The sequence below is a fragment of the Marmota flaviventris genome, chromosome 7, assembly GCF_047511675.1.
Source record: "Marmota flaviventris isolate mMarFla1 chromosome 7, mMarFla1.hap1, whole genome shotgun sequence".
NCBI lineage: Eukaryota > Metazoa > Chordata > Mammalia > Rodentia > Sciuridae > Marmota > Marmota flaviventris.
Genome location: NC_092504.1, coordinates 45,796,165 through 46,084,522, shown reverse-complemented (window position 1 = coordinate 46,084,522; position 288,358 = coordinate 45,796,165).

The following is a 288,358-nucleotide window of genomic DNA, read 5'->3' as shown; positions in this document are numbered from 1 at the left end:
TGGCTCAGGAGGCTTAGAAAGGAGAATCACGAGTTCAAAGCCAGCTCAGCAATTTAGTGAGGCACTAAACAACTCAGTGAGACCTTGTCTCTACTAAAGTACAAAATAGGGCTGGGGATGTGGCTCAGTGGTCAAGTTCCCCTGAGTTCAATCCCTGCACACTCTTGTCCAAAAATAAAGAAATAAATAAAACAAGAATGATAAATCCTTTTGAAGTTAATGCTTACCTGGATATTAGAAAAGAATAAACTTCATGTTGTGTCTTTTAACCTGGAGAGAACATCTCCCACACTTGTCAGAAGCACATTCACAAAGCAGAAAAGACCTCTCTTTTCTGCTTAAACATCTCAACACGAATCCACTGTTCCAATTATAAATATTAACACCTTCAAAGGAGTGTGAGAGATTCTGTAGTGTTTTCTACTGACTCTTGGGCTCAATTTACACCCTTGCTTCATGGACAATCTGACCTCTCACCCCTCTGAGCTTGCATACTTCCACAGGACAGTTTCAGAACTTGCGTTCCCTTCACCAGGGCAGTCATGGACTGCCCACTTCCCTTTGTGTAGATAACCCCAACTTTCTCCAGCAAGTCAAACTTTAACCATTAATTCTCTGGGAAACCTCCCCACAACTCCTTCATTGGACATAGCCTTCAATTATATACTCTATAACACTGTTTATCTCCTTCATGTTACATACAACAATGAAAAGTTTTCATTTCTGTGAATGTTCTGAGTATATATTTCCTGCTGGTCTACAGGCTACATGAGAAGATAGATTATTGTGCAATTTTGATGAAAGTGTATTTGGAATCTACCTTGTATTCACTGTATGTTAAACACATGATAAATCTATGTTGAATAAAATTAATAAATGAATATAGTTAAAATTGCCTAAGTAATTTCATGTTGTTTACAGAAACAAAGATAGGAGAATAAATTCCTTCAAGAAATGCTCCTTGGAGTAATTTTTTTAAATGTAGAATAGTCAAATAACTCATCAATAGGTTTTCAGCTAGAGGCATAGCATCTATATAAAATACTAAGATTATTATAATTAAAGAATAGATGACATTTCAAATGTACACGTATGAAATAGAAAAGGACAGAGATCACAATGTGGTTTTAAAATGCTCTTTGAGTCAGACTGTTCATTTCTATTAGTATCTATTGACCTCTTTTTCTTTTCAATAACTTGACCCATCCTCTCCGAACGCAGGTTTGGATGGACTGGTGACTGCACAGCTAATGCCAAATTTCTGATCCTTTTTTGAGCTTGCTATGACTGCCTAATTAATCTTTGCCACCAGGCTATAAACAAACAAACCAAAAATAATATGAAAGTTCTGAATTTGGCTTTTAAAATGGGTATTGTTTCCCTTCTCTCTCTCTCTCTCTCTCTCTCTCTCTCTCTCTCTCTCCTCTCTCTCTCTCTTCAGTGACTGTGTATGATTATGGCTCTAAATTTATTCTGGCTGTGTGGATGACAGAATCATCCTAGATGATGTGCTGCAAACAAAAACAAAAGTAAAAACAAAGGAGATTGGGTGCCAAGAAAATCATAGTTCCCTCTGAATTTTGATTTAGAAAGAAAAAAATAAACAAAAATAGTAAACAAAACCAAAAAACACATTTCTGTCTTTTTTTAGGTACTATATTTTAGTACCTTTTTATCAAAACAGTAAATTAATTTCCTCACAATTAAAGCACCCATTTTATTACTTACATGAATTCACATGACTTTTCCTCTGTGCAGAAATCACATTTATAATTAACTATTAAAATAATAATAATAATAATTAGCTATTAAAACATATACTGATTTTTTTTTTTTGTACCAGAGACTGAACCCAGGGTCACTTAACCACTGAGTCATATCACCAGCCCTTTTTATTTTATTTTATTTATTTATTTTTGAGACAGGTTCTCACTAAGTTGCTTAGGGCCTTACTAAGTTGCTGAGGTTGGCCTCCAATTTGAGATCCTCCTGTATTAGCCTCCTGAGCTGCTGAGATTAGAGATGTGCACCACTGCTCCTGGAAATACTTAATGTTTAAAGGAATAAATAGACTTATAAATTGGAGGAATGTTCTGGTTATCTCTTGTATGGATTTATGTGGCTCTCCAGAGGATTACATCATTACAGCTCACAAGGCTTAGATGTATTCCTTAAATTAAAATCATGTATGGAGAAGGACATTTTTCCAAAAAGCAATGTGAGAGGAGCTGATAGTCATAGGACATAGTATACATGAATGTTCCTGACTGAATAACACTTTTAAAGCAATACTGGAATTACAATATTTTTTTTAATGTAATGGACTTTTTTTATTTAGGCTAGTTTTAGGTTCACAGCAACACTGAGTGGAAGGTCAGCACAATTATTTTTGTTATGAGTCACCACTATTCCTTAACGATAGCAGCAGTTTTATCAAGGCAATGATAATAACAAAGTAATACTGCAGCTAAGTAGGACAAAATGATTTCTCAAATAAATTACTGCTTAATTTAATCCATAACAAATCGTACCTCCTTAAAGGATATTCTACCTCCCTACTCGTCCTTCTCATTGATTGAGGCCAGCTATCTGCTTCTTGTTTCATTCTTCATTAATCTACTCATCTGGTTTCCCATAGTGCCACTCAGAACATAGATCACAAATTCTTATTTTATGTGGACCTTGCCTAACTTTTCAACCTCATGTTTTTCTACATTCTCCTTATGCATTTTTATTTGAATGCCAGGTTATGTGACTAAATCAGTCAGTGTCACTCTAGGTGAATTGGGATGGCACAAAATAATCACACAGACAGAGGAAATACCTTTTTGGGGGGATTCAGCAATGGCTCCTCTGCCCCAGTTCTCACAAGGGAGGCAAGGGAGGTTGGCAAAAGAGAGAGAGAAGCTCTAGCGCAGACCTGAAGCCCTTGAGAAAGTTTTACTCAAAGTTGGCAAGGGATTGGGTTTCAGGGAGGTATAGCCCAGTCCCATTGGTTGACACCCACTCCCAAAGCTTCACTCCCCTTTCTAGCGGAGGTGAGGTCCACCTGCTTTTGTGAGCAGTAGAAGCCAGATCCACACCTCCATTGCTCAAGGCTAAGGGTGCTCAGCTCCTATGTGGCAACTCCCAACATTTGAACACGCTGACATTATATTATAAATAAAATCAAAGGGTGGTGGAAAGCTCTTTTGTACTAGGGTGTTCGAATTTTCTCTCACTTTCTATACAATATTATTTTGCAAGTCTCCACATTTGACTTTTTAAAAATATTTGTTAAAATACCACTTTTACAAAGAGACATAAATCAAACATATCTCCATTATTCTCTCTCATCTGTTCTTTTTTCCCTAATCACACTTACCAAATTATATAATTATAATTCCATGAATGTTTCATTGTCCCCACTGACCTTCAAAGATCACAAAAACAGGAATTACACACCTTCATTATTCACTATTAAATATCTAGAGCCAGATATGTTTTAGGTGAAAGAGGTTTTATTTTTTTAGATTCAATATATGTAAGGCCAAACACTATATTAATTACTAATGATATTACTGAAGGATGCTCAAGACAATCTGTAAGACCTAACTACAATAAAACTTATTGAATGATAGCAGTCCCTATGTCATTTTGGGCATATGAGACTATTTGGCAGTAAATAGAAATGGAAATCAGAAATGTATATTATAATATATTTCTGAAACTAATGTAAGAATTTATGTCAAGTAAAGGAGTTTATAATAGAGAGTAAAAAAGAGAAAGGTGAGAAGAAAGAGAAACAGAAAGGGGAAGAGAAAAGTGTGAGGCCAATAGTGTCTGCATCTCCTTCCCACTACATGCACACTATTATATTAATGAGCTAGATAATGCCACTTTTTTCATATAATTGATAATCACATATGAGCCAACAGAGTTTTGAGATGTTCTTGTGTGGTGGAACCTTCTGTGTTGGTCTTCTGCTGTTACTGTTAAAGGCATGTGCTAAAGTTTGCTGGTTCTTTCAGAAGACATTTCCTTTACTCTTTTGATTACAGTCAACTCTTTACTATATAGTAAGGGATAACTCACCCATGGAGACCTTGCTTGTCAACTCTTATCCTAGAACTTTCTAGACTATCTCTTGACTACTTCATTTTGAACTGAGTACAGTTCTCTCTTTGCACCATCATAACATTTAGAATGGTTCCTAGGACCTGACAGCTTTTATTTTTTCTTGATTACAATTCAGATGAAAACTGTCTTTCTTTCATGTGTCATCATTGCTGGCATACACAACTGTTTTTCTTATGTGTATATTTCATGAAATGTGCACATTTTCTTCAGCTAACCTTTCTATGGTACTTTAAAAAAGTAAGTAACTATCCACTATATTTTTAAAATATTATTTCATTTAATTTCTAGGCCATTACTCTAATAGGCTTATTTGATTCTCATTACATGGTCAAAGTAACTGAGGTACAGAACGATCATATAATCTTTCCTATATTACAATCAGCAAGTTCAAAACCAGATTAATTGATAGTATTTTCTAGATCAAAGCCATGATCTTAATGATGATCCACCATTGCCATTCAACCTGTGATTAATAGTCAAGTCTCACCTCTGAGTTCAATTGAAAAGAATTGGGTTTGGTCAGGTAAAGGTGATATTTCAATTTTATTGAAAAAAAAGGAAGTTTTTATTCTTATTTTGGTCAATGACACATTTTGACAAATAACAAGAATTAAAATAGATTTAGTCTATATGGACAGACTGCTGACAATCTTAATTTGCTTTCAAGAGAACAGTGAGTGAATCTATGCCTCATCTAGAGGACAAGATCTTCCTTTTTCATTATTTTTTCTTAAAACACATACAGATTTTTATACAAAACAGTCAATCTAATCAAACCACATATAGAGTTCTCATATATGGGATACAGGATGAATTTGCTTCCTAGATTCTAATTTATTTAAGGTATGGACCAGATTTGAGTTCTGATTTTCAAAAACATGGAACAGGCATGCATGCTGTAGTGTATTTGATTTGGTAATAGAAACAAGTGAATTTAATTTCTCTTGGAGACCTGGTTTAAAATGGTATTGATGGAGACATATGAATATATTTCTAAAAATCCTCTGATTGATTCTTTGATGAAAGAAAATATTATTTCATAATATTGAATGGAATAATATTATTCAATATTATGAAATAACATTTTTGCAAGCCCTCTATGTTCCCTAATTCTCTTTTCTCATCTTTCTGTCACTGTGGGGATATTTACATGAAAATATTTTTTGGTTGCTAAGAGTTCATATGTTCCTGCTGCTTATTTCTCACCTGAAGTCACAATTCTCTGAATGTATATCATAATCATTTCAACATAAGCCAATTTCAGTGTCACAAACAAAGGATTATGCTTCCACTGAGAAGCAAGCAGCAGGAGCTAACAAAATTTAAAAATCAAATATCCCATTTTATGGAAATGTCTCAATTAATAAAAATGCAATTAAAGAGAAATATTTTAGGTTGTATATTGAAAGCATTATATTCCGACAGAAGTTTCTCAGTTTTTCATGACGTTTCAATGTGCTTTGTAGTCAGGCTAGATAAACCTGGTTTATTCACTCTTAATTATGCCAGATGTCTTTTCATCCTTCTGTTTTTGTTTAGCAGTTTGTCCCAGTTCTATCATTTTTAATTATCTAAAGTCTTTGTGGTAAGATTCATGCAGAAGCCGTAACTCCTTGGAATCCATTGATAGCTACTGAGTAAAGTAAGAACAGAACAGATGGGAATGGGCTGCTCTGTAGACTCACGTGGAGACGCAAATGGACCTTAAATATCGCAGTTTATTAAAAATCATGTTCCATATTTAATTGTAATTCCACTTACCTTTTTATTGGCTTTGCCATAATGACATAAATTGCAGCACATCAGAGATTATCTCATAACCTTGGATATATTTCAGTCCAGTTTCTCTTTGGATAGTTTCTGTTCTAAGTAGAAACAAACAAAACAGTTGATTTGCTGCTTTCTTCTTCATTATATTCATAAGGTGAAAGCCTAGCAAAGTATATGAGTTTATAAAATGATTTTTTTGTTATTAATTAGGTTAAGTAACATTTATTCCCTTCTTAATATTACTCTGATACTGTAGGAAGTGATAGAGACACCATAATGAGGTGATGTCTTTTTAATAAAAGATAAGTGAGCAAATGGCTCAATAAAGTTTAGTAGTCTTCTGAGAAATTTATGCATTTGATGAAAAGATATGAATAGAATAAAGCAACCAAATATCCCTGGATGTGAACAGAAAGGCTTCCTGATGGATATACTGCAAGATCCTTTTGAACTATGAGGTGGCTTCAACTAATAGGATTTTTTTGGGAAAATATGTTGGAAAGGAAATTGTAGGTAAATGGAGCAAATGTGAATTAAATAAGGTATTCAAGTAAGTGGTATGAGTACTGAGAAAAAAATTTATTAAATATAGATTAATGTGATAGTTTTTTTTTTCTCTAATTGCCATGTACCTGAGAATCGCCAACAGGGTGTCCTAAAAACATGGATGCCAAGACCTCAGACCCCATGATTCTGATTCGGCAGGTCAGGCCATCCAAATGAAAGTTGTATTCCTCTCAAGTTCTGAGAAAGTGCCAATGCTGTCAGTCAAGGAACTTCCCTTTGAGATACAAAGGTAGAGTTGTTAGAGCTTATATAAGGCATCAAAAGTAATCATGGAGCAGAAGGATAAACAGAGTAAATTCTATGAAGAGGTTTGGGCCTACTTGAACACTCAATAAGAAAAAGAGAGGTTGAAAAAGCAAACTGAAGTCTTTTTAGTAAAGAAACAATGTGATATTCCTTTATTTACTTCTTTGTCTTTAAAAGTTGACTCTGTGAACTGCATAAATGAAAGATTCAGAGCCAGATGCTGGGAGATCACTAAGAAGACAATGACAGAAATGCATTCCAGAGTCAGAGAGCTCAGGCAAGCAAAGTCAAAATTCCTGAGGAAAGAGTTTGAGGCCAGGATGGAAAAGACATTTCAAGGGTAGGAACAAGGATAATAGAAGGCAACTTGTATAGAGGAAGTAGTGAGGAAAACAAAGAAAGAAACAATATATGGGGGTTTTGGGTCTTCACAAATGCAAAAAAAAAAAAAAAAAAAAAAACAAGCTGGTGAGTTAATACCCCTAGAATTCTATGTTTTGGAAGTGATTGAATTATGCATGAGAATGTCTACTTATTGATAATTGCTAAAGATTTTCTTCTTCATGAATGTGAGTAAATGACCCTAATGTCTCTTAGAATAGCTACATAGTATGTGGTCTAGTTTTACTGTGAAATACCAAGAAAAATTCCTGAGCTATTTTTAAAAACACATTTTGAAATATTTTAAACATTGTGCCATTCCTGTAAAACTTGCATAGATAATACTATACCATTTTATACATATAACCTCTATTATATATAAACACTAATACATGAATGAGGGTAAGAACTGCATGTGCGTTATGACAGAGAATTGAATTTGGCTGAGATCAAATGGGGATTTACATTTCATTTAATATTTGATTTTTAGAACAAGAATACGTTTTACAAAATTATGCAATTAACTTTTAATACAGATTTATAATCCATTTTGCTGCTGAAACAGGATAATTTTAATACCTGGATCAAAAACAAATGTAAAATATGTAGATATAAACTTTACAGTAATTGTACAAGACACCCATAAATAAGAAGAGAAAGAATACAATAACAATGACCTAAAAAGAAAAAAAAAGAGCCAATATGGGAGAACTTGAAGGTATATAGATTATAATTATCTATATACTGATTGACCAAAGTATAGCCACGCATTAAGATATCAATTGATTTCTTATTCTAAGATATTTGTGGAATATTGAATGTTAAGTGTATCACATTATCAAAATTCTTTAACTGTATAATAATGATAGCAGTTTAGACAGTTTATAAGTAGACATATCCTTAGGAAGTATATTTTAGTGCCTGAGTATCATATAAAAACAAATTGGTTGCTATACAATTTCTATTCCTGGGCTCATGAATAAGTCTCCTCTCGTTCCACCTATCAAACCAAATAAAAATTTAATATCTAGTTCTCCAAAATGGAAAACATTCTAGTATGAAACAGGGATTTTGAGTAGATAGATAACTAAATGCTATGTATTCTCCTGTTGAGTGACAAAACCTCTGAACATTACCAGAAGATAAGAGAATGGAGATAAGTAAATCTAACAACAGAGAGTAAGGAAGACACTGTAGTTACTTGCCCAAGCAAAAATCTCTAGGAAGATGGAAATCATAGGGATTTTATTGTTGGAACCTACATATAGTCATGCAAAAAAACAAGGTAGGCATGGGGCATTCCTGAACATGCTCAGTTTAAGGTGTACACTTCTGAGCATGCTCAGTTTAAGGTCATCATTAAAAAATGAAAGATGGTAGGGCACATTTCTGAGCTTGCTCAGCTCAAGGTATAAATGCTCATGTTCAAAAAGGACAGATGGTGAATTCAGACTCTCCTGTTAATGCTCAGATCAATACTAAGAGGCAAATTTACTGTGAATCACCTACAAGGATGAGTCAGAATGGCTTGGTGACCTTGACTAGTTCTTCCTGAGTTTCTCCAAAGAATTTTAGCTGGGACAGAACTAAAGGGCAAATTTGAATGTGCATTAGTGTAGGAATGTGCCAGCATAGGTGCCTGCCTCTCTTAACAGCTAATAGAAAGGTTAGAAAATTCTATGCAACATTCATCTGGAACACAGTACATTATCCTTTAATAATGTAGAGTGGACAAGGTTGCATATCAAAACTTCATTTTCTTTTGAATGTTTATTTGATGTTATATTTCAGAAAGTATCTAGAAATTTGTAGACAATATAAACAACATTTCAGTGAAAATTTTTCATAAGGTATTTTATGTACATATTTAAATAATTCTTTAAGACAAGTAATAAAAGCTTGAATATTAGGTTAAAAGATCTTTCATACAAAATTATTGCAAATCATTACCCAAAATCTGTATAAAGTTGTACAGTCATAGGAAGTATAGGACTGTATTCAATTTACTAACATTTTTACACCTTAAATAACATTTTCACATTTGAAAAACATTGGAGAAAATAGTTTCTTATTGGCTTTTCATTTGCATTCCTTTAGTTATGCACGAAATTAACCATCTGTTCATATACTTACTAAACAATATTTTTAAAGTTATTTCTTCATATAATGTGCTTACTTTACTACTGGGTGTCTTTGTTTGTTTTACTTTATGATGTTCTTATTTAATTGGGTTGCACTCTTTTCAAAATTAGGAGCATTTGCAATTTACTGTATTGTGCTCAAAAAGTATTTTTCTAGTTTTACTTGCTTTTTGACTTGTTTTCAGTATTATTTAAATATCAAAAATTTTGTATTGATAAAAATTTTCTAGACAGTGTTTATATTTAAATCATCTTGCAATATAGTATATTAGGCCAGATGATAGATTTAGATAACTCCAGAGATCAATATAATAAGGAATCCAAAATATATCAATATATTTTCTCTATGGCCATATTATAAATTATATACTTAAACTACTTTTGACTTTGCCAGTGTTGTAGGGAACAAAACTGGTATGCTTATCTGTAATTTCCAAGTTGTTCTTAAAATACAAGTTAAGTGTAAGCCTGTAAGCCAATGAGTTCATCTGGAAGTCAGTTTTTTATTACAATATGCTATTTGAATTATATTTAGTATGTACTTGGAAATGCCAAATAGAGCTCTAAGGAATATATTCCTTTTTTTATGTTCTTCATACTTTAGTAGCATTAAAGTAAACATTTTTAAAATTTAAGTATTTAAGTGAAGTAATAAGATAAATTATATAATAAAAATAAGAATGAACTGAGAAAATCATATATCATCACAAAAGGACAAACAAATTTTGTTAGTTTTTTTCTAAAGCTCAAAAGTATTAAACACTGTTGGCAAGTACTTTAGAAAAAAACAGATAAGTTTAATAGTTATTTAGAGTCCATAAAATAATGCCTTACCAGATTTACTTCTCATAATGTTACTGGAGTCCTAGGCCAGAGGCCTGACACTGGAGATCAAACAAATCAGGTCTAGCCACTTGCCCCCAAAACCAAAACAAAAGTAATGATGAATGCAGGAAAGAAACATTAATCAGTGCAGTGATCCTGGAAAGACAGGGTCTCATGTTCTTAGTCCTGTCTTGATGGGGATGATAATGAGGTTTAATAATAAGGGGAATGACAGCAATGGTTGGGTCTTGTATAATCTTTTCTCAGTGGCCAATACAGGTGATCTTGATCATGTGTGATGTGTCCATTATATCTCAGGATTGCTTTGTTGGGGCCCTTGTCAGCAGAAGTTGTTGCCAGCTGGTAATTCAACCTATCACAAGATATTAATCCATCAGATCTGTTATTCCTGGAACCCAAAGAGATTCAAAGCAAAGGAGAGGGATGCAAAATGGAGACAGCGTTTCCATATATTTCATCCTGCTTTTAGCCACACATGGTCACTAAACAGGAAAGTAAAGAGTCTAAGTCCTCATTACAGTTACTATAGACACTAATGCCTGAAAGTCATCCATATTATTTCTCTTCATTTACCAGACTTTTTTCTCTTTTTTCTTCTTTGGTCCCAGGGATTGAATCCAAGGGGGATTAACCACTAAGCAACCCGAGCCCATTTTTAAAATAAAAAAATAAATAAATAAATTTTGGAGACAGGGTCTTGCTTTAAAATTGCTTAGGGCCTAGCTAAATTGCCAAGGCTTGCTTTGAACTTGCAATTCACCTGCCTCAGCCTCCCAGCCTCTGGTACCACAGGTATGTGCCACCTGGCCTACCATTGTTTAACAGATATTTATCAAGAAGATACTATACAAAAACATAGAAGAACTAAGACATACACTGAAAAAACTAAAAAAAAAAATTAAAACTTCCTGTCTTTTTCAAAATCATAGAAGATTAAGAAAATTAATGTTTTGATGAATGATTCATGTAATTGGTTAGAAAGTTAAAACCTGTAGAAAAAGTATAGCAGGTACAAAATCCAGAAACTCAACTTTTGAATCTAGGTTACTTTCCACTTTCCACTCTACTGTCCAACTTTATCATATGATTAGTATCCTAAAATTGGATTCTTCTGTATGAAAGTGGTTCCTAAAACTTGAACCTCCCCTTTAATTTCCAAATTAGATTTCCAGGAAGAAGACAGCACAGAATTGACACCTCAGGCAGGGAAGCAGAGGCTTTTGTCCTTTTAGGCTATCAAACAAGAAGAAGGAAAACTCAATATTTTCTTGTAAGTGATTATTTAATTTTTCATCCAATGCAGAATGTGAGTACAAGGAGGGCTATTAATAAATTGTGCCTACAAAATAGGATAGAGCTCCTGAAAATGTTCCAAAGTATAAATAATAGCCATTCTGTGAATCATTGTGGGCATGATTTTGCTGACCTCTTAGCAAAGCCAAAACATACAAAACTGGAACTAAATGCTTTCACTATTTCAGCTTCACGAAATTCACAGGTTTTGCCCCATTTTATCATGCATCTGAAGATGTCAACCTCTTAGGAGAATTGTGATGGAGCAAGTCTTCTTGGAAGGTATTAGCAGGATTCACTATTCTTTCCTGTGGGAAAAATAAAAGAGTGAGTAATCTTGGAAGATTATATATAACTTTACACCAGACAGGTCTGGTAGAGGTCACAGTAGTTCCAGGTGGACTCTAGTTCACAATGCTTGAGTGGAAAATTTCATCCTAAAATGTATAATATTAATAACACCAGGATCATGTCATTACATGGATGACTTCCTTTAAATTTCATGGAACTTTGACTACCATAAGGTCTCAGAGTATCAGGAGTGACATGTAATCTTGAAATCTTGATTTGTGGAGGATGCCACCAGGCATTGCAAGCATGACACCCTGACCAACATCATCGCATACCATCTGCTATTTAGTGTCATTCCAGGTCTGCTCCTGCACATAAACGAAGTGTTACAGAAAACTGAGAAATCTAATTTTTTTAGATAAAAGAATTTAGTAATTTTCAGAAGGTCATTCAGGAAAATTTTTTATAAATATAAAACATTACCAATTGGTGTCATATATCACAGATGGTTTCTGAATCAGATTGTAAAGTAAGAAAGAGAGTATATGATTACATTTTCTATCATTTAGCATATTGTGAGTTTGAGAGATTCTGTCATTTAACCAATGAATCAATTTTTCATGAATAGTATTTTTATATTATAGTTATCTAAGAAATCCATGCAAAACAGTAGTTCAACTATCCAGTATTTCTTTGGTAACATTTCTTGCTCTTGCTTTTGACCTGGAAAAAAAATGCCCTTATACAATTAATGGAATTTCAATGTTACTGTATTGATTTTTAATTTGAGTCACAGCATAATGTGTAATAAGCATAGAAAAATAGTCAAATATTAAAATACACTGAAGGAGCAAATATTAAGTGCTATGAAGTGCCTTTTAATATTAAAGTATACAAAATTATTATGGGGGCATATAAATTGCTAATTAAGAACGTAATTCATCTCCTTAACTGAGTCAAAATATTTTGGATTAGGTAATTATAAATATAAAATTATATGAAATCAGGACATTGCATTTGGTATGGTATTAACACTATTATATGTATTCAGGATCAATCATTTGAAATATTACTTAACTTATAACCAATAAAATAAGTCCTGAATGAATCTATTATTGGTTATGATCCAAAAATATATTTGCACAGGTAAGAATAAAAAGAAGTCATAAATATACATGAATATGCATCACAAATCTTACTTTGATTAGAGGCCACAGATGTAGTTCAATGATAGAGTTCTTGCTTATTTTGAACCAGGCCCCCAGCCCCGAAAGAAAAAAAAAAGTGGAAAGAAAGAAAAATGTTTAGAAATATCTGAATAAAGAGGATTCATGGTTTGTGACCTAAGTATAATATCTTGTAATGTTACTTTAGGCAAAATAAATGAGTATACAAAAATAAGCAAAAAACAGTTAATCTAAATATTTTGTGTTGGAAATCCTAATGAACAGATATTTTGGTGGTTTGCTAAGTCTGAGTAGAATTTTGTGATTAATTATATTTTCTTCATAAAACATAAAATTTACTTTATAAGCCCAAGAAAAAGATGATAGAATTGGGTGCATATTTACACAACTACATTATATATAGAAAGGTGGGCATTAAGGGGATAAAATGCCTGTCTTGTTTATTGTATACTATATTTTAAACACTAAAAAATAATAAGTGCATAGCCAATATTTTCTCTTCTCTGAGTCTAAGGATAGAAATTGATATTTGAAAAAAATAATAAATGTCTGTTCAAAAGGTTTCCACAGAAAGACAATTGAATGGTAGCTAAAAGTAAACAACAGAAATTAAATATCTTTCATTAAAGTAAAATTTTAAATAAGTCCCAAATCATATGGAGCCATTAAAATTCTGAATATAAAACACATCTGAATAAAATTCTCAATATAAAACACATTATATGAAACACTCCAGTTCACCAAATGATATATGTACCATATGTTAAAGAAGAAATTTTAACTTAAGAACTTTGAATACATCCTTCTGAGTTTATAATAAGGTACCTAAAAATTTAGCAATCAATCCTGGTCCTTTGAAAAAAAAAAGGCAGATTTGTTAATCATGCATAGTATTCAAAGAAAAATGTATTATTACCCCATATTCACTTCTCCCACTCTTGACTATCTTATAGATGTACAAGTGATCACAGTATCAGTGATTCCCCATGGAATAGAGAAAGTTGGATCACACTCAAAGTTCTGCCAAAATGTGTGTAAGATGTAAAGCAGAGTATTGGGGAAAGAATGTGTCTAGCTGGATCTTGGGACTTTGATTTTTTTCCCTCTTCCATCTCTAAAAGCAGAAGCTGTTTTTTTTTACTTGTTCTATCGAATGTGATTTAAGCAGATTCTTTTTCATTGGATTATCACCACTGATTACACATTCAAGGAAACTGGTGACTAATTATTACAGCCTCAGCTGTTCACCCTAACTTAAGGAAACAGTTCAACAATTCAAAATATGTGTGTGATCTGGTCTTATACAAATGTATCATCTCTGATCATTTACTCAAAACAACATATTTCTAGTCAAAAGACATTTAGGATGAAAAATCATTTTATTTCCTTACTAGGAAGAAATCATTTTTTTAAAAGTCTGTACTTATTTTCCCATATGGAGGTTGGCAATTGCTCTTTCATTCCTTCTAAAAGGGAAATTAGTTTAACCAAACACAAAGGAATCTTATGTATACAGTGTGAAATACATCTTAATTACAAAAGTGTTTTGTTTATTTGTTTATTTGTTACTTTATGGAAGTAGAAAGAATATGATTAGGTTTCATTGGAATCACAATGCATGGGAAATTTTGAATTGAAAACTTCTGGATTTTGATCTTGACTTTATTCCTTACTAGCTATATGAATATATGTAAAGGAATTAATCTTTTTAAGCTTCTAAATACTATTTTGTATTTTTTAAATACTATTTTTTTATTATTTTGTTTGAATAATCTAATCTGCCTTGTAGTGTTGCTGTGATAATTATAGATCACACATACAAAACATAATCTGGCTACATAGTAAATGATCCACAAATGGTAGAATTTTATTTTTTTAACTTTCCAATATATAATATAATTGTATATTTAAGAATAAGTCCAAAATAAAGTTAAGTTTTTATTACTAATAATATAAGTGGAATATTTTTGGAAACTATATATTTTATTATATGTCCATTCAATTTAAAAAGCAATTGAAGTACAGTGGTTTCAGACAAATCCCTTTTTCACTAATGCAAGGAGCATCTGGAGCTAGCACAACAGGAAGTTATATTGGATAGTAGTTCCCTGAAGGATTTTTATTCTGAGTATGAATATCCAAGTTAAAAAAGAACTGTGATTAATTCATGATGTCAGATCAAGTCCCTACCCATATATTTTGTCAGAGAAATTTCCAATTTATGAACTCACCAATAGAATAAAGAAAAAAATAACATTTTAATTGGAGGAATAATTGTTATAAGAATAATATTTGCAGCAAACAAGAGCCTATATTGCAGGTCCTTTTTGAATGCCATGGCCTTAATCAAAGATCACTTTGACTTTTCTACTTCACTTTGGTTGATGAACATGTGTAAGAGACACCTTTTTCAAATTGTTCATATTTATTACAGAATTACTCAGCACAACTAGATATAATAAAAGTATGGATTCCATATAATACAAATCTTCATATTAATATGCACCACTCCCATGTGGGATAGGGGCAAAAGCTTAGAACACTTTAAGGTCTAGGTGAGTTTCTTCCCTGGTGCCCTGGTCACCTTTGGGAATGAAGGCTGTCTCTTCCCAACAGCTGCATAGGATATTACCTTAACATGGTCTTTTTCAGAGTTTCAGAGCCTGTAGTCAGAGGCTCCAACTTCCAGTTTTCAGAGAGTAAAATGCTTCTATGTATATGGGGCAAATGTTGTGAATCTGTGAAATTCAAGAGTAAAACACATATACTAACGTGGATAAGTGCTTATACATTTAATTATATATTTACTATTTACTTAAACAAATATATTAATCATATATATTTGCATATAGTTACATGTATTTATACTCTTATATTTTTAAAAGCATTGTTTATTATTTAAAATTTTTTCAAACTTAATCATTTCACATAAATACATTTCTGCTTGAAGGAAAATTTATATATTGAACTATAAAAACAAGGCTATTTAAAATTTGATTAGAAATAGAGAGACAGAATTGTTACATAAGGCTTCAGGTATTCATCTCTTACAAGTATTTTTTTTTTTTTATTCTTTAAAACTTGTTCTAATTAGTTATACATGACAGTAGAGGGCACTTTGATACATCATATATAGATGGAGTATGATTTCTCATTCTTCTGGTTGCACATGATATAGAATCACACCAGTCATGTAGTTATACATGTATATTGGAAAATAATGTCTGATTTATTCTATTATCTTCCCTACCTCATATCCTCTCTCTTCCCTTTGCTCCCCTCTACCTTATCCAAAGTAACTCTATTCTTCCCTAGCCCTCCTCACTTGTTGTGAATTAGCATTTGCATATCAGAGAAAATATTAGGCCTTTGTTTTTTGGTAATTGGCTTATTTAACTTAGTATGACATTCTCCAGCTCCATCCATTTACCTGAAAATGCTATAATTCTTCTTGAATGTTGAGTAATATTCCATTATACATATATATATATATAACTTTTTAAAATTTCTTCATCTGTTCAAGGGCATCTAGGTTGGTTCCATAGTTTAGTTGTTGTGAATTGATCTGATGATCTGCTATAAACATTGATGTGGCTGCATTGCTATAATATGCTGATTTTAAGTTCTTTGAATATAAAGAGAGGAGTGAGATAGCTGGGTCAAATGGTGGTTCTATTCCAAGTTTTCTGAGGAATCTCCATACCACTTTCCATAATAGTTGTACCTATATGTTTTAAGCTGAGTTATTGCAAATCTGTAGGGACACCCACTAGCTTTCAGAGAGAGTGAGGCAGCCCAGCCATGATGTTTCCTTATTTCCACTTGATTTATCATGTGACCAGGTACAGAAGAATACGAATTTCACAGTCCTATTATATAGGATATCCTTCCTCAGCAGCAGGAGGATTGCCAAATTTTGTGTCACCATCTTTCGGTATTGTTAAATTTTTCTCCTACTGGGAGGCCTTGAATTGAATATTGTGATAAGAGTGGATGCAATTGGGAAGAAAGTCTCTATTCATACTTTCAGGTCTTGGTCTATCAGAAAGAACCAACAGTGAAAGTGGTAGGACCAAATTTTTGCAAGGAAACCACTTAGTTTATTCAATTAATGTATGCACTAATCTTTTGAAACATGCCACAAAATTACATTTCTTGTGTTAAAATGTGTTTTCTTAGCAATAATATTCTATGACACTTCATAGGTCTTTCCTCTTCTTGGTTCCCAAGTGCACCAACAAAAAAAGTACCAAGTCAAAACTGGAATTTGATATCTACATGCATTGATATTAGACTGAGAATGACCTGATGGAAAACAGATTGTAAAACAGTAAAGAGAAAATTTTGAGAGCAAATCACCTTACAGGGATAAATCTTGCTGGGTAGGCTCGACTCGACATCTGACACTGAGTGTTGGGAGAAGAGCTACAATTTTGTACCCTTTACCTTTCCCTAGAGCAGCTGCTTATCCTGAAGAAAAGAACTCTACAGATTTGTGGCTTTATATCTTATTCTAGACAAAGGTCTTTAAAACATATATGCTGAGGAACAGATGATATGTCAACTAATTTTTAGGGTGAATGACTTCAGAAAATGCAGAAAGAGGCAGAGAAAAGTGAAAGAAAATTGAAATTGTTGTCTTATAGAACTGACCTTACAGTTACAGGAAAACATCTGGTTGCTGAGTCATACTGGATACTTCCAAATGGGTGAATGGATCCCCTGTGTCTCAAAGCAATCCATGTGGGGAAGAAAGTGTGCCAATTTATGCACTAGCCCAGTATTTGCTTGATCACACAATCAGGTTGTGACTTTCATGTAGGAAAATTATACCCTCTGTTTCCTTTTGGGGTCTGACCAGGATGCACAAGTTAGTGTCACTTCCATTATAATAAGTAGAATAAAACTCTTTCCAAGCCTCATTTTGACGTCTGAGCTGCCTAAATATTCAATATATGATTACTTTCAACAGGGACCTAGAAAAACATGCTACACTCACTATTGCTGTTGCTTGTCAAAGGCAATAAATTATATTCATCATCACTGCCTTTCATCAGCTACTCCAGATCTGATCACTGTGACTCAGACCTTCTTCATGGACAGTATGATCAGATATTTTCTTTGTGCCTGTTGCTGAAGTTCACTTCTCACAGTTATCACTGGACAGAAAAATCCAAGGACATATAGTAATAAACTCATACACTGCAAGTGTATCTCTCTTCTGTTATATATTCACAACTTCACCTTTTTGTAGCAATCAGGGTTGATTACCTTAGCCAATAGAGGAGTTGTCTTTGTTATCTGGACTATTGGCACAAGGAGACCAAAGCAGTCATGCAGTAAAAACAGCCTTTAGTTCAGTGAAATGATTACAGTTTATTCTGATAGAAATGTTACATCCTTGGCAAACATGAACTTCAAATTTATCAGAGTATAAATTTGCAGAGATGGAAAACATGAATCTGACAAATCATGAATGAGAGTGATGATGAGAAGCTTCATTGTGTTTTATACCTTAACTCCTAGATCTCTACTTTCTCATTATGGAAGACATGCCATGCAATATTATTCATTTCATATTTGCCTGATCCTTTGATGCTTCAGATTCAGTTGAGCTAAGTCTTCAGTAGATCCTTCAATGTTCCACACACTACCATTGTCGGGTCCAAAAAGTACATAATAATTATGGCATATTTAGTCCTATAGTTTTGAGGCCATTAATTCACTTCTGCATTATAAATGTGATCCTTGGTTCAAGGCAATGTGTAAGTTAGCCTTTCATTTGATGTGCCATTCTGAACGCCACTGACAGAGGACATTGGTAAAGTCACTGTGGACAGAGATTATATACCAATATTCAAGTTGTGGAATGATTCTGTTCAAGATAAATCAATGTTCCTAGCAAATGGAAAGTAAGAAACTTTAATAAATCACCACTGAGTGGGTGACTAGTCTTTCAAAAAGATAATGCTGTCTCAAAATTGCAACATCAGTCTCCCACCAGCAGATTGACAATGTCAGGATCCCGTCCAGCTAGAGTGAGATGGAGTTCATGCTGTTGGTGACAGTCACCGCTCCATCCCTGCTGCCATCTGCACTCTATTTGTGGGTTCATTGTCACTCTACAGTAAGCTGAAGAGAGAAACTGGCAATATTGGCAGGTTAAGTAATCCTGTCCATCTGGTTTTTGAGAGGCTTTCCTGTGCTGGATAATCTCTGATTGGCATTATATGAGAAACACAAAGATCCACATGTCTCGTTCCATAGGTTCATTCACATAATTCTTGTCCAATTTCTAGGCTCCAGACCTACAGGCCAAGCTATTCTCCATTTCCCAGGCACCACAACATATGGATATGCCAGCTTTCCTCTACCTTCATGTTGTGTGAACCACCAAATTATGGGCTAGCAATATCCTTCTTGGAAGTATCTCCTTTCCTATGTGTTCTCTCAGCCCACATGTATAGGAACAACAATACAGTAGATATTATCTGTACCTTCCTTGCACATTTACACCAACTTCTCTGAAAAGACTCAGTCCTTTCCTCTTCTATCAGTTTATTATTGGAATCTTGTGATGAGGCTATATGTGTTGTGGTTGCACAAGAGGTAAGATATTGGAGCATGGGGAACTTGTTTGTGATTATGGAACAACTGTTTACACATGTTTTTTGCCTCTTTTCAATTATACCATTCTCATTGTGCAATGTATTATTGCTATGTGTACCTTAACTTATGCCTCTAGGAATGAGATGACATATAGCTCATTATAGCTAGCCATAATTACCTAGTCAATAACTCCATTATTACCAGGGTATAATTTTCTACATGGGAACCAATAGAAGACTTCTCAGATAGATATAATCTTGTTTGAAAACTCAGAGTTCTATGAAGTGACTCCACACACCATCAATATTAATCAAAGACACTTCTAACCAGACAGAATTAATTGGATCTTAAATCCCAAATGGGATAGCAGCTTTCCCCACAACCTGAGCATTCTTTGCATTTTCATTTTCATTTTATTTTGTTTCCAAAGGACATGTCACATCTTTTGTACTAGTTCTCACCTGAAACTGACTATCTGAAGTCACCCATAAGTGAAATAGGAGAATGCAATAACATTCCAGGATCTGTGCCTCTAAGTGGCAGGAGATGCAGTGTGCATGAACTCATCCTAGACCACTAGCTTCCTAGAAAGTTCACTGGCTCTTGGTTTTCACTGGGACTTTTCTTCTTTTCAAACCTGCATCCTTTTATGATGTCTAAGGAGTTCGCAGTTTTCTGCTCAACAAGTCAATTTAGAATTTTTTATTCATAACACAGTGATGTATTCTGCTGAATAATAGAAAATTCCAGACTATATAATCACATACAGCAATAGAGTTAACATAGACTTTTGTTATACTGTTTTGTTTTTGCCATGTGCAATGGTTTGTCTTCACTAAAATTCATGTTGAAATTAGTTTCTAATGTAACAGTGTTAGGATGTGGGGACTTTAAGTGGTGGTCAGGATTCTAAGAGGGTATTAGTTTATTTAGAGACTGTTCTCTAGTTCTTGTGGAAATAGATAGTTCTCAGGAGAAAGGATTGTTATAGAATGGGTTGCTCCCTTTCCTCTATGTGTGTGTATCTACCCTGCTGCTTTCCCCCATGTTATGATACTGCATTGAACCCTCTGCACTGTCTCAGGAAATCCCCAGGTACCAGAAGCAAGCAGATGTCATTGCCATTGTCTTAGAGTTTCAGGCTCCAGAGCCATGAGTCAAAATAAATCTACGTTTATGAATAACCCTGTCTCAGGTATTCTGTAATAGCAATACAAAAGGGATTAAGAAACCAGGCAATTAAAAATTACTTTTGATTATCTCTACTATATATTAAGAAAAAAAAATTTAGATGTAATTTTCCTCATGTCAAGTAACAGAATTTGCATAAATAGCTCTAATAATGATACCATGTTTTAAAAATAGCTACAATTGCAAATACTAGATGAATAAGTTTGCATATCACTCGCTATGATTAATCAATGTGAAGATAATCTTTTTAATTTTTTTAAAAAATTTTCTCCTACGTTTTTTTCTTTGAGAGAGCTAGGTAAGAAAATAGGTCACCACCATGCATGTTTTCAATTTTATTTGGGGGAAAGAAGATATTAAAATCTCTCTGCTCCCAGTCCTGCAGGCTCTTGATCACTAGCAATTCTCCTTTCACTTAATTTTATCCCAAGTAAATATAGGTGAAAATGTGAGTGCATTGGATGTTATGTATGCCAGAAAATTTTCTCTCCACAATTAACACAAACTTCACAAAAAAAAAAATTTAGCTGAATGCTCAATAGAAATTTTATATCCATTCATAGCAGAAAGTTATCGTCCCATTGTTAAATAGTGAGTATTACTTTACCTCCTCTTACCAGACAATTTTTTTCACAAATGGAGGAGATATGAATGAGAAGGGTAAGAATGTGTAATACTTTTACAATTTTGTAGGTTTAAAAACATATTTGAAACCAGAGATTTTCATTCTATTCTCAATAGAACCTCTAGAATTTGAGACAATATTTGTGAGACTATAGAAGTAAGTGCTGGAGGGAAGAATAAGCCGAATCCCAAGACATCCAAACACATTTTGAAATGCAAAAGCTTCAGCATATCTGTTTTAAACATATAATGTTCTTGGAACTTTTTAAAAAAGAAACTGTGATTTCCTTTTCTATGTTTGTTGTTGTTGTTTTTGTTTTTGTTGTTAATGTTTTTTTAAAGCCAATGTTCAATTCAGTTCATTAGTGTTTATTTTAGGTAATAGTAAATTTATTATTCTAAGAAATTTACTTATATGTATGTATGTATATATATATATATACATATATATATATATATATATATATATATATATATATAATTGCATATATTAAATACATTCTGTAATATCACACACACACACACACACACACACAAAGTTTTCACTACTTCTTACCCTGTATCCTTGGGAGAAAAAAGAACTAATCAGTTAAATCAATAATTCTACAGTTTTAGGATGTTGCTTATCTTCCTTATGTTTTAGGCAACATTATATTAGTGATGTAACATTTCTGGTTAGAGAATTATCTGTATTTTGATATATCTCATAGTTGCTCTTTTTTTTCCCTCTAATTATTTGGAAACATATGAAATCAAGTTTTACAGTACATAAAATCCATTTCTACCTCTCAGTAAAATTAATAAAGCAGTTTATTCTTTTGAAAATGTTTTTAGGTTACTAAATTATACACCATAAATATTGTATATGTTTCATTTTGGTCTATCTTAAAGCATAGAAACTTGTTTTAGAAAAAAAAAACAGACTTAAACTCAAAGAGAAAGCCATAGAAATAATAATTGATCATCTGCTTATCCATGGGTATTGGGAAGGACTCAGAGAAATAGTCTCTTGGAAAAGATGTGCAGAAGGGTCTCTATGAAACAGCAAAATGTGAATGATATTGAGTGCAGATCCAAAGACTAACAGAAAGCTTAGAATTACATGCCACTGAAGGATAAGAAAATATCTTTTTTAGACAGCAAACCAAGTAATAAACTCAAGCTAGGAAAAAAAAATAAAAATAACTAGAACTGAAAGCTTTGAAGAAACAAAATTTCAAGGGACAAAAGAACAAATGGAAGCTGACATTATGACTTTTCCTGGCCTAGAAGCCTTTGACTGTAGCTATCAAAAGATATATACAAAATATTGATATTTTTTAAATGAGGTTTATAATTTTGGAATTGCTAGAAAGCAAATAATTTTGACTGTAAGTCAGTCCCCATAGCTGAGTTAATTGTGATTATCTCTAAACATACTCCTGTAAAAACATATAGAGTAATATTGAAGTGGGATTCAAATGTCAGTTAGAATTTCAGTTTAATTTATGATAAATGGTTCAGGTATATAATCTTTTGATAAGCCACTTAATTTCTTTGATTTTAGAGTTCTTTGTGTAAAATAAAGATTTGGACAAAATGGTGAAGATATGCTCTGTGTTTATATATTTTTAAACAATTTAAAAAAATAACCTTTCAAGTAACCTAGAAACGAGGCTGCTCTGTTTGATTCATGTCCCACCATTTATTAAGAATAACTCCTTACTCTTTCTTTGCCTTAACTTTCTTATTCATCCTGTGGTTATCAAAAAGATCTATTTCCCAGAGTAAGTAGAGGAAAAGTTAAATAATGCTTGGAAAATGTTTACCATAGAGCCTATTGGAAAATCATCCAATATATATCAGCAACGGTTGGTTTACCATGAAACAAGTATAACTTAAGCTTCATGGTCTGTGTTGCTGAGTCCTTCCCAATATCCAGTAACTGATTTTGAATTTGGGAGTTGCATTACTTAATGGAGCACCTCACACAGTGATAAAGCTTTACAGTATCACAGCTAAAAAAGACAGCAATTATTATTACCTTCATTTTATTATACATTTTGAAAATAATATTTTAGGTTAATTTTTAAGAATATTTATTTTATTCAATTAGTAAGAAAATAATGTTTCAAAGTGATCTCAGGAAGTTTGATAGATCTGGCAAGTTTGATAGTGTTGCTTTATTAAATTATTATCCTATTATAAAACAGATTCTGGTTACAAGTGCATCACTCCTTATTTTAAATAAAATTGATAAATTGACTCAACATGGCCACATGTGAGTATTTTATCTTTCATACACTACATTGTGTGATTATGCTGGGGACATGCAGCCCTAAAGAGGAAGGAATCCTCACCTGTACTGGGAAATGATAACAGAAAATGGCTCTAAGGAGCACCTTGACCAGGAGAAAGAAGACACAAAAATTCCTAAATGAGCAACATGAATAGAAAAAAGGAAAAAATTGTATTCATCTTGAACTTAAGACTAACAATTTGTCTACCTTTTGCTCCTGAATTACACAAAGTTTGGCATGAGAGGGGATAAGCATGAGTTTCTAATGCTAGTATATTCTTTCTCTTCTGTTACCTGAAATATTCTTAGAATAGAATTCAGAAACCTCATTTCTCCTGGGAAATTAAAGTTGGTCTTGCATAGATAAGGAATCACAATAGAGAATGGAATGCAAGACAAATCCAAGAGATACCGAAGTAGTGCAAAAGGGCTAGTGTGCAGATGTGGATGGGAAAGTTTCTGTGTCCATTCTGCTACTACTGGAGGTACCAACAGGAAAGTACTGTACTTCCCTAGGCCTCAGGACTTTTAAAAATCTGTATAAAGTGACATTTCCTTCTCCACTTACCTCAGAGAATTTACTGTCAATATCACATGAGATAGTGATCCCATAACATTTTGCTGTATAAATAAATGTTTAGATGATGTCCATCCTTTTCATTTCCTTATCTATTAAACTGGGTTCATGATGGTGGCATGTGTGTAGAATGGATTTCTAAATTTTGCAAAACACTTGTAATGTAGCACATACTATGTAAGATTTTCTACTATTATTATGCTATACTATAATGGCCATCTTGAAGTTAAAAAAGAATATATGAATGCTGGGTATGGTGGTGCACACCTGTAATCCCAGCAGCTCTGGAAGCGGAGACAAGAAGATCACAAGTTTGAAGCCAGCCTTAGCAAAAGAGAGAAACTAAGCAAATCAGTGAGACTCTTGTCTCTAAATAAAAAAAAAAAAATGTTTGGGGATGTGGCTCAGTGGTTGAGTGCCCCTGAGTTCAATCCCTGGTACCCTCTCCCCAACAGAAAAAAATATATACAAATATAGAATTCCACTATTCTAGTGAAATGTTTTCATTATTGATATTTCATCAAGTTTTTGTTTATGTCTTTGATAATTTTCATACTATTGCAATCTCATATTTTAGTCTGCTACAATTTAACAATGTATAATAAGCATTTTCCATATTTCCTTCTAATATTTATACCTGAGATTAATGGTTGCAACATTTTGTACACTGTATACAATGTATAGCAATCAAATTAATTATTGAATCACTGAGACTCACTTTACACATGTAATTAAGTTATGACAGTGCTAGAGGCAAAACAATAAAGCATTAGCCATTTATTTAATTATTATCAATAATAATTATTATCAATAAAGCATTAGCCATTTAATTATTATCTCCATTTTATTTTAATAATAAATACCTTTGATTTTTATTTATATTATTATGTTAGTATAAATTATTATGGTTGTGATTAATGTGACAATACTCTTAAATCTCCTTAAAATTGTTTTTATTATTTGGCATAGTAATTAAATGTAGTCAAATAATAAAAATAGTAATTAAATACTGAAAATGTTTTAAGGGCTTTAATTGACTTATCATATCATTCTTAAAAAAGAATATAATCCAATCAAATGTTAGAAAAGCCTGGCCCAGTGGTGCATACTTGTAATCCCAGCCTCCTGGAAGGCTAAAAGTGGGAGGATTACAAGTTCAAAGCCAGCCTCAGCAATTTAGTGAGCCCCTATACAACATATACAGACCCTGTGTCAAAATATAAATAAATAAATAAATAAATAAATAAATAGGCCGGAAATGTGGCTCAGTGATTAATCAACCCTGTGTTCAATTCCCAGTATCAAAAAAAGAAGAAGAAGAAGAAGAAGAAGAAGAAGAAGAAGAAGAAGAAGAAGAAGAAGAAGAAGAGAAAGAAAGAAAGAAAGAAAGAAAGAAAGAAAGAAAGAAAGAAAGAAAGAAAGAAAGAAAGAAAGAAAGAAGAAAGAAAGAAAAAAGAAAAAACCTTGGTAGAAATATACATGTATAAATTTTCGGTAACTGACAGAATTGGATTTCAGTGGTTTTTTTAAATTTTGATAATGCAATAAATGAAAAATGAAATATTGCTGTTGTTTTATTATACATATCTCTGAAACTATTATTTTCTTAAATATGCTTTTGTTTTAGTCTTGTTTTAGGTTTACAGCAAAATAGATTAGAAAGTGCAGAAAGTTTTATGTTTACATTGCTTTGCAGGACTTTCCCCTATTGATAACATCTTCCACTTGGATAGTGCATTTATTGTAATTGATGACTAATATTGATGCATTATTGATTGAGTTCATAATTTGCATTAGGGTTTTCTCTTTGTGCTGTACAGCCTTTGGGTATGAACAAAACATAGTAGGATGTATCCCCCATTGTGCCGCAGTCTGGCTGGGCACAAATCACGAGCCACTCAAGCAGGAACAAACTTTATTTCTGATCTCCACCAGCACACTCCACACAAGCTCCCCGGAACTCTCCTGAATGCGACCCACACGGCTCCTCCAGGAACACCACACACCAACTGGAACTCCCTCCAGCACTCACTCTGGGAACCCATGAGAACTCAACAGGAACTCCCAAATAGCGGGCGCCCAACACAGCAAGAGCCATCCTATTACCGGATAGTAAAGGTCTAATATACTAATATACAATTGAATCAATCCAGCATCATCTTAATGGCTCACCTCTCAACCATTACTTCTGGCAAAATGCCAGGGGCAATTCTGACTGGCTGTGGCTCTTAACACTGTTGCATTATGATGTAGAAAGGTTTCATTGCCCTAAACCCTCTATTTTTTTTTTTTTACCCATTCATCTCCACTCTTCCCCAAATTTAGCCCCTGCTAACCAATTCTCTTTTACTATTAGAATAGTTTTGTCCCTTCCATAATGTTGTATAGTTTGGAATTCAGTGGTAAGTAGTCTTCTCAGACTGGCTTCTTAAGTTCTTTTTAGAATTAGAAAAACAAAATTCCCAAATCTATTTTTTGACTTTTTATTTTCAGTTGATATTGTTAACTATTTTTATTTGGCAATCTTGGAATTTGTTTTGCATTTTGTTAATATTACTTACATGAGTTGAATTGACAAAATAATATTTTTTCAGTGATTGTGAGAACATGTTTTTTTTTTTTTTTTTTTCTGTAGTAGGGATTAAACCCATGGTCACTTTACCACTGAGTTAAATCCCTAGTCCTTTTCATTATTTATTTTGAGACAGTGTCTTGCTCAGTTGCAGAGACTGGCCTTGAACTGGTGATCCTTCTTCCTTAGCCTCTTGAGTTGCTGGTATTACAGGTGTGTATTTCTGTGTCCAGGAAAGGCCAAGATTTTTTTTTTTAATGGCAGAACATGTTTAAAGTTTTTGAGTGCCTCTTATTGATTACAAATGCAATATTTAATGCAATTTTATTTTAACTATTCCTATTAATTTAGAATATAATGGCACAAAATATAGAATATATAAAATGCTAAAAATAAAATTAAAACCAGATAATACCATTTGAGATAGTTTGGAGTATATTGCATCTTTTTTATTATCTCAATAGATGTGGAAAAAGTATTTGATAAAGTACAGCACCCTTTCACGTTCAAAACACTAGAAAAATTAGGGATAACAGGAACATATCTCAACATAATAAAGGCTATCTATCTTAAGCCCTGGGCCAACATCATTCTAAGTGGAAAAGAAATGAAGGCATTCCCTCTAAAAACTGGAACAAGACAGGGATGCCCTCTTTCACCATTTCTATTTAACAGAGTTCTTGAAACACTGGCCAGAGCAATTAGACAGATGAAAGAAATTAAAGGGATACATATAGGAAACGAAAAACTTAAATTAGCACTATTTGCTGACGATATGATTCTATATCTAGAAGACCCAAAAAAGCTCTACCAGAAAAGTTCTAGAACTAGTAAATGAATTCAGCAAAGTAGCAGGATATAAAATCAACACCCATAAGTCTAAGGCATTTCTGTATATCAGTGACAAATCCTCAGAAAGGGAAATGAGGAAAACTACCCCACTTACAATAGTCTCAAAAAAATAAATACTTGGGAATCAATTTAATGAAAGATCTATACAATGAAAACTACAGAACCCTAAAGAAAGAAATCAAAGATCTTAGAAGATGGAAAGATCTACCTTGCTCTTGGATAGGCAGAATTAATATTACCAAAATGATGGACCTTATATTATTCATTTATTTATATGTGGTGCTGTGAATAGAGCCCAATGCCTCACACATGCTAAGCAAGCTCTCTATCACTGAGCCACAACCCCAGCCTCATACTCCTTCTTAATATGAAGACTTTCCTAATAGAATTAGGATAGTGACATGACTGTACACACAAATGTATAAAATGAAAATTCAACTATGAATCTTATTTAAATTGGGTTTGGGTTATTGTTTTTTTACATTCATGTCTTTTATATATAATTGTCTCAGTAGCATTGAGATAAATATTTTAAACAACTTTATTGATATGTAATGCATATATCATAAAAATAACCCATCTTAAATATATAATTAAATGATTTTTGTTAAATTTACAGTCTTCACCAACATTTGAGTTTATTATTCCATCAACCAAAGTGTATTTGCTTATTTATCCTGCACTGCTGTTCCACCTTAGACACTACTGATCTGCTTCTTCCTTATATAGGTTTGTGTTTTCTGAACCTTTCATGTAAATCAACTTATATAACATGTGCTACTTTGTGGCTGCCATTGTTTGCTTAGTAAAATGAATCATTTCCTTCTCCTTCAACTGTTGATCCTTGTATATTACTAAATGTAGTTAGTCTAAATATGTTCTCCAGATCCTTCTAGCATCTATAGAGAACAAAAGACAAAATAAATGTAAGTATGATAGGAACACTGTCTATCTTTACAGTCTTTAATCATGGCACTAAACTCCACCATCTTCCCTTCCATTACTATTTTGGACTTACTTTCTTGCATAGCAGATGTTTAGAAAATGTGATAGGACAGCTTCAGAGATTTCTATTTGGACTTTTCTAAGGTTTCTTTTAACTCACAGGCAAAGAAGTGAATGTGGAAGGTTCTCCTGTTGCCACACATATCAATGTCAATTAACATTCAAGGACAAGAGAAATTCACATACTTTTTATATTATACCACACTGCCTGGTTAATTGTGCATCTAATAATGTAAGTATTGTCATAAACAACTATGATAAATTTTATTAAATGAGTATCAGTGACTAGCAAATCTAAGATTAACACACACACACACACACACACACACACACACAATTACTGGCTTTTGTTCTGTAAACAAAAATTTAGCTAGAATTCCATTACAAGGGGCTGATTTGATGCACTGGGATATTTAGATAATCACTCAGGTCACATTTCCTGTCTCTTAGTGTTTGAAATGTCTGCAATATGCTAGTACAACGCAGCTGTGACCTGCTAACTCTGATATCTTGTAGATACTGGTCCCCTCATAGCTTTTCCATCTGAAGTCATTATACCTGCAAGGGACATTTCCTCCAGGAGGAATCCCTACATGTCTTTAACAGTGAAATTGTCAGTGACTGGAATAGCATCAGCTACAGTTTGGTTAATTCCTTGCTAACTGTCTGTGTTCTCAAACCCCTACTGGCAACATCTGTGTTTAGGAGGTTCTTCTAAGAAACACACATCAAGACAGATATCCAAGTTAATTACTGTTGGAAGTAAGTGTTAATGTTAAAAGTGAAGGCAGTGAAGAAGGTAGATAGCCTTTACCATAACAACTCTGAGAAGGAGAAGGGGAGGGCAGGAATTTTGAATAAGAAATACTAGATTTAAGTGCATCTTGAAGAAAGGTTTGCATGGCTAACTGGGAGTTCTAGAGCCAAAGCTGCCCATAAAAGAAGTCCCACAGCTCAAGAAAATGGCCCCCATGAGTACTCCCAGAAGGCTCACTTTTAATTGGCTGGAAGCAGCCCACACAGACATTGCCTGGGTGTGAATAGGGTGGAATTCCATAGAGACACCAGATGGATTTATTTCACTCAATCATGCAGAACATCTGAGTGGTGCCTTTGTGATGCTGCCACTAGGCTTATCAGTGCACAGTCACTATTTTTTTTTCTCAAAACTAAGAATTCTCTCATGTGCTATAATTTACCAGGTCCTCAGGAAACAAGATTAGCTCCTGGACTTGGGGATATTTAGGTACATTTCACTTGAAAAGCAGAGTTGGACTTTTGGTTGAAATGTAATCAGTACAAACTGTTAAAATATTTTAATCAGAGATCTACTCATGACTAGATATATATAATAGTAAGAAAACATTTATTGTTAACAAATTTTTGTTATTGCTGTGTGGAAAATCACATAGATCCTTTGGCAAAACCATTGAATCAGTAACAGTACATATTTTATCAAGTAAACTATCAGAAAGTTCTTACTGATATTTGTTCAAATTGATAAATATTACTAATGATTCAGAAAGTAATTTGGCAATCTATTATTTTCCTTAGTTATTTCTCATACTCTATAGTTTAAACATCTACTTCCACTAAAAATGTATAAACTGCTGGAGTTAATGGGTTATATATCTTTTGGTGCATAATCTGAACCAAATTGTGGATAGCCATTAGATATCACAGCCTGATGATCATTAAAAATAGAGACCCAAGGATATCTTCCTCAAGGAATTATGTGACCACTTTTTTCTATTCAAAAAAAATACAGATTATACTTAATCTGCCACTAAATCAGAAGCTGTTCCTTTCTGGTTTTATTAAGGCATAATCAAACCCATCATTGTCATCACAAAGTCATGCATTAAGTAGCATTATATATGGCTTATACCAGAAATTAGATACTAATTTCTAAAATTAATCATTTTATATTCAATCTGATTCATCTCCCGCTTTCTTCATATAGTAGGCAATGTTTTTGAAAAATTTGAAATCTGATTATGTCCCATCTATGCCTAAAATATTTGGGTAGGTTTCTAGTATCAGATGATGAAGTCTGAAGTTCTAGACACTACCTCTGTGATATCATGGTGGGTGTTCCTGATTATTACTCTAGGATCATTTTAGTTTCCTCTGTCTCTCCTTCCTTTTATGCTATTCACACTTGCTTCCCTCTGTTCTTAAAATGCTGCATTCTGTTATGCAGCAGGTCCACACTATCACAGATCCGTACAAAGCAGCACTATGTATTTCTGGAATTCATTGTCACTGGTCATTATTATCTTATAGGCATTAAGCTGTTCACTCTATAATCTCTATCTTTCTACACATAACACATTTATGAATCAAATAAATTAAATCTCTTATTTGAATCCTTGGAAGGCAGTTATAATAAAGAAAACACAGCTTGGTAGGAGAAACAGGCTTTAATCTCTGTTTCTTTTACTTCCAATGGGACCTAATTTCTCATTTCCTCAACATATTTGGGAAAAACAAAAATTACTGAGTTGTGAGGGTGAGGATGAAATAACATACATTTCATTTTTAATATAACTCTTAAATTATTGATATTAATACAAAATCTGTATATTATTATAAATAAGATATCATTATTTAGGATAAGGCAGGCATTCAGTAAATGTATATTGAAAATATCTAAATGTTCCATTCAAATGCATTCATGACTATATGATTAAAATAATAAGTATTCATATGCTGTTTGGGGAATAATATTATTTCCAAAATTATATTTTTTTAAAAAGTATATTTTAAAAAATATATATATTTATTTACAAAAAAAGGAGTCATTTTTGCCCAAACTGTGTTGTTCCACTACATTCTGAAAAACCTCAAATGCACTTCCTCTATATGCTCTGATATTTTAAACACAAAATTATAGTATTTGAAATAATATCATCTAAACATGGGGTATTTGTAAGAGTACCATCTTTTGTTGCTGCACTTGTTGCCTGAAAAATTGGCTGTTTCTGTTTGATAAAATGGTCTGTTAAGAAGATTAAACCATCAGGAGCCCAGTATAATGTTCTGATAATCTTCCCTTCCCTGGATGATGACATCCTAGGATTCCTGGAAACAAATCCATAGCTCTCCATGACATAGACAGTGTGTTTTGAACTTCCATTGTGAACAAAATGCAGCTCTAACATTCTAGTCAAAATTCCTTGATGCAGTTAGCTCTTCAAGAGCATGTTCTGCTAAGCAGATCAGAATTTTCTTTTATTTAGAGCTGATTCACTTCCCTCCCTTCTTAGAAGCAGGTATTTTACTCTTTGTCTGAGGACTATGTAGTAAATTGTTTCTTATATCATTTTGTAAGTACCTAGCTTTTCTCACTGAATTATGTTAGATTGACATGAGTGGAGTCAAGTTTGCTCACCTATTTCCACACAACCTAAAGGAAAGGTTTATCAGAGAAAAATGCATTGTCAAAGTTGGGACAGTAGATGGGATTTTTTCTGGGGGTGTGTGAGGAAATTATAAGTACATTAAAAGACAAAGCTGAATCATGCTAACATGGAGAATGCGTTGATAGTCTTCTGCTTTCATCTGTGTGCATCTTCACTTAGTCAATATACTAAATAAAAATCAGAATTTGGTCTATAATTTCTATAGCCCCTGAATCCCTGAAATAAGCAGAGTTAATTCACTTTTCCTCCTATCAGCACTCACACATATCATTTAAAAAACTCTGTATTCCTCAACAATGTCCATAGGAGGGACTAGTATTTGCACTTCTTGTTTTATTAGACTTTGACAGTCAGTGACCTCATGGTTTTAGGTTAAGTGCAGTGGATATCTTTATTGACTGGTATAATGAATGATTGCCAGGATTTTGTTAGTGCCACCTACAACTCATAGCATGCATTACACTGCTGGGTACGATCATAACCTTTCTTCACATTAGCCAACATTTTATAGTGAGAAGATGGAAATGCAGAAGCTTTCTTTTTTTTTTCTGTATCAGAAAATACTTATAATATCAGTGCTTGATATAGCCAAACCCTTCAGTAAAAGTGAGTCCTCCAAACAAAACCAAACTGGAAAATTTTAACTTTAGATAACTGTGGAGTCCTGTCTGATTTAAATTTTTGAGAATTGTAATACATTCTTAAGGCTAAACTGTGGGTCAGAACAAAGCGATAGCAGTTTTAAAATTCTAATTCCTAACAAAATATTTGCTAGATAGTCTAATAGAACTTCTAAACATCATCTGGTTCTTGGTAAAATTATTATGCTCATTGGTAATAAAGTAGTTCCTAGACCCATAATAACTCTATAAAAACATCAATTAAAATACACCAGCAAGGAAATAGTTTAGATTTTGATCTTCTGTGGGTCTACTGTATAGAAATAGAAAGTCATTATTCGAATTTGCTCCTTGTAACAACAGTTAAAACACAGCTGTGAATTACAAAGTGCTTACCTTAGGACACCTCTTTTTGCCTTCTCTCTCTCTTGGTGCATCTCAAATCCAAATTAGATCCACTTCATTGATTAAAAATATTGCTTCTAGCGATTTGCCAAAAACTGTGTTCTGAAATTTAAATTAGGTTAAGTATTTTGTAGCAGACTGCCATAATAATTTTCTAAAGCAATAAAATCAGTTATCAGAATTAATGATACATAAAATTCATTTTATGATTTTACTTACATTACCTTGCTTCTCTCTTTTATCTATTTTCAAATGAACTCCTGTAACTCTATAATGTGCATTTGCACTATCCAATGACCCTGGCTGTTTCAGAGAGGACAACTGGATTCAATATAATTATTTTTAAAAATTTAGTTTTTGTTCAGAAGTTTGTGAAATGTAAATAAGAAATAGAATAGATTCTGTGGCCTGCTATCTCTGTGAATATTAAATTCTGCTAAAGTTATAGTTACCCCCTAAGTGGCTCCAGGCCTATCAGTGCCAGAGATCTGGCATTGCCTGCTGCGTGAATGGAGCTGCTGCCAATTGAAAAATCAAGGGATGGGCCCCTGTAGCTTAATGACCCTCTCCAGCCAACTGCTGAGCACAAATCTCTCCCTTTCTCTTCTATTACATTATGATGACAACGAAAATCTCTTTTACTTAAACTATTTAGCTATCATTCATTTTGTCATTTAGCCCATCAGTTCTTCACAAATTAAGCAGGTATACAGCACCTGTCATGTACAGGTTGTGCCATGTGTTAAAGTGACTGACACAGAGAGCTGGTCTGTGTTTTAAGGAGCCTATCTTATGAGGAGACAGACACATGATGTTCCAGACATAAATTAAGTTCTAATAGAAATGGAGGGGTTAATGATTCTACCTCAAACTGTTAAAAGAGGTTCTGTATGGAAAATTCCTCCAAGTTTTATGCAAGGATAGGATTTAGATGCCTTGTGTTTCAGTATTTCACTTGTTACTATAAATGTATAACTGAAAAATTCAGTTAGTAATTGTTTGTAAAATAAACTATCCAACGTGTTTTACAAAAATGCCATCTAGATCAAAGGTATTACAGTGCTCAAATGTATGTATGTATAGTTGTATGTATGTGTATGTGTGCATAATTTTTTTGCCTGAGTTTGAAGAAGCATATCATAAACATCTTAGAATAGACCAAGGATATTTAAATACCCTGTTTTTGTCAACTATTTCGCTGCTATAGCTAAAGAATCTGACCAGAACAACTATAGAGGAGGAAAATTTTATTTGAGGGCTCAGCATTTCAGAGGTCTTAGTCCATAGAAGGCTGGCTGCATTTCTCTGGGCTCCAGATAAGGCTGAACATCATGGAGGGGTTTGTGGCAGAGGGAAGCAGCTCACATCATGGTGCAGAGAGGGAGACTCCACTCGCCAGATATAAATATATACCCAAAGCCACTCCTCCAACCACACCCTACCACTTCAGTTACCACTCAGTTAATCCCTATCAAGGGATTAAATCACTAATAGAATTAAGAATCTTACAACCCAATCATTTCTCCTCTAAACCATCTTGCATTGAGGGACACCTCACATCCAAAACATAACATATCCTAAAAGAGAATAAGACTTGAGTAATCAAGACAGAACATATGTCCTCTATCTCAGTTCATACATCTCCCACTCTTGTACTGACCATTCAAGTGTACCTATTTTTTTAAACCTATCCTTCCTTTAGCATCTTATCTCTTTTTAACTTTTTCTCATTCTGTTTCAAGTCCCACAAAATTGTATAAAGAAGAGATTCTTAAATTGCTCAATACTATTTGCATGTTCACTTAGAGATATCTCAAAATCTATATTTAAGGTGAGACTTGTCATTTTCTATTCCAAACAAATGCCCTGGTAATGTTTATTCTCATGCTGCCATAGTGTAAGTCACAAGTAAAATATATCAACTTTATGTACATCTTACTCAGTATATTAATTAGGGTTCTATAGAAAAACATAACCAAGAGAACCATTATATATATATATATATATATATATATATATATATATATATATATATATATATATTTCTTATATTATTATATATGAGTGATTGAAGGAGCTGAGTTTGAATCATGGCTGCTTGTTCTTCAAACTTTTTGTTCCATTCCAACCTCCAACCTATTGGCCGGTGGTGCACACTCTTTGGGTGGGTTTCTGCTACAATTTGCTGTCCCACATGCCAATCATTGCTAGAAACACCCTCAACATCCAGATGCCTCTTAATTTTATGCATCTCTTAATCCAATCAAGCTGATAATTCAGATTCACCATCACACTAGTATACATAGAAACGTCACTTTTCATTTACCTATTTTTAAAGTTCAATGAAATTGTGAAGATTATTGTGTGTATCTTTCAGGTTTCTGATGAAACATTTTAACTGTATAATGGGTGTGATGTGAAAGTGGGGAGAATTTATTTATCTAAAAGAATAAAGAAATTCATAGAAAATTGTGGAAAATGCATTGAAAAAAACAACTGCCATGTATATACAATTGGATATTTTGAAATTAGATGATACTGAACTTGTTCAAGTTCTCCTATTGACAACAAGATCTCCAACAAGATGCTGCTTAATCAGTTCTGCTTCTTCCCCTGAAAAATAAGCCTTAGCACAAAGAACAGTAACATGAGTAGTACACAAAAGATAAGCACTTTTTATTTATTAATTTAAAAAAAAAGAAATAGAAAAATATTCAGTTACCCTTTCATTTTTTTGATGTAACAGATGGGAGACAGTGTTTGATGATTAAGATATGAATTGAGGAAAGACTCAGAATACAATAGAAAATGAGGTTGTTTTAGGGATGATGAGATTGATATTTCTACATAGAGATAGGTGATCAGTTAACCTTCATGGTCATGATTTTCTCTGGGACTAGAGAGATAAGTGAATAAAAGATAGTCCATAAACAATAATCTTTTACACATTAAAATGGAAGAGTTCTGTGGATAGATTTAATAGTCAATAAATTTGCCTAGATGCATGAATAAGCATTGGGCATGCTTTACATGAGTAATAAGAAAATAATATAATTTAATCATTAATTCAAAGAATAAATCCTATGGATGGATATATATATATATATATATATATATATATATATATATATATATTAATTATATAGTGTAGATTATACAAGTTATTTATATATTTATATATATGTTCTATTATTTCAACTGATTTTACAATGTTGGTCTTAGATTGCATAGACAACCCTGCAGCTTATTTTTTTTTTTGACAAAATAATACCACTTCCATAAAATCCTATGGGGCAGAGTCCATGTTTGACTTATCTATATAGTCAGAGAACTTAACACTATAACTGAAGTCTAGGAAGTCATCTTGTATAGTGTGTACAAATAAATGAGTGAGCTATTTCCATAAACATTGTAGGTTAGAAATGATTGTAAGAACACGCTTCTAAATACACCCAATGAATGCATTTTGCTTTTGAAGTATAAATTCTGAAGAAAAAAATGTTGCTTTCTCTTCACATTCTGACTCAACAAGTTGTTGGAGATATTTCTAAACAAATCATGTCAGCTTTCTTTTACTTATTAAATGCCTTAATTTGAAATACATTAAAATTACACCTTGGAACATGTACAAATTCATAATATTTTCCTAATTTTCTCCGAAAATATTGTGCAATTGTAAGTTTTTAAATATTACATTCATATGTTTTCAGTAGAATATGGAAATACTATTATGATAATATGATAACTCAATAGATTTTTATCATTTTTTTGAATATTCAAACACAGTGAAAATAAAATACACAACACTTTTAATGAGCTGGCAATCTATCCAAAGCAATGATTATGTTTGGTGAAAATGTTATACAATTAAAATGTTAATGGCCTCTGTTCTGGATATATAACCAAAAACATGAGTTGTAAATTTATTTTCTTAGCTAATGTGATTCTAATACTTACTCTAGAAACATAATATGAAACTGAAGAAAGATATTCTCAAGAGTATTGTTTGCTGCATTTTAATGCTCACCCAAGTTTAATCATTTACAAAATGAGAAGTATATAAAGAAATAAAGATATTCAGATTCAAAGGAATGATTTGCATTTATAAAGAGGAAATGAATGGATCTCTGTAGAGATCCATAGAAGAATGCTCAAAGTATAAAGCTAAACAATATTTAAAACACTGTAACATCATTTAATTTCCTTTAAAAAGTAATCACCATCTATACCTTACCATTTGAGAAAAGAAGGACAGTTTCACCTTTTACTTTATGTACAAAAATGAATGCTTTCTTTTTAGGATATGTATTCTTGCAGTAATAACCAAACTGTAGAATATATTATTTATATTCAGAAACTTTGTTATATGATCCTTTTCAAGATGACTTTTGATGAACACTACTTATTGTTCTGATTTTAGTAGCCAGAGAAGAATGGGTAACTGTGGAACATAAGTTCACAGAAGTGCATATATTGTTTCTTCTAGGTATTGTAGACTAAACTAAATTTATTTTATCCACAGAAATGATTCATCCTGCAATGTATGGAGGTTCGTATGCCCAAAATTTTAACGTCTGGTGATTTCATCCTTGTGGAGAAAAGTCCAAGTACATAACATTATTAGCTTCCTGTCAGTGCCCTCCACCACCTGATCCCAGTCACTCTTTTTCAGAAGAATTTACCTGAGTTCTGAGTTTAGGAGCAGAATCTGGCATGCATGTCTGATTTGCAATTTCTTCTACTGTTTTCTCATAGAAAGCAGGCTGCCCACAAAAATGAAGCAAAACAATACAAAAAAATATACTCCAGCTACCTCTCTATGTAATCAGCTTTACAAGATAAGACAAATTAGAGACAATCAAATATCATCCATGATATTAATAAATTGATATTGAGGATATATTAATGCTTTCTTGATTGGAATGTTATACAATGTATGCAGGTATTGAAGCATCATATTGTATTTCTTCTATGTATACAATTATATATGTCAATTTATAAATGAATTATACAAAATATAGAAATAAACCAAACAGATATTAGCTTTGTTAGAGGTAGGTATATTCCAATCATGCAAATTTAATACTGCTTTTGTCACATTTCTCATTTAGTTCAAAGTTTAAGTAAGATGTTATTAACCATTGTTAAAATTCAGTTCTGAGTTGTCCCCCAAAAGCTCAAGTGTAAGGCAATGCAAGAATTTTCTGAGTTGAAATGATTGGATTACAATAGTCATGATCTAATCATGGATTAATCCACAGATGTGGATTGATGGTGCAGTAACTGTAGGCAGGTAGAGTGTGGTTGGAATAGATAGGTCTCTGGGAGTGTTATCTTGGGTTTTATATTTTGTCCCTAGTGAGTCCAGCTCTTTCTCTCTCTGCTTCCTGATTGCCATGCTCTGAATTGCTTTACTCTTTTACAACCTTCTGCCATTATGTTCTGCCTCACGTTGGGCACAGATTTTTATTGTCAGCCATCTAAGAGAACTGAGACCTCTGAAATTATAAGTCTCGAATAAATTTTTCCTTTTCTACATTGTTATTGTCAGATCTTCTGGTCATAGTGATGAAAAACCCAACTAAAGCAACTCTTTTCCTAAATTTGCAGATCTTCTGGAATTCTAGGTATTAAAAACATTTCAAACTTTCTCCCCTGAAAACATGTTTTTGTTGTTATTTATTCCATCTCATTACAAAAGTAAAACAACTTATACAAAACTAAGAAATATAATAAATAGAAAAAATACAAAATAGAAGAAATCAATAAGTGAAGTTTTTGATACTTGGGAGCCACTACAGCTTACATGCCTTCATACTATATTAGGTCTTAATGATTATTTTTAACATTTTGATTTTACTGAAAATATAATGTACATGCTGGTTTATTTAATTAACAGCTATATAATAAATATTTACCTTGTTTAAAAAATGTTTAACAAATTTCATTTTAATTATCCCATTATTGTCTATTCTTGAAATATATCTTTTTCACTTTAATCTTTCTTGTATCAGACATTTAACTTTTTCTAATTTCTCCCCATTTGTGCATTGTGTCATGATGAATACCCTTGTACCTAAATATTTTCTCTATTTAATTCACATAGACCTCACATCAGGAAATTAAAGAATACAGATTTAGCAAATTCAGTTTTCAAGATTGTAACAGGAATTTAGATTCTTCTAGGAGTGATAATTTTTTTATTTCTTACTTACATGACAATAGCGGAATGCATTACAATCATAATTATCCATTCTCAACACCATTTTTTGTAACTCTGTATATAAAGTATGTTCACACCAAATTATGCCATTATACATGAGCTATTGTCATTATTATTGCATTATAATTCTTAATATAAATTCCTTTATACTACAATTTATCATATCTCTGATTATACATAAGGTATGTTGACACCAAATTCACATCTTCATACATGTATTTTGTATAATGATGAGGAAAATTCTCGTGAAAACTTTTATTTATAAATAAAAGCAAGGGGGTGCACGCCTATAATCCCAGAAGCTTGGGGGCTGAGAAAGGAGAATTGCGAGTTCAAAGTCAGCCTCAGCAAAGGTGAGGCACTAAGCAACTCAGAGAACCTGTCTCTAACTAAAATACAAAATAGGGCTGGGGATGTGGCTCAGTGGTCGAATACCCCTGAGTTTAATCCCTGGTACAAGAAAGAAGGAAAGAAAGAAAGAAAGAAAGAAAGGAAGGAAGGAAGGAAGGAAGGAAGGAAGGAAGGAAGGAAGGAAGGAAGGAAGGAAGGAAGGAAGGAAGGAAGGAAGGCAATAAATGCTTCTTATTAAAAAATAAATAGCAATGTAAGCCTTCAGGAAATACATATTAACTTATAAAAGCTTTGCGTACCAATTTTAATATAAATCTGGGCTACCAAACTCTTCTTTTTTTCTAGGTATAACACAATTCATTTGCAGTTTACTAACTGATATGTGTTCAAGGTTAATCATTGGAATATTTACATGTTTCACATTAAAACACAGCATTTATCTTACCTGATAGCACATAACTGTACTTAATTTGTATTAGAAAAAAAGTGGTTGTAAAATAACTGTAGAACAAAATGTGTTTGACTTTCAAGTCACCCCTTTTGTGGAGTGCCTTTTTTTTACTCTTGCTAACTAAAAGTATTTCAGATAATTAACTCAGGATATCCTCAGGGCACTTTCTAGCACTCATACCTTGAGTTAGACTCCCAGGCTACCTCATCTGATATTTTCCTTCTTAGATCTTGCTTGTTGGGCGATAACTCTTGGCCCTGGATGTGCATAAGGCATTTACTCTATTCCCAATATCTGACATATTCCACCATCACTGCTGGTTCATATCTAATAACTATTCACAGCCTGAACATTTAAAAAAACCAATCTCTTTTGCTTTTCTTGTAATTCTATGAAAGCATAGTATAGGAGAGCACCATGATCCACCCAGCTGCTAAGGTCAGAAGTCAAGAGGTATGCTTCTTTTTATTTTCCTTTTTGTTTTTACACCAACGTTAAATTCACACCATATTTGAACAATTTTTCTCTAATATACATTCCACATCTTTGCAGTTCTCTCCAGCATTACTACTGTCTCCCTGGTCTAAGTGACAATCATGCCTCACTTAGACCCTTGTAATGGCCCCTATTTTGGCTTCCTGTTTTTACTTCTATTCCATAAATTCCTCCTGTAGTCCTGGCAGCTTTTCACAATGTAAATTTTTTGAAGTAACTGCTCTGCTCAAAATCCTTCAGTGGCTTTCCATTGTAAATAATTCAAAATGTCTCCCTCTTACTCTGGCCTACAAGGCCTTAAGGGCAGTTGTGAGCTCTGGCCAGGACTTCTAATCTCATTTTGAAACATCCATGCTCTAAACTTCCCGCTCCACTTCTCTCAGATTTTTGAATGGCTCCCTTCTTCCCAATTAAGTCTCACCTGAAATGCCAATATTAGTGAAAGAAAAATGAAATAAAAACATCTTGTTAATACACTTGCACAATAATTTTCTTCCCTGTTGATGATAATTTATAACCTCTATCAGTTGCATTGTTGAGCATAATAGCAAATAATATGTTTTTGAAGTCGTATGGATGGTAAAATTACTGATCATTTGCTACTCTGTGAATAATTTTCAGTTGCATTAGCAATGAAAATTGTCCACATTGAAAAATTCTTGGAGAAATTTTCCCTCAAAACTAGTATTTCAGAGAAATATTAAATAAATTCATTTTTTTCTTTTGTAAAAAAATCCTTTATTTCCTACTTTTCAAGAGAATTGTTAGACAGTATTTTCATATCATTTTTTGTAAAAATTTCTTTATTTCCTACTTTTTAATGGAATTGTTAGAGAGTATTTTCATAATTATTAAGGTTCTATGATGTTTTAGTGTATATATAATTTTCATAAATATTTGAAAATGTTTAGTGCTTTCAAGCAACATACTGTTATGATTGAAAACACTGGCAAGTCTTTATAATATACTTATGCTGTTGGGTTTTGTTTTCAATCTCTTCTTTAGGAATGCCTAAAGGAATAACTATGTTGAGTTTCTTTCCACTCTGCTTCTTCATATCTACCAACTTCTTTCTTATTAGTTTAGTAATTGCTTCTGGATTTTCTCTATGTTTTAGTCACTTGATAAGGATTTATGTGGTACCAAATTTACTGTTATTTTTTTTTTAATTTGCTTACATTTGTTCCTTATCCAATTTATTCAAAATTTCCATATATTTCATACACCCATGCACCCAATTCATGATTTTGGTGTACACATATGAATGTGTGTGCATTTCTTCTTAGCCTCTATCCCCCTTTATATCTGTTTTCTGGGGATTAAGGCAATTAATGAATTGCACCTACTTAATTATCTAGAAAAGAACTAGCTGTGTTATACAATAGTGTTTCCACAATTTGGCTGCATTGAATACCTAAATTCCATTAGTTTCTGTTTTGGTCAACTTTTTTTTACTGCTGTGAACAAAGCACCTGACAAGAACAATTAGAGAATTAAGTTTATTTGAAGCTCATGGTTTCAGAGGTTTTAGACCATAGATAGCTGACTCCATTCATCCAGGCTGAGGTGTGGTACAGCATCATGACAGAGGGTGGTGGAGGAATGCAGCTCAGAACATGGCACCAGGAAGTAGAGAGAGCTCCTCAATATGCACAAAATATATACCCCAAGGACACGCCCCCAATGGCCTACCTCCTCCAGTAACATCCTACTAGCTTTATAGTTACCCCCAGTTCATCCCTATGAGCGGATTAACACTGATTGAGTTAAGGCTTTCATAACCCAATCATTTCACCTCTTAATCTTCCTGCATTGTCTCATATATAAGTTTTGGTGTGTGTGTGGGGTGGGAGGGACTTCACATCTAAACCATAACAGTTTCTAATAGATATTTCATAAAAAGTTTATGAATGGATAATTTACACACTACTTAATATACAACTTATTATATCCTCTTTAAAAATATTTTGGTTATATAAGACTCTAAAAGTTTTAGAGCAAAAAAAAAAAAAAACAAATTATTTTTATCTGATTCATCATTTCTCAAATTGATATATGTAAGCATTTTGTTTTGATAGTTGACTGCTTTTAGAAAGTCAATAGTTGATAGGTCATATACAATAGCATGGGGTATCCCCCCAACTGATTCCAATCTGTTTCCATGCATTAAAGAAAAAAAGCCAAAAAATTGTTTTAGAGTTCTGCATGTAATTTATATTTTACAAATTAGATAGAGAAACCATTAGCCACGTGATGTGAGAAAGGCATCCAATACAGAACTGTATTTTTATACTTACTTATATATTTATTATTTTTTGGGACAGGATCTCAATAAGTTTCTTAAGGGCCTTGTTAAATTGATGAGGCTGGCTTTGGACTGTGATCCTCCTGCCTGTGCCTCCTGAGCTGCTTGGGATTATAGGCATGTGCCAGGACAACCAGCTAGAACTTTATTTTTAGATGAAATTAATTGTAGCAATTTAAGAGGTGGTAAGCAGGCATGTTTAATGATGAGAATACTTACAGAAGGGATTCTTGGGTCCTGGAAATAATAACAGCTTTGATAATAATTGTCTGTATGTCCCAATCTAATGATAGAACATTATGAACATTAATATGTAGAGGAGCGAGACTTGGGTGTTACAATGAGGCATTTCAATGAATTCAAATCAACCTGTATATCCCATCATATTCCATGTGCTTTTCTTGCCAATAGAGGCTGGTACCCTACAAGTGTAATAAAGTAGTTCATGCTTTGAAAATCTGGGAATGACATTACCTTCATTATTTATATCAACATTTTGCTTGTTGCCCTAAGTCAGTCTTTGCTCCTATACTTACCTCTAGGTTTATAATGAAATGAGACCCTAGTTTTCATGGGAGATTAAAGACAATTTTTAATTCAAAGAAAAGTCTTTACAATCCAAATAAATTATATTATTTTATAAATTTTTGTCAATTTGAATCTGGGACACTCTGTGTGAAAATAGATTTAGAGACTGCTATGTTACACAGAAAATTTAATGACATTAAAAGATCCAGAGCAATAGTATGAATCATTTTATCTGATCCATTATTTCTCAAATTTATATACGTAAACATTTTGCTTTAATAGTTGACATTCTTTCAGAATGTCAATAATTGCTATGTCAGAAACCATGGCTTGGGGATTCCTTCAAGCTGACACTTAAATCAAGCAGGCTTCTTATGGTCAGGCATATCAAGAATTCTGTATCAAAGTTGACAACTATTGCCTATTGAGCCAACACCTAAACTCAATGCTGGTCAATGTTAAATGTAACTGAAGAAATTGTTTGCTATATCATTATAAGAAGGAAACCCCCAAATCATCCATGGATTTCTCACTTAACTATTTGAGAAGAAAAGAGGAAGTTGGAGAAAAAATCCACCAGTAAACATGCTAACAACTTGACAAATACACTAATGGTATTACTAGATAGAGAATCCTTATTTCTGAAACAGTTTTCTGATATGTATCATGGATGGAATATCTAAATTAGAGTTTTCAGGGCATGATTCCTTAGAAATGTCATTTGAACCATGTAACTACCAGTGTAAAAAAATACATATTTCATGACCAAATAGACTACTTTTGAACAACATGGACAATACTCAGTTATTCCTGTGTTATCTTTGAGATAAGGATCACCCTCAGAAGAAAGACCAAAATATGTTGAGTGGGTTTGGCCATCAATTTGCATTTAGGTTTTGACCAGATTCCATTACTGCCTATAGACTTGGAAATATTAGCACAGTTTGATACTGGATAAGACCATTGAGCATGACTTGCAACCTGGCAGTTCACATTGCTTCAATAATATTCTCCAGAATTTGGATGTGTGGGTCTTAACTATCTGAGAGGGAGGTTGGTAAAGATAGACTGTATTTTTAAAGGTCAGGTGAATTTCAAAATACAGAGAATTTTCTTGCAAAGGAAGAAGACAAGCCTGGATATTGAGGCAATCAGAAGTCTTTAACACAGAAAGTATGTCAAAGTTTATTCAGCCTCATTCTTTACTCTCAGAATATTTTTTACTTTGCCTTAAAGAAGCTTGATTAAATGTTAGAGTCAATTTATAAATTAGATTACATGAGAAGAAATGTTAATTGTTAGTAAAGCAGAAGAAATCATGAAGAAATTCTCTAAACTGCTAATATAAATCTCAGGGTAAAAACAGATGGTGAGCAAGTTTATAATATTAATTTATCCTCCTATAAAAATATTAGGTGTTTTTATGGTATTTTCTCTTAAGAAGAACACTTTATAACATTTTAAAGCTATTTTATCATGTTATATTTGAGGTAAAACGTTCATATCAAACCCAAGCCTACAGATCTTAAATTCTTAAACATCTAGAAATTTTTAAGATGAACAGCTAAATAAGCCTGAGAGGAATGAACTTACCCTATATGTAAGGGAAAGGCTACTTGCCTTATAAAAATATCTTTAGAAACCAAGCTGGGAAATTTATTAGGATGTAAGATAATAATTGACAACAAGTGTGTAGTTAATTGAAAGTAAAGGTCCAACTAAAGACTTCAAAATATATTAATCAACAATAAACCCTGCTCATGAGCTTCTCATTTGTAATCTCTATGCTCAAGCATGAAAGTTTGGCTGAAGGAAAATGGGCCTCTGTGTTCACTTCCAGGGAAACATACAGCACTACAGTAAAAGAGACTGAGGTCTTGGTTGGAAAGAGCATGCAGCATCAGCACCCTCAGAGCCAGCAACTGCTGCAGGGACGGATGCTGTGCCAAGAGCAGCAGGTCCTCAGAGGACACTTCAGTGCTGACAACATCAAGACTGGGCATCTTTCCTGGCAAAGATACTAATGGGTATAGTTAAGCCCCTGTGTGGTAGTAGTAACTTGGGTGGCACCTGTGGCTGAACTACTGCATTAGGTTTCCAAAATCTTAGAAGCTGTCACTGATGATGATCCTAGAAAACATTTATGGTGACTTCTATGTGCCACACACTTTCCAAGGGTTATATGTATTATTGTAGCTTGAGATTGAGCCTTCTTGTGCAAAGTTGCACACATAATGTAGCCTGAACTAGATTCAAACTAAAAATTCATGCTTCTAAAAGATTAATCTATGCTGAGACAGATTTTATAATTCAAGGATCACCTTAGAGATCACCAGGAAATCACACAATTGTTTGAAAACTTTGGCACTGGCAGGAATATAAGGGGCATAGAGAGGAAGACATGTGGTTAGAGAAATAGTTTGGAATCTTTGATGTGACCTTTTTCATTCTTATGGTAGTCCTTGGGAAATATAGGTTACAGGCTATTACACAAGATGGATTCTCTTAAGTTATTGAAAGATACAATGTATGGTCATAAACATAATTTTGGTCAAATTTTAATTATAAAGCAAATTTTTTTAATTGTTTTTTGCAATAAACAAAAAAAAAAGAACAAGGAGTAAAGATTAGCATAAGTTTATATACTAACAGTTCGTAGTTAGCATGAAGATTGCCAAGGTAGGGAATGGTTGTTTTTTTTTTTTGGAAATCAAAACAATATTGTCTGAGAGTGCTGGTGCACACACAGAAACTCAGGAGGCTGAAGAGAGAAGCATCACAAGTTTGAGGCTAGCCTCAGCAATTTTGTGAGATCCTGCCTCAAAATAAAAAATAAAAAGGACTGGGATGAAGCTCACTGTAAAGCAACTATATTTCAAGCTTCAGTACACCACACCAAAACAGAAAAGTATTAGTATTTATTTATGTGACTGTCATTGGGTCCTTCTCAAAAGGTAGAGATATTTGTACAATCCAACAGATGGCAATTCTTCATCTATGAACTGCATGGAAATCATGTAATAATTGTGAAATAAAATGGTCTCCAGATTATATAATTAATATATTTGATTTAAAAATATTTAAAATTATAGATTGTATGCCAGATTTTGTTAAAATCCTCCTTCCTTTGTAAAAAGATAGACTAAGCTGCATATCCATTCTCCTCAAAACTCTTTGAAGTTTCGTCTCCAAGAATCATGGTGTTCCAATTCTAAAATAAAGTAATTACAGACCTCTTTCACTAAACAACTACTGACTGCTACTTCAAATTATAAATATGTTTAAGACAGTTTCATATATGGTGACTATCCTCACATAAGTTTTATAAGCATTATAAGAAAAGTAAAAACATAGTTTTTAATTTTAAATAAAAATTTACAAATACAGTTTTAAACCAGAGAACTTCACATCATTCTTAATAGAAATTAATGTGATAAAACACAGTTCATTTTAAAATACTTTGGATGCAAATCCCCATCACTTATCTTCTGATTTTTTCATATCTTCGCAGATATGATTAAAACGATAAATGTTTCATTTCATGATTCAGGATATTAACAGCTTTTATTGGTATGTTTTCCACATTATACCTGGAATTTTCTTGTTGTTTATTGTGTTTGAATCATTGATACTATTTTTAATAGGCTGTTTCCTTACAGGAATATTTTGAAATTATTATCCATTTTTTTGAGAAATGCTTAGCTTAATTTAGCTAATATAAGCCATAATCCATGTGATGGCTGAATTTATCAATGTACATTAAAAGGAACAAGTGAGTGTGCAATATTCACCTTTTGGATATACCATGCTGTGTATATCACATATGAACTTCTGAAATGTATAGCCCTAGAGCAGGTACCTGGGCTAGTTTAAATTTTAATTATTAGTAAAGCAGAATTCCTTTTATATTTTTAAATTCAAAATTTGTATTAAATCCATACTTGTCACTCTTATAACTGTTATTTAGACCATTGGTGTAAAATTATTTATAGTTATTTGTCATTTAAATAAAAAAGATGCAGTAGAAAAGAAAGAAGCACACATACATATATGCTTTAAATACATCCTTTAAAATATTTTTGAAACACTGTATTTTCTGAAAGTTATGTTGTTCAATTACCCAAATGAGACACTTAGGTCCTCTGCTAAGATATAAACAAATAATTATCAATATTTATTATGTATTCAAAATTCTCCAAAGTCAGACATTAAGTATCAATAGAGCTTACCCAGATTTATGAAAGCAGTTGTATATATAAATATATATATATATATATATATATATATGTATTTATATATATATTTATATATACATGAAATAATATATATAAAATATATTATTTTATATATATTATATATTTTAACATATAAAAATAATATATTTTATGTTATACTGAAACAATACCAAAAAATGCGTAAGGAATCATCTATGTAGTGGTCAAATATTAACTTTTCAAAACAGAAAATATGTTCTAACCAAGAAGCTGACTTCTGTGATTGCAGTATATTTTGTGGTATTTGCTGATAAATATATTGCTTACTTTGACAATAAGTTAGCATTCATTGCCTTCTATTGTTAATATTTATTTCTATACCTCATGGTTGATTTATTGATTGATTGATTGATTCCAGCTTCCATCTCCCTGCCTCTAATTTTTTTAATGTGTATGTATGTGTTGAGGATATAACTCAAGGCCTCACATATGCATGCTACACAAGTGCTCTACCACAGAGTCATAACTCCAGCACTCTTCTCTCTCAAAGCAGGAATAACAAGAAATCAGATTGCAGACAAAGGAAACTCAATATATGTTACTAAAACATATGTTTAACATAAATTAAGATATGGTTTAATTTATTTATATGTAACTAATGGAGGGAATGAGGTAATTTTTTAAAATTCCTAATAATAGACTTTGGTTCAGAATATAGAATGTGTAACAATTTACACAACAGATTCCCACTCTCCCCACTGCTGATTGACTCATGCTCTATAACAGACATGTCATAGAGGGTTCAGTGATAGATCTTTGAGAACATGTTTATTTGAAGGCTTGAACACAGATTAAAACAGCATATGTTTTGTCAAATACCACACATTTAAATTAACTTTTCTGCTGTATTTCATGGTATTCTTCTAATCTAAAAGCTAAAAATGACTGACATTCTCTAAGATTTTTATAATTTTAGTATGCCAATGTAAATTTGTAAATACACTTTGTTGGAGCAACATTAACCATTGAAAACCTATGACTTTTTGAGAGATGTTGATCCATAAATGTAATATTAGACATAAGTGTTCAATTAAAACTATTGTTATAACAATAAGATATTGCACTGATTTAACCATTTCTGTTAAGTAAACTTATTCCCCAGGATGTGGAAAGGAATTTGGCATGATAATGATCAGCTTGATTTGGGATTCATGAAGGCAGAGAGTAAAACGAAATTTGTCAAATTCGCTCATCTACAATTATTAACCCCTTTTGAGTTTATGAAGCTATGAAGCTGCAATAGCTAATGAGCATCACTTTATGGTTCCAATTTCCCCTACTTGAAAGGAAAGGATGTTCATTCTTATGAATTTTTTTTCTGCAGTTATAAAAATCCTTCCACTATACTTTTCATAATGCAAATACCTAAAATCAGTCATTTGTTCACTTTTAAGGTAATTACTGACAAGTGAGGGTGGAGCACCATAATTGACATTGAGAAGAATGATGCATTCCTGGGACAAGAAACTTTACCACTTTTAAATGAAAATTAAGACAAGAAGAAGTGAGCAGTTGTTGTGTAGACAATCAACATTTTCTGGTCCATCAGTTTATTTACTTTGTTCTATGGCTCCTTTTGTCTATTCATTACGAAAAACAAACACTATTTCACAAATTTTCATGTTTATTTTATTAAGCATCAATTGAATGTGCTTTGGACACATTGAAAGTATAACCATTGTCATGAAATAGACTTTACTAGCATACTCATCTTACTCAGTATCTTAGCAAGTTTTCTGTTAGTATGATAAAATATGTCTAGGTTATATATATATATATATATATATATATATATATATATATATATATATATAACATATATATGTCTTATGCATATCTATCTCTACTATCTATCTATCTATCTATTTGCCATATAGTTCTGGGGTTGTGAGGTCTAAAATCTCGGTGATGACACCTTCTCAGCTTCTGGTAAAGGCTACCTTGTTTCATCATAAGACAGCACAAGGCAATACATGGTTAAGCAGAAAGAGCATGCGAGCTCTGATTTCTTATCCTCTTCTTATAAAGCAAATAATACTAATCATGATTCCCCTACTCATTGTAACATGAAAAATGATGGGTGGGCTCTTTGTTTTGTGAATTTAAAGAATAAAATCCATGGACACACGGTTGATAGTAAAGCAATGGGATTTAGCAGAGTAATAAAAAGAAGTCAGAGTTCCCAAATATGAAGGGGACCCATGAGAGGGTTGCCAATGGGGACCTGTTTTCTTTTTCTTTTCTCTGTTACAATGTGATTTTATTAATTGATTTGGAGACAATGAGGTTCAAATAATATTTTCTGAAAGTATCAATATGGACTCTAAAGCTTAAAATAAAATTAGTAGCTTCAAAAGTGTTAGTCATATTCTTCTAATCTAAAAGCTAAAAATGACTGACATTCTCTAAGATTTTTATAATTTTAGTGTGCCAATGTAATAAAATAATTCAACTCTTTAGAATATAAAAATCTAAGACTAGCTGGCAACTCAGAAATAATTCAGTCGAATATCAATTTTGTTTGAAAAGTAGATGCAAAGATCAAGTGATTTGCCCAAGCTCACATACCTGATAGATTTAAAACTAGAAATCAAATCATTTTTTCCTAAAGACTAGAATTCTATCAATGATACTTCAACTGGTTCTCTATCTACTAAAAGTCTAGGCTTTTTTTTTCTCCTAATACTCCTTGCAAGTATGATATGAAATAATGTTTTCTAATGCTCCATGCAAATGTTATATGGAAGAATGTGGACTTCAGGCTAGGAAGGGGATTCAGCAGATAACTCAACCAGCCCTTTCTTTGTAAAAAGGAGAAAAGATCTGTGAAGCAACTCAGCAAGCTCTTGGCAGAGGCATCCGGATTAAATGTATTCCAAAATCCCACCTTTCATTTCATGTTTCATGCCTACCCACTAAATCCTGTGCTCCTTTGAAATCTCCTTTCTGCACTGAGTTTTAGTTAGGCCAAAACCCCTTCCAGTCAAACAAATGAAACTAATCCAAACATGGAGGTAAACCAAAGGCAGTTCCAGTATTTCCATGACTGTCTTTGAGTTCATTTGCCAAATTCTTAGACAGATGACAGACACCACCAATTTGATCTCTCTTTTCATAGCTTCAAAGATCTTTATTTTCCCCAAAGACTTCCTGAGCAAAAGGTCTGCATGTGGGAAATCAATGACAGGAATTAAAAGAGAAATAAGGGTAAGCATGGGTTGTCTGTTGTACTTGTCATTGGAAAATTTGGTTTTCTGAACATTTCTTGAGTTCCTTTACATGAGTTTTTAATGTCTAGCAAAAACAAGCAAAACGAAGCAAACCTATAAAATAAGGACACTCAGTGTCCATTCCCTTTCCACACTTCCACATCCAATGCCTGCCTTTTGTCCCCAAAGCAGTACCTGCATGGTCCAGCTGGTGTGTCACCTCCTTGTCTGCCCAGTCTCAGCTGCCCTCAGGAAGGCCTCCCCTGACCCTTGCTAATGAAGCCCACCATGCTGTCACCACTCTACATCACTACTCCAGTTTATTTTCTTCATAGCACTCAACCATTACCTCAGACTACAGTATTTATATTTACTTGCTTATCACCTTTCACTAACAGCAGTAAACTCTGTGAGAGCAGAGAACTTGTCTGTCAGACTCATGGCATTCCCAGCACCCAGCAGTGCCTGGCATCCACTAGGTGCTCAATAAATACTTGACCAATAAATAAAGAATGAAAAGGATGATTAAGTGACAATAGACATGCATTTCTAAAAATTAATTGTCACCTGATTCCCAATGACTCCTACACATTTTTGCCCAAGGCAACAAATAGACAAACTACATCCTTAGTGACTTCTTCCACCATTGGCTCTCCTAAGGTCTTCCTGGCTTATAGGAGCTCTCCACAGGGTCCAAAGGAGCCTGAGGAGGTGCCTCTTAAGGACAGATAAGTTCACATGTTGCTTTGGTTCTTCCTCCCTGCTATTTAAATTCAGCAATCCCCCCCAAAAAAATTCAAATTAAATTAGAGAAATACAAAAAAATGTAGAGCTGTCAAAGAAGAAAAAGTATCAAGAGATGGTTGCTGATAAGTGTCTGTTGTCTAGAGGTTTTTAAAAAACCACCTAATGGTCTAGTTTATGTGATTGGAGCCTATGTAAATGAATGGTGTAGCATAGACAAATCAAGCTCCTGAAACTATGAGTTTATTAAGCCAACCAGAAGTATGCAAACCTGAACATTATTTATATAAATAATGAAATGGGCCCATTATGGTTTGGCATATCCATTGGTAAGGGGAAGCACTTTAGGTAAAGGTAGAATTTGTAGTTGGCTATTGCTAATTGTAGGGATAGCATGCCTTTGGGGATTGTTTCCTACATATAAATTTTCAATGACACAAGGAAACCATAGCACCCATTCTGGAAGGCAACATTTTAAAAACAAAATCAAGAGCTATAAAAGGCTTTCAAATAAGGGGACTTAGATTTATAGCAGAATAGAGATTGTGTAGGTGAATGTCATATGACTAGTAGGTATTGTCCATGTGAAAGGTTAGATGCATGCAGTGGAAAGGCAAGTAAAATTGTATGATACAATTAACAAATATCCAGACCTGGAGAACTGCAGGTTTTTCCATGTATCTGGAAGGTAGCTAAAGGATAGATGTCACTATATATAAAGTGCTAAATTATCATTTTTAAATTGTCATTATATAGTTAAGGGTTAATGGATTATTATAGACTGATTGTGTTTCTTCAAAATTCAAATAGTGAAGCCCTAACCTCCGAAATAATGGTATTTGAAGGTGAGGGACTTTAGAAGGTAGTTCTGTTTGGATGAGTTCAAGAGGGTGGAGTTCTGATGATGAGATTCTGTGCCTCTACAAGAAGAGACTGCAGAACTTGTTCTCTATCAATCTCACGCACCCCTGGAAAGACAGCTCTCATCAGAATCAAATCAAGTATCACCCTGATTTTGGACTTTACTGTAAGAAATAAATTTCTGCTGTTTAAGCCATCTGGTCTGTGGTATTGTTACAGCAGTTGAACTGACAAAGGTAATTCCTTCTACAAGTAGGTAGAAACAAATTAAAATTAGGAAGATTTTTGAATATTTCTCACCATCACTAAAAACAATCCTTCCCCAACAAGAAGCACTTAGCCCTAGGAGAGGAACAGATGTTGAGAAGGATCCAGGCAGAAGCTAACTGATTCCTGAAAGACTGCACCTGGACAAATTACACCTTTGACCTTCTCTTGGAGAACAGGAGAAAGCAACTCCAGAAACCATGTTCACTTGTATTTCCTGTCACAGCACTATTAATCATCTTTGGAATACCATAAAATTAACTTCAGCCATCTCAAGAAAATAGTCTTTACCTTGCAACTTAGACCATGTAAATGTCACCAGATCAAAATTGTGCTCATAATCACTCTATAAAAATTTGAAGTCTAATCTTTACTTTGAAAGCCCTTTTTACTTGTCAGGGTGATAGGTAGCCTGATTGATTAAAGTGAGGTCTTTTGAACAAAGACTTCTGACTTCTTTTTTTGCTGTATGTCCCGATTCAATAGTTTTCAACCTTCAAAGAAATCAATTTTCTATATTTATAAGATTATATAAGCTAGCTAGAGATATACCTAGTAATAATATTATTTATAATTGTTGAAGTTAAATGTGAGTAATTTTTGATGTTTGAAATATTGAAATATTCAACAAAAAGTCCAATTGTTGGCATAAACTCTGTTCTGTAAATTTCTTTTATGTAAAGAGAAGTTTGGGGATATAGATGCTCCTTAAAATAAATTACTATCCAGAAAATATTATCAATGAAAGGGGGGCTATTAAGAAATGAAAATTTAATTTTACAATGTATTTTAAGATTATTAATTTGTGGTCTTGAAGTCAAATATGTTTAGGAAGGTCTAAGTTTTAAAACATTGTAAATATAAATTTTTAAGTTTTCTTTCAATATCCAGTATCTGAAACCATCTTATTTACTGATCCTAAGAATGAAGGAATAAACATATGCTATGGCAGAATTTGCAGTCCTAGCTGACTTTTGCAGCCACAAACTGGAAAGACTTGACCTCATGTCTCCTTGCTATTATATAGAATGGTATGGAGTGAAATCAAATAGAGGCTTATTATCAGACAAAGCACCTCAACATTGATCTCTTTACTTACCATGACACTGTTTATTTGCTTCTTTGTTTGTCCATTTGTTTTTGCAGGTGTAGAGATTTTCTAGATAAATATATGGTATCCACTTCTTTCTTCAGACTCTTCATGTATTTCTCAGGTATGAATAAGACTTTCCTGAAGAGTGCTTCTGAGTCCTACATGAAGAAAATAGGAAGTCTTCATCTTTATTGCATTTCCTGTTCTTTCTTTTTAACTAGAATTTGATTAACAAGACACTGTATGTAGTTCACATCCCAAAAGGCCAAAAATAAATGTTTTCCAGACAGACTACAGGGTTTCTTTTGTTAAAGCTAAAATAATTTAGTACTTGTTCAAAATTTAGTATGTGTTCAAAAGAGGATTGAATATACAGACAAATGTTGTGAGTCTAACACAAACTATATTAATGGCTAAATTCTTCAGTAAATAGCTATGTAGTCTGTCTTTTCTTGTGAAGTTATTTTTCTGCCTGTGATTCTATGGGCTTGTGTTAGCATTTCTCCCTCTTGTGTTAAAATTATCCATCAGCCTACCAGTCTTCCTATGACACAGACTGACTCTCAGGACTGGAATCATGTATTCGTCCTTCTAGCAATTCAGGTGCCTAGATAGGGAAGGATTCAATGAATAGAGAGATGAATACTTGAATAAATAACATCATCAAGTTAAATGTGAAACCTCAATGCAGAGGAACACACACACACACACACACAATATGTACTGTGTGTGTACCTGTAATTATTTAACTGCTAAAATACTGCATAAGGGGTAAAATTTATTATATCTCTGAAAAAATTTTATTTGTTGAACACTTTCTAGACTTCTTTGGTGGAAAGTAAAAAGGCTTCATTAGTCAATCTAAAAAAGCTGAGAGGAAGAAAGAAATACATACACAGATAAACATCAATAAAGAGAGAATTTATTGAGAACAGACACTCTTAACAAAGTCTTATTAATTATGATTTTGATTTTAGCCATGGAAGCTCATTTAACTGATATATTAAATAAACCTAGAAATCAGTTTCCTATCATATTAGCAGTAGCCTTATTATTTTCACAAATTTCTGGTAGCTCATACAGCAGGTCTCAAGGCAATCCACACTTCTTATATTTAATTTTTTGTCAGATGATCTTTTTCCCCTTTAAATTATGCAAAGTGGAAATAGGCTGGTGAACTTGACTTTTGTAGGTAAATGTTTACATCTTAAATTACTTTGAGAAGGGATATTTATGAACAGGTCTCACTTACCTTACCACTATGGCTTTCACTTATTGAATTCCAATAATGGAAGAGACAGCTTGATACCTCTTACCCTACCCTGACATAACAGAAAAATCCAGATCATCTTGGCAAGCTACTTCCTTGCAATCCTGACATATTTAGATAATATGCCTCATATGTTTTCATGGCTTCTCTTTCTCTCTCTCTTTCTCCACCCCAGGCCCTCTCTTACTATCTCCCCCTTTCTCTGCAAGCCTTCTTTATCTCTCCTTCTTTTGTTACTCTGGAAAGAGGTAGACAAACCAATTTGTTGAGATACTTATGGATATTATTATCTCTCCTGATCATAAGAGATTGCCAACTAACATTTTAAGAAGACAGTCTTAGCTCAGGTTGCCACCACTCACTCTGGTCTAATCATTGTTTATTCTTTGTAAAGAAAATCTTAAATCAGATTCCCTGAGAAACAAGACTGGCCATTGGAACACTTAAAATATTTGAACAGAAACTTCACTGCAACTAACTGACATACTGAACATGCAAGCCCTTAAGATGCTGAGAACTGTGATGGCATGGGGAATTACTTCATCAGCATAAATTTCACCCTGCTATGCATTCATGGTCCCACAATACAGATGAAGGTGTGTCTCAGGAAAAATAGATGACTTCCGTAAGCCCATAGCTACTAAAAGATTAAGTAAATGCTTGAGCCCAACAGTGGCCTTAAGATTCTAGTACATTTAGTTAACTCTATAATTCCTACAGTGAAAAATAATGCAACTTTCCTTTGACCATTTTATAAAATACTCTCAGAGTAATAATCTATTATTGTACAGAATGACATCCAAAGGATATCATTGGAGGAATGTTGGTGCAAAACATTCCCCACCTCCAACAAATTGTAAATGTCAGAGAACTTCCATTGTCAAAATTTTATTTTTGATATTCTTCATGGATTAATGAATAACAATTGGTATAGCTTATTGAGCACCAACCAGTTATTTTGTTTATAAATGGATCATTCAAAATGAAGCAGTAAAATATAATTGTGATATATACATGGGCTTTAGTATTAGATCTACTAATATATAAATTCTACATCATGAACAAGTTCTCTTTTCCTGTTAAAGTATGCAATGTGAAACTAGGTTAGTTACACATGATTTTTTTGAATACCAGTGCTTATGTCCTAATATATTATAAGAGAGGACATTTATCAACTACCATACAATCATAGCTCTGAATTTTTTATTCCCATTCATGGAATTATTGATCAAATTTGTATTTAGAAAGTTATTTTCGATAAAAAATAAGTATTTATTTTTAAAAAGTATAATTATACTTGCCTAAAAAATTATCATGTGACTTATATGAGGAAAAATATATAAAATGACTAGTATAGACCTTTCATAGAGTAAATGTTCTATGAATACATTCCTAGAGATGTTTGACCATTTGGACCAAATTCTACAGCTGATATCTAAAACTTTTAGCCCATGTCAAACAATAAAATGCTCTTCTCCATTCACCTATCTTCTGCTAATCTGCATAGACTTCTCCAGTATGTGAGTTTGGAAATTAATTAATGTAAAGTTGCCATTTTTAGCAAGTTCTCCATTGCTTTGCAATAGGATTTTTTTCCAGCAAGTTTAGATTATGAAAGATTAAATGAGAATGGTAAATGTTTCAATTAGATTTTTTTTTGTCAACTGTGACCAAAAGACCTGAAAATAACAATTGTAGAGGAGAAAAGGTTTAGTTTAGCTTAAAGATTCAAAGGTTCAGTCCATGGTTGTCTGACTCCATGTATCTGGACCTGAGATGAGGCATAATATCCTTGTGGAAGGATGAGGTAAAGGAAAGTAACACAGGACATGTCAACAAGGAAGCAGAGAGTCAGGAAGGGGGAGATACAGAAAGGAAGCCATGCTCACCAGGGACAAGTTATAAATCACAAAGACATACTAAGTGAGCTGCTTTCTACACCCACACTCCATCTGCCTACAGTTACCACCCAGCTAATCCATATCAGTGGATTAAACCACTAATTAGGTTAGAACTCTACTAATCTAATCATTTCATTTCTTAAAATTCTTACATTCGTCTACTCATGAGATTTTGGGGAACATCTCATGTCTAAAACATAATCATAAATAATATCTCTCTTTAAAAAAATGAAAATATGCTCTCAGGAGTTTATATGTTCTAGTATATTCTTATGTTTTCTATTACTTTTTAGTTTTTGCATCATTAAAGTATTATTACTGATCAAGTAGAAAGATAATTAGCAAATGTTATTGTGACTTCTTAGAAAATAACTTTTAAAATTCTCCTTATAAAAATTAATTGCAATTTTAAAATCTCAATGACATCACTGTCTCTTTTACATCCATTGTTTAATAGAGGAAGCAGAGAGGTTCTTATTTTCTCTTAGAAAATTTTCTCCAGTATTTCCTGAGAAAAGAATGCAATAGGAGATTGGAGCAGGAGAAGGGAATAGAAGTTGTAAAAAGTTCCCAGATTAAAAACACCACAATCAATGAAATCAAAGATAGATTATAAGTTTTCTGTCGAAGGAACCGCTGAGCTAGAGCCATTCTGCAATCTGTATATGGGGTAAAAATGGGAGTTCATAACCCACTTGAATCAAAGTGTGAAATATGATATATCAAGAACTACGTAATGTTTTGAACAACCAACAATAAAAAATTAAAAAAATAAAAATTAAAAAAAGAAATTAAAGAAAGAAGGGAAGGAGGAAACTGTGTTATCTTTTACTCATTTAGTGTTCCTATGATGTGATGCTCAGTAATAATAACTTGCATTTTCAATTCCAGGTTGTCATCATTGTGGATAGATGTTGAATTAAAATTTTCTAGTAAGAGTTAAGTCACATAGTTTCATAGGTGTACTTTCCCTATTATCTTGTTATCACAAAAATTTCGTTGATAGTAAATATGAAGAAATAAAGGATTTGATTAAAGTTTCAACAATAAGAGAATATAAAAGATGATATACTTCAATGAAGAAATAAAAATTCAGGAAGGATTAAAGAATGAAAACCTTACATGGAAAATTTATCTCCTCAATTATTTCCATAACTGATGTATAGTTAATTTAACATCACTAATAACCGATATAGCTATAATTATTTTCTTTTATTTTATTGAATTTTAAAAATAAATAACAGCAGAATGCATTACAATTCTTATTACAAATATAGAGCACAATTTTTCATATCTCTGGTTGTATATAAAATATGTTCACACCAATTCATATCTTCATATCTGTTCTTTGCATAATGATGTCCATCACATTCTGCCATCCTTGCTAACCCCCTGCCCCCTCCTTTTCCCTCCCACACCTCAGCCCTATCTAGAGTTTGTCTGTTTCTCCCATGCTCCCCCTCTCTACCCCACTATGAGTCAGTCACCTTATATTAGTGAAAACATTCAGCATTATTTTTTTTGGGGGGGATTGGTTAAATTCACTTAGTATTATCTTCTCCAATGCCATCTATTTATCTGTAAATGCCATGATTTTATTCTCTTTTATTGCTGAGTAATATTCCATTGTGTATATATGCCACATTTTTTTATCCATTCATCTATTGAAGGGCATGTAGGTTGGTTCCACAGTTTAGCTATTGTGAATTGTGCTGCTATAAACATCGATGTGGCTGTGTCCCTATAATATGCTGTTTTAAATTCTTTTGTGTATAGACTAAGAAGAGGGATAACTGAGTCAAATGGTGATTCCATTCCCAGTTTTCCAAGAAATATCCATACTGCTTTCTATATTGGCTGCACCAATTTGCAGTCCCACCAGCAATGTATGAGTGTACCTTTTTCTCTACATCCTCACTAATGCTTATTGTGGTTTGTGTTCTTAAAAGCTGCCATTCTGTCTGGGGTGAGATGAAATCTTAGATTAATTTTGATCTGAATTTCTCTAGTTGCTAGTGATGATGAACATTTTTTCATATATTTGTTGGTTGATTGTATATCATCTTCCAAGAGATGTCTGTTCAGTTCCTTGGCCCATATATTGATTGGGTTATTTGGTTTTTTTTGGTGTTTAGCTTTTTGAGTTCTTTATATACCCTAGAGATTAGTGCTCTATCTGATGTGGTAGTGGTAAAAATTTTCTTTCAAGATGTAGGCTCTCTATTCGCTTGATTATTTCTTTTGCTAAGAAGAAGATTTTTAGTTTGAATAATTCTATTTATAGATTATTGGTTTTAATTCTTGCACTACAGGAGTCTTATTAAGGAAGTAGGGGTCTAATCTAATATGTTTGAGATTTGGGCCTATTTTTTTTTCTAATAGGTGCAGTGTCTCTGGTTTAATTTCTAGGTCCTTGATTCACTTTAAGTTGAGTTTTGGAAACTTGGTGAGAGATAGGGGCTTAATTTAATTTTGTTGCATATGGATTTCCAGTTCTTCCAGCACCATTTGTTGAAGAGGCTGTCTTTTATCAAATGTATGTTTTTGGCAACTTTGTCTAATATAATATAACTGTTATTATGTGGATTAGTCTCTGTGTCCTCTATTATGTAATATTGGTCTACCAGTCTATTTTGGAGCAATCCCATGCTGTGTTTGCTACTATTGCTCTGTAGTATATTTCACATTCTGGTATACTGATGCCACCTGCTTCACTCTTCTTGCTAAGGACTGCTTTAGCTATTATGGGTCTCGTATTTTTCCAGATGAATTTCATGACTGCTCTTTTTATTTCTATGAGGGATATCATTGGGACTGTGGTTGGAATCACATTAAATCTATATAGTGCTTTTGGGAGTATGGTCATTTCAACAATAATTCTGTCTACCCAAGAACAAAGGAGATCTTTCCATCTTCTAAGATCTTCTTGAATTTCTTTCTTTAGCATTCTGTAATTTTCATTGTAAAGGTATTTCTCCTCTTTCATTAGGTTGATTCTCAAGTATTTTTTTTTCCTGAGGCTATTATAAATGGGCTAGGTTTCCTTGTTTCATGTTCAGAGGATTTGTCATTGATATACAGAAATGCCATTGATGTATGGGTGTGATTTAGCATCCTGATACTTTGCTGAATAATTTACTAGTTCTGGAAGTTTTCTGGTGGAATTTTGGGGTCTTTTAGGTATAGAATCATACCATTGGCAAATGGTGATAATTTGAGTTCTTCTTTTCCTATGTATATCCCTTTAATTTCTTTTGTCTATCTAATTGCTCTGGCCAGAGTTTCAAGAACTATGTTAAATAGAAATGATGAAAGAGGGTATCCCTGTCTTGTTCCAGTTTTTAGAGGGAATGCCTTCAATTTTCTCCATTTAGAATGATATGGCCTGGTGATTGGGATTAGCATAGAGAGCTTTTATGTTATTCTAGTTTTTCCTGTTATTTCCTGTTATTCCTAGTTTTTCTACTGTTTTGAACCTAAGTATGTGCTGTATTTTGTCAAATGATTTTTCTGCATCTATTGAGATGATCATATGATTCTTATCTTTAAGTCTATTGATGTGATGAATCACATTTATTGATTTTCATATGTTGAACCAACTTTGCATCCTTGGGATAAATCCCACTTGATTGTGGTGCACTGTCTTTTTGATATGTTTTTGTATTTGATTTGCCAAAATTTTACTGAGAAATTTGCATCTATGTTCATTAGAGATATTGGTCTGAAGTTTTATTTCTTTGATATGTCTTTTTCCTGGTTTTGGAGACAGGGTGATATTTGCCTCATAGAATGAGTTTAGAAGTGCTCCCTCTTTTTCTATTTTCTGAAATAAATTGAAGAGTACTGGTATTAGTTCTTCTTTAAAGGTCTTGTAGAACTTGGGTGTGTATCTGTCCTGTCCTACGCTTTTCTTAGTTGGTAGACTTTTGATGGCGTCTGCTGTTTCGTCACTTGAAATTGATCTGTTTAAATTGTGTATATCATCCTGATTCAATTTGGGGAAATTATATGACAACAGAAATTCGTTGATGCCTTCAATATTCTCAATTTTATTGGAGTACAAGTTTAAAAAATAATTTCTAATCATCTTCTCTATTTCTGTAATGTCTTTTGTGATATTTCCTTTTTCATCACTTATGTTAATGATTTGAGTTTTCTCTCTCCTTCTCTTCATTAGCATGGCTAAAGCTTTGTCAATTTTATTTATTTATTCAAATAAGTAACTTTTTGTTTTGTCAAGATTTTCAATTGTTTCTTTTATTTCAATATCATTGATTTTTCAGTTCTGATTTTAATATTTTCTGTCTTCTACTGCTTTTTGGTGTTGATTTGTTATTTTTTCCCCTTAGGTTTTGACATGTAAAGTTAGGCCATTTATATGTTGACTTTTTCTTCTTTTAAAGAATGAACTCCAGGCAATGAACTTTCCTCTTAGTACTGACTTCATAGTGTCCCAGAGATTTTGATATGTAGTATCAGTGTTCTGATTTACTTCCAGGAATTTTTTAATCTCCTCCTTGATGTCTTTTGCAACCCATTTTTCATTCAGTACCATATTAGTTAGTCTCTAGGTGTTGGAGTAGTTTTTATTTTATCCCTGATTTCTAATTTCATTCCATTGTGATCTCATAGATTACAGGGTAGTATCTCTACATTTTTGTATTTGTTAAGAGTTGCTTTGGAACATAATACATGATCTGTTTAGAGAAGGATTCATGTGCTGCTGAGAATAAAGTATATACAATTATTGAAGGTGAAATATTCTCTATATATCCATTAAGTTTAAATTATTGATATATTATTGAGTTCTATAGTTTCTTTGTTCAATTTTGGTTTGGAATATCTATTTAGTGATGAAAGAGGAGTGTTAAAGTCACCCAAATAATGGTGTCAAATAACTTGCCTCTTGAACTTGGGAAGAATTTGTTTGATGAACATAGATAATCCATTGTTTGGAGAATAAATATTTATAATTGTTATGTCTTATTGGTGTATGGTTCCCATGAATAATATGAAATTTCCATATTTATCCCTTTAGATTAACTTTAGCTTAAATTCTACTTTATTTGATATGAGGATGAAAATCTCTGTTTACTTCCCCATTCCATGTGAGTAGTATGATTTTTCTGAACCTTTCACCTTCATTTTGTGTATGACATCTATGTGATGAGTCTCTTGGAGGCAGCATTGCTGAGAGCCATAGCCAAGTAGGAATGATGCATGGCAATTTCCTTGTCAGCCTACCCAATGTTGCTTAGAGGGAGGACTCTCCATTGTGGACCCAGGTCATTTGCAGTGACATTGCATAAATGTTTGAGAGTTTTGGTTGAAAGGTGACCCTACTCAGGGATTAGGGTGGATCCGGGTTTAGGGTTTAGGGTGGATCCAGGTTTAGGGTGGATCCTGCTGGGAATAGGGCATATCCTGCTGCCTCAGGCGCCCCCTGCTGGAGTTCCCCTTGAGTTCTCACAGGATTCAGAGGGTATTTGGTACTCAGAGCCCGGTGGAGGGTGTGTTTTCCCAGAACGTGCGTGTAGAGTGCCAGTGAGAGTTCAAGGAATAAAGAGTTGCTGTTTGAATCTACAAGGCTTTTGTAGTGGCTCTGTTATTTTGTGCCCAGCCAGACTGTGGCACAGCATATTATTTTTTTTCTTTCTTTTTTGTTTGTTTGTATTGTTTTTGATCCAATCAGCTAGCCTATGTCTTTTGATTGGTGAATTTAGGCCATTAACATTCAGGCTCATTATTGAGATATGATTTATATTCCTGACCATTTTTGTTTATTTTTTGTATTTAGCATGACTTGATCTCTCCTCTGATTAGATTTCCCTTTAATATAATACCTCCCTCTGCTGATTTTCATCATTTTCCATTTCCTCTTCATGGATTATTTTGCCGAGGATTTTCTGTAATGTGGGGTTTCTAGTTTTAAATTCTTTTGTTTATCATGGAAGATTTTAATTTCATCATCAATCTAAAGCTTAGTTTTGCTGGATATAAGATTCTTGGTTGGCATCCATTTTCTTTCAGAGCTTGTTATATGTTGTTCCATGATTTCCTGGCTTTGAGGGTCTGGGTTGAAAAATCTGCTGTGATACAAATTGGTCTCCCCCTATACATAATCTGATTTCTTTCTCTTGTGGCTTTTAATATTCTCTCCTTATGCTGTATGTTAGACATTTTCATTACAATGTGCCTTGATGTGGATGTGTTGTGATTTTGAACATTTTACATCCTGTAAGCCTTTGAATTTAGTTTTCCAATTTGTTCTTCATGTTTTGAAAAATTTCTCCTATTATTTCATTGATAGATTATTCATTCCTTTTGTTTGGAACTCTATGCCTTCCTCTATCCAATAACTCATAAATTTGGTCTTTTATAATATCTCATATTTCTTGAATGTTCTGCTCATGGTTTCTTACCATTTTCACTGTGTGGTCTACATTCTTTTCAAGGTCTATATTGTCTGAAGTCTTGTCTTCCAAGTTGTCTCATCTGTTGGTGATACTTTCAATTGAATTTTAATTTGGTTTATTGTTTGTTTTATTTCAAAGATTTCTGTTTGGTTTTCCTTTAGATCCTCTATCTCCCTATTGAAGTAATCTTTTGCTTCCTGTATTTGTTTATGTAGCTCTTTGTCAAAATGATCTTTTGCTGCTGTATTTCCTCTCTTATATAATTCTTTAATTCAGAGAATATTTTAGTTATGTACATTCTGAGCTCCTTCTCTGTCATTGCATCTGCTGTGCTGGCCATGAATTCTAATAATGTGGTATCTTGATTTGTTTGGGGCACTTTCTTTCCTTCTTTCTTTCTTCTAGCACTGTGGATATGAGGCTTTACCATTTTTATCTCATAGGCTTATGGTGCCTCTGTAGGATTCCAATACCTCTCCTTTAAGGGGTATGACAATGTTAACAGATTTCAATATAAACAGTGCACCACCTAAAAACAAATAGTTTCTAAAAGATGTTTACAGTTTGATCACAATGTACAGAAATGGTGAATTCAATTATTACCTCCAATATAATCAGTAGGTTTGTAAAAGGGTTTACAGTTTCTGATTTGGGTAATAGAACAAGGGATGAGGTGTAGAAAGATATGCTGAGGAGGTAGGAGTTTAGTATACAGCATTAGTATATCTTAGTAAATGTGAAAGAGAAATCTAAAGAAGAAGGATAGTAGCAGGTGACTAGAGAAGAAGTAATTTTTAGTAGACAAGTAAGTGGGAAGACAGGAGAGTACATGAAACAAACACACATATATATTAAGAAAATTTAAAAATGTTAAAATTGTAAAGATTGGAGAAAAAGGGAAAAAAAACAACACCAAAAAAAGAAAATAATATACAACTATAATATACTATTTAGTAATCTCAGTCCTCAATATCCTAATTCATGCAAAGCACTTGGTTTCACACATGTTGAGGATGTGATGGTGGGAGAATAGAGAAGGAGAAGAAAGAAAAAAAAGAAAAAAATAAAACCTCTCGAAGGAACAAACAAGGATTGTTTTAATCGGAGATCAGTATCTTTCCTGTTTCCCTTCTCATCCAATAGGTGGGATCATCTGTTGTTAGCTGATATATTCACCCTAAGGATGGTGAAGGTAACCAGGGAGGGAGGATTGGTTCTCAGTGGAGAGCACCTGGAAGTGTGGTTTGGCAATTGCCAGTCTTTGGAGGGAGACTTCACCACAAGGATCTCTTCTGGGGCCTCCTCCTATGATGTGAGTGGCTGGTCTTATCTCCTTATCTCACCTGAAATCCTCCCAGTACCTTGTCTCTGTGTTTTTCTAGAGACTAACTGCATCACATACATCCTCTCCCTTACTGCTTCCTCATAAGGGACCTTTCTCTCTGGGGCTCTTATGTGTGGTGCTTTGGGCATGCTGTTCACCTGCAATGCTGACAGCTATTTTTTGTTAGGCAGTCACTGTGCCAGGCTAGTGGCTACTGGGGAGAGGGAGGAGTTAGAAACTGGATACCTGCCAAGCTGGAATTCCAAACTGTGAGTTGTCACCACTAAAGTTGGTGATGAAGTTGACCCAAAATGGAGGTGTTTGCTTTCAGTGATGGGGTGTCAGGTCATGCGGGGGTAGCCGGGCAATGGCATTAGAGGAAGAGTTCAGAGATGGGTCTGTAGTGTGAAGTATAAGGCTGTGTATGTCTGCAGAGCCTGTGTAAAAGTTCCCTGGTGCAGGCAGGCTACAGCATGTAGGGAATTATGTACATTGCTACAGAGTCCCAAGATGAAGGTGACCAGGGGAACCATGTTGGTAGAGGAGGGTCCACATGGGAGTGGCGGCTGGAGATCTTGTGTGTGGGTAGATGCCAGGTATCCTGTGTGGGAACTGTGTCTGGAATTTCTGCTCAGGTGAGTCACCAAAAGTTTTGCACTGGTGTTGATGCTGATGGTCATGATGGTCACACTTAGGAACCTGGTAGCCTGTGTGGGCGGTTAGTTGAGAGACCTACTCTGACACTGAGGCCTGGAGCCCTTCACGGGCATGGTGGCCATGAATCCTGTGCTGAAGCAGAAATATCACTCTCAGAGAAGCAGTATTCTCAGTTCTTGAGCCCTAGGTCATGGAGTGACATAAAATGTTGTCTCCCTCTGGCCCACCATCTTGGATCCCCTGAGCCTTTTATTTTTACTGTCAACATTTTTTTTTCTAATTCAATGTTGTACTTACATAACATCAACTTTCTCGACTCCTAGTCTTGACTGCAGTGTTTTTATTCCAGAATCTTCTGACTGTTCTTCTATAGCTGAGGACAATTATTGTCTTACCAAAACATCAATTCTCTATCAATTTCCTATACCAATAAAATCACTAAGCAGCAAAGCTGAGTATAGGGAATCATGAGGTTAGCTGGTTCTGTGTGAAGGAGATGTTGATCCTGGATTTCACACTTTCCCTTAGTCTATTAAAGAATCTATTCAAGCTTCTCTGCTGGAAATGTTTATCTCTATGATTATGCAGTAGGATGATGAAAACATTGTGGACATGTAAAAACTGATTTCTCTTTGGAATTTCACACTTACCCTAATATAAGAAATAATATGTGTTCTGTTATGAGTCTAATTATAGGCATACTGTGTGTGCTTTTAAGATGAAATAAATTAAGGTGGAATATATGATTTGGGAAAATATTGTCACTGACCTTGAGATATGATTTTTCCCTCTATACTTCACAATATATTATTCCACAATTTTGAGAGGTGCAGATATAGAATGATAAATAACTTTAATATGGACCTGTAAAAGGAATGCCCTCAACAGCAGGCCCAACTCATTTCACACTAGAGAAAAGCACTGGAGAATACAGCATACAAAGGCAAATAAAGAAACTGCATTCCACATGTAAATTTTTTTTTTAAGTAGAAACTTACAAGTTGTCTAGACTTGTAATTATTTTAGATACTATAATATCACAGCCTTTCCCTATTTTATTTCAATTCTGAAATAAATAAAACTATTTATTCAAATAACAATAGAACTTATCCCCAATAACTATATTTTTTAGTCATAGAACAATTTTATTATACAATTATTGTGGAATATTGAGGGACCTGAGTAGTTAAGCAATCTTGACCAAAAAAAAAAAAAAAAAAAAGTTGGAAGTAACACACTTTCTGATTTCAAACTCAGAAAAATTACACTAATCCAAGCAGTGTAGTACTAGCATAAAGACAGACATGGAAACTGATGGAAAGTATAGATTCCTTAGAAATAAAGCTGTGTATTTATGGTCAAATGATTTTTGATGAGGGTGTAAAGACCATTCAATTGGGAAAGGTTTTCTTTTCAATAAATACTTTTATTAAATAATATCCACATGAAAAAGAATTAAGTTGGACCCTTACCTATACTATATAATAAACAATAATTCAAAATGGATCAAATAACTATGAGAAATAAACTATAAAACACATAGAAGAAAACAGAATAAAAGTTAAAAATCTTGAATTTGGCAATTATTTCTTGGATAGGATATGATATCCAAAGCTTTTACTACATTAAAATTAACACTTGTTTTGCATGAAATACACTAACAACAAATGCAAATATAGTTTATAAAAGGGGAGAAAATATTTGTAAACCATACATCTGAAAAAAGTTAATTCCAGAATACATTTAAAACATTGTATAACTCAACAACAAAGAAATAAGTGAGCCAATTTAGAAATAGTGAAAAAAAAAACTTAGACAGTTTTCTGAAAAATGTATACAAATGGACAACAAAGATCAACATCATTAATTGTTATGGAATGGAAATTAAATCCATAATGATATATTGCTTCACACCTTACATTGGAGGCAATGTAGAGAGTTGGAGAAGCTGGGAACCACTAGTAGGAATGAAAAAAGTGCAGTTGCTATGGACATCTAAATATCAGTTCCTCAAAAAAATCTAGAAAATTGCCCCATAAAACAGCACTTCTATTCCCAGTTATATAATCCAAAGAGTTAAAAGCAGAGACTAAAAAAAGATATTAGTTATCAATTTTCATGGCATTGTTTATTCACAAATACCAGAACATTCAATAGGTAAATGCATGTTCATCAATGAACTAATACATAAGCAAAATGCAGTATATACTACACTTCCACAAGAATATTATCCAATCTTAAAAAGAAAGGTAATTCTGGCACATGTTATAAAATGAGTCAGTCTTGAGGATATCATGCTAAGTGGAGTGAGCTAATCAGAGACGAACAAATACTGTGTCATCTGAGGTAGGATAATCAGACTCATACAAACAGAAAGGAAAATGATGGATTCTGGAGATCTAGCAGAGAGAGAGAGTAATTGCTTATTAATATGAAGTTTTAGTTTGAGAAGATAAAAATATTCAGAAGATTTATGGTGGTAAAGTTTGTACAATAAGAAAAATATACTTAATGAGATTGATCTCTGCACATAAAGTTCTTAGAATGATAAAGAAAGAAGAACGCAATTAAAATATTTTTATCTTAAGGCTGAATTAGAACAAAATCCAATGATGGAATTATTGGGGCTCTTATTATTTAATTTACTTCACTTTTTTATTATTTCATAGGGGCAAAATATCAGTGTTTATTACTTTAGGAATTGTTGCAATTTAATTAAACAAACTATTGAAATGCTTTGAGCTCCATTCCTTATCTAGAAAATAAAGGTATTCAAATAATTTTAAACAAATTGCAATCAAAATGTCATTGTATCAGATCAGTTAATTTAGGAAGTGGTCCTTCAAAAGTACCAATAATTCTAAAATCTAATTAATAGCAGGAAGAAAAAGCAAAGCATATTCCAACATGAAGAAATTTCTATTTTTTTCTCAATATCTTACACTATGTGGATAATATTTTTAAATTTCAACAACTTTGCATCTTTATATACAACATGTTTTTGTACAATCTTATTAAATATGTATGATGGGTTTGCAAATATTTCTCTACTCTGTATTTCTCTAACTACTAAGACAAATGTTTACCAAGATGCTGTACTATAACAAAATTTTTGTTTTGCATTATTGCAAAAATAAATAATTTTATCTCGAATATCATACTTTCCTACTTATTTTATATTAATAGTTATGATCAGTTATTTTCTGTTCATCAGACTGGACTTCCAAAAGGATAATTAATCGAGTTTATGAATTAGATAAAAAGCTACATAATTGTTGGAATTATTTTTTTTCTTTTCCACTAAAATTTGAGTTTCAAGGAAAATTTAAGGTCAAGGAAAATGTGCTTTATCCTGATATGTCTGCAGCTAGGAAAAATATGTCACATACTAGATATTCAATAAATATGTTAGGTCGAAAACCCATTGCATTAATTTCTTTTATTATTATATTCTGGCTAAAGGCAATGGCTTTGGAATTATTTAGTTATACAAGATGCTTAGCAAACTGTTTGAAGAACTGTTGATACATTATATTCAAAATTCAATCTCATTACTGTGCTTATTATTATTAATGACACTAACTTCTCTCCCTCTATTTGTCCCAGCTATGTTTATTCTTATACTCATAAATACACATGAACTTCACAGTTGTATAATTCCATTCTCAAAGTAATTTTTATTTGTCCTTTACATCTACATTGGTATTCTGATGAAATTTATTGATATAAAAGGTACTCATTTCAAAAGTACCTTTATAGCAGCATCTAAACTGGGGTTAAACAAAATAGCTATGTATTGTGCCCTAGTCAAGTTGACACATAAAAGTAACCATAAAAAGAATGAAGTAGGACTGCCAAAAAGAATACAGAATGCATTTTAAAGAGGCAATAAAGCTATGAGCCACATAATAATAGGTAACAGAGGGGATAGTGGTACCATGAGACTACAAAGAAGATGAAAAATTCTTATTGTCTGGTGAGAACACAGGTGTCCCTCTTCTGTAGCACAATGCCTTACACATGCATTTGTATTGATGCTGGTGTAAACAAACCTACTGCACTGTTAGCTGTGTAAAAGGATGACATTTACAACTTTGTACAGTACATAATACTTGAAAATGAAAATTAGTGGCCATGTTACAGGCTTAAGTATTGTATTTTATTATAATTTTAGAATATGTTCTTTTAACTTATTATTTTTTCCCATGAAACTGTACGCTGTATGGTGGCAGCAGCCTCTTACATCTTGCATTTATCAAATCTCTTGATAGAATCATTCTGTCTTATGTACAAAACCCACTGGTAATCTTGGGAGTAAGAGGCCACATTGAGTGAATGACCTATAAGCAATATTAAAAGTGGGATTACCAAGAAAGCAAATTAGTGATAATTATTGTTTAGCAGTCATCAAAATGCATATTCCATTCCACCATAGTTGAAATCTCTGTTTTGTTTTGTTTTCCCCCAGTACTGGGACTGAACCCAGAGGCACTCTAATACTGAGCTACATTCTCAACCTGTTCATTCATTCATTCATTCATTCATTCATTCATTCACTCATAAACAGGGTATTGCTAGGTTTCTGAGGCTGATCTCAAATTTTCAATCCTTCTATCTCAGCCTCCTAAATTTCTGGGATTATAGGCAAGTCCACAATTAACAATATTGAAGAACAGAAACAAAATGACAGAAGGATTTAGAATATTTGCTTTATTAAAGGAAGAAAGACTAAAGGAAATTCAAGAAGATCCTGGATCACATTTGGAGAAATTTCTGAAGACATATTGAAGAACAGACACAAAAGCATATATCCCTCTCTATACCAATTCAATTATGACCAAAGCAAAAATTTTTCGTAATGAAGAAAGAGAAGGCTGGACCTGATTTTACAATGCTGAATTTATTGCTGGCTCTGAGTTATTTGAGCAATTCATGAATAATTATTCATTACACAATGTGAAAATTGATTGATGAACCGGGAAGGAGTGGTGTGAAGGCAACTAAGGAATTGTTGGAAATACTAGATAAGCAGATTGTGGAGAAAAATTCCTTGCCAGAGCAAATCTTCAATACAGATGAACCATCCAGATTCTGGAATGGATGCTTGAAAAAAATTTTGACCCATAAGGAGAAAAAAGTCAAAGCCAATTTTCAAGGTTTTCGAGGACAGGGCAATAGTATTTGGAAGGGGGGAGGCAAAGTTACAGGCTGCAAATTGAAACTGTGATAAGACACAGTGAGAACTGCAGGGTCTTGAAGCATTATCAAAAAGTCCACACTACTAGTAAACTATAGGAGCAATAAGAGGTCATGGATGACTTAGTCTCCCTTCCACAATGTCTTCATCATTTGCTGTAAATGACATGAAAAACTGTTTAGAAAATAAGATGCATGTCAAGCTTTCACGTATTGTTGATGATGCTTCTGCACATCCTCCTATAATTGATGATCTTCATCTCAATATCAACATATTTTTCCTTCAAAATGTCATATTTTTTAAAAATCTAACCAATGGATAAAAGAGTTGCAATAGCTTTTAAGAACATTGCATGTGTTTTGCTGAAAATGACAAGATGCTGAGAAAGCACTGATACAATTCTAGAAAAATTATAATAGCCATAACTGGATCAAGATCCTTTCTTGGATTTGGGGTGATATCATCAAGGACTGTATGAATGGCGTGTGAAAAAAAGACATTAAAGAAGTTCATCCATGATTCTAAATGATTTGTCAAATATGAGCAGGTTGCAAAAGTCAACAGGGTGGTTGAAATGGTGAACAGCTTTGGATGAGGGTGACCTTCAAGAGCTTTTAAGGTGAGTTCCTGAGAAAATGACTGAAGAGATGTTGCTGGAACAGGAAAAGAAACACATAGATGAAGAAGAAGAAGGAGCAAGGGAAACTGCAATAGAAAGAATCTCCAAGAAATATTACAGCAAAATGTTTAGCAGGAGCCTTTTAAAGCTCAAAAAGCACCTTTAAAAAGTTTGAAAACATAGCAAAACTACATCAAAGGAGTTTGATCAGTAGAGATGGATGTTCATTCTGCTTTATCTGCTTACACAAAAGTCTGTAATGAAAAACAGAAACAAAGCAAGCAAACCCCCTTGGACATGTTCTTGAAAAGAGTGAAATCTCCTCACGAAGAGCCTCAGTAAGGTCCTTTGAGAAGTGGTCCTTCCAGAAGAAGACACTGTGATCAAAGGGGTAACACCGCCCCCTGTGTGCCACTGACCCTTCCAACAGGTTAAGATGAGAAGGCGGAAGGCAGAGATAGTAACTGAGGGCCTGTGTAGGTGCAGACCAATATACACATTTGCCTCTGTTCTTAAGAAAATAGTTAGAAAAGTAAAAATAAAATAAAATAAAAACGAAAGAAAAAAGGGGGTAATAACCAAAATTTTTTAAACTAGGAAAATTATAGAATAAAAATGAAAATAAAAGTATTTTTATACAACTCTGTAATTTGTATTTTCAGCTAGGTGTTACCACAAAAAAGTCAATACTCAAAAAACTAAAAATTTCATAAAAAATTGTCATCTAAGGTGATTTTAGTTTTTGAAAGAAAAACATTGGAATTTTGTGAATTTAGTGTAGTGTTAGAGTCTGTAAACAAGTCAGGTTGGCACCTGGCATTTTGCAGAGGGAGTGGTTTGTGAAGTAACACCAGCAAGCCATTAATAGTGGAGTTCCTTATTGGTTGACTGCTGTATCTAGTTTATGTTAATTAAGATAAGCTGTGTGGAATGTATATATACCCCTCCTGTCCTACAATAAAGGGCTCCCACTCCTTCTATATCAATGTACACAAGTTCTTCATCACCCCCGGTTATTTTGCTGCTGCCGGAGTGCAGCAGATGGTGGCCCGTATGGGGAGCCCTGGGACACTCCGGGGTAAGTTGACGAGAAAAAAGCTGCCTGTCCCAAGATAGGACGGGAGTAAATCTGCTTGTCCCTAAGTAGATGGGGAGAGAGGAAAAATGGCCATTTTGATAAAATGGAGAAGATTGATACAGTATGTTTGTGTGTTGTTTTGTCTCAGTGTATTGTATTGTCTTTGTGATAAAAATATGGAAGGGGTGTTAGGTAAATTGATAAGGGAAAGAGGCACCCCAATGGAACCAAGAATAGTTAGGACATGTGTTGACAGAAGCCCAGGAACTCTAGTCAAAAAGAAGAAAAAAGTTCAGAGGAGGAAGGATTATCAAGAAAGGAATTGCAAAAGGCTACTACTAAATACTTTTCTTTCTTTTTTTTTTTTTTTTTTTTTACTATAGAAATTTTTTATTTTCCACACCAATTCTGGTAATTTGAGGGTCATTTACTAGAAATACTTGAACATTCTAACTTTTGGAACCAACCGAGTTATATTTAAGATTTAAAAGATGCTCTGTACTTTTTTTAGAGGAGGCTAAAATTCTTAAATTTTCCGGTTTTAAAAAGAAGCAATATTGCTGTTCTTTTCAGGACCTTTGTAGATAGAGTAATAAGCAAAAATGATGGTTATCACTTACAAGTCTTATATATTCCAGTCTGAGCACAAACAATCTAAATTGTGTCACATCTACTCTTTAACCTGAATTCTTTTTTTTATATCTTTTTAAAAAATTTTATTTTTATATGGTTCTGATGATCGAATCCAGGGCCTTGCACGTGATAGGCAAGTGCTCTACCGCTGAGCCACAACCCCAGCCCTATCCTAAATTATTTTATTAAAAATCTCAGTTAAGGAATGGGGCTGTGGCTCCATGGTAGCACACTTACCTGGCATGTGTGAGGTGCTGGGTTCGATTCTCTGTGCCATATATAAATAAATAAAATAAAGGTCTATCAACAACTTAAAAAATTATTAAAATAAAATCTCAGTTAAGTTGGAACACTCCTGATGAATAAGGAATGAAGATGCTGTAATATTAGGTAGGGTTTTGGGCTTCTGGAAAATTAAGGGGTATCGAGCATGACATTCTTCTGTCACCTAAGATGCCAGATGCCTTCTATCTAGAAGAAAAATGTCTTAAAATCTTACAATATCACAAGTTCTTATAGCATCTTTTTAGATATTTGTAAATAAACATAATTTTGAAAAGCTGATGTATAAGAGGTTTTGCTTCTTTAAAGCAATGCATTTAGAAAGGGAGACTAGCTTCATTCCTGTGTGAGTGTACACATAGAAGTGTATGAATCTCTATTATTTGACAGAGGAATTGGAAAAAACTGGGATAGGAAGGAGGGACATTCTTAATACAGCAACACAGAAACTGCCACCCATTCATTGCAGACAAAACTAAAGGCTGATGGTGTTAGATGGCATATTAATAAGTAGCAGTTTAGAAGACACAACAGTTTCACCAAGCAGAAAGAAACGCAAGCAGTATGAAAAGACAAGGAAAGAAAGGACCACAAGCAATGCAGGTCAACTCAACTTTAGAAGAGGTAAATACTTTTCTTACCGGAGGGTGCGTGAATCGGTGAGGCGGTTGCCATGTGCGCTAGCCGGTCATGGCACAGCAAGGACTTTCCAAGCGGTGGCAGCCAGCTCTTCCCCACCCCTGCCAGGGGAGCGGGACGCCACTGCAAGAGCCCAAATCCAGACCTGACCCGGAGGCACAGTCTGGAAGGCTCTTGCTCTGCCCAGTGCCAGTTGGAGTCCGGACACTCCCCGGACTCTCCCCAGGGCCATCTGGGGCTGCCATGGACACTGCAGGCGGAAGATGGCCTGAGTCCCTGAAGCTTGATCATTTCCAAGGCCAGTAACTACAATGGTTCTCCCACACCTGGAAGCTAATGAGTAATGATCACTATTAAGGCTTATTTCAAATGTAAAAAAACCTTGAGATAATGTACTAAATTGTTCAGAAGGTTGTTTTCTTATTGGAATGCTACAGGATTTTCTTTAGCTTCATTGCCAGAGTTCTGCCTTCGTCCCAGTGCCAGTGAGGACGAGGGTGGAAGAATTTCCAGTGTTGCTGAGAACCCGACAGAGACTTAGGATCAAGCTAGCTGCCTGAAGAACTTACCTGGACTGTGAACTTACCTGGACTGTGATTTACCTGCACTGTGAGTTAATCTATTAAGACACTGCTTTACCTGGACTGAGACAACAAACTGTAATCTACAACAAATTGTAACTCTACAAAAATCTACAACAAATTATTGTAAAATCTACAACAAATTGTATCTTTGCAAAGGGTGTCATTGCTGGTATAATTTTTCCAAGGGCTTCTTGCATGGAGCCATCAATTGGCTTGGTATTGTGGCATTTTGTATCCTCCCCTTTTGCTTGTAGCAGATTATTTATGGTGTTTGTGTAAAAACCACTATGGTCGTTATTTAAATTAAACAAAAGGGGGAAATGTTAGAGTCTGTAAACAAGTCAAGATGGCGCCTGGCATTTTGCAGAGGGAGTGATTTGTGAAGTAACACCAGCGAGCAATTAAGTGTGGAGATTCCTTATTGGTTGACTGCTGTATCTAGTTTATGTTAATTAAGATAAGCTGTGTGGAATGTATATATACCCCTCCTGTCCTACAATAAAGGGCTACCACTCCTGCTGTATCAATGTATACAAGTTGCTCTTCACCCCCCGATTATTTTGCTGCAGCTGGACTGCGGCAGTGTAGCTTTGTGTACAGTGTTGAGAGAGTCTGCAGTAGTATATGGTAATGTATGGTAAAATAGAACTTCACCTTCACTCAGCCCTCATCGACTCTCCCAGAATATCTTCTACCCCTTGCAAACTCCACTAATGGTAAGTGTCCTACACAGGTATATCATTTTTTTTAATCTTGTAAATTGCATCTTTATTATACCTGTTCTATGTTTTGAAATAGAAACACTCATCACTGTGTTATAGTTACCCACATTATTCACTATAGAACCATGGTGTACAACTTGATAGCCTAGGAACAATGGGCGGTACATATAACCTGGGTATATATGGCAAGCTATACCATCTAGGTTTGTGTAAGTTCACTCTACAATGTTCACACAACTAAGAAATTACCTAATGATGCACCTCTCAGAATGTGTTTCTCTTCCTAAGGGATACATAGCTGTATGTTCATTTCCTAATATAATTGATTTCTTTCATCAGGGAAAAGGTTTTGTCATGAGGAAATGTGAGCCATAGGTCTCATTCTATTATCTTGAACTTGAACTGGAAACTAGAACCTAAGGACGACATCTCATCAGCCACCTTTTGGTGTAAATAAAATTTACCATTGTGTAGAGCTGGTTTTCCGCTCGAAAAGTTGAGTCACATACTTACTACAGAGGCTATATGGCCCAAAGTCAAAATATATGTGCTGCAATTTTAATTACAGATAAATGTTTGACAATATCTGGTCTGATGTTTGAATATCAATCTAGTACCCAAACTTTCCAGAATTTTAAAGTATAGAAAAGGTGAGTGCCAGTAAGAGAGGTAAACCCATATTATTTGAAGGTTTTTTTGACATGCTTTTGCTCTGTTAAACTATGGGAAATTACTTCCGTTGGCACTAGAGCTGTACCCTCAGAATTTTGAAGTAATTATAGCCCGTGGTTGAAAGAAATGGGCAAAATAATGCATTATTACCTTTAGAGATTGCAACTAAGGTTTCCAAGGGACTACTTTTGTACTTGAGATGCTACTGTTCATTGCAAGAGCTTTACTAAATATTAAAAAAGCCAGAGTTACTGCTCTCAAGACGTGTAAAATATATCCTTGGAACAAACTACTAAATTATGCAAACTGCCTGGGTTTTAAAGTGTGACCAGATAGGCTGTTAGAAAATTAACTCTCAACTAGTTTTCCAGTTGAAGGCAACTTATGCTTTTTAATCGCAAACCCACCACATCCCACTATATTTTGCATACAGAATAATGCATTCAATAATTTTGGCTTCAAAGGCTAATGTGGTCATGAAAATTCAATGTTTGTAGCCACTCAAACTAATTGTTCCATTGAAAATATAATGAAGAAGCCATAAAGGAATTTCATAGATTTTTCAAAGTGCTGGAGCAATAAATGATCCCTCATGGTTCCTGTTAGAAACATTATTTTCTGTGCTTCGCAGCACTTACCAACAGAATGAGAAATATTCAGAATGTATTTATGCATTAAAGGAATATGGACATTTCTGGCCAAGGCACAGATGTTGAGAATTAAAGTTCATTCCCAGGGATGAGTTTCAATATATGAATACAGAGAAGCTGATAAATGATTTAAAAAGGAGTTAACTGTAGAGTGTGAAATCTTTTTAAGAAACACATGAAGCTATTACAGTATTACCAGGTGACTTTCCAAATCTATTTTGAACTCAAAGAGATTATATTCATCTTTAAGGTATAAAATTATTAAACTTGTGCTTCCATTGTTTAGAAAGTAACAGATAGAGAACATTTACCAGTATGGTAAAGGATATAAAAACTGAGTTATTTATTTTAAAGTAAAAGGTTATTTTAATATAAATAATTTAATTTTGCAAAAGAAAAAGAGGAAGAATCTATAAGAAATTCCACAGTCTTTAGCAGAAGCTTTTGAAGATCTCTAAAACACCTGAGCTCATCTCTTCTTGCTTCTTCCTGCTAGACTTATGGATCTTAGCTTAATAGTAATAAATAATAATACTTTGATCAATTATGCAATGTCTCAATTAAGACCTATTATGTGCCAGGAATTATGAATGTGGATGAATTAAAAGATGAATACTGTAGCATCCCTGGCACAAAACTGCTTGGAGATTGGTGAGGATAATTCAGTTCCTGCCATATGGGAGCTATAGAGTTACTATTCACCCCTACCAGTCTCAGGGAGCCTGCAGAAGCTGGGGAGTGTCAGAACTGCTATTTAAATTCAAATGATTCCAGAGTATCTTTTTCTCCTGTGTATTATGAATATGTCAGTTGGTGATAACAAACTCATACATATTTGAAAGAATAATAAAGAAACTGTACTAAAATCATAAAATATTTTCAATGAAATGATGATGATTATAGGTGCTGTGAAGCTAAGGAAGGGTAGATATTGAAAAACGCATATTGCAGCATGTTTGTGGAGTGTGGCTTGATTAGGTATTATTTAGACATTCATAATAGATACTAAGAATTAATGGGTTAAATCTAAGTAGTAATAATTCTGAAATAAGCAATCAAAGAGTAATATGACACCTTCAGAGAATGAAAGAGAATTAGTCAAGAAGATAATATTAGTTTTCCTAATGCAGAAGAAGAGACAAAATAATATAAAATCACTAAATAATGTTATCCTGAGATTGTTATTTAAGTTAGCCATGGCTTACAAGATAAATTTTAATACTGATAAGAAGTGACAATAATTTTTGAAAATATATAACGTGCTCCATTTTAGATGAAAATTAACAGAATATCTTGAGCTTATTCAAAGTGCTTTACATTTTTTTTGTATTCTCATTAATAAATTCTCTGTCAGATTGGTTTCTCCTATGAGTAGTAATTAAAAAAAATACAGACACTTTGATTAAATGGTATTAACCACTGTACAATTGTCATGTCAATTCAAGCTACATTTTATAGTTTATGTACATATAGAAATAAAAAGCAAATTTATTGTTTAATACTTTAAATATTCATATGTGCATAATCATTCAAAATGTGCTAATATACCTGTATTGTGAATCATTTTATTGTATTCATAGCATTTTGTATACTTAGTATTGTAGAAGATCAATAGTTGTGAGTATAATAACCATTTTCTATACCTATTCCTTCTTAAAAATTATTTTATTAAGTTTTTTTGTGACCCTTATTGAAATGTGATTTTAATAGTAAAAGTTGGAGTTTGTAACCTGAGTATACTTATTATTTCATTTTTCTAGTTTAGTCTTAGTCATTTTTTTAACAAAAGAATGATGACAGCTTTCTTGAGAAAATCTAGACTTTGCCATGGATAATTTAAGAATTGCTCCATATTTCAAGGATATATTAAAAAAAAAACAGCTGTATGTTTGTGTATGCAGATGTGAAAAAGTTGTAATATCGAGCTATGACCCTCTGATGTAGAATTGACTTTAAGGCTGCATAGGACTGAGGTGGTTGTCATGGACCCTACATAGACCAAGTTGTGAAAAGCAAGGGAAGAATGAAGGTAAGATTAAATTAAGTGATACTTGATACGAATTTCAGATAATCATAAGGAAAGATACCTAAAGAGTAGTGAAAAGCTTGGGAACAAATACCTAATGTAAACCTGAAGGTTATCTTGAATAAAATGTAAAAAAGCATATTGCATGAGAAATTCTCTGATGAGTTCCACTCTTAAAAGACTATGCACGGCCTTTGCAGGGAGAGGTTCATACTATGGCCAGATTTATGGAAAAATAAAGGCATAAAGTCATAAATTCTGAATACAGAGTTACTTTACTCAGCTTTTGGAAAATGCTACAAAAATACTACTAGTCTTGAGGATCATCAAAACACTTGCTCTAACTAACCATATATGCTACTGGGGAATTCTGAGTGATCCTTATCATAGTGAGGCTCAAGCAGCTCCCTCAGAATAAACACCAAGGTAGCAGGAAAGGAGCAACTGAGCTAATTGGTCATTAGGGATGCATATTTCTTATAATGTTCTGAAACTGAAGACTCTAATGGATAAACAAAGACACAAGGTCTCCAAATTGCAGCCCACTTTACCAAGCAGGAATAGCAATGACAGTCCTAAATGTGGGAGGTGGGAGATCAGAGGTGCGCAGTTTGGTAGTCAATGCCAAATTAGCAATACCAGATATAAACCCAACAATGAAAAAAAGTAATCTGTGGTAAGAAAGTTGGCCTCAAGTATTTCACTTTGGATCTGCAGCAGTGGAAAGCCTGGAGCAAGTTTTACCCCGCCAATGTCTGCCTCACTTTTGACAGTCAGGTGGCTTAATGAAGGGCCTTCCTGACAGTGTGATTTATAAGGACTTCTTATCAATTGTTTTTTATCTCTTTTTTTTTTGCATGAAAGTGATTTCTTTGTATGTAAAGGCCAAAAAAAGCAAAACCAAGTGTTGCATTGTAGGGTATACTAAATATCAAATCAAGATGGCAAATATGAAAAAGGACTCCAATCCAAGTAAAGATATGACCAACAAGAATCAAGTAATGGGTAAGAATTAGAAGTAAGAAATAAAAGAAGGTAAAAATGATAATATCCATAAGAAAAATATTAATAATGTTGATAACAAAGAATAGCACTTAACAACAATTCACTGCTTGTGCTCAGTGCTATCCTAAGCATTTTATATAGATTAAATCATTTAATACTCTAGATACAATGGGTTGGGCCTTGTTATTTCCATGTTCATTAAAGAAAAAGAGATGAAACTACAGTGAGGAAAAAATAATTTGTTCACATACAAAGAAATTGTGGAAGGACAGGATGCGAATTTGGTTTAGAGATATTTGCCATGGTTATGCTCATGAAGGTATACTGGGTTCATTTAAGAGGGAAACACCAACTTGTTTGGATTCAGTTTGTAAAGAAGCTTGAACTATATACTAAATGGCTTACATTTCATTTCAGTTTTTTTGTTCAAGTATCTCTACAACTTCTTTAAAAAAATAAACAATGGTCCAATGATTATAATTTCAAAAAAATGCCCTAGATAGTAGAAGGGTTCATAATTACTGCATTGTTGAATGTACTCATATGGGGTCTGGGAGACTGTCAAGGGGTTTTGGAGGAGACTTTCACAGTAGATGAAAAGTCTTCATTGTACTCTCCAAATCAGGTTTTAAGATTCATTTATTGTCTTCTGGAGACATAGATACTTCTCTAATAAATACATGGCCAATCACAACTTTTACAAATTCTGATCTATATTTTAATGGAGAATGCCATATGAGATTACACTTAAAACTCATAATGCAAACCATCTCTTTAGACACCTTCCCAGCTTTCAATATATTTTTACTTTGATTAAAGGGACTTTTGCATAATTAAAGTGAACTCTGATTTTGTGGGTGACTGTGTATATCTGGGTATGAGAAAGAGAGAAGTGAGATAAACTATATTGTGCTTTTTTAATTCTAATTCAGCCAGTCAAATTGTAATACAGCCAGCCATTACTCATGGTTAAAAAGTGTAAGTTGAAAATTACTTTCCATCTCCAATTGTCAAACAGGACTTGGTCTCTGTTTTCAAAAGTTGTCACTCACTGAGACAGAAACCAAAGTACAGAGAGCACAAATTTAATTTAGAGGGTGAAATATCTATTGAATGAGCAGCAGACTTGTAGGGAGGGAGCAGGGAATGGGAGTGCTAGATATTGAGTTTCATTTTAAATTTTCTATGCTCAAAGGGTAGAGAAGTAGATTTTTTTCCCATAGGTAGTTTTTAACTGTCCCACGGATAGTTAGAAAGATTTAGATGGCATTATAGATTTAGAATCCATTTATATACAAAGAAAGAATACAGGTTGAGATCCTGGGGAGGGACATGAGCTCTAGGGCATGGTGGGAAAAGCAATTAATCATAACTAGGGTCTGTTTGCAGCTGGAGAAGCAACAATGTGAATTCCTCCTTCTCAGAATCTTAAGAGTTTGAGGATACAGTTACTTGTCCCATGTCTGGCCATTGATTTATGGTATTTGAAGTCAAACAGACTCAGATTAAATACAGTTTTTACATTTCAAATATCTATATTTGATCACTAGTGTTTTTATCAATTATCAGTTAATCCAATAGCTCTTCTCTAACAGTTCCATCTTTTCTCTGAAACATTCCACACTGTCTGCTTTCCGCATGGAAGTTAACGGAATATTTTAGAAAGTAATGTAGTATTATTATTCATTGGCTTTAAAGGGATTAGGAGCTTGCCGTTCCACTCTTAATGAAGCCCAAAGTCATTACAGTGTACTAATGGGACATGGTGTACCTACTCATCCTCAACCCTTCTTCTGTACCTTCATGACATCTAGTCTCCTACTATTGTTTTTTCTCTCATACTATATTAGCCACACTGTAACTCTCTGCTGTTCCTGACACTATACACATATAATCCTGCCTCAGGGATTTTGCACTTTCTGTTTTCTAACATGAATATTGTTTCCCACATGTCTGCATTACTTTTGCCCCATTTCTATTTGGTATCTTCTCAAATTATATGCAAAAATCACAGCCCTATTAATCACGTTTTAAAACATTTCTGTGCTTAATTTGTCTTGATGCTATTATTCCTTGGTACAGAACACATTTACTTGCTTATGCATTATATTTTTTCTTCCACAAGAATGTAAACTCCCTTAGAGCTTTGATTTTATTTCATTTATTCCTGAATTATCTCCTGTGTCTAGTAGAGATCATATAAACACACAGTAAACATTTATCCAACAGGTAATAATAACTGATGTTGATATAATGTTTAGTGTGTGTCTGGAACTGTTCTAAAAGCTGTACATGTGTCATCTGATTTCATCCTCACAAGGTAGGCTGTGTTTAGGTTTGTGACATCGTTACTCCTGATGAGGACACTAATGCATAAGAAGGTAAAGAGGTGTGATTGAAAACATGTAACTAGTAAGAAGATGATCCAGGTCTGTAGTTAAATTTCAAACTCAGCTCCAGATTTAAAACTCGTAACCAGGGCAGTAGGGTAGATGGATGGATGACATTTCCAAAAACAGCTATATAACATGATATGTGTGTATCCCATCTTTAAATGTCTGTTCCTTGGGTGTAAAGTGTGAATGCTTATAAATAATGCTATTGTAAATGTTAGCTATTACAATTATGATCAGTTGATACATACTAGTATTATTAGTACAATGATATCAAGATTTTCATCTTTAAAAAATATATATTAAAATGCCTGGCACAGTGGCACATGCCTATAATTATAGTGATTTTTCAAGCCAAATCAGGAAAATAGCAAGTTCTAAGCCAGCCTCAGAAACTTAGCAAGACCTGTCTAACAATGAGAACGATAAAAGGGATAGAGGAATGTATATTAGTAACTAACATGCACATACACACACACACACATACACAAATAGTATTAGAGAAAATGAATCACAAATTTTCTCTTTGATACAAACAGCATGGATTAAGATCATAAATCCATCATTTCAAGGTTACTATCCAGGCTCCAGTATGGTATATGATAGAGTTTGGGTCTGGAAATCTCTCACTTAAACTCTAGGGATGCCTGCATGTCCTACTTTAGCTATTGTCTTTGAGAGCAGTGAATTTTATGTTGTGTTATCTAAAGTCCAAATCCCTCTATGATGTACAGACCTGGTTTGTTTCTTAGTGGTTTTCACCTGGTCTAGCAGTTTATTTTGCTTGGCTTGGCTAGCTGACCAGAGGGACATAGGTAGATCCCACGGGAACTTCTGTCTGGAGCTGTCCTACAGTCAGGACTCAAGACACAGATCTTGTTGGTTTTATCCAGATTCTAAGCATATATGTGTGTACATAAGGACATTCAGGCAATTGTGCAAGATGTCTCTCACATCCCTAGTGCTTGCCTGAACTCTGTTTCATTCTGTATTGTAAATCTATACCTTTCAGTAAAAGCCTTACATGAGTATGTTCTGTAGAATTTGATGAGTCCTTTAAAGATTCAGATTTATGTCATCTTTGTTTATGTACAAATATGTGATGCTGAACAAGCTAAATTGTCTGTCTGGGACTCAACTTCCCCTATCTACACACATGAAAATTATGAGGATCAAACTTGATTTCCTATATACATCAGTGTGTTTGAATACATATATCTCTATATATCTACATATAGATATGTATGTTTGTATACATATCTCTTGCTCTCTCTCTCTCTACACACACACACACACACACACACACACACACACATTTCCCAGAAAAACAATGTGATGCTTAGTTAGGAATAATATTAATTACAGTTTTTATATATTTTGATTATTTAAAAAAATTTACACAATGATTTAACCATATATAGAGAATAAATATCATTCAAGATCACATTTGTAGTCTAATCTTAACACTTCATTCATTTGAATGTAATCAGCTGATTGTATATTTTTGGTGAAACTGAAAACCATGGCAACACCTCACATATGCATGACAGCAATTGTGGGCTCATCCACAACAAAGTATCACATTACCAGGAGAAATGGAGAATGTGGAAACATAACCAATTGTGAAAATGTCAATTGAGGACTGATTTTCTTTGGATTTAATCTCTTTTTTTTAATGCAATAAAATTAGTATTTGTAAAATAAGATGCTGAGTTTTTTTAAAATGCTATTCACTATAGTTCTGACCTAGTCAGTTAACAGTTTTGACCTATGAGAATAGTGTAACCTCTCTGTGTCTCAACTCATTCATCTATAAATATAGAGAAAATAATATTGATGATTTTATAAATTACAAAGATAATTCCATGAGATAAATTTTGTAATACATTAAATACTAAATACATAATTAAAATTAGCAATGAGAACTTCAACAAACAATATAATTTTTAAATGATGATTTTATTGAAGTTATGCATTTGCTTGTTTTTAAAAGAAATCTAGCAACAAAGCAGCCATTAAATACCCGTTTTTTAATGTTTTGAAGTGTTTGTTATGGGACAGACAGTCTGCTAGACGGTGGGAATATACTGGTGTAAAATAAAGTCACAGTCCCTCCTAGGAGAACTAACAGTAAATCAATAACTTGAAGTGTGGTTAAGTATTATAATAGGGGAGATGCCATACAGCAGGAACCTGTTTTCAAAACACATATAAAATGTCTAAGGACTTTGGGAAATAGGCCCAGAGAAAACATATTTTATTTGATACCTGAAGGATAAGTAGAAGTTAATCATGTGAATTGCAGTGTTCAAAGCATGTATCAATACCCAGACACTTAATTCAGATCTGTTCATTTCTCTTAATGGGAGGTTAGAATGACTAGAGAGCAGCAGCTCATTGCTTCTAGCAGTTAGACTGCCTGGTTTGACTGACTGACCAGAGGGCCATACAAAGATTTCACTGAAACTTCTGCCTTAAACTAATAATTTCAACCAGAAACCAGTTGATAGTGTCTAATTCTAATAAATCAATGATTAGATTTTAAATCACTAAAAGATATAAATATATCTTTTTATCTTTTCCTTTAGATTAAAATAACTTACATTATAAATCACTTTAAAATAGTTCTAGCTGCAACAAATTTTCTTAGCTTATTTTTTTTTTTTCATTTGCTAATGCCTTTATACTACCTTTGTTTCTTAGATATTTACACTGAATATAGATTAATGGATTGACTCTAGTTTTATTTTGGCATGTTGATAATGAGCTGGCCCTAATCTCCATCACCTGGGGTTAGGCCCCAAGTTTCTTAATAGGACACCTGTAGCACCGGACTTAAAACCAAGAATTAACAAATGGGATGAATTCAAACTAAAAAGTTTTTTCTCAGCAAGAGAAATAATATGTGAGGTGAATAGGGAGCTTACATCCTGGGAACAGATATTTACCCCTCACACATCAGATAGAGCTCTAATATCTAGGGTATACAAAGAACTCAAAAGCTAAACAACAAAAAAACAAATAACCCAATCAACAAATGGGCCAAGGACCTGAACAGACACTTCTCAGAAGAGGATACATAATCAATCAACAAATACATGAAAAAGTGCTCACCATCTCTAGCAATCAGAGAAATGCAAATTAAAACTACTCTAAGATACCATCTCACTCTAGTAAGAATGGCAGCTATTATGAAGTCAAACAACAAGTGCTGGCGAGGATGCAGGGAAAAAGGTACACTCATACATTGCTGGTGAGACTACAAATTGGTGCAGCCAATTTGGAAAGCAGTATGGAGATTCCTTGGAAAGCTGGGAATGGAACCACAATTTGACCCAGCTGTTCCTTTTCTCCGACTATACCCAAAAGATCTAAAAACAGCATACTGCAGGGACACAGCCATGCCAATGTTTATAGCTGCACAATTCACAATAGCTAGACTGTGGAACCAATCTAGATGCCATTCAATGGATGAATGGATAAAAAAAGCTTCCTTCAAATGGCCAAAGCCCTGCTCTGGCACCAAAACTCACTTAATCCCAAGTCTTCTGCCTTGTACACTCTAATCCTTGAATCTATTAACTGATTCACCCAAATGCTCTGAGGAGCTCTGGACTTACAAACACAAGGTAAATCTGAGATTAACAGGCAAGTCTAGTTTCTAAGAGGACAATAGTGAGTGGATCACTCCCTCTGCTTGGTTTAGTTTTTCTTTCACAGGATTTTCTGAGAAAGATCTTCCAGAATATTAGGTTGTCAGCATACTAATTTGAAAGCATACAAATTGTTTATGTAGACAGAGGTCATGCCTTAAGACAAAGAAAAAAATAAAAGTGGTTTTTGATTGTTTTTCTCAATGAGATCAAGATTGGTGTTTCTAGCTGTGGCAATCTAATTATTCCAGCACCATTCTCCTTCTCCCCTTTGAAAAGCCTACTGTTTTTCTATTGAATTATCGTTGCAGAAGAGCAACTGCCATATAAAATGAGTCTATTTATGGTTCCTTTTTTCTGTTCCAGTGATCTATGGACTTATCTGTTCATCAATAATGCTGTATTTATTAATTTGTAGTGTCAATTAATAGATATGTGCTCTTTTTAATATTGTTTTTGCTCTTCTAATTAGTTTCTCCACAGAAACTTTTGACCTACCTTCTTAACTGACCAAATTATGCTATTCATATATATGAATATAACACATTGTTATATATAAAATGTCTAGTAAAATCTCAGGTGTGATTCAATGCAATAATTTTCAGAGATGAAATGATCAGATTACAAAAGGTAGGACCTAATCAGTGGATTAATCCACTAATATGGATTACCTGGGTGGAAACTGTAGGCAAGTGAGGTGTTACTGGAAAAAGTCAGTCACTGGATATGTGCCTTTGGGGTTTACATTTTGTCCCTGGTAAGTAGATATACCCCCCACCCATGTGTGTGTGTGTGTGTGTGTGTGTGTGTGTGTGTGTGACCCCTGTGTGTTTGTGTGTGTGTGTGTGTGTGTGTGTGTGTGTCTTTCTCTGCTTCCTGGTTGCGACCTCCTGAGCTGGTTTTCTCTGCCATGCCCCACTGCCTCAGAATTCTGACTCACCCCAGGCCTAGGTCCATGGTATTCCCTAGCTTACTGTTGACTAAACTTCTGAAACTGGGTCCAAAATAAATATTTATTCCTTTGGTGGCGAGGAAAAAGTTGACTAAAACACCCAGTGAGGAATGGAGATATAGCTCAGTTGGAAGAGTGTTTGCCTCAAATGCGTAAGGCGCTTCATCCTCTCCTTCTCCCTCCCAAATCCCACTCCCCCCCACACACAAGGAATTCCACCATAATGTACATCTATAAAGCATCAATTACAAGAATCAATGAATAAATAGTAGGAATAGCAGTAGATTAGAGGAAGGGAAACAGGGAGATGGAGAAGGAATGAGGAAATACTGGGGACTAAAATGTGGTGAGCCGTTCCTATAGACCGTGGCCGCCATTAGAAGATGGCGCCGGCTTCCACTGTGGCCTGTGATAAACAACTCCTTTTATGGAGAGATTGGCATGCAATCCCTTACCACCCTATGAGAAAGATCCACGTGGCAGCTTGGGATTGGTATGCGGGAGGCTTTATTAGGCTGTGCTTGGGCGCTCGGCGGGGGGTCACTAGAAGATGATACTTGAATCAAGGCCTGAATAAACTGCTGAAAGAAGAATCCTGTGTCGTGTTTCCCTTGCTGGCGAGGGGTCGCGACACTAAAATGCAGCAAATTATGTCCATGCAATTGTAATTATGTCAAAGTCAACCCTACTATGATGAGTAATTATAATGCACTAACCTAAACATGCAAGAAGAAAAAAGAATTTGGTATCTTGTTGCAGTTGTATTTTATCTATGGTTCAATTAAGGAGGAAATAACTTGTCAATATTATTAGACAGTGTGACCCATAAACAAAAAGTACTGTTCCATTTTACTTTGTTCCCTTTAAATTTCCTAAATAAATGTTGAGGAATGTTTATACTTTCAGTTAAATAATACTGTGTATGTAACTAATGTACATAACCATTTCTGCAACTTTATTGCATTTTACTTTTTTATTGACAAGTCTTATTTATTAGTACAACAAAAAGTAATGGTTCTATAAATTAATCTTAAGTCTGGCAAATTTGATAATTTTAATTATTAGTTCTAATGGTTTCCTGTGGAATTCTTGGAGTTTTCTATATAAACAATTGTCATGAATGAATAATAACAGTTTTCTTTCCTTTTTAAACCTTCATGCTTTTTAATTTTTTTCTTATCATATTACACTATATAGGAATTCAGTATTGCCTTTCAGATAAGGAGCCCCTAATGCAACATGGCGGCAGGCAAGTTGCCAGTGGTCGGATGACAAGTTGTTTTGAAAATTTTCTAATTGGTCCTCCCGTCTTCTGTGATGGTGGACAGCTCGTGCCCCCCATGAATCTTATGCAGTGTGGACGTGCATGCACCATAGGTGATGATCTGACCTTTACTATGATTGGCCCCAGGAGCTTCCTGGTTTAAGATAACTGACTCTCACTTTCTATATAAGCTAGAACCAGCTTGTAGTAAAGTGCTTCATCTTTGTCACTGCTATCTGTGTGTGTGCATTTTAATCTCTGACAGCGAACCTTGGCCTTTCAAGTATAATAGTAAGGAACATTATGAAAGCTATAGTTAGACCATGCTCTTAATATTAGAGAACACATTCAATATGTCATCACAAAGTGTAATGTGTGTTGCATATTTTTCAAGGATATTCTTTGTCAGATTAAGGAATCATACTTTCATGGTAGCTATTTTTTTTCCTTTTAATAATAAATGAATGTCAAACTTTGTCAAATTCATTTCTGAACAATTGAAATTCAGTTGTTTTTCTCTTCAATCTATGGTTATATAGCTATACTGATTGATTTTTAGATGTTGAACAATTTTAACTTTCTCTGACCATCATATATTGCAGTTTTTTTCTCCTAGTGCTCTATTCTCAGTACAGTCTTGCCAAGGTGCAGGTTAAGGTTGGTGTTTTTACCTGGCTTTAGTTTGTTGATATTTTGTTGATTTTTGCATTTATAATCATGAAGGATGCTATTGTATAATTTTATTGCAGTTCCTTTGTTTAATTTTAAATCAGGATATTTTTTACCTTGAAAATCAGTTGGGATATTTCTCCTCCTCTTCCATTTACATAAAGAGATAATGTAAAATTGTGTTATTTATTTCATAAATAACAATTGGAAATAAACAGTGATGTTATCTAGACCTTGGCCTTTCTTTGTTGGAGAGTTTTAAAATATATTCAGTTCTTTAACACTTGGACAATCCAGCTTATCTTTTTCTTCTTGAGTGAACGTTGATACTCTCTGTAATTCAGGATTCATTTCATCTTCATTATCAAGTGTATTGACATAATTTGTTTTTTATTTTTCTTAAAATTCTCTATTGGAAAAGAAAAAATATATGTAAAGGATGTCATGAAATTGGAAGGAGACCATTAGGGTGGAGGAAGAGAATCAGGTGGAGGAAGGAGGGAAAGGGAAGGAAAAGCTTGGGGAAGTGAAATTAATCAAATTATATCCTGTGCATATGTAAATATGCCACAACAAAACCCATTATTTGGTATAATTAATATGAACCAATAAAAATAAGCTGCAAAAAAAATCTTACACTTAGTGATATATATCAGTCATAGTCACTGGTTGTAGTCTCTTTGTGCAATTAATAAAAGTGGTACAATAGGTACAGAGGTGCAGTGGGATGTGAGGAACAACTTTTTATGTTCTATAACACAAGATGAGGCCAGATTACCCCTTCCAAAGCCATTCTGATGAAAGGATTTTCTCCATTAATAATTCCCTCTTCCCCAGGAGAGTCAAATTCTGTTTTGTTACTCTGGTGGATCTTATGAGAAAAAGGGTTTTCTCCCTTAAGTAGGATCTTTCTCATTTTACTGAAACCAGATGCTGAGTTCAGGAATGTTTCTTCCTGTTGCTCCAAGTTTACGAGGTGTTTTCTTTCCAACTTTCTGCCACTCACGACTGAACTTTACCTATGCTCTGACCTCAGCAGAGTTTGCTGCTTTTATCTCAGTAGCTAAGGCTTTTCTCTAAGTATGTCCAGTGTCTCCGAACAGAGGTAGAATTTTAAATATAACCAAGAGCAGTAGTAAATCCTGTTCTACAGATACCTAGTGTCAGAGTTCTCTATGGACTGGCACTAACCCCACTCTTTCTTTTAAGCTCCAGAATGTGATCTGTGAAAAAGAGCCTTAAATTCAATGTGAGATCTTCATTTTCAGTGGAGCTCCACAGAATCCTATGCTATCATTTTAGACTGCTTATGCCTTTTCTGCAACTTTTGAAAACTTTAGCTGATTTCTCTTATACATTTGAATGACAGCCAGACCTTCCTTCACTGATCTGATAAACAGGAGCCAGGCTATAGCACTGCTCCTCTCCTTAGAGGGGGTTTTTCACTCCTTCAGATTTGTAGTTCTTCAGGCATTTCTAATTTATCCAGAAAGTTAGTCTTTTCAAATCTACAATTTGAGAAGAGAGGGGGTTTCTAATTTCTTTTAAAAGTTGTGTTAAATGTGGCTAAAATTATTTTGTCATCTGTATAGTTTGAATAGTATTAAAACAAAAATATATGATTTTGACTTTTCAATTTTTCTAGAGTTTTAATAATACAATTAAAGGCACAGATCTGTGTTTCCAAAAAAAGTTACTGTGAGATAGATTTTATTAATCCTTTTTGAAGAAAGCATTTCCAATCATGATAATTTTTCCATTGTGTGGAGCCCCAGTCACCACAAGATCCTGCCTGTGTTTTCCCTCATTAGTCAATCCCCATCCCCCAGGAGAACTAAACAATATACCAGATTAGAAATTCAGGACAAATAAACTGGATATATATAGCCAAGCTCTGCTCAGAGATGTCCTTTTTTCCCAGAATCTGCTTGGCAATAGGAACCATAGATTATCCTCTATTTTTCCATGGTAGAGATGTAACTTTTTCAGACTAGTTACAAGTTGACCACTTTTTAGGCTCTATATTATTGGTAATTGGGTGTATATAATTCTCTAAATTCAAGGTTATTTAAGAGGTGTAATTTTTATTTCCTACTATGTTTTCCAATACAATTTCTATCAATAATAATGATCAAGTAGAGTTTTAACAATAATTATTTCTTGTGTCATCTGAATTCCAAATTTAAACTTTGGAATATGCAGTACTTTGAATTTTATAGTGATCCCCAGTGGCCACAGTTGAGTGACTACATGTTTATAAAAGCGGGGATGTAACCAAAGATATTTGTTATATTTTGAATGTGTGGTGCTCCCCCAAAGCTCACTTAGAGGCTGATGCAGCTAGGGTCCCTGGAGGACTGACTACTGCTCAAGATGGCAGCAGACCTCAGCGTCAACCATGTGGTTCTGGATCAGCAGGAATGGAGGATTCTAGAGTTAAGGGAGCATGGAAGCTTCCACCAAGATTTAAAAGGAAGGCCTGGGAGGCCAGGAAAAGTGCAGCAGGTTCAAAGATGCTGTCGGCATCCCCTGAGAGGGAGATGTGAAGAGGAAGACAAAGCTGCAGTGTAGACACCACAATTAAGAAAAACCAGTAACATGGGTCATCATGCTAGAAAAGCTGTAGGAATTGAGCAGAGATAAGCAATCAGAAAGTCTTCTTGGGCTGTAACCAATAAGGCCACAGAGGTGATGCTACACAAGCCCTTTGAAGAGAATATCATCATGCAATGTACTCCAGATGTCAGACACAGAACTACAGGACTTTGTTTGCCCAGAAGGATTTCAGTCTTGCTTTCGTCCTATCCCTTCTTTCTATGCCTCTATTTTTTTTTTAATGGAAATATTTATTCTGTACAGTATGTATTGGATACTTGTAAATTGCTTTTAATTTTATAGGAGTCCACAGTGCAACATTGCTTTGAGCCTCAGAAAGATTTTGGACTTGAACTTTGAGCAATCTCAGAACTGTTAAGACCATGGGGACTCTTGGGAATAGACTAAATGTAGTTTGCATTGTCAGATGAGTTGAGCTTTTTGGGGCCAGTAATATTATAGTTTGTCAGATGAGTCTGAGGTTTTTGGGGCCAGTAATATTATAGTTTGGAAGTGAGATGTCCCCCAAAAGTTCACATGTGAGATAATGCAAGAGGATTCAGAGGAGAAATGATTGGGTTGTGAAAGTCTTAACTCAATCAGTGAATTGATTCCCTGATAGGGATTAACTAAGAGTCATAACTGAAGTGGTAGGGTGTAGCCTGAGGAGTTGCAAATTGGGGGTGTAGATTTGAGGTATATGTTTGTAACTGGCAAGTGGAGACAGATCACCATGTGAGCTGCTTCCCTTTGCCACACTCTTCCTCCATGATGTTCTGCCTCACCTCAAGCCCCAAGAATGGATCTTCCTATCCATGAAATGAGACCTCTGAAACCATGAGCCCCTGAGTAAATTTTTCCTCCCCCCAAATTGTTATGGTCATATATTTTAGTCAAAGGAGCGAAAAAAATGGACTAAAATGGTACTTGAACCTTACAGAAGGTGTGTAGTTCCTTAGAAATGTAAAAAACAAATGCAGGATGGTGAATGGGGCTATGTGAGCACAAACACAAAACAAAGAGACATGAGTAGCTGTGGTGGGGGCTGAAAGAACATCTTAAAATGTTATGACCTTGCAGGGCCCTTAGTATAGAAGCACAAGTGAAGGCAGGATTCAATGACATAAAAAGTAGAAGTCCTGAGAGGCTTCTCCAATGCTGGCTCTATAGGTGGCCAAGAGAGCAATCACAGTCTGAAAGACACTCACAGGCTCAGTGTTAGTTTGTAGGTTGTTGTTGGTTTGCAATGCAGGTGCAGAATTTCCTAGGAATATTTGGCTAAAGCAAAGATTTTTATTATGCGGAAAAGGATATTTCTAGTCTTCTTAAGCATTTGTGTGCAGAACAATTTGTAATGCAGTTAAAACACAAGGCATCTGAATTTGCTTGTGATATAGAGCACAGGGGAATTTCTGGCTTTAAATTGTTAGAGCTAGGCTTATGTAGACATGACTAAATACACTGAATCAAATTCCAGTCTGCATTCAGGGCCATAGAGGATTTTGTGGAGGGATATAGAAACTTGTCCATGAGCACAAAAAATTTAAAAAAAAAAAAAACATGCAGGAAATTTTACTGAGTTCATTTTAAGGTGAGAGAATTATAAAAAGTGAATATGCAGACACTGCCTGTGCCCAGAGGTAACATTACTGATCAATATACAGAAATAAAAATAGAGGATAAAATGTATCATGAGCAGCATGCAACCAAAGATGGGTTCATACCAGTCCTCCATATCTTGTCTTCCTCCATTTCTTAATGTAGCAGAGGCCTGAGTAACCTGTATAGCAGCCTAATTTCAGAAATCTACCATATTTTAGTAATCTGACCTAGCTAAAATCAATATGGGGATCTCACCAGAATGCAGATTCTATAATATGGGTGGCTTCTAAATGCAACAAAATTAAATTATTTGGAGTTTTTTTCTAGTTGAACATTAATGAGTTTATTATGAATTTCAGATAAATGCATTATATTACCTGGAAGTCCAAATTCTGGAATTCCTGGTCTATTAGTCAGTGTTCTCTAGATGAATTGAACCAACAGGATATGTATACATATGATTATAAAATGGATATTTCTTAGATTGGCTTATATTATGAGAAACTTGATAGTACCATGATGGCTGTCTGTAAACTGGAGAGAGGTAGGAACCAGTAACTGCTGATTTCAAGAAGTTTGCATCTGTTTTATCTTTTTTCTTCTTCCGCCTTTTGTTCCGTTTACAACTACAGTCTATTGGAATGTGCTGCTGACATTCAGGACAGGTCTCCACACCCCAGTTTGCTGTCCCACTTATCAATCATTTCTTGAAAAAGCCTCATAGACACACCTAAAAGTGTATTAATTTTAGCCATTTTGTAATCCAGTCAAATTTACAGACCAGATTAAACATCATCTGTTTTAGTCAGTTTTTTCTCTGCTGTGAGTAAAAGACCCTGGCAAGAACAATTCTAGAGAAGAAAAAGTTTATTTGCGGGTACATGGTTTCAAAGACTGTACATAGATAGCTCTATTCCTCAGGGTTTGAAGTGAGGCAAAACATCATGGTAGCAGAGTGTGGTGGATGGAAACAGTTCGCATGTAATCAGAAATCAGAGAGAATCCACTCACCAGATAGATGATATATACTCCCAAATCACAGCCCAATCCCACCTCACCCAGATACACTGTACCTGCCTTCTGTTACCAATCAGTTAACCCATTAGAGGATTAAGGTCTCCTAACCCAAGTTGCCTATAAACCTTTTTTGAATTTTCTCACATGAACTTTTGGAGGACACCTCACATTTAAATCATAACAACATCATACCGGGGTTCCAGCTAAATGACAGAGAGACTTCTGTACATGCTCCTTCACCTAAACACTGTTAAAATTCTGTCTTTTATACTACTAAACCCTGAGTCTTGGTACAATTGTTATGGGGATCAGAGTGAATTTGTTTCTTAAATTGTGATGATAATTTGTTTATTATTAATCTTTTAATCGATATTTGGATTGCCTGTAGTTTTGAACTATGCACTATTGAAAGCAGATAACTAACACAGAGGGATCTTAAAATGGGAAAAAGACAAACAGAAAGACAACACATCACATTATTCCATTCATTCTAAATTGTCGAAAGTCAAAACTATGATGGTAGGAGGGAATTTAATGGTTTCCAAGGTGCAGAAGTGACCAAATATGAAGTTAAATATATAGTGAGCAATATTAATTAAATATATAATGTTTAGTAATGAAATATGAATAAACCTATAAATATTCCTCAGAATCTATCTATAGATTTTGAAAATGTGCTGAACTCATTATTGTTACTTTTGAATATGCACACTTAGGATTTCTCTTTATTACCCTGAGTATTTTTCCCATGGTTTTTCACATTTCTTCATTATTTTTGTTTAATTTCTGCCAACGTCAACTTTATTTTTTCTTGCAGTTTATGTAGTTTTCTTTAGTCTTCACGGTTTTCTTACTTTAGACTGATATATGCCTCCTTAGCACATTTATATCTTTTTTTTTTTTGTCTGTTTGAACTGTCAGCGGAGACAAGTACATTTTTTCCTGCCTTTTTCTTATATTTCATGAATTTTATTTTGTTTTGTTTTGTGTATTTTGATGCTATTGATTTTTACTTTGTATTTTATTTATTTTGGTGATTAACATTGTGGCAACTGGTTTCCTGTTTACATTTTTCTCTATATATCTCGCTCATTGTTTTACATTTAAGCTTTTAAAATCACTTGGTTTTAGAGGTGTTTATTTGTAAAAAAAAATTGTTGATTTCTTGAACTTTACATAAATGTAAATAATTTTATAATTCATATCATGAAATTACTTCACAGATATTGATATGACATTTTATTTTGGCTTCACTTCTCTCATATTATTTGCTATTTAATAACATGTGCTTCTTCTATATTTGTTTTATATTTTCTTCTGGTAATCTGAAAATTTTGGAGTGTCTTTCTTTCTACTCACAGGATTTTCTTTGTACTTTTATACCGACCCTCAATTTCTGTTTCTTGATTTAACAACCTCAGAAATAAAGCAAAGGATACTGACTTCCATTATAAACAAAAAAGTAATAAATTACATATTACTTCTCCTACCACTTTTCTCCATTCACTGTTTTCATGTTTTTATAAATTTTGCATTAGATAATGAATTTTTCACTAGTTACTAACACATATAATTATCATAACTAAATTTACATAGCACTGTTTATAACTAGATTCAGTGCCCCTCCAGGATGTTGTACTACTATGTTCTGATATTTTAGTTCTTTCTTCTGTACATTTTTCAGGTCTCTAGAGCATTATATGAAATAGACTTTGTTCAGAAGCCTTATGTGAACAATACACTTATGCAGAGAGATATAAAGACTTTTTCCCCTTAAAACTATTTAGATATTCATTTTTAAACATTTTGTGAATGTGTAAATATATTTATTAATATTATATTGATTCCATTTCCTTTGAGAAATGTTTTCAGAAGCTGAGTACCCAGCAGTGAGTAAGCAGCCCAGACTACATATCTTAGAAATCTTTAACTGCATTGGGAATATAATAAACAATCACATAAATACACAAAATACACATCTGAATGTTGAGTGTACTATAACAGGGATACAAAGGCTGTACTTTGGAATTGTGATCAAAACATATATTGGCAGCCAGCAGTCTGAAATCAGGAAGGAGAGACCTAAGCATACTATACAGCAATTGAAAAGACTTAGGCTGAAGAAAAAAATACCCTTTGCTTCCACTGGGAATAACAGGGAAGCCACTATTGGGTGGGACAAATTAAGTGATGGAGAAGTATAAAAGATTGGGTAGCTTGAATTTTCATCTACATATCATATAAACCACTCTTATGTTCTGAAAAGGAGAGCTGAGTCTAATCAATGCTTCTAAAACTTTCTGTAGTTGTCTTAGAAATACACTTTGGAGTAACTCATTATTTCCAAGAAGCTAAAATTAGTTTGCTAATAATTTTTTAAAGGTAAATGCTATCTTTCTGGATTGATTAATTACCTGACAAATATTTATTGATTGCTTTTTCCTATGCACAGTGTTTGTGCCTCCATGCATTTTTCTAATGAAGATTATATCTTTAAGGTTCAGTTCAATTGAATCAATGAAATGTTTTCATATTGGTCAATACATTTGTCAACAATTGCATAAAAATGTCATGAAAGTGATCACCTAGAAACTCAATGATTTAAAACGATTATTTCATTCTGGTGGATCACTTAGGGGATGGGTTGATAAAGGCCATGTTCAGTTGGTCATGATGCTAAGCTGCTGTTTGGGACCATGTCTTTCCTATATATGCATTATCCTCTCTGGAGCACTGAATGCGCTGGGGATTGGAAAGATGTGACTGAGAGTAACAGACAGTAGGACACTAGAGATCTTTTGGGGGATGGAAGAATCTCAGCAGAAATGATAAGAAGAATGGGTGCCTGAGGTCTACATTTATAGGTTGCACCTTGCCTTTTTCTCACACTTATCTATGGTCAAAGCAAGTCACAAGATCAAGCTCATCATCAGTGGGGCAGAGAAGTGTATTTCACTTCAAGTGCAAAGAACTACAATCATATGAACCAAATGGTGAACACAAAGAAGAATGGAAATTTGGAATTAATATTTCAAATTGCTACTATAAAATTTCTTTCACTTTTGGTTGAAAGAAAGGGAAACTATTTTTTATTAAAGATAAATATTTTATTGAAGAGGTTCCTGTTTCATTTCTTTCACTCTTCCAGGTAAACCAGAGGATAAATCTTTGAACTCTCCCCTGTCTACTTTAGCTAGTGTGTTCTTTTTAAGGCCGGCTTTCTTTGCCTTTTTCTTTCACAGTATGTGCTATTTTCTTAAGGCTGTTGTCCATAGAATGTATTTGTCTTTTTACAATCTCAATTGTCTCTTCCTTGCTTCATTTCTACTTAATGGTATTCAATTGTGTCATTTTTGTTAATTTGTCCTCTTACTTTGCCTGGTGCAATTGTCATTATATTTTTTTCCCACAGTTGCTGGTTTGTTTGTGTGTGTGTGTGTGTGTGTGTGTGTTTAACAGTATGAATATAAATCTGTAACAAATTTTTCCAATTTTTATTTATTTATTTTTTTTATGTTATCTATATTTTATTTTGAATTGCTACATTTTAGGTGAACGTGTTCATTTACATATATGTTTGTTTTTGCTTGTGTCTGGATGAGTTCAACTATATCCTCATCTAACTTTCAATATGAAACATTGATAAAATTCATAATCCTCCAATAAGTCCTTCTTCTTTCCTGAATTTCCAGTCTCTTCAAATCTCATAACAAATTGTAAACTTATATTAAAGTATCCTTAACTTAAATTTTAATGGAACTGTCCCACTGTACATATTAGATTGATCACCTAATTGTAATCAGTAGTTTACACCTAATGATAGTTTTTTAATATTATTATACATTACTGCTATAAATGAATACATTTCTCACTTACAGAATTTTGTTGTTGGTGTTATTTTAGAGAAGTGACCTGGAATTGTTAAATACCTATTTGGAAACGTTAACTTTTAGCTTAAATATCAGTGAATTACTTGACTACATCTATAAAGTAGGCATGAATGACCAATAATAACTTATACTTGAAGAAAATTTTCAATTTGTGTACTTTTAAAAATTTAATTGCCATCAAATTCTAAGTACATGTCATACATTAATGACTTATGTTAATATTTTGTAATAGATAACTATAGAGGGAGGTAATGTACTTGCTGACGTTATATGTTTCCTTTTTGTAAAGTCTAAATATCTCCTAAATTCTTAACTCAGAGCATTTCACATCTTTACTTGTCTAGTCCAAATCCATAAATTTCTTTTTGTTAGTCATTGCTGCTGTAAGCAATGAACTGAGGACACTGAATCTTAAAGATTTCACCACACAATGTCACCTATTAGCATCATGTTAAAAAAATAAACATTATCTTTGGGCTATAATGGTAATCAAGTTTTATTAAAAATTGTAAAGTATTAAATTCTGTGAAAAGCAGAAATGGCACTGATGGAAGCCAGAACATGATGCTGTCAACCACTCATAAAAAAAATGTTTACAAAATTCAAATGCTTCAGCAAACCCATCTGTGAGATGGACTGAACACTGACACAGGCAAAGCAAACTCACAGCCACACTACCAGCAGACATGGCTCCTGATCCTCCAGAAATGTCCATCCTAGGTCTCCATCAGCCCTCCTACATCCTTGACAAATGTTACTAAAGTAATCAATTGCAGAAATCCTCCCAATTCTCAGTAGCATGCAATAAAGAAGTTGCTCCCACATTAACCCTCTGAGAACTTCCAGCACAAGTTCAAATCCTTGTAGAAACCCCAAAGCCTTTCCAAATCTCCTCCATCTCCATGTGATGCCCTACACAGGCTCTACGTTGTTCATGCTCCTGCTGTAGCAAGCCCAATAAATGTTATCTATTATTTATTTCACTATTATTTGTTAGTGTTGTTGCTCACTGATGTGTTTCTTGTATTCCATTAGCGTGATTTAACAATGATCTGTCAAAAGTTAAGTGATTTTTATGATATTGTTCATAATTCTATTTTCACAGAGAAATGGAAGAGTTACCCACAGCAAAGATTTTCACATCACAATCTAAACACCTTTGTCTGGCCATTAGTGCAGTTTATACATACTTACATTTTCCTGTCCTTTTTCTTCTTGTCTTCTTCCTTCCAAGTGCAAGATAATTTTGCATTTCTATATCCCTTCTGAAGTTAGATACATCTCTTTCATTTGCCATGGTCAATGAAATATGAAGAGGATTCTGAACATAAAATTAAATTAATTATTTGTACGTTGCCATCTTCCTCCACATATCTAGCTGATTGTCAATGCACAGATTGACATGGATACTCTTTCACTCCACAGCCCTGAGGGACTATATGAGAAGAGGTGCTTTGCCTCTCCAGACCACACTAGATATGTAAAAACTAAAAGTAAAGTGCTAATGTGTTTAACCCACTGAGAATTTTATATATTTGATACTACAACATCACCTAACTCAACCTGATACATACAATGAACAATTGAATTTGTAAATTATTTTTGTAGCAATGTTATAAAATTCCTAGACATTTCAGAAATAAAAGTTTATAATCAAACTATTTTTTTATATCAGTGGTCAGTCCCTTTATTTATTTTGAGAATTCTTCCTAATTGTTCACAAATGTGTGTATTTGTCAAATTTTAGCTGCTTTTAAATGCACTTAGTTTAAACATTTTTCGAGCTACTTCAGTCATATTTTCTAAAAACTCATGAAGTTCTTTTAATAATTAAACCTGCCAAATAACAAAAAAATGCTAATAAAGAAGAATAAATAGCCATGCAAGTTGGTTCACACTTGTAATTCCAAAGGCTTGGGAGGCTGAGGCAGGAGGATTGTAAGTTCAAAGCCAACCTTAGCAATTTTGAGAGGCCCTAAGCAACTTTCAGAGGACCTTTCTCAAAATATAAAAAAAGAGCTGGGGATGTGGCTCAGTGATTGAGTGCCCCTGAGTTTAAACCATCAACCCCTGGTACTAAATAAATAGATAAATAAATAAATGTTTGTTTCATATTTCTATTTATTACATTATTTACTTATATATTTAGCCTATATATTCATTTATATTTGCTTATGTCTTTGCTTATTTAGTTTGAATCACTATATGTCTTTCCTTATATTTTGTTGCACATACATATAAATTATGGCATTAATACTTGAATTAATTGATTGATTTAGCAATTTATCAGTACAGAGTATGCAGTTTTATTTAGAATCATCAGAAATGCAATAGCAAAAGATGATGTGTGAGAAAATATCTGAAGAGAATGACTGAGCAAACCATAATGAAAAGTTAGAATTTAGTTCTGAGTGATTTAAAAAGCCATTTAGAGGGTTTTGAGAAGTAGAGATGATGTAATCAGACTTATTTATGTCTATCACTAACATAGTAGTTGCTCAGTATGAACAATTTGAACATATTTATAAAATACATTTATTAATACAAAATATTAAAAATATCCGTTTGGACAGTTAACCTGAACATTTGACCTGTTTTTTTTTCATTAAGTTATATCCTTAGGTAATTCATAATTTAATCAACAACCAAGACTTTTTGGAAAGTTTAAATATTTGAAAAGATATCCTCATTTTAATTATTAACTGTGCTTGGCTTACTCACTAATATCTATTGCATTAATAAAGTAATTCATCAAAAAACATGAAGTTGCTCCACATTACTCCATATTTTTTTAATTTGAAATCATATTATATTTTTAATTGTATTATAAGAATGGAAAGTAGTCATTTGCATAAAGTTTGTGCTTCTATTTTAATTTTTATATTTTTTAAATAAAATCATAACTCAATGATGTTAAATAAAGCCGAAGTGAGAATAAATACCACCAACCTGCATTATATGGGTGTTACACTTTGGAGAAAAATGTCGATCAATCAGGCAAGAATGCTATGAGAAGCCACAGACAGAGAACTCTAATTTTAGAAAACATAAATAAAAAAGTAGTATTTGGAGGGTGAATTTTGAAAAAAAAATCTATATATCTATATCTATATCTATCAGAGAAAGATGAAAATGGACCAAGCAGACATAGGTGGAAAAGAATTTTAAGCAGAAAAAATATCACATACTCTCAAAGAAGAGCCTGCCTAGAGTATTGGAGAATCTCCCTGAAGGTCAATATGTTAGATGTGTGGGGGAAAGAGAGGTTACAGCTAGACTTTGGATGTATGGTCATGATTAGAAAATTAATGGGTGCAAGTCATGTGGGAACTCATAAGGTATTGGATATTACTACAGATAAAACCTGTTAGTGGTTTAGTTTGAAGATTGGCATGCCCTGTCTTGTGCCTAGACAGGATCACTGTGGCTGCTTTGTAAAGAGTAGACAGAAAGGAGCCAGGGGAAAGTGACAGAGCAGCTTGGAAGCAGAGGCACTAATCCAGGAGGGAGATAAAGATGGATTGGCTATCATATCAGAGTATCTAAGATTAAACAAATAAATGACTAGCTTTGACAACTGAATCATAAATAGGACTTTGATTGATATCATTTCAAATTTTTCTTCTCCATTCTGAACAACAGCTGACAGACTATTTGAAACCAAAGCCAATATTTCAGAAATTGCATGCTGGTGATCTAAAGGACAGATTTAGTCTGAAGATTTATTTTGTTTGGTAGGCAACTGTTTTGAGACAACATTTAAAAATTGGAAGAATTCATGTAAAATATGGTATTTCAGATGATCTGGAAATGTCATTCATTCTGGCAACATTAGGAACAACATTCACAAAAGGAGCTTGGTTTGAACATGTCTAGTTTAAGCAAGGCCATGAACTTTCCAGTTTCTCACAATCCCTTCCAGATCTTATCATGAAGTTAAACTGAATTACAATATCAATTTTTCTCTTAATTTTTATACTATGTAAATATTCCATTATATAAACCGCACTCTCAAAAGTGACAAATAGAAGATAGAAAGAAAAGTAGACTTCCCCCATTTTATGTTTTCTTGATTTGCAGTTTACCTTAGTCTCTTTAGTGTTTCTATAAATGAATACCTGGGACTGGTAATTTATAATGAATAGAAATGTATTGACTCATTGTTCTGGATTCTGGGAATTCATTATCAAAATGTTGGCATCTTCTGAAAGCCTTTTTGCTCAATAATCATAGAATGGAAGACAAGAAAGTGAGAGACAAAAGCCACAACTGAAAGTCCTTTTTAATAGAAGCTTCATGTCCTAACACCCTCTAAAAATCCCCAATCCCCATACCATTAAACAAGTAATTAAATTTCAACATGTGCTTTGGAACAGACAAGTATTCAAACTACAGCATGGATTATTTGAGCTTTTTTAAATAATTCTTAAAGGTGTTTTATAAAATTTGATTATCTTGAATGTAAAAATAATGCACATTCAGTTGAGTTATACATTGATATTTGGATCAAAACCAAAATAATTCTATTACCATAAAGGTTACATTTAAGCATGCTTTTCTTTAAATGTTTAACTAGAAATGAGAAAAATTATTAAATATTTGGAGGTCTTTTCTCTTTTCTAGAACTATTACAATCTCTAACTTTACCTACTCTTCACTTAATCATTTAATGTTTTTCAATTCAAATTTTTGTTTTTTTTATTTTGAAGTAGAAATGTCTACTTTGTTATTTTAACTATTATAACCCTATGAAATTATCTCTAGACAATAATAGCTGTGTGTGTGTTTAATGAATTTTCCCATTCTTTTAATGAGTTAAAAACTGTGATGAGCTATATGTTTTATAAATATAGGGTATTTTAAAATTAGTTTTCAGTTTATAATGGACAAAAAGGCATCATGGTTACAGCACACTTAGGAGGCAGAAAATTGGTATTGACATGACTGGAGCATGGGAAGGGATGGTCTGTCATTCACAGCATCATGGCCAAGGCATTGTGTACAGAGTCCTTACTTTCAAATGAGATAGATATGAATTCAGATCCCAAAACTATCCCTGTAGAGACAATCTAGTATGAAGAGCTTGTACTCTCTGTGCCCATTTTTCCTCATTTATAAAATAATAATAGTACCTATCGCAATGTCCTATGTGGTTTGAATAAAATATTAATGGTTCATTCGGTTCTTTCATTAGTTTCTTATTTCATACATTCTATTAGTACAACATTTAAATGTTATTTTAGATTCTTCTATTACACTTTTTTAGACAATTGATAATAATTTCAAATTCCGTTTAGTGGTCCTTGATAGAATACCCCCCCCAAAAAAAAAGAATAACTAAGTTTGGTAGAATGTTTACTTTTGACCACAAACATCTAGACATGTATTTAAAACTTTACATTACAAAAAAGCAATTAAATAATTATCATTGAAGGATTGATTTTCTTTTTTGCCTGACACACTAGTAAGTTGTGGATTCAGTATCTAAAAACTCAAACTTATAAATATAGATCATGGATAAAGACATAAATTCTTTGGGGCTCTTTTATATGCTTCTGGATAGAGTGAGTATTTAAACTAAACCCGTGTGGTTCAGACATAGAGCAATTCCAGATTGTTTATATCACAAATTGTGTGGATAACAGCAAAAGACTTTCAAGATTCAGGTTATAAAACAAGATCTATAATACAAATTCTCTACAAAAGCCAGGGCCCAAATGGTCTTGATTTGTATTTTACTATGAAACACTGGGAAAATTATTTTCTCTATTGACCAAGTTTTCCAAAGTGGAACAGTGTTTATTTTAAAATAGTCTCTTTAATATAATTGGTGATATATAAAATAAGATAAACTATTAAATAGATTTACTAAGATCAGTTAGAGCTTGGTTTTTAGAAATCATGGTAAATGTTACTACTCAAGAACAGAAAATACAAAGGATGTTAATAGTGCTGTGGGTTGAACTGTGTCCCCAAAAACTTCATGTTAAGTTTTAAACCCAAAAATTCAGAAGGTGAAAAAAATAGTTTTCTAATAATTATGATAATTAGTTAAGATGAGGTTATTTTGGAATAGACAGGACTTCTAATCCAATAACTAGTGTCCTTATTAAAAAAGAAAATTTAGATACAAATATGCACACACATTCAAGTGAAGGTAAAGGAGAGATCAACATGTCACAACAGAAGAACACCATAGATTGCCAACCATTCACCAACAGCTGTAAAGAGGCATGGAGTAGGCTTTTCTGCAGAGCCTTCAGAAGAAACCAACCCTGCCAACCTGTTCATCTTTTAAGTCACCAGGACTGTGACATGATACATTTCTGTTGTTTAATTTACCCACTTAGTGTTAATGGAAGCCCTAGAAAAGTATTTTATACATGGTAAATAGTAGTAATCTCTAAATAAATGATCAGGAATTTTAAGTTTTTTATTAATTTCATTATTTCTAAACTATGTAACTAAAAAGTACATTTTAATGATTTTTATAATAAAATTACACATATAATTTTGTAAAATATAATGCATGCATACATATATTTCACATTTAGAAAATGAACATGAGAGCACACTGATTATAACTTACACAGGACCATCATATGCAATACTATTTGAAAGTACTTATATATAAAACTAAAAGTAACAAAAAAAACACACAAAAACAGGCCATATACATGTGATATGAACTAAAGTAAGTTGCGATGATAATATTGAGACTGAGCCTATATCCGTGAAGAACATTAGGAAGTAAGAGATTCAACAAAGGATGAGGGTTCAAATCTCAAAATACTCACAGTCATAACTCAAAGTAGCATCCAATAAAGCAAAATATAACAGAATCATTTCTTGAAATACATTAAGTTAAAGATGGACCTCTTTGGAGTTCTTAGCTTTCAGAAAATGTGTGATTAAGAGAGGGAGAAACCAGGTTTTCTAGCACATAATCAGTGAAATCCACATGGATTTTATGCTACTAATGACTATTCAAAAATTAGATGACTCAAAGCTATTATATGAATAGCAGAGGTAGAAAACAATGAAATTGATATATGAAAGGAGATTTGTGTCATATTTTCATTTACACCAGTTATCTTTTTAACTCTGTCACCTAACATGTAACATTAGTCAATGGAGCTGTAAACGAATTGCATTGCTTCAAAGGCATTACATGTAACTTAAGTCCCACAAGGGCAAATGCCATTTTGTCATCGCAAGTGTGTTAATAAAAGAAAAATATAAAAACTTTATGGACATGAAATCATGGTATTGGCCATATTGGCTATGGATTTGGCAATTTAATGTGTAATTTGATAAAACTTTATGGACTTTTGTTTAAGTGAATTGCTTCAATCATTATGTAAACAATTAACATTCTTTTACTTTTTCTAAATTTGATTATTTAATAAATGATTGAAACCATTCTTCTTCAAGTTATGGATAACTATGCATTTTAACTCATCCCACATTTAACAAATTCTCACAGTTCCTATTTTGGGTTTGCACAATTTAATCTTAAAATATTGCACAGTTCTCTTCATAGGAGTTGTTGTGAAGCATCCTTGAAGCTTTTTGGAAGGGTCTCTTGAGGCTTTTAAAAGCTCTGTTTTGTTTATTTTCTTCTTTGGAGAACCTCCAGCTAACAGTTGACAGCACAGCTTTCTATACTGGCATTGGCTATTTTGAAGGAAATCAATATTGTAAAGGTTACATTAGTTGGCCCTCATTTTAACGTTACTTTAAAGCAAAGAAAGGAACCAAGAAATAGGGTTTAAGATTGAGGTCTCCTGACCAAATGTCCTGCAAGAAAATCAAAAGTTGTGTTCAGTCTCACCAACCAAAGACTTCAATGTGAAATGCAACAAACAAGACTAAAATTTTCTTGTTCCAAAACCAACTTAGACATCCCTCTCACAATTCTTGGCACAGCTGCTAAACTGGACAAAATCATATTATAAACAATGCAACTAATTATGAAATTAAATGATAGTAATTACTAAAAAAATAATTTGGTAAGTAGTCACCATGGAAGGCAGAAATGAAGGTGACAAAACAAGATGAGAAGAGAATATTTTTTTTAATTCTTAAAAAAATCTTAATTAAAATAGTGATGCCCCTGTTAACAGTCTTCATTTCCTCAATATTAAAAAAATTCCTTCAAATGTACAGTGCAATAACATTTTCCTGACCTTCTCAAAAAAGACATCTGAGCCAGGAGAGCTTGAAGACCCTAGATAGTCTTCTTTTTTGTTTTGTAACATGTATGCACAGAAGCTAAAACATCCATCCTAATTGGAACCTTGCATTTTAAGGCAGTACTTTGCAGCCCATTCTCACACTTTGTTCCTAATGGTTGCACTATGCATGCAAGACTCAAGCCTGCATATTGTTTTCTTTTGCATATTACTTTCAGCTCACATTCACTAAGAGGGAACAAATGCTTGTAAAAGAAATGAGAACACAAAGCACCAATCAACTGCCCTTTCCATCTGCTAGAGTCTGATTACTTATTAATTCAGTGGCCAAGGCTGACTGGTCTGTAACTCAGAAAGTCCTCTTGTGTTGTTTCTATGCTAGTCAATGCTCAGGGTTCAGATTACTTCTTTATTGCATCAACATTAAGCAAAGTGTTGCCAGTTATTTTATTTGTTTTTACCTCCTCATTACCCACAAATCTCCAAGATTAGAAAGCAGAATGCCTTATTACACATTATATCACTGGAACATACCCTCTCCCCAAAGGGAACATTCGCTGCTGTTGCAGTGCATCCTCAGGGCTCCAAAGTGTTATGCTAAGGCTCTATTTTGTGTATGATATAGAAAGACAAGCAGAAGCTGAAGAGGATTATTAGCTACTGATTCTTCAGATTTTTTTTCTTATTTCATAAATATATGCAGAGGAAAATAAAGATTCTTCCCATTTGGAAAAAAAGTGTATACTGCACTAAAACATTAGTTCAGCATCAGAAACTATCAGTGGATATTAATCAGCCAGAGTGAGTTTAATGTTAGATTTAAATAGACTCATTTAGCTAGAATTTTAATATCACTACAAGAATAATAAATCATCTGTTATCTTTAATGACAGGGAAATGTGGTATTATAGTTAATCAAATATTTGGATTAATGCTATTGTGCATATCATTTTTTAAAAATCTAAATACTGCATATTAAGAATGTTGTTAAAATTTGTGCTGAATGGAATTTAATAGATATTAAATCAGATAGCATCAAGGTGTTCACATTATCATTTTAAATAAATGCTGAAATTCTAGTTAATAAAGGTCCGATAACTATCATACTGGATGAAAGAGAAGTAAAGAAAATTACTACCTCTTTTTTGTGCTAAGCACTTAAATTTCACAGCCTTGGTTTCATCAGCCATTTTCTTAAGGAATGAAAAGAAACAGTTTATTTATTCACTCATTCATCAAATATTTATTGAACACCAATAACGGGGCAGTCAGTTGGAAAAGGACTATAAATACAACAAAAGACAAAACACACTCATATCCCTCAAGAAGCAGAAAGTCAAATGGGCAATTAAAACAGGTAAATATGTTGCTTACCATGTGAAGTAACCCTCTCACAGTCCATCAATGTCATTGAACAATTCATGGGACCCATAAAAGTGGAAGCTGAAGAGCAGTTCAGGCATTCTGTGCAGCAAGGACAAAGGACCAGTACTAAAAGAAAAAAAATCAAAGAAAAAATAAACTTTTAGGATTAGATGGAATTCAGATCCCATGAAGGTATTACTATATATTACAAAATTGTTTAATCATGTTCATTATAAATATGATAGATATAATTAGGAAAAAATTTGTTGAATGACATTGAATAAATATGATACCATGGACATTCTGGAAATAATGATATGTTTCAGTCCTTATTGCAGCCAAAAAAGTAAGTTGCCTTTTATAACTCTTGCAAGTTCTTTCTCTGGTGGTACATATGGATAAAGAGGAGATGGCTCTGTCTCTGATCTCAGACTATAATTGCTTAATAGCTTTATAAAGTTACCAACTAGTAATGAGAAATTTCCAAGAGGACTGAAGCACAATTCAAAGTATTTATTACAAATTTAGACTGAATGTATGTAAGAAACTATGAGGAAAACTTTCCACTCTTAAAATTGAAGGAAAGATATTGAATTGTGAACTTAAGGGTCTATAGATATCACTGGGCCTACTGTATACTTTCATTTACTTATTATTCATATATATATATATATATTACATACATATCTTTATATATAAATATGTTACATATATTGATAAGCATATATTGTAAATTATATATAATTATTGCTATATATAAAATAATATAACATATATAATATATTCATTTACATAATTCACATACATATATTTCCATATTTACACATATTGTTTCAGTCCTTATGATGCATGGATATATATATATATATATATATATATATATATATATATATATTCACATATCACTATATATATCATTAATTAAATTATATTTTTACAGATATTAGGACTTTCAATGAGCTAGGTAATTGTGTACTTACTGGGCACACTGCGAAATCTTGAGCAACAAAGGCTATCTCAGCCTTTATAAATATTACACTTCATAGGAATAGAAGGTTTTACAATGGTCTCAGTGCATAGTCATTTAAAATGGTGAAATATTTTCAACTTGGGTTTACTCAGCAATTTTAAGGGTTGCATGCAAGATTATGGAGGGGAGACTTGTAGAAAACCCAATAAAGAGAAGTTATTTGAAATATAGCCTCAATGAATATTTTTGTTTGTTTGTGGTCATGCAGGTTTAACCTTCAGCATGTCTATACAGTTTGGAATGAGGGGAGTTCATTTAAAAGTGAGAAGTCTTAAGTTTTCCTTCACACTGGAAAATGATAGTAATGGTCTGTCCCACTGAGCCTCATGGAGCTCCCAGACTGTCACTAGGTAGCCCTTCTACCTCTAAACATGGGCAAGTGAAGGAATACTATTATGAGGGGGAGGCCACAATTACAAAATTTATTTGATATGTTTCCATCTTTTTTTCTAAAGTCGTGTGTATTTTATTTTCTGTTTTAGTTTATAGTTTTAAAATTATAAGACCCAATACAGGAAAATCAGTTTCAATCTGTGACTTTATGGGCAGGTAGCAGGTTGTATGCACAGAATTCTATAGATAAAAATGCCACAGGCAGGAAAGTAGTACTGAATTAATAGTTGTTTAAGCAAATAGTTGTAGTTGAAAATAAGCCCTGAGAAACAGGACCATTTCTTGAGAATCTCAGAAATTCTCTTGCCTCTCAACTATTATCTGTTGGTTTAATGCTGTTTTCTAAACTATTGCTGGTGCCCAAGGAAGTAATAAAACTAAAGTCCTGAAACTTACCGAAAATGGAAAGAAAAAAAAATGAATCCTCCTTAATAACAAGCTTAGACTCAAAAATATTGTACACACAGAACACTTTGTGCTTTCTGTATATCCAATGGTTTTTGTGTTATGTGTTATATAATAGAAGAGAATGATATAATGACATTGACAATTTTTAAATTTAATCCTTTTTGTGGAAATGCATTTTCTAAGAAGCTTTTGTGGTGGTGTTGTTGTTGCAAGAAAAAGCCTACTGCTGTTAAAATGGTTTAAATAATTTGAAAATGTGTTTATTCTTTTAGTACTGACAATTTTTTTCTTAAGTATTTAATTTTATATTGACAAAAATTTTCTTGGGATTTTGGTGCTATCCTTGTAATTCCTTTCTTCTACTGAAGAAAAATACTATCAGTCTAACATCTACGTTTTTTATATGATCTGTCTTATGCATTTAACTTTTTTTTAAGCCTTGTCTTTGTTTCTGATATTCTGTAGTTATGAATTTCCTCATATTACTTGGGATATACTCTCCTATAGAAAATATGATTTATAGCTTTCTTTAACATTGGAAAATTCTCACCATACATTTGAATATGGTTTCCCCTTGTTTTATTATTTTTTGGAACTTAAATTAAGCATATGATACAATTTCTCACTTTACTGAATTGGCTTTCTTAATTTCAAATATGTTTTCTTTAGGATATAACACATGTTTAGATTAATCCACTAAGTGCTGTGCACATATTCCTAGTATGGTTTTTAAACTATCCTCTAAGATTGCTTCACCTTATTTTTATTTTAATGCCAATATTTCATTACTAAAAGTTATAACTAATTTACTTATAAATCTCAAGATGTAATGATTGTCTATTTTATTTTTTTACTTATTTGTTCTAGTCAGTTATACATGACATCAGAATGCTCTTCGATTCGTCATATACAAATGGACCACAATTTTTCACTTCTCTGGTTGTACACAAATTAGGGTCGCACCATTCGTGCAAATATTCATGAAAAAATGGTAATGATGTCTGTCTCATTTCACCATCTTTCCTATTACCATACCCTCCCTTACCTCCCTCCCCTTTGGTCCATGAAAAGTTCCTTCACTCATCCCATGACCCCACCACAATCCCACTTCCCCTTTGTGTAGTAGTAACCACTTATCAGAGAAAACATTCAGTCTTTGTTTTTTGGGGGATTGGCTTACTTTGCTTAACATGATGTTCTCTAACTCTGTTTATTTGCCTGCAAATGCCATAATTTCTTTCTCTTTTAATTCTGAGTAATATATAGCATTCATATATTGAGGGGCATCTAGGTTGGTTCCACATTATGGCTATTGTGAATTGTGCTGCTATAAACACAGATGTGGCTGTGTCCCTGTAGTATGCTGTTTTTAAATCCTTTGGGTATAGACTAAAGAGTGGGATAGCTGGGTCAAATGGTGGTTCCATTCTAAGTTTTCTAAGGAATCTCCATACTGCTTTCCAGATTCGTTCACCAATTTGCAGTCCCAGCAGCGATGTATGAGTGTGCATTTCTCCCCACATCCTTCCCAACACTCATTGTTGCTTATCTTTTTGATAACTGCCATTCTGAATGGAGTGAGATGAAATCTTAGAGTAGTTTTGATTTGCATTTCTATAATTGCTGGAAATGTTGAACAATTTTTTTCCTATATTTGTTTATTGATTGTATATCTTCTTCTCTTGGTGTCTGTTCAGCTTCTTGGCCATTTATTGGTTGTGTATTTTTTTTTTTGGTGTTTAGTTTTTTTCAGTTCTTTATATATCCTGGAGATCAGTGCTCTATCTGACATGCTTGTGGCAAAAATTTCCTCCCAAGATGTAAGCTCTCTCTCCACCTCATTGATTCTTGTGTTTGTTTGTTTGTTTTGCTAAGAAGCAGCTCTGTAGTTTGAATCCATCCCATATATTTTTCTTATTTAACATTTTTTTCTATACTTTTTTAATACTTAGAGCACAGTAACTTTTTAATGTTTTTTTTTAACTTTCTCCAATTTTGAAGTACTTGAGATATAAATTATTTATTTGGTTCCCTAACTCAACCTTACTGTGGGTAATATTCTCATTGAACTTGTTACTAAGGCATTACTGCAAATTCAAATTTATCAGTTCATATTCTACATGAATTAGATGAAGTCTATGTTGCAAGAATTATTTTAACAAAAGTTTATTATCCTAAACAAAATTACATTAATTGTGTATTCATTCACCTGGGATACCTATGTTCCTGGAATTCAGAAATAAAAATATCCATTTTGGCTTCTAATTTTAATTGCACACTGATTTTACTCCTCATTTGCTTATTTTTGGTTAATATCCTTATGTCTTATAAGTTTAAAAAATGTTTTTAAAATATGTATACTTCATTATGTCCAGTATTTATACAACTATCTATACTACTACACTTCCAGGGTGGTGTTCAAGCAAACTGATGATTTTTTCTTCTCGGAATGTTTTGTTTAATATTTCCAATGTATTGAAGTATGTTAAACAGAATTTCTAATTTCACAGTAAAGTTATATATACTTAAAACTTCATTAATATTAAATTGACCATTGAATTTTGATTAAAAGGAATGAGAAAATCAACATAAGCCTTTAAATATTGACATTTGTGGACTAGTTGTAATGCTGCATTGATAATTTTACAGAGTTGCAAGTATTTTCATAGGTATATGCATGAGAAATGAGCTATCTTTTTAGAAAATTTTTATAGAAATTTGTTCATTTAGAGAATGAAATCTACACTGAGGTCAATACAATGCCATATTATGAATATGTGCCAAAATGCTTCTCAAATGAATACATTGTAACAAATGTATAATATAGAAAAATGGAGATTAACATTAAATTAAAAGATGAAAACATGGCAGCAATTGGCACAATACTTTTAATTACTGAGTACCAAAAAAATTGAAAGGATTTCAACCTGGTACCTTAGATTAATGAGACACAGACAGAAAAACCCATACTGTGCACATCTCTATAACTTACATATAAAACTCATATTTCATCTACCCTATTAGAAAGACAATTAAAAAAGAAACTTTTTTCAGGCATATGTATACGTCTATGAAGTAAGCAATATAAAAGAAATATATTTGAAATATATTTTCACATGGCACTTCTTTTGAATTAATTTCAAGTAGACTTTTTTAAAATTAACCTCTCATTACTATCACAAATACTGCTGGATTCTCCTCAGTATTTTATTCATGAATGTATAACATTTTGAACCCATGTTTTACAAAATATTCTTAAATACAATGCAAACACATTATGAGTAGAAAACATGTAAGACATACTAATTCACTTTATTTACAAATAAAACATTGTTATAGAAATAACTCAACATCAATAAATAAATACCCTATCCTAAGTACAAAATTAATTCATAAATGATATTTAGGTATAAGTGAACTTGAGTAGACAAATGTTCATGTATTTATAAATAGCCATCCTAAGTTAGAGTATCACTGAGAACTTATCCTAAATGAATTACATATATAGAGATATTCTTGAAGTCCATGATTAGAAAATAAAATACCATATTAAGTTCTGTCAAAACCTGAATTTATATTCAAAATTAAATACCATCATATCAGACAGAAAATTATAAGATTTCACTGTTTCTGAACAGGGGATTCAGCGAGATAGCTCTTCAGGATATGAAGGTGCCCATCCATCCCACAACAAATGAGTGCCATTCCCCAATAATCATGACAAGTACAGGAAATTCAGTCCCCTTCCCAAACCTCTAGAGAAGCCACACCACTCCATGTTAACATTAAATAGAGGGTTATTTGGCAAAGTTTTCAAATTGATGTAATTCATAAGTTTTTTTCTCTTGAATTATCTGGTCACATATTTTTCCCAAATATATTATAATGGTCTTCCTCTATAAGTTATCCTCAGACAATGTACAATTGTTTATCCACAATGTTATCCTTTCCATTGAATACTAACATTTGATGAGGCAATTTATTTTGAACATGAAATATTTATCATATCAGCATGCATAATTTTCTCAAATTTCAAGATGTTACTACTGTCATTGTTTTGTTTGGCCCTTAACAAATGTTCTTTTTTTTATATTACTCAGTTCTTTAAGGTATAAATATTAGAAAGATTGTTCTATAGTTGCAATACATTAATTCTGGTCTACAAATTAGTTATCACATTTTTATATTTTAATTTGATTTTTACTTTCTAGGTCTTGTGTATTGTGTGAGTTAAAGAAAAAATTATTCATAACATGTTATTAAAACAGCTTGGAAGAAATGAAATAAAATACTCTGATAATATTATGGGCTAAATAATAGATTTCTAGTTAACACTTTATTTTTTATTGTGTTTGGACACTGCTATATCACTAGTAAGAGAATGTACAAATTTTCTAAAAAAAAATATTTAAAAGTATTCCATTTTACCCAATGACAACTTTTTTCCCTGAGGCAGGGAGGGATGGTGGTGGTGGTGGTGGAAAATTAGCATCTAATAATGATAACATTACAAGGAATTTATCACTTTACATGTAAGAGAAACAAAATAACTGTTAAAAATTATCTCACTCCAGTCAGAATGGCATGGCAGCTATTATTAAGACAAACAACAATAAGTGTAGGTGTGGATGTGGAGAAAAAGGTACACTCATACATTACTGGTGGGACTGCAAATTGGTGCAGCCAATATGGAAACCAATATGGAGATTCCTTGGAAAACTGGGAATGGAACCACCATTTGACCCAGCTATCCCTCTCCTTGGTCTATACCCAAAGGACTTAAAAACAGCATACTACAGGGACACAGCCACATCAGTGTTTATAGCAGCACAGTTCACAATAGCTAAACTGTGGAGCCAACCTAGATGCCCTTCAGTGGATGAATGGATAAAAAAAAATGTGGCATATATACACAATGGACTTTTACTCAGCAATAAAAGAGAATAAAATCATGGCCTTTGCAGGTAAATGGATGGCATTGGTGAAGATAATTCTAAGTGAAGGTAGCCAATCCCCCCATCCCCCAAAAAAAACAAATGCCAAATATTTTCTCTGATATAAGGAGGTTGACTCATAGTAGGGTTGGGAGGGGGAGCATGGGAAAAATAAATGAATTCTAGATAGGGAAGAGGGGTGAAAAGGAAAGAGAGGGGGCAGGGGATTAGCAAGGTTGGTGGAATGTGATAGATATCATTATCCAAAGCAAAAGCATGAAGATACGAATTGGGTGTCAACATACTTTATATACAGAGATATGAAAAATTGTGGTATATATGGACAAAAAGAATTGTAATGCATTCTGCTGTTTTTCTAATCAATAAAAAAGAGGAAAAAAAGAAAAAAGAAAAAAAATTACAACATGGTTAATGTATACAGATAATGCTTGTATATGTAACTCAGAACAAGTCAGTCACTTACAGAACAGACTCTTTAGTTATTTTATATAATATATGCATATACTGTTTAGTAATTTAACTCCATTTCAAATCCATAAATATTGAGTGTACAGTAATTAGTTCAATGTAAATAATTGAATCTGAGATAGTAATCTTGACCAACATGTACATTTTTTAACACAGAAAATTAAAGTTTTTGTAAACAGAGTGTGATGAGCCATATATGCTGATAATTCTTGCTTTGAATTGTCTCATTTAACTTTCTCACTTCTATGTTGTAATAGGCCATAAGGAAAATGATGAAATTAGTCTTAAATATAGCTTCCCAGTGTTTAAGATTTTACTCAGCATTGCAACTTACACAGCCCTATTTAAAATCATCCTCACTCTTTCTTCTAGTAATAATATTTGGATAAATATTTTATTAATAGCCTTTTAGACACATGAAATATGGCATAGGAAGGCAACAATATTCTGCTCAAAAATGAAGTAAAGTAACTTAAAAGCATTATAAAAATTGTATCAGAGAAGATAAGAGGAAGAGAGAGAGAACATGGTTTGTTTCCCTTATGTACTTGAAGAGAGTTTCAACTAATTTAGCATTTCATAGTGACCTGAGGATATATATTGGCAGATGGAAATGCAACCTGAAGTTCATATTGAATTAGATGATTTTGTTCATAACTACTTTCCGGTTTTACAGATTTTTGGCTAGTAATATATGTGAGTCATGCAAATATTGCAACCTCTATTATTTCTAAGAGATTTTTATAAGAAAATCAGTGCCCTCTAAAAGGATAGTTTGTTCCTCATGTAAAATGTAGGAATGAAAAATCTAGAATTCTGTTTTATAAATATATTGAAGTGGAATGTCCAGAAAAAAATGAACATACAGTATAAAGAATATGAGTACTTTCCCCTTTATTGGAATCAAACTATATTGTGAATATGTTGAGTTATGATATGCATTAATTAGAAAAACTCAAAATACAGCATGATATTGAATATGTTCATGAAAAGGGAACCTCTTTAGATTTATATTTTATTTTAATTTTAACTTTTTTGGGGGAGTGGAGGTCCCAGCTATTGAACTCAGGGGCACTCAACCACTGAGCCATATCCCCAGCCCTGTATTGTATTTTATTTAGAGACAGGTCTCACTGAATTGCTTAACTCCTCACCATCACTGAGGCTGGCTTTGAACTTGCTATCCTCTTGCCTTAGCCTCCCAAACTGCTAGGATTATAGGCTTATGCCACCATGCCTGGGTAATTTTAACTTTTTAAAAAGCACTATTTTCATTGCAGGAATTATGCTGTAACACAGTAAGAAGGAGTCTTGATCCTTGTTACGGTTTGGATGTGAAGGGTCTTCCAAAAGCTCATGTGTGATATAAGGTGAGAGGGTTCAGAGTGGAAAGGATTGATTTGTGAAAACTTTAACCCAATCAGTGAATTAATCACTTTATGGGATTAATTGAGTGGTAATTGAAGGTAGATATGTTGTGGCAGGATGAGGTGGGGCATTGGGAATATGGCTTTTGGGTATATTTTGTATCTGGCCAGTGGAGTCTTTCTCTCTCTTTCTTGGCTTTCTGATCATCATGTCAGCCATATCCCTCCACCTCACTCTTCCATCCTGATATCCTGCCTCACCTTAAGCCCCAAGGAATGAATCCTGCGGTCCATGGACTAAGACCTCTGAAACTGTGAGCCCCCAAATAAAATCTTCTCTACAATTGTGCTGGTTGAGTCTTTTAGTCACAGTGGCAAAAAAGCTGACTACAATCCTGGAGAAACTGACTCTACCTTGAAAAATTAAGGAAATTAATGCTTTTGGTCCTAATTAGAATCAACAACACATTTAACTACGTTTACAAGAAATTTTACTACGCTCTTTAAACTTCTTTTATTGAATTATTTTATTTTTTCTTTTTAGTTATTACATGACAGTATAGTATATTTTGACGTATTTAATACAAATATGAAGTGTGCCTTATTCTACTTAGGATCCCAGTATTGCACATGTACATGATGTGGAGATTCACTATGGTGTATTCATATATGTACATATGAAACTCATTTTAGATCCACTCTACTGTCTTTCCTATTTCTATCTCCTCTCCCTTCCCTTCATTTCACTTTGTCTAATCCACTAACATTTTATTCTTCCACTTCACATTCTTATGTATTAGCAACCACATATCAGAGAGAACATTCAACTTTTGGTTTTCTGGGATTAACTCATTTCCCTCAGCATTACAGTCTCCAGATTCATCCATATAGCATGAAGTGCCATCAAGTCATTCTTTTTTATGACTGAGCAATATTCCATCATGTGTATATGTATATATAGGACATTTTCTTTATCCATTCATCTGTTAAAGGGCACCTAGGCTAGTGCCTTAACTTAGCTATTATGAACTGACTTGCTATAAACATTGATGTGGCTGTGTAACTGTAGCAGCATGATTTTAACTCCCTTTCATATTTTACCTAGGAGTGATATTACCATGCTAAATAGTGTTTCTATTCCTAGTTTTTTGAGGAATCTCCATAATGCTTTCCAGAGTAGTTGCACCAATTTACGGTCCCACCAGCAATGAATAAGTGTACTTTTCTTTTAATATCCTCACCAACATTTGTTGTTGCTTGTATTCTTGATAATTCCCATTCTGACAGGAGTGAGATAAAATCTCAATATAGTTTTAAATTGAATTTCTGTAACTACTAGATACATTGAACATTTTTTATATATTTGTTGATCATTCATATTTCTTCTGTGAAGAATCTGTTCAGTTCTTGGCACATTCATTGATTGATTTTTATTTTTTTGCTATTAACTTTTCTGAATTATTTATCTATCCTGGAGATGAATGTTCTATCTGAGGTGCAGGTGGTGAAGATTTTCTCCTATTCTGTGGGCTCTTTCTTCATGCTATTGATTGCTTTCTTTGCTATGAAGGAGCATTCTTGATTGATACTATCCCATTTATTGATTCTTGATTTTATTTCTTATGTTTCAGGAGTCTTGTTGAGCAATTCATTTCCTAAGCCAACATGTTGGAATGTTGGGCCTGTATTTTCTTCCAGTAGGGGCAGGTTGTCTGGTCTAAGGCCTAGGTCTTTGATCTACTTTGCATTGGGTTTTGTGCAGAGTGGGAGACAGGGGTAAATGTCATTATTCTACATACGGATTTCCAGTTTTCCCAGCACCATTTGTTGAAGAGGTTATCTTTTCTTCAAAGTATGTTTATGGCACCTTTATCTAGTATGATATAAATATATTTATGTGAGTTTGTCTTTGTGTCTTCTATTCTGTTCCATTGGTCTTCATGTCTATTTTGGTGCCAATATCATGTGGTTTTTGTTACTATAGCTCTGTAGTATAATGTAAGGTCTGCTATTGTGATGCCTCCTGCTTCACTTTTCTCACTAAGATTGCTTTGGCTCTTCTGGGCCTCTTATATTTCCAAATAAATTTTATGACTTTTTTTATTTCTATGAAGAAGGTCCTTGGAATTTTAACAGGGATTGCATTAAATTTGTATAGTGTGTAATATGATCATTTTAACAATATTAATTCTTACTATCCAAGAGCATGGGTGATCTTTCCATCTTCTAAGGTCTTCTTCTCTTTCTTTCTTAATTTCTGTAGTTTCATTGTAGAGGTTTTTCTCCTCTTTTGTTAGATTGATTCCCAAGTATTTTAACTTTTTTGAGACTACTGTGAATGGGATAGTCCTCCTAATTTCTCTTTCTGATTATTCATCACTGTTGTATAGGAATGTAACTGATTTATGAGAGTAAATTTATATACTTTCACTTTGAAGAATTCTCTTATATCCTCTATAAGTTTTCTGGTAGAATTTTTAGGTATTCCATATATAGAATCATATCATCAGCAAATAGGGATAGTGTGAGCTCTTTTTATTTTTTTCTATTCACATCCATTTTTTTTTTCTTCTTTCTAATTACTCTAGCTAGGATTTTCAGGACTATGTTGAATAGAAGTGCTGAAAGTGGCCATCCTTGTATTGTTATAGTTTTTAGAGCAAATGCTTTCAGATTTTCTTTGTTTTGAATAATGTTTGCCTTGGGTTTCATATATGTAACTTTTACATTGGTGAGGTATGTTTCTACTCTCCCTAGTTTTGCTAGTGTTTTGAACATGAATGGATGTTATATTTTGTCAAATTCTTTTTCTGCATCCACTGAAATAATCATGTGATTCTTGTATTTATGTCCATTGATTAGGTGAATTTATTGATTTCCATATGTTGAACAAAACTTGCATCCTGGGCATTAAAATCACTTGACAATAGTGCACTATCTTTGGATGTGTTTTTGCATGCAATTTGCCAATATTTTATTAAGAATTTTTGCATATATGTTCATCAGCTTTATTGGTCTGAAATTTTATTTCCCTGATGTGTCTTTACCTGGTTTTGGTATCAGGATGATATTAGCTTCATAGAATGACTTTGGAAATATTTTCTCCTTTTCTGTTTTATGGAATAATTGGAGTAATATTGGTGTAAGTTCCTCTTTGAAGGTCTGGTAGAACTTGGCTAAGAATCCATATAGTCCTGAGAATTTTTTTTTTATTGTTGTTGTTGCTGTTATTGATAGTATCTTGAAATTGAACTTGAAATAGATCTATTTAAATAGCTTATATTCTCCTGGTTCAATTTGGGTAGGTCAAATTCAGAGTGTATACAAATGTTTTCATCCAAGAAAATAGTAAGGGAATTTTTCTTTAATTATGGTTTGCATGTTGCCTGAGAAAGCTAAGAAGGAACTTTTATTAAGTTCTTATAGTCCTTATAAGATAAGTAAATAAAATATTGAAACACCCCATATTCCTATATAGACCAATTTATCCTGTCAAAATTTATTAATAAAAAACAGAACCATGGTGTTATGTGATGATCATTATTATCCAAAGTACACGTATGAAGACATAAATTGCTGTGAATATACTTTGAATACAACCAGAGATATGAAAAATTGTGCTCTATATGTGTAATAAGAATTGTAATTTGTTCCATTATCATATATAAATTTTAAAAATCACCTATTGTAGAGACCAAAAAATTTTTGTTCCTATTGGGTTTTTCTCTAAATGGATGAAACCATCAATATTAAAGAATGTTTCTGACAATCAACATTAAATTTTAACATTTAAGACATTATATACATTAAACATGATATTTTTAGTTACATGAAAGTCTATTCTAGTTCATATTAAAAAATTGTCTAGATGCTAGGCACATGCTTGTAATCCCAATGACTTTGGATAATGAGGCAGGAGGATTACAAATTCAAAGCCAGCCACAACAATTTAGCCAGGCCCTAAGCAACTTAGTGAGACCCTTTCCCAAAATAAAGAAAGCTGGCTGAGGATGTTGCTTAATGGTTAACTGCCCCTGAGTTCAGTCCCTGATATGCCAAAAAGAAAAAAAAAATGTCTAGTCACATTTTTATCAGAAGCTTTGAAATAGAATTAAATGATATTATGATATTCTAATAATTCAATGTCAATAATAAAATACTGCCCTTTATCTTAAAAGAAATAGATTCCCCCACACTATATTATTGGGAAAAGTTTTCAAATCCAAGATTTTAGAGTTCTCAAGAAATAAAAATTGAAAATTTTCAAAACCTAATTAATTAGTTTGGCTTTCTGAATTAAAAGTTGTAAAAAGCTGAACTCTAAAATTCATTATCCTTAAAGTAATAAAATGTTCAATGTTAGACAGACATTGTTCAATTTAGAGAGACTTGTATTTTGGTTCATAGTTATAGCCTAGCCATGTAATGAACATATTTATTTCAGGGTCTTAGTATTTGAGTGGATATTTCATGTACTGTTTTTCAAGAATTCTTGGAACATCATAAATTATTATAACACAATCCAAACTGACAACATTTAGAAAGCATGCTAATCCCTCAAGGGCTTATCTCCAGGAAATTTATGTTTGTAAAATCCCATTATTTGTGTAACCTGACATAATAGTAAAACCTCAAAGGATTTGAAGCGAATCATAGACGACAAAAGGAATCCTAGTTCCAGTATTATCAGGATTCCCAGCATTCTGGACCATATGTTCAGTGTGACTGTAGAACTGTATACCTTTGATCCTTAAGGCAGGTTGACAAAAAAACAATCTATTTTATATTGGTGTATGGATTTGATGTCTTAAATGGCATATGTAAATATTTAGTGATTAATTATTCATAGTTAGGTTGGACAGGTTTACCAATAAATGTTCCAGATTTCATTAAGCAAGAAAAAAAATTAAGTTAAAAAAATAGATTCATCTAGTTCTATGACTAAGGACACAAAGATTAACTTTAGTGAATATCAGTAATTCCATTTCAATAAAATCATGTTGTTGTTTTTTTCAAAACTGTAGGTTTTCTCTTATGATTAAATATTTTCAAATTATCTTTGGGTGCTGTAATAATTTTAATACACTTGATGTTTAGTAGATGATCTTCCAAATGGAAACCAAAATAGCATAGGTATTTTCATAAGCAAGAATGCCAAAGTTAAATATATGTAGTTTGTATTTCATATGTACAGAGAGGCAGAATTCAAAAAGTTGTATTTCATTTTTCCTATATGAAAAATGACATCATTGCCAATATCTTTTGGCATTTTTTTTGAGAGCTGAACGTTAGCATGCAAGAAGAACAGAAAATACAATCCACAGTTTATGCTCATCAAAAGATAGCTATTATATTAATTATACAAAGCTTTTTATATAGTCTATATTTGTTGTGTGTTCTTTCTGCTTGTGCTTGCATATAATACTTTGTTGGTATTTTTGTTAGGTCTCTTTGATTTTGTTTTTTCTCATGTGTTTTTGTTTGTTTTAGTAGTAATTAGTTAGACAGCATTTTACTGCTGAAAACAATACCCACTCTTTACATTTCCTTCTACCCAGAAAACTTCAGTGGAGCCTTTTGTACTGGGAATTAAGTATCCTATATTTATTGGCATGTGATCACCCTTCTCCAAGAGCTTTAAATATAAGCGGGAAATTAATCAGTGACTCCTGGACTGCTAAAGATCAATGTAAGCTTACTTCTGTAGTTTCATTCTTGCTTTATGTTTCAGCCTTTGGACAAATATATTTAAGTTTTCATATTTTTTTCAAACATTTCTACATGTGTGGTAGAGATAACTTTTATATTTAGACAAACATATCACAAATAATAAAGATTATCTGACTTATTATTTAGAAGAATGATTCAGGTTTTATAAAAGTGATGGAGCATGACTAGTGGTATGGTGACCAATTTGGAAGCTTCTGCAGCAGTCTTCAGGTGAACTAATGCTGTCTTGAACTGGTTTTAAAACAAGACATATTAGGTGTACTCAAATTAGGGAAACATTTTGGAAGGAGAGTCTAAGGGACTCACTGAAAGGTTAGAAGTTAATTGATAAAACAATAGAAAATAAAGGTGATTTCTAAGTTTTCTAAAATGTATTTTATTGCAATAATTAAGATAGCATGATGCTATAGGATATAATAAATAATAAATATGGTTACTATAATGAAGAAGCAAATTAGAATGTTCATCATATCATGTAGTTTCTGATTTTTTTTGTTTGTCTGGTTGATTGATTTGGTTTGGTTTGCTTTGGTTTGGTAAGTACAGCTTTTACTCAGCGTGATTACCTATATAGTAAGATTCTATCACTATAATCCTCATGTGGTACATTAGATCTCTAGTTCTCATATACATTGGTGACTTTGTAGTCTCTGACCTACATCTCCACATTTCCTTCTTCTGCCTACCCTTGGTAACCACCATTTTGTTTGTATTGTTTTCATATTTTCAAATTATCTTTAATATTTTATTTTAAACATATTTATTTTAAACTTACTTTTTTAGTGTCCTGTATGTCAACAAATAACAAATGTTGACCAGGGTGTGGGTAAGGGATCTCTTCTACAGTGTCAACTGGAATGTAAACATATACAGCCATTTTGAAAAACAGCATGAAAGTTTTCAAACAAATGTTTAAAATGAGATATCATAGGACCCAGCAATCCCTCTTCTGGGCACATACCCAAAGGAAATTAAATCATCACATCATAAGGATATCCACACTTTGTTCTTTGCAGCATCATTCAAAATAGCCACAGTATTAAAAACAACCCAAGTGTGTGTCAGTGATTGAATAGACACAGGAACTGTAATACATACATACAATGGAAAAATCTAAAAAGCAGTTTCTAAGAATTTCACTTAAAGAACAGGGTAGCATCAAGTGCCTTCAAAAGGCAAAAATTAGATCATCACTAAATTCTCTAATGGTGGTATTAGAATTACACTAAAAATGTAGTTCAGAATTGGTCAAAATTAATGGCAATAGGTGCTAAAAATAGGACATAGAAAAAGTGATTTTACATTTGATGTCCTAACTTGATGAGCATACAAATAACTAAGTGGTGGGGGAATATTTTCCTAAAATTCTGTCACTCCAACTCAGTGTTCAGTATTCTGAATTTAAGATATTTATGGGATAATCATGTGGATATTTTATCAGGCTGATTAAAAAAAAGATTACAACTCTAAGGTAAAGTTTTGAGCTAAAAATTTTGAAGGCATATTTACATTATATCTAAGTTTCTTAAGTAATAATGTGAACTTTCAGAGAGTCACTGAATACATTTTACAAAGCAATAGCACTTATAAAAACAGTAAATACAATTTATACAAAAAATATCCATGAGTATTTATGTCACTTCTCACCTGTAATTTAGCTTTATTTATAATGTGTATTCTTTGAAATAAAATTCATTTCACCTGTAATTTAGCTTTATTTATAATGTGTATTCTTTGAAATATAAAAAAATCCATTAACGTGTATTTCCATTTTAAACTTTGACTTTAAAAACATTCTCTTATGCAAATAAATTGATTAAAATTAAGACCCAGAAAATTCCTTTATTAATGTGTTGTATGAATGCATACTTTTAGTTTCTTCTATTATGTAACATTCCTTCCAGACTGAAATCCGCAAACAACTACAGCACCATAACTGAACTTAGGCCAAAACATAGGAATTTATTTTAATGATCCCCATATTTTCAAATTCTTCACTTGAAGTATAGGGTACTCTCTAGAGAGCAGAATCAATAAACCTTGAAGAATGCATATGGAACATTATTTAAACTAGGAGCTGAAGGGATGCTAGCAGATGCTAAGGATCACTGAGGGTGAACTGCAGAAATCTGCCAGGGACAAGAGGCACATAAATGAAACATGTATCCACAGGATGGCAAATGTGGAATAAGGAGAATGGTGTGGGGAGAAAGAACAAGGAGACCAGTTACCTGTCATAACAGTAAGGCTCCTATGTCAGTGCATGTCCACAAAAGTGGCATTTTTATTCATTCATATAACAAAAAGATTGAGCTTCCCAGTGCTTAGTTCCAGGGGTACAGAGTTGCATAAGATTCTGAAAGGAATATTGATTATTATGCTATCATTTAGGTACTCAGAGTGACATGCAGTGGGAGTATGGGAAGCCACAGGAAGAATATTTGATGCAAACTAATTGGCTAGTGAAGGCATCTTCCAGAAGTTTAACCCTTCAAGAGTATATTGCATTTACTTAGAAATGAAAAAGAAAACCTTCAAAGCAGAGAGAAAAGCAAGTTTAAGGGCAAAAAGACAAAAACCAATACATGCTCTTGAGGTTTGGCTAGTCCAAGTTGTCTATGGTACAGAGAAGAGGTAAGTGTAGGAGAGGAGGTTAGAGGTATTTTAGAAAAGGCTGAGATTATGAACAACTTGTGAATGGGTCAACTTTATGGATATCTGTTTAAAAGTGATGGGGTACTGAATTATTTTAGGCAGAAGGATGAAATAAAGAGAGATATTCTTTGTCAGCAGGGTGGAGGATGTCATTGAGTGAGGCAATATCCATATTAGAATTGATAAAAGACACTGCTCTTTAAGAAGTAGTAGTAAAGAGAAACTGTAGGGAGACTTTGCAAATAAGAAACCAACTATCGAGCAATAAAATCCCTGGAAGTCTTTGAAATTCATTCATAGGGGCTCTACATTTAAATGATTTCTCTAAGAAAAATGTACAATGACTATCTGTTAAAATGAATAGAAAAGGGATAAATATAAAACTAGGTGCAAATCCTTTGTTCTTATTTTTTTTCAATTAGTAGCTAAAACAAGTTGAATAGAAATTTAACTTTCTAGAAAAGTTATATAGCAAAAACTACTCTTCTGTTAACTTGCCTGAAAGTGAAATGCCAAGGTACAGGTATGCGTCAGTAACTAATAGGATTACTAAAGACATTGTAGAATCCAACTTCATACATCTAGAAAACTGAAAACCTTCAAAATAATGCAATACTCTTTCTTCTCAGGAGTATTTTAAGAGAGAGGGTATGTCCCTTAGCTTTTGAGCTATTCTTGATGATAGTGACTATTACAAAGTAGGCAATTGTAGGAAATTTTTTAAAAGCATTGTTTTTTTTAATATATGTCCAGTAACAAAACTACCATTCTATTATTAACCTCTGTATCAATGATCAGAGTGACAAATTAAAATTAAATATTTTAATATTTCATCTATTTAATCATTACTCTAATAATTTCTTAGGACTTTCAGTGATGTAAACTCCCGAGGGAAAACAAAATCGTAGGTATAAAGATAAGTAATCCAAAGATGTAAGAAGTAATTAGGTCATTATTTAAGGGTAGAGATACCCAAAACATAGACTTACAAAAAAGTGCAGTTGACATGATGATACAGTGCCCAAGCATTCAGTCATGAGAAACTTGTGTTAACCAGGCAGGTGGGATGGGAGCAAATTCATTCTGGGCAAGGTTACTGTGTCTATAAAGATCTAAAAGCAAGAATATGAATTAACCGGGCAAAAATGGATGGATAAATATGAATTGAATGAATAAAAGTGTCCATCTTACAGTATATACATAGGGAACACTCAGCCTTTGAGAAAGAGCCCCCAGGTATGTGTTCTACTTTTATCACTCCAATGGCCTTTGGAAGGATGTATTGGAAGGTGACAAAGATAAACTAAAAAAAGATGTGAAATTCCTTTAGGACTTCAAACTAGATAAATGATAATCTCTCTTGGAAGCAGTATAAAGATAGTCATTGGAATGAAAAATTAGTGAGATCTGAAAAATAGAAAGGCCTTTCCAAGCAGCACCAGTGGAAGTCAGTTCTATGAATGTAAAGAACAGGGCTGTTGCGGTGAAGGATTGACAGGGCCATAAATAGGAGTGGAAGCACAGTTGACCCTCATAAAACTCTGAGGAATGTGAAGTGGACAAATTCCTAGGGAACTTCTAGCACTAAAATGATACAAGAAGATTGAATAGCGATAAACCTTTATCAGTTTCAGAATTCGAAGAACTAAAGTAAAACGTTTTTCTACCAGTGAAACTCTAAGTAGAGAGGATTTCAAGCACAGATTTTTAACGAATATTTAACTGATAAATTCTGTCAATTAGACAACAATTGTCAAAGGAATAAAAAAGCAAGCACTTTCACAACTGTTAATGAGATTTAAAAAAACTTTATTGGAAATTCTGATAAGGACATCATAGAAAAGTAAAATTATACACTAATAACACTCAGGAACATGAAATCACATTTTCTAAACATTATTAATAATTTAAATCTTATAATATAAAAATGATGTTAATGATAAAATCAGAACAATCATTTATTTTAAATATTGTTAAACTTTATTTGATAAAATTAAGAATTATTTTTCATCTGTATATAGTTTAAAGTGAAAATGTAATTTAATCAATAATAGAAGGTAATTCAAATTATATAACAAAAAAGCCTTAAATTTAGCTTATACATTACTTATAAAGTAACAAAAATATTATTAACCTAATTTTTAGAAAGCTGAGAAACATGATCATTTTAAAGTCAAGCGTTTGTAAAGATATTTAAATATAGAAATATATTTAACTCTCATGTAGTCAAGTTATCTAGAAATAAAATTATGCCAAGAATGAGGTACAGAGGTATTCAAAGGATCTCCATTTTTTTTAAATAGTGAGAAATGAAAATTTTTAACAATACCATAATTATTTGAAATGGTGGGACCTTTCATATGCTACATGTAGAAATATGAAATATCAAATCCTCATTTTGAAATTCACTTGGCATTATCTACTGAAGTTAAACATGTAAATGCTTCTTGAATCAGCAAGTCTACATGGAGGCGCATTCTCACCTGAGGTTAATGTGCATATGCGTCACAATTTTTTACCACTGACATTCATAGGAACACTGTGATGTGTACCTATGAATTAATGAAGCACAAATGTACACCAAGAGTTGATTAGATAGATTGCTGTGAATGAACATGATGGAACACTATGCAACACTGAAAATGGAATTATGTGCAATAGTTTACACATATTTAGAGAAGGGAAGAAGCAAGGTGTGAAATGATATGTCCTGAATGATTGTATTTATATAGGATCCAAAATACAGTTAAAATTAAATTATGATGTTTAATGTGTAAATAAGAATACAAAGAAATTATAGGTATAAAATTTATGATGATATTTATCTGTCAGGAAAGGAATAAATGATGTAAAAGTTGAAAGTGAGATTAACTGTCCTCAAAGAGCAGGCAATGTTTTATATTTTTATAACAGTCCTGGTCATGTGAATTCACTACTTAATAAATCATTGAACTGAATCTTTTGTTTTGTATATTTACTCTGTGCTATTTTTCTTAATGAAAAATATCAACAGCTATATCTGACAAATAAAAAAAAATGCTTGCTGTATTAGTATTTTTTCAAATAGCCAGATACTATTTAAGATGACTTGTAAGTACGGAGTTATTTCAATCTCTACTATTGTGAAAGAACTTTGAACTCAGTTATGAAGAAAGGTAACAAATAGAAAGAGAATGAAATTAGTACTTCAGAGACAGAAATTTTAGCAAGGAATGTAAAAAATTGGTACATGACATTATGAGGGAATAAAGAGAGATTTTCTTTCTTTTATGAATAGTTTACTTTTTTTTTCTTAAGAACAGTTTTTGATCACAAAACATTCCATTTTCAGATTGCTGACTCTCTACAGAGGTCTACAGAGGACATAGGAGGATGACCTGTTTTCAAACCATTTTCATGTTTACCTTTTTATCAGTTTTTTAGAAAAAGATATGAGCAACAATCTGATGAATGCCCACATTAAACAAAGTTAACATAAGTAGAAAAATGATAGATAATGGACATAGATTCTCAAGTAATTTTTGAGTAGGAAAAGATCAAGCCTTTACAAATAATACATTTTTAACAGTGTTAAATAGAATAATATATTTTTAACAGTGTTAAATAAATATATATTTTATTGCTTTCTTACATCAAACTCCAATTTCCTAACACAAATTCCCTAAAACTATATGCTAAATAGTTCATCTAAATATAAAATATATTTTAAGGATATTGTTAATGTTACATAAGTGTTAAAAGATTGATGTGACTACCAAAAATGTTAATTTAGGCTACATAAATAGAAGTATAGTATCCAAAATAAGTTGAATGATAATGTAAGTATTTAGATTGAAATACAAACACATATATAGTATATATCTTGTTAGAAATACAAATATATATATATATATATATATATATATATATATATATATATATATATATATTATTTGAAATAAAATAATATATTAGAAATACAAAGATATAGTATCTCACAGGAAACTAGGCAGGATGGTGGACTCTCTGGCCATCATGACAGCTCTAAGAATTACAAATTATTATCATAGAAAAAGACTGTTAGATGCCCTGTTGTCAAAAGCTGTGTTGAAGGGCAATTTTATATTGAATCAAACTCATTTCAAATGCATTCTAATGTGTATGTTTAGGTAGATAAATTAAAATTTTAAAAGTATCATTGATTGTACAGTAAAACACATTATAAATTGTGATTTACCCTTAATTCTATAATATGAACTGTTTCAAGAGACCCAGCCTAATGTGGACTTTGCCATCCTCAGTGGATGGCTTCCTCGGTTGCCACGGGGTTCACGTCCATCCAGTCAGTGGGCAGGAAAGCATCACGGAGGAGCACAGGTGGGCAGGGTGCGGACAGACAACAGCTGCTTCTATTTATATTCCTTTCTCTGACAATAAGTCACAGGCTGATCCTTAGCTTCCAAGGTGTTTGAGGAGTACTTCCAGCTGAGTGCCGAGAAAGTAAAGGATAACTTAGATCTTGGTTAGAACTTCTTTATGGAGGTTACTTTGATTTTGAAAAAAAATGAATATTTTTGTGAATGGCTTTGTTTTCAGGGGCATTTCTTCAGAATGGGCTACTAATTACATTTTTATGTTTTACATATAGGGTCTCAACTTTAATTCCACCAAATCTTCTGCTCTTGCCACACTGCCATAGTCCGTTGGCCTGCCTTTCTTAAAAGGCAGGCCTCACCAAGTCACTCCTGTGCTTAAAACTTCAGTAGACAGTCATTGCCAGGTGAGTAATAAATCCTTAATATTCCCTCAGTGTCTAGCATGATGAGATCCTCTCACACCTCTTCATTATCACCTAACTTCACTTTTCCAGTAGGGTTCTATTCACATCCACATGGGATTTCTTCCACTACTGGAATTCATATGCTCAGGACCAAGGTCTCTAATATTTACCTTCTTTCATTTCATCAAGATAACTAGCTATCCTTTGTAGAGGTCTCAAAACTCTTCTTATAGCATGCTTTTCATTTAAGTATTCTGTCATTGTAACCATAACTTAGATGGCCTTGATGTATATTATTTGAAATAAAATAATGTATTAGAAATACAAAGATATAGTATCTCACAGGAAACTAGGCAGGATGGTGGACTCTCTAGCCATCATGAAAGCTCTAAGAATTACAAATTATTATCATAGAAAAAGACTGTTAGATGCCCTGTTGTCATAAGCTGTGTTGAAGGGCAATTTTATATTGAATCAAACTATACAAATCCCACAAATCCCTGCTTTTCATTGAGAGCATATTGCATATTTTTAATTATTTAAATAATTGATTATAATTATTTTGAAATACCTGTCTTCACTAATAGAAGTATTAAGTGTTAGTCACCAGTTCTGAACATATAACTAAAACACAACAATCTCTTAACATGCAATTTATAATTAATGAAAAGCCTTATGGACTGTCATTGTGTCCAACTATGTTCATTATTACACTGAAACTTATTTGAAATACTAGAGAACAAATAAAGCACCCAAATCCAATATTATTTTAGAAAAATTATACTGCTAAAGTAAAAAGAAACTGTCATTTTATAATTATTTATCATATAGAAATATACATCAGAAAATAACAATATATAGATATTATAAGAAATATAAACATTCAGGGAAATTGAACTAGCAGAAAGCAGTAATATAAATGCTATGTGAAGAAAAAAAGTGATAAATGATATTTTAACAAAGGTCCAAATTTAATTTAAAAAATAAATCATAAAAATTTTAACAAATGTTACTATGTATTTAGGTAAAAAAAATAACTATGGATTTACCCCATACCATATACAAAAATGTAATGATTAGTAGCTCTTAGACATAAAGATTAAAATATTTTATCTAAAATATTAAGTATTTATTCAGATAATAATTACACAAGTAAATACATTTGGATTATTTTTAATTTAATTGGGAGTAGGTAAAATATTATTTTTACTTTAATATGGAATATTAAAATTTTCTCAGAAGTACTACTGTTTGTTTAAAATGATAAAACAGTACTTCTTCAGTATTGAAAGTTTCCTCTTCTAAAGACCCTAGTGAGAAAATGAAAAATCAAGTCACAACTTGGTTAAAAAAAAACATTTTTAATAATCATATTTGTTAGGGGAGTTACATCAAAATTATATAGAGGATTATTTTAGCTTTATAATAAACATAAAAACAATCTAACTTGAATTGTAAAATAAATACTGAAACTTGATGGGAGAAACAGAAAGCCCTTTATTACCTCTCGTATCTGCATGTGGACTGCAATCAGATGGACAGTTCTTCTGGTGATGGCAGCAGGGACTTCAGTCACCGAGGAAATCTGTTGAACTAGAATGCCAAAGAGAGCTCATGCTGAAGTCTGATCCTTATTGCTCCTCCAGGTGGTTTTCCTCTCCAGGTGGCATGCTGCCCTCTTGGCTTGGGTTTACAACAGGATAAAAGCCCTTCTCACATTGCAGTTGACATGCCAGAGCAACAAAACAGACTTCAGGCCTTCATTAGGTTTAGGACCAAACCTGGCACAGTGTTAGGTTTACCACACTGGATTGATGGAAATGAGTTAGAGGGTCATCACATTTCAGTGTGCCTGAGGTCTATCCAAGGCTTGAATACTAGGCAGGTGTTCATTCCGATTTATTTTTGGAAACTAGATGCCACATATCCCAGTTATAAAATTTGGGCAACTACTTTAGCTGGACCCTCACAAAAGAATGCAAAATGATGGCCAATATTCATAATGAAAACTTGTTCAGTATCATTTGTTAGAAACTGAGTCTGCCCCTGAGACTTCACGCTCATTGAAATGGCGAAACAACACCAATCATTGGTAAGCATGTTGAGAAAGTGGAACATTCATGTACAGCTAGAAGAATTTTAAAAGAGTAAAATTATTTTGGTAAATAAGTATAGTTTCTCATAATGAATTTCTCCATATGATTACTTATGGCCTAAGAGTTTCATGCCTAGATATTTACCCATGACAAGGGAATACATTTTTTTTTAATGAAAAGGCTTATAGAAAATGTCTATAACACTCTTATTTCTAAACATGCAACAATTTGAATATCTATCAAAAGGTGAGAAAATAAGGTGTGAATAACAAACTCAAAATGCAAAAAACTACTCAGCAATCAAAAAGGGAAGATTAATGTATATACAACATGAATGAATCTCAAACATTCAGTTGAACAAAAGAAGTCAAACATAAACATCTATTGTAAAGTTTCATGCATAGGAAATTCTAGAACACCAAATTAAACTAGAGCAGTAGAATTTGTGTCACTATCCTTAAGGAACAGGGGAGATAATGATGTGCTGAGAGCAAAGGGACACAGCAGAACTTTCTGGACTGAGGCACTAATTACATATAATGTATGTTTCAAATCTTATCTTGATTCCAGTAATAACTACATGTTTCAGAATTCATCAAACATGGCTTAAAATTTGTCTAGTTTATTTATGGTATAAATAAAAATTGTTACAAATCACATGGATGCATTTCCTTATATAGTAGATATTGATACAGATTATGTTGAGCACTGTAACTATGTTTTCATTTGCAGATATACCTATTTTCATGATATTTGAATTTCAATTCAAGATATTTCTTGCATACATCTTGGCAAGACAGATGTAACAACTAAAATTCTAATTATCTCACATTTTTAGAAGATAAAATCAAAATAAAAAGCATAGGAAAGTCTATGCAGAAAAATAATAAAATAACTGTTTTCCTTTCCACTTAGAAGGGAGTATTTTCTATTTTATGGAGAAAATAATTGAATATACTTTTCAACTCCACTTGGACAATTAAGTAGCAGCAATACAGGATACACTAATCTTTTATTAACTTGTAGCTGAATATGAAAACACAAGGATTTATATAAAAGTGCAATATGAAGTGTGGTAGTTCAAGAATCCTCATAGCTCACAGATTGTAAAACATTCAAAAACACCAGAATAAATTGTATTATCGTAAGTCTCTCTTTTTTTCTTTTTCCTTTCTTTTTTATTGTGCTTTTATTAGTACATTATAATTATACTTAGTAGTGGGGTTCATTGTGACACATTTATATATGTAAATTTCTCCATTTCAGTCCCAGTTCTTCCCTTTTCCTTCTAAGTCCTGAAACCGATTCCTTTATTTTACTGGTCTTCCATCTATTTATTTTAATTTATTGTTAATTGGTACAAGAAACATTTACGTGGCATAATTTGGTCAATTTCATTCCACAGTTCTTCCTGTTTCCCTCCCTGTTCTCTCTTGTATTTTCATGAGATCTCCTCTCTTTTATTCCTTTTTGTCTTTTTAGCTTTCACATATGACAAAAATCACTTGATCTTGATCTGAGTCTAGCATATTTTGCATAGCATCATATTCTCCAGTTCCATCCATTTTAAAAGCAAATGTCATCATTTCATTCTTCTTTAATTAACAGGTTAAAAAGAATGTGACTGGTCAAGAAACATTTCAGGAGATCATTCTGGAGCACATGGTCAACATTACAGTGCCAATGCCCCAGTCATCTGGCATCTGGTCCTCAGCACTGTACAAAGTATAGAAATGTGCTAGGTACTATATGATAATGATATGAAATGATAGGCTGGGAATTACAAAGAAAAAACACTGAAAATATTTTGAAGACTAATTTTATTATCATCTCATTTGTAGATAGTTAAGCCTTGAGTTTTTATGCCCAGATATCACTATGATTACTTTTGAATTAAAATTTCATCATGATCATCAAGGCTTTCTTAAAAATCTCTCTTTTGAGTCCTAATTTAAAAATTAGAGCTTTGAAATGATTAAACAATAAATCTGGTTAGAGAAATATATATTTACTTCTACTTAAAAGAAACCCAGAAAATCTCAGTTCTAAACTTGTTCCTTCTTTATGGTTCTGCCTAAAGATTTTTATTATTCTAATACTGAAAGAACATTTTTAAAGGAGACTACTTTAAATGCATGGCAAATTCATAGATGCCTCATTTTGGACTTCTTAAAATGTAAATATTTTTAAATTCATTTAGTGACATATTCTGCAGTGCTACGGAGACACAGAAAAATGTGCTTTGTCGCCACATGCGACTAAATCAATCAGGGTAACTCCAGGCAAATTGGGTTGGCACAAAATAATCACACCATGACAGAAGAAATACCTTTTTCTTGGAGTTCTTCAAAGAAGGCTCCTGTGCTCCAACTCCCACAAGGGAGACAAGGGAGGCAGACAAAAGAGGGAGGTGCACGTTCTGAAGCTCTATTTATTGAGGGGAAGACACTGGAGAAAGTTCCATCCAGGCAAGGAGGTAGGTTTCAGGGGCTGGAGTCTAGCTTTATGATGTCTTGCAGTCAGCAGATTGACTGACATTGTGGAAGGACACGCCAGCTCATGTACTGTGTGGGGATCATAGGCAGAGCAAGTGAAAAGGACACATACGTCACCAGCCCAAACAGAGAGGAAAAGTCAGTTCAGTCCTCTCATGTACTCATGCTCATAGTTCATACACACAGCCCATGGCTGGCCCATCACAGTGCTTGGCTTTTGGTTTGCCTGTGTGTACGCACATATGGCATCATGACTCATAATCAAAAGATTTATAAATACTATATTTTTGGTTCCATTAATAGAAATAATACATTTAACAATCTTGGAGTCTTCATCAATTTTATCTAATGATAACATATTCCATGAAAATCAAGCATTTCATGTTCACATATGAAGAACAATTAAACCCACTAGAAACAGGTCCATGTCTATAGTCATGTTCTTCTTTATAAAAATATTTTTTAATAGAAAGATGAAAAAATAGTTTCAAAATCATGAATAGTTGTTGCAAGTGGTGTTATTAATGATTACTTGGAGGTGGATTGTCTTTAAATGAAAGTGTATATTTGACCATGTCAATCATCAAATATAAAAAAATTAATGCAAAAGGTGTTGGGTGTGCAGCAGCACCTCAAGGAACATTCAGTTCATGCTAATTAAACACTACATGCATGTAACAATTAATGCAAAAGTGTTGGGTGTGCTGGAGCACCCCAACTAGCATTCAATGCATACTACTTAAACACTATAAGCAAGTCACAAAATCCTAGGGCAACCATGAGCCCCAAAATACCTCCCATGCCACATGGCACCTCTTAGCCAAAGAGCAGATGTTTTCTTTGTCTGGTGGTTCTCTGTAGCCGAAGGCTGGATTGCAGGGAATGGTGGAATCAGTCCAGGGATGGACTGACGGCAAGGCGGCCAGTCTCACTGATGTCCTTGGACCAAAACCTTTGAATGTGGCAGGACCAGCAATTTGAATACAGTTCCAAGTTGATGGTGTATGTTGGTGATTGCTTACACCCAGTGAAAGTCAATGTCCATTGGTTATGTCTAGTAAAGTGAGGTAATTGCACTGGGCATGTTCTTTGCACATGTCCATGGAGCTCTACACCCTATCAATTGTAACCAGTCATTGCTAAGCATGCCTGTGGCCAATGCGCCTTACAGCTCTTTATCAACTGCAAGCAGATATGTCTAAATGGCTGCTCTTCCTTATGGTCACGGACTTAGTGAGTCCCAGCATGTCCCAGCAAGTCTAAGGCAGATGCTCCTTACAATAATAAATGAGTAAAACTAGTTGATTATAATTCAAGAGAATATATATATATATATATATATATATATATATATATATATATATACTCTAAGGAGTAGATAAAAATGATTAGAAATATATTATTCTCTATAATGAAGACACACAAACCTTTGAAGATTGCACACAAGTACCATGGGGAAAATTTGACAAGTGTCAATTAATTATTTTAAAAGATGAGCAACTCAGAAGTGGAACTTAGGGATGGCCAATGAGGATATTCAGAATGAAACACTGCAAGTCTTTTTTCTCTTTTCCTAAGGAGACTTGATAGTTTACTGTTGGGGTTTTTACCCCCCCCCCATCTCCTCCTGACCAGCAGGAGAAGCAGGGAAAGCATGCCATGCCCCACCAGGACGAGCCAAAAGAGGTAAAGGTCGACTGGTGGCCAGCACCCAGCCCTCCTTCACCAGAGGACAATTAGACGTGCCAGGGAGATGAGTTGAAGCAGGATCTCATTTAATGAGGAAGTACACACAGCTTATATACTGCACAGGAGCCCATCAGAATAAAGGTCAGAGGGGTGGAGCAAGTTCATGTGTACACCCATCCCAAAGTCCATAAGAGAAGGCATGAGCTGTCCACAAGGGCGAGGGCGGAAGAGTCCAGCACCTATCTGGAAGTGGTCCGCCTCTTCCATCACGGCCCACAGCACCGCCTCCTGGCTGATCGCCAGGAGCCATCCCAGCCACATGTGTGGCCCCAAGACCAGGAAGCTGGCAGTCATGCCCTACAATTTACTCCATACTCATTTCTTCCATTGGGTGAATGTATCTGTATCTACTATGAGTAACATTGTCACAATTTTACTTTTCTCAGCTGTTAATTTTTTCCCACTCTAGAGTTACTTAAATAATTTATGTAATTTTAATAGGAAAAGTTTAAATTTAATTTTATAAGAAATATTGAGCAAGGTTTATACAGGACCACTCAACTTTCAGTAAAGTTATTTTGACAACTCCCCTAATAACACATGTATTGTGTAATTTTCTATATAACCTTCTCTCTCACACATCTTAGGGGCCTCATTGCTCCCAGAAAAAAATGATCACCTAAAACCTCCGTGACCTTGACCCGTATTCTTTTTAACAAGGCTATGTTAAATTGTACATTAGTTCTGTTTAGCTTAACTTCTACTTGCTTTCCCTCTTATCAACAATTGACAAGGATAAAACAACAATAACAAATTAACACCTCTTTGAATGGTGATAACATATTCTAGTTTGTTAATGTAGAAGTAATAGGAACAAAACTTTTGCCTCATTAAAGATAAAATTAGGCAATAGTCTGTAACTTGTTAAATGTAAATATATAGTCACTGATAAAAGTCTGTATAAATAAAATGAGAGAAAAAAGAAAAACACTCACTGAATCTAAACTATTGCTTGAAGATTGCACAAGTACCATGGGGAAAATTTGACAAGTGTCACATAATTATTTTAAAAGATGAGCAACTCAGAAGTGGAACTTAGGGATGGCCAATGAGGATATTCAGAATGAAACACTGCAATAGAAGTCTTCTCAGTGTTTTCTCTGTAGTAACAGGATCACATGCTATTACTGAAGCCAGAATTAAAGATAGGCAGTCAGTGTAGATAGGTAATCTGGTTGGATCAAGAGATGGAAAACCAGCCTGGGTCTAGGAAGTTGGAGACTGCCCCTGAGAAATTGAAATGTTAATGCCTTCAGAGCCCTTCCTCCAACCTTATTAAGATACCCTGGCCAAGTTCCAACATGTTGTTAATGTAACCTGTCCCAGGTTGCCCCTCCCTACTGGGAGTGATAAAAGTTGTCAATTAATGTCTCCTGGGCTGGTTCTGCCTAGATCACTCCATTTGGACCTTCCCTTCCCCATTTGCTACTTAACTTTTGGCCATCCCACAGGGCCATCTCCTGTGCCTAGTCACTTAGGTAGAAAGGAGAGAGATAAGGGGGAAGAAGGCCGGAGAACAAAGAAAGTCGAGGATGTATAAAAGGACACCTTCATTTCTTGGGATACCAGGATACCAGCTATGGCCCCCTTCTCCCTCCCAGGAGAAGTCTGTATTACTCCTTTTTAAATAAACCCTGCTTTATATGCTTGTCTTGGCGTGCTTCTCTAGTGTTCAGACTTCAACATGTTAGGAAGCAGAACTCATCACTGATAACAGGCAGTATCATTCCTGTGTCTTTGTCTCCCTACCTCTCCCTCTACCTAAACATACTTGGTGTGTCTGTAGGAGTTGGATGGGTTTTGGAAGCAGTTAAAGTGAATCACTTTAAAATTTTATTTGTGGTAGGTAAAAAAGGCATATTTATCCTAAAACTTATAAACACTGTTCTCTAAAGTACCACACAGGTCCTTTGCACAGTAAGATGAAGCAAACCTGTGACTATCTCTGATGTCTCACTGAACACTGAGGAGAGAACCTGAAGGTCTCAGTCTTACAGGCCTTAGACTCTCGTTTTCTGTGCATAGTCAGAACTAGGAGAGTGGTAATTATCCTCCCCAAAAGGCAGATTTTTCTATTGCACTATGGCTTCACCAAAACAAAGTAATAATGAGAACTTTTTCTTCTAGTTTGACATCAGAATAATCCTTAGAAGTAAAATGGTGACTTAGGCTTGAAAGGTAGTCATTGTCATGAATTTCTACACCTAACCTAGACCCCAGACAAAATGGTCTTCCAATTTGGACACTCTACACATGCCACAGTTTGACTACAGGCATTTTACATGGGGAATATCTTACATGTGTAAAAAGATAGTTTAATTTTCTATGACCAACAAAGGCGACTCATACATTGCATTTCAAAAAGAAAATTGTGTTTTCCCCACTGCTCTAAGCCACATTTTCCTCATCCTTGTTGACTACTCTGATAAGATGAATGCTGGGCCTTGGTGTGCAGAAGCAAGGGGTCTGAAATGGGAGAGAGAAAGCACACATATTGCTTAGGAAAAGCAACACAGTTCCTCAAGAAAGGGCCCAGGATCTGCCAGTCTCACCAGTGTGTTCAATGAAGCATAAATGATAAAATGAACCCAGTGATGGCACAGGTGCTCCCTTTTAAGTGGAAAAGAGGTGGTCAGCTTTTGACAACCAGAACTCCTCAAGTTCTGGAACAACGTGAAGTTGATGTGCATTTGCAGCACTGATAAAAGCAAATAGGAAAAGATAGAGAGGCTAATAGGAGGAAAATTATTTCTGAAGTCAGAACACCATACTGTGCTAAATTATCTTTTCTGGTTGCTGTGTAATGAATTTCAAATCAATAGTTCTAGTGCACACTTATATATAAAATTCCCAGCAAATGTATTTTACTTTTTAACATTGTGGATATAGCTGTTGTAGCAGAAAATTGCAAATGATTCAGAAATGGAAAAGAACAGATGAGAAAATCTAAAAAAAAACTTGACAAACATAGGGTAGACGGGGTTTGGTTGGGAGGTATCAAAATAACTTTTGTGGAGAGAAACATTAATTTTGTACCATTTGCATCATTCGTGATGTTGGTGCCTGAAAATATTCCTCTCTACATCTTTGACTTTTTCCGTTTACTATGATGCTGCTCTGTGTACATATTGTCTAAGTTAAGTGAGACTATTCCTCTCAAGATTTTTATTTTTATCCTCCTCAAAGTGCCCTGCTCTGTAAGAGCCTGTCTCATAGCTTTTCCTGACACTGCTACAAATTTTATTTGAATCCCTTTTTCCTTTATATTACACTCATATTATGAAATGCTTTTCAATTGAGATTGAACAAGGAGGGATTATTAAGGAAAAGCACAGAGAAAACTTATTTTCCCACCTACAAAGCTTTTAAGTTGTATACAGTTGTTTTATTCCATTATTTCTTTACAAATTACAAAACCAAATGCTATGTATTTGTGTTGTTTGTGGGTAGGCATAGGTATGTGTGAGCACAGTGTCTCTGTATTATGTCCATACAACACTAAATTCACTATAAAGAGAATGTGCCAAATGTTCTTGCTGCATAATACCTAAAAATGAAATTTCTGACTCTTGTCAAAGTGATTATAATCAGCAAAATCACTTTTTTCCCTCTTTCTGACTAATTGGCTTATTGAAGCAAAATTTATTCAAAGGGTTCTGCTCTTTTATCTCAAATATCATATTAATTAATTTATTTCCCTCACAGAGATTACCTTCCTTTGTTTGGAATCATTGCATTTCATAAATATCCACATTTGAGTCCTTTGGTCTATTTGTTAGAAATTGAGACTTCAAAGTGGTCAGGATGACTGATTCCTTTGGGTATTTAACCAGTGAGAACATGTGTACATAGTAGTATGCAAACGCATCTTTTTTAGTCTCCAACCATGTCTTTGTACATAAATATGACAATTGGGAGTAAAGCCTGTAGTTTAATTACAAATAATATTGTTCTGTGTCCACAGCTTCAAAGACTCTCCTAAATGCCAGCTGTATGTTGGCAATCAAAGCAGAGGTGGTTCCTATTCAAATTTTCATTCTCCTGAATATGCATAACCTTTTCATCATTGAAGAGCTTGCCAGTGTGGAGAATTCAGGTGTAAACATGGCATTCAAAATCCACAAAAAGATTTTTCATTACAAAAGAGAACTAAATTGTCATTTAAAATAGAAGATGGAAAAATGGGACAAACAGCAAACTATACAAAGGTGAGAGGATAAAACTGTGTATGGGAAGAAGACAGTGAAAAAAAAATAGTGCAAAGTAAGAGGATTTTTTATTGAGATGTAATGTAATAAACACCTTATATGTGATCCACATTGTAGAAAACATGAGCTCTTTGGAAATAATAGAATGAGCTGAAGGCAAGTTTAATAAAATTTTAGAAAGATTTCAATACAAAATTACTTGTATAATTACAAGACTGTGAATTAAGGGTTAATTTGTGCGGCAAAAAGTAAAAAATTAATGGTATAGAACCTTTAGGAATTAGGAAAGCAGCGACTAGTTTGAAAGCAGAAAATTTGTGGCAATTTTTTTTTTCTGGTACCAGGGATTGAACCCAAGGGCACTTAACAACTGAGCACATCCCCAGCCCTTTTTATGTTCTATTTTGAGACAGAGTCTTGGTAGGATGCTTTCGGCCTTGCTAAATTGCTGAGGATAGCTTCAAACTTGCATTCCCCCTGCTTTCGCCTCCCAAACTGCTGGGGTTACAGGTGTGCATCACCAGGCCCAGCTGGAAGTAGAATGCTTATGGCAAATGTTGAAACCAGGATGAAGATTGGTATAATCCAGATGGGGAATGTGACTATGTCAATAAGAAAGGGTCAGTCTGGTCTCTTAAGTGAGGTTAAGCAGGAATAAGAGTGAGCATGTGCATTGGTTTCCTGTGTTTCCTGTAACAGACTACCACAGACCTAGTGGCTCAAAATAACAGAAATTAATTCCCTCAGAGTTCTTGTGACAGAAGTCTATTTAAGTAACACTACACTAAAACGGATCACAGGGCTACCCTCCTCTGAAGGCACTCGTGGGCAGTTGGCTTTCTGTACCTCTAGCTTCCAGATCCCCTGGCATTCCTTGGCTTATCTCTCCAATCTCTTCCTTTTGTTAACATTGCTCCTTCTTTTCCTTTTGTGTGGAATTTTCTCTGGTATTCTCTTATATGAACACTTGTAATTGCCTTTAGATCCCATCCCAGTAATTCCAGGACAACCGCTTCATCTCAAGATCTTTAACTTAATCATGCCTGCAAATACCTTTTTTTTTTTCCAATAGTAGAACATTCCAGGGATTAAGAAATGGATCTTCAAGCTTTGTTGGCATTATCTATTTTACCAGAGCATAACAGTTTTCTGAAGGGCAACAAGGCAGAGTCAGATGGGCAAACAAAGAAGATTTATTGTGGAAAGAGAACCAAGAGGTTGGATAAGAAACTGAAACTATTTTATTAATGACCTTAAAACTTAGTGCAATTTACACCTGATAATATCATACATGATCTCTTAATCTATATTGTCCAGAGAAGCCCTTTTACAAAATAACATCATTCCACAAATGTCCTTTATATGTTTTTGCCATCCTAATTTTGAGAGCTTTGCTATAAAAATACTAAATACTAATATTTTTGAAAAGCCACATAATCTTATGATCACAGTGACCCTACTGAAATTGGTAGAATGTATTTAATATCTATATGAAATTTCCAAATACATGTCAATGTTGCTTAAAAAATAGTGGCACTGCGACAATACATCATTAACAATCAAAAAATGAAAAGTTGTGGTGCAGTTGTGTACAATGAATCAAAATGCATTCTGTTATCCTATATAGTTAATCAAAATAAATAAATAAATGTAAACAAAGAATGAAAAAGGGCAAAAAAATAGTGGTACTTAGAAATTTCAAAAAAAATTACTACCTATACTCAATGCCAATAACATGATGAATTGGAATAAAGAGAAATATGTATTTCAGACTGATCTTATAAATTTAAATATAAAAACTTTTACTGCTTTTTTAATTGAAAATTTAGAATTAAATAAAGAATATACTTCTTTATATATTTTGTAATGTGCTTTTACTCTAGTCTGTCCATTTATTTTTCTTTTCAGTTATCAAAAAAATAAGAAGTAACCTTTAATTTCTTCATAACTTTATGGCTGACAAAATACAAAAGAAATCTATCCCTCTAGTTGACTCTAAACCAAGCGATCTGGGAATTACATTCTGGATTTCTCATTAAACTCTTGTTATTTCATTTATGAAGCTGTGTCTAAAATATGCATTAGAAAGAACTTCATGAATTCGTTTTAAAATTAATAATATTATGCCAACATTATATTACCTACTTTTTATACTAAATAATTCATGAGAAACTCTATTTAATAACCATCAAAATTGGCAATAATCAACACTCTGATGCACAAGAAAATTTATTTTTAATTATTTGATTTCTTTGTTAATGTATATTGTGTATTGATTTGTATTGTGTTTTTCACATATGTTTCTACTTTAGTAATGATTAACCATATAAAGACATGCAATTTGCTTTAATGCATTTTAGGCAATAAATGGTTCTCAACCTAAGTTTTATATATTTATTTATTTTGGGGGTTGTGCCAGGGATTGAATTCAGGGGCACTCTGCCACTGAGCCACATGTTCAACCCTATTTTGTATTTTTAGTTTAGAGACAGGGTCTTACTGAGTTGCTTAGCACCTCCTTTTGCAAATGGTGGCTTTGAACTTGAGGTCCTGAATCAGCCTCCTGATCTGCTGGGATTACAGTTCTGTACCACCACCACCCTTGGCCTAAATTTTATTGACATAAGAATGCTATTGAACCAATGTTTAGACATCAGAAAATGTTAGTCAAATAATTTTAACAGAAGAATATCCCAGTTAACATGATATTAATTCTAACAGCTGAATTTATTTGTATCTCTATCAGAAGAAAACTCTAGAGTATTTAGAAGCAAACTAGAATCAACATAAACCTTCCTTGTGACAGTTTGCTTCAATCAAGGAAAATAAAATGTTTGAATGGTTAAGATTGCTTTCAGCAGTTTGAGAAATCCAGGTGTTCAGCATCATATTTCTTTATCTGTTTCACTATTATATTTAATTCTTTGCCATAAAAATAAAAGTGTTGAATTACATAATTTAGGTCAAAGGACACTTTCAGTGAAAATAGCTTTAACATTGAAAGAATTAGCAGCTTGATACAGTGAAAAAGAAACATGTTGAGTCAAAATATCATTTGATTTCCAGCTGAAATGCATGCACATTTATTTTGTTCTTTTGAACAAGCGGCCTTTTCAGAGCCTCAGTATTTTTATACAAAATATAGTGGTAATATATTCAATTATTGCTTTTAACATTAAATGTGGCCTACTTAATATTAATAGATAATAATATGGATGGCAGATAAAACATTAAGTGTATCATATGTTCACTTATTTAATTCCCACAATAACTCAGTAAGTAAAGTACAAATATAAATCCTGTTCTACAGAGAATACAGTGTGTCACACCTTTAGACAAAAGGGCAGGAATAAGATTTAAGAAGTCTTTCTCCAGAGTCCTTGCTATTAGCCACACAATAAGCTATCTTTCTAGAAAGTATGTGGTATGGTGCCTGGACTGTAGAACATTCTCAATAAATGAGGGCTGGAGTCTTTTTAACTTCTTACTTTCATACCAAGTGTCTTCTTTTCATCTCAAGAAAAGAAGCAGCCCCAATAAAATTCTCCAAGTATCAATTTCCTTGTTAGTTTAACTAAATGATGGATCTCATTGTTTCCTCTTAAGTTGCAAAATCTATGATGATGCCTATGTATTAAACTTATATAATCATAAGCAATGATGTATTTTTTTCAATAAATTAATTTCTATCAATTCTCCTTACTCTATGAAAGATATCCAATATATAAGCATTTTTATGAAAAATATTTAAAATCAGGAGTTAAACTCAACAATTTCAATATTTATCTCTACATGAAACATCTACATATTTTTAAGAAAATTAATTCAGGAAAATGATTCTGGATGATGGCATTTTCACATATGAACAACCTGACCTTTAGAAATTTTGTGTATGAAAGAGTTCATTATGATACATGAAATGAATTTCATATACTTAACCATTGCTCCAAAAATCAGTGAAAATAGTTTGGTTATCTGCTTTCACCAAAGACTTCCCAATCTAATTATGGTTAAGTTGAATAAGCCTTGATTGGAATTTACTGTCAAGTTCTACATGGACTGTATGGGATGGAAATGCGGAGTGCAAAACACTTCCCTAGGGTCTGGCTTTCCATAGGCTCAAATACATACACAGATACACACACATAAAAATCAGATAGAGCTAAATAGCTGCATGTGTCTGTCTCTGTGTGCATATGCATTCAGAGATGAACTTGCAATTCTTTAACATAAGGAAACAAAAAAAAAAAAAAAGAAAATCAGAGGTTATATATTGCTGACAAGTCCAAATAACTGAAGGTGAAATTGAGATCAATGTAGCACATTACACAGGATTTTTACTGACAGCAACCACAGGGGTTTAGAATCATGCTCAGTAAACTGGAATAATAGCATTACTTTCAGAAAGTTTTAAAACATTTTTAAATGAATACTTGTTATAGTTCTTTCAATTCTGCTAAAACTTATAACCACACTTAAAAAATTAAAGCAGGAGAAAACAGCATCAAAGAACTCTTCTTTGCTCAAAGACTTTTGATCCAACTTTGAAAAATAGTTTTGAGTCCAACTAAAGTCAAGTGTCTGAGGACAAGTATAAATTCTAAATTCCAATGGATGAGGGAAAATACATGACTGGTAGAAACCAATTTGTTGGCCAAGTTTTTACTTACTTTGACTTTTTGACAGATTATAATGTCATCTAAATGATTTTTAGAAGAATAGAATGTACTTAGAAAACTGAGAAGACTTCTTATCTTGGAAAGGTGATCTTGTAGTACAGTTTTCTTAACTTGTATTTTAAGTTGCAGTAGTGTCTGAAGCCTAAGTAGTGCTCTAAAGTCAACTTGGCTATTATAGTAGTTGTTCTTTTCTTTTTTGGAGTCGGGGGCTGTGGGGGATTATGGGGATTGAACTCAGGGGCACTTGGCCACTGAGCCATATCCTCAGCCCTGTTTTGGGATTACAGGCATGAACCACCATAGTTCTTATTCAAAGAATAAATGTACTTATTAGAAACTCCACTGGTTTTAAATCTGTGTAAGTACTCTTGATGGAGAAGACTTAACATAATAGTGGTTTCAATATAATGCAACTTTGCTTGTTTCTAATGTAATGATGTGAAAATAATTCATCCCAGAATGGTGGGCTACTATCATGGTGTCAGAGGTTGAGACCTGGCACTCTGTGGTTCTGCTTTAATTTGGCATAGTTCTCCTATGTGTGGCTCCTGAGAACCCACTCTCATACTTGTATTCATAAACACAATGGAGACCACAGGAAAAGACAGCAGGGTTACTCCTTTACGAGTAAGAGCTGAGCCAGGCATGGGGGCACACACTCGTAATCCCAGCAGCTCAGGAGGCTGAGGCAGGAGGATCAGGAGTTCAAAGCCAGCCTCAGCAATAATGAGGTGCTAAGCAACTCAGTGAGACCCTGTCTCAAATTAAATTACAAATTAGGGTTAAGGATGTAGCTCAGTGGCCACGTGCCAAAAAAAAAAAGAAAAAAGAAAAAAAAGAAATAGACCTTATATATCCTGCTTGTCAATACCCATTTCATTATATTCCCTAGTACTTTTAGGTGTCTGATGATTAGAAGACATTTTTCAGACTAAGAACCAACCTTTGATGGAAACATGCAGTGCTCATACAACTGAGAGAAATGGTGCCGGGGAGTGAGCTGGTGAGGAAGATTCTATTCCGTGATCTAGACCAGCATAGACTGAGTCATAGTAAGACATACAACTTTTAAACTCAGTGTAGAGTCTGATGTGAACTTTTCTTCCTTTTTCTTTATAGAAGGATAAGACTAAAAGGAGAACTTATGCACACCTTTAATTCCAGTGACTCAGGAAACCAAGACAGGAAGGTCACTAATTTTAGTCCAACCTGGGCATTTAGTGAGTCCCTGCCTTAAAACAATAAATGAAAAGATATGGAAATATGACAGCAGAATGAATTTTGATATATAATACATACATGGAATGTACATACATTAATCATATTGTGGAATATGAAGGCATAGCTCAGTGGTGAAGCACCCCATAACCTTGTGTTCAATCAGCAGAACTGAAAAAAAAAGATGGCTTATGATTGTACCTCAGAAGTGGTGAATGAAATATGGGTCTTCAATTGCCCAAAGACAGAGGCAATATCTCTCTTGGAAATTTTCTCAGTGCCTGATTTATTTTGCCCTGCTTAAAGACAAGTTTTGTGCTAGCTACAGAGTTTATCAGTTCATGACCTAAGGTTCAAATGCCAGCCACCCAGCAATAGAGAATTATGGGTACAAACTAATAACTATAATGGGCTGTTCATACCTTTATACCTTTGCCCTTGGTTCTATTTGTTTTAAAGTAACTGTCTCATAATAAATCCCTTTGATGTTAAAACCTATATAATATACATGAAGAGCTTGTGCATGATCAGTCTTCCTTCACTAGAAGTTGGCTGAACCACTGGGCTTGGCTTTTTCTCTATTTTTGTATCTGTTTCTCTTTTCTCAATACCCTTACCACCAGGTTCAGGAACCTGAATAAATAGCCAGCTATGTGGGATGCAAAAATTGTGGTAATTTTTGTAAAGACTTTTCAAATATTTCTATTCTCTCTCTCTGTTTTTCATTAATGTTATTGTACCAGTTTCTTAAGTCTAAAAGAAAAAAAGATCTTGTTTTTTTATTCAATTAAGAAATACAAAGGAAGTATAATGAATGTGATTCTCAAGGGCCTTTGGCATTCCAGTGTTGCAGAATTTTCTTGGGTCTTCCATAACCATGACCCAGAAGTTTAGGTATATTCCTACTTGAGAAATGACTGCTGTTCAGTACATTGTATTCAATGAAGATGTAGTCTTAATCCATTTTAAGATCTTAAACTAAAATCCTATTATCAAAAATTAAATTTGGAATGAGAAAGTCTCAGCATTCCTGGACTTGTTAATGTTTTGTAGTATTTGGCAAAATCCTTTGAAAATTTATATACAAATTAAAAGTAAAGTTATAATCTTTATCCTTTTAACAGTAGCCAGAGTGATCATTTAAAAACTGGTCTTATCATGTAACTTTGCTCAAAGTATGCCAGTGGATTTCCAGTTCCTTCAATGGAAGCCAGAGTCTTCCGTTTGGCCCACAAATACTACATGATCTTATTTCCTCCTCTAAATTTTTCCCAATTAACTTAATTCACAATAGTCACTTGCTCTCCCCACTATTCTTGTAAAATACCAATTATTCTTAGAATTCTGACTCAAAGCCTTTCAGTTTTCTCTGCCTGGAGTATTATTATTCAAGATTATCAACAGGATTTGCTCCCTTATTTCATAATGTCTTTGTTCAAAATGTCAATAAGTCAGAAAGCCATTGTCTAACAATATATTATTATCTGTCTCTGTCCTTGTAAGCTGATATATATTTTTTTTCTCTTAGCATTCATGCATTTTATTAATTGTTGTTCATTGACTTTTGTTTCACTGTAATATAATTCCCATGAGAGGAAGGACTTTCTATGTCCTGTTCATTGCCAAATCTTCTTGGCTAAGAAGAATCCTAGTCAGCTGGGATTGTGGCTCAGCAGTAGAGCGCTCCCCAAGCTTGGGCGGGACCCGGGTTCGATTCTCAGCACCACATAAAAATAATGGCATTGTGTGTGTCCATCTACAAAAAAGATTCACTCTCTCTTTCACTCCTCTCTCCCTCTTAAAAAAAAAAAAAGAATCCTAGTGATTTGTGTACTTTCAATAAATATGTCTTGAAGAAAAGGATAAAAATGTATGACTGGTAGAATTTCTTTTAGAAGAAAGCAGGTAGTTTTTGGACAAAATCTCTCCTGATATTAAAACCAACCAATGTTTTTGGTGATTTTGCTAGAATAGTTCAAAACTTCACCCAGTCAACTGAAATTTTCAGCTTGAACTTGGCTAAGTGTTATTTCTCAGAAGGCTTCACTATCTTCTTACCCAATTTAACACCAATGTGTTATCTATAGCATTCATATATTTATTCATATATGATTTGGGGTTAAACTAAGTTCATTATATGCTGATAAAACAGGGTTCTTTATCCTAGACCAAATTGTTCTTACAGAAAAAAAAAAAAATAGGTGCCTGTACCTGTCAGAGTCATACATAGCTAAGGAAATACTATAATAAATTGATTCCCTGTAGAGAAAAGTGTTTAGAACTACAATACATGCAAAGAGTTGTCTTTTGAAAATATGTTAGTGATTTGAGAACAGACCCATTGGACTGTCTTAATTTTAATCAGTAAGTATAACCTCAAGGCATGAAAAACAAGAAGCCCTTGTCCCGGAGTGTTATACCTTCTTGACAACAATGTATCTTTGCTATCAGAGAGCAAAGGGAAATAAAGCTATTGCTGCAGAAATAGAATTCATAGAAATATCAGTTGCAGTTTCCCTAGGGACACACTAGCAGAAAATTGCAAGATATCATTTCAGTAACAGATAAAAGTAATTCCAGAAGGTTTGGAGAAAGCAGACAACTTCCTGATTCATCTATAAAAGGGCCTGCAGGCCCCATTTCAAGTCAAGTAAAATAACAATAAATATTTGCAAAGTAAATTAAATGGTATCCAGAGATTTTAATAAATAAAAGGTCAAAAGAATATAGTATGACACTTTTAGCTCTCTCCAAATTATAAGTGAAATTTGATTGCAAGGCCAGAAAAAAATGACAAAAGAAACTAAGAATAAAAAGAGCTGTTGAAGAGCTGCTGGTGTTGGTCAACTTTATTCTTAGAATTAAATTTAAATCACAAAATGACCAGAAAATATAAAATGCAACAGGTAATTAGTAAACAAATCTAAAGTTTTCATTTTGCTTAGTAGTGGAAAGAACAACAACAACACAAAAATTTTAAGATGTACTTAAAAGAGTGAAATATTTATTTTACTAAATTAGAATAAGGGGCTAGCGGAATTTTTCACCTGGGAAAAGGATTCCTCTTGAAACAACTTCAGATAATGTCTTTATTTCTATATTTTAGCTGTCCTCAAAATGTGTAGTGTAAAATAACATTTCCTAAAAGTTCACTGAATTATGCAGCCTAAATATTTATTTTGAAGCACTGTTCACATAGTTTTAGTTTATTTATTTTCATTAGAAGTTAAGGGCTTCTGTAATGTAAATTAGAATTTGGAGCCAGTCATAACAACTGAAAAAAATTATAAAGGATTGTGCTCAGCCTGACAAATTCCCTTTGAGCTGACAATTAGCTTTTGTATTTTTAAGAAACAATGAAACAAAAATCTAGAACACTATGAGAGGCTACAATGAAATACAGTGTAAAGATAGAGTTTGTCACCCAATGTGTACTTGGCATAGTCCCTTGTGCTGTGCAGGAATCTCAAGCTGGTCATGTGTTAAACTGATTTGACTTTTGTGGGGTATTTTTTTGTTCTTTTTCTTAAGACTGATTTTAGTTAATGTTCCTAAAAGATCATACTGATTTTCAATTCCTCTTTTTTCTTTACACTCCTCCAAATCATTCAATTTGGTTTCTATTTCTCAAATCTGCTATCTCTCTTTATCCATATGTAATTCGACTGCACAAATTCAGCTCCTTATCATTTCAAATTTGGGTTTTGGCAACCCCCTAAATGTTCTGTACTGAAATTGATTTCACTGGCTGTCTTACATTCAACTGAACCATCTCACCTCAGAACAATGAATGAAAACACGATATTTTACCATGTCTGAGTGCAAGATCCTTCAAATTTCTCTACTACAGAGTTGACGCCATGTAGAGTAACATTTAATTCTCTGTGTGACTGGGACTTTTTACTATGCCCTGTTGTCTCAGCCCATTCACTGATTTTCTTGTGACTTCTACAAGCATTTCATGTCATTTGTTGCCTGCCACCCCAACTTTACTCAAATGTTTTAAATTTGTATTGAAGGTGTGTATTTGTTTAATGTCTAGAGTAATTAGTAATAATAATAATAGCATTATTAGTAATAATACTAGTAATAGTGGTAGTAGTAATTATAATAACAACAGCAACTGTGTCTTTTTTAGTTCCCATTCTATAATTCTATATCAGGCAATAAGTCATATGCATATGGAAATGAATTTAAGTCTAATACTATTCCTATAAGAGACCCGAAGAGATATACTGCTACTCACACTTTATACATTAAGGACCTGAGTCACACATATTCTAATCATATTACTTAAACAAGCTCAGTAAAGTAATTTCAGGAACAAAAATATAAACCCAGGGAATCTATTTTCAGATTTCATGCTATTAAGCATGTTATGCTGGCTTTTAGACATTATTCTAAAACTAAACTTAGGATCTCTATGTTCCAGAATACTATCATTTTTATATTTTTTTATATTTTATTTTTCTGAAATAAAGTACAGTTCTTTTTCCCTCTACTCTGGTCCTCATAAATTGCTTTGTCTTCACTGAAATGGGAGCAAGCTGCTGGCTATAGGCCCTGCCAGACAGGGCATTGAATCTGTTTCCTGTTTGCAACACTAGCTTTTACAAGTTTCAGAGCATTAATTGAGAAATGTTGAGTTACACCATTTCCTTATTGTTCATGTGAATCTAGAATACACATACTGCTCTTCCAGATTTCTCAGTTTTATGTACTTGGGGTATTTATTTATTTATTTATTTATTTTTACTGTTTAAAAATCAAGATTAAAAATACCAAGTCACAACACTGTATTGAGAAATAATTAGGTAATATATGTGTTTATTTTAAGAAAAAGAAAGATTAACAAATTGCCTCTGCACATTTTAACTGTGTTCTAAGAAAACTTTTAGTCATAGATGTCAATTTTAAGTTTAAATCGTTAAATTATAAGACTGTACTGAGATTGACTTCACTGTATTGAGCGTATTATATTTTTCAATTAATTGTTTCTTTTCTTTCCTTTTTGTTTCTTTTTTTTTCCACTTTAAAAAATGCCACATAGGCTCAAGAGGTAGCCCGCTCGCCTGGCATGTGTGCGGCCCAGGTTCAATCCTGAGCACCACATACAAAGATGTGTCCGCTGAAAACTAAAAAAAAAAAGAATAAATATTAAAAATTCTCTCTCTCTCTCTCTTTTTAAAAAAAATGCCACATAATGAAACAGCATTTTAAAATCAAGGATACTGGTAATTTGTGCTTGTCATATTTTATTGACCCCCAGGAAAATGGCTAGGATGTTATTCATTTTTTTCAATTATGTTTAATATCCTAAGGTCCCAATAAGTACAAATAATCTCCTCAAAATAGGGGCATATTTTTAAAAAGGAATTATTCTGAGGCCAGAAACTTCTAATACTATTATTTTTTTTAGAAAAGTCTATTTCAAGTGTACTCCACTGCTGCAGAAACTAATCAGGGATTTTCTCTTTTAAACATCTTCTGTCTTTCTATGTATTTCTATGTAAGAAAACTTTTATTTATGGAAGGTTTTTATAAACTAACCCTGTAGTAAATATGCAAATAATCTTATCTTTGTAAGCACAAGCATGTGCATGCATGTGTAAACACACACACACACACAGTATTTTAGCTGTAGAATAAAGAGTTGATTTCAGCCAGAATTTTGAACTAAATCTTGTTTTTGGCTTTTCCCATCCACTGCTCGAATATGTCCTCTGTGGTGTTTGATCATTTGCCTAATGTCTGTCAGCAGGTTCCTGGCAGAAGGATTCAATTCCATACTCCTTTCTTTGTATCAAAAGCAATTTTCCAGTAAAGATCACATATTTACAGGTTGTTGAGCCTTGCTACTATACAAATTCCCATTTTCACTTTCTTTTCTGTTTCCTTAGATCAAAGACCTCATGATTACTAAGTCCATCACAGTTGGATATACAATTTGCTCATCTGGTTTCCCAGGTGAAAGAATTGCTCCCTGCTGTCCCAGTTTTTGTCCTGTACTCTTTCAGTCCCCTCACTTCAGATTTTTTCCTGATGTCCATTAAACAGACCTTGAAACTCAGATAAGATTATGACATCATATTATACCACAGTATCTCTCTTGCTCCGCATCTGCACACACACACACACACACACACACGGGGGGGGGGGGAATGACATTATACATAATTATCATTTATTTTTGTTTCATATTATGATACTTTGAAAATATTCAAAGTTAGAATAACTAATAGAATTATATCTTTTTCCAAAAGAGTATGTTTTCTTAGAAAGCTAATTTGGAAGCATAAAGTACCTGTTATGTGTACATATTTTTCATATGTGGAGTAGCACTCTCATTTACCATTTTGAAGAAAAGTAATTATTTTTCCTCTAAATGATATGTGAGGACTATACTAATATCTTGAAATATAGAAGCATTTTTACTTGTAGGAAATAGCAGTTAAATTGAAAGTACTCATATACTTTCAGAAAGAGTATATCTATTATTTTCAAATTTCAAGTTCTATTTTAGAATATGATACACTTCTTAAATATATATTTAAACATTTGTGTTCTTCACTGCATAAGTTGTTTCATTTCAGTTTTTAATGTAATATTCCTTTGGAAGAAAACCAGATCATATTCTTTCACAATCACTGTCTCACAAATTCTTATTAGTATGTAATATTCCCAGGAAATGTAAACTGTAAGAATAGGTGGAGTTGATTTTTTTAAATATTTTTGCCTGAGGTGGAATTTAAACAAGCCTTATGTTTATAATATTAAAGTGAAGACAAATTTGATGAAAAGTGGTAATGGTCAAAGTTCAGAGTTCACTTAAGAGTTTATATGCATATATGTATGGACATATAAACACACATATATGGTGTTTATAAATATGTATAAGGTATTTTAATATTTATGTGTCAAATTAATTGATTTTCTTACATTTAAAGGATAATTATAAAGTCTATATAAAACAGGCTATATTATCTCAGGTTTTGGTTTCATGATGATAATGATATTCATTGTTGGATTATAGACTTTTTAGCAAAACCTCATGCATGTTTATTGCTGAAAATCAGAATAATGAAATAGTATCAAGCTTTCTTTGTGATTTTTTGTGTACCATAAAATCTCCTTTCACTAATTTGCTCTCATATGTTATTGAAAATACTATAAGTTCTGAAATTGTCAGAATCAGGCTAGTAATAACTGTGATGAATTTCTGCTCTTAAAACTTAAAAGACTCATCCTATATTATAAGAGATATCCAGGAGATAGAAGATCAATCAGCAATAAAGAGCTTATCAAAATTGAAATTATTTCTAATAGGTTTTTAAAATCACCAGATTTAGCTAACCTGTAATTTCAAAAGATATTTAGATATTTTCACTATACACGTTTAAGCAAAGTTTATAAACAAATTCACTGAATTATTAAATAATAGAATTTATGTCAAATATTTTAATCAATTAAGGGAAAACATTTCAGTATTTTCATGTATTGGAACATTTATATGAATCCAATTATTTGCCTGGAATTGAAACTCTTAGCAGAAATCCAAAATAAAAAGAACATAAAAACATGTTTACTTCAAGAGCTCTTAATTTCAAATTCACCAATTTTTGCACCCATTAAAATACTCATTTTATCCCTCTAATTTCACTCTGCCTTTTTGAGACATGGGAATAAATACTTCATATGATCTATTTGCTGCCTTATTTTTCTATAAAACAGTTTTACTTTTCTGTAAATCACATCTGTATATCTATTCTGTACCAGGGACAGCTTTTGTTTTTGTTTTGTTTTTTTTTTTTGTTTGTTTGTTTGTTTTTGTTTTTGTTCTTATCAGAGTTTGCATTTTGAAATGTTAAAATTTGCTTCTGAAAAGCGTTTTATCTGCAATAGACATTCCCACATTCTCTTTTTGATCCTAGTCCTTTTGGCTGAAAACATTCTCTACATATATTTTCTGTTCCTTCTAAAGACTTTTCAGTAGAATATTGCACATTTAGAGAAAATGTAAAATGGATTCCTAAACATAGTTAGTAAATGCTCTCCTTCAATAAATAAAAACAATTTGAATTGAACTGATTGCACATTGCTCCTGTTCATTATTATTACAGTCGTTATCCTTGTTGCTGTCAGACACAGACATCTTCTAACTAATGTTGATCCATGCTACCAGAGCGATTGAGTTTATAATGACTACATACATTTGTGTATAGGTGTGTGTATAATTATGTATGTACCCTGAAGTTTAGAGCAGTTACTAACTGCTGTTTTATGACTCTTCTGGATATTGCTGGAGACACATGCATATATACAAATGAAATATGTGTCATACCATAGAAATATGGAGAAAACAAGACCAATATACTTTGAGATAGATTGAGCAAGGAATTGGGCTCTAAGATTGGACAAGATTTATCAAAGTAAAATGGACAGAGCATAGATCAAACAATGACTCCTTTGCTTATTAAATAGAACATATATAGCAAAGAATAGTGTTAAATTAACATAAGTAGATATAGATGCATAGATTTTTCAAACCTGAAAGCTAGAAGAGATTTCAATGTGATAGGTAAAACATTATTAAAAATGTAACACTGGATAACTTTGATATTAACTTGCTAATATTGATGTTAAATAAAGGAATTTATCTGGTTTTGGCAGTTAGTAATTAAGAATCCCATTATCATTGCAATATCTGTCATGAACAAACATTCCTGGCTGTCCTACTCCTTAATTAGATGAAGGAAAAAGCCAAAACACAAAATTATCTCCCTTCATAAAAGTAGATTAACCTCACATACGTCTTCTCAGTAAACACTTCTAGAAAATATACTGATGGAATCAAAAGGCCAGCCATTATGTATATTCGATGAAAAATCACTAAAAATGACTTGACCCATTTCAGATTGATTTATATTATTTATAAATGTCTTTTGCCCACTAAACCAAGTTATACCACTTATTCTATCTAAGAAGAATTATATACACAACACCATTATTCTATCACCTGCAGAGGAAAAAATATATAGACAGTAATTATATTTTCTTTAGGTACCATTTGTAGAAATGAAAAATTTAGCAATCTTTTATAACTTTCTCTCCTTCTTCCTTCCCCACACTTCATCTTCACAAATCTTACATTAAAAGATAAACAGTAGGATTAAATTTACTTATGTGTATACTCATCTTTTGATATTGGCTAGGATGTCATTCTTTTTTGTATTGCTCATTTGAACCAGTTGATATTTTGTCTTTTAGTCTAAAGCAGACATAGATTCAGGGTAAAATTGCTTTAAATGTCCTGGCAAATACACACAAAACAGTTTCTGATAAGGTAAAATTTATGTTCTTCACTGAATATGCAGTAGAAAAGAAAATATTCTATGGGGATTAAAACTGCACATGCTTATAATCCTAGCAATTCAAAAGACTGAGGCAAGAGGTTCACAAGTTCAAAGCCAACCTCAGCAACTTAACAAGACCCTATCTCAAAATAAATGATAAAAAGGATGTGGCTCAGTGGTTAATTGTCCCTGAGTTCACTCCCTAGTATCAATGCCCCTCCTCCCCCATCCCCCCCCCCCCAAAAAAAAAAAAGAACACACACACAAAAAACCCCCAAAACTGTTGGTATCTTTGTTAGATGATACATTTTGGTAAGCAGTTTCTATTTGAGAAATCTTCAGAATCAGGAATGTTGAACAGCAAAGACCTCAACTTTGTGGATAATCAACTCAGTAGTCACTTTATATATCACAAAATAAATTATGATGAAGTGAATGAACAAATTCATTAAAAAATCTCATAGTTATTACAAAAAGAGGTAACCTCAAAATGTTTGACACTCAAAGCCACAAACTGAATTTTTATTTATAGACAAGAATATATGAATTATATACCCCAATATTTTGAAATCTTAAACATCTGTGATTATCTTAAAGACCATAGTAAGTTTTATCTTCATTTTATTAAGCAATAATATTAACTTTATAGTGGTTAAATTTTGGTAACATTCAGGCTAAAAATTGTATCATATTTTTGGATTCAATTGTGTTACTTACATGTTTAGTTCCTCTCAGTTTGGGAAAACAATTAAAGTAAGATGTGTGCTTAAGTTAAACTTGAATATCAAGTATATTATAAAAATTAAAATTTACATATGCATAACTTTTCCTAAATTAAAATTTGAAAGACTGAGGCATATTGTTGAGGCCTGATGTGTAACTGAAATTGCGATTATGTGGTGCTAATACTAGATTTTCAGTCATGGTAAAAATATTTTAAAAATTAGATATTGAAGACTTGATTGTAACTCTACACATCATTACAATTTTCCATTGAGTTGGCCATCAATCAAAAATTTGGTTTTATTCATTATATGCTGGAGAATTTATTTAACAGGGTATTGATCAGTTTATAGATATTCAAGGTATTTCTAACACTGGCACACTATTAAATTGGTTATTAATTAAATTAGTTCTCAAGCCCCAGAAATATATATACCCACATCATTAACCACCGTACTTTAATATGAAATTTTTCCAAAAATTGTTTGTTTATTTATCTATTGGTTGGATTGTTTATTTTTTATCAAGATGGGTATGGGGCTTTAACAAATGGAAATATAACATAAAAAGCTGAATGTTGAATGCATCATCTGAAAAAATAAAATGGAAAATAATCATTATATTAAAAAAATTAAAGATGCATTGTGCTGACTGCAATAACAGCAACAAAAGACACAGCAGTCCATGATGTGCCAAGAGCTTCAAGGTAATAAAGCAAAGTTCTACATTTTTATGTACTTGCATCACAAAATCTACAGCAAATTTCTAAAGCAAGTCAGATAAAGTACATGGATCAGTTTTATGGCAAAACATTTATGGTTGTAAAATTCACATATAAGTTTTTTGTTTGGCTTTTCTTTGTTTTTAATGCTGAGGCATCTGCAGAGGTTATCTTGCCACAGAGACTTTTGTCTTCCATTTCCTAAAGAAAATGTTGTGCACTTTATATTTACTTTAAAAAAATGTTAAAATTTCAGGGAAAAAAAAAAACAGCAGGAAAAGATGATAGGCTTCATGAAGTTGACTGCTATTACATTTCTTCTTGGGATTTTCAATGTGATTTTACCTTTTTTTCCCCAAAGGAAAGAAATTGTGTATCCTAGTCTACAATAAGAGTGTTACAAGGCTAAGACCTTCTGAGAAACTGATGCAAAGTGAAAACTCCCCATTCAAACTCAATTTTTGTGACCAAGTCAGAAAGATAACAGACATGTCATTCACAGTAAAAGAAATGAGTTTACTGAAAGGATAGGAAGAGGGAAATGAGACACTATCAAGGCAGAAAGTGGGTCCTCTCAAGAGAGGAGAGGAATAATGTGCCTCTCCTGCCCTCCAGTTTTACTGGGGATCCCAGAGCACTTTCCTGGAGTCCCACCCAGGTCCAGTCTTGACTTTTGACTCATAGCAGGGTGACATCAGATGTTCAAGTCCCCACTGCTATGCTTACTGGTTTTAATTGCATTCTTACCCATATATTTTTACAGATTATATGCTTATGAGAAACTATCCTTATCTTCCTAAATCTGGTCTGTGAAAAGGGACACAAAAAAAGTGTCTTAGATTTCTTTTATCGAAGTTGTTCTCTGCCTGGATTTCCTTGCAGATAACAGGTAGTTTACTGAGGAAAGTGATATATTGTATCCACTTGGGCCATGCAGGGCTTGCTTTTTGGCAAAAATGGATGTGCAAGAGAGCACAGTAGGTCCATTTTATAGAATTATTTTTTTAACCTATGTTTCCACCATCATCATCTATCTGTCCCCTAACAAGAGGACATGGAAGCTTAGTCTTAAATTCTGTAAATATATAGAGTTTTAAAAATGTATTATAAAAAATAAATAGGACTTTTCTGATTCCTTAAAGGGAAAAAGCTACTGCCCAAAAATCCCAGCCAGAACATTTATGACAATAGACTTATAATCTTATTTAAATTAAGTTGAATTAAAGTTCCTTTGCTTAGCCACACTAGCCATATTTGAAGGGACAAATAGCCACACATGCATAGCCACTGCTATATTGGATTATGGATATAGAAAATTTACATCTGGACAGACATAAAGACTGAATTCCTAAAATGATGCACTTCATAATTATATTCTAGAAGAGTCTCTCGTTATTCATTTTTAAATATTCCTTCACTCCCCCATCATCCATGATAGTTTTAGTAACAGAATGTAGACGTTTTCTAGGGAAGAGAGAAGAGAAAAAGATGGAGAGAGAGGAGAAATATACATACACATATAATTGGTTTTCATTCTTTTTTTTTTTTTTTGAATACCAGTGATTGATTGAACTCAGGGGCACTCAACCAGTGAGCCACATCCCCAGCCCAATTTTGTATTTTATTAAAGACAGGGTTTCACTAAGTTGCTTAGCACCTCGAAGTTGCCGAGGTGGCTTTGAACTTGTGATTCTCCTGCCTCAACCTCCGGAGATGCTGGGATTGCAGGTGTGCACTACTACACCTGGCCTGGTTTTGCATTCTTTATGGAAATAATAATGTCATGTGACTATCTTCAATAAGAAGTATAAATAACTCTTTCTTGTTTCCCCAAAACTGGAACTTGTGAGTCCCTCCATACTGATTCAAATCTCTACAGACATTATTTGCACTGAGGTTTTTTTTTGTTTGTTTGTTTATTTGTTTGTTTGTTTTTTAGTTTTTCTCTCCCAATTTACATTGAAACTATAGAAAAGGGTTTAAAAAATTAAAAAATAAGGACTTAGAATCACAAATTTAGGGAAAGAAAGAGATAGTAATTGTAAGATGTTGGCATCTAATAAATTAAATGAATCTGAGGCATTATTGAAAACCACAAGGAAAAAAATCACAAATTTCACAAAAGAATCCTCAAAATAACAAAAAAAAGCAACACTAGTTATTTCTGAATTAGGATTGAAATCAGGACCTTAACAAAAGGGAAAAAAAGAAAGGAAATCATGTGTAAGAACTATCTGAGAAGTAGTAAGATCCCCAATTCATTCCAAACTCCGTGGCACTAAGTAAAATCTCTTCTGTTCCTTGACCTGCTTCCCTCACCAGAAGTCTGGGTTTAATTCTTTGAAGATTATATATATATATATATATTCCTTCCCAAGGAGGGATTTCCCAAAAACAAGTTAAAAAACAATGAAACCTTCACTTTACTAATGAGACCCTCAAGGGAGATGCAGTGTGGCTGAGCTAAATAAAGTATGAGAAGACAGAAAAGTGTTCTTCTGTCGTAAATAGTTACTACAAAACTGGGAATTTTACCCTCCCATGACAAAAGCTCTCTGATCCACATAGTCTGAAAGCAGAAAGAAGTAGCAATGTGACAATTTAATACCAGTTTTCCTAAACCTTCTTGCTGCCTGCTGTATACCAAATGACAGGAGAGAGATCAGAAACAGATGATGCTGGATGTCTGTGAAGATGAGGAAGGAGGACAGACTCATCTTCATAATGGATTTTTATTGTTTTCAATTCTGTAATGCAAATATATATATATATATATATATATATATATATATATATATATTATTTTTAGACATGAATAAAATGAAAATTTCTAAAATATTAAATTCACAAAATACATATCTAATGATCTAGTAATTCATCTTTTATATAAATGTCTGTAACAGTGTTTGTAATAACAATGGAGAAAGAATAATCTAAATGCCCAATGATAGTAGATGAAGAAATAAATTATTTATAATATATAATATGCCATAACTTATAAAAAGAAATAAAGAAGCTCATAAAGCACTGAGAAAAAATAATCTTGAGATATTATCAAGTGAAATAAGGCCAAGTGCCTTAAAATAAAAATTATGCTCTTCTTAGCAAAAAAGCAAGAAATACACACAACACACACACACACACACACTCACTTGTGTGTATGTGCCTGGAAAGATGTACACAATTTCTGCAAAATTGTTGCCTCGAGAGGTTTAACATGGTCTCAGGAATAGTTTGCAATATATGCTCCTTTGGCTTTATGAATTGTTTAATCATATGAATTTAACACCATTTCATAACCAAAATGCATATTTTAAAATGTACTATAATAAAAAATACAAATGAATTAGATATGAACTAGGATAAAATAAAAATAAAATATCAATTTATTTACCAATAATTTAACATTTTAAATGATAAAATTGATTCAACTGAATAAGAATAGTCAATGTTAGTAATCAGAACTGAAGGAACCTAATTGAAGTCTTGTTCAAATGCGGAAATCACATGCGGAGATTATCTGGTAGAAATATTAAGGAACATCATCTAGGCCATTTTAAATATTAAAGATCATGTGGCTCACCTCCTTTGTCTCCTCCAAAATGTGGGAAAACTGAAGGTTTTGGAGTAAACTGGGATGGGAGTTATAGGAGAATCCAGACTAACAGACACAACTAGTAAAACTTGATCATTTTCAATGTCTGTTTTACATAGATTTTGACCAATGATTTTGGTACTATTTGCAATACCTGTTTTACACAGATTTTGCTTTATGCTTCACCCAGAACCATATAAGTTCCTAAGCTAGCACAACAATATGGCTTTTTCTGCTACCAGGCCCCCTCCTGCATGGCAGAAGTTCTCTCTCTTCTCACTTAAATAAATCCTACCACATTTACTCTTCCCGTTCATAATTGCCTATTGACTTTATTCTTCAAATTTGTAAGACAAGAATCCAGAAGAAGATTGGCAAAGTTGGGTATCTAGTCAATGACTTTGTTTTATAGGTTGGATCTTGAATGTCCCTCAAAAGTCTGTGTGTTAAAGACTTAGTCACAAACCTGTAGCACTTCCTGGGAAGTGATGAAACCTTTTGGAGGTGGGGCCAAGTAGAAAGAAGTTAGATGATTAGAGGCATCCTCTTGAAGGTGATATTGGTACACCAATCTTTTTGATGATCAGGACGGAGTTCGTGTGCCATGGAGTCAAAGAATGAGCACCATGAACAGCCAAGGCAAGCAAGCACAGCAAGATATTTTTACGAAAGTGTCAGAGGACAGGTCCCCCAAAGAGGAGGGAAACTTCAGAGCCAAAAACCTATAAGAGGGATGCAACTTTCCTCTTTTATTGCCCTCAAAACTTCTTTACTTCATTTATCGTTGTCTTTCCTTTCTTCTTCATATATGTACCCAGGAGCTTTTTGATTTTTAGAAAAGCAAAGTTTTTTTGTTTTTTTTTTTTTAATTTTTCTTAAAAAGTAACCTTTGTTCTTTCTTTGAAAAGCAATAGTCACCCTCTGAACTTTAGTCCTTTTTTTCCATGTGGACTGCCTGATTTGAAAAACACTTGGTAGCCAATTTTGTCATTTTTTTCATCACCAGACCCTCATCATCCTTTCCTACACTTACTACCTGACCTTTTTCCCCTGTCTCATTGAAACACTGGTGTTTTCCTCTTTTTCTCTTTGTCTCCCATCTACCACAAGGTGAACAGTACTCCTCTGCCCAAGATACCCCATCCATGATATGTTGTGACAACAGAGGCCCAAAGCAACAGAGCCATCAACAGCAGGCTCCATTCCTCGGGACTCAAGGTGAAGCAGAACATCATGGTGGAAGAGTACTAAGGAAGGAAGTGGCTCACATAGTGATCAGTGCCTCACCTATTTCCTCTGTGCCCCACCTCCTCCAGCCACACCCCACCTGCCTTCAGCCAACACCCAATTAATCCCATCAGGTGATTAAAAAACTGATTGGGTTAAGGCTTTCATAACCCAATCATTTCTTTTCTGAACCTTCTTGCATTGTCTCATACATGAGTTTGGGGACATAGCTCACATTCAAACCATAACACCTGGTATAGCTCATGCCAAGACATACTTTGTCATTGATCATGTAGTTCTAGGTTTGCAGATATGCAGAATACGAGAGTAATTGTGTTGTGGAGGTTTCCACTGAAGTTTCAGATGAAAACCTTTGAGCCCAGGAATGTGGAATGTCTGCTGAGGGAAGCTACGAGCAAAGAACAGAGTCAGTACAAGAAAGTGGCTATGTGGGTTGCAGCCAGCAATATCAGGGGTATGTCTATAGGATTTAGCGCTTGTCCTACTGGGTTTTGGTATTGCTTTGGTTTCATTCTTTTTTCAATTCCTTTCTTTAGTCAATTTTATAGAGCCTTGGAAGTGTTTAACTCACCCTAATTATTATTGTTGTTTTTACAGAGGCTCAAATGTGAGTTTGTCTTGAATCTCACAGTTTGCCTTGAGTCACTTTGGACTTGGACTTTTGACAATCCTTAAAGAGTTAAAACTTTGGAAATGTTTGGAGATGGACTAAATGTCTTTTGCATTGTGAGTTGGACAGGAATCTTTTGGGACAAGGCAAACTGAAGTATTTTGGATCTGGAATGTTTTCTAAAGGCCAGTGTGTTTAAGGATTAGTTAATAGGATGAGGTACTGGGGAGGTGGTGTAGCCTCTGGAAGGTGAGGCTTGGTGGAAGGAAGATGGTTCACTGGAGATATTTCCCTGAAGAACTTCTTTGGGGTCTGGTCACTTTTATTTCTCTGTTTCCCACCCATCAAAGACATGAACTTTTACCATGGTATTACTTTGGGGCCCAGGCAACAAGTCAAGTGACAATGGGCTGAAACCTTGAAAGAGTGAACCAAAATTATCCATTTCTCCTTATAAATTTATTTTCTCATGTACATTGTCACAGTGGACAAAAATCTAACATTTTGCATGGAAAATTGGGAGTTAAATATCTTATTTAGAAAACTACAAAATGAGAGTGGCTATACAATTATTTAAAAACAACATTAAAAATAAGCCTTCTATGGCTCAGCGAAAGAACGCTTTCCTCGCATGTGCGAATCTGGGTTCGATCCTCAGCACCACAGAAAAATCAATAAGTGAAAAAAGGGTATTGTATCCAACTACAACTAAAAAATAAATATTTTTAAAAAATAAACCTTCTAAATTTCTTTGTTATGCTTTATTATATTTACTAATTATTATTTCTATTTGTTGCTGGAAGAGAAAATTATGATTTTAATATGTAATATTAGATAATTTTAATATGTAATAAGTCTTTTTATTTAAATTTCCTCCATTTATTAACTGTGGAATATCAGGCAGTTTTCTCTGAGCTGCACAAGTGACAAAATCTCTGAGCCCTTTGGTAAATGTAGAGTGTTCTGTCTGCTACATTTCCTGTGATCCGTAGTTACTAGTATTAATTAAAAAGTCACATTGATGTTAAAACTGCCATGTATTATTGAAAAAAACTATCAAATAGTGTCACTTGGCTCAAGCCACACATGTGATTAATAATAATGATTAGATTTGTATTACAATTGTGTAAGTAAGTGCCAATGTATGAACTTGTTTCAGAGTCATGTCACCATTTTAGTTTCTTTCTGTAGTATCAAGAAAATTTATATGATTTAGTTATCTTAATGTTGAAGATAAAAACTACAATACTTAAACCTTGTCTTCACAATCTTTCACAATCATTATTATTATTATTTTATACTAAACTCTTTTACGGTGTAGCAAAGTACTTACTGAATATCTTTTTTGGATAAAGTTGTTAGAAGAAATGAAAGAATATACAAAAGGAATGCAAGTGAACAGGCAAAGGAAAGACATCTGAATTTATGTGTGATGTTGTGAACAACAAAATGGATGGTAATAAATGGAATTAATAAGAGAACATACTGTGACAAAATAAATTAATTAATAAAGGAGTAGATATACTGAAATCTGAAAGAAAATTTGGAGAGTTTGGGTCAAAGAAGAACTATACATTTATTGAAGAATCAATATATTAAAAAGCTGATAATTTTAAAAAATACATTCAAATGCATATGTTTCAAATTTAATCACACAGTTTCATGCCCTTAGAATATATCCAGATAAACATGAGTATGTAGTTTTTGCTTTTGTATTCTGACTTCATTTTCTTCAGATGCATACCTAGGAGTAAAAGAGCTGCATCATTTTTAATTAAATTACTTTTTTGTTGTTAGGTTTGTTGAGTTCTTTATATATTGTGGATATCAATCCCATATCAGATGAATAGGTAGGTGGCAAAGGTTTTTACCATTGTGTAGGTTGTCTTTTTACCCTTTTGACTGTTTACTGTGTAGAATTTTTTAATATGATATAATCCAATTTGTCAATTCTTGCTTTGATTTTCTGTGTTTTGAGAGAATATACAGAATATTGCTCCATTTGCTTATATCCTAAACTATTTCCCCAATATTTTTCAAAAATATAGTAGTTTCAGAATTTCACTCTTAAAATAAGATATTTAATCCATTTCAGCTGATTTTTGTACAAGGTATGAGATATGGGTCAGGCTTCAATCTTCTACACATAGATTTTTAGTTTTTCCAGAGCCATTTTTTAAGAAGTTATAATTATATCATAGCTGTGATATCTAAATTATATAAATGTCCTTATTTTACCTTCAGATATAGACCCTTTTTATTGTGTGTTACTTTAATATTTAAGAAAATATTTTATAGGTAAAAGTAAAATATTTTTATAAAAACATCATTGCAAGAGTTTTGTAGAAAAATAAGTCTCAAATTTACCAGCACCCTTACCTTTAGAACCTATTCATATGTAAGTTTACATACCAAAAGTGACTATAGATGTGATGAAATACATAGACCTTGATATGGGGATATTATCTGAGGTTACCCTTTCAAACAAGTGATGATAATATTAATGAATTAGTAGCTGCATAATTTTGAAAAGGGAGTGCAATAAAGTCCATTCTGATATGATACACTACAATAAGGTAAGACTATTGCCAATATCTATTCTTTAATGCCATCTACATGTAATGAAATATTCAATAAGATCAATATAGAAATTACTAATAGGATTCACAAAATATATTTCCTGAAGGAACAAAAATATGAAGGCAAACAGATAAAATCTAAGAAATGTTTGGACTGAAATATTCATAGATTTAAAAAAATTACAATTAAGAGTGGTCTCCATTTGGCAGACCATGACAGATATTATAAGGCACAACAATTCAAGCAGAGTATTCACTATTTTGTTTATCAAATAAACATGTGATAAACCAGACAAAAATTTATAGAAATTGCAGTTATTTTAAATATATATGCTATATAATGCAATTCCAATAAGAATTTCTAACAAATTAAAAAATACTGATAAAATATGGTTTTTGAGTCAGCTTTTGTTGCCACTGTGACCAAAAGACCTGACAAGAACAGTTTTAGAGGAGGAAAATTTTATTTTTAATTCACAGTTTCAGAGGTCCATAGTCCATAGCTGGCCAACTACATTGCTCTGACTCCAAGTTGAGGCAGTACACTAGGGCAGAAGGGTGTGGTAGAGGAAAGTGGTTGAGGAAATGGCCACCAGGGAAACCAGAGACTACTTTATTCACCAGGAAAAAAAAAAAAAAAAAAAACATATTCCCCAAAGATATGCCCCCAGGGACCCACCTCCTCTAGCCACACCTATCTGCCTAGAATTGTCATCCAGTTAATCCCTATCAGTGGATTAACACACAGATTATGTTAAAGCTCTCACAGCCCAATCATTTTACCTCTGAACTTTATTGCTTTGTTTTACACATGAAATTTTAGGGGATAACTCATATCTAAACCATAACAAATGGAAAAGTATATTTTCTACAGAAATATCATTGACATGTTATTAGAGACATATACGAATTAGAAATTAAATAAATAGAACCAGTGTTATTTTAAATAACCCTGTGATCAGTACAAAAAGGTTTTCTGCTTTAGCGTAATAGTCAGATATACTTTTAGATAAAATAATTTTACTTGAAAATAATATATAAAGAAAAAATTAAATATCATGTTACCTATTTTTTTTCAAAAATAATCCCTTATAATCATTTTAGATTCTTTTCATTCTTAAAAAGGTCTGCAGTTGGACAATAAATATTTTGGTTATCCTACCTCTAAGTCATGGAACTCATTCTTGTGTGCCACTGTATATTTGATATGATTTGTTCTAGATGTCTTTGTATATTTATATAACATGCTGTATTTCTTCATGCCAACTACATGTAAGTCTTTTAATCTGAGGATCTCAAAATATAAATGATTAACCTACATCTTAAGCTAAACCTTTGCAATAAAAGATGTTTCAACTAAATATTGGTTGACATTAAATAACCTTAGTGTCACATTTTTGCTACCAGTGTAGAGTCTACCATTTTCATAAATACCTATAATACAGAGATCTTAGTTGTCATTAATCTGCCTGGGATTGTGGTTGGACAAAATGAATGGTTAGAATCTGAATTCTATCAAAAACTTCAACTAAACTTCAACTTCATTTTTATGAATTTAAAAAATTTGTCAACATTTATGTCTTTAAAGTTGATAACTTTTAATCTGATATTGGTGTCTGACATTAGAATATATTTTAATTAAAGGTTAAATATGCACATCACTTATATGAGAGAACTTAATATTATTTTCATGACTGGGGTCTTGCATTCTTCACTGTATAAGGTGGGCAGAAAGAATCTTGAATAAAGGATAAGAAATTGTGAAGAAAATTGTTTTGAGAAAGGAGTGTTCAGAGTCAAAATTGTTCAGTATTAAATTTATCAGTATTAAAAAATACTGGTAAAATATGTTTTTTGAGTCAGCTTTTGTTGCCACTGTGACCAAAAGACCTGACAAGAGCAGTTTTAGAGGAGGAAAATTTTATTTTTAATTCACAGTTTCAGAGGTCCATAGTCCATAGCTGGCCAACTACATTGCTCTGACTCCAAGTTAGCACCATGAAACAGGAAGGGGCTATCTTAGACAAGGACAATATCATCACATATACCCCACATTTTCAAATTTCCAAGTGTAAGTGTGCAATTTTTGAGCTTTGTGATGCCACTATGTAACTGGATCCAAAGGACTTCACATTTGTGTTGATTAGAGAATTGAAAGAAGTTATTGAACTCCTCTGGGGAGGAGCAGAATAAACAGTTCCTATATGGTCCAAGACAAAATGTACACATCATGGGTTCTGTTTCCTCCATGGTGCTTTCCTCTCATGTAGAAAAGTCACATTGCTACTGACTTCTCAGGAACCATTACTTTGGTGATTTTTACAAAGTCAGAAATGTCTTCTCATTTCAGAATTTCTATTCTTTACCATTAAGAAAACTTGTTTCTTCTGGGCCCTATTTCCTTCAAGCCATCTTCTGATTGCTAAATTGGTGGTCCATTAATTTGACAGATGAAGACGTCACGATGCTAACTCAAATTCATTTAAGCTTTTGGGCATCTAAACCAAGTTTATACAAATCCTATGGGGATTATAAAGAGGAGGTGTGAATCTAATTTTCCAATGGCTAAACTAACTGGATTGTTGGCTATTCCTTTATTCTTTTCCACATTAGATAAACAGCCTGGAGGGAATGGCTCACATTAATGTGTTTTCTAAAAGGGGCAACATATCCCACTGTGTCTTCTCCTAGAATTAATAAAAATAGAACACTATAGTATAGTAGTTTATATCTAGGAAACTAGGAGTCAAACTTTACTAAGGCTTGCTCAAAAGTGTTCTGTATTAAATGCAGCAGTTTTTATATATATTTATGATTAAATACTGGCCATTTTTCAGTTAATGATCACACACAGGTAAATCTTTTTAACTAAGAACAATAATTGTCAGTTTAAATAACTGTAGCCTATTTGGTGTGAAAAATAGCCAGTAATAGATTTAAATAATATTTGGACTATAAGTGTGTGCATGTATATGTGTTAAGATACTAACATATGAAAGCATTTGTACACCTAGATTTCTAGTATGAAAAACCCATAAGCTTAACACATTTCTATAAATTCCAGTGTATTATCTCTTAGTCATAAATGTGCTTAATGAAGGCAAATTTAATTAAAGTAAATCATCATCACTGGCATGGCAATGTAATTATAATCTCTGAATTAATTTATTAATTCATATTGCTTAAGTTAGGCATTAAGTAGAAATGTCTAGAGACATTTGTGTAAATCTTTTTTTAAATAAATCATTTTTTTAAATTACGCAGAATATTGTACCACAGTTATCTAGAATTGTAGATCTAAACTCTGTTTATGTGAAAGTTTATCCTTTCCAGTTGGATTTATATGAAGACATAGAATGCCAAAGACAGAACTTTGCTTTATGGGTAAGTAGTAATCATGGTTTCCTATTTCCCTTTACATTTTATGTTGATGAAAGCCATAGAATTAGAATAACAACATTTAGTTCCACATCCAAAATTGTAATCAGAAAGCTAATGTCAAAAATCAAGAGAATTTATATTTTGAGCTCAGATTTTTATACAAATATTTAATTATTCTCTTATGTTCTTTTTCATGTCTTAAGAACATAGGAGTTTGTTACTAATGGGAAGAGTGAATAAATCAAAAGATATCATGAAGCTGATGAAGAAAATAGTTAAGATTTTGTTATTAAGGAGCACCTGAAAAAAATGACTCAAATTATACAGTAATAAATGAAGTGGAGGTCATTTAATACATAATAAGACATTTAGATGATAATCAACAGATGAAGTGTCTTGATTTTTTAAAATCTAAAGTTTTTTACTTTTGCACTTGTTTGATGTAATAGACATTGTTCAGTACTGAATTTTAAAATTGTACATTATTTAAGTATCTGTTTTATAATCTTAAAACTTCTCCCAAAGGAAATAGAATGTGGGCTGTGTCACTGGATGCTTCTTCATCTTGATGAATGCAGATTTTTCTGTATTATAAAACTGTTCTCATCAGTAGTAGTTTGCCTTATTATTTTATTCTTGACCAAATTATATTTCCTGTTTCACTGGAGAGAGGAACTGGGGACTATCCACAGGATTTTCCATAATACCAAATGTTGTGTGGCTTCTAACAGATATATTAAGGTTTTAGTTTTCAGACCTACTGAAGTCGGAAGTACTTTAATTTATAAATTTCTTAATTTTTTAAAAGTTTCTATAAAACATGACTGACGAAAACAAAAATGTACTTCTTATGGAATGCCTTCACCACTAAATACTCTGCTATTAAGTATTTATTCTGGTTTTCTAAATAATTTCTGAGTGATTATGAAAATAGACATCTGAGGGACCCACAAGGCAAAGACACATTTGGTTTTGAAGTGTGTGATGAAATTTTAACAGATCAAATATCATAAAAATAATTTGTATTCTTTCCAGTTTAAGATTTCTTCCTCCTACTATTGAAGCTCAATACTTGATTCTGAACAATTATTTTTTAAATATACATTTTTTATAACTTTATTTATTTATTTTTTAATGTGGTGCTGAGTATCAAACCCAGTGTCTCACTCATGCTAGGAAAGCACTCTACCACTGAGCTACAGCCCCAGCCCCAATAATTATCTTTTTAAATCATGAAATTCTTCGGTGAGAAAGACAATATCTTAAAATTTCTCCATTTGTTGTAAATGCTTCCTTATGATACTGGTGCAGTGAAAATCAGAAACGGTTTCTTGTTCCCCAATGGGTTCTTGTTGAAGATGGAACACCTGAGAAAAATGGAGGCAAGCAAGTTTTATTTAAGAAAGAGACAGAGACAGATTTTTCAGAAGAGAAGGGGTCCTCGAAGCCCATGAAAGGAGGTGCGACTTGCTTTCTTATAATCCTCAGAATGCCCCCCTTTAATCTTTGTCTTCTCTTTCTTCCTTGCATATTTGACTAGAAACAGGAGCACTGAGGATAAGCATGAGCAACCAATTGTTCTCTCTTTACTAACCATTCCTCATCCCGTTGACCTCCATCATTCATTACCTACACTGACTGCCTGACTTTTACCCCTTTCTCAATTAAATAGTAACTCCTATAAAAGCTAACTTTGAGAAAAAGTACCATCACAGTTTTGAGACAAGAGTAGAAACACATTGCTGAGAGGAACAGGAAAAGAACAATTATAAGTGGGAAAACAAATGTTATGTGGAGACTTATCAGTGATAGTAGAGCAAGAATTCAAAGAAAACTGCAGTCTTAAACCAGGAACACAGTGGCTACTGAAGAGGCCTAGTCAGAACAACAGCACTTCTTGTTACCCTCCCAAGCAGGCAGCAATTATGAATAATAAATCACAACAAGTGATTTTTGAAAAGAGGTCAAGAACATGGAAAGAGATCTCTGCTAAGACACAAAACGGAAGTCCTAATACTAACAGTGGAAAACACTCACAAAAATCCTTGAGGAACAAGCACCTGCTATAAACACAATGTAATAATAGAGAAATCAAAACAAGAAATATACTCAGAATAACCATACCCAAAATAAAGCAGCTCAATTATTGCATAGATTAAGGCCTTCATAGTAAATCCCTATTATAAAGAAAAACATGCCCTTTTAGGAATAAAAATTCATCAGATGCTAATGCTTGAAAGTGACTATCTTTTATCAAAATAAACCAATGAAAACAATTAAGACATAGAAAATACCAGAACAGGATAAAGTGTCAAGAGTCAAAGGAATCAATAAAACCAGATACAAAATGATGCAGATGTTAGTAGTACCATAAAAGGATATGTGTGGTAACAATGTGCTAGATACTGAAAATGATCAACAACATATATTATCAAGTGGATAATTTCAGCAGAGATGAAAATATAAGAATATTTGAAATTTTCTATCTTTTAAACTAAAAACATTGAAGAAATAAAAATAAGAGCTAATTAAATAATTTTAGTATCAGAGGCTGAGCTATGTTCCCTCTAAATCTATAGAATATGACTGGAGATAGGGTCTTTAAAGAGCGAACTAAGTTAAAATGAGGTCATCAGGGTGGGCTCTAATCTAAGGGGATATTAGGGTAATCTAATAGGATACAGTGGAGGGCACAGACACACAGAAAGAAAAGAAAATGTGAAGACACAGAGAGAAGACAACAATCCAGCCAAGAGGACTTAGAAGACAATGATCTACAATCTGTTTGCAGATTCCAGAATCAAATGTTACAAAAATGTCAATTTTTCCTCCAATAAATCTATAGAATCAATATATTTTATTACTATCCCACAAGACTTTTGAATAGACATTGAGATCATTCTAAACTTTATACATAAAATGAGAGAACTAAAATATCCAAAATGACTATAAAAAAGAACAAAGTTAAAAGAACTGCACTACTTGTTTTATACACACTATAGCTATAGTAATAAGATTGTGTGTATTTAGGAAAGGGAAGATTTAAAGTTTAACGGACCAAAAGAGACAATTCAAATGCTGACCCCCACACATATGGCAAATTGATTTTTGTAAAATTCGGCACAATGCCTCAATGAAGAAAGAATAATCTTAAACAGATGGAGTTGGAAAATTCAATTTTCATATGCAGAAAAGTGAACCTAGATCTATACTTCATTTTCTATACAAAAATAAATTTAAAATGATTCATAGATATAAATATAAAACTTAAATATTTAAAATTTCACATAGGAAATTTTAATATGATAATAGTTAGGAATATATTTCAAATAATCTGCAAAAATGTATATTAATAAAATAACAAATAAAATAATATTTAGCAAAACATCAATAATACGTTAAATTTATGAGTTTTTAAAAACAGACATACATAATTGGATAGGGAGAGAGAGCATGGGAGGAATAGATGAACTCTAGAAAGGACAGAGTTGTTGGAGGGGAGGGAGGGGCATGGGCTTATAATGATGGTGGAATGTGATGATCATTATTATCCAAAACACATGTATAAAGATCTGAATTGGTGTGAATATACTTTGTATACAACCAGATATATGAAATTTTTTGCTTTATATGTGTGATAAGAATTGTAATGTATTCTGCTGTAATATATAAATATATAAATAAAAAATAGATATAAATAAAAAATAGATATAAAACTGGATAGGTTCTACTCACCAAAAGAAATTAAGAAAAGAAAAAGAATCTTGGAAAAATATTTTCAAATTACACATCTGATAAAGGACTTATTTCTAAATTGCATACTGAATATTCAAAATAAAACAAGTAGCTTCCAAAAACAAATTTGGAAATGATTTTGAGACACTTCACAAAAGAAGATATACTGATGGTTATTCAACAAATAAAATGATGTTGAACACTTTTAGTCATTAGAGACTTCCAAATTTATGTGACAAGGAGTTATCAATATACACTTATTAAAAGAGTTATCAATATACACTTATTAAAATGACTGATAGAATATTAAATCAAAGGTTGAATAAACTAAATTCTAACAAGGAAGCATAACAACTGTAATTCTGAAATATTGCTAGTGAGAATGCACAACCCGCAAGCACTTTCAAAAGTAATTTGATTGTCTCTTATAAAGTTAAACATCAATTTATCATATGACCAAGCAGTCCCACTCCTTGATATTTACCCAATGGAAATGAAAATTCATGTTCTTATAAAAACATGTGTAAGATTATTGAGAGCAGTTTCATTTATAACTCCCCGTGTCTGGAAAAGACCTAATGCTTCACAACTAGAGAATGGAAAAACATATTCCTGGTAAATCTGTAGGTTGGAAATCTATGCAATAACAAAAAGGAATGAAGTACTGATGTACTTGACAGTATGGACTCAGGTCACAGACATAAAAAAATGGGTAGTTTCTACTCATCAAAAGAAATTAAGAAAAGGAAAAGACAGGTAAGAATCTTAGAAAAATATTTGTAAATTACACATCTGATAAAGGACTTAGTTCTAAATTGCATACTGAATTTTCAAAATAAAACAAGTAGCTTCCAAAAACTCCATGCATTCCATGCAGTTAAAAAAGTCAGATTCAAAGCCTATATTTTATATAATATCATTGCTCAGACAATTGTGTAAAAGTAAAATTATCGAGTCAGGAAATACCTCAGTGATTACAAAAGGGTACCATGAAGGGTTTCACATTACCCTCAGCCTGACTGAATTGTAAATAGGGCCACAGCTTTCTTTCTGGCTACAGGTTCCTGACTTACCCTTTTCTCACAGCATTTTCTTTATAAAACTTTAGAAATTTTGTGAAATCTTTCTCTACCCCTTTGAAAGGTAAATCTTTTACCTTTTGCTGGTTTTTCAACCCATGGGAGCATGAGGATATAGGAACCAATTTTTTGAAATGTAGCCAACAAGAAGGATGGAGTTTCATTTTCCAGACTCTGTAGAAAGACAAAAGTCAACTGAAACATCAGTTAGCAAATACAGATGGGTCAATCATATTGACAAAAGCCATAGGCCAACTTCAGCCCTAATGTCCTCCAGTACTTTTCCACTAGCTCACTCCAGATCTGAAAAATAGTTCATCTTTTTGTTTTAGTAGGGTTGTGTTCAGCACAACCCAGAAGAGAACTCAAAAAGCACAATGAATTGCTGCAACTAGAAGAATGCTAAGCATAAGCCCAAATAAGTGAAAGAGCACATTTAAAGTTGTAATATTCAAAAAGTACAATTTCACTTAGAAATATTATATTTTTTTTCTTAAAAAAGCAGATACCAAACATTTTTTTGAAGATGTAGGAATAAACTAAGATATAATAACAGAATATTTCTTTGATATACATTTGATCAGGTTGAAGGAGAAAAGACTAGAGACTCTTTCTTCTTCTATTTATTTTACCACATGTCCAGCATTTTAAATGTGAGGAATGTTTGTTTCATTTTAGCCAGTTTATTTAGCTTCACATATTTTCTAGCAATTCCAAATAACACCACCCAAGAGACAATGTTTTTGATACATAGGCATTTGGTGGACATTCAACTTCTAAATCATAGCAGAAGTGCTTAATTTTGATAGACTCAATTTTTAAATTTTTGTGTATGCTTTTTGTGTTTTCTAAGAAACCTGTGGCTAACTCAAAACCATAAAGATTTTTCTCCAAATTTTAAAGAAGTGTAGAAATTTTTTATTTCATGTTCAGGTCTGTAATGTATTTAATGTTAATTTTGTATGATATATAAAATACGAATCAAGTTCACATTTTTACATATGGATGTCCATCTGTTTCAGTACCATTTACAGAAAAGATTATCCTTTCCCCATTGAGTTACATTGTTGTCTCTGTCAAAACTCTATTGACTGTATTTATATAGAACTATTTTGGATTTTCTTCCACTGATTTGTATGTTTACCACTTTTCACCAGTCCCACACTATCTGCACTATTGCAAATATAAATTCACTATATATTAGGGAAAAAAGAAGCAATGGAAAAATGTTAGATGAATGTCATTCCTAAAATGATTGGGGGAATCTTGTGTGCTTTCTATAATGCTGATGAATGTAAACAGAACAGCACCTAAAAAAACCCCAGGAGTTTCACTTACCTATGCTGTATAATTCTATTAAAGAGACAGAACAAGATAGCCCAGTAAGAATACCTGTAAGCCAAAAGTGGCTAAACTTTAAGAACTATATTACTCACAGAGGATCATGGCTTTATTTTTTATTCTACTTTCAGATATACATTTTTTTCAAATTTAAAATCCTTATGAAACACAAAATACTTACAGTTATGTGGACATTTAATGCATTAGTGTTGTGCTTTTATTTTGTATAATTAACTGATAAAGAACCATATATTTGATTTTCACAATTGAAGAAATAGAGTATTTTTATCTAGACTGTTTCTAAAATTCAATCATCAGTGATAAATGCAAATTATTTTTCATTGTTATACTTACAGTCTTATGGGGGAAAATTGTAAGTAAGCAATCTCTAAATATAACAATAATAAATTAAACATAATTGCACTAAGTGCCACTTATCAAAAACTTATTTCTAGAGAAGGCCAAGTTATATTCTGGGTCCTAGTGACAAAATTAGGAAAGAGACAGAGTATAACCACTCACTAGTGGAGCTATTGTCTAGCAGAGGAGAAAGAAAAACACACAATACATAAACTAAGGTAAATCAGAGTATTGACAAATATTATGAAGAACATAAAAATAGAGTGAAATTATTAATGTAACTTGGGGAAAATAGATGTCTAGATAGCTTAGACTGCGTGCTTTGTTAATGTTTTAATTGTGAGATGCATTTTGACTAAAAATGGTATAACATTAAGGAACTAATCACAAAAATGAATAAAATGGGAAACCAAACAACAACAACAACAACAACTATAGCTAGTTGGCCAAATCTAGCTTTGTGTCTTTTTGTAAAAGCAAAATTTTATTGAAACACATCTTATTTGTTTATTTGTTGAGACAGACTATTGCTGATTTAATGTTAAAGCTGAGGAGTTGAGTAATTGTGAGAGAGAACATATGGCTTGCAAACTACAGAATACTTCCCCTCTGACCTTTACAGGAAATGTTGGCTAATCCTTGGTTTAAAGCAATGCTGTCCAATGAACTGTCTATGATAGAAGTGTTTTCCATATTCTCCTGTTGGTTAGGAGTTAGTGGTTAGCCACATATGGCAACTGGGCATTTGAAATGTGGATAGTATAACAAAGAATCTGAACTTACTATTTTAAGATAATTTTTAATATACATTAAGTTATAGGCAGCTTTAGTTTTACAAAAAGATTATTAAACAGTACAGAGTTCTTCCATTTAGTCCCTGTCCACATGCATGTGTAGTTTCCCTTATTAACATCTTCCATAGAGTGGTACATTTGTTACAACAAATAACCTACATTGACACATTATTACCAACCAAAATCCATGGTAAATATTTAGAGTCCACTATTGGCATTAAACCTTCTTTAGGTTTGGACAAGGATTATGACAGGTGTCAAACATGCTTATTTAAAATCCTTTGCGCTCTGTATATTCATCTCAATCTCTTGCCTAACATTTAACTGAAGTCAATCCCTGATCATTTTACTGTCTCATGTTTTTCCCCTTTCAGGATATTGTATGTTGGAATCATAGGTTTTTAGTTTTTCCAGATTGGCTTGGTAAAACTAGTTTGCAGCTAAGTTTTCTACATGAATTTTTAATAATCTCAACAGCTTATTTGGTTTTAGTGTTGAATAATATTCCATTGTTTGGATGTGCCATGGTCTGTTTATCTATTCAACTACTGAAGGACATTTGGTTACTTCTAAATGGTGGTAACTATGAATAAAACTGCTACAAACTTTCATGTGTATGTTTTTGTATAGACATAAGTTTTGGGCTGTTCAGGGTAAATACCAAGGGTGTGTTTGATTGATGGACTATATGATAAGAGTGTTTAGTTTTCTAAGTATCTATCAAATTGTATTATAAATTGGTGATACTATATTGTGTTTCTATTAGGAATGAATAGAATTGCTGCTGCTCAACTTCCTCACCAGAATTTGTTCTCATCAAGTTCTAAATTTCAAATACTATGCTGATGCATATATCAATGCTTATAGCAGCACATTTCATGATAATCAAGTTATGGATACAGACTAGGTGTCCATCAACAGATAAATGAATAATGAAAATGTGATCTCTCTCTCCCTCTCCCCCTCTCTCCCTCTCTCTCTCTCTCTCTCTCTCTCTCTCTCTCTCTCTCTCACACACACACACACACACACACACACGAACTTAGTCATAAATAAGAAGGAAATTATGTCATTTGTTAGTAATTGATGAAATTTGAGAAAATCATTCTAAGTGAAATAAACCAGACTCAGAAAGTAAAGGGTCAAATTCTTTCTCTCATATATAGGAGCTATAGAAAAAATAAAGAGAAAAAAAATGGATCTTTGTAATACAAAGATCCATATAAAAAGGAGACCAATAGAGTAGAGTAGGGGGACTGAGAGGGAAAGAGGAGTGGGAATCATGAGGAAGCTCTGGGCAATGAGTTTTATCAAATTTTGTTATGTCCATGTACAAATATACCACAATGACTCTGACTTTAATATGTAATTATAAGGCAATTAATAACAATGACAACAACAACAATAATAACAATCACAGAAGAGAGACCAGTAAAGGAAAAGAGAAGGTACTTGTGTGTGAAGTTGATCAGATTATGTTATATGCATGTATGACTATGGCATAATGAATCCCACTATTAGGTGTAATTATAATACATCACCAAAAAAGTACTGAGTTCTAAGATAAAATGAATCAGCCAGAAAAAAGTTCTCTATTTCAATTATGAATCTTCTATTATCTCAAGACTAATTCATAAATTCCAAACCTCCTAGGAATTTTCCAGCTGGAGAATTCAAAATTAACAGTAATGAGAAATAATGAGAAATAATGGAATCATAATAAACCCTGCTCATTCAAATGACTAATACATAATTATTTTTATTTTGCTCATTCCTGTTCCTTATGTATGTCAGGTTAATTTCCAGGTTAAAATATTAAAGGATGTCTCTAATGCCTCTATTTTTCTCTTTAATATTTCTTTGGTTCATACATTTTTTCTTACTATCAATTTACAGTTTATATATCTTATTTTGATTGAAACCTATACCTTTTGATAATTGATAGCAATGACAATCATAAAATTAAGGTAAATTATAGAATTCATTTAGAAAAATATAACATTTTTGTCTTAACATCTACATTAAAATTACCTTTCTAATTCACAGTGGCTCTCATTAACTATTAAAAAAAATCAAAATCTGAAACATACTTATATTGTCTACTGAATCAGAGAAAGATTTGCAGAAGACATATTTGTTTTGAGCCTTGCAATTTGTGTTCAACATTGTCAAGAAGAAATGGAGGATGAGAATTTGAATAGACAGGATTGCCAAACATAATGCAGGGTCCCAAGTTAAAAGCATATTAAAGAGGACAATCATCCAATTCTTGAACCACAGTCCAGACAGTAATTGACAGATGTATCTGGAAATAATCATGTATTTTTATCTTTCTTTTCTTATTGCTTTTGTTGCTATAAATATGTACATTGCATATATTTTTCAAAATTTGACTATTTTTAACTTTGTTATCTTTCATCTCTAGAACTCATTCACCATCTCAATCTGTAATCATTAAAATTTAACTCCTCATTCCTCTTTTCCCTACATCTTTTCTCTATATCCCCAGAAACCACTATTCTACTGTATGTTTCTATATACCTAACTATTCTAGGTGCTTCATGTAAGTGGAATCATACAATGGTTGTCCTTATGTGTCTGACTTATTTCACTTAGTTTCATAATTTTTGTGTGCATCCACATTTTGGCAATTGTCAGAATTTCATTCATTTCAAAACTCGATAATATTCCATTGTCTAAATATATCCCATTTTGTTTATCCATTCATCGTTCTATAATCATTTGGAGTTTGTCCTCTTTTTGGCTTTATGAATAATTCTGCTTTAAACAATGGTATATAAATATCTCTTTGAGTACTTGCTTTCAATTCTTTTTTGTATATATCTAGGATTATTTTTGTTTAATATTTTGAGGCACTGCTTTTGATAGTGGTGAAACCATTTTCCATCCTATCACTAATACAAGTGCTCCATATTCTTGCCAAAACCTGTTTGCTTTTTCTCCCCTTCTTTCCTCCCTCCTTTCCTTCCTCCCTTCTTTTAAATAGCCATCTTAATGACTATAAAAGTGTATAGCTTTATGAAATTTATTAGTATTTGAAAGCGTCTGGCTGCCTTATTCTGTATTTATTTATTTATTTAAAGATAACAGATTTTTCCAAAGTACATTTATGAAGACACGAATTGGTGTGAATATACTTTATATACAACTAGAGATATGAAAAATTGTGCTCTATATGTGTAATAAAAATTGTAATACATTCCACTGTTACTTATATTTTAAAAAATCAATAAAAAATAAAGATAACAGATTTAATAATCAAATTGACTACTTAAATCAACATTGGAATTGTCAACTATAGCCACTGGCATATGTAAGGAATTCAGTTCCTCCTAAGTATAATCCAGGAAAAAAAGTCATAATTTAATAGTATTAAAAAACTTTATCTTCTCTATATAAGTGAATTTTAATATTTTATACTAAGAAAACTTTGTAGGGTAGTTAACAGTTGCTTAGCATAAGGAGGCTATTATAATCAATTTCTTCACCAGTGTACTCCATAAACATATTCCCCCTGGCCAATCTACAGTACTGTTAGTTGCTGTGGTCATCATCAGATTGTTGGGTCTGTATTTCTTTCCCAGATTCATTTTGTCAATGTATAGTTACCAATTCAATTGACTATAATCCATTTTCCCCCACAAGGTAGATAATTTTATTATCTTAATCTCTTAATAGACAAAATGAATCAATACAGAACTCAGTTAATTTGCTCCAAACCACAAAACTATTAAATGAAATCTAAGAATTTTAACTATAAACTAATGGTTCTGAAGCTTGACTGTAAACTACTCATTTTATAATTTTAGACCTGATAATCTAAATCAAAAACATCATTGCGCTGTATCTGTTTATACATGCATCAGTTTATATCCTACTTGAATTTGTCTTTCTTTACTCTTATTAATTATGAATATATTAATTACTTAATTATCTATACTTTTAGCAATAGGGGAAAGGCTGAGTCATAATTTAAAATATGACTGTGTATAATGTATTAAGCAATTTGTATAGTATTATATAAGAAAAAGATCACAAGGATACATTAACTTCCCTTAACCTACTTAAAAAAAAATTGCCCCTATTCTGATCAGGTGTAATCATTGCATTTGCTGTATATGTGACCAAGAAATTGTTTAAGTTACTGTGTTTCTCATCAAGTTATATTTATTGTCTCTCAGAACCAAGTAAATCATATCTTCCTCAGTGAGGTCAGAATTCCTGTGCTTAACCTTCTTTCAGTACTCCCTCCCAGTCTTAGTGAACTTTACAGAACTTCATTATGTCCTATAATTATTATTTTACTCTATTTAATAATTCTTATCTTAAATTTACCCTGTTTACTTGGCTTCTGATTTGATGACATGTCCAGCAGACAGTTGTAATTCCTAGCTACATAGGAATAGCCTTTAGGGTTCATGTCAAGTCATCCTGCATGGGCTGACTTAGTCTGACAGTTTTATAAATAAGCATAGGACCCCAAATTTCATCAAATTATGGTTAAGTTAGGCAAATTTTAATTTTATGTGCAATTATTTCTTTCATATTTGAAAATACTGCTTATACTTTCCATTCAAGAATCAAAGATTGAAAGATAAAAGCCCAGAATAATGCAAACATCTGAAAAAAAATCCATGATTCTCTAATGTTGAGAAAATTCAGATAAACCTTCTATCCAGAAACATTCACTTCAGTGTTGCTACAAACTAATAAATGAGGCAAGTAAGGTTCATTTATTTTTATTCTCCATATATTATGCCAGGTAGTCAAGAGTGCAGGGAAAGTTACTTTGAAATTCAGAAAAGCAGTCTTCCCTACAGGTAACTGGCTTTTCTACTTAAAAGAAAAATATTTTAATGAGTAGGTATAACAGCAGAAAACTCACTGTGTGTTTCTTTTAGGGAATGCTTTCTATTTAATTAGGGTGTATGGGATTGTAGATTGACAGGAGATTTAGACCATCATTGCTTCTCAGTGGCTGATAGAGACGTATCTGCCATTCATATGTTCTTTTGAGTTTCCTTGAGCTGTAATTTGAAATAATGAACATTACTGGCTTAGAGCATTTGTGGGCTCTTTCCCTTAAGTCTCTAAAATATGGTGAAACTATGTCAGATGAATAGAATAGTTTGTACCTCATATACACAAGATTTAGCTATAATCCATTGTGGTGGGGCATGTGCTTTTGACTTGAGGTGGGAAACTGCATTTAATTCTAGTTCAATTCTAGCTCTTCCATACATCGTTTATCTTTAACATCAATGACCAGTATCTTTAACTATTTGAATATGCAGTTGAAGACATCAGTATTGTAAAAGTTAAGTGAGATGAAATATTTTGTAAACAATCAATGCCATATCAATGCAGTTATTATCATGGTTACATAAAAATTTCTGTGTCTAGTGATATTTTTACAATAGAGCAAAACTCCAGAGGACAAAAAGGCATAAAAGAAAGGAAAGTTATTTTAAAATTCAGAGAAATCTCAAATGTCATAACTATGCACAGGGATGCTTGGAAAGCCAATCTGAGATACTGAACAAGAAGGGAGTATTCCAGGATGCAGAAAGACCATGGTAGGAAACACTCGGAGATCTAGAGTTATTAAAAGAAAATAACTTTTCATCTAGAAATTCCTAAAGTAAGCAGAAAATACATCATAATATCCAAATGAACCCCTACAGGAAAAATATCAGCAAAGAAAAAGGGATGGATAAAGGCTAGGGAGGGGAAGAGGCTAACATTTTTAACACTTGGAATAAACAACAAGGAAAAGAAACTTCTAGGTGATGGAAGAAAGAAAACTGCTTTGTGCAACCCCTCTTCTGATCACATTTCTTCCTTCTGTTTTTTCGTTCTTTCCTTTTCCTTTCAGTACCGGGGATAGAACCCTGGGGCACTCAACTTCTGAGTTACATTCTTAGCCCTTTACATTTTTGAAACAGGAGCTCACTAAGTTGTTTAGTTTCACATAAAAATGCCTGATATTTATTAGTATACATTAGTGCACAGATATTCACATAATATACTTTATTATATTCACACAGTGGAATAGACATAAAGCTCTCTGTCAAATACTCCCAAATTAAGTGAGCTCCAGAGTTTTCTATTGTTTTAAAAACAGTGTAGGGGGAAACAATGTTACACACATGATAAGAACAAACAAACAAACAAACAAAAAACAACAATGGAACAATAACCCATCCCACTGCAGGAAAAACATTGCCCAAGAAAAGGGAGAGGATAGCATGGAGAATAATAGGAAGATAAATCAGATTTTTCCCCCTCAATATACTGCTTTTATTGTTGTCATTTTGGAACTACGAAAATATTTTATACTAAAAAGTTTAGCTTTAAAACTAAAAAAAAAGTAACCTGAGATGAATCAACTTAACCTTTTAAAAATTTATTGTGACAAGAACGCTTAACATGAAATCTACCCTTTAAAAAGTTTCAATTGTACAAATATTGTTGAATATAAGTATAATGCTGAAAGCATGTCTTTAGAACTTATTCGTGCTTGACAGAGATTTTATGATCAAAACTCAACCAAGTAACTCTGCAAAGTACCAGTCCAACTGTGTAGCTTTGTGTAATATGAATTAAAGACAAAAATAACTTCCCAGAAAACTTAACAGTAATGAATGTGGCTAGTTATAATTCTAATTTTTATTTGGAGACAGTTACATGTGCATTTTTGAAAAAAATAAAGTAGTAATTAAGGTTTGGGTTATTGAGAACTAGGATTTTTTTTTTTTTTTTATAGAAGGGAATAGAATCAGCAACAAAAGTAAAGACTCTCATAGTCTAGAAATCTCACTGAAAGTACTGAAAGAATATAATCATCAGGTATGATAGTGTCTTTAAATTATATCACATACATATGTGTGTGTGTATGTGTACATTTTCATGTGTGTGTGCCAGTGGGTATGTATTGACAAAATAGCCCTAATGTTCCGCTAAGTTTGACAAAATTTAGATAGGTTTCTCCTTAACTACAGATCCTCGTGTCTTTGTGTAAAGCATTTATATTAGAAAGCTTCCAATTATAAATTCTTTATTTTGCTGATATGAAAAGCCCCTAGACTTTTGCAGGTTTAACAACTCAGGGATGTCTTTTTCAAAGACCTGGGAACCAATCATTTGAAATGTAATCATCAGGCTGGGGGCTAAGGCACATGCCTATGATCACAGTATCTTGAAAGGCTGAGGCAGGAGGATTGCAAGGTTGAGGCCAGCCTAGGCAATTTAGAGACACCTTCAGTAACTGTTTCAAAATGAAAATAGCTAAGGATGTAACTCAGTAGTTGAGTGCCCTAGGGTTCTCTCCCCAATACTAAAGAAAAGGAAAGGAAGGAAGGGAGGGAGGAAGGGAAGGAGAGATGTAATCAGTAGCCCTAGGTCTGATTATGTTCCCAGTGTTTGTGGGAACATAAGGGCCTTTCTTACCTTTTGTTTTAGAGGAGTTGTGGTTAGTCTCTCTGCCTCCTGCATTGTCCCCAAATATACCTGTCTGTTTTTCTTGCCTCTTCTTCTCAACTGTAGCTATCATGAAGAATGCAGAATAGGCTGGGAATGCAATATTCTGAAATAGCGAGGAAATGCCTGAAGTAGGCCTTGTTCCTGTGCCTCATAACATATGTTATATCTTGAGTTAGAAAGCAACTGATCAGGACAGACTGAACCTCAATGCTTTATCCCATGGAAGAAAAATGTCATTCAAAGCTTTGCTCAGTAAATCAGTCCTCTAGTTGATGAATAGAAGTGTCTCAGTTTCTTTTGTGCAGCTATAACAGAACACCAGAGACTGGGTAATTTATAAAAAGCAAAAGTTTATTTCTTCAGAGTTCTGGAGGCTGAGAAGTTCAAGATCAAGGCACTAGAATATAGCAAGGACCTTCCTGCTGCATAATTTCATATCAGAAGAGAGTAGGGCAAAGACAATGAGAAAGAAAGAAACAAATAAAAGAGCGGGGCAGGGGATGGAACTCAAGTGTTTCACAGGGCATATACTTTCATATAATGATATCGATCTATTTAAAAGGTTTGTAGCCTCACCTTCTAATAACCTCTCATTGGGCTTCACCTGTCAACACTTCTGCATTGGAAATTAGTTTTCCAACACATGTTTTTTGAGTATGCATTCAAACCACAGTGGCAAGTTTCTATTCATAGATTCATGTAAACTTATAACTAAGAGGGCAATGGAATGATTCAGATAGTACCTATGAGTGAAATAACTGAGCTAGGTGCTGAGGAACAATGATTCCAAAAATCAAGGGAATTGATAGCCTGAGATTCTTCTTATTGAATGCACTCAATACATCTTGTGAAGAGCATATTTGTAAATATATCAAACCTATACTAGACATAGTCTCTAGATCCAACTGTTAGCTATTGAGCAATACAAAGAACAGAAAGATGTGTTTCATGGCAACATGAAATTGCTGATAAAGTTCATATTTTGGAAAAAAAATTGCATAAACAAATGGAGATCTTCCCTCAACAAATCAATTGAAAGAGAAATTAATTTTGGATGGCAATCCTATATGATAAAGGTTTTAAGTGAACTTTTAGTCAACTAATATATAAAGAAATTATCTTGATTTGAAAAAAAAGTTTAAAAATTATGAGACACAGTGGCACATGCCTGGGCACAGTGGCACATGCCTGTAATCCCAGTGGCTCGGGAGGCTGAGACAGGAGTATCAGGAGTTCAAAGCCAGCCTCAGCAAAAGTGAGGCACTAAGTGGCTCAGTGAGACCCTGTCTCTAAATAAAATACAAAACAGTGCTGAGGATATGGCTTTGTGGTTGAACATCCCTGAGTATCAATCAATCCCTGATACCAAAAAAAAAAAAAAAAAAAAATTATGAGACAATCATAAAACAATGCCATTGTTTCTCATAATATAAAACATTACTAAAATGAGATATTCTTATAATATTAATGAATACGAGTTAAATTTTAGAAGTATTTTTGCTGTTCCTTTGGTGTTTACTTAAGACCTATTTTGTAAAGGTATAAATTGCAATATGCATGATATGATTTATACACAGATATATGCTCATTAGTATCTATAATTTTTTGTTTTAATATATTAGTTTAAAAAGTTTAAATAATATATATCTGGCATTTGTGTACAATAATCCAGAGCAAAAGAAAATTGATAGAGTTATATTTAAAGCGAATTGTGAGAGCTTGGAGTGTAGCTAAGTAGTAGAGCATTTGCCTAGCATGCTTGAGGTCTCTTGACCAACTTTCAGCATAGCACAGCAAAGCAAAGCAAAGCAGGCCTTAGTTCAAAGTCAGCTTTGGCAATGGCAAGACACTAAGCAACTCAGTGAGACCCTGTCTCTAAATAAAATACAAAATAGGGCTGGGGACGTAGCTCAGTGGTCAAGTGTCCCTGAGTTCAATCCCTGGTACCAAAAAAAAAAAAATTCAAACTTATGACAATATCATAGCAACCACTGTAACCCACCCACAGAAACAAAGAGCAGAATACCACTAATGGAATACATGGATCAATTTAACAAATAATATACACATATATTTGTATATAAAGTTATTCTGATTTAAAACAAAAATACATTAAACAAAAATTATGAAAACATGTGGATGGGTTTAGTAATATATAAAGAAATAATTTGTACAACAGTAATAGTACAAAGGAGGGAAAAAGGAAAAAAAAAGATACACTTAAGCAAAGTTTTTGCATTGTATTTTTTCTGTATTAGAACTACAACAACAAAAAAATGATAGTTTCACAGTTCTACAGACCAGAAGTCCAGAAGAAAGGAGGCAGGAAGGCTATGCTCCCTCTGAAACAAATAGGGGAGAATCCTCCTGCTATGGGTTAGCTATGAGATGTTGCCTAAAAAGCTCACATGGTAATGCAGGAATGTTCAGAACTGATAGGTTAAAAACGCTGAATGCACTACTGGTGGTAACTGTAGGCAGCCAGGGTGTGGCTGGAGAAAGTAGGTCCCTGGGGCTTATATCTGGCTTTTTCTCTATGCTTCCTGGCTGTGATGGGCTGAGCAGGTATCACAACCACAATCACCTTAACAAAATTTTAAGTATAGTATATGATTGTTAACTATAAGCAAAATGTTGTAGAGCATATTTCATCTTGCTTAACTGAAACTTTATACCTACTGAAAAGCAATTTATATTTACTCCCCCAGGTTTATTTATTTATTTATTCATTTAGTCATACATGACAGCAGGATGTATTTTGACATATAATACATACATGGAATGTACATACATCAATCATATTGTCTATTCTATTCTGCAGCCCTTCCTATCCTCCCTACTCCTCCCCTCCTCTCCCATCCTTTCTATCTATTCAACCTAATGTGACACGTTTTTTTTCCTCATTACAACATCATATATGTATTCTGTATAACAATGAGGTTCTCCTTCTATCTTCCGTGCAACTTCCCTTCTCCCTCTTTTTCTCTCCCACCTCTCTTCCCTATTTAGTGGTAGTCTTCTTCTCATGCTCTTCCTCCCTATCCCATTTTGAGTCACCCCCCTTATATCAGAGAAGAATTCAGCATTTGTATTTTAGGGATTAGCTAACTTCACTTAGCATAATCTGCTCTAATGCTATCCATTTGCCGCAAATGACATGATCTTGTTATTTTTTAGTGCTGAGTAATATTCCATTGTGTATAAATGCCACAATTTTTTAATCCATTCTTCTATTGAAGGGCATCTAGGTTGGTTCCACATTCTAGTTATTGTGAATTGTGCTGCTATAAACATTGATGTGGCTCCTCCCTGTAGTATGCTCTTTTTAGGTCTTTTGAGTATAGTCCGAGAAGTGGAATAGCTGGGTCAAATGGTAGTTCTATTCCCAGCTCTCCAAGGAATCTCCATACTTCTTTCCAAATTGGCTGCACCAATTTGCAGTCCCAACAGCAATGTATGAGTGTACCTTTTTCCCCGCATCCTTGCCAGCACTTATTGTTGTTTGACTTCATAATGGCTGCCATTATTATTGGAGTGAGATGGTATCTTAGAGTAGTTTTAATTGACATTTCTCTGATTGCTAGAGATGGTGAGCATTTTTTCATGTATTTGTTGATTGATTGTATATCCTTTTCTGAGAAGTTTCTGTTCAAGTCCTTGGCCCGTTTGTTGATTGGATTATTTGCTTTTGTGTTGTTTAACTTTTTGAGTTCTTTGTATACTCTAGAGATTAGAGCACTATCTGATGTTTGAGGGGTAAAAATTTGTTCCCAGGATGTAGGCTCCCTATTCACCTCACATATTATTTCTCTTGCTGAGAAAAAAACTTTTTAGTTCGAATTTGTCCCATTTGTTGATTCTTGGTTTTAACTCTTGTGCTATAGGTGCCTTATTAAGAAATTTGGGGCCTGCCCCCACGTGATGAAGATTAGGGCCAACTTTATTTTCTATTAGACACAGAGTCTCTGGTCTGATTCCTAGCTCTGTGATCCATTCTGAGTTGACTTTTGTGCATGGTGAGAGAAAGGGATTCAATTTCATTTTGTTGCCTATGGATTTCCAGTTCTCCCAGCACCATTTGTTGAAGATGCTATCCTTTCTCCATTGCATGGTTTTAGCACCTTTGTCTAATATAAGGTAGTTGTAGTTTTGTGGATTTGTCTCTGTGTCCTCTATTTTGTACCATTGGTCTACCAGTCTGTTTTGGTGCCAGTACCATGCTGTTTTTGTTACTATTGCTCTATAGTATAGTTTAAAATCTGGAATCGCGATACCACCAATTTCACTCTTCCTGCTTAGAATTACTTTAGCTATTCTAGGTCTCTTGTTTTTCCAGATGAATTTCATGATTGCTTTTCCTATTTCTGCAAGGAATGTCATTGGGATTTTGATGGGAATTGCATTGAATATGTAAAGTGCTTTGGGTAATATGGCCATCTTAATAATATTAATTCTACCAATCCATGAGCAAGGTAAATCCTTCCATCTTCTAAGTTCTTCTTCTATTTCTCTCTTTAGGGTTCTGTAGTTTTCGTTATATAGTTCTTTCACCTCTTTTGTTAAGTTGATTCCCAGGTATTTTATTTTTTTGAGGATATTGTGAATAGAGTAGTTGTCCTCATTTCCATTTCAGAGAATTTGTCACTGATATACAGGAATGCCTTTGATTTATTGGTATTGATTTTATATCCTGCCAGTTTGCTGAATTCATTTACTAGTTCTAGAAGTTTCTTGGTTGAATTTTTTGGGTCTGCTAGGTATAGGATCATGTCATCGGCAAACAGTGCTAATTTAAGTTCTTCTTTTCCAATATTTATGTCTTTAATTTCTTTCATCTGTCTAATTGCTCTGGCCAGTGTTTCAAGAACTATATTGAATAGAAGTGGTGAGAGAGGGCATCCCTGTCTTGTTCCAGATTTTAAAGGGAATGCCTTCAATTTTTCTCCATTTAGAATGATGCTGGCCTGAGGCTTAGCGTATATAGCTTTGACCATTTTCAGGTAATTTCCTGTTATCCCTAATTTTTCTAGAGTTTTAAACATAAGCGATGCTGTATTTTGTCGAATGCTTTTTCAGCATCTATGGAGATGATCATATGGTTCTTATCTTTAATTCTATTGATGTGGTGAATTACATTTATTGATATCTGTATATTGAACCAGCCTTGCATCCCAGGGATGAATCCCACTTGGTCATGGTGCACGATCTTTTTGATATGTTTTTGTATCCAATTTGCCAGAATTTTATTGAGGATTTTTGCATCTAAATTCATTAGGGATATTGGTCTGAAGTTTTCTTTCTTTGAAGTGTCTTTATCTGGTTTTGGAATCAGGGTAATGTTGGCCTCATAGAATGAATTTGGAAGTACTCCCTCTTTTTCTATCTCCTGAAATAGATTGTAAAGTATTGGTATTAGTTCTTCTTTAAAGTTCTTGTAAAACTCTGCTGTATATCTGTCCAGTCCTGGGCTTTTCTTGGTTGGTAGTCTTTTGATGGCTTCTTCTATTTCCTCACTTGATATTGATTTGTTTAGGTTGTTTATATCAACCTGACTCAATCTGGGTAGCTCATATGCCTTAAGGAATTTATTGATACCTTCACTATCCTCTATTTTTTTAGAGTATAGGGTTTCAAAATAATTTCTGATATCTTCTGTATTTCTGAAGTGTCTGTTGTGATGTTGCCTTTTTCATCCCGTAAGCTTGGGTTCTCCCTCTTCTTCTCTTTGTTAGCGTGGCTAGTGGTCTATCAATCTTATTTATTTTTTCAAAGAACCAACTTTTAGTTTTGTCATTTTTTTCGATTCTTTCTTTTGTTTCGATTTTTAATTATTACTTGTCTTCTACTGTATTTGATGCTGATTTGTTCTTCTTTTTCTAAGGCTTTGAGTTGTAGTGTGAGGTCATTTATTTGTTGGCTTTTCCTTCTTTTAAGGAATGAACTCTATGAAATAAATTTTCCTCTTAGTACTGCTTTCATAGTGTCCCAGAGATTTCGATATGTTGTGTGTGAGTTTTCATTTACCTCTAAGAATTTTTTAATTTCCTCTTTGATGTCTTCTGTAACCCTTTGTTCATTCAGTAGCATATTGTTATTCTCCCTGTGATGTAGGATTTTTTTCTTATTTTATTATTGATTTCCAATTTTATTCCATTATGATCAGATAAAATGCATGGTAGTATCTCTATTCCTTTGTAATTGCTAAGATTTGCCCTGTGACATAATATATGGTCTATTTTTGAGAAAGATCCATGTGCTGCTGAGAAGAAAGTGTATCTGCTTGATGTTGGGTGGTATATTCTGTATATATCAATTAAGTCTAAGTTATTAATTGTATTATTGAGCTCTATGGTTTCTTTATTCAACTTTTGTTTGGAAGATCTGTCCAGTGGTGAGAGAGGTGTGTTAAAATCTCCCATGATTATTGTGTTATGGTCTATTTGACTCTTGAACTTGAGAAGAGTTTGTTTGATGAACGTAGCTGCACCATTGTTTGGGGCATATATATTAATGATTGTTAAGTCTTGTTGATGTATGGTTCCTTGAGCAGTATGTAGTGTCCTTGTTTATCCCTTTTGATTAACTGTGGCTTGAAGTCTATTTTATTTGATACAAGTATGGACACCCCTGCTTGCTTCCGAGGTCCATGTGAGTGGTATGATTTTTCCCAACCTTTCACCTTCAGACTGTGTATGTCTTTTCCTATAAGATGAGTCTCCTGTAGGCAGCATATTGTTGGATCTTTTTTTTAAAATCCAGTCTACTATCCTATGTCTTTTGATTGGTGCATTTAAGCCATTAACATTTAGGGTTACTATTGAGATATGGTTTGTACTTCCAGCCATGTTTGATTATTTATGTTACTTAATATGATTTGTTTTTCCTCTTTGATTAGTTTTTCCTTTACTGTACTATCTCCTGCTGTTGGTTTTCATTGTTATTTTCATTTCCTATTCCTATAATGTTTTGCCAAGGATGTTTTGAAGAGTTGGTTTTCTAGCTGCAAATTCTTTTAAATTTGGTTTATTGTGGAAGATTTTTATTTCATCTTCAATCCTGAAGCTTAATTTCACTGGATACATGATTCTTGGTTGGAACCCTTTTTCTTTCAGTATTTGAAATATGTTGTTTCAGGATCTTCTCACTTTCAGAGTCTGTGTTGAAAGATCAGCTGTTATCCTGATTGGTTTACCCCTAAATGTAATCTGCTTCCTCTCTCTTGTGACTTTTAAGATTCTCTCTTTATTCTGCATGTTGGGCATCTTCATTATTATGTGTCTTGGTGTGGATCTCTTATGATTTTGTACATTCAGCGTCCTGTAGGCTTCTAGTATTTGGATTTCTTTTTCATTCTTTATGCCTGGGAAGTTTTCTCATATTATTTCATTGAATAGATTGCTCATTCCTTTGGTTTGGACCAGGTTTTGACAGTCACATTCTGTTTCATACTTTTTTGAATTTTATTATACCTCATATAATAGGATAATGCAATATTTTCCCTTCAGGGACTGACTTATTTTACATAGCATAATGTCTACACACTAATCCGTATTCTTACATATGGCAATGTTTGCTTATTTTTTAAGATGAATAGTATAGATTGTAACATTTACCATATTTTAGTTTTTGTCTACATTTTAGTTAATGTGAATCATGCTTCAATGAACATGGAGTGTAACTATGTCTTTGAGATACTGATTTCAATATTAGTATCTTCAGGATCATATCTAGAAGTGAAGTCGCTGGACTATATGGCTGTTCTACTATTAATTTGTGGATGTGGGCAGGGGATCCATACTTTTTTCCATAGCAGTTGCACCATTTTACATTTTCACCAACAGTAGAAAGAATTTCAAATTGTCTACTAGCTCACTAGCATGTGCTATTCATTGTTTATTTGTTTGTTTTTAATAATTTTTTATAATGGTCATCCTATTCCATCAGGAATGGGGTGGTAACTAACACTTGACTTGCTACAAAATAATGTTGAGTAGTAACTTCTCATGTATGTGTGGCCCATTGTTTTGTCTTTGGAGAATTGTCAATTCAAGCCCTTAGCTTATCATTTATTTCTTTTTTGTTTATTTATTTACTTGTGATATTGATGTTAGGACCTAGGTACTCGAGCATGTTTGGCAAACACTCTACTACTGAGCTACATCAGGAGCCCACCCACTTTTTTTACTTGATTTTGATTCAGGGTCTCTCTAAATTGCCCAGGTTGGCCTCTAGCCTCAGCTTTATGACTATGCCAATTTCTTACTTAGAATATTGTTTTTGTTTTGTTTTCTAATTGAATTGGAGGAGTTTTAAAATATATTTTGTATATAAACCCCCTGTTAGATATATGATTTGCAAATGTGTTCTCTGATTCCATAGAATGCCTGTTTACCCTGTTGATTGTTTCCTTTCTTTACAGAAATTTGTTTTGAAAAACAAAAAACAAACACTTATTTATTTTTGCTTTTGTTTCCTCTGTTTTGGTATCATATCATATCCAAGGAATTATTTTTTAGATCAATGTGAGAAAGTTTTTCTTCTATTTTTTCTAAATATAAAAATAATTTAGGTCTTTCTTATGCTTAATTATTTAATCCATTTTCAGTTATTTCTGTGCATGCCACAAGGAAAGTACTAACATAATTATTTTGGATATGGATAGACAGCTTTTTTTGAACAATTTTTATTGAAGAAATTTATCTCTGCCATGATACATTCCTGGCATCATTGTAGAAAATAAGTTAATGTAAATGTTTAAGTTTAATCCTGGCTTATATTCTTTCTGTTCCATTGGTCTATGTGTCTGTTTTTATGCTAACATCATGTTACTTTAATTACATTAGCTTTGTAATATATATTGAAATGTAAAAGAGAAGCCTCCAATTTTGTTATTCTTTTTAAATATTGCTTTGACACTTCAGAACCTTCTTTTATTCCATATGAATTTTAGGGTGTTTTATTCTATTTCTTTAAAAATGTTATTGGAATTTTGATAGGGATCACAATGAGTCAGTAGGAAACTTTGGGTAATATTTTTAATAACATTGTATTCTAGTCCTTGAGCATGGATGCCTTTCATTAAAAATGTTGAAAAATTATACTGATAGAATATATCATACTTTGGACTTTAGGGAAAATACATTGAAGAGTCATCAACATATATTCCTTGTTTGATAGTATAAGAGGATGACCAAAGCAAAACAAAGCTAGAACATTACAAAATGCATATAATCATAATTTCTGGCTAACTTATTCTTTGGCTAATTAGCATACATTCCTTGAGTAAGGAATGTTACTTTAAACATTACATTTTCAATATATTTTGTTTACATTTTTTACAAATAATGTAAATGTCTATTAAGACCTTATCATTTATGTATTACAAAGATGATAATATTTGAATATGTTTGACTTTGAATCTGTCATAAATTCAGTAACTAGTGGAAAGAATTGCATTCAACAATAATTATACTTATTTTATTTAGAGCTTATTCTATGGGTTATATTGTTAATTCAGACACAAATGATTCAGAGATCACACCCACTCTCAAAATCTATTAATAACTTGAGGTGTACAGACAACTATGAGTAACAGACAAATCAGGATTTCTTGATACCGACAGTAGCTTTCCATGCTGCTCTTTCCTGTTTCAGACATGAATTCTCTGCCTCCTAGTTAAAAGAAAACCTTTAACTGAGGTATATTTGTTATTAGCCCAGAAATCAGGGGACATTTGCTTTATAAAACCAGTCTATTTTTAGCCCAATTTATCTGACAGTTTTGAGACATCTGTGCCCATAAATCCGTAGATTCTGGGTTTACTTCTATAAATAAACATGCAAAAGGCCACTCTGTGAAGACTATTCAATCGATCAGTAACTTCCTTCTAGCAAAACTAGTCTATTTAATCAGAAGTTTGATTATCATAATGGTAAGAAGACTTTCCCATCTGACCCATCTGTTTCTTTTAGCCCAGGGCATCTTCCTGATGCTATCAATGAATAGGTCATGCTGTCTGTTTTAACATTGTGTTTCCCTGTATATTTCTAGGTAATATCATTTTTAAAAGATAATATATCAAAAAGAATATTACTCTCAGATTATTTATCTGAGAACTGGAGCATGGTATGTGTGCTATAGTAACTTTATATAAAAATGTATATACATGCATTCCTGTTACACTCTATTGAAGATCATTCATTCATCTTCCAGTGCATCCTTTCTCTCTGACTAAATATATTAGCATTCAGGGAATTCTATATAATTTGGGTCAAATGTATTATGAATAGAATTTTTTTAAAAGAAACTTTAAAAAATAATGAATCTTCAAAAATTTTGCTGATCTGAAGTGTTGGTAAATTAGGCACCAAGAGCACAATACTTTTTATGCTTTTATGTTTTTGCTGTGTATTGTTTTATTGCAGAATATTTTATTGTAATAGCACTTAGTTCTGAGAGCACACTTACTTTTATGACTTCCATGTGATGGGAATATATTACAGAAGTAAAACTTGACTTATTAGTTGAAATGGATGTGTGCATGAGTATTCCTAAATGTCACTTTACTAGAAGTCTGTATTTTATATAACTTGTAGGAATGGGTCCCTGAAGACAAACCTCATGAACTTTCATTTGCACAAATCTTCTTTTTCAACTGACAATATAATAGGACATCATACTTTGCAGACTGCACAATTCTGTAATATGAGAAAGAAGTATATAAAGATAAACAAAACAAAAAAACAAAAAAATAGACATATAAGTAAAGCAGTTAAGGGGAATAAAAAAGTGAAAAATGTAGATCATGGATTCTCAAAGTTACCAAATGACCAACTGTGGTTTCTGTTTATTTTATTCATTTTAGATAATATATAACAGTGCTGATAGATAGGTAGATAGATGACAGATAAATAGAATGTGCATTTATTTTATAATTTTTATTTCCTTTACTAACATTCAGTGTCAGGGAATTGATGCCAAAAATTATGCATATTTATACATTTTAAGAGACTAAATAAATTCTAAGGAAATATGTTTGTTGAAGCACACTTGCTTTGTGTTCCTATTTATTGAGTTTTATTTGGATAATGGAAAATTCACTATTTAAAGTTATTTGTTCAATTAAAAAATATTCACAAAATAGAGCAAATGCCAATACTCACAAATTCTGGAACATTTTTATAACTCCCCCAAAGAAACTTGAACCTATTAGAAGTCACATTCTTTTTTCTCCTTCTCTGATCTCTTGTAACAATGCACCTACTTTTCTTTCCTTCCTTCCTTCCTTCCTTCCTTCCTTCCTTTCTTTCTTTCTTTCTTTCTTTCTTTCTTTCTTTCTTTCTTTCTTTCTTTCTTTCTTTCTTTCTCTTTCTTTCTGTGTTGGGGATTGAATTCAGGGTCTCAGGCATGCCAGGCAAGCTCTTCACCATTGAGTCCATCTGCAAACATCCAAAAACTAGTTTTAATCTCTATGAAATTGCCCATGTTGTGTGATTCATATAAATGTACTCATCCATAAACAAAATGTAGACCTTGTGTCTGTTCTTTTACTTCCATAATATTTTCAAGGTTCATACTTTTTTTCAGCATTTACGAATATTACATTTTTATTTAATAAAAATTATTTTATTATATTGATATATCACTATCTGTAGTTGAGTTTTTGAATTAGTTAGTATACGCATCTTGTATTATATAATTAATGCTAAAAACCGATGATTGATTTGTGTGTTTTCCTGTGTATGTGTGTATTCATGGTACGAGTATATTTCATAAAAAGAGGCTTATTTTTATGTTAAAGAATTCAATCACAGAAAAGAAAAGATATTCAATTTTTATATAGTCTTCATATTTAAATTCTCTGAAAATTAAGTTTTTTACAAAAATTAATTCTAATTGTTATGGCTACCTAATTTATATAAAACTATGAATAAAATTCCTTTGTCAACATCATAACACAAAATATAATAAATTTCTCTTTTTTAGAATCCCTCCACAGAGCAAGAAAGCAATATAAACAAAAAGAGGACTTTTATTATAAATAAGTTATTTTATTACATGAAACTTTTTGTTTGTTTTTTTTAAATCTTTCATAATGAAGATTGAGCCCAGAGATGCTTTACTACTAAACTGCATGCCCAGATTTTTTTTTTTTTGAGACAGATGCTAGTTGAAATATGACTCTGCATGTAACACTAAATCTAGTGAAACAGAAAATAGAAAATAAATTAAAATGTTAAATAAATCCTGAAATTGTTCTCTTAAGATTATTAATACATATAAAGTCTATAAATTATATATATATATATATATATATATATATATATATATATATATATATATAGAGAGAGAGAGAGAGAGAGAGAGAGAGAGAGAGGTATATGGAGAGACTATAATGTGACAACCAGTCCTTTACCTTCTTGGGGGTAACCTCAACTTTCTTTTTTGCATCAATGGTTTTCTTTCTTTTTTTTTTAAAGAGAGAGAGAGAGGAGAGAGAGAGAGGAGTGAGAGAGAGAATTTTTTAATATTTATTTTTCAGTTTTTGGTGGACACAACCTCTTTATTTTATTTTATGTGGTGCTGAGGATCGAACCCAGTGCCCCGTGCATGCCAGGCAAGTGCGTTACCACTTGAGCCACATCCCCAGCCCAATGGTTTCATTTTGAAGTAACTCCAATTTGAGAGTCCAGTTTAGGTCTGTTGTCCAACACCCAAAACAGTGTTTACATCAGTTAACACAACTGCAGCTCTATTTATCTTTAGCATCAACAACCTTTCTTCCTTAAGTTTATAATAGCTCTTTTTCTCCCTCAAATTTAGTTGAGTCATGACCCAGCAATATGCTTTATTGTCAAAATTCTGAAAGTTCTCTAAATTAATTGCATGCTTAGTTATCTTCCTTTCTGGAGTCCATTTTCCAAAGGAAGAGTGCATTATTAGATCTTGTTCTAGATCTTGTAGAACCAGAATATAAAAAGTACCCAATTTTCATCAATTGACAAAGTAAAAATGGATTCAAACACAAAAACAATATCAAGTAAAATAATATTTGCAAAATAGTTGTTTTGCAAGAGATAAAGCATCAGAATAATAGTGAATTTCTTTTAATCACATTATTTGAATGTATTTTCAGAATAGGGTACAGTTATGGGTCATTTCTTTTTCTTTCATAAGTAATGTCTGTTTTGCTCTGTTGCTACTACATAGAATATGCATTTTAATATGGGTGATGGCTCTTCCAAGTGCATAAAAATCAGCCTTGAAAATGAAAAATTTCTTAGATAATACAATGGTATGTGACCCTTTATAGCTAAACTCAGTGTGACAAAATTTAACATTAAATATGCTAGTAAAATTGACCTACTGAATTTCTCTCTTTAGCAAGGGAACAATTAAAAATGTTGAAAATTGATTTGACAATGCCATACTTTTTAAAATATTACTATGGAAACATAGTTAAGAAACGAGTTTATCAGCAATTCACAGCAGCAGAGGAGCCTGATATTATAATAGGAAAAACAAATTTAAGTCCAAATTAACAATTGGTTTGCTAAGCAATAATAGACAAGTCACAAGGAATTTCCAAGAGTTCACTTACCTCCTCACTCCCTCTTTGCCCAAATATTCCTGCTGAGTACAATTTTTATCTTTTTATTGCATATTTATTTAAAGTACTACACCGACATTTTATGCATTTCTCTCAATGTCTACTTTCAAAGATATCCTGGGGCTGGAAATGTGGCTCAAGCGGTAATGCGCTCTCCTGGCATGCGCAGGGTGCTGGGTTCGATCCTCAGCACCAAATAAAATAAGGAAAAGATGTTGTGTCCATCGAAAACTGAAAAATAAATATTAAAAAAAATTATCTGTCTCTCTTTAAAAAAAAAAAAAGATATCCTGGGTGGCCACATATACCAGGAAATATTGAAGGACGGTGGAGAAAGGCAAGTGGTTAAGGGAGCTGAGGGAAGGGGACAGAGATGAAAGAGAAAGAGGGAGTGACAGAGGGAAATAAAGCTGGCAATTAAGGCCCAGATAACAGAAGTATCACTACACTATTTCAGTCCAAAACCTAGCAGAAAACAATTCATAGTCCAAAAATACAAATATATTTCCCAAATAAGTAAATGTGTAAATGGTTGATCACCTTAACTCTCCATTCACTTTGTCCTAGCCCAAATGTGGGAGTTGGTCTTAGTATACTGCATGGCTAATCTGAATTGTCAATCATTGTATCAAGAGGTGCCTAAGATTAAGAGGCTTCTGGGTGTGTTAAAGAGAGTATATCCAGGAATGATTGGCAAGTGAGACAGTGAACTGAGGGTCAGGCCTACCCTGTTAAAAGACTGGGGATTTGCAAGAAACTGAAGCAGCACAAAGCCCTCTTCCCCCAGCAAGCCAGGCTTCTTGTCACCAATTCAGAAAGATTCAAGACATGGTCCTTAGAGTAACAGGCATGAATTTATTAGAAGGGATAGAAAAGCGGAAAAGGGGACACTCTCAAGGGAGAGAGTGGGTCCTCTCAGAGGAAAGAATGGAGAGGAACAACTTGCTTTCCTGCCCTCCAGTTTTATTGGGTGTCCCAAGGACATTTCAAGTGAGTCCTGCCCAGTTCCACCTCCTGTCTTTTGACTGACAGCAAAAAGATATAAGATGTTCCAATCCCCATAGTCATCACAAATCTAAGTTACTTCGACCCATGCTGACTGGTTCTAACTGGAACTTGTTTTTTTTTGTTTGTTTGTTTTGTTTTTTACAGATTTTATGGTTAGGGGAAATCACTGTTTATCTCCTTGAGTCCTGGGGTCAGATCTGTGTAAGGATCACAAAAGTTCGATCCCTCAAGGTAAGTTGTGTTCTTCTCATCATCAATTCAGGGGCATGCATTTTTCCTACAAATACCCTGTAGTTTTCTAAGGAATGTCCTATATCCTGTGGAGTTAAGTTAGACAGAACTGCATGTAATTTACTTTTTTAAAAGAAAAACCATCAGGAGTGGGGCAGTCAGCAAGTGGACCAATTTCACAGAATTAATCCCTTAACTTTATGTTCCCACCACTCATGTCTGTCTTACATGATTGACATTAAGCTTGGGCAGCAGAGTGCAATAGGTTTGAGCCCTGGATGAAACAAAAATTTGAAAGAATGAGAAAGAAGGAGATGCAAGCTGGTTTCTTCTGGATCAGGTACCCGCTTTGCTGTTGAGATAAGGATATTAGACTCCATGTCCTTTACTCTTTCAAAGTAAACTCTGAGTCTCTAGAGAGTTTTCTGACCTTCAGTCTGGGACTGGGGATGCATCATCCATCCACCTTGTTGTAAGCTCCAGTTTCTTGGACTGAGCAGCTACTCATTCCTCCAGCTTTCCAGCCTGCAGATGGCCATTGAGGAAATATCCAGTTTCTGATAATGTAAGCTGATCTAATAAATTGCCTTTTTATAAAACATATAACTATACAATTTTTTAAACTCCTCAAAGAGTTTTTTTTTTTTTTAATTTTCAGAGAATTTTAAAGTTAGCCACTAAGAAGTGTAAAACATACACCAAGGGAAACAGATGAATTTAAAAAATATATATATGTTACATCAGCAGTAAGATGCTGTAAAATTTTCCCATTAGATCATCCACAATAAACTTTATATTTGTTGTTGCCTGTAGAATGAAAATTACTGAACAATGTCTCTATTTCTTGTATTTTAATTGGTTTTTCAGCAACTCTGGCTCATTAAAGTGAATTAGGAGAATATTGGTGAAACCATCATGAAGGTATTGAACTATAACCAACATTTAGACTTTCTGATTACTGAAAGCAATTCCTATAAAGCATGTTTACAGAAAATGTAAGGCAGAATTACTTTTCAATACAATTCTCCCTTTTTTCAGGATTATTTCATATATATGCCAAATGAGTAGAAAGAAGTTTTAAATTATAGAGCTTATTATTGAATTTTAAGACATTCAGTTTTTACATATGCCTCCCAAAGAGCAGTATGCATGTTTACAAATGCATGAAGTTTGGGGATAGATAATTGATAAAGTCACATCTACATTGTCTTGAAACCCAAGGATGACTTTTGCTCTTACACATATTAACAGGTTGAATTACCTTTTCTGTTCTTTTCATTTTCCACATTGGGCACCTCTGGAAAGAAATAAACAATCAGGCAAAGTGAAAGTGAAAAATGAGTTAAGAATTTTCTATAATGAGGATCAATGATGTCATTTAACCAGTGTTGCAAGCCATTCATGGGCTGTGTGTGTGTGAGATGTGAGCATTTGAGCGTATGAGGGGACTGGTCCGGAGTTATGTGCTGATTGGACTGTGGGGAGCAAATGTGCTTTTCTTCTCTCTCTGCCTGTGATCCCACAGAGCAACTGAGATGGGTGTGACTTACCAAGATATCAATCAATCCGCTGACCACAAGATACCACAAAGCAAGACTCCACCTTTGAAACCCTATTCCCTGCCTTATTTGGTGAAGAACATTCCATCAAAGCTCCCTTGTGTGTGTCCCCCCTATAAAATAAAAAGAATCTGTGCCCTCTCTCTCTTGCTCCTTCCAGAGCTATCCAGCATGGAGCTGGCCCTTGGGGTCAGGGAGCAGTCCCGCTCGCTCTTGAACTTAGAAACTCATTTTCCTGTATTGTGCGGTTTCTTTGCCATTTTTTTAGTTATTGTTGCATCCAGCTCCTTTGAAGCCAGCTCAGCTAGCCAGCCATCTGGTAACAAACCAGCAAAAAGAAGTTTGACCATATTTGTTGTTTACATTTGCTCTCTGTTCTGAACAATGTCCTATCATTGTTTCTGTCTGTTTAATATTTTTCATATCTCTATTCTCTTTAGGAAGTTATAGGATGTGAAAAGTGTGGGCTTTTTCAAATTTTATTTAGTATAATTATATACACAAAGAAAAGATAAATGGGTGAGCAAAAAAAAAAAAACAACTCACATTTTACATTCAATAATTCATTGAACATTTGTTGTGAGTCCATCATCTTCTAAGAGTGGAGAAAAGGAAGATACAGTTTCTGTTCTTGTTAAGTCAATGCAGGGTAGGAGAGGCAGGTGTGACACAAAAAGACTTCACCTGCACAGACCCAAGATAGACCAATGCATTTGAAAGAAACAGAAATATAGAAATGAGAGACACTGATCAAGACAGTATTTGCTGAATTAAAAATGTAACTAAGAGCATTTTAAGCAATGAAAATTAATTAAATCTTAAACACCCAAGTTGATGGATATGTAACTTACAATAAATTTTATGATATTTATTCTACTCATGTAAGATAAGTGTAGGGAATATAGCTAAACATTAACAAAACTTAAAAACACTTGTTTCAGGCAAATATGAAATAATTATTAGAGGTAATGAAAAAAAGGCATTAAGACTCTTTGGGGAATGATTGAAAAATTGGAAGAAGATGTATTGCTGAATATTAAAGAGAAATGTTCAGTTTATTATGTTTGACAAATGTTAATTCTATAAGGGGGTATATTAAATAATTTCCATGAATAATAATCAATAAAGGTGATATTTCATTGGATATAAGGAATAATGGCAATATTTCATAAGAGTTACAAATTATGGTTTTGAATTAATGTGAGGAGTATTGACTTTAAATAAAATGGGAAAGGAGAAAAGCAAGTGAGATTAAAGTTCAATTTTGGATACAAAGTTCTATTTTCTACTAAAAATTTCATGTAATCCAATGGGCACTTTGATCTGTACTATAGGCAAGTGAGCAGGCCTTTGGATACTTGAAGGTAGCAGTGTTTACTGTTTCTCCTCCTGTGCCTTTGAGTTTGATCAAGGTAACTAGAATGATCCAAGAAGCTATGGCAATGGGGTCATGTGGCTAGAGAATAATCTGGACAGAGAAGGAAGGTGGAGGAAGGAGCATGGACACTTGTTGGGAATGTTGTGGATTGTGCTGAGCTCATGTTCTCTGTTAACTAGTGGTGATTCTTTTATCTTCTAGAGATTTTTGTAGAAATGAGGGTTGAAAATTCCCAAATATGATAAGAAAAGTTAGAAATCAGTACTCTCAAGAGATATCTCATGATTTATAAAAGGTCCAGCAAAAAAAAAAAAAAAAGAAAGAAAGAAAAGGAAACTTTTTGTACACTAAAGAAAACGTGTTGGCATAACAAAGTATGGTAATTGTCCAATGAACTCACATATAGTAAGAGAATGCAAAGTACAGAGAATAAAATAAAGCCTTTGATAAATTAATTAATAAAACTAGTAGAAAAATTTTCTTATTTTTTGTTAAAATAGCTCATTTTATTCAATAACACAACAACAATATTTCTATAGCTCCAAAGTGAAAAGAGACAGTTGTCATTCTATAAGAAGCATTTTCCTTGATGAAAATTGTTATTTTCCCCAAATGAGAAAATAATACAATAGATATAAAATTTTCTGGGTTAAAGAGGATTGCCTAAAATAGAGAGGATGTGAAATATCCATGTTTAGAAATAGAAAAATGTATTGCATATTTACTATATATTTACCCTGATCTAGTTTAAATTTGGAGAAAAATCAGCAGCATCAAATAGCTCAAGATTATGGTAATCTCCAGCGATATCAATCCTCAAGGGATAGAGCTGGAGAAGAGAAATGGTTGAAGAATCTAGAATAAGTAATTATTTTTAGGCAAATGTGTCAGAAATATAAAAAGGCAAAGGGAATGAGGACATTGCAACAATGATCTTGGATGTGAAGTACTTTTCAGTCTTAGCCAGAGGGTGTGAATCAGGACACACTACTTTTTCTCACTCCACTATAATATTTCTGCCCTAAAAATTTGATAGGAACTTTGATTCAGTTGGGGAAACCTTTTAAAAGTATTATTTTGCTCATAAAAATAGAAGTTAGGGAAAGCAGAAAATAAAAAAATATCATTAATTAATCATCTGTAAATTTAAAAAACAAACAGCATTTTGGTGACTTTCATTCGAGAAAATGTAAATGTATATACATCATGTGTGTGTGTGTGTGTGTGTGTGTGTGTGTGTCAGAGAAAGGGAGAGAGAGAGAGAGAGAGAGAGAAGGAGAGAGGAAAGTTCCATGTGCACATACATATTTTATGTGAGAATCTGCACTTTAGCAATCTTTTAAATTTAGACTTCTTCTGAATACTCTCCAAATAGTTAACATTATTTGAAACATACTTTGTAAATATTGCATATTTTTATAAAAATAAACTATGATTTATGTGATATTAGTATTATTATTTTATAATATTCATCTTTATAAATAGTATTTTAATTCTTCAATTACACTTGTCACTCTTGAGTGATTTTAATCTTTGAATTTATAATTAGTTCTAGAAGAAGCATTACTGTCTTAAATATTTTCAACATATTCACGGTCTGGCTTTCTACTGTCAAAATGCTTTTCAGTTTGGAATTGCTGTGGTTGGAGGTGGAAAGCTTCTATTCTCTAAGAAAACCACCAGTAAAACAGACAGAGAATATCACTTGCATAGAGTCAGGAATAGTTCTATTTTCCACTGATTCATAATGGGAAACCTCATAATTAATGGGACATTAAAATACAGGGAAAGGTTTTACCTGAGTAGTGAGGAATAGATTATGCCTGGACAAAACACAGTTCTGATCCTCTAGAAACAAATTTTAAAAGCAAAAACATGAAAGAATTTTAAAAGTGTACAAGTATATTAACTGCATTTTAGAACAAAGATCAAGAGTACTTACAGGAATAAAAATAAAAACATCCAGTAAATTACAAAATAAAATTCATAATGTATATCATCTAGTAAACATTACCAGCCTGGAAAGAGTTAGGGAAATACATCTCGGGATAAATAAACAAACAAACAAGAATTCACCAAGACTGAGCAGAAAGGGCATATATGATATCATTATGAAAAAGTATATTGAAATACTTATAACTAAATTCTGTAGGTTCAAGTTACTGAAGGAAAAATTAACATACTAGGTACAGAAATTAAAGATATTTTTTTTTTTTTAATTTTTTTTTTATTGGTTGTTAAAAACATTATAAAGCTCTTGACATATCATATTTCATACATTAGATTCAAGTTGGTTATGAACTCCCAATTTTACCCCAAATACAGATTACAGAATCACATCAGTTACACACCCACGTTTTTACTTATTGCCATACTAGTGACTGTTGCATTCTGCTACATTTCCTATCCTCTACCATCCCCCCTCCCTCCCCTCCCATCTTCTCTCTCTACCCCATCCACTGTAATTCGTATCTCTCCTTGTTTATTTTCCCATTCCCCTCACAACCTCTTATATGTAATTTTGTATAACAATGAGGGTCTCCCTCCATTTATCAAACACCTGGATATGTGTAAATATCAAAAACTACATCCCCAAAATGAAAAATCTCCTGGATGCCATGGACAGAAAGTTTGATACTGCAGAAGAAGAGAACCATGATCTTGAAAATAGTAATAGAACTATCCAAATTGGAACTTTTAAAGAAAAAACGGCTTTAAAATCTCAAGAACTAAGGTGAAGTAAAGACTTTTTAACATGTACAAAAGCAGAAAGTACTGATCACCAGGAAAATTTCACTTCAAGTAATTTCAAAAGAAGTCATTAGGCAGAAAGGAAATAATACCATATAGAAATCTGATTCTATATAAATAATGAAAAGCACAGGGATGGATAATTTTTTCTTATTATTTAAAACTCTTTAAATGATAATAAACCTTTTCAAATGAATGTAATAATGCATGGCAAAGTTAAAAATATGCAAAAGTAAAATGCATTGAAGATTAAAAGAAAGGCAGAGAGAAGAGAAATAAAAGTACAATTTTGCAGGTAGAGTTATAGTTACTTGATTTCATTGCCCAAGAATCAACAAGAAATGAACATTAAAAACTCCACCATGGAGTCATTTTGCTAAGTATGATTTTATATTATTATCTTGGAAGTTCAAAAGCTATAATACACACAAAATGTATCAAAGTCTCAGAGAAGTCAGGATACAAAATAGCTTAACATCCTTTAATCCATTATTCGCAAATCATTTTATCACTGAACCATTTTATCGTCATGTTAGGAGCTATTAATATCCCAGAGAATACACTAAGGAAAGCTTTAATCTAGCATGCTTCACCACTTATTTAGCTACTGGATTTTTATTGATATCCTTTCCTGTTAAAGACACATCTGAAACAGCAAGGGCTTTGATGTCAAGTAGTTGTAGTCTGGAAGTCTGGATATACCAGTTGTAGTTGCAGGCTGTGAAAATTTGGGCAAGATAATTAAGATCTTTGTAATTCACTCTTCTGTTCTATAAATTAGATAAAAATTAATCTTCAGAGAGTTATTGTAAAAATGAAGTGTACCTCCAAGTGCAATGTTATAATGGGGAAAAAACATACTAGAATTTTACTTAGAACCATAAACTAACAAATTAGCCTGTGAGAAAATTTATATATATATAAATTTGTTAGTTTATGGTTCTAAGTAATATATATATATATATATATATATATATATATATATATATATATATATAATGAGTAAAATTCATTTACTGTAAGTTTGATGTAAACAGTGAATATTACATTAAAGGTAAATAAACTAGTATAAAATAAAGCCAGCTATTATCTTTTGGTTAAGGGGGAATATGTTTCTACTGAAGGATATCTTCAGCTGGACTCAGATAAAATGAAATACTGTATCTGTTTCCAAGTAAAATAGTAAGATAATAACCAGGATAATGAGAGGGTCTAAAAATTCAATAATCTGAAATTTTTCACTGTAGATATTTTTTATCACAAAATAAACAAGATTGGTACATATGTGATATGCTTTCATAGCAATATACAATGATGACACGTACAAAAGAGCTTATTTTTTGCATGTATGGTATCGGATTAAAAGAAAGAACACTAAGTCCCCCCCCCCCCATCCTTCTCTTTCAATTTATTTTAAATGCTGTTTCCTGAATATGTAATATTTTAAATTTGGGATATATCTCTCAGGCACAGTCATTCATATGCTCACATCTTATGCATAATTGTGTTTTATATTTGAATTATAGACTAATAAAGAATATCTATCCATCTAAATATGTTTATATATATTTATAAATATAGATATGTAACATTCATTTCCTTCTTCCTTAGTTTGGATATAGAGCATTGGTGTCCTTCTCTGTCCTACACACTGTCAAAGCATGACAACATATCTCAATCTCAACAGTTCATGTGCAGTAGGTGAAATCTAATTGTACAGGTCCCATTTCCCATGTTTATACCTAGTTATAAGGAGCTGACTCAATCTGGATTCAATTAAACATGTGGATATTCTGCCAGTATTGGCAGGTGAAGGGAACATATGTTCATGGTTTCCTGTTTTCCTGCCTGTAGGCATAGTCATGTATGGATGCCTCAGCTGTCGTGAAAGGTTTGAGAATGTTGAGCTGGGCAAAGTGACTCAGGTAGGGAACCAGGCAGGACTGATGCAAGGAACTCTTGTGTTTGATGTTATCATTGATTTACTGAATCCACTAGACTTTAAACTCTACATGATTTGACAGACCTTTTATGTGATGTATTCACGATAATGTGTTTCATTATTATTCAGTTTGAGTCAGGATTACTGTTTTTTGGTTGTTGTTATTTTCAAGTAAAGATGTACTGACTGGGGGGAATAACAGCAATAATACAATTTTGTTGAACATGATTCATCCTCTCAATGCATGATTACTTTTAGGGATAACAATGTTTCATTTCTGCTAAGATGTATAAATAGTCATGAATACAAAGTCATATTGATTATCTGTTTACCTGCCAAAAATTATAGAATCAAATTAATTAAGCCAGTCATAATGTGAAATAATATGTTTCTAAAACATGTTTGTATTGTTTAAAATCACTCCATAAGGTAATGTAACCAAAGATTTTAGAAAATAGTAGTGTAAAATCATCTCAAATTACTAGCAAATATAAGTAGGGCTTTTCATAAAGTGTGTGTTAGACAGTAGTTATTTATTCATTTCTTATTTAATTAATATCTTTATTTCTTCTCTTACAATACCAACTTCTGTATTTTTCTTCTTCTTAAAAGATGCTTCCTTTGAAATTCTTCAAAATTCTCCAAGCAAAAGGGTAGAAAGGTACAAAGGGATAGTTTGGTCTTCTTTTTGGATTTATATTTTTTTTATTTTCAAAAGTGCTATTAGCTATTTATTTAAAGGAATAAGTTATTCAACAAACATTCAACTGGAAGTATTATGTGAATTTTGATTAATGTTAAAACAATATAATACTGTAGTAAAATTTTAAAACTATTAATGAAAGAAATATCTCTACAGAGATTTATAAACTTAAATTCATAGCATTTTTATAGTGGGTAGTATCTTTTGGAATCTTAATCTTGCTTGTTAATATCAATGCTCAGATAAAGCAGTTCAAATGCAAATTATGGCAGATGAAATAATAACAGAAATAATAATTGGAGAGTTGATATGCATAAACAAATTGAGGAATTTATGTATATGACATTTGATAAAGGAAAAAAGAAAATAATACTCACACATAACATCATTCCTTAATATTTGAATTGCAATAACTTTTATAAAATACTTCTACATAATAAGTTGGATCATATGAGTCATATCAAACATAGCTCATGAAATCATTTAAAAATCTCTCCCATAGGAAAAAAAAAAGACATTTTTCTCCCCAGAGGCAGGAATATTATGATTTTTCTTCCCTTAACATATAGATTCATCTTTATTGACTATTATTTCTTAAAAATGTAGTGTCTACATTCTGTTTGGGCAAGATTAAAAATAAAATAAACTTTAAATTATGAAGAGCTGGGCTTGGGTTGTAGCTCAGTGGTAGATTGCTTGCCTAACACTTGTGAGGCCTTGGGTTTGATACTCAGTACCACATAAAAAATAAACAAAATAAAGGCAAAAAAATTATGAAGAAGTTACGGAATTTATTTTCATATAGCACTTTGCAATCATTTCATAAAAAGAATGGAAGGTATTTTAAAAATTATATTTGTTTTATATTGTAGCAAAACATATTCATTTTTCAGTCAGGGAAGTTGAAATAATGTTCTAGTCTAGTCAAATGCTAGCTAATTTTTATTTAAATCATTGATTCAGAAAGAAAGTAATTATTTTGATGGTCTCAACTAAGTGAATAGCTATTAATAGGGAAAAATGCTAGATTTTTTTCTGGATGTTTTGCTATTAAAATTATCTATGTCACATATATATATGTGTGAGTGTGTGTATACACTCATTTAAATATCTTTTTTTTTTTTTTTTTTTTTTTTTGTCACAGGCAAGCAGGAAGCTGAAGTCCAAACTTTGGTTCTTGTATCCCAACAAAAGAAAATTTGGAGTCAGACATAAAAAGCCAAGCCAGAGATATAAGCGAAAGAAAGTCTGAAACAAAGAACATTTGGAAGGAGTTGATCCTCTCTAAGAGGACAATGACCAGGAAACTCAAGGCTACTTCCCATTGATCTTTGTTTCTCAAAGTATTTCTTAACTGGCTCCCTTTGTTTCCACCTGTTTATTCTCAGGGTTAGTACACCTGCTGTTTTTTTTTCTACAAATTACTGGATTATTCATTACAGGCAATTAAAGAAACCCCAGGACCCTGCTATGTTATTGGTGTGCATTCTACTGCTCATTACTAATGACTGCTTAACAGTTTTTGCAGTTGCTACATTTTTTTTCTCTCTCATGTGGTAAAAGGAGGAATGTGAGTATATTCATTAACTATAGTTTTCACAAACTTAGGAATCTTTCAGTTCTGTAAATTGTATCTGATTTAACTTGCACTTGGGAAATCTGACCTTGCGGATCATAAAAATATGAGGAACTCAGATATTTCTGCTATATGTTTCAAGCAAATAAAATGAGTTGCTCCATGTTTTGTGGGATGGTTCCTATGATGAGAAAATACCAGCAGAAATAGTGCTGATAGGAAAGTGAAGGAGAGAAATAATAATACTTGGTACTGAACTTTTGTTCTTTTTTATTCTCTAGCTATTGTTGAATTGATCTGTGCTAGACCTCAAGATATTCAAAGGACTAACTTATTGATCAAAACAGGTCACCCATTTTTGTACATAATATAGTGTCTAAAAACAAATTGTATTTTTTTATGTAATGTGTTTTCAAGAGGACCATTGCAGATATTGTTTGTTAAAAAAGAAAGACAACTGCTCATAGCTAAGGACTGACAATAATACAGCACAAAGGAGGAAATTAATGAAGATCTTTCCACAGCTTATGAGCATTTAAATAAATAAAGCTTCCTTAAAAATCAAGCAGATAGGACTGGAGATGTAGTTCAGTGGTAAGTTCTTACAAATGTGAAACCCTGGGTTTCATCCCCAATGTTGAAAATTTTACATACAAACACTCTTTTCTAAAAGGAATAAATTATTTTCAAAGAATAAAACTAATTTTCCAAACTATAGAGACTTTAAATTTACTTATAGAGATAGTGAAATTCTTAGAGTACTTAAATTAGTTATTCCTCTAGGTTACAATTTTATGTATTTCTAGTATTATTTACACTACTGCAGGTTTCTCTTCAAGGTCTGAGTAGTTAAAACTGTCCAATCATCCTAATTTTTTTCTCTTTCCTTTCTTTCTTTCTTTCCTTTTTTTTTTTTTTTTTTTTTGTTTTTGTTGTTGGGGGGGATGGCAGGGGATGGAGGGAAATTGAAATATTTTCGTGGCACATAGTGAACTTTCAATTATGCCTTTGGATCACTGGAACTTTAGAGTGAAAGCATAAGTATATTTTCTCTATATATTTGATAGAAGCCATTAGCTTTATGACTTATGCTTTCTTGAGAGAAAGGAGTCAATGGCTTTTTTATAAATTCATCACATTGCTCCCAACATGTGTCCTCATTGACTAAGCAAGGACCCCAGCTGCACCTGGAATTTTCCAGGGCTCAAAAGCTAGTTGTGGCCTTTATCTTGTTGCATCTCCTAATTTTTTGAATAGTTATGTGGATATTCACTCTGGAGTCTAGCAAGTCTTTTCAAATATTTAATCCATTGCAATCACTGTAATACTGGTTTTTAAATTGAAGTCTGAATTCATAAGAATAATGTCATTATTTTCATCTGTAAAGAAACTTAGGAATATCTAAGTGATTTTAAATCTACATTGGTTCCCATTTTGTTTGATTATTATATTTATTGATTATACCAATGCCAAATATAGCTAATTACTTAAGTTAAAAACTGTATGTAATTGTTTAAGTATTATTCAATCTACAGGCTTTCTCCTATGGAACAGATAGTAAATATTTTCATCTTTACAGGCCATATGGTCTAGTGTAACTACTAAAATCTGTTACAGTGAAAACAGCCAGAAACATTATGTAAATGAATGGACATGGCTGTCTCCCAATAAACTTTATTTACAAAAAGAGGCTGGAGTGGGTACATGTTTCAGTACTGTGCCCATCATTGTCATACAGTCAAAAATTTTTCAAACAAAAAATTTTAATCATTGGCTTTATATTCATTCATAATGAAGTATATTCACCCTTATATTATTGGGAAAGATAGGTTCTATATTTTAAGAATACTTTGTGAAGTTTTGGTGTTGGCATGATTTCTCTGAATCAAATGTTTATTTAGGAAACTACAGTGAATGGGTTTAGAAGCCATAATTTCCAACTTGAACTTTAAATTTGACTATAAATTTCCCAAAATATGACTGATTCTATCTTTTATACTCCAGTGTATAATTGTATTTAATGTCAGATTTTCCCCAAGATCTTCTTCAAAACTTGTCACATTAATGCAATTTGTATACTTGCGTGGAGTATATGTATCCATTTCATCTAAATTTCTGATAGCTGCCAAAATGAAAATGTCATAATGATGTGGAAGCTTTCTCCTATCATATAAAATAAATCACAATATTTTCAACACTTACCATAGCAATATTTAGAGCAGTCTTGTGAATTGATATTGAGTTGATTCTTACAATCCAGATCGTATGTACTATTTTCAAGTAAGCAAGAAATATTCTAGTCTTCCTTTTATCCACATGAATAAGGAAATCAGAGGAATATAGAAATACATATGAAATATTAAAAGTTAACTTAATGAGTCCTCAGATATTAGAAGTATCTAAAATTTTAAAACGTGTTTATGTATGTTTCTATGCTCATTTTTATAATACGAACATTTTGTAGAGGAAATTTTAGACATCTGAGAAGTCTTAGAAATTATAATCATTTAGTTCATTAATGTAGTGAAAATTTTATGAAATACTGAAATATAATAAAGTGAGAATAACAAAAGTATCTTATTATATGAATACTTTAGTCATTGACAAAAGAAAAAATGTGAATTATAGGTGTTTTAAGACAAATGTTGAACTTCTATTAATCTTAATTAGAGATCAACTTATAACCTTTATAAATAAAGCTTATATATGAAAAATATATTATGTATTTCCATATATTATCTATTCATAATTTACTACTGATGTAGTTTTTATATTAGTGTGAGTGCATAAACATTAAAAATGTGGAAATAAATTAAAACAAAAAGGAATTGAAAAAATAAGCAAAATTAAATCTAGTATTTTAAGGTGAAAATTTGCTCTTCTACATGGTTTAATCTCTTAATTCTATGTGTGTAATTATTATTTCACAATTGGCTATTTCCTGAATCTTTTAATTCAGAGCAATTTATTTAGCTTCTTTAGTAATAGAATTCTTTTTTTTTTTTTTTGCTTCTGAAGGAAATTAAGCTTTTTTACTCTTTCACCAGAGAAACATTCTCTTGACCATATCACACATAACTCTTTCTTTAGACGAGCATCTTCCATTCATTTCTAGGGATTCAGTGTGTTAAATGACTGATGACCTACACTGAAGGCATATTTTTACCAATGTCCCTGATATTTGAATTTTTTATGGTCTGGATTTTTATAGATTTGGAAACCACAAAATCCATTGTCTAAATTATCAGTATAAGTATTCTAAATGTCAAAAAAAAAATAGCTAGAACAGTTCAGAGAATTTCACTGGTTCACCTGTTTACTTAAATGGGTAAATGAAGTAAGAAGATAAAATGTTACAATAATGTTTGATTTCTATATTAGATTCTTATGGATGTATATATTTATTAGACTAAATGCTGAATAATAGTTAATTTATGTGGATTAGAACTTGACTGATGAGAAACTTAACCATTTGGATGAAAACCAGAATAATAACAGCATGCACAATTCAATACTGAGCAGGGTCAAACAATAAGGACACACTCTGCAAAGCATTGCCAGAAAATCCATAAAAACTTCTCAAAGAATCTCTACTTTTAATTCAGGTGAAAAAATATAAGTCTATTGAAAAATATGATGGATTTGATAAGGAACTGGTTAAGTTACTGACTAGAACTTAATAAATAAGGATGCTTTGTATATATTTTAATATAAATATAATCAAATATTCAGAAAATATTTTAAATTTATTATTAAGAAAATATGCTCCCCTTCCCTACCCCACTATGAATCAGCCTCCTTATATCAGAGAAAACATTTGACATTGCTTTCGGGGGCATTGACTAACTTCACTTAGAATTATCTTCTCTGACGCCATCCATTTACCCACAAATGCCATGCTTTTATTCTCTTTTATTGCTAAGTAATATTTCATTGTGTATATATGCCATATATTTTTAATCTATTCATCTACTGAAGGGTACCTAGGTTGGTTCCACAGTTTAGCTATTGTGAATTGTGCTGCTATAAACTATGATGTGGCTGTGACCCTATAGTATGCTGTTTTTAAGTCCTTTGGCTATAGATCAAGGAGAGGGATAGCTGGGTCAAATGTTGGTTCTATTCCTAATGTTCCAAGAAATCTCCATATTGCTTTCCATATTGGCTTCACCAATTTGCAGTCCCACCAGCAATGTATGAGTGTACATTTTCCCCCAAAGTCTTGCCAACGTTTACTGTTGTCATAATCGCTGCCATTCTGATTGGAGTGAGATGAAATCTTAGAGTAGATTTGATTTGCATTTCTCTAATTGCTAGAGATGATCAATATTTTTTCATATATTTGTTGATTGATTGTATATCACCTTCTAAGATGTGTCTGTTCAAGTCCTTAGCCCATTGATTGATTGGGTTATTTGTTTTTTTTGTTTTTGATGTTTAGCTTTTTATATACCCTAGAGATTAGTGTTCTACCTGATATGTGAGGGGTAAAAAATTGCTCCCAAGATGTAGACTCTGTATTCCCCTCACAGATTGTTTTTTTAGCTGAGAAGAAACTTTTTGGCCTGAACCCATCCCATTTATTGATTCTTGATTTTAATTCTTGTGCTATAGGTGTCTTGTTAGCCAAGATGGGGCCTAATCACACATGATTAAGATTAGGGCCTAACTTTTCTTCTATTAGATGGTTTTATTCCTAGGTTCTTGATCCATTTTGAGTTGTGTTTTGTGCATGGTGAAAGATAGGGGTTTAATTTTATTTTGTTGCATAAGGATTTCCAATTTTCCCAGAATTATTTGTTGAAGAGGCAATCTTTTCTTCAATGCATGTTTTGGGCACCTTTGTCTAATAAGATAATTGGAATTTTGTGGGTTAGTCTCTTTGTCCTCTATTCTGTACCATTGGTCTGCCAATCTGTTTTGGTGCCAATACCATCATGTTTTTGTTACTATTGCTTTGTGGTATAGTTTAAGATCTGGTATAGTGATGCGACCTGCTTCACTCTTTCACTTAAGGATTACTTTATCTATTCTGGACCTCATATTTTTTAAGATGAATTTCATGACTGCTTTTTCTATTTCTATGAAGAATGTCATTCGATTTTGATCAGAATTGCATTAAATCAATACAGTACTTTTGGCACTATGGTCATTTTGATAATATTAATTCTGTCTATCCAAGAGCAAGGTATATAAGTCCATCTTCTAAAGTCTTATTTGATTTCTTCCTTTAGGGTTCTGTAGTTTTCTTTATATAGATCTTTAATCTATTTTGTTAAGTTGATTCCCAAGTGTTTTATTTATTTGAGTATATTGTAAATAGGGTAGTTTTCCTCGTTTCACTTTCTGAGGATTTGTCACTGATATACAGACATGCCTTTGACTTATGAGTGTTGATTTTATATCCTGCTACATTACTGAATTTATTTACTAATTCTATAAGTTTTCTGGGAGAACTTTTAGGGTGATCTAGGTATAGAAACATACCATCAACACATAGTGCTAATTTGTGTTCTTCTTTTCCTATGTGTATCCCTTATATTTATTTTTGTCTTTCTAATTGCTCTGGCCAGTGTTTCATGAACTATGTTAAACAGAAGTGGTGAAAGAGGGCATGCTTGTCTTGTTCCAGTTTATAGAGGGAATGCCTTCAATTTTTCTCTATTTAAAATGATGTTGGCCTGGGGCTTAGCATAGATAGCCTTTATGATATTGAGATATGTTCCTGTTATCCCTATTTTTTCTAGTGTTTTGAGCATAAAGGCATGCTTTATATTTTGTCAAATACTTTTTCTGTATCTATTGAGATAATCATATGACTCTTATCTGTAAATCTATTGATGTGATGTATTACATTTATTGATTTCCATATGTTGAACCAAGCTTGCATCTTTGGGATGAATCCCACTTGTTTATGGTGCATAATCTTTTTGATGTATTTTTGTGTTCAATATGCTAAAGTTTTATTGAGAATTTTTGTATTTATGTTCATTAGAGATATTGGTCTAAAAATTTTCTTGTTTTGATGTGTCTTTTCCTGCTTCTAGAATCAGGGTGATATAGGCCTCATAGAATGAGTTTGGAAGTAGTGCCTCTTTTCCTATTTCCTCAAATAAATTGAAGAGTATTGGTATTAGTTCTTCTTTAAATATTTTATAGAGCTTGGCTAGTATCCATCTGGCCCTGGGCTTTTCTTGGGTGGTAGACTTCTGATTATGTCTTCTATTTCATCACTTTAAATTGATCTGTTTAAATTGTGTATATCATCCTGATTCAATTTGGGCAAATCATATGACTCTAAAAACTTTTCAATGCCTTTAATATTTTCTAATTTATTGCAGTACAGTTTTTAAAATAATTTCTATATTATCTACTGTATTTCTGTAGTGTCTGTCATGATATTTCCTTTTGCATCATATATGTTAGTAATTTGAGTTTTGTCTCTCCTTCTCTTTGTTAGCTTGGCTAAGGGTCTGTCAATTTTATTTATTTTTTCAAAGAACCAACTTTTTGTCTATCAAATTTTTTCAATGTTTCTTTTGTTTCAATTTCATTGATTTCAGTTCTGATTTTAATTATTTCCTGTTTTCTACTGCTTTTGGTGTAAATTTCTTCTTTTTTGGGGGGGTGGGACTTTGAGATGTAATGTTAAGTTACTCATTTGTTGAGTTATTCTTCTTTTAAGAAATAAACTCCATGCTATGAACTTTCCTCTTAGAACTGTCTTCATAGTGTCCCAGAGATTTCAATAAGTTATGTCTCTGTCCTCATTCACCTCTAAATTTTTAAAAAAAATATCCTCCTTGATGTCTTCCACAACCCCTTATTCATTCAGTAGCATATTATTTAGTCTCCAGATAATGGAGTAGAATTTAATTCTTATTTTATCTTTGATTTAATTTAATTTAATTCCATTATAATTTGATAGAATTCTGGGTAGTGTCTCTATTTTTTTATATTTGGTAAAAGTTGCTTTGTAGCATAGCACATGGTCTATTTTAAAGAAGGATCCATGTGCTTCTGAGAAGAAAGTGATTTCACTCAATGAATGATGAAATATTCTATATATGTCAGTTAAGCCTAAGTTATTGATTGTATTATTGAGTTCTATAGTTTCTTTGTTCAGCTTTTGTTTGGGAGATCTATCCAGTGGTGAAAGAGATGTGGTAAAGTCACCAAAAAATATTGTGTTGTGGTCTATTTGACTCTTGAATTTGAGAAGACTTTGTTTGATAAATGTAGATGCACCATTGTTTGGGGCTTATATCTTTCCCTTAAGCAATATGTAGTGTCCTTCTTTATCCCATTTGATTAATTTTAGCTTGAAGTCTACTTTATTTGATATGAGGATAGGAACCTTTGCTTGCATCCACAGTGTATGTGAGTGCTATAATTTTACCCAATCCTTCACCTTCAGTGTGTAGAGGTCTTTTCCTATAATATGAATCTCTTGGAGGCAGCATAATGTTAGTTCATATTTTTTGATACAATCTGCTAGTCTGTGTCTTTTGATTGGTGAGTTTAGGCCATTAACATTCAGGGTTATTATTGAGCCATGATTTGTATTCCCAGCTATTTTTCTTTATTTGTCGTATTTAAGGTGACTTGGTTTCTCTTCTGATTAGATTTTCATTTTGTGTAATGCCTCCTTCTACTGATTTTCATCATTGCTTTTCATTTCCTTTTCATGGAATATTTGCTGAGGATGTTCTGTAGTGAAGGCTTTTTAGATGTAAGTTTTGTTTCTCATGGAAGTTTTTTTTAATTTCTTCATCAAATCTAAAGCTTAATTTTGCTGGATATAAAATTCTTGGTTGGCATCCACTTTCTTTCAGAGCTTGGTATATGTTGTTCCATGATCTCCTGGCTTTGAGGGTCTGGGTTGAAAATTCTGCTGAGATATGTATTGGTCTCCCCATATATGTGATCTGATTCCTCTCTTTTGCAGCTTTTAAGATTCTATTCTAATTTTGCATGCTTGGCATTTTCATTATAATGTGCCTTTGTGTAGATCTGTTATAATTTTGTACATGTGGTGTCCTCTAAGCCTCTTGTATTTGGTTTTCAAATTCATTCTTCATGCTTGGGAAATTTTCTGATATTATCTCATTGAAGAGATTGTGCATTCTTTTGGTTTGAAACTGTATGCCTACCTCGATCCCAATAACTGTTAGATTTGGTGTTTTGATTCTGTCCCATATTTCTTGGATGTTCTGTTCATGGTTTCTTACTATCTTTACTCTGTGATTAACTTTATTTTCCAGATTGTATACTTTGTCTTCATTATCTGATGTGCTTTGTTCCAATTGATCTAGTCTGCTGGTTAAGCTTTCTATTGAGTTTTTTATTTGGTTTATTGTATCCTTCATTTCAAGGATTTCTTACTGGTTTCTTTTCAGAGTCTCTATCTCTTTGTTGAAGTAATCTTTTGCTTCCAGTATTTGCTCTCTTATCTCTTTGTTAGAGTGATCAAATTTTGCCTGTATTTGCTCATTTAGGTCATTATCTAATTCACAGTTCATTTTAATTATGAACTTTCTAAACTCCTTCTTTGACATTTCATCAACTTTGCTGACCATGGGTTTTATTGTTGTAGTATACTGGTTTGTTTGGGGCACTTTCTTCCCTTGTTTTTTTTTTTTTTTTTTCATGTTGTTTATGTCTCTTCCTTTCTTATAGTTTGGATCTGAGATATTACAGTTTCTACCCTATATTCGTGTAGTACCCATGCAGATTTTTCTGTACCTCACCTTGATTTTGGGCTTCTGGACCTTGCTGGTGTCACTTAATATATGTTACTGCCACTAAACTTGGTGATGGCAATAGCAGAGGTAACTCAAGATAATAGTGGAGGTGCCCCAAGGTGAATGCAATGACTACAGACATGGTGCTGAAAAAGTAGGCCTTACACTCTCTTTGGGATGCCAGCACTGAAATTTAGCTGCTTCTAGGCCCTGTGTGTTGTCAAAAATTGAGGGGCTACTATGTGAGGAAGATTGTGGTGATTACTTCAGTGTCCCAAGCTGGAAGCAGGTTAGGCTTGGGCTCCCAGGTAGTGAGGGGGTTGAATTGGGACCTACCTTGGACCTGTGTCCCATGCAATTTGGTGAAGGCAGATCTGGTCCAGGCCTGACCTCCCACAGTATTCTACTGGTTGCAAGAGGCATTCCTGTGCTGGAGGTTGGGCTCTGTTGAGTGTCTGTTTTTGGCGGGATGGATGTGGGCCTAATGTGAGCCTGGGTCCCATAAAGGCTGGTGTTGGTGAATCACAATTTATTCTTTTTTACTAACATTTTAAATTCTCTTGTAAAAAGAATAGAATTACAGTCTAGGAGTAGAATAAATATTTATATGTACTTATATGAGGTGAATTATCTTGTCTTGGATACTTGAAGGGGAAAATTAAATTCAGAGATTAACTTTGCAATTAGAAGTTAACAATTAGCTATCTTCATGGTCTTCTTTTGAGACCAGGCCTGTTTCAATAAATGCTTTATTTTGATTGACTAAATGTGTTTGGTAATCTGATAAAAGAAAACCTAAGCATACAAGTCATGAATGTTGACTTTTCTTCTTCACCACTCTACTAGGTAACTGGAAGTTCTTTAAAAAATTATTTAAAGTCTCTTTTGTCAGGTCCTGGGTTATATGTGAAGAGTAATATCATTATCTGGAGGTAACTAATGATAAGTTAAAGATATTAGAAACTGTAATCATACATATTTCAAACAGAGAGGTATAGTTAAGAAACAAAGAAGTAGAAATGTTTGAATACTCTAACATAATCAACTGATCTAAAGTAAAACAAAAAAGAGAAGTGAAGGAACAAAATTGATATAAAACTGCTGTCAGTATGGCAAAGCTTACCTATGTAAATAGGGATAATGAATAGGAAAGTAGGAAGTACTGTTCTTAGAGGCAATGATTTTTATACCTAAATAAAAAGCAAGACCTAACTATATATTGTTTAAAAAATTTGTATATAAAGTATGAAGTTACAGAAGGATTTTTTTTTAAATTGCAAAGTTTTGTTATGAATGAAGTAGATTGGATATATTAATATTAGAAAGAAAGAAACTGAAGGAAGAATGATATGGAGGTAAGAGATAAGTTCATGAAGATGAAGGCAGCATTCTCCAAGAAGACTGGCACCAGCTAATGTTACTCATACCCATCAATATAACTTCAAAACAAAAAAAAATATATAAACATAACAATAATAATAATAAACATGACAGATTTGAAGAGAGAAAGAGCAAACTCATTATTATAGTTAGCAATTGCAACAGCATTCTCTCAGTAACTAAAAGAAAAATAAGTGGAAAAAATTCAAATCATGTGAAGGATCAACATAATCAAATCAATCCAACTGCAATTTATATTCTCTGAGCAAACCAGAGTAAACCATCTTTTCAACTAATCAATTAGAATTATTAATCAAACTTTATGAAACAATAAATTCAAAAACTTGTTCATAAACCATTTTCAAAAAAATGAAGTTAATGGAGGCACATACAATATTATTTGAGTATAACAAATTAGGACAGAAATAAATTTTCCCACAGTAAATTTCACCATCATGTATATCCATAAGACAATAATAAAAATTTTTAAAAAGTATAAATAAATTAATAGTAGAGAGAGAAGTGAGCAGGGGGTGGGAAGAAGGGAGGTGAAGGGGAAATACTGGGGGACTGAAATAGAATAAATTATTTTTCATGCTTTTATAATTATGTCATAGTATATTCTATTGTCATGTATAACTAAAAAGACAAAATAAATAAATGAAATTGTATTTTTACAACAAAAAGTAATAACTTTAGACCACATAAAAGTCCTAAAGCATTTAAAAATTATGTAATCTATACTCCCCATACATTAATTAAAAAAAAGAAATACAGGGGATACCAACAAATATTTGAAATAAGGAAAAGAGTAACAGCATAGGAAAGCAGGTAGTTGCAATGCAATTCACACAACATTTCAAGGGAAACTTACAACACTAATGCTTATGTTGTAAATAAAACTTTTTAAATAAATAATCAAATTCTTGACCTCAAAGAAAAAAGCTTAAAGAAACAAGCAAATGTAGAGCAAAGAAAAAACAAAATGAAAAGAAGTTATCAAATAAAACTATAAACAGAAATGATGGTGGGGTAAAAGGCACCAGGAATCTGATATTCCCTCCTATTCACAGGTCTAACCATACTGTAGGGAAGAGAATTAAACAGTGATAAAGGTCATTAGATGACATCTAAGAATTGTGTTTGTCATTGAGTGACCTTGAAAACAGAGAAAATGCTGATGGGAAATAGTACTAAATACAAAAGTAACATGACTTAGAAATTATAAAAGTATAATTTGAAAATGCTTCAAATAAACACATATTCTTTTGTCAAGCTTTAATGAAAGATTTAATAGATCTTTTTGTTGAAAAATCAACTTACCAATTCTGCGAAAAAAATGAAAAAATTGAATTTAAGGAATCAATCTATCTCCAGTTTAATTTGTAAAAAATATGAAAATGCTAATATTTCACAATATAAATGCTGAGTTACACTTATTCAATGTTTGTTAATATCATATGTAAATTATATTTTACTTTTTCATACATAAAAAACTTTCTTTATATCTCTCTTAATGATTTGAAATGTATTAAAGAACACTCTTATAGATTATATTTTTATGTAATATTAAATGAATCTGAGGTTACTTTAAATTCTCTTGAATTCAGCAAATGTTTTGGGGGAGAAGTATATGTAAATTTTACTAAAATAAGAACAATGCACCAAGGAGGGCTGTAGGTTATGTGGAACAGGCCTGTCTCCTTGGTTCACCAGTGTTTCAGCTCTGAATACAGAACCTGATCCACACAATGGGTATTTCATTTTTTCATAAATATTTCAATAATTGAAAATTAGTACCACTAATTTTCTTAAAGAGAATTCTTAAAAAAAAAAAGAACTTACAGGAGAATGCATAAAAAAGATAACTTGGCTTATATTACCTAATATGGAAAATTATAGACCTGTATAGACTCTAGATAGATTGCTATTTACAAAAAAAATATAATTTTGAAAGTGACAGTTGTAGGTATCAGGGACAAGATTTAATTATATCCCCAAATAACTGATGAGAAATTTGAAAATTAAAAGCAAATGGAATGTTTATATATTTTGGCAATGTTAAGTGATGTTTATATAAATTTACAATATAGGGAGTATATAAAACAAGAATAATAATAGGAAAATGACAACAAAGCTATAAATCCTGAAATATAATATGTAATAATGCACAATATGTCAAAATAAAGCCTAAACAAAAAAGAAAGAAATGGACAATGTGGAAAAAGTCCATATATAAGGCAAAATGACAATGTTTTCTTAAGTCACACAAATAAGTCTGTAATATTGGGTCCCTGATATGAAATTAAGTAGAGTATCAATTCAGAAAAATATAAATCAGTAAAAACATGAAAAATTATATATAGAATTAAAGTAATGCAAATTTAAATAGCAATGGAATAATTTTATATTTCATTTTGCAATGATTAAAATGAGTAGTAATAAATAATTTGTTGAAGATGGGTGATTTGAGCATTGTCAAACACCACTAGTCACATAAATATTTGGACTATAAGTATAGAAATATATATCAATTATACTTATATGTCAATTATATTTGTATATCAAATATACATCAATATTATACATGTAATATATATATATATATATATATATATATATATATATATATATATATATATATATTATGATATAATCACACAGTTTGAGTGCTAGCACTTTCTAAAATAAACATATTTTCACAATACCATATTCTCTTTCAAATATGAATCACTTAATATCTGCCAGGCAGCATTCTTGGTGCTAATTTGACTTTGAAAAACATGTTCTATAATACATTTGCTACATTATTTATAATATTTAATGGGTAGAAGCAAAATAAATGTTGGCACAAGTACACTGATTAGAATACATCCACATAGGAATGTAATGCAACCACTAAAATATAATATATGTATATTCAATAGTACTCTCTTCTTTATTGTTTTTCTTTCCATGTTTTCAGTTATTTGTGGCCAATAACATTAAATGGAAAATTCTCAAAAATGAGCAATTCATAAAACTTAAATTAATTTTACAGTATATTGTCATAACTAGTCTATTTTATTTTAGTTATTGTTGTTATTCTTGTTCCATGAATAATTTATAAACTATATAATGTGCATTTATGTATAGATGTTCAACTTATATTTAGATTAACACATTGTAAATTGAAAATAATGTATACGGATGTACATTTAGTGCACTGATAAGCCCACTGAAAAGTTGAAAAATCTTAAGAGAAATTATACAGGGATATATATATATATATATATATATATATATATATATATATATATATCATAGTCTATAAAAGTTTTAGTACTATCCTGGTTTTAAGAAAAATCAAATATCCTACTGAAGTCAACCTCTGCTATCAGGACCTTTATTTCATTATCAACAATTTCAAAACAATGTATATATTAATACAAGTAAGAAATATAAACCAATGCTTACTGGAATCTTGGAATATATCCCTTAGAAATAAGGTTGGATACTGTATCACATAAAAAGAATAAGACTGAATAATAATATAATGAATAGTTTGATCTCTTATTCTGTTAAATATTGTGTATGGGCTTCCTGTTTTCAGAAAATAGCATTCTATATTTTTTCCATCAGTCATTTTATTCATAGAATAATGACCATCATTTATTTGCATGCTTAAAAAATTTTCTAAAAACATGAAACAACTAAACACGTGGTGTATTTGGATTTCTTACACTCAGTATTAGAAAGGCTTTCAGAGTAAACTCTATATTTAAAAATGAAAATTCTGGAGTCTGGTCTCAAATTGATTTATAATTTTAACCTAAGGATACTGCACATACATTTTTAAAAACCTCTTAATGTGATTCTAATAGGCCCTTCTGAATAAGGAACATTTAATAATAATAATAATACAGTCCATTTACTACTACCTACTCTCAGGCATTTTGAGAATAAAAAATTAGGTTCAGGGTGGCTGCTGTCCTCAAGGAGTTTACTTAATGGGAAAGGGAAGAGGAGAGTGATTAATTTGCATTAAACAGAAGACACTATATATAACTCAAGTTGTAAGAAATCACAGATTTTAGAAGGAATCATGGAAATCATGTGTTGGAGATAATATAATACTTAATTGGAGCATCAGGTATGGGCCAACTCCGAATGAGAAAGAGTGAGGAATTAATAAGGAGAAAACAGTTCTGGTGAGAGGAATCCTGTGCTTTAAAGGTGAAAGATGGAAATTAAATTTGGAAAGCCAGATTCAGTTCAGAACATTGCAGCTTGGAATGTCCAACTTTTCAATTCAAATTTCACTATATAAGCACCTGGAATGCTATTGAAAATTTGAAATAGAAAATTGATTTAAGAAGAGATTTATTTAAAATGCATACAAAAAGAATATTTAAATAATTAGAGCAGAAGGAATTAGAGAAACAAAACACAACTGGGTTTGGCCAGACTTTTAATAACGCAGTTGAAGGAATAGTCTGCCTTTAGTTTAGTCTAATGGTATTTAATTGTCTAGAATAACACATATGAAAAACCATTCAAAAATATGATCAGCTTACATGAACTTTACAGAATGATAAAAAATATTTTAAAATCCTTGTTGATTCTGCTGGATTTGAATATGTGAATTCAGAGATATTTCAGACTCACTGTGTTTGACACAGGAGCAATGGTCTAGTATCAGGGTTAAGGGGGAGAACATCATCTCCCACAACTTGGAGAAAATAGAGGAAATTTTACATTTTGAAATTTAAAACACTATTTAAAATAATGTGTCAATTAATGGAAGAAATTCATAAAAAATAATAGGTTAAAATAATTGTGTATACCATTGCCAGCTCTAGAAACTAGAATTGTACCAGAAAAAAAAATCAAATATCCTACTGAAGTCAACCTCTGCTATCAGACCTTTATTTCATTATCAACAACTTCAAAACAATGTATATATTAAAACAAGTAAGACATATTAATCAATGCTTAGAATACTTGAATCTTCAGTAAGCATTAATTAATATCATTTTACAATAGGATTTACACAATCTTCATTTGTTTCTGGAATATTGAACTTAAGTTTGCTATTAAGGCATTATAAAATGCATTAAAAAGTGATGCTGAGACATTTTACATGTACTGTATAATGACACAGTGGGTCCTGATATAAATTTCTACGAAATTTCTCTTTGTAAATCATAGTAATCTCTAAAATTTCAGAATAAAAAAGTTACTTCTGTCTAAAACATCCTTCTTTCCAGACCTTATCAGTTATTTATTTTTTCCTTTTGGTAGATCGGTAATCTTATGGGAAATTACTCAAAGATGGGAGGGAAAAAGTATTTGGGGTGCGGGGAATGCTCAGAGCTCACATGTGGCAGAAAATATTTTCTATTCCAACTAGCTGGAGTAAAAAATAAAACTCATAATTCACAGGGCATGATTTAAAAGAGATTTTTCTCAGTAGTAGGGCAAGATTAGTCCTAGAGTTAATGTTCCATCAATTCTTCCCAACTAAGTTTCAGTGTAAGAATCATAAGTATCAAGTTGTTTGCATAGAACTTAATTTCAGAGTTTAATAAAGCTCATGAAATTATGCATATAAGAAAACAAAAATATTCACCATCAGCAAAGTAGGATTTATAATGTCTGGTATTTATTTGAAAATCATGTAAGGAAGCAGTAAAATAAAAAATCTAATGGGAAAAAAATAGTTGAAACCAACCCAAAAATTGCATCAATGATATAATTAGAAGATGAGTATTCTAGGACTATGCTCAAAACTAGAAGAATGATTGAGCATGTTAAGTAGAAATGTATAAAATTATAAAATCAAACAAAATATTTTTTTAGAAAATAAACTAGACTTTCCATGATAAAATATATAATAGGTAATACACAGAATATTAGACATTGCAGAATAAAATATTAATAAACTAGAAACATGTTGTGGTAGGCTAAACAGTGGCTTCCACAGATGTCCATGTTCCAAGTCCTGGAACCTGTGAATATATTACTTGATATTAAAATAATGTGTTTTTGAAAATGTGATTAAGTTTAATAACTATGAGGTGAAGGGATCATTCTTGATTTTCCAAGTATTATCAACACAGTAACAAGCCTGATTTTTAAATGAGAAAGTCAAAATCAGAGAGAGCAACAGAGAGAGAATCATGAAAATTCTTCATTACACCTTAAAAAAAGTTGATTATAAAATTATATCATCAAAGAGCTTTATATGGAATAAAACATTTTCAAATAGGTTTAAATTACTTTTCTTACATTTAATAAGCATCTGCCAATATAACTCTGAGACTAGTTCCCTCGCTGGATTTTTAATAGTGACCAATAGAGAAAGAAACTTGTGCTTTCTTTGATGGCTAACAGGAGTTAACTCCCCAAGATATACATATATTTAAATACAAAAATACAAATACCACAAATATGATTAATGTAGAGATAATCCAAAGTAATACTGAATATAAAATAAATGATAGATATTGTAAACAAAATAATATATACCCTAAATCAAGCAATAAGATTAAAATACCTTAAAACAGTGCCAAAACAAGTTATGAAAAATGTATAAGTTGAATATGAAATAAAGATTTGAAAGCTGGGTCCAGTAAAACGTACCACAGAAGATACTATAATATAATTACAATAATGTGTAAAAAAAGCCAAAATACTTAAAAAAAAACAGTAATTATATTTGGTAACTGAAGAATTTGTGGTAAAATAAGAAACAATTTTATTTAAAAATGTGGAAAATACTGAATGAAATGAAGGATTTTTCCTTTCCACATTTCCAGAGTCATATATATCCTACAGAGGAAAGTATCATTTAGCAGCCTTCAAATTTTCTATACAACAGACACACATTTTCATTTTTGGTTGGTACTTAGAAAAACTGGTCTACCTGAAACACAGCATGAGTTGGATTATAAAATAAAACCCATTTTAATCACAATCTGGACATCTACGTATTAAGACCTCTCTTCTTTACCCCTTCCACGTGATAATAGTGATTTTTGGACTGTTTAGTAGAACTCATAAGTTTGGAAAAAGAGCCAAAGGCTTCCCTTGCTTAGGTTTAACCTCTCATATAAATTGCTTGAGTGTAACCAAATGTAATTAGTCACATATGAGATGTTTTCTTTTGTTCTCAAATTTCTATTGTAACTCTGAAGGAAGACAAATGTTATAACATTGGAATTAATATTCCAAAACAGGAGAATGTTAAAACATTTTATTTTTATTTATTTATTTATTTACTTATTTATTGGTACTGGGGAATGAACCCAATGGAATACATCATAGCCATTATTATTATTATTATTATTATTATTATTATTATTATTATTATTATTATTTATTTTGAGATAGGATATTGTTAAGTTGCTGAGGGCCTTCTTAAGTTGTTGAGGCTGACCTCAAATGTGTAATCCTCCTGCCTCAGCCTCCTGACTCCCTGGAATTATAGACTTGTGCCACCAGGCCAAGCTTAAAGCATGATTTTAATATTTTGTTTCAATATTTTGTGTGTGGAGTGGGTAGAGAGTGGGTGGAGGATCAATTTTTCACAGGTATAATAAACCCAAAATCTTCAGGAAAATTTAAATGGGCAAAATGTAACTCAGAAGCTATGTCATAATTCAGGACCTGGAGTGTTCCAAGAAAATAAAGCTCCAGCTGTAATTTGCATTAGATAAGCCATTTAATTCTATGAATATATGCAAAACATGAATAAGTGGATGACTGCCCTGTTAAATTATTTTAATCTTAGTTGAATGGTTGCATTAGTTGAATCCTAACTTGAACCTTCACAGCTGTGATATGTATTTCTAGTAAAAGAAGGTAAAATACAAAATTAAGACCAAAAACTATATTTTGTTTGAACTTAAATGTTTTTAAGGATCTTGTGGACAGTCAGATCAATAATGATGTTAAATTTTAAATAATAACAACTGTCACAGAGGCACTGAAACATGGAAAGGGGCTGATCTCCATGTCACTTGTCATAGATGCTAATTCCAAATTAGCTCTTTGTTGGGGCAGGCCCCCAAATAGCTATAGTTAAGCTTCCTTGCAGAGATTTCCAGCAGGCTGTTATGTTTGTAGTGTGTATTCAGGTCTGGGGACTGGTTATGTTATGGTTAGTCAAGGTCAGAAACACTCTGATTCAAGGTATAGACAGACTCAAGGTCATAAATATTATCATTAACTTATGAGCATGCACCCCCTTATGTAAGCTCTTGGCAATGTGCCTTCTTTCTTTGGCCTGCTTATAAAAATAGCTTATGGAAATGGACAAAGAGGGCTAAAATTGAAGTAGCTGGGGGCTGAAGCTGAAGCAGGGGGCTGGCTAATGGCTATGACTGCCTCTGAATAGAGGATGACCAACATGGCCCCATGTCTGACATCTTCTTCTACCTGCTGAACTCTGAATCTGTTTCCTGGGTCAGAGTCCCCCACAAGACACATTTGTTAGTAATTTACATGCTTTCACTATGCTAATTAAAAGAGAAAGATTCTAACATTAAGAAAAAAAAAAGTAGTAAAATACAAAATTGTCTTTGATCTGCCATCTTCTTTAAGAAATAGAAAATTACAAAATGTGTGTATGGATGTCGAATGGGGCAGGGTATTAATCTGAGCTTCCTTAGTGCTTTGTTGTCCTTTGTCTTAGATATATCATGGACTAGATGCGAAAACCTCTTTGCCCCATATTGTTTTAATGGAGATGTTCTCTTAGCAATGCTAAATTCAGGAGGTTGAAAAAATTAACCAATTCATTTCCTCTAAGAAACATCCAAATTGTTTGATTTACTCTAGTCTTAGCCTTCCACTCGAAATTTGGAGTAAACATATTATGTACCAGTGCCATAGCTCTTCTGAGCTGGCGGGGGGGGGGGGGGGGAAGGACTGTCATACATCAGAAAAGACAGTCAAAGCAATAAACTGAAAATGAAATTTACACCCATAATCTTTTATTGTGAGTGTAAAAGCATAATGTAAAACCAGAGGAAGAACCAACACCCCTTGTTCCATTTCCTGCCCATGAAATCAGAGGACCCTGGAGGATCATTATAGATTTGGGAGTTATCTCACTTCAGGGAGTCCTATAGTTTTTTGGACAGGGTTGGGAAAATGAGAAGTGAGATAGGAACAGGAAAACACTGTGTACTGAGTCAGAGTTCGGGTCAAATACTTGATTTCCCCTCTCCCTACACAAAGAAAATCTTGGCAGAGATTCCTAAAAGGACCTTGGCCAAAGGCATCAAATGGAGACCCAGAAACAAAGGTGCCTGGCTAGGATTGGAAATATGCACAAAGAATACCTGAGCCAGGCAGGGCCTAATGCCCTGACCAATCTTCTTCCAGGGAATGCAGTGCAGTTGTGGGGTGGAGTGTGTGGTATAGGGAGCAGCAATGGTACCCTTGCTCCCAAGAGGCCTGCCAGGTAAAATGTTTGTAATTGTCCAAGGTAAGACTTGAAAAACCACACAAAGAGCTTTATCTAGGCACCAGTTTGTCTTTTGATAAATAGATTGATGCAATTGTTTTGCACTATCTTAAAAGGCTATTGAGATAGTTTTGGAGACAGTGAATATTCTATTATATATTATATTAATAACAGTTAATTGTTGTTAATATTTTGGAACAATAAATAAGTCATAATGAAAGAACTGACAAAACTAAACACTAATAAAAACACTTTGGGTTTCACCTACTGATAGATTAGCATGGTTAGTTATCTAATTTTGAAAGAGTAAGAGTCTACTAGAAATTCAAATATAAATCCACAGTCATGAAGTAATTGAATCAATTTCTGAGGTACTGAGTGATATAATATTTTAAAGACAGTCAATAAAATATAAAGCAATTCATTAAAAATTTTGACCTTTTCAATAACTACCCTAAACCAGAGAATCATTTAAAATGTTTCACCAATTTTCACTGAGTCTGGGACCATAAGGGGAATTTATTTTCTGAGTATGTAGAAGTTGAAGCAAAATCTATATGACTGAAAACAGTATGACAGGCTTTCAACAAAACTCAACAAATCATAATTGCCTATTTCATTCATCTACCCTGGGTAGTTCCAAAAACAGATAAGAAAGAAAGCACGTTGAAAGGAGAAAAAAAAGACTAAAATAAAATGAATATACTTTGTATATATGTTTACATATACATATCTAAATATTTATTAATACACGCAGAGAGAGAGTGATTTCTTTGCACTTCTGGATTTCACAGCTATATCCTACCTTTTACTTACCTACTGCTACAGAAAATGATCTGTGATCTCATATATAGATATGCCTTACTGCATAGCATAAACTTAAACCAAAGAAAGGAAAGCCATATGAAAACACTTTTACAACACATGTATACTGGATTATATCATCCTTAGAGTAGACTAAGTTTCAAAATATTTTACAGAAAAAAAATTATGTATCTACTGTTCTCAGCCAAAGTCTAATGAAATCAGTTTCCAAAAAAAAAAAAAAAAAAAAAAGTAAATAACCTTTCTATCCTGCTATCTATGGTCTCACTGATGTTTCTTTTAAAAATAATAGTTACATTTGAGTTGCACATAACATGTTTAGTTTTAAACTTAAGCAAATTAAGTAATGTAAACCTAGACAAAGGAAGTAATATCAAGTACACATTATATATTTTAGATCAAATACAAAGGAAACATAGAAAAAAAGGCAGAAGTTGGACAAGGTGGCACATGCCTGTAATCCCAGTGGCTCTGGAGGATGAGGCAAGAGGATCACTAGTTCAAAATCAATCTTAACAAAAGTGAAGCGCTAAGCAACTCAATAAGACCCTGTCTCTAAATAAAATACAACTTAGGGCTGGAGATGTAGCTCCAGTTGTTCAGTGCCCCCTAAGTTCAATCCCTGATACCCAGCAAACCACCACTCCCCAAAAAAGAAAGAAAAGAGGCAGAAAGAAAATAGTATTGTAATTTCTCTGAAACGATTATTGCTTAGTTGAGAGTTTTTTTTTTTTCCTATTGTGGTAAATGAAGTGATGATATTTGGCAATGCTTTGTGTTTTAGGGAGAGAGTCATCAAATTCTGGAAGCAAAGATTTATATTAATGTCATGGACAGTAAGTAAATTGAGTTTGTGTTAAATGAATAGAGTCAGAAGATGACATTACTTGATGGAAATATTGCTTATTAGAAATGAAGATTTAGATAACATGATTCGTTCAACTTTAATTTTGTTAATTTAAACAATTAAAATGACATAACTTATTTAACTGTGCTGATAGTAGATGATAGTAAAGAAATATGATGTATGAAAAACTGTGTTTTATTTTTGCCTCTAAATTGTTGTATTAAACATTATTTTAAATGCCCATTGAGCATTAAAACATTTCTATTATTATAAATCAATTATTTGGTATATAAGTTAGCTTTTAAAATTAACCCATTTACTATTCTTTGGGTTATAGAAAAATTAATGTACACGATAACATTAACATCTGAATAAGCATTGTATTCAAGGGAAACTACTACTTAAACTGAACAAAAAACATCATCAGAAGTCAAAGCAATAGTGACAGAAGTTCGAGGAGAAGAATCCATTTACTTAAGATTCTCCTTCATAAACGGATTGATGGTTTCCTTTGTGGGCATCATATTTTCTTTTCTATGGTCTCACCATGCAGCTGACAACTTAATTCTACTTTGGCTGATGAATACTGAAATTAGTCTGGTACATTTTCATTTATCCCACAATGTATATCCCTCTTTGTTTCTGTCTCCATCTTCCACATGTATATGTATAGAGACATACTTGTTTTTATATACACTTACATAAATATATAACCATAGATTTATGATGCATAATTTGTATTTTATATATAATACAATCTTATATAATATGCAAATCAATGTATATGTGATTTATATATTTTATATAAATGTATATAAAATAAGTATGTCTCTATATGTATATACTTATATATTTTTCAAGTTTATATAAATACGTATATCTATGTCTATATATAATACATATAATATATACTCATTTACATACTATATATCTGTACACACACAAACACCCACACCAATGATCTCAAAGGATCAATAAAAATACATTTTTATTTATAATAAACAATTGGGACCAGTCAAAAATAAATAAAAATAAACATGTAAGTACCCATAAGAAAAGACCTTACAGGTGGCTCTTAAAAATCTGTTTGTTTTTCAATAATCATTTATTGCTCACTTGCCTACTATACCAGACACCAAGATTAGAGCATGAATAGGATATAATTCCTGCACTTCAAGAATATTGGTATTTTCTTCATATATACCTTATACCTCAGTCTCTTTCTTCTTAATCCGTCTAGAAATAAATTTTATTCTCTACTAAGCACTTAAACACTCATCCAAAACTTGCTTTCTGCATTTTAATGAGAATTTTCTCATATATTCTCATGAATTCTCTCATCATCAATACTGATTGATAATGTTGAGAAGTATGAATTATCTGTCTGAAGATTAGACCTCTTTCCTGAATTCCTACCCAATTAATACTTAAATACAAAATAAATCAATAATTATTTCCAATCCCAAATATCATGACAGAGATAATTATCTTCAACAATTAGAAGTATATATATTTTTTACATGTGTGTATTTAGAGAAAAATAAAGAATGTATTTCAAGTATATGGAGAATAAAATTTTGCTTTTTATTTTCTAGAATGACAACCTATAATAAGCATGTCAATGTAATTATTATTTATATAAAATTTGAAGTTTTTTAATCAAATATTAGTTTTAATATTCTTTTGGATCTACATAGTCATTTTATCAAAATATATTTTCAAAAATGTAAATATTTCCTTAAAAATAAAATAAAATATTTTAAATTAATATTAAAGTTATTAAATATATTAATTTCTTGAACAAGGAAAATGCATTATCAGAATAATCACTTTTGATGCAAAGTCATATAATTTAATCATTTATTTTTTTCATATATATTTTGAACATTTCATATATATTTTGCCTACAATCTTTAAATTTCTATTTTATGGTTAATAAATTTTCAATGTCTTTAATAAACTATTCTCTGTGGAAAATATTAGCCAGGATTCTCCAGGGAGGCAAAATGAATATAGGAGGGAGGGAGATATGGATGAATGGATGGATAGATGGTGACAGCTGGATGTAAGAGGATGTATCAAAAACATTGTTTCATATTTACAATAGGCCACGTGCATTTTGAGACTCTAGGAAGGCAGATGGCTTAGTCCAAGTCTGAATGCCTCGGAACCAGAGAAGCAAGTGGTATGTAACTTTTATTTTATTCAGATTGAAGAAATGATAACTAAATGACCATTGGTGCAAGTCTCAGAATCCAAAGGCCAAAGAAGCAATCACTTTGATGTTCCAGGGCAAGAGAAGGGAAAGAGTGAACATGCCTTCCCCTGCCTACTTGTTCTGTCTGGGCCTAGCCTGCCTTACATTGAGTGTAGAGATTATTACTCAGTCCTCAGATTCACATGCTAGTCTCCTTCAAAGACACCCGCACAGACAACACGGAAATAATTCTTGACCAGCTGTCTCTATGTTACATAAAATAGTTCAAATTGGCTCCTAAAATTAACCACACAGACCCTAGTAATTTTTCTGAGAAATTATTTTGCTGACTTACTTAGTATCCTCAGGACCAAGTCATCAAAATGGAAGGTTTTAAAATTCTTATCTGTTTTTCACATAGCAATCTTTTAATACATATTTTGAGTGAGCTCCCCATTCCTCATTAACTTTCTTAAAGTTTTGAAAGAAAATTTTGAGTATTTTTCATTTAACATGCACATTTGTTTTCTGCAATTGTTGTTGATGAAAAGGCTATTATAAAATGAAATAAAATTACAAAATGCAACATTTTTGTGTATTAACACAATGAACAATGAAGCCACTTGAAAAGGGTATTCAGAATATTCTTGGTAGACTCCGTGGGAGGAAGTGAGACTCAGCCTTTATAGTCTATCTTTATCTGCATACACTCACATTTGCTATATATCTCACTGAGTATCATCATGTGGTCTAGTGGCTTTGTGAATCTTTGTAGGCTATGAACTTGACCACAGCAAAATCAGCTGATACACCCTGTGTCTGGCAGAAGCAGGGACAACTCTTCCCCTCCCTCCTGAGATATGAAAATGGAGCTATCACCATCCTCTCCTAAGAAAGGCAATCAATTTGTTTTACGACTCCATATGATGTTAGTTAGGTAAGGTCTGGACAGAGCTAAGAAAGGAGTGATATATTATTGCTGGTCATGTAAATATTATTTTATCTTATTTTAAAATAAGAATGCTACTTACTAAACATACATTTGTGCACTACTAGATGAGATCATGCTCAAATTATAAATATCCACATATCCATTATACCTTATTTTAACACAGTTATTAATATAAGTACTATGTTAACAATGAAATTTTAGGAAACATTCTAAAATGGACAGGTTATCATAACAACAAATATAAGACAAGAAGGCCTCAGAAAAATCAATTTGAATGATCATGATCTTATTCATATTCATTTATATTCACATCCCTCTAATTTGTTCCCTCTCTCTCTCTCTCTCGATATATATATATATATATATATATATATATATATATATATATATATATATATATATATATATATCTCACTTCTTACATACATTTTTATGTTGAATGCAATTTACTTAATTATTTTTCCCAAGGACCAATGCAGTCCAGAATTAAACAATTAAAAACAATGATTGTACGTGTTTACTTTGAATAAATATTTTACTATAATAGATGTTGAGAACTGAAATAGCTAATTCTGAACTGGTTATGGATTTAAAGGTGTAATTAGTATAATAATAGTAAGTGGCCTTCTAAGTGGCCATGGGTCAGTTTATAGTATCATCAACAGGGTAAGAGATGACCCTCTTCAGCACTGACAACATGGAGGTGAATTTTTCAAGTGTGGTCATGATAATGACATCTCAGTTTTGCTTTACTGTGTATCCCCATCTCTTATTTGTGAGCTTGAGCACATTTTCTGTGTCATAATTTTTGCATTATTTATACAGTGACCTTTTTACTCTTATCAAATATTGCTTCCCTGTATTCCTTTACTGTTTTTTGACAATAACTTTGTTCATGTGAATTATGTGCAGATTCTTCTTAGGTCTCTCTCACATTATGATTCTTACAAGCAGTGAGCATGTATAATCTGTTTTCATCTCTCTTGAGCTCATTTCTTTTCCAGTTCCAATTCAAACATTCAAGTTTTAGTTTCTAGGCTTAATTAACAATTTCCTTTTCACCTTATACTTTCTTATGCCATGTTCCTAATTCAATCAGTCCACTTTGAGGGATGCAATTTCTTTACTTGACAAACTAAGAATTTTCTATGAATTGCCTGGACCCACACTATACTAGACTAGATCTAAGTGATTCTTGGTCCAGATTGGTAATATTACAACAGAGTAGACACTAGATCAAAATGCATTGGTGTGAGAATTTGGCTCTCAGGTAATGTAGGGAGGGCTCAGATCTGATATAGGACAAAATGTTTCATCAGTCATTGGAGATTGCTAACTACTAATTGATGATTGGTTGATTCAAATAAATGAAGGAGTGGATAGATAGATGAATAGATGAATGATAGATATGTAGAAAGAGATGTTTTACCTCATGAGAGAGGACACTGAGAAAATACAGAAAAAAAATAGAAACTCCAAAGATTTGGGAAGACAGTCTATCATTTGCCAATGGCTAGCAGAAATTTGTAGAAAGTCAAATATTTCAGAAATTTATATTATACTAGCCAGCTGCAAAGGAAGTGAATTGTTCCCTGGTTCAAGTTATAAGCATGTTGACAATGTTCATGTTTTCTCTTCAATAAAGGACCAGATGTTAAATATAGCTTTACAAATTGTAAAGAAAATTATCAAAAGTTATATAATAACAATACTATGAAAATTAAATAAGACCCAATACAATTTTAAAACAGCAGAGCAACCAATAAATATAAGTTTTAAATCTTTAATAATAGAACAAAATAGAATGAGATTAAAATAAATATCAGAATTTGAAATTTAGGATGCAATTACTGGTCTTTTAAGTCATAAAACAAAAATAAGCAAACATTTAAATAATATGCAAAATTTTGTTTAAAATAATTTTGCAAACATAGTAGAACAAATTTAAAATAATAGTGATAAAAAATAGTAAATGGAATACAAAGATAAATATTGAAAGATAAAATCTCAGAAATTTGATTAATAACATTTCATTAACATAAAGTACTTGAAAGATATAATGATCACTAAATTGCAAATGTGAAAATTATGTGAATACCATAACAGGGTAAATATCAATAATGGAAAAATTACAGAGTGATATGAAGGAAACACTAAAAACAGCACTGCCAAAATGTAGAAGATTTTGCTACAAATAGGCAAGCAATAGGCATGATTAAAAGAGTCTGGCACAAATATCTTTTATGAAACAGTTCTAAGTTACATGGAACACAAGGTAGAAAAGTAGCTATTTTGTTGAGCTCTTTTTGCCTATCCCCACTAGTGAAAGAGTAGGGTGTTAACATTGCATTTGCCCTGCTCTCATTAGGAACAATTTTTTTTTTAACAAATAAGAACTAGGGAAAGAGTGTTATAGGTGTATTTATGTATCCTTTTCTTTAAAGTGAATGAAAGTAAAATTTCAATAATAAATGACCTCAGAAGTGGAGTTTGCACTACCTTCTTGCTGCTACTCCTCAAATCTCATCCTATTTTTTCCACTTCACACAAATATTCATTCATATAAAGAATGTCTACCCCTCAGAAAACAGGGAAAAATTGAGGAAAACTGATATTCCTCAGCCCTGATAACTATGATAGCTAAATATTTAAAGTTAATAAAAATATTTGAAGTCAATAGAAATATGGGGTTTAAATACAATATAAAATTAATATGTCAACATGCAACTTGTATGAAATTTTGTAGAATAAATGGTTCACATTTATTCTAATTCTGATTTTGTGTCTCATTCAAAAATAAAATGCTTACAGATAACTAGCTTTAGGTTTTACTTTTGATGTTAAGCTTTCATAAGGTTTTATATACATCTTAGTGGACATATCCATTCCATCATATTCTGGGTGCGTCAATAGTCCACTTTTCCACAACCTCTTGGTTTCATCTGGGCTATTTGTTTGAATTCTGGCCAAGGTGATGGGGCAAATGTAGTGATGCATACCACTTCCAAATCCATCTCACATTCTCAGATGTCCTTTTCCTACTTTCACATCAAGCTCAGAGTTCACAGTTGTTATATATCTGAGTTTAGAGTGCAAGAAGATTAGAATCCTTAGAATCATCTTTGAAGAAAAGCTGCTCTACTAAGAAAACCCATATTGAACATGACTACCATCTATTTTGGTAAATCACTGAAATTTGGAAATATTTGTTGCAGTAGTTCTTTAAAATTTTTTGCTAACTTGCCTTCATTAGTGGTGATACAAATTTTGCTACTACTTCAGCATTTTTCATTCATGGATTAATATCTTCTTTTAAAAGTTTTCAAGGAAGGCAAAAATTTGCTTGCTTTTAAACACTATACCAGCAGAACTTTTGATACTTTCCTCCCAGACGTAAGTATCCAATAATAAATTAATTTTCCACTGGAAATATCTTACCACTCAAAGTAATCATAATTTATTTTTTTATTTTGCTCTATATTGTCTTTCAAAATATTTTCCTCAGTCAAATGCTTATGTTGATTTCTACTCAATTGGAACTTGAGTTACTAGTAAAGGCAGTTTATAAAGAAATTCTTATTAAAAAATGAGATGACTTAAAATAAAACATAAGTGTCATAATGAATGTCAAATGATATTTAGTTATTATCATTTGAGACTTCAACAAAATTTATTCACTATATTTTGATACATGGTCTATATTAAAAATTGGAAATGTAATGTTAAATATAATATAAATGGGGAAAACATTTTTATAGGAAAAATACAACCTGACCTGAGAATGAACAACGGATTCATATTATGTCTGATATGTTGAAGAGTCTTCCTCTGAGGTGAGATGTAAAGCAAGATGTATGAAATTAATTTTCTACATAACCAGGAGAAAAGACAGTAGAAAAGTTCCACAGCAAAAAGAATTCCTCTGTGCAGTTTTTAAGGCAGGAAGAATCATAAGAAGGATAACAAATGGAACAATGATGAGAAAGTAGGCAGGATCTATATGTTCAAGGATTTTCTAACCACAATAAGAATTTTGAAGTTTATCCCAAGTGCAAAGGCAAACCATTATTAAATGATCTTAAGCATGAGAGCAACATTTTAAAATATGCATTAAAATTACTATATGAATTAATTTTAAAGAATAAGAGTCGATGAAAAAAGATCAGTTAGAAGGTGGTTGGCAAATATTGGGGAAGATACAATGGCACCTTCTTATCATTTCAGTGTCTTTTCTTTTTTACCTGGTATTTTAAAATAGTTATTTAATTTTCTTTTGTCATTGTCCTAATTATTTATTTTCAGGCATTTAATCTGTGAGCTATTTACCTTAACTAGACTTAAAATAAAAAGCAACCTATCAATCATTTATTAATCTGCTCCAACCTTCATGTTGCCATCTTTTTGAATTTATGGGGGAAATTACTTAATTTCAACTCTGGTCTAGGGAAGTGAGTGACTTTGAAGGATGCATTAAAATAAAATGAAGACATTAATTAATGTATAAGCTACTGGTGAACTTCTGCCAGCACTATGATTTGAAAGAGAAAAATGACTCCATGTAACAATCAATCCACTAACATAAATCTGAATTCAGCACCTATAAAAGAAATATGTATTTGGAGAGTTAAGATGTGTTAGGCATAAAAAGGATAAGTACAAGGGACCTAACATTTTTAAAATTTTAACTTACTTACTATGTTTAATATTTTTATTTTTTTCTTTCTGAATTCTGACTACATCTTCCTCTTTTTCCTATACTTTCAAGGGACACTTAATATTTTTGTTATATTTTATAAACTAATGGTGGGAAGATAAAAAATATTGTGTCATATGTGTTTACAGAACTACATAATGGACTGTACACATAAGCAGTCTGAGAACATACGTTTTTATTCTCAGTCTTCCTATACTACTAGGAAGTACTAAATTTTTTTCTTTAACCTTTAGCATTTAAATGTACTAATATGTGTGTGTAAAGATATTATGAAATGGATCTCTGCTTTACGTTAGAAATTTTTTCAAACTTCTTTCCCTTCAGAAAATGATGCACCCAGTGATAAACAATAGCAGAACAAAACTTCAAATTTAATTCTTAAAACAATACTACCAGTACTATATATTCTTTATCTAAAATGTTATGCTCAAATTGTTCCAGAAGAATAATAGGAAACATGATTTTCTTCAAATGTTATTATTTTCCACAATTTAAACAACATCCATCATTCTTAGATTCTGATTTGTGACCTTTCCTAAATATATATTTCTATGTTGCTTTATAATTTACTAGAATGGAAAATGGATTTTTTCTAGATTATTACTGTATGTTCTATTCATTAGTACTGAAAATAGTTTGATTTACTTATACTCAATGTGTCAAGTAGCATTGCAGAAATAATTAGGAGTCTTTACCTTAAAACAATATATGGAACACAAAATAACTGTATAAAGTAAAAATCCAGAATTCTGAAATGAAAATAACAAGTGAGGTGCATATATACATATATAAAGTGAGAGAAAAGAGTGAGAAATATAGCTAAATGTGTGTATGCATGTACTATAAATATAATATAGCACAAGAACACATATAATCTGTGATTGAACATTGTATGTCATGTTATATTTTATGTAAACATTTTATATAATAGAATGCAAAATAATAATGATTTATCAGAGTGGAGATTTTATTTTATGTAAAAGAGACTGATTTTAATGAACACAGAGTTAGTGGAGAAAAGGGTTCTGTGTAATCAACCAAAAATCACTTATATCTCTGGGGCAGAAAACTTGGAGAGAACTGAGATCCCTGGATCCCAAAATGAGCATGGGCACAGCCCAGGAACTATCTACAGATGCCATGGGCAGTCACAAGAGATAAGTGGGAATGACATAATGGAATCTTCCAGCAGTTACATCCTATGAACTTCAGAGTGCACCCGAACCAGAGTGACTAAAAGGGCTACAAAGAAAATTATACCTGACTCATGTAGGTTCTGAATATTCTCATGAGTGTAATGTTCCCTTTGTCACTGGTATCCATAAGAGATATTGGGAAGTGGCCTGCAGTGTCCTCCCAAGAGCACCTGCATTCCAGGGAAGATACTTCCTAATTCATATTTTTGGGGGCAAAGGTGAAATCTGTGGAGTCATAGTTCCTATGCAGTAAAAGTGGATTTTACCTGAGGACCCAGGGATCCAAACTTCCAGCAGAGATTGGAAATTTCCCAACAATAGGAGGCATGGCTCAAATTCCGAATACCTTCCAACAGAGTTCCAAAGTTTATCCAAGACTAAGCCGCAAATACTGGAACCTTATATTTACAATTCTGCATTGTCCCTGACATAAGATTATACAATACATCAGGACTCCTCAGTCTATCTCACCCTGTACAAGGAGGCTGGAAGCTGAGAGTTACAACACCTAGTTAGTACACACCTTGTTGTGAGTGACACAAACACATTGAACTTCAGAACCTCAGCCCTTGACTAAGGGTTATAGAGCCAAAACATAAATATAAAGCATGAAAATGTATTCCTTCCAACAATTTTGACCACTGATGCAGGATCAAGCCCTTTATTTCCCATCATGATTATTCTCTTTTGTATTTCCTCAGTATTCCCATTTTTAAATTATTTTATTTTATTTTTTTTTTAAATTTTGACTTAGAAATAAGTTTTAAAGATCACTTCATCATAGTGGGTTTAAAAAAAATTATTCCATTATACACAATTTTGGGTATCTGTATGTGAATGGGTCCATCCTGTGTATGTTTTCACTGGTATGATACGTTCAAGTATGTGTGTGTATATATTCATATAATTTAACCTTCACATTAATAACTTTATTAATTTATAGTTAATTTACCCTTGATTTGACTTACGTGGGATATAATTATACAAGATTATGAGTTACTTTGATCTTACATTTGAGTGCTTGTTCCTTCCTTGGATCCTGTTACTCCTATCTCCCCTTAGGTCTCTTCCTGCCCCAACAGCCGAACACTCCTATTTCCTCTTTCTCTCTTTCTTTTATTCATTACTTTCAGATAATTTGTTTTTCTGCTTGACATTTAACATCTGCTACCTATCTTTTGCCTCTCCTCTGATCATATTTTCAAATATTTCAAACTTTCTCCCATTTTCCTACCCTATTTTATTTTCCTTAAATATAGTAATCCCACTAAATAAGATAATTACATAGTTAATGTAATTTCTACTCCATTCATGTTGCTTTGCTTATGAACATACTGGATGAAATAGTGAATACCTGCTGTCAGATGTCTGCAGTTTTATATTGTTGATAATGAAGTCAAATGCTAAACCCACCATTCCTACACAGGTGTCAATTAGCATTATAGATATTAGACACTGAACATTAATCTTGAGCCTGTATATCTGTCACTGATATTAGTGCTATTCCTGATTTCCCTCTTTCTCTATGAGGAACTGAAAAATGATTGGGACAATTCAAGATCACAGAGCAGATATCTTGCTGCTGAGAAATATAATTCAGCAAACCAATAGTAAATTTCACCCCATACATGATCTAGCACCCCCCCGAGCCTTAATATTTCTTCACATCAGACGTACTTCAAATTATGAAAAAACAATACCTGTCTTTCTCAAATTATTCCATGCATTTGAGTGGGAACGAAAACTCCAAAATACATTCTATGAAGCTGATATAATCCTGATACCAAAATCAAACAAAAATACATCAAAGGAAAACTAAAACTACAGACCAATATTGCTGATAAATATAAATGCAAAGAAATTATTAACAAAATGTTAGCAAACCACATTAAAGAACACATCAAGAAGATAACATCACATGATCAAGTAGGTTTCACCCAGGGATGAAAGTTTCATTCAACATATGCAAATCACGAAATATAATTGACATCTTAAGTAGAATTAAGGAAAATCATCACATGATCATCTCAATAGATGCAGAAAAGGTCTTTGATAAAATCCAGCATCCATTCATTTAAAAAAATATTGGAGAAGCTAGGGATAAAAGGAAATTACCTCAACATTATAAAGGCAATAAAAAAATGCAAAGTCAATATTATACTGAACTGTGATTAACTGAAAGCATTTCCTCTAAAATCAGAAACCAGACAAATATGTTTCCCTTCATCATTTCTATTCAATATATATTTTTTGAAATACTAGCTAGCACAATTAGGCAAGAGAAGGATATTAAAGGAATACAAATAGGAAAACGTAAACTAAGCTATCACTGTTTGCTGATAATTATCCAAAAGAATTAAAATTAGCATAAATGATTCTTTATCTAGAAGATTCAAAAATCCCCACCAGAAAAATTCTAGAGGTGATAAATGAATTCAGCAAAGTATAAAGATATATCAATATCTATAAATCAATAGCTTTCTTATACTCTGAGATTCTGCTGAGTAAAATTCAGAAAAAAAAACAATCCCATTCACAATAATCTAAATACCAAAATAAAATACTTGTGAATTAATTTAAAAAGTAGGTGAAAGATGCTTACAATAAAAGTATGGAACACTAAAAAAAGAAATTGAAGGAGTCCTGTGAAGATGGGAAAAACCTCCAATGTACTTGGATAGGCAGAATTAATATTTTCAAAATGGCCATACTACCAAAAGCAATTAAAAGCAATATTAAATACAATTAAATGCAATCTCCATAAAAATGCCAATGAAATTATCCACAGAATTTTTAAAAAGTCTTTAAATTAATCTGAAATTTAAAAAAAAAAAAAACATAACAGACAAATCAATACTGATAAAGAAAAGTGATAAAGGAAACATCACAATACCTGAACTGAAATAATATTACAAAGCTATAATAACAAAACCAGAATGATATTAGCATCAAAATAGACACATAGAGCAACAGAATAGAATAGAAGACAGGGAAATAAACTCACATACTTACAGCCATCTGATATTTGACAAAGGTACTAAAAATATTTGTTAGAGAAAAGACAGCTTTTTAAACAAATTGTGCTGGGGAAACTGGATAGTCAAATGTTGAAGAATAAAATTAGATGCCTATCTCTTGCCTTGCAAAAAAAAAAAAAAGTCAAATCAAAGTGCATCAAAGACTTAGGAAGTAGACCAGAAACTTTGCAACAGCTAGAAGAAAACAGGGTCAACACTTCATTGTATTGGTATTGGAACCAACTTCCTCAAGGAGACCCCTAAAACTCAAGACATAAACCAAAAAGTCAATGAGTGTAATGCCATTAAATTTCAAAAGCTTCTGCAAAACAAAGGAAATTATTAAGAGCAGAAATAGATAGCTTACAGAATGGAGAAAACATTTGCCAGCTGTTCCTTCAACAGGTGATTAATATTTAGAATATACTAAGATCTCAAAAAACTTAACATCAGTCAATAAATAAATAACCCAATCAATAAACTTCCAAAAAACTGAATGGACATTTCTCAAAAGAAGAAATACAAATGACCAACAAATACATGAAAAAAGTTCAAAGTCTCTAGCAATCATGAAAATACAAATAAAAACTGTACAAAGAGCTCATCTCATTCCTGTTAGAATCTGAAATATCAAGAAAATAAACAATAATAAATGCTGGTGAGGGTGCAGGGAAAGATAGACATCACTGGTGGGACTATGAATTAGTACAACCTCTCTAGAAAGCAGTTCAGTGATTCATTGAAAAAAAAAAAAAACTAGGACTGGAACTCCTTGGTATTTATCCAAAAGAATTAAAATCAGCATATTATAGTAATAGAGCCACCTCAATGTTTATAATAGCACAATTCACAATAGCCATATCATAGAATTAGTCCAGATGCCTATCAATAGATGAATTAGGAAAATATGATATATACACAATAGGTTTCACTCAGTCATAAACAAGAATGAAATTATGGCATTTGCTTGTAAATGGATGCAACTGAAGAACATCATGCTAAGTGAAATAAGCCAGTCTGAGAAAATCTCTCTCCTTTGTGGAAGCTAAAAAAATAAAGGAAGGAAGGAGGGAAGGATTGTTTAATATAAAGATATAGGGAAGAACAGTGGAGCAAAAGAAGGAGATAGGGAGAAAAAAGATGGGAAAGTAAAGGAAATGCAGAATGAGTTTTTAAAAATCATTATATGTGCATATATAAATATCACAGGAAATTTTACAATTATAAATAATTAGAAAGGACCAATAAAAATAAATAGATGAGTGAAAGGAATATCAGTAAGGTGGAGAATAAAAAGGGAGAGGGAGAAACAGAGGGAAAGATGGGGATGTGAACGGAATTAAAATTCCATTAATGTATGAATTTGTCAAGATGTACTCAATAACTATTTGTAACTCTAATGCTCTAACAAAAAAGGAATTTCTAGAAATTAGGGGCCATTATGTTGATCAGATGATCTCTCTTGATATTTAAACATGTATACAAATTTGAATATATGAGTATATGTATATAATTCCTTTATATATTGTCAATATGTTCATATTCTATAGCATTTAATATACATAGAATGTGTATATTAATTTTACAAATCAAATCCGAAGCCAAAAAAAATTTAAATATTTTCATAGAATTCTTTACCAAATGTGTAAATAATAATGTATCAGGTTATTATTCAGTAAGTGAATATTCCAGAATTTCCAAGGCATTTGTATAAATTTTAAATATTTTTTTTACTTCCCAGCTTTTTAGTTCATAACATATACAAAAAATCCAAATTAATATTCAATAAATATACTCACTAAATTCAATATAAAAATATTATATATTCTGGAACATCATAATTCAATTTCAATAATTCAGCTATTTATCTGCTACTTCAGAAGGGCAAATTATAACTGACAAAGCAATTGCCCTGGTCTTTTTTGTTCATGTCTTTTTGGACTATTTTCCACTTACAACCTGGATTTAAATGAGAATTAAACCATGTTGGGCACTCATTATATGAACAAAAGTAAAATTTGTTATCACAAAAGCAAATCCATTATCTGAAAATGTTGTACTGAACTATGCTATATGACTGCATCTAAATCAATGTTTATGTTTAAACATGCTGTGATAAAACAATAAAATGAAATTATTTGCCTTTTGCTAAACATTAAGACTTGGGAAGAAAACAAAAGTTCAATCCTATTTGTTTTCTTTATCTTGTTTTATATTATTACATATTCACTGAATTATAATTGAGAAACAGTAGCAGCACATCTTGAAGAATATAATTTGTCAAGTTCTAAAAATACATATTCATCCATGAAATGATTACTACAATCAATACAGAAAACATATTCAACACAGAGAATACATTCCAAGTTTCCTTTTGCCTCTTTATAATTCTTCTTTCCCTCACTTCTTTGTTCTTCGTTTTAACATAACTACTGCTCTGCTTTATTTCACCATATAATCATTGTAATTCCTAGAATTTCATATAAATAGATTCATACAATGTGTCTTCTTTAGTTTCTTTCATTCAACATATTTATTTTGGGTTTCACAATTGTTACAATTTCTATCATGAGTTCATTCAATTTTATTTTTTATAGTATTCCACTCTATGGAGATCAATATTTTTATCTTTCTTCATGTTGATGGATATCTGGGTTGTCTACATTGTTTTATTATTATGAATGTTGACGAATATTTATTTGTAAGGATATATGTTTACATTTCTCCTGGGAAAACAATTCAGGACAGAGCAGTTGGATTTTATGATGGGTGTTAAATTTTTGGAAAATTCTCAACTTTTTAAAAAAAGTTTCAATTTGTTTTGTTTTCCACTCATTTACCTGAGTTCCAAGACCTTTTTATCCTTGTTTTAACACTTGCTAAGATCAATATCTTAAAATCCTAGGTATTCTAATAGGACTATAGGGATATTATATTGTGGTTTGACTTTGCATTTCTCTAATAACCTGTGGTGCTATGTACCTTTTCTTGTGGAGAATTGTTTGTTTGTTTGTTTTAATTTCCTTTTTAAAATGTTTCTTCAAATATTTTTGGAGAGTGTTTGCTTATGTTTTTATTTTATTTTAAAAGTCCTTCGTATATTTGTGAGTTCTGTTTTAGATAGGTGCTTTAAATATGTTGTAAAGTTTGATTTCACATTTTATTAACAGTGTTAAGGAGAAAAGTGTGTAGTTCAATTTATTATTATTATTTTTTTTGAAATGTGCTTTGTTGAAACTCTTAGGCTACCTAAAGTTTATGAGTTCCTTCTGTTTTATTTTAGAGTTTGACATTTTATATTTTAGTTCTCTGATCCATATTAAGTTTATATATGGTATGTAGATTTTACGTTAATATTAATTTATTTGCAGGGAGATATCCATTTCTTTTCAGTTGTATTTGTTAAAAATCAGTTTCACTGTATTTCCTTTCTATATTGATCAAAATCAATTGAGACTACATGGGTTGGCCTACTCATTTTAAACTTTATGCTCTAATTCATTGGTCTATGTGTCTTTTAGATGCCAACATTACACCATCTTAATGAATGCATTTTACAATAAATCTTTGAAATATAATGTTAGTACTCCAAAATTTTTCTTATAGATTACTTTGCACTATTTTCTGTCATTCAATTTCCCATACAATATTTTAGAATCAGTTTGCTCATTTCTTTTAAAATCTGCATCAGAATATTTATGGGACTTAGAGTAGCATTGCTTTAATAAATGCTTCAATTTGTAGAATGTTGAAATACCACATTGTCAAATATTTAACTCTCTGAATTTGATATAGTCCTCCATTTATTTATGTCTTTTTTTTATTTCTCCAAGTAATATATTATAGTTTTCAGGTCATATATATTTGTCCAATTTTGTCCTGTATTTAATATTTTTTTCATGAAAATGAAAGTTTTCTTCACATCATTTCTTTCATCATTCATCTCTATTATAAAGAGATGTGACTTCTATTTTTTTCTTGATCTTGCATATTGCTAAGTTGCTAAACTCACTTTTCCGTCTGTTAGCATGCACATATATTAGGAGTTTATGCTGAGGTAATCATAATTAAATGAAGATAGATTTTTCTTTCTGCCTTCCCATTTAAATACTTTTTTCTTTTTGTTTTTAGTTTCCCCAGTGACTCAACCTCAAGAACAATGTTGCATAGAGGGAGTGAGAGTAAATAGGCTTGTCTTCTTTCTATTAGTATTTAACCACTTGGTATGGTTTCCAGATGCTCTTTTTCACTTTGAAAAGTTTTTATCCCTAGTTTGCTCAAAATACATTTATTTGAATTGATATGAAATTGAGAAATATTGGATTTTCAAGTGTCATTTACTGAAATGATTGCAGGATAGTTTTATCCTTTTGTTGTTGTTCTTGTTGTTAATTTCTATGGTGAATTAAATTGATTTTTGAATGTTGACCTTCATGCCTAGGATAAACAACATGACTTGCTCATGATGATGATAGTTTTTCTTGCTACATTCCAACTGCTTTTTTTTTGTATTTTTGTTTTTGCTTGTGAAGAGAAGTCTGTAGTCATTCTGATGTTTATTCTAAGTAATGTATCTTTTTTCTTTAGATGCTCTGAAGATATTCATTTTATCATAGTATTTGGGCTTAGTGTGTGTGTGTGTGTGTGTGTGTGTGTGTGTGTGTGTGTGTGTGTGTTTAAGATCTGGTCAGTTAGGGGATCTAAGGGCTTATTTTCTTTACTAAATTTGAAACATAACAAAATAAATCAAACTATGACCAGTAAATCTTCAAATCTATCATTGTATCCTTCACATTCAATAAACCCACTACATATGCTTTGGATAATATACCTCTGGTGCTCCACTTCCTTTCTCTTTATTTTATATGCATTATGCTTCTATTGCTGCTCTAACAAAACATCATAAACAAAAGGCTTAAAGCAAAACATTTACAATTTTATAGTTCTGTAGTTCACAAGTCTTAAAATCAAGATGCTTGCAGGTCTGTGTTTCTTGTGAAAGTTTGAGGAAAAGATCATTTTCCTAGCCTTTTTTAGCTTTTAGTTCCTCCCACCTTCCTCTACTCTTGGCCATATCATACATCTTCAAATCTTTTAGTAAAAGTTTTCAGTATTCTGCCTATTTCACTGCCACCCTCTTTTTCACTCTAAGACTTATCTTTCAGTCTCCTCTTTTAAGCTTTCTTATTATTATACTGAGCCTACCTGGATAATCCATGATAATCTCTTCACTGAATAAATTTTAATTTAATTGCATTTATGAAACTCCTTTAGTTATATAAGGTGTCCACATTCGAATATTATGATACATTATAGTTTTGTTACAGAAATTATAGTTTAAAACTCTAGAAATTGATTTTGTCTTTTTTTTCTGTATCTTTGACATTTGTACATAATGTGCTCAATCTTAATTTTAGTTTTTGAACATGTGATAACAGTTAAAGGCATTATTCCAGTCTACCAATTTTATAATTGATGTTTATTTCTATTTGTTTTATTTTTTTTATTATAGTTTGTATAATATTGCTTCTTTGTATGTCAATGACTTTTGTATGATACCTAACATTATAAATTCTACCTTGCTTTATGGTGGATATTTCTGTGTTCCTATAAGTGTTCTTAAGCTTTATTATGGGATGCTGGTAAGTAAATATAAACAGTTTAATATTTTTAGGTCTTGTTCTTAACTTTCATTAGTAGGCAGGACCAGAAAAGGATTAATCTACAATTAGTTTTTTTCCCCAATACTGAGATAAGCTCCATTTATTTATTTATTTATTTATTTATTTATAGAGTGGTGATTGCACTCAGAGGTGCTTTACAACTGAGCTACTTCCTTAGCTCTTTTAATTGTTATGTTTAGACAGGAGCTTGATAAGTTTCTGAAGGTCTTTCTTTGGTCTTATGGAGGCTGGACTCCAACTTGCAATCTCCTTGTCTCAGCCTCCTGAGTCTCCTCTGAACCACTCTGCCCAGTGAGAGCACCCCCTTCTAAATTCTTCTCAGCATATCCTGTGAATGATGAGGATTTCATTCTGTCTGATGAAAACTGACTCTATTCCCTTTGCATTATGAGTTTTGACTATTTTATCCCAAAGATTTTTCAAATGTTCTTTTCCTTCTTATAGATTAATTCTTAACAGAATTTAATTTATCAGTCCTCAGATAAGAATTGGGAGGAGTATCTTTAGGTCTTCAGAGCTCTCTTTTGTTGGGAACTGTGAGTGGATTTTGTTTGAGCCATTAATGCAGGGAAGTTGCTTTTCAGGGAAATTCTGGGTGAAATTCCTCCATTCCAGAAAATCCAGATGATGTTCCCTGGTATAGCTCACAGCCCCAGGTTCAAACACAGCTTTCCCAAGATGGGAATAACCTGCCTAGCACCAAACAACCCGCTGTTCTCCTACTCTAATTGTGTTTTTCCTGAAGAAGCTCCTTAACCCTTTGGTCTGTACTGCTATAAGTAAAGCAAGCCTGGGTTTTTCTCTTTGTTAGGATCAGACCCATCACATCAGTCCACACATCATGCCCTTGCTTTTGGATATATAATTTTCGCATTTTGTCTCTGCTTCTTAATATGACTTTCATAGCTTTTATTTCACATCCAGCCCACACCTCCCATGGTTACCCACTCCCTCCCCATAGGAGGCAGGCAGAGCTCTTTCATCATCTTTTTCCTTTCCACCTGGCTTGCTCAGTAAACTATAGGTCCATCTGTCAACCAAGGGAGAAGGGAGAATTCTGTTTTTTTTTTCTTCAGATTTTTCTTCATTTTGTTTTTACCTTGAAATTCATTCTAGGCAGATGTTTCTGGCATTGTATGTTTCACCTCATGAAATCCCTTCTGTTAAGAATCACTGTTTTTTTTTTTTAATTTTTTATTTTTTTATTTTTTTTGGGGGAGGCTGTTACCACATTAAAAACTGTTTTTTTCTACATCTTTCTATGAATTTATCTTTTGTTTTTTTAATTGTTGTTTTTAGATGGAAAGATAAATCTTTTTTAAAAAAGATCTAATTAGTTATGCATGATGACCAAATGCATTTTGATTCATTGAATACAAATGGAGCACAACTTTTCATTTCTCTGGTTGTACACCATATAGAGTCGCACTGCATGTGCAGTCATACATATACCTAGGGTTAATGACGAAATCTTGCCATCATTATTCCATCTGGAGCAAAAGCAAGACTTCCTATAATTATATATTTGGATACCACAGCATCTAGATCGTTGGAAGTCAGAAAGAAGCTCACTGATATAGATAAGTGTGTCTCCCAGTGCATACATCAGATCTACCTAGAGAAGTTTTTCAAAGTCCACATGATCAAAATCTACTTTTCCCAAATTAATGAAAATAACTTATGATTATTTGGTCACCAAGGAGATATAACATTCTTAACCTTATGGAAAACTTTATTAATGATTTTATTTTTAGTTAAGCATAATAAATTTATTCCATAGTCTGAATTTCAGAAAACAAAACCTTTGAGATACCCAAAGTGGACATGAGATGTCCAAATTTCAATTGTTGGTGAAACAGAAACTAGAAACCAGATGGAATTTATTTCACTAGAACATTTCTTGCATGTATCAATACAATTTATAAAATGTCCATTTACTTGTATTTTTTACTATTCTCAGCCCTAAGAAACCTGTAACTGGAAGAATTAAAAGAAGTGGAGAAATACAAAGAAGTGCAAATTGTCCTAATTTTCAGTAATAAAATCCAAACCTATATAATCCTATCTCATTTTCCTTTCCACTAGTATGTCTCATTACACATTAGAGAAATTTATAGAAAAACAAATTACCAATAAAGCTAATGATATTCTAAAGAGTTCTTTTTTTGGAGGGTACCATGGATTGAACTCAGGGCACTTGGCAAGTGAACCTCAGCCTCAGCCTTAGTTTTTATTTTATTTAGAGACAGGCTCTCAGTGAGTTGCTCAGCCCCTCACCTTTACTGAGGCTGGCTTTGTTCTCATGATCCTCCTGCCTCAGCCTCCCAAGCTGCTGAGATTACAGGCAGACACAACTGTGCCCAGCACTCTTCAAAGTTCTTGACATCCAAATTTCCCGGAGTTAAATTTCAGGCACATTTAGAACTGTACATGTGCCTTACTCAATTCCTAAAATTGATTAGAAATTCAATAAATGTTTGTGGAGAGATGAAAAGTTTTCTTGCATTGTTCTTGTATTATTTTCTGTTTATCAAGCCATCTTTTGTACACTCCACTCCATGAGATGCTAAAACATGATAATATTATTTGTAGGACTTATTCTCATGCTTTCCTAAAGTGTTCAATTAGTATTTAGAGCCTTCTTTTTTCCTCACTTCTTTCATCTCTTATCATTGGAAAAGTAACCAAAATTAGTTGAATTGTGTTTTAATTGTGAGTATTGTTTTTATTTTCCAGTCAAAAGAATTTGTATTTTTCCAGATGATTGCTCACTCCAAAACGTTTTGTCTTCACTTTAAACTGAGAATGAATTGACACACATGAATGAGAATCAACAAAGAAGACATCCTCACACCCAAACAAAGCAATTATTTTATAAGAAACATTCTAATGAGTCTATTTGGAAAACACACACACACACACACACTTTCAGATTGTGCTGTGAAAGCATTTACAAACAGTTTTGACTGAGCTGGACACAGTGATGCCTGCCTCAAATCCCATATACTTGGAAAGCTGAGGCAGGAGAATTGCAAGTTTGAGGCTAGCCAGCCTGGTCAACTCAACGAAAGGCTGTCTCAAAATTTAAAATATTAAGACAAAAATTAAAGGGCAGAAAAAGTAGATCAGTGGTAGAGCATTTACCTACCAGGCAAAAGGTCCTGGGTTCAATTCCCAGTACCAAACACACACACACACATACACACACACACACACACACACACACACACACACATTTAGTTTTGCAGTCATAGTGGTGCATGCCTGCAACTCCACGGGCTGTGAAGGCTGGCACCAGAGGATTGCAAGTTTGAGGCCAGACTCTGTAGCTTTGCAAGGCTCTAAGCAAATTAGCAAGACCCTGTCCTGAAATAAAAAAATAAAAATGGTTGGCATATGATTCAGTGGTTAAGCACCCCTGAGTTCAATGCCAGATACAAAAATAAATAAATAAACAAAGAAAGAAAGATTTTTTTCTGATAGTTTAGTTTTTGTTAAAGAAGCAGGGATATATGTATGAAAGATAAATATATAATTTGGATCCAACTGAATTTTTAAACATTTTATTGATTCTTTTTAATTATACATGAGGATTAATTTTGATATAATGTAAAAAGCATATAATAAAATTTTCTTTTTTTTGCCTTCCCTTTCTCCTCCCTTTTGCTATTCCCTTCCCTCTATTCTACTAATTTTTATGCTAGCACTTATATGTTTGTATTTATTTATTTATTTATCTATCTATTTATTTATTTATTTATTTTAGTGTCTTGTGGATATACATGATGGCAAAAGAACTAAACAGATAATTCTCAAAAGAAGAAATACAAATGGCTAACAAAAAATGTGCTGTATTTCTAGCAATTAGAGAAATGCAAATCCAAACTATATTGAGATTTCACCTCACTTCATTAAGAATGGTGGTTATCAAGAATGCAAATAATTAGTGCTGGAGAGAACATGGGGAAAAAGGTACACTCATACATTGTTGGTGGGACTGCAAATTAAAAAGGAAATTCCTGAACTAAGTTTTCACAAAGAAACTATAGTACACACAATTAGGCAAGGAAAATTTCTTCAGAAATGGTACTGCGAGATGGGCATGGGTGGCACATGTGTGTAACCCCAGTAGCAGGGCAGTCTGAGGCAAGAAAATCGATAATTCAAAGACAGCCTTAGCAATGGCAAGGTGCTAAGCAACTCGAACCTGTCTGTAAATAAAATACAAAATAGGCCTGAGGATGTGGTCCAGTGCCCCTGAGTTCAATCCCTGGTATGCATCCCTCTCCCCAAAATGTGGTGCTGGGTCTGGGTGCAGTTTTGCTTGCCTTCAACCCCAATGGCTCAGGAAGCTGAAGCAGGAGGATGGTGAATTCAAAGCCAGCCTCAGCAACTTAGTGAGACTTAAGCAACTTGATGAGACCCTGTCTCAAAAATAAAATATAAAAAAGGCTGGGGATGTGGCTGAATGGCTAAGTGCCCCTGTGTTCAATACCCAGTACAAAATAAACAAACAAACAAACAAAATAAAAACACCCTATTGAGAAAACAGAACACACACATAATGAATGGATTTAAACTCCTTGACTAGTTATTCATGTCAAATCAAGGTGGATTATAGGCAAATGTAACCCCAAATCTATGAAACTTCTAGAGGAAAACAAATAGTGAACATTTTCCTGGGCAAAATGTTTTTTGGATATGATACCCAATGCATAAGAAATAAAGCAAAAGTAGACAATATGGGTTTCTACAAACAAACAGCTTCTATACAGCAAAGGAAAACATTAACAAAATCAAAAGAGAATCTACAGAGTGAAAGAAAATATTTTCAAACTTTACATCTCACAAGTGGTTAATAACTTGAATATGTAAAAAAAATCTAACAACAAGCAACAATAAACAATAAAAATAAAAATAGAAACAAACAAACAAAAAAATCACAATGAACAGCCCTTTCAAAAAAACACTAATAATGGCAGAGAGATCTGAATAGATATTTCTTAAAAGAGTACAAACAAAAGACTAACAGGTATATGAAAAACATGCTAATAATCACAATCATACATGAAATGAAAACCAAAATTCAAATGGAATGTGAACTTCCATGAGTTAGAATAGCTACTATCGAAAAGGCAAAACAAAAACAACAAGACACAATGCTGGCCAGGTTGTGGGGGAAAAAAAAAAAGGGAAAAGTTTTGATATCTGCCCCCTGGCATTCACCAGCTCACTTGTTGAGGCTGTGAATTCTAGGGTCAGAAACACAGGAGTTTGTATTAATATTCACTGAGAAAGTGCAAGAAAAAACAATCCACACAATTCCTAAAATATATCAATTGGGAAATAGTAAATTTTTAAGTTAGATATATCCAAATTGCATTAGTCATTTGACCACAGATATCAAGCTGCTGCAGGTACATGGTTGTGTTTGGTTTTTAGTCCAGCATCAAAGAATGAAGAGAATTAGAGAATTTTGAAAGTTGGAAATGAGACAAAATATGTAAAATGTATTTATTTTGTTTTCATGAATGGGAGATAATAGCTCCCACTTATTTAATTTGTGTTAATTATTAGTAATTTCACCAGCCCTGAAGATTCATAATTTTGAAGGTCACTAGGTATTAAAAGAAATCACCAAGGCTTTTAAAAGAAATCAAAATACATTACTTTAATGGTGAAAACTATAATATATCTATTTACCAATCTCTATATATTTATGTCAATTAAGCTAAATTTACATTTAACTACGAAAGGTCCTTTCAAAACAAAATGTAACATAACATTAAAACTTACCTTAGTTGGACTGATGAATGACTTAAAATTTCAGTTCCATCAAGAAAGAAACAACTGTAACTTCTGTTCACTTGTATCTAGAAACGTGAAAAGTTTTATGAAGACTACCAAAAATTGATTGCTTCTGTGATGCCAAGAATTACATACATTTCTCATTAGAGATCACCTGTGTTGTAAACTGGACATGTCCACAACTATCAACAGCTATATGGGTCAGGTAACCTTATTATGAGGCAGAGAGGTTTATTTTTTCTGTTAGCTTGAACCCAGGTTCTCCCACTTGCCAAATACTTTACCACTGACACAAATTCCCAGCCAAAGGCAGAAGAATATGAGGCACTTTAATGATTTTCATAATTTTCCGAATTGAGAGGTAGCAGAACTAACACTGAGCCAGGATTTGGGTTTTAGCACGAGATATCAAATAATGGTACAATATGGCAATATTATGCAATTTCATATGAATTTTGATATAGTACTGAATTTTCAAACATTTTATGCTGCACAGACCCATTTACCCATAACAGATCCAGTATCTCCTAGTTTCCAGACCTTTACTTTGTAATACAGACCAGTGAATTCATTAACTTCTAATATTCTTATTATTTTCATAATACTAATGAGATTCCCCCATTGTGATCAGCACTTAATGTTGCAAAGTATATGGCTGTGTCTTTTTATTTTTATTTTTTTCTTAGTTTTTTCTTTTGTTTGGGGGCTTTTTTGTTTGTTTGTTTTTGTTGTTGATGCTGCTTTGCATCCATTGGCATCTATTTCCTTTCATATATTCATTTATTTTCCTTAAAATCTCTGACCAGATGTGAGAAATTTATTTTATTTTTTTAATTTTCAGGTACCCCAAACTCTCTAGAAAGAGAAATTGGTAAATTCCTAAATATAAGATTTTCTGATTTAAAACGATTGCTTCTCTCACTGTTGCATTTTTAATTTGAAAATAATTGAACTCTAGACTTAATGATTTAGGTCCCTAGAAGTCGAGCACTATGTAATAATATAAAAACTTAACATAAACTTTTAAAGTAATTGAATATGACTAAGTTCTTACAGAATTTGATGAATAAAATTAAAATAATATACTGTTGTTAGAATTGCAATAAAATTTCTAGGAGTTCAACTCATAAATCTGAAAAACTCATGAGGAAAGAAAAATATTCCAAAACATAGCACAGATTTTTCTATAATGAAGTTATCAAAATGGCCCTTAAAATGCTTTCTAAATTGAGATTTTCATTTTCCTTTCATTCAAACTTTTTTTTATATGTTGGATATAGATTCATAGATTCATTCATTTATTCAATACATAATTATCAAGAACTAAGAACAATCCAGTCATTCTAAGTGATGGGAATGTACCCAGGGCTAAAACAATGCACCTTGCCTTCACGGAATTTGTATTCTTATTGCATAATTGTTTTTTATGTGCCAGGTTTTATATATATATTTTCACACACACACACACACATACACATAAATACACACACACATATATATGTATATATATATATTTTTTTCAAATAAATCTTATAATTTCCACAGATTCTTCAATGTACAAGTATTTACTAACATTATTATCACCAAAAATAAGAACTCTCTTTATTTCAGCATTCTATTTTTGGTATACAAATTGAGCAACCCTAATCTGAACACTTGAATCCAAAATACTGCATAATCAAATTGCACCCTCACCTTCTGTCTCAGTGAGAATTCAGGTGTACTAAAAATATTGTACAAAATTTCCTACAGGCTATGGAATCTGCATGTGAAACAAATATATTATGCATTTAGACTTTGGCTGCCATAAAAATGCAGGTATATTAAAAATATTGTGCAAAATTACCTTCAATATATGTGCAAATGTGTATATGAAACATAAATGAATCATTTGTTTAGACTCTATTCCCAAATCTAAAGTATATCTATATCTCTCTCTATATATAGATATACTTTACAATGTATATATTCTAAAATCAGAAAAAGTATATAATCTGAAGCATGCCTATTCTCATGCATTTTTTTCTCATGTATTTTGGATAATTATACTCAACTTGTATTAAATTTCTTCTATGTTAGATAATGTGTGGGCAAGGCATTTATTTTACTAAAAATGATGCAATAACTAACGTAAAGCACTGATATGTGGTTGAATTATACAAGAATTTACACACATCATATATTAAAACATAAGAACTAATGCCAAGTACATAATTATCATGAAGTTATACTAATTTCTACATTTTATGCAAATTCTATATTCCAAATTTGTTAGCTCTTATTTTTATAACATTATATAATGATAGGATAAAAGATTCAAAGAACAAAGAAAATTGTTTCACATTAATTTATTTATATTTCTCCAATTGAAAGTACAGTTTAGAAATACAATATTCAAAAAACAGACTAATAAATCAAATTTGTCAACTTATCAAAAATAAAATCACCTAATTATAGAGATAGTGTTAGAAAAATAATCAACAACTTAAGAACATATATTTAAAAATAGCTGTCAAGAGAATTGGTACAAAACAAGTATAGTTAGAACTTTAAATATGTTAAAATAAATGTGTACAACTAGTTTTCCAAAAAAGCCAGGCCCTTTGGTAAAGAAAATAATCACTGTGCAAATTTTTAAGTGTGTAGTACAGTACTGTTAACTATAGTCACAACATTGTATAGAACCTATCTAGAATTTATTCATATTTGATACTCCATTCCTATTCATTATGAATTTCCAATTTCTTTCTATTGTTAGTAATCATCATTCTACTTTAAATATTGCATATAACCAGATAGTAATATTTTATTGTTGTGTATATATACACAACTGTAACTATATATGTGTGTGTACATATATATAAGATTTACCTATTTAAGGCAAAAAATATTAAATTACCTCAATAAAATTGTAAACATATATATCAAAAAACACGTTTTAAATAATTTTGTAATAAATTTGTAAAACATATATACTGGCAGTATATAAAAAGTAAATTATGGCAGTAAATAAAAAGTATCTGTACTTTTTTTCCTGGGTTCTACTTTGCTTGGTATCCCTTGCAATAATTTTAAACTGATGAGTTTATACTAATGTTAAAAACATTAAATACATGTTGAGGATGCAAAGCAAGAAGGGAGTTTGCTTTTTCCTGGTTTATGTAAGAAATAATTTGTTCACTAAATTGTCCAAGAGAAAGTAGAACAATAACAGCATAGATCTTCCGAGATTAATCAGTGTTACAAACAATAAATCTGGAGGAGAATTAACACAATAAATTTAAAGTAGTATTAATAACATATACAATGCATTATACCTATATTTCTAAATACATAGTCATCTACTTTATGAAACAATCTTACAAATTTGGCGTTACTGTATGCTGTGAATAACACTGACAGTTATTGAGATTAAATCACTAAAGAACATATATGGAAATTTACAAAGCTAGGAATTGGATTCAGATCTATCAGCATCAGAATTGGCTAATTGAATTCTATTATTTTAATAAGTATGTTTTGTTAAAAATATGTTATTGTCATTGCAGAAATATGTTTAGCATTATAGAGCAGCAGAGATTTTTCCACATATGTGATTTGTTCAGTTAACCAAAATATCAGACTGAAATGAGCAGTTCTAAATCTTATAAGCAAACTTAACAGATAGTTTTCATGACCATTCAGAAATATTTTCACCATTTGTATTTAATCATAATCAATTTGAGTGTACCAGTAATGCATATGTAAAGTGATCACTGTATGTCTTGGAAAAAAAGATATCACCTTTATGATAAATATGTAGACAGTATGTGTGTGTGTGTGTGTGTGTGTGTGTGTGCGTGTGTGTGTGTTTTTGTACTGGGCATTGAACCCAGGGATGTTTTGCCACTGAGATTCATCCCCAGCTCTTTTTATTTTTTAATTTCGAGACAAATCTCACTAAGTTGCTTAAGGCCCTACTAAGTTGATAATGGTGTCCTTGAACCTGTGGTCTTCCTGCTTCATCCTCCCAAGTCACTGGGAATGAAGTCATGTTACGCTCTGCCTGGCTATAATAAATATACAATTTAAATGAAGTTAGCATTTGATTTATGCAATTTACTTTTAAAATGTAATATCTACCATTACTAAGAATAAATACAATCAGAATAAATTGAAGTAGTAAATTTAAATTATATATGTGTGTGTGTATCTAACGTTAAATTATAAATAATCACAGCATTTGTTGGAATTGTTTTCTCACAAATTATTTATGCTGTTCAACACATTTCTTTTTCAAAATCATCTCTTTACTTTTGTCTTTAAGCAATGAGAATTTCATTTTCTTGCCCTGGTTGCTTAAATTACAATTCATTTCTTAAGAAAATAAAGTTTACCTAAATAGTTTGTCACACCATTATAAAAATGTGTCAGTAATTTCTTCACAATTACTGACATGTCAAAATATCTATAAACTATATGCTTTACATTTTCCAAAATAATATATGGGAAAGAATATGAAAGGAATGAAAAGAAGAATGCATCCATGTTTTTCAAATGAATATCATTATACCCATTCTGTCTTCCTATGTATACACACACATAGTACATTCATGAATACTATTTATGATATTACTATAAACAATTAGAAAATACTTTGGAATACTCAGAACATTTATACAGGTCAGGTATTTTACACTTGCAAAGTTTAATTTAATAAATCATTACTGAAGGGGAATAATAAAATTTCAGAGATTTTTTGCAGTTATGAATAATCATTTACTCCATAAAATCCACTGAATCATTGCAAAGTAAAATCTATTCATGAATTTAATGAAAATTACATGAATAAAATAAGATTCACACTAAAAATAGTACCAGATTAAAATATTCATGTTGGTTTTGTCATAAACTATCAAATGTTTCTCAATCAGTCAAAAAAGAATTAAAAGGAAACCTGACAAAATACATTTACAGAATAAAATCCCACATTATGAACAATTTTCATAAAAAATCTAAATTTTATATGTATATATATTAATTAAGTTCTTGTTTAATTGTCAGTAGGTTGACTACACAACTACAGTATTAAAATAATTTAAAATTTTAATTGACTCAAGAAGAAAATGACAAAACCACTTAAATCTTAATTTTCTAGCATAAAATTTTCAAAAATTCTTTACCCTGTTGTGCATGTATATATGTGTGTATGAATGTGCATAAGCATGTATAGATCTAACTAAATTGTTATTACATAGATAGGTAATAAACTATCTCAAAACTGAAGTTTAGAATGTATGTGTCTGTGCATTGCTCATGTGATGAATTTTTAGATTCCTTTTTATATTCTTCAATTATATATTGTCTTACTTGCTTTTCACTTAATTATGTAACACAAACTACATTTTTAATTAAATTAATTTTATACAGTTAGGATACTAGTTAATTCAAATGATGAAAAAGATTTCTTTATTTGACTTAGAAATCAGATTATGATATAATTTCTTTGTGTTTTATGCTTTTTCCCACTCTCTCTTTCTATTTGCACTTATTTTCTTACTCATTTTGTTTAGAGGTTAATTTAAAGAATAATAATCCCTAACACTCTTAAAATACACATAATATGTGCTTTAGAGTAACTTATTGAGCTTAAAATCTGTATAGTTTTGAGATTTACTGAACCTAAAAATCATAAACCCTCAGGAAACATTTCAGCTTATTTTGAACCTTGAACTGAGCAATGAAATACAAGAATTCTCTTAATTTTTTTAGTGTGGTTTGCCAATATATTATTAAGAATTTTCACATTCAAATTAATCAGGAATATTGGTCTGAATTTTTCTTTCTTTGATGTATCTTTGGTTTTGGTATCAGACAACAGTGGCTTCATAGGATGAATTTGGTAGTTTCCCTCCCTTTATATTTCACAGAATAATTTAAAGAGGATTGATATTAGCTTTTCTTTTAATAGTGTGGTAGAATTTGCCTGACAATTCACCTGGTCTTTAGCTTTTTTTTTTTTTGGAAGGCTTTTAATTGCTGTTTCAGTCTCATAACTTGTTATTGGTATGCTTAAGCTTTTTGTATTTTCACGGTTCAATGGGTAGGTCATATGTGCGTAGAAATTTGTCAATTTCTTCTAGATTTTCTAGGTTATCAGAGCATAAATTTTCCAAATAGTTAAAAATTATTCTCTAATTTTCCGAAGTATCTGTGGTGATAGAAGAAAGGTACCGTATGATCCAGCTATCTCACTCATTGGTATTTATCCAAAGGTCTTAAAATGAGCATGCTATAGTGATAGAGTCACATCAATATTTCTAGCTATGCAACTCAAAAGAATCAAGTTATGGAACCAGCCTAGGTGCCCATCAACAGATGAATAAATAAAGAAAATATCATGTATATACACAATGGAATTTTGCTCAGCCATAAAGAAGAATGAATATGGTATTTGCTGGTAAATGGATAGAAATGGAGAATATGCCAACAAAAATAAACCAGACTCAAAAAGTCAAGAGTTAAATGTATTCTCTCATATGCCGAAGCTAGTGAAAAAAAAAATGGGAAAGGGTGTATAAGGGACAACAGTGGAAGGTGGTTGAAGCAGGGAAGAATGGTTAAAGAGAATGGAAGCATGAAATTGACCACATATGCCACAGTAAATTTCACCTTTATGTATATATTATGTGTGAGTGTGTGTGCATTTAAATATAATATATATATATATATATATATATATATATATATATATATATAATACTGATTATGTATGTATATATTTGTGTCTGTATATGTGTGTGTATGTGTGTGTGTATATACACACACACACATACACACACAAAACAAGTAAATTAGAGGAAAGGGAAAGGGGGAGTGGCAAAGATAGAAAGGGGAATTACTGGGGAACAAGTGGAAAAATATTATATTCCATGGCTGTATGATTGTGTCAAAATGTAGTCCACTATTATGAACAACTATAGTGCACTGATAAAAATTAGAATTCTCTAAAAAACAGAAGCATAATATAAGATATGAAAACCCAGGGCAAACATAAATAAATATAAGAGAGACTTGGAACATAAGTCTACTTGGCTCTATAGGTAAGTTATAAAAACTCCAAATATAGAGAAACCAACAGTATTAAAGATGAAACAAGTAATAGAAGGCATTTTTAATGAGTTTCAAGAAGGACTGAAACTTTTTTTTTTGTATTGATTTGTATCTAGTTTGTAAACCACTTAGGATTATTTTAGTCATTGGTGTTTCATAAGCCTAGGGTAGCTTTGCTAAATCTTCAATATCTGGCATTCATCAAACACTGGTTGATAATACAAAGATAATTTATATTATCTTTAACGTTAAGTAACAATGAAATATCTGTTTAAACTATATTAACGGACACATATATTTCGTATTTTTCATTTATTTATTATTTACTTATTTTATTTATTTTAACTGAATCTTTATATTGAAAAGACTCACTGAGTCTGAAGACAGAATAACACTGGAACATATTCTTATAGATCAATTTAATAGAAAGTAATTGAGAAAATCAAGGAATTGAATAATGATCGATCTTCTATCTATTTATGTGTAATGAATTTGTTTTAATATCTGTGGGAAGAAATCCAGAAAAATCAATAGTGTATTGGTAGACAAAAAGAAAAAAAATGCTAAAACTTCCTAAATAATATATATTATAGAATATATTTCTTGACTCAAATGCAAATACAAGTGTGCCTAAAATATCAATACAACTTGTGTAATTAATAAATATAATTTCTTCATAAAATTTTGTATGTGTAAATGAAATATTTTTGTAATTAATATTAAGAATTAATATAAAGATAATGATACACCAAAAATAGAAAACAATAAGAATTTGACAGATGGAGATATATTTATCTTTCTATGACTTCCCTTTCTGATTTTAACAAATAGGAAAAATAAAATAAAACAAAAATAGAATAAAATAAAATTAAAAATTAAAAAATAAAGTTACTGATACTGAAAACAATGCAACTTTTCATCTTTGCAATGATTGCTAAAATTCTGCTTTGTATTTTTCCTACTTTTTTTTAATTGATGCATTATAGTTATTCATAATGATAGGATTTGTGGTCAAATATTTGTGCTTTAAATAAAAAGAGACATTGCTGATAAGACAAAGAACAAAACCACATATTATTTGAAAGCTATTTAAATTAAAAAATAATGGAACATTGCTAAACATAGCATTATGCCAAAGCATTGAGAACTTAAAAGAAACAGATATCTCTTATGAATTCTGAAGTATCTATAATTAGTAGAATTAGTAGAGAATAAAATTACAAAAGAATTAGTAGAAAAATGCAAATAGTTCCACCTTGATAAAAGATCAAAGGAATAAGTAAGAACTACTATTATACAATATATACATGTATTCAAACATTTTATTGTCCTCAATTTATATGTTTAATTTCATATATTTATGTATCAGTTAATAAGCAAATCCTTAAAAATTTAAGAACTATCATTTTTTAGAACACTCAAACTACAATGCTACATCCGAGTTTCACCAAACTTTTGAAAGACAGATAATTATAGGTTTATTTAAACATGTATGAAAAATTTAAACAGGTATGATAATATAGTACAAAATTTCCAATACTTTTAAGTCAACACAATATTCATAATAAAAGTCTATAAAATTATACAGCAGATATTTATTTAGACATAAAATATACTCTACTTACAAATGAATGAAGGAAAAAAAGTCTTATTTTTCTTCCTACCCTATCACTAAGTGCCAGAAAATGAATTACAAAAAATATGTTCTGCAACAAGGAAATAATCACCACATAATTAAGATCCAAATTAATGAGAAAGATGATTCAATCAGACAACATTAAATGAGAAAATACAATCAAACAGAAGACTATGTTGTCATTGTAACCTAATTGAAAGATAAAATATCATAAAAATCAATCTTAAATTTGATGAAATATTAATTTCAATTTATAATCTCTGAAATTTTTCATTGCAAAAGAATATTGATCATTGATTCTAGATTATGCATATTAGAATTGCCAAACAGAATATGAAAAGAAATAGTGACAGAAATGCTTCACAAATACAATACAATACAAATGCACTACACAGTTACTATGAGGTTTTTCCCCAAATCTCCTGTGTTAATGTAGGAATTGTTCAGAGATGAATTGATCACATTATGAGAGCTGTAATCTAATCAGTCCATCATAATTTAAAAGGGATAACTTAATGGGTGGTAACCATAGACAGGAGGGGCATGGCTGGAAGATGTAGGTTTCTGGAAATGTGTTTTTGGTGATTATATCTTGAAACTGTCTCCTCTTTTTCTGTGTCTGCTTTATGGCCACCATGAGTGGAATGTTTTTAATGTCCCCATGCCTTTATCCATGGTACTCAAACTTAACTTCTGCCACAGTGATGGAATTGGCCCACCGTGCACTAAATTTCTGAAAACATGAGCCAAAATAAAGTTTTCCTGTTTTTGTCAGGTATCTTAGACAGTAATTAAAAGCTAACAGAAATTGGTACCAAGAAGTGGGGTTGCAACTGTGACTAACCTGATCATGTGGTTCAGAAGCAATTGGAACTGGTTTATAAAAGAGCTGAAAATATTGCAGAGGAAGGCTTAAAAATCCTTAGAATTTGTATGCAAAGCTTAATGGATGTTCCTGTTAGGAGCTCAAAAAGCCAGAATGCTATAGAAACATAGTACAGCAAAGACTATGTTCATGAGGTTTCAGAAATGGAACACAGGTTATTTGGGGGGATTTGAAAGAGGCCATTTCATGTCATATTTTGGCAAATAACTTGTCCATATTTTGCCCATGTTTTGAGACTTTGTATGAAGTGAAATTTAAAGGAAATGGACTAATATGGTGAAGGAAATTTTAAGTCAGCAAAGGATTTAGGCTGTGGTTTGGATATTACTGGCAGCTTTTAGCCTGTTTACTGTGAAAACTGTAAAAAAAGAAAAAAAAGATTTTAAAACTTTATAATTTTGCCATAAAAAATGCATGTAAAATTGGGGTCAAGGAACATGTGCTCCTTGAAGGTATTATCACCACTAAAAAGAAGTTACTTACTTTGCACAGAGACAATAGGGCCTTGAGGGCATCTCAGGAATCTGCCAGACCACAATAATTGCAGGCTCAAGGGCATAAAAGTGAAAACGCATTTAACAAACTAATGTGGCACCCTGCTCACATAGAGGTATCTAGAAAAAAATTTCCCAAGATTGTTTCACCGTGTTTAACTGCCCACGTTGAAAGGTAATACTTGGTAAGGTTGGGGGAATAAAGAAATAGAAGAAAAAACCCTGAAAAAAAAGCCATAAAACACTAAAATTATATATTCATACATATCACATATATAAGCTATACAAATTTCATAATGTATATATACTCAGGTCTATCCCATTAAATACATATTATACCATTGTTTAATATAATTATGTAAATGTGCATATGTATCATAAAATTAGCAAATAAATATTTTGAAGAAGAGGTAACAACTTTGCAAAGAAAAAAAAAAAAACCTTTTATATAATTAAAGCCAATGCAATAACACCTTTCAACTTTGGAAATAATGTCTATTTTGGCTTTGTTATTTCTTCCTTTATTACAAAGTATATTTAATTAGCTAATAGAAAATCAACTTCCCATGCCCTCTTAGGATAGACAAGGTGATTTCAACTTCTGAGCTTTCATATAACTTTACATCCATAATTCCTAAAGATTTTTTTTTAATCAATGTTATATATAGGTTAGTACTTAACTTGCACATCCTGATGATTTGGCCAGAAAATCATGACCCTGACTGTGAAATAATTAGGCAATGCTAATCTGAAGGTTGTCCAGCAGACATGCTCAGATGTAATATATTCATTGGAATTAAAAAGCTTGGTAAAAACCTTAATACATTTGTTTACAGTACATAATGACTGCTTTAATGTGCTAGTAGAAACTGTTAAGTTTAAAAGAGTGTCTAGATTCAACCCAAAGTCAATAATTGTATCCTTTCATTTCCGTTGATGAACATTTGAGTTGGATTACAAATTAACTCATTGAATGTCCTTTTTTTTTTTTTACCCCCACGTTGGCTCCTTTACTAAGTTATTTACTCATTGAAATTAAACACTCTTAAGATACATCTTTGAGGGTTTTTTATTTTATGAGTGCAATACCTTGCCAACCTTGAATCACACCTATTTTTGTAAGACAAAACCAAATTTTTCCTCAGTTGTGAAGATGTAAACTGAAATTCTTTTGAGATATTTTATGAACAGAAAAATTAATGATGGCATGATATGTAATGAAAATTGTGATTAAATTTTATTGCATTATTCTTATGAAACTAATTTAGAATCTTGGCTGCTAGAAACTTTTCAGATTATACATTTAACAATACAAAAAAGACAACTTAAAATTTCAAAAAATTGTAATATTCAAATGAATCATGTTCTGACTTATTTTTTAAAAGTTAGGTATTTTTATAAACTTAGTGAATTAGTCTCCCAAGATTTTGGTCAACTATTCAGCACACTTACTTTAGTTTATCTTTTTATAGACACAAGATTGTTCCCTATTTTATTCCCCCAAATGAATTTTAACTAGGCAATTTCCCAGTTGAAATGCACTGTAATAATTGCATCAGCATTTTGAACATTGAATTTTAGGTTTTGACCCTGCATATATTGAATATATATATGATATTATATATGGTTTGGAATCTAATATGAATGAATTTTAAGTAAATTAACCACAAATAATATTGTCTGAATAAAGAGAAGTTGGTCAGCAAAATGGAAATAACTATCTCACTACCTTGTAGTAACATTTTAATGATTGAAGGAAGTGATAAAAACAGTAATAGATTTACTATAATTCAATGTAGACAGCAACATCTGGGGTTAGCTACAGGCTTGCCTATATTGATTTCTGATATATACTCTGAATAATTTTAAGTAGACCAGTCACAGGAACATGCATTAACTAGAAAGGTAGAATTTTAATGCTTAATAATTCTATGTAATGTGACAAGTCTCTCTTGATCAGTCATAATAATTTTCTTTTCTTCTTTTTTTTTTTTTTTTTGAGTTCTTTGATTGTAAAAGGGAAGCCTGACAAGGAATAGGTGAAGAAACTAGATTTTTCCATTATTTCCCATGAAAGTAGGAAAACTATGTACATCCCCTGAAATTCTAGTCTGTCCTCTTTGATTCCAGAAAGTTGGGGTGGGTGTAGATTTTGAAATAATGGATTTACAGCTTTCCTCAAATAAGGAAAATAGTGATATCAGATGATAGAAATAGAAAATTTGGAATTTATTATTTTTTGCATAACTTTATAAAATACAATTTGTCTACAATAAATATGGGAGTATGGTGGAGGGTTGAATTTTTTCATTCTTAATTCCCTCACATTTCTCTCATGGTCCTACCACTGCATCTCGTCCTGGGGTTCCACATTTTCAGACTTAAATGTTCAACACTTTTAATCTGTAAAATTTGATTCATATTTCTGAAAACTATAGGTTCTGATTTAAAATGAGGCTTTAAATGACACATTTATGATGAATTCAATACATTTTTAATATTACCAGAAATTCGATACCATACTTTCTTCCCTGTCCTAATCCTCGAAAAACTTTTGTTACCGAAAGTTTATTGATGAAAACAAACAAACAACAACATGAACAACAAAAATCCCTCAACGTGAAATAGGATTATTTTACAAACTGTTTGGCTGTACAGAAGCATATTTGAAGAATTCCGGTTTTAAAAATGCTATATTAGGTACATCATTAAGTGTCCAATAGATAATTCTTTCCTTTGTTCAATGATACCTTTTGTGAGAAGGTATTTTGTCTATCTTCATCTAACTTAACACAGTTTGTGTTTGTTACCATTCCTATTTATGGTATACTTTAAGGTTGTTGCTTAATTTTTTTGAGATTATATCATATTCGGCTTAGTAAATTCATTACCACACACACATAAACACATGTGCAAACACATCTCTTAATCTTGCTTTCTATAAAATACAGCTCTTTTCATAATTTTAATTTAAAAGGGTCAGAAAGAATTTGAGTCCAAAATAGTAACTAAGGCCATTGGGAACTGATTGTAATGAGAAAATGAATAAGTAAAAACAAAACCCAGGAAAGGGTATTCCCAAGAGCAAGATGTAAGTCTGAATCCAAGTAGACATATCCATGGTCCATTCTCTGTAGACTTTTTACTTTGGTACAGAAAGCTGCAGAAGTTAGGTAGAAATATAATTTTACACACTAATAGCATCACTTTCATTTGCTTAATATCCACTATTTAGCCTCATAAGCATTTTAAAAACTATAAATAATTTTAATAGAAAAGTCTACAGTGCAGTAATATTGTCACTAAAGGATTTAGGTGATTATGTAGTTACCAGAGTTACTTTTCAGCTAAGTAGTGTTAGTAATATGTTTAAATGTATCTAATCAAGCTCTTTGCAATTCTTGTATACCAAACAGAATGCTTGAAATGGTTCCTTTAACTTTGAACATTGCAAACACAACAAAATTTATAAAGAAAATAAAATTTTATGTAAAAGGCTGCATATAAACTTATGTATAATTTTACATATATAAAAGATTATAAATGAATTAAAGATATATTTATATTATTAAATATACTATATATGAAATATATAAATGTATGTGTAAACAAGATACAGATGTAATTAAGGTACACTGTCAGTGTTCACAATCAACAGTTTTTCACCAAAGCATAGGAAAATCCTTACCAGTATCAATGACCATTGCTTTATGATGGGTTAGGACATGTATTGTGCTGCTCTCTTACTGGGGCCTGTCACTGTCATTTTGATCCGATGCTGAGGTAAAACTGACTCAGGCACTGAAGAGGTTTCAATGGTATGTTTATTGATGCTCCAAGGATTGGTAGTTCTGTTGAAAGAAAAGATAGATCTGAGTAAATAGGCAAAGAGGTAAAAAAATTACATAAGCACAAGCCAGAGACCTCAGCAACATAAACCTGATACAGTTAACATAGACACCATGAGTGAATGGAAAAGGCAACCATAGCCAGACAGGAGCAAAAGTTCCTGGAGTAAATTCCAAACCCTGCTCCTTGCTACCTTCCATGATTCTCATCTGAGTGTCCTCACTATAGCTGTCCAAGTGTCCAGTTGGAGATAGAATTTGGAAAAATAAACATTTGCTAAAAAATATAATTAAAATGTAGTAGAAGTATCTTGACCTGAAGAGACTGATACACTGTTTATTGGCAAGTTCAGTTTTCTCTGTTATACTCAATAGGCGAAGAAGGTGAAATCAACACTAAAAATGTAAAGAGCTACATTTTCTCGGCTGGTTCAAGTGAAGTTTATAACTTTGAATGAAGTCTTAACTGCATTATTCAAATCAGAAGAATGTTCAAAATGCTACTTACATTTGAGTCTAAACTGATAACATAAAATGTAGAATATATTTGAGTTGATAAAAAGGATAAATGACAAAAAGTATTGTTTTCCTTTAGTATAGACTCTCTACTGAATACTTTATATTGTACATGTTATACGTCTATATGTGATACGAGTCCAAGCATTTCAATTTATTTTTCTTTCTAATTTTCTGCTCATAAAAATCTCATTAGGCTTTTAAGGAAGCAAAAATACTACGTTTCAGAGAAATTAAGAAATTTTTAATTTACCTATTCTGACATTATGAATCATTTTTAAAACATGCTTTTTAACTGTTTACATAAAATATTTTTTAAAAACCAAAATATATTTATTGTTTTTAAAAAATATTTTCTGTTGTGTATTTATTAAGATAAAACTTTTTTGTGCTTGTAATTATGAATATTTTCTATGTGATTACAATGATTTTTATCTGAAACTATCTCTCTGTACAGAATTAGGAAGTACATACTCTTATTTTCCATGTTCTCTTTTTGAAAAGGTATATTGATGGAGACACATGCATAAGCATGCAAATACAAATGTGTAGTATTTGGCAAGATGTTTGCTTAATCATACGTTTCTAAAGTTGCTATACTTATTCAAACACCCCTTGTGAATTTTTCCTGATAATACTCAGTTTATTTTTTTATTTTTTATTTTTTTTTAAAGTTAAGATCTTTTTTTTTTTTTTAATATTTATTTATTTATTTTAGTTTTTTTCGGCAGACACAACATCTTTGTTTGTACGTGGTGCTGAGGATCGAACCTGGGCCGCACGCATGCCAGGCGGGCGTGCTACCGCTTGAGCCACATCCCCAGCCCAATACTCAGTTTATTTTTATGTTTTTCTAAATTAATAGAAATTATCCTATCCATTTCTGTCTTTTCTTCTATTTATAACTCTAATTTTTATTTTGATTCAATTTAAATGCTTAATAGCTTTTAGAATTCCTCAAAAAATCAACTTTATTTGTTCACTTTAAATAATTTTCCCACTTTCTTTGCTACATAAATTTTAGAATGATTTTGCAAAATGTTAGAAAGAAAATTCCCTGGACTTTGAGTGAATATACACTAGACCTAAGTATTAGCTGTCTATGTATTGTTCAGTCTTCAAATAAGTATGTAATGTATCTGTCTGTTTATCTAAATCTTCTTTTATATAATTTAATAAACTTTTAAAAAATTATCTATAGAGACCCTGTTTCTAGGTTATGATTTTTTAAAAATTCATCTTGAGGCACCTTACAATTCCAGTAGCCAAACTGCTATTACTTTCTGTTGGGATCCTTTAAGCTAGATGGTAATACCTAAGAACTGACACTCTTTCACTGGTTTCTTGACACACTGAACCATTTAAAGAATCCTCAAGTTGAGTATCTTCAATAATTTTGAGATTTCATCTAGAATCATAGATAGGGAAGGGGGTGAGAGGGAAACGGAAGGGGCAGGGGATTAGCAAGGATGGTGGAATGTGATAGACATAAGTATCCAAAGTACATTACAGTAGATGGGGTAGAGAGAGAAGATGGGAGGGGAGGGGAGGGGGGATAGTAGAGGATAGGAAAGGTAGCAGAATACAATAGTTACTAATATGGCATTATGTAAAAATGTGGATGTGTAACCGATGTGATTCTGCAATCTGTATTTGGGGTAAAAATGGGAGTTCATAACCCACTTGAATCTAATGTATGAAATATGATATGTCAAGAGCTTTGTAATGTTTTGAACAACCAATAAAAAATAAATAAATTTTAAAAAGTACATCTATGAAGACATGAATTGGTGTGAACATACTTTATATACAAACAGAGTATGAACAATTGTTCTATATGTGTAATAAGAATTCTGATGCATTCCACTGTCATGTGTTTAAAAAATAAAATCAATAAAAAAAGAATTTTGAGATTTCAAATTATAAAGATCTTGCATTCTCTATAAAATCAAAACAAATCTAGACTGAAAAATTGAAAAAAGAGAAAAGGATAGTATCAAATATAGACAAACATATAAGAAAAATTAATGTATTTGAGAATCTGTTCATTATGCTCAACTGGATAACTCATTTTTCTGTGTGTTAAAACAAATCAAATTGGGATTTTTTTCTATTCTATCTCAATTTATGGACCTCCCACCTTGTGTGTTAGATATTCTCTACAACATCCTTAATTTTGATTTCTGGAAAGTGGTGCAAATTCTATATGCAGTATCTCTTAAACATTTATATATGTAGATTTTTTCTCTCAGATGACAAAATATGAGATCATTAAATAAGTGAATAAATATTTAAGTGAATGTAAAAATAATTAACATATTACTACGTAAAATCATCTCTGATTGTGCTACAAATATTTTCTTAGGTAGTGATTGCTGCAGAGGAATACTGGATTCTGAAGGAGGCTGTTGTTAAGCTTTATAAAGCATCCAGTGAAGGAAAGACTCAAGTTTAATGCCAACTAGTACTATGGATAGCCTATTTTATATAGTTTTCTCTAAGTATTTTACATATATTTATTTGCTTTACCATCGAAACAAAGAATTATTTCTTTTTAAATTTGCATCAATTTTACAGATTTGAGGACTATAGAGGTGACTTTAAACAATTTAAGAGCACATAGCTTCCAGGAGCCAAATCATGCATAAGAACATATGTAGTCTAGTTACATAATTAGTACTTTTTTTCAATAATTTCTAATATACTGCTTAAAATATTTTAAGGTAAGCACAGAATGTAGATATTTCCCTATCTGTACAGTATTGTGTATTATAATTGGCCTTCAGAAAATCAATATTGTGGCTAATTTCTTCCCCAAAGTCTTCAACAATTCCTTGCAATAAATCTGTGATTGCTGAATCTATAAATATTACTAGGTCATTTTTTTCATGAGTGACTAGAGTTATTAAACATTCTCTGGGGATACTATTTCCTTCATAAAGGAATCATAAGAAAAATTACAAGAATTCTATAATACTTAAAAAAGCAGCCTTTCATCTTTTCTCCAGATTCAGAAGTTGTTTGCATTTTATAACAAGTACTTTGCTGTACCAAGATCTCCTTTTAAATAAATTGAGAATGAGATTACCATATAGTGTTTATTTATTCCTAAATATTTCACTGTGAATTGTTTTAAGTACAGACACATCCTAGTTCATGATCAATGTAAAATGATCAAAATCAGAAAATTTATTATTGGCATGATACTTTTTCAAATATCTTTATGGTTCCAAATAAAATCAATTTTTATAAAAAATAATTTTGAGGAAAAAATTTAAGGAAATATTGCTTTATAAGTTTGCTTTTGATAAATTATATTCTAAGTTACAGAAAATGGAACTAAGATATGGTGTATTAACTCACATAGCTACTAGCAAAAGTTTTTAAACTAATGCATAAATGTATGCTACATCTGTTTCACAGTTTTTCTGTTTAAATCCTTAATCTAGTTTGATTTATTTAACTAAGAGGGTTAGAAAGAATAATAAGATATTAAAAGCAATCCTTATGCCTATAAGCAATATTTTATTTTTTAATGAGAATTTTAGCATCTAAAGTTCAAACCCTACTAACGAGAAGAAATAGCATTATTTTAAATAATTTAAAATCATTCCTAAACAGAACTTTATTATTATCTCAAGGTTATGAAATCCAGACAAATCTCTTATTTTTATAGTCATTAGAAACCTGAGAAACATGAATATTAAAAAATATAGGAAAGAAATATTTCATTAACAAAGCATTTTAAAGTAAAACTTGAATAACATACCATAAATTGTTTAATATAAAATTCTTTCTCGATATACATAATATGTATTACTTATATCATTTAAATAAAATATATATCATAATCTATCATATAATCACTCTATCATAGAGAATCCATTTTCCATAAAACAGTGCTTTTTATTTTTCTCATAATAGTTTAATGTTCAACAACTTTAGTCTAGTCCCAAACACCTTCTGCTAAATGTAAACATAAATGAAGTGGCAAGTTCCTAGATCTGCTTTCTATATAATTAATTGGCAAGCTATGAATTAGTAAAATTATTTAAGGACTTGAAGTATTTCAATTAGTCACAACTCTACAAAAGATGGTCTACAATATCAAATGAAGGTGAGCACACATTTAATCCAAAAGAAAGAAGATATAAATGAGTTAATAAATGAGAAACATAAAAAATCATTATATGATATAATGTACAGTTTAATAAAGTTTCAGGAACATTGAGAAATGTGTACTTTTTTATTTTAACCATCATATACTTGTCATTTTTACGTTAATGTCTAAACTGAAACATGAAATACAAAGATTATATAAGCATAACACAAGTCTTTAACAAAAAAAAAAATTGTTCCAGGAACAATTCCCAAGGGGAATATGGAATACTGAATAGTTTTGCTTATTAAGCTACTCATAATTGGGGCTGGGATTATAGCTCAGTGGTAGAGTGCGTGCCTAGCACATGTGAGGCACTGGATTTGATTCTCAGCACTACACAAAAATAATAAATAAAAAGTATTGTGTCCATCTACAACTAAAAACATTAAAAAAACTAGTCACAATAGAGTATATATTGGAATAAACGTTTAATGTGTTATGTTTGCATTTTTTTCTGGTGAGGGATATTGTATCCTAACTCCTTTTTCTTTTCATTTTGAAAGAAAGTCTCCATAAATTTCTGAGTCTGCCCTTCAACTTGTGATCCTCCTTCCTGAGTCTCCCAAGTCACTGGGATTAAAGTGTGTGCCACTGTGCTAGCTTAAATAATACTTTTGACTTTTTAAACTTGGATAGCATCTATAATGCCTACAAAAGTTTCAAAATGCTTAGATAACTTCTAAACCATCACATAAGCACTCTGTTATTTAAAACACATTTAGTTGAAGATTGAGAAAAAATCTTTATCATGTTTGGTTAACTCAGAAAAAAATATAATTGTAAAACATAAAGACTTAAACTAAGTGATAGCATGATTCCCAGAACAATGTTTGGAATGATCCTAGTGTGTGTATCTTTTATGAAAGGCCAATACAAGAAGAATTTACTCATATTCTGTAAAAATTCAAACTATATTTATTATAGTTCACTGTAATGCAAACATATCAAACACTTAATTTCCTTACATTTTAAAAATGTTTAATCAAAATAAGAAGGAAGAGATTCTCACATAGTCTACATATCTTTTTACAGTTTTCTAATTTTGTAACAAGTAAGTAAATATATAGGGATTATAGCTGATATTTTTTCAATCTGTTTAACTTAGCTAAATAAGTATACATAAACAATAATAAAAATATTAAAATTATTTTTTAAATAAAAACATATCTATTTTTTGTCTCTTAGTTTCAGTGGAATAGGGGAATATTCTGTTAGAGTCTGTAAACAAGTCAAAATAACACCTGGCATTTTGCCAGGGGAATGTTAGAGTTTGTAAACAAGTCTGGATGGTGCCTGGCAAAATGCCAGAGGGAGTGGTTTGAGAAGTAACAAAAGCAAGCCATTAAGTGTGGAGATTCCTGATTGGTTGACTGCTGTATCTAGTTTATGTTAATTAGATAAGCTGTGTGGAATGTATAAATACTGCTCCTGTCCTACAGTAAATGGCTCCCACTCCTGCTGTATCAATCTACTCAAGTTGCTCGTCACCCCCCTGCCCCCCCCCCCTTATTTTGCTGCAGCCGGACTGCAGCAATATTCAATGGTATAAACAAGGCCACAAAGAAATAGAGGTATATAGAAGCAAAGGTTTCCATAATTGTTTACGTAAAACAACTGATAAATAAGTAAATAAATCAATTAGAGATTTTTAGGACCATAACTTTCCCAATTTTAATACAATAAAGTTTTTGAGTTTGTTTAATAACTATATGCCTACATACTAAATAAATTGTTGTTAGTTATAAAATTGCCATTTTATGTTCATTTTAATTGATAATTTCAAGGCCTTCTAACACTTGAATTCCATAAATAATTGCATAAAAACTTCTAGAATACTTTTAAATGTATACTTTCATTAATGTAAAAATGAAACTCCAAAGAAGTGTGAAAATACGAATCCACTATTCTACTGAAGAATTAAAGACCTGTAGCTTTCTTCCTCAATCAAAAATGCACTTGGATGTCTTGGCTGACACCATGTTTATGATAAAGTCAAGTGCTGTCCACTTTATTGCTAACTATTTCATTGCTTTGCATCATAAAAATAATCCTAATGAATACAAAGGAATCCTTTGAAATTTTGAAAAAAAAAAAGGTTTATCACGTATTTTATTTCCCAATTTGTTAATGCTTAAAACTAATAATGTGAAATTTATCCCAGGAACGAGAACATATTCGGACTGAACTAGGGCCTCTCATTTGCTAAGCACACAAATTTCCACTGAGGTATACCGCCAGTCACCTTAAAAATTCAAAAGCATAAGATTTGCAGGGAGAAAATGCTTAAAAATTAGTAATGTCTCAACCCAGAAATTGTAACTGTAAAGAAAGAAATGTTTCAGGTTTCTTTTATTAAATAAATAAAAGCAAACTAAATACAATTATTCACTTTAATATAGCTCTTCTTTACTTATATCTTTATGATTTTTCACTTACATAAAATTTGAGAGTTAAACTTAAGTTTTACAAGTTAACTTGTCAAGATTCACTTATTTGGCTCTTGTATTCTTTCGCTTAATTTTAGTTACATTATTTCTGTTTATCTGTGTTTTTATAGAAAAAAAATGTCTTTAGGTTTTATCTATTCTTTTAAGCTGCTAATATGAAGTATGACTATTCAATTTATGAAAAACAGATGGTCCAGATCCAATCAGAAAGTATATCCATGTTCTGTAAATTATAACAGGTACCTTTATAGTATTTATTGGAAATATTGTCTCCAATTCTGTTGGCTTGCACTATATGAATTCTGACTTATCTACCCACTCAGTGTAAGAACGTGACTTGGTCTTGTGATTTAGTCTGCATTAAGAAGTAATGTTTTCAAGTAAGATTAATATCATTCTTCTTAAGGGTATTTGGAAAAGAATGGAAACACAGGTCTTATTTTTTAATGACAACTTTATTCTAATAAAATGTGGGCATTTTCAGGAACAGTAATCCATCTACAATGAGAGGGTCATTCCTATGTAAAGAATTATCTCACCCAAAATGGAAAACCTCTTCTATTGAGAAATGCTAATACATAGTATATTTTTTTTCAAATTTAAATATACTGTGTCAAGCAAATGATAAGCTAGAATAAAATATAAAGCATCTCCATGGAGTTATAGTATATGAGAAAATGTCATATTATGTATAAATAATGGGGGAGATTTGCAAGTTCTATGTGAATGATAATGTAATGTGCATCAGCCTAGAAAATAAAATAAAAGAAAGTTGACAAATCATGACTTGTTTTGAAATGGAACATTTTCCCCTGCAGTGTGGGGGATTGAACCCAGGGCCTTGTGCATACAAGACACGCAGTCTACCAACTGAGCTATATCCCTAACCCAGGGACACAGCCACATAAATGTTTATCACAGCACAATTCACAATAGCTAAACTGTGGAGCCAACTTAGATGCCCTTTAGTGGATGAATGGATAACAAAAAAATAAATGTGGCATATATACACAATGGAATTTTACTCAGCATTAAAAGAGAATAAAATCATGGTATTTTCAGGTAAATGGATGGTGTTGGAGAAGATAATGCTAAGCAAAGTTAGCCAATCCCAAAAACTAAATGCTAAATAATTTATCTGATATAAGGAGGCTGAGTCATAATGGGGTAGGGAGAGTGAGCATGGGAGGATTAGATGAATTCTAGATAGGGGAGAGGGGTGGGAGGGAAAGGAAGGGGGCAGGGGATTAACAAGGACAGTGAAATGTGATGGACATCATTATCCAAATTACATGTATGAAGACTCAAATTGGGTGTCAACATACTTTGTATGTAAACAGATATAAAAAACTGTGGTATATATGTATAATAAGAATTGTAACACAAAAAGTACACATATAGAGGCATAAATTGGCATGAACACTCTATATACAAAGATGTGAAAAAATGTACTCTATATGTGTAATAAGTGTAATGAATTCCGCTGTTGTGTATTAAAAAAAATAATAAAATCAATAAAACACACAAAAAACCAACTTGGTAGACAATAATATTTACAAATAATGATCTCTCAGGAATTGCATATTAGAGAAAAAATGGTTATGCTTAGAATAGAACAGTTTTATTACCAAAAGGTAGTCAGAAGTAGCATGTTGTATACTCAGAAATCTTGCAAAATACATGCTTCTTGGACACTCACACTGGGACGTGACTTGAAAAAGCTCCATTTCAGGATGTAATGGATCCCTTGGCCTCTTAGAATATTACTACAGGAGTTCTCTTTAAAGAAAACCTAGTTTTCTTAAAACTAAAACAAGAAATTTATTATTTAACAACCATAGTGGAGAATATAAGTAAAGTGGAAAGAGTAATATCAAGAACATTTTAGTTGTTTTTCTTGGATTTTTATATGTTGTTCTTATTTATAATTGCATTATCATTCAAGGGTTTAGATTCACTCAATCTTCCACAAAAATACCTTACTAGGATCTTAAGTCAAATAGCTGCTTGTGGAGAATATAGTGATCTATTTACAAAGTTGGTGAAGCATTTTATCAGAAAAACTTTTTCAGTTTTGTAGAACTATGGATGAAAAAAATATATACTATATATTAGCATTTCTCAATTACTTTAATACTGTGATGAGGTTGCTTTTATCACTGGATAACATGTCAGAGCTGATCAGATATGCTAATTACATAAATCTCACAGAATATCAGAAAAGGATAAAAATCTTCATAATTTTGGAGGCTGAAGAGAAATGGAACCTAGGCTTGTTTCTAATTCAATCAAGCTAAGAAATGCACAACTACATAGAGATGCGAAGAGATATAAAATTATATGTAACATATATTTTTCATTTTATCTTACACAATAACATCTATCTATAAAGCTGAATCACCAAAGAAGTTGTGGAGTATTTACTAATGATAAAGCTTAAGAGTCAGTAAATAACATCTTTTTTTAAGAAAAATGTGAGAAATAAAAAGAGTTTTTTAGTGAACTTTCTTTGATATTAAGAGATTCATATTTTTATAAACCAATGTGTTGATTTTCTGGGCAAAATTCATTTCTAGGAAATTAATATTGGTCGTTTAATTTACAGAGTTGACTTAAGTTTTGATCTTGAAACAATTTATTTGCTTTTTTTTCAATTTAAACTCATAAGGACAGCATATTCTTTCTGTAATATAATATATTGTTAAATTTAATTAAGAACATTAATAATGTTTTTATTTGGGAAGATAATTCTTTCTCTCTAATGAGTAATGGTCAAAAGTGTGATTTGATATGCTAAGGACAAACATATATTTTCAGTAGCTAATTGTTCCACCATTTCCTCCCTAACTTCTAAATTAAAACGTTATATATAAGAACAGAATTTAAAGCTGCTTTCTCTTACTGGTTACCTTGGCTTAGCACACAACATGTAACTATATGCTTTGTAGGGTGCATGGAATTTAACTGCTTTTTCAGGTTAAATCCTTTGGAGTGATCTGAAAGAGGAAAGAACATACTAAAAAGGCAAAAATGAAAAAAAAAATCCCTCATCCATTACTTCTTAGAAGCCCTGTGTATACAATCTCTTCATATTTTGACATGAATTTTAACTAGTAATAAAATACTTTCCTTCCATCCTGGGATTATCTTTGCCTCAACCAAAATTGCTTATTTAAAAGTCATACATGTATGGATAAGTTTAGTTTAAGCCAGAGGGGTTCACCAGGGCTGTTCTTCTAGGCTCACAAATTTGATCTATAGCAGTAAAAATTCAATTTAAATATAAATTGCTACAAACTTTTGAGGTAAAAATACAAGACTGAAGTTTGCAAGAGTACTAAAAATTAAAGCTGTTTGGTGATGCACAGCATACCATTTGGCTCAGTAAATTCCAATCCATATATATTTCTTTCTTAAAAAAGGTTTACCTTTTAAGAGTCAAGTATTAATAAAAGCAATAATTTTAGAATTGGTAAATAAGGATTGGAATAATTGGTTTTGATGCCCACACTGATTCACTCCCAATTAAATTCTCTCCCAATTAAAATGAGTGTGCTATTTCTAGCATACATCATGGACGAAAAACACACTTCATTGTCTTTTTTTCTTATGACAATAGAACAACTAAACAACTAAAAGGCCAAGACGTTTGTTTATGAGCATAAAACAGACTTTAAAAACGAAAATGCGATATTCAACTACAGGGTAAAATGTATTAATTCTATATAAGAAATATTTATTGGCTCCAGTCATACACCAGCCACTGTTTCATATGCAAGAGAAGTGTTAGCAAACTAGCTAGGAAAAAAAAAATCTCTATGTTTATTCAGTTTATTTTCTACTGATGGAATGAGATATTAAATAAGTAAATAAAAGTAGAACTGAAGCATGGAAAATAGCCAGGGGAAACACATAAGTGTAGGAATGCAATTCGTGACATCTCCAAGGATAGGAAGAAAATTTTGCTAGGATGGTTATACACACTCTTATTGAAAATTGATCATTGAGTTAAAGTATTTATGGAAGTGAGGGGACAAGCCTTGTTGACACTGGAAAAGAGCAAGTATAAATGATTTGAAGAAAGAAAAAGCATGTTCCCCATAATTAGGAAGAGGTAAATGCACATGGGATAGTATGAAAGCACAGAGTAGTAGGAGATAAGTTTGGAGAAACAATGGAAACAAAGTCATTCAAGGCCTTAGAGAATAAAGAGAAATTTGAATTTTCACTGTATGGGAAAGGAGGCAGCTATAGAGTTGGAAGCTGGGAAGTAATATGATCTTCCTTACATTATAATGAAATCAATAGGACTACTAGTCTGATAAAACTCTAAAGAAATGCAGGAATGGATGTGGGAAGACAATTAGCAGACTATTGAAAAATTCATGAGAGATATATTGGTAACTTTGAACAGAATGGTAGCAATAGTGTTCGTGAAATGTGGATGTCTTCTGAATATAGTTCCAACAGCATTAACTGGGGGATACTGTAAAGGAGAAGAAAACAGAAGTCAAATATTTTGTTTAACTGAGTAAGAGCACCATTGTGAAGAAAGCTGATAGAGCAGAGTTGTTTGGAGTTGTTTTGAAGATAAAAGAATTATATAACGGAAAATGAGTTAGAAGGACACTAAACATTCATAAGAAAATGTTAAGGGTTCAATTAGGTATGTAAGTGTAGATTCCAAGAGAGACTCCTGGGTTAGAGATATAAATATAGGGTTCACCAATATATAGAGTTCTGCAATGATATGTTATTAAGGACATCATTTAAGGAATTAGTATACAGGTAAGAATCACTACATATTTAAATATATAAGGTAAAGTAACTGATATTTTTAACTTAATTTTATAATATCTGATTAAAATCTGCATAAAACAATAGTAAGATGTGTGCTTAAGGTAGTATGATATATGAAGATGTAATATGAATAGAAATAAAATAAAAAGGGGAGTATAGGCATGGCATGAAGTTCTATCAAAATAAAGTTTTGGGGGTTGGGATCATGGCTCAGTTGTAGCACATTTGCCCTGCATGTATGAGGCACAGGGTTTGAGCCACAACACCACATAAAAATAAATAAATAAAATAAAGACATTGTGTCCATCTACAAATTAAAAAAAATAAATAGGTTAAAGTTTTTGTATACTATTGAAATCTACTCAATATTTATTTAAGTGAGACTGTGATAATCACTAAGAAACAAAAACTATGAAGCAAACTTTAAGAAGTTGTTACAGGAGAATGTAACATAACAAATGAGAGTGATGCTAAAATTAAAAAAATCTATTAGAAAAAAAGACAACACAAAATATACAGAACATAAAAAAGCAAATAGAATTTCAGACATAATTTCTACCACTTTCCTGTGAAAAGATTAACCAATGTAATTAAAATCAGAATTTAGAAGACCACCCAGCAATAGAATACACATTTCTTTTAAGTGTACTTGAAATGTTTTCCAGAATACACCATGTGTTAAACACTTTAAAAAGTCAGTACATTTTTTTTGAGAGAGAGAGAGAGAATTTTTTAATATTTATTTTTTAGTTTTCGATGGACACAACATCTTTATTTTATTTTTATGTGGTGCTGAGGATCGAACCTAGCGCCCTGCCCATGCCAGACGAGCGCGCTACCACTTGAGCCACATCCCAAGCCCAGTACATTTTTAAGTACATAAATCATAGCTTGATTTCTGATCACAATGGGATGAAATTAAAACCAATAACAAGAAGTATTTTAGGAAGTTCAAAACAATATAGAAATTAGTACACTCATAAATAGAAAATATAAAAGATGTTATCAAAAGTATAACTTCTAATCAGAAAGTAATTGTAGTGAAAACAAAGGCCAAATACATCAATATTTATGATATACATCTAAACAAGCACTTACAAAAAAAATTATGGTGTTAAACATCTGTATTAAACAAATGAATGATCTAAATAAATAACATCTTTCACATTTTAAAAACTAGTAAAGTAAAATGTGCAAGCTAAATCCAAGACAGAGGAAAGGAAATCATAAATATTGAGCAAAAGTAAGTGATTAGAGTATATAAATAACAATGAAAATAGCAACAAAAATTATTTTTCAGAAAATATCAACAAATTCACAAAATTACAATATGCCATATTAAAAAAGAGTGAGAATAAACAATTTTTTACTCTCAACATAACAGAAATAAAAAAAAATTATTGGTTAGAGAACTAATAAAGCTTTATCAAGGAATACTATAAATGATTTTAAGTAAAAATATTAGATAACAGATAAAGTGGACAAACTCTTATAAAAGCACAAACTACCAAAACTGTCTCAAGAGAAATAAGAAATACAAACACAATTACAAAATATTGCACAGTGTGAATTAGTTTAATCAAATAATATTTTCCACAAAGAAAAACTCCAAGACCAAGTGATTTCTCTGGTGACTTCTACCAAACATTTAATAAATATTAATCCCAATGCTTCATAAATTCACTCAAAAAATAAAGAGGTGAGGACTCAATTTACTATGTCAATATTATCAGGTTACCAAAACTAGACAAAGACATTTCAGAAAGAAAAAATCCAGACCAATATTTCTTATTAATAAAACCCCAAATCCTATTATTAGCAAACCAAATACAGCAACATATTAAAAGTTTTTGCAACATGTCTAGAGGAATTTTTCCCAGGATTTCAAGTGTAGCTCAATATATAAAATGTAATCAATATAATTAGATGCTTTTTGACTTACAATGCAGTTTTTTCTGATAAAACTATAAGAAATTTAAAATATTGTAAATGAAAATGCATTGAATGACAAAGTACTAAACATCATAGTTTTGCACAGCTTAGCTTAAACATACTCAGAATGCTTACTCAAACCTACAGTTGGGTAACATCATCTAACACAAAGGCTGTTTTGTAGTAAAGTGCTTGAATACCTCCTGCAACTTTTTATCACTGTACTGAAATTAAGAAGTAAGTGACTATTCTTCACAATTGCTATACAATTAATGTACCTTAAAGCATTATTTCTACTGAATGCATATTACTTTCCCATCATCACTTTAAACTTGAAAAATCTTAAGTAAAACCATGATCAGTTGGGGAATATCTATATACCATATGAGTAGAATAAATAACATAAATCACATAATTATTTCAACATATAAAGAAAACAAAATTATGAGGACAAAACCTACTATTATTTGATGATTGTTTTAGTCAAAATTTTCACCACTCAAATCAAAAGACTAGACAAGAACAATTTTAAGGAAAAAAAAAGTTTATTTGGTGCTCACAGTTTCAGAGCTCTCAATCCACAGACAGCTAGCTCCATTTCTCCATGCTGGAGGTCAGGCAGAATATTAGAGTGGAAGAGAATGTTGGAGGAAAGTGACTCAGGACTCCAGGAAGCAAGAGAGAAATCCCCTTACTATGGACAAAATATATATCCCAAAACATGCCCCATCAACCCACCTCCTCCAGACACACCCTACCTGCCTATCTGGGGGTAAATGCACTAACAGGGTTAATGCTCTCATAACCCAATCTTTTCCCTTCTAAACTCTTGTATTGTCTCACACATTAGCTTCTGGAGCACATCTATTATCTAAACCATAACAGTGATTTAAAAAAATAAAAAGCACATCAAACCAGCAATATAAGTTTGCATCCTCGATTCATTATAGGTTATGTACAAAACAAAAGAACATCCATAGCTAACATCAAAATTCATGATGAAAGACTGGAAGCTTCTATGGAAATTAGGACTAAGACAGCAATATCCACTTTCACTGTTTCTATTCAGCAGCATTCTGAAGAGTCTATCCTAAAAACTTGGAGAATAAAAGAGAAAAAATTGCCATTTCTTGAAAAAGCATAAGTAAATTGTTTTTGTTTGTTGTTTATATAATCTTGTGTCCATAGAAATATACACCCAAATATGAACAAGGACACAAATGGCACACACAGCCAAATACACAAAATATTAGAACTAGTGAAGGAGTTCTGGAAGGGTGAAGGATACCAGGGTGAAGGTAAATACCCAGAGCATAATTTTATTTTTACATGTTAGGAATGATGTAACTGTAAAGGAAATTAAGAAAACATTTCCATTTACAATAGAATGAAAACAGTAAAATATTTAGGAATAAATTTCATAAAGTAGTGCAAGATCTGTACATTTAAAACAACATTTAAAAATGAAAGAGGATCCAAATCAATTGAGAGAACCCTGTATTCATTGACTTAAAAGTTTAGAAATGGGATGATAATACTCTCCAAATTGTTCTACTAATCCAGTACAATTTCTATCATAATTTCAACTGTTCTCTTTTAAAAAAAATATTTTAATATGACAGAAGAATGCATTTCAACCTATTGTATACAAATGGAGCACATTTATCTGCTGTACACCATTTGGAGTAACATTGTTCATGCAATCATACAGGTACATAGGGTAGTAATATCCATATCATTATACCATCCTTCCCATCCCACTTGCCCTCCCCTACTCTCATTCCCCCCTTCCCCATCCTAAGTTCCTCCATTCTTTACTAGCCACCCCCATTATAGATCAGCATCCACATATCAGAGAAAACATTTGGCCTTTTTTTTGGGGGGGGATTGGCTTATTTCGCTTAGCATGATATTCTCCAACGCCATTCATTTACCTGCAGATGCTGTAATGTCGTTCTTCTCTAAAGATAAATAATATTCCATGTGTATATGTACCACAATTTCTTTATCCATTTATCTGTTGAAGAGTATATATGTTAGTTCCATAGTTTAGCTATTGTAAATCGTGTTGAGCTGCTATAAACATTGATGTGGCTTCATCACTGTAGTATACCGTTTTTAATTCCTTTGGGTATAGACTGAGGAATCTCCATGCTTTTTTGAATATATATATTAGTTTTTTTAGGTGGACACAATATCTTTATTTTATTTTTATGTGGTGCTGAGAATCAAACCCATTGCCTCATGCATGCTAGGTGAGCGTGCTATCACTTAAGCCACATACCCAGCCCCTCCATGCTTTTTTTTCTAGTCATTGCACCAATTTGCAGCCCCCCAGCAATGTACACATAAGTGTACCATTTCTCCAACATTCTTTTCAACACTAATTGTTGCTTGTATTCTTGATAACCGCTATTCTGACTAGAGGGAGATGAAATATTAGACTAATTTTGTTTTGCATTTCTCTAATTGCTAGAGTTGTTGAATGTTTTTTTTTCCGTATATTTGTTGATCGATTTATATTTCTTCTTCCATGAAGTGTCTTTTCAGTTCCTTAGCCCACTAATTGATTGGGTTATTTGTTTTCTTGGTATTAATTTTTTTGTGTTCTTTACATATCCTGGAGACATGTGGTGAAGATTTTCTCCTGTTCTGTAGGCTCTCTCTTCATGTTATAGATCATTTTCTTTGCTTTTTAGTTTGGATCCATCACATTTATTTATTCTTGATTTTACTTCTTATGCTTTATAGGAGTTGTGTTAAGGAATTTAGGTCCTAAACTGACATGATGAAGATTTGGGCCCAGTTTTTTCTACTAGGCAAAGTGTCTCTGCTCTAATTCCTAGATCCTTGATCCACTTTGAGTTGAGTTTTATGCAGGGTGAGAGATTGGGATCTAATTTCATTTTGTTACATTTGGATTTCCAATTTTCCTAGTACTATTTGTTTAAGAGGTTCTCTTTCCTCCAATGTACTTTTGGCGCCTTTGTCTAATATGAGATAGTTGTATTTATATGGGTTTGTCTCCATGTCTTCTATTCTGTAGCATTGGCCTACATGTATATTTTGGTGCTAAAACCATGCCATAATTTAAAGTCTGATATTTGATGCCTCCTGCTTCCCTCTTCTTGCTAAGGATTACTGTGGCTATTCTGGGTCTCTTATTTTTCCAAAAGCATTTCATGATGGCTACTTCTAATTCTAGGAAGAATTACATTGGGATTTAAATAGAAATCACATTAAATCTGTATAAAGATTTTGTAGTATGGTAATTTTGACAAGATTATTTCTGTCAATCCAAGAACATGGGAGATCTTTCGATCTTCTAAGGTGTACTTTAATTTCTTTCTTTAGTATTCTGTAGTTTTCATTGTAGAAGTCTTTCACTTCTTATGTTAGATTGATTCCCAAATACTGTATTTGTTTTTCTGTTTGTTTATTGAGGCTATTTTGAATGGGGTAGTTTTCCTAATTTCTCTTTTGGTGGATTTATCACTGATTGCTGCAGTCTGGCTGGGCACAACTCAGGAGCCACTTGTCAAAAGAAACGAACTTTATTTTTAGAACCACACACGCCAAACAAAACAGCTCCTCAGGAAAACCTTCAGAGCCCAACTGCCACCACTGGCTTCCCACAAGCCTCTCAACCTCCCCACTCTTCCTGCTCTTGAAGCCGATTGGCTGGGTCGCATGGGCGGAGCCAAAAAAGTCCCCCAATGAGCAGCTCCGTGGTCTGAAAGGGCAGGGAAACAGCCCAATGAGCATCACCGCAGAGGAGCCAATCAGCTAGAAGTTGCTGGGGCCGCTGTGAGCCAATCATCAGCTGGCAGTCTGAAAGTTTGCTGGGGCCCCTTCGGCTGTGGCTCTCAACAACTGATGTATATGAATGCATTTGATTTATGGATGTTGATTATGGCCTGCTACTTTGCTGAATTATTTATTAGCTCTAGAAGTTTTTAGGTGGAACTTTTTGCATCTTCTAAATATAGAGTCATGTCATTGACAAATAGTAATATTTGAGTTCTTATTTTTCTATTTGTATCTCTTTAATTTCTTTGGTTTCTCTATTTGCTCTGGCTAGAATTTCCAGGACTATGTTTAATAGAAAGTGGTGAAAGAGTGGATCCCTGTCTTATCCCAGTTTTAGGAGGGAATGCTTTCAATTTTTTTTTTCCATGAAAATGATGCTGGCCTTGGGCTTAGCATAGATAGCTTTTACAATTTTTAGGTGTGTTTCTACTATTCTTAGTGTTTCCAGTGTTTCAAACATGAAGCAGTGCTCTATGTTGTCAAGTGCTTTTTCTACATCTATTGAGATGGTCATAAGAGCCTTGTCTTTAAGTCTATTGATGTGATGAATGCTGTTTATTGATTTCCATATGTTGAACCAACCTTGCATCCCTGGGATGAACCCCAATTCTTCATTGTGCACTATCTTTTTAATATGTTTTTGTATGTGATTTGCCAGAATTTTATTGAGAACTTTTATACTTATATTCATCAGGTTATTGGTCTGAAGTTTTATTTCTTTGTCTGGATTTAGTACCAAGGCAAATTAGTTTGGAAGTGTTCCCTCCTTTTTCTATTTTATGACATAATTGAGGAACATTGCTATTACCTCTTTTTTGAAGGTCTTATATACCTTGGCTGAGAATCTGGCTGGTCATGGGCTTTTCTTTGTTGGTACATTTTGGATTATATCTTCTATTCAATTGTTTGAAATGGGTCTGTTTAAATTGGGTATGTTCAACAGTTACTAATAGGGCATTATGTAAAAATGTGGATGTGTAACCGATGTGATCCTGCAATCTGTATTTGGGGTAAAATTGGGAGTTCATAACCAACTTGAATCAAATGTATGAAATATGATATGTCAAGAGCTTTATAATGTTTTGAACAACCAATAAAAAAAAAAATAAATAAATTGGGTATGTTCTCCTAATTCAGTTAAGTTAGATCATATTTCTCTAGAAATATGTCAATGTCATTGAGATTTTCTATTGTATTTGAGTATAAATTTTCAAAATATCTTCTAATTATCTTCTGTATTTCAGAAGTATCCATTGTGATATTTCTCTTCATCACAAATTTTATAATTTGAGTTTTCTATCTCTTTATCTTCATTACCATTATATCAATTTTTTTTAAAAAATAACAGCTTTTCATATTGTAAATTTTTTAAATTTTTGTTGTTCTTTCAATTTCATTGATTTCAGTTTTGATTTTAATTATCTCCTGTTTTCTACTACTTTTGGTGTTGATTTGCTCTTCTTTTTCTAGAACTTTGAGATGTGATGTTAGGTTATTTATTTGTTACTTTTTATTCTTTCAATGAATGAGCTCAATGTAATGAAATTTCCTCTTAGTATTGTCTTTATAGTAATTCCAGAGATTTTGATATGTTGTATCAGTGTTCTCATTTACCTCTAAGAATTTTTTTTATTTCTTCCCTCATTTCTTCTGCTATCCATATTCATTATTCAGTAGCATATTATTTAATCTCCAGTTTTTAGAGTAGATTGTATTTTTTATTTTATCATTGAAAACTATTTTTATTCCATTATTATTTGATAAAAATCAGGGTAATATCTATTTTTTGTATTTGCTAGGAGTTGCTTTGTGACATAATATATGGTCTATTTTAGAGAAGGATCCATGTGCTGCTGAGAAGAAAGTGTATTCACTCATTGATGGATGAGATATTTTATATGTCTGTTAAGTCTAAATTATTAATTGTATTATTTAGTTCTATATTTTCTTTGTTTATATTTTGTTTGGAAAAACAAAGTCACTGAGTATTTGATGCTTGAAATTGAGAAGGGTTTGTTTGATGTAAATAGATGCTCCATTGCTTGGCACATAAATATTTACAATTGTTATGTCTTGTGGATGTATGATTCCCTTAAGCAGTATTTAATGTCCTTCTTTCTTGATTCTGACTAACTTTGGCTAGAGTTCCACTTTATCTGATATGAGGATGGAATCCCCTGCTTGTTTATGTAGTCCATGCAAGAGATATGTTATTTTCTCCAACCTTTCACATTCAGTCTTTGAACGTCTTTCCCTATGGCATGAGTCTCTTGTACACAGCATATTGTTGGGTCTTTTAAAAATTCTATCTGACAGTCTGTGTCTTTTGATTGATGAGTTTAGGCCAATAACATTCAGGGTTATTATTGAGTTATGATTTGTTTTCCCGGTCATGTCAGTTTATTTTTGGTTTTTAATTTGACTTGGTTTCTCCTTTGTTTGGCATTTCCTTAGTGTACTTAGTGTAGTTCCTCCATATATATATATATATATATATATATATATATATATATATATATATATGCCACAGTCCGGCTGCAGCAAAATAACCTGGGGGTGACCTGCAACTTGTGTAGATTGATACAGCAGGAGTGGGAGCCATTTATTGTAGGACAGGAGCTGTATTTATACATTCCACACAGCTTATCTTAATTAGCATAAACTGGATACATCAGTCAACCAATAAGAAATCTCCACACTTAATGGCTTGCTGGTGTTACTTCACAAACCACTCCCTCTGGCATTTTGCCAGGCTCCATCCAGACTTGTTTACAGACTCTAACATTTCCCCCTTTTGTTTAATTTAAATAACAACCATAGTGTTTTTTACACAAACACCATAAATAATCTGCTACAAGCAGAAGGGGAGGATACAAAATGTCACAATACCAAGCCAATTGATGGCTCCATGCAAGAAGCCCTTGGAAAAATTATCCCAGCAATGACACGGTTTGCAAAGATACCGAGTTACAATCTGCTGTAGATTATAGTTTATTGTCTCAGTCCAGGTAAAGCAGTGTCTCAATAGATTAACTCACAGTCCAGGTAAGTTCTGCAGGCAGCTAGCTTAAATCATAGTCCAGGTAAGTTCTGCAGGCAGCTAGCTTGATCCGAAGTCTCGTCCAGTTCTCAGCTGAAGTCTCAGTCCGGTTCTCAGCAACACTGGAAATTCTTCCACCTTTGTCCTCACCCGTACTGGGACAAAGGCAAGAACTCCGGATGGCTAAAGAAAATCCTGTAGTATTCCAGCAGGCGCTAAGAAAACAAACTTCTGAACAATTTAGTACAGTATCTCAAGGTTTTTTACATTTTAAATAGGCCTTAATGGCGCTCATTACTCATTAGCTTCTAGGTGTGGGAGAACCATTGTAGCTCAGTTATTGGCATTGAAAATGACCAAACATCAGGGACACCGGTAGTGTCTTCTGCCGGCTGTATCACCCGGGCAGCCCCAGATGGCCCTGGGGAGTGTCCTGGACTCAAACTGCTTCTGGGCACAGGGAGCAAGAGCCTGCGAGACTGTGCCTGGATTTGGGCTCTCAGAGGCGTCCCTCTCCCCGGCCTGGGGGCTGGGAAGAGCTGGCTGCCGCTGCTTGGAAAGTCCTTGGTGCGCCATGACCGGCTCTCGCACGTGGCCCGCGCCGATTCACACACCCTCTGGTAACGAAAAGTATTCAGTAATAGCCTTTTGCTGCAACTTTTTTTTTTGATAATCCTTCCTCCTCTGAACTTTCTTCTTTCTGCCTAGAGTTCCTGGGCTTCCATCAACACATGCCCTAACTGCTCTTGGTTCCACTGGGGTGCCTCCTTCTCTTAGTAATTTACTTAACGCCCCTCCCATATTTTCGTCACAAAGACAATACAACATTTCAAGACAAAACAAGACACAAACATACTGTATCAATATTCTCCATTTTCTCAAAATGGCCATTTTTCCTCTCGCCCTATCTGCCTAGGGATGAGCAGATTTGCTCCTGTCCTATCTATGGACAGGCAGCTTTTTTTGTCACTTACCCCTGAGTGTCCCAGGGCTCCCCATAAAGGGCCACCATCTGCCGCAGTCCGGCTGCAGCAAAATAACCTGGGGGTGCAACATGTGTAGATTGATACAGCAGGAGTGGGAGCCATTTATTGTAGGAAAGGAGCGGTATTTATACATTCCACACAGCTTATCTTAATTAGCATAAACTGGATACATCAGTGAACCAATAAGAAATCTCCACACTTAATGGCTTGCTGGTGTTACTTCACAAACTACTCCCTCTGGCATTTTGCCAGGCGCCAACCAGACTTGTTTACAGACTCTAACATATATATATTCCTATTTATGGGATATTTTGTTGAGATTGTTCTGTAGTGCAGGCTTTCTAGTTGTAAATTCTTTTAACTTTTCTTTATCATGGAAGAGTTTTATTTCATCATCAAATATGAAGCTTACTTTACTTTTACTGGATATAAATTCAAAGCTTGGTATTTGTGATTCCAGGAATCTTTGAGAGTCTGGGTTGAGAAATTTGCTGAGATCTGAATTAGTTTCCCCCAATATGTAATCTGATACTTTTCTCTTACATTCTTTAAAATTCTATCCTCATTCTGTATGCTAGGAATATTCATTATAATGTGCCTTTTTGTGGGTCTATTGCAATTTTGTACATTTAGGGTCATATAAGCCACTTGTGTTTGATTTTCTATTTTATTGTTTGGGTTTGGGAAATTTTCTAATATTATTTCATTGAAAATATTGTACATTTTTTTGGTTTGTATTTCCATCCATCCTCTATTTTGATAAATCTTAAATTTAGCCCTTTCATGTTATTCTTTTATTCTTGTAAGTTCTATTCATGGCTTATTAGCATC